The sequence below is a fragment of the Staurois parvus genome, unplaced genomic scaffold (genome assembly GCF_062004578.1).
Source record: "Staurois parvus isolate SC_StPar_1 unplaced genomic scaffold, SC_StPar_1.0 ptg000151l, whole genome shotgun sequence".
In the NCBI taxonomy this organism is placed as follows: Eukaryota; Metazoa; Chordata; class Amphibia; order Anura; family Ranidae; genus Staurois; species Staurois parvus.
Genome location: NW_028317947.1, coordinates 13069348 through 13357705, shown reverse-complemented (window position 1 = coordinate 13357705; position 288358 = coordinate 13069348). Strand labels below are relative to the sequence as shown.

The 288358-nt window shown below is 43.1% G+C and overlaps 5 protein-coding genes and 2 pseudogenes across 6 annotated transcripts; 2 read left to right on the top strand and 5 right to left on the bottom strand.

Moving 5' to 3' along the window:
* Positions 1 to 18225: 18225 nt before the first annotated feature.
* Positions 18226 to 31833, bottom strand: LOC149464499 (NXPE family member 4-like; annotated as a pseudogene).
* A 17556-nt stretch (positions 31834 to 49389) lies between these two features.
* On the bottom strand, positions 49390 to 239503 carry LOC149464494 (NXPE family member 2-like). The gene is made up of 6 exons (XM_089674703.1): positions 239441 to 239503; positions 235442 to 236154; positions 77549 to 77610; positions 75183 to 75401; positions 66958 to 67403; positions 49390 to 49479 (listed from the first exon to the last, which is right to left on the bottom strand). The coding sequence occupies exons 1-6, from the start codon at positions 239501 to 239503 to the stop codon at positions 49390 to 49392; spliced, it is 1593 nt and encodes a 530-aa protein (XP_089530829.1).
* Positions 120613 to 123342, bottom strand: LOC149464498 (uncharacterized; annotated as a pseudogene).
* Positions 141468 to 198746, top strand: LOC149464496 (NXPE family member 1-like). Its single transcript, XM_089674470.1, has 8 exons — positions 141468 to 141608; positions 178899 to 179007; positions 180440 to 180568; positions 185099 to 185202; positions 187091 to 187803; positions 190134 to 190195; positions 194047 to 194265; positions 197456 to 198746. The coding sequence occupies exons 4-8, from the start codon at positions 185113 to 185115 to the stop codon at positions 197989 to 197991; spliced, it is 1620 nt and encodes a 539-aa protein (XP_089530596.1). The 5' UTR covers positions 141468 to 141608; positions 178899 to 179007; positions 180440 to 180568; positions 185099 to 185112; the 3' UTR covers positions 197992 to 198746.
* On the top strand, positions 141474 to 166622 carry LOC149464497 (NXPE family member 2-like). 2 transcript variants are annotated; one of them, XM_089674469.1, is made up of 6 exons: positions 141474 to 141608; positions 152225 to 152335; positions 152426 to 153141; positions 158010 to 158071; positions 160205 to 160300; positions 165984 to 166622. In XM_089674469.1, the coding sequence occupies exons 2-6, from the start codon at positions 152237 to 152239 to the stop codon at positions 166517 to 166519; spliced, it is 1509 nt and encodes a 502-aa protein (XP_089530595.1). In that variant the 5' UTR covers positions 141474 to 141608; positions 152225 to 152236; the 3' UTR covers positions 166520 to 166622. The 2 variants fall into 2 exon arrangements, with proteins under 2 accessions (XP_089530595.1, XP_089530594.1); XM_089674468.1 differs by having other exon boundaries at positions 160205 to 160423.
* LOC149464495 (NXPE family member 2-like) lies at positions 218228 to 224599 on the bottom strand. Its single transcript, XM_089674471.1, has 2 exons — positions 224388 to 224599; positions 218228 to 221677 (listed from the first exon to the last, which is right to left on the bottom strand). The coding sequence occupies exons 1-2, from the start codon at positions 224566 to 224568 to the stop codon at positions 221142 to 221144; spliced, it is 717 nt and encodes a 238-aa protein (XP_089530597.1). The 5' UTR covers positions 224569 to 224599; the 3' UTR covers positions 218228 to 221141.
* Positions 239504 to 251272: 11769 nt separating the features above from the next.
* On the bottom strand, positions 251273 to 279640 carry LOC149464493 (NXPE family member 2-like). The gene is made up of 5 exons (XM_089674729.1): positions 279542 to 279640; positions 278736 to 279451; positions 261464 to 261525; positions 258796 to 259014; positions 251273 to 251840 (listed from the first exon to the last, which is right to left on the bottom strand). The coding sequence occupies exons 1-5, from the start codon at positions 279638 to 279640 to the stop codon at positions 251305 to 251307; spliced, it is 1632 nt and encodes a 543-aa protein (XP_089530855.1). The 3' UTR covers positions 251273 to 251304.
* Between the last annotated feature and the right edge of the window lie 8718 nt (positions 279641 to 288358).

Genomic DNA, 288358 nt, shown 5'->3' with positions numbered 1-288358 from the left:
TTTTTAGTAATATAGACGTGCGAGTAGACAATATCTAGTATCTGTAATAAACTTAGCATAAGATAGGGTGCATACTCAATCATACTAATATTAAATAAGCTGAGAGTGAAGTGGGAGTTACATACATTACCTAGATTAGGATGGTTGATAAATGATATATTAGGGGCTTTGATATAAGTGTTTACACCAACATCAATATAAATGTATTCTATATATATTTTTTTATTTTTTTATTTTTCATTTGTTATTTGTTGTACCAGTATAAATATCAGGGGATTTTATATATATTTATTTATGTTTTGAGATGTAATAAAGATTGTACATATTTGTAAGGTTTTCCTGCAGTAAGATATATACACAGCTTTATACAAAGTAATTTGTGAGTAGCAATAGGAGAGATGAATTACAGCTGACCCGAGTAGCCACGTCTGACAGACAGATCTATCCCTGCACTCAAGTGGATCTGTACGGACAGACACTGAGGTGCAGTGTAGGCACAAGAAAATCAACTAGAAAATGGCCGCGCCCATGTGGGCTTCACAAAGATGGCGGCCGAGCAATATATATATGGGCATTACTAGTCGTGGCATCCAATCACTATCCCCCTGATGAAGTCACGTGACCCTGTGACGCAACGCGTAGGGGAGGGGCTCTGACGTCACGACGTGGTAGCGGTGAGGCTCGGTAATTCCGACTGCAGACAGAGGCAGGCAGGGAGGGAGAGCAGAGATTGAGGATTGCTCACCCAGGATTGTTATATGATATATTTGCCGCCCTGTACCATCAAGGAAATGTATCTAGCTGTGCAATACCGCTACAGGCAGAAATAAATTTCCATCATTTTAAAGGATAAGGCACCATTGTTTGTTTTATTTTCTCTATATCTGACCCCCAAATTGCATATGGGTGAGAGGAGGAAAATGAGAAGGAGATGACCCCTGGAGGGGAATAAGGAGATAAAGCTGGTCTCACAATTGATATATGAGCAGTGGAACAAAGGAGAAAGAGGAGAGTACAGGAGTACCTACATCCACACCTTGGCACATCTATAATACAGAGCCTTTATTCATCGATCCTGGAAGGATCAAAAAGCGTATTTGCCTGAATTCTTTCAGGCAAACATAAAGGTGAGCGCATAGGAAGATCATAAGACACCTGGCGAGAGGAAACAAGGAATCACCCTCACTTTGGCACTTCTTTATAAAGACTTTTATTTAAATTATTTATTTATTCATCACACTTATGCACGTGCACATGGGAGTGTATAGTTGCACAATTATTACTGGATTGTTTATATAATTAGAATGGCACTAATTATATGTATTTTCAATATTCACTTAATATTCACATTATATTAAGGTTCAACATTTTTCATTACACACATCTAGGTTATGATGTGTGTATTGGTAATTCACTGGTAATAATGTCATTGAATTGATTAATTTATGGTTTATCACTCATGATTATTATTATGATTTATATATGATTTATATATTCATTGATTGAGTTTAACAAGCGTAGAGTGGATTTAGAGATACATATGCACAATAATAGGAGCGCGGCACTTTAAATACCATTTATATTGATTTGACACCACTAAGTGAGTTTGTGCAAGTGCCAGCGCACCACACATTAAAGATTAGCATATAATTAGTATTTAAAACACCTATTGGATTCATAATAGCTCACAAGGATTCACACCATATAGCATACTTACTTATACTCATTTATCCCTTGTTTGTAGAAATTATGGAGGTGTTCACATTTTTGGAAAGTAGGGAACTTGATATTAACAACATCTTCATGGGAGATAACCAGGATGATTTAAATATTAATAATCTGTTTAAAAAATTAGGATACCTCATGGATAAAAAAATTGGCATCTGGTGGGACATAATTACTATGGAAAAATATATAAAAGAAAGAATGATCCCAAGGAAGCTCAGATGGGAGTTACCCATCAATGATGGGTTATTGGAGGAAGAAGATAAGGAGGAATGGTACAATTTCTTCAATGAAAAAGGAATGGAGGTTCTCCAATTCCTACTCAAGAGAAAACAAAGAAAAATGAGGAAAGTGGATAAAATGATAAAGGATTACCAAAATAAGGTAGAGACTAGCAAAGACCACCCAGAGTTTTCAAAACACTTATCCCAATTGAACAAAAATGCCCAGAAAAAAGATACAGAAATTAAGAACAAGAAAAAGAAAAAATTCCAGAGAGTCAGCCAGGATTACCAACAAAAATCAGTATTTAAATGGCAAATTAACCCCAATACCAATGGGATTAAATCCACAGAATCCACACCAGTTAAAACCAATGAGAAGGCACCACCACTCCCTAAAAAAGTATTAGGGTTTAAAACACCGACAAAAGAATATAGAACTTATCCCCAATACCAAGGAGGGAACCCTAATTACTGGAGACCACAACAGTATACACCGGGGCCTTATAGACCCCCATATCACCAACCCTACCAAGGAGGGAGACCATATCACAATGGAAATAGAGGTTACAACCAGAGAGGCCCCCAAGGTTATTACGCACAAGAACAATATGGGAGGCAAGGTCAAAATAGAGGCCCATACCATCCTAAACCACAAAGGCCACACTACCAAGCACAGTACCCAGTAATGAACCAACCACACCCAGTACCCACACATAATAGATACTCACCTTTAGCAAGAGAAGCATCAAATTCACCCATCCCGAATCCTTTTTTAGGATGGGACCTGAACCACCAAGGGGAGAGGGAAGAAGAAACACAATATATGCAAGAAAGAGAGGGAAAAGAGGAGGAAGAAGGTCACAACAAAAAAAGAAGAAGGAATTTAAAAATGAAGGAATTTTTAATATTAGTGGATTACCCCTAACAGAGGAGGAAACTTATGCGTTAAGTAAGGGTCTCAAGTATGCACCACAAAAAGGGTTAAACAAATTCGATACGTATGTGAGCATACAGAAACTAATTAGGAAATTGAATTTGAAAAAATATTATGCTAGCAATCCCACCACATACAATAATGGTACAATGGAACACACTACATTTAGTCAATTGAGGAACAAGTCAGTGTTCAATCCACATATTGGAGATAATAAGTATATAGATACGTTTAAGCAAATGGTATTGCAAGATCTGGAATCTCTCCAGGTTAAAAAAACATATATGGCAACTAAATTAAAGAGAGGCCTAGACGCACTGAAAAAGAGGAATGATATCGTAATACGTCCAGCAGACAAGGGAGGGGGAATAGTGATACAATCTAAGACATACTACGAATCGATTATGACAGAAATGCTTAGTGATAAAGAAACATATGCTGTGCTGATAAATAATCCCACTAAGGAATATAAGAAAGAACTGATAAAGTTGGTTTCATATGGAAAAAAGAAGGGAGTGATAAATGAGAAAGAATATGAATACTTAACGCCATCAGTATGTAGACTACCAATAATGTACTCAGTCCCCAAAATTCATAAAAACAGCACCCATCCACCGGGAAGACCCATTATAAATGGAATAGATTCACTTACAGCAAGATTGGGTGAATATGTAGATCATTATCTGCAACCACTGGTAATTAAAACCAGGGCTTACTTGAGGGATACAAAGCATGTAATACAAGAAATAAAGGATATACAGATTAACAATAACACGCTCTTGAGTTCAGCGGATGTAGCAGCATTATATACTAATATAGATCACCAGGGAGCCATAGAAGCAGCTAAATGGGCGCTTAACAAATATGGAAATATCCCGAGTAAGCATAAAAAATTCATTATAAAATGCCTAAAGTTCTGTCTCACTCACAATTATTTTTGATATGGTAACACTTATTATTCCCAGAGTAGGGGAGTTGCTATGGGCGCTAAATTCGCCCCTAGCATTGCTAATCTATATATGGCGAAATGGGAAGATGACAGTGTATTTCAGAATATGCAAACGGGAATATTAGTATACAAAAGGTACATTGATGACCTATTGGTTATATGGAATGGAGAGAAAGAAGAACTGACTAAATTCTTTGAAGATCTAAATAGGAATGAAGCAAATATACAATTGAGTTATGTTATACATGATAGTTTTGTAAACTTTTTGGATATTCAGATATTTAAAGAAGGAACACAATTATGCACTAAAAATTATTTTAAATCAGTAGACAGAAATGCATACATCCCTATAGATAGCTGCCATCACAAAGCGTGGTTAACAAATATCCCCAGAGGCCAATTTATTAGGCTCAAAAGGAACTGCACTCAAATGAAGGATTACGTAGAACAAAGTAGAATACTATCAGAAAGATTCATACAAAAAGGGTACAAAAAAGAAACCATACAAGAAGAAAGAGAGAAAGTAGGGTTCATGGATCGTAATAAGTTGGTAGTAGATAAACAGAAAGAGAACACTGAAAAAGAGGAACTATCAGTAGTACTACAATACAATACACAGTACAAATCAGTACAGAATATCATAAAGAAACATTGGAAGATTCTAACATTAGATAAACATCTGAAGAATAATATTCCGGAAATACCAAGGTTTATATACAAAAAAGCTCCCAATATTAGAGATAATGTGGTCAAAAACATACTTGAACCACCCACTAAAAGACACCAACTTAGTTTTTTCCAAAGAAAGGGGTTTTTTACCTGTGGCAGATGTTATAGCTGCACCAGAGTGGCAAATAACCCCAGAAGAAGATATACATTTCAGAACCCCATCAGTGGAAAAGAGTATAGCATCAAGCAATTTATATCATGTGACACAAAAGGGGTTATATATGCCTTGAAATGTCCGTGTAACCTGATATACATTGGTCGCACGAAAAGAATGTTAAGAGAAAGAATAAAAGAACACGTATATAACATCAATAGAGGGTATAAATACCACCACTTATCACAGCACTTTAAGAAATATCACAATAAAGAGGCAAGACTTCTGGAGTTTTGGGGTGTAGAAAAACATGTACAACACTGGAGGGGAGATAACTTAATAAGAGAAATAAGTAAGAAGGAATCCAAGTGGATATACGAAATGGGTTGTCTAGCTCCGAATGGGTTGAACAAAGAATTCGATCTGGCATGTTTCATTAGTAATAAATAAGCATAATTATGTAGAAGCAACAATATTTGATCTGAAGCCTACCAAATCAACATAGGATGAGGATTGCTCTCAATATAATTATCACTTCCTAATTTTAATAAAGTATATCTACATTTAATATTTATACTTATTTTATTATTTTTTTTTAATATACATTTTAATATATTTTTTAAATATTTTTAATAACTTTTTAGTAATATAGACGTGCGAGTAGACAATATCTAGTATCTGTAATAAACTTAGCATAAGATAGGGTGCATACTCAATCATACTAATATTAAATAAGCTGAGAGTGAAGTGGGAGTTACATACATTACCTAGATTAGGATGGTTGATAAATGATATATTAGGGGCTTTGATATAAGTGTTTACACCAACATCAATATAAATGTATTCTATATATATTTTTTTATTTTTTTATTTTTCATTTGTTATTTGTTGTACCAGTATAAATATCAGGGGATTTTATATATATTTATTTATGTTTTGAGATGTAATAAAGATTGTACATATTTGTAAGGTTTTCCTGCAGTAAGATATATACACAGCTTTATACAAAGTAATTTGTGAGTAGCAATAGGAGAGATGAATTACAGCTGACCCGAGTAGCCACGTCTGACAGACAGATCTATCCCTGCACTCAAGTGGATCTGTACGGACAGACACTGAGGTGCAGTGTAGGCACAAGAAAATCAACTAGAAAATGGCCGCGCCCATGTGGGCTTCACAAAGATGGCGGCCGAGCAATATATATATATGGGCATTACTAGTCGTGGCATCCAATCACTATCCCCCTGATGAAGTCACGTGACCCTGTGACGCAACGCGTAGGGGAGGGGCTCTGACGTCACGACGTGGTAGCGGTGAGGCTCGGTAATTCCGACTGCAGACAGAGGCAGGCAGGGAGGGAGAGCAGAGATTGAGGATTGCTCACCCAGGATTGTTATATGATATATTTGCCGCCCTGTACCATCAAGGAAATGTATCTAGCTGTGCAATACCGCTACAGGCAGAAATAAATTTCCATCATTTTAAAGGATAAGGCACCATTGTTTGTTTTATTTTCTCTATATCTGACCCCCAAATTGCATATGGGTGAGAGGAGGAAAATGAGAAGGAGATGACCCCTGGAGGGGAATAAGGAGATAAAGCTGGTCTCACAATTGATATATGAGCAGTGGAACAAAGGAGAAAGAGGAGAGTACAGGAGTACCTACATCCACACCTTGCAACATCTATAATACAGAGCCTTTATTCATCGATCCTGGAAGGATCAAAAAGCGTATTTGCCTGAATTCTTTCAGGCAAACATAAAGGTGAGCGCATAGGAAGATCATAAGACACCTGGCGAGAGGAAACAAGGAATCACCCTCACTTTGGCACTTCTTTATAAAGACTTTTATTTAAATTATTTATTTATTCATCACACTTATGCACGTGCACATGGGAGTGTATAGTTGCACAATTATTACTGGATTGTTTATATAATTAGAATGGCACTAATTATATGTATTTTCAATATTCACTTAATATTCACATTATATTAAGGTTCAACATTTTTCATTACACACATCTAGGTTATGATGTGTGTATTGGTAATTCACTGGTAATAATTTCATTGAATTGATTAATTTATGGTTTATCACTCATGATTATTATTATGATTTATATATGATTTATATATTCATTGATTGAGTTTAACAAGCGTAGAGTGGATTTAGAGATACATATGCACAATAATAGGAGCGCGGCACTTTAAATACCATTTATATTGATTTGACACCACTAAGTGAGTTTGTGCAAGTGCCAGCGCACCACACATTAAAGATTAGCATATAATTAGTATTTAAAACACCTATTGGATTCATAATAGCTCACAAGGATTCACACCATATAGCATACTTACTTATACTCATTTATCCCTTGTTTGTAGAAATTATGGAGGTGTTCACATTTTTGGAAAGTAGGGAACTTGATATTAACAACATCTTCATGGGAGATAACCAGGATGATTTAAATATTAATAATCTGTTTAAAAAATTAGGATACCTCATGGATAAAAAAATTGGCATCTGGTGGGACATAATTACTATGGAAAAATATATAAAAGAAAGAATGATCCCAAGGAAGCTCAGATGGGAGTTACCCATCAATGATGGGTTATTGGAGGAAGAAGATAAGGAGGAATGGTACAATTTCTTCAATGAAAAAGGAATGGAGGTTCTCCAATTCCTACTCAAGAGAAAACAAAGAAAAATGAGGAAAGTGGATAAAATGATAAAGGATTACCAAAATAAGGTAGAGACTAGCAAAGACCACCCAGAGTTTTCAAAACACTTATCCCAATTGAACAAAAATGCCCAGAAAAAAGATACAGAAATTAAGAACAAGAAAAAGAAAAAATTCCAGAGAGTCAGCCAGGATTACCAACAAAAATCAGTATTTAAATGGCAAATTAACCCCAATACCAATGGGATTAAATCCACAGAATCCACACCAGTTAAAACCAATGAGAAGGCACCACCACTCCCTAAAAAAGTATTAGGGTTTAAAACACCGACAAAAGAATATAGAACTTATCCCCAATACCAAGGAGGGAACCCTAATTACTGGAGACCACAACAGTATACACCGGGGCCTTATAGACCCCCATATCACCAACCCTACCAAGGAGGGAGACCATATCACAATGGAAATAGAGGTTACAACCAGAGAGGCCCCCAAGGTTATTACGCACAAGAACAATATGGGAGGCAAGGTCAAAATAGAGGCCCATACCATCCTAAACCACAAAGGCCACACTACCAAGCACAGTACCCAGTAATGAACCAACCACACCCAGTACCCACACATAATAGATACTCACCTTTAGCAAGAGAAGCATCAAATTCACCCATCCCGAATCCTTTTTTAGGATGGGACCTGAACCACCAAGGGGAGAGGGAAGAAGAAACACAATATATGCAAGAAAGAGAGGGAAAAGAGGAGGAAGAAGGTCACAACAAAAAAAGAAGAAGGAATTAAAAAATGAAGGAATTTTTAATATTAGTGGATTACCCCTAACAGAGGAGGAAACTTATGCGTTAAGTAAGGGTCTCAAGTATGCACCACAAAAAGGGTTAAACAAATTCGATACGTATGTGAGCATACAGAAACTAATTAGGAAATTGAATTTGAAAAAATATTATGCTAGCAATCCCACCACATACAATAATGGTACAATGGAACACACTACATTTAGTCAATTGAGGAACAAGTCAGTGTTCAATCCACATATTGGAGATAATAAGTATATAGATACGTTTAAGCAAATGGTATTGCAAGATCTGGAATCTCTCCAGGTTAAAAAAACATATATGGCAACTAAATTAAAGAGAGGCCTAGACGCACTGAAAAAGAGGAATGATATCGTAATACGTCCAGCAGACAAGGGAGGGGGAATAGTGATACAATCTAAGACATACTACGAATCGATTATGACAGAAATGCTTAGTGATAAAGAAACATATGCTGTGCTGATAAATAATCCCACTAAGGAATATAAGAAAGAACTGATAAAGTTGGTTTCATATGGAAAAAAGAAGGGAGTGATAAATGAGAAAGAATATGAATACTTAACGCCATCAGTATGTAGACTACCAATAATGTACTCAGTCCCCAAAATTCATAAAAACAGCACCCATCCACCGGGAAGACCCATTATAAATGGAATAGATTCACTTACAGCAAGATTGGGTGAATATGTAGATCATTATCTGCAACCACTGGTAATTAAAACCAGGGCTTACTTGAGGGATACAAAGCATGTAATACAAGAAATAAAGGATATACAGATTAACAATAACACGCTCTTGAGTTCAGCGGATGTAGCAGCATTATATACTAATATAGATCACCAGGGAGCCATAGAAGCAGCTAAATGGGCGCTTAACAAATATGGAAATATCCCGAGTAAGCATAAAAAATTCATTATAAAATGCCTAAAGTTCTGTCTCACTCACAATTATTTTTGGTATGGTAACACTTATTATTCCCAGAGTAGGGGAGTTGCTATGGGCGCTAAATTCGCCCCTAGCATTGCTAATCTATATATGGCGAAATGGGAAGATGACAGTGTATTTCAGAATATGCAAACGGGAATATTAGTATACAAAAGGTACATTGATGACCTATTGGTTATATGGAATGGAGAGAAAGAAGAACTGACTAAATTCTTTGAAGATCTAAATAGGAATGAAGCAAATATACAATTGAGTTATGTTATACATGATAGTTTTGTAAACTTTTTGGATATTCAGATATTTAAAGAAGGAACACAATTATGCACTAAAAATTATTTTAAATCAGTAGACAGAAATGCATACATCCCTATAGATAGCTGCCATCACAAAGCGTGGTTAACAAATATCCCCAGAGGCCAATTTATTAGGCTCAAAAGGAACTGCACTCAAATGAAGGATTACGTAGAACAAAGTAGAATACTATCAGAAAGATTCATACAAAAAGGGTACAAAAAAGAAACCATACAAGAAGAAAGAGAGAAAGTAGGGTTCATGGATCGTAATAAGTTGGTAGTAGATAAACAGAAAGAGAACACTGAAAAAGAGGAACTATCAGTAGTACTACAATACAATACACAGTACAAATCAGTACAGAATATCATAAAGAAACATTGGAAGATTCTAACATTAGATAAACATCTGAAGAATAATATTCCGGAAATACCAAGGTTTATATACAAAAAAGCTCCCAATATTAGAGATAATGTGGTCAAAAACATACTTGAACCACCCACTAAAAGACACCAACTTAGTTTTTTCCAAAGAAAGGGGTTTTTTACCTGTGGCAGATGTTATAGCTGCACCAGAGTGGCAAATAACCCCAGAAGAAGATATACATTTCAGAACCCCATCAGTGGAAAAGAGTATAGCATCAAGCAATTTATATCATGTGACACAAAAGGGGTTATATATGCCTTGAAATGTCCGTGTAACCTGATATACATTGGTCGCACGAAAAGAATGTTAAGAGAAAGAATAAAAGAACACGTATATAACATCAATAGAGGGTATAAATACCACCACTTATCACAGCACTTTAAGAAATATCACAATAAAGAGGCAAGACTTCTGGAGTTTTGGGGTGTAGAAAAACATGTACAACACTGGAGGGGAGATAACTTAATAAGAGAAATAAGTAAGAAGGAATCCAAGTGGATATACGAAATGGGTTGTCTAGCTCCGAATGGGTTGAACAAAGAATTCGATCTGGCATGTTTCATTAGTAATAAATAAGCATAATTATGTAGAAGCAACAATATTTGATCTGAAGCCTACCAAATCAACATAGGATGAGGATTGCTCTCAATATAATTATCACTTCCTAATTTTAATAAAGTATATCTACATTTAATATTTATACTTATTTTATTATTTTTTTTTAATATACATTTTAATATATTTTTTAAATATTTTTAATAACTTTTTAGTAATATAGACGTGCGAGTAGACAATATCTAGTATCTGTAATAAACTTACCATAAGATAGGGTGCATACTCAATCATACTAATATTAAATAAGCTGAGAGTGAAGTGGGAGTTACATACATTACCTAGATTAGGATGGTTGATAAATGATATATTAGGGGCTTTGATATAAGTGTTTACACCAACATCAATATAAATGTATTCTATATATATTTTTTTATTTTTTTATTTTTCATTTGTTATTTGTTGTACCAGTATAAATATCAGGGGATTTTATATATATTTATTTATGTTTTGAGATGTAATAAAGATTGTACATATTTGTAAGGTTTTCCTGCAGTAAGATATATACACAGCTTTATACAAAGTAATTTGTGAGTAGCAATAGGAGAGATGAATTACAGCTGACCCGAGTAGCCACGTCTGACAGACAGATCTATCCCTGCACTCAAGTGGATCTGTACGGACAGACACTGAGGTGCAGTGTAGGCACAAGAAAATCAACTAGAAAATGGCCGCGCCCATGTGGGCTTCACAAAGATGGCGGCCGAGCAATATATATATATGGGCATTACTAGTCGTGGCATCCAATCACTATCCCCCTGATGAAGTCACGTGACCCTGTGACGCAACGCGTAGGGGAGGGGCTCTGACGTCACGACGTGGTAGCGGTGAGGCTCGGTAATTCCGACTGCAGACAGAGGCAGGCAGGGAGGGAGAGCAGAGATTGAGGATTGCTCACCCAGGATTGTTATATGATATATTTGCCGCCCTGTACCATCAAGGAAATGTATCTAGCTGTGCAATACCGCTACAGGCAGAAATAAATTTCCATCATTTTAAAGGATAAGGCACCATTGTTTGTTTTATTTTCTCTATATCTGACCCCCAAATTGCATATGGGTGAGAGGAGGAAAATGAGAAGGAGATGACCCCTGGAGGGGAATAAGGAGATAAAGCTGGTCTCACAATTGATATATGAGCAGTGGAACAAAGGAGAAAGAGGAGAGTACAGGAGTACCTACATCCACACCTTGCAACATCTATAATACAGAGCCTTTATTCATCGATCCTGGAAGGATCAAAAAGCGTATTTGCCTGAATTCTTTCAGGCAAACATAAAGGTGAGCGCATAGGAAGATCATAAGACACCTGGCGAGAGGAAACAAGGAATCACCCTCACTTTGGCACTTCTTTATAAAGACTTTTATTTAAATTATTTATTTATTCATCACACTTATGCACGTGCACATGGGAGTGTATAGTTGCACAATTATTACTGGATTGTTTATATAATTAGAATGGCACTAATTATATGTATTTTCAATATTCACTTAATATTCACATTATATTAAGGTTCAACATTTTTCATTACACACATCTAGGTTATGATGTGTGTATTGGTAATTCACTGGTAATAATTTCATTGAATTGATTAATTTATGGTTTATCACTCATGATTATTATTATGATTTATATATGATTTATATATTCATTGATTGAGTTTAACAAGCGTAGAGTGGATTTAGAGATACATATGCACAATAATAGGAGCGCGGCACTTTAAATACCATTTATATTGATTTGACACCACTAAGTGAGTTTGTGCAAGTGCCAGCGCACCACACATTAAAGATTAGCATATAATTAGTATTTAAAACACCTATTGGATTCATAATAGCTCACAAGGATTCACACCATATAGCATACTTACTTATACTCATTTATCCCTTGTTTGTAGAAATTATGGAGGTGTTCACATTTTTGGAAAGTAGGGAACTTGATATTAACAACATCTTCATGGGAGATAACCAGGATGATTTAAATATTAATAATCTGTTTAAAAAATTAGGATACCTCATGGATAAAAAAATTGGCATCTGGTGGGACATAATTACTATGGAAAAATATATAAAAGAAAGAATGATCCCAAGGAAGCTCAGATGGGAGTTACCCATCAATGATGGGTTATTGGAGGAAGAAGATAAGGAGGAATGGTACAATTTCTTCAATGAAAAAGGAATGGAGGTTCTCCAATTCCTACTCAAGAGAAAACAAAGAAAAATGAGGAAAGTGGATAAAATGATAAAGGATTACCAAAATAAGGTAGAGACTAGCAAAGACCACCCAGAGTTTTCAAAACACTTATCCCAATTGAACAAAAATGCCCAGAAAAAAGATACAGAAATTAAGAACAAGAAAAAGAAAAAATTCCAGAGAGTCAGCCAGGATTACCAACAAAAATCAGTATTTAAATGGCAAATTAACCCCAATACCAATGGGATTAAATCCACAGAATCCACACCAGTTAAAACCAATGAGAAGGCACCACCACTCCCTAAAAAAGTATTAGGGTTTAAAACACCGACAAAAGAATATAGAACTTATCCCCAATACCAAGGAGGGAACCCTAATTACTGGAGACCACAACAGTATACACCGGGGCCTTATAGACCCCCATATCACCAACCCTACCAAGGAGGGAGACCATATCACAATGGAAATAGAGGTTACAACCAGAGAGGCCCCCAAGGTTATTACGCACAAGAACAATATGGGAGGCAAGGTCAAAATAGAGGCCCATACCATCCTAAACCACAAAGGCCACACTACCAAGCACAGTACCCAGTAATGAACCAACCACACCCAGTACCCACACATAATAGATACTCACCTTTAGCAAGAGAAGCATCAAATTCACCCATCCCGAATCCTTTTTTAGGATGGGACCTGAACCACCAAGGGGAGAGGGAAGAAGAAACACAATATATGCAAGAAAGAGAGGGAAAAGAGGAGGAAGAAGGTCACAACAAAAAAAGAAGAAGGAATTTAAAAATGAAGGAATTTTTAATATTAGTGGATTACCCCTAACAGAGGAGGAAACTTATGCGTTAAGTAAGGGTCTCAAGTATGCACCACAAAAAGGGTTAAACAAATTCGATACGTATGTGAGCATACAGAAACTAATTAGGAAATTGAATTTGAAAAAATATTATGCTAGCAATCCCACCACATACAATAATGGTACAATGGAACACACTACATTTAGTCAATTGAGGAACAAGTCAGTGTTCAATCCACATATTGGAGATAATAAGTATATAGATACGTTTAAGCAAATGGTATTGCAAGATCTGGAATCTCTCCAGGTTAAAAAAACATATATGGCAACTAAATTAAAGAGAGGCCTAGACGCACTGAAAAAGAGGAATGATATCGTAATACGTCCAGCAGACAAGGGAGGGGGAATAGTGATACAATCTAAGACATACTACGAATCGATTATGACAGAAATGCTTAGTGATAAAGAAACATATGCTGTGCTGATAAATAATCCCACTAAGGAATATAAGAAAGAACTGATAAAGTTGGTTTCATATGGAAAAAAGAAGGGAGTGATAAATGAGAAAGAATATGAATACTTAACGCCATCAGTATGTAGACTACCAATAATGTACTCAGTCCCCAAAATTCATAAAAACAGCACCCATCCACCGGGAAGACCCATTATAAATGGAATAGATTCACTTACAGCAAGATTGGGTGAATATGTAGATCATTATCTGCAACCACTGGTAATTAAAACCAGGGCTTACTTGAGGGATACAAAGCATGTAATACAAGAAATAAAGGATATACAGATTAACAATAACACGCTCTTGAGTTCAGCGGATGTAGCAGCATTATATACTAATATAGATCACCAGGGAGCCATAGAAGCAGCTAAATGGGCGCTTAACAAATATGGAAATATCCCGAGTAAGCATAAAAAATTCATTATAAAATGCCTAAAGTTCTGTCTCACTCACAATTATTTTTGATATGGTAACACTTATTATTCCCAGAGTAGGGGAGTTGCTATGGGCGCTAAATTCGCCCCTAGCATTGCTAATCTATATATGGCGAAATGGGAAGATGACAGTGTATTTCAGAATATGCAAACGGGAATATTAGTATACAAAAGGTACATTGATGACCTATTGGTTATATGGAATGGAGAGAAAGAAGAACTGACTAAATTCTTTGAAGATCTAAATAGGAATGAAGCAAATATACAATTGAGTTATGTTATACATGATAGTTTTGTAAACTTTTTGGATATTCAGATATTTAAAGAAGGAACACAATTATGCACTAAAAATTATTTTAAATCAGTAGACAGAAATGCATACATCCCTATAGATAGCTGCCATCACAAAGCGTGGTTAACAAATATCCCCAGAGGCCAATTTATTAGGCTCAAAAGGAACTGCACTCAAATGAAGGATTACGTAGAACAAAGTAGAATACTATCAGAAAGATTCATACAAAAAGGGTACAAAAAAGAAACCATACAAGAAGAAAGAGAGAAAGTAGGGTTCATGGATCGTAATAAGTTGGTAGTAGATAAACAGAAAGAGAACACTGAAAAAGAGGAACTATCAGTAGTACTACAATACAATACACAGTACAAATCAGTACAGAATATCATAAAGAAACATTGGAAGATTCTAACATTAGATAAACATCTGAAGAATAATATTCCGGAAATACCAAGGTTTATATACAAAAAAGCTCCCAATATTAGAGATAATGTGGTCAAAAACATACTTGAACCACCCACTAAAAGACACCAACTTAGTTTTTTCCAAAGAAAGGGGTTTTTTACCTGTGGCAGATGTTATAGCTGCACCAGAGTGGCAAATAACCCCAGAAGAAGATATACATTTCAGAACCCCATCAGTGGAAAAGAGTATAGCATCAAGCAATTTATATCATGTGACACAAAAGGGGTTATATATGCCTTGAAATGTCCGTGTAACCTGATATACATTGGTCGCACGAAAAGAATGTTAAGAGAAAGAATAAAAGAACACGTATATAACATCAATAGAGGGTATAAATACCACCACTTATCACAGCACTTTAAGAAATATCACAATAAAGAGGCAAGACTTCTGGAGTTTTGGGGTGTAGAAAAACATGTACAACACTGGAGGGGAGATAACTTAATAAGAGAAATAAGTAAGAAGGAATCCAAGTGGATATACGAAATGGGTTGTCTAGCTCCGAATGGGTTGAACAAAGAATTCGATCTGGCATGTTTCATTAGTAATAAATAAGCATAATTATGTAGAAGCAACAATATTTGATCTGAAGCCTACCAAATCAACATAGGATGAGGATTGCTCTCAATATAATTATCACTTCCTAATTTTAATAAAGTATATCTACATTTAATATTTATACTTATTTTATTATTTTTTTTTAATATACATTTTAATATATTTTTTAAATATTTTTAATAACTTTTTAGTAATATAGACGTGCGAGTAGACAATATCTAGTATCTGTAATAAACTTAGCATAAGATAGGGTGCATACTCAATCATACTAATATTAAATAAGCTGAGAGTGAAGTGGGAGTTACATACATTACCTAGATTAGGATGGTTGATAAATGATATATTAGGGGCTTTGATATAAGTGTTTACACCAACATCAATATAAATGTATTCTATATATATTTTTTTATTTTTTTATTTTTCATTTGTTATTTGTTGTACCAGTATAAATATCAGGGGATTTTATATATATTTATTTATGTTTTGAGATGTAATAAAGATTGTACATATTTGTAAGGTTTTCCTGCAGTAAGATATATACACAGCTTTATACAAAGTAATTTGTGAGTAGCAATAGGAGAGATGAATTACAGCTGACCCGAGTAGCCACGTCTGACAGACAGATCTATCCCTGCACTCAAGTGGATCTGTACGGACAGACACTGAGGTGCAGTGTAGGCACAAGAAAATCAACTAGAAAATGGCCGCGCCCATGTGGGCTTCACAAAGATGGCGGCCGAGCAATATATATATATGGGCATTACTAGTCGTGGCATCCAATCACTATCCCCCTGATGAAGTCACGTGACCCTGTGACGCAACGCGTAGGGGAGGGGCTCTGACGTCACGACGTGGTAGCGGTGAGGCTCGGTAATTCCGACTGCAGACAGAGGCAGGCAGGGAGGGAGAGCAGAGATTGAGGATTGCTCACCCAGGATTGTTATATGATATATTTGCCGCCCTGTACCATCAAGGAAATGTATCTAGCTGTGCAATACCGCTACAGGCAGAAATAAATTTCCATCATTTTAAAGGATAAGGCACCATTGTTTGTTTTATTTTCTCTATATCTGACCCCCAAATTGCATATGGGTGAGAGGAGGAAAATGAGAAGGAGATGACCCCTGGAGGGGAATAAGGAGATAAAGCTGGTCTCACAATTGATATATGAGCAGTGGAACAAAGGAGAAAGAGGAGAGTACAGGAGTACCTACATCCACACCTTGCAACATCTATAATACAGAGCCTTTATTCATCGATCCTGGAAGGATCAAAAAGCGTATTTGCCTGAATTCTTTCAGGCAAACATAAAGGTGAGCGCATAGGAAGATCATAAGACACCTGGCGAGAGGAAACAAGGAATCACCCTCACTTTGGCACTTCTTTATAAAGACTTTTATTTAAATTATTTATTTATTCATCACACTTATGCACGTGCACATGGGAGTGTATAGTTGCACAATTATTACTGGATTGTTTATATAATTAGAATGGCACTAATTATATGTATTTTCAATATTCACTTAATATTCACATTATATTAAGGTTCAACATTTTTCATTACACACATCTAGGTTATGATGTGTGTATTGGTAATTCACTGGTAATAATTTCATTGAATTGATTAATTTATGGTTTATCACTCATGATTATTATTATGATTTATATATGATTTATATATTCATTGATTGAGTTTAACAAGCGTAGAGTGGATTTAGAGATACATATGCACAATAATAGGAGCGCGGCACTTTAAATACCATTTATATTGATTTGACACCACTAAGTGAGTTTGTGCAAGTGCCAGCGCACCACACATTAAAGATTAGCATATAATTAGTATTTAAAACACCTATTGGATTCATAATAGCTCACAAGGATTCACACCATATAGCATATTTACAATTCATCTTCTATAATAAAAACTATTTCATAGATAACAAAGGGGGTAATTTGCTCTTGAATTTAATATTGGGGACATGCAGCCAGATACTACACCTTTCTCTATAGATAACAAATACAAACTCTTTGGACTAGGGATGAACTCTCAAATTGGATGGAACCGAGGTTTGGACTGTGTTTGGACTAAACTTTTCAGGTTTGGGCATTACCTTATAAGCTGGACTTTTAGCTCAGTCAGCAGGACCAAATATCATATATAGCAGTGTTTTTTTTCTGGAATTTAGGGGGGGGCATACAATTTGGTCATCAAGTATAAGTGTCTGTTATGAATATTTAGGGGGTTGTGGAGGTTTAGTCTTTATTAAAGTTTATAGTCAGAGACAGCAAAGTTTTATGTTCACTTGCTTTCAGCATCCAAACCCTGAACCAAAAACTGCCATAGGAGTAATTCCTTCTTCTTCAGCTTCTCAGTTTAGTTGCCAACCAAGCTAGTATTCAACACTGCCCTGAGAGTTTTATCAAGTATTATTAGTAGTTATATTTCAAGGATTGTTTGGGAAGTAACCTGTGTCCTTCTGTTCCAGTCGTTCTCCTATTTTTATAGCTTCAATCAGCAACTACTTTAAACTAGCAAATATACGTTAAAAACATATGTATTTGGTCTTGGACAACATTTTCTGGAGGACGAACATTATCTGTATTGTAGGCTGTGGTCATGTCCCAAGCATCGACCACACCAACCTGAAGATCCCTGAAGATGTCCTTCACTATAAGATACTGAATGTAGCCATGGAAGTCACTGAATCTCTAGGCATCTATATTCGTCTCTCTGGTGTTCTCTGCTTTAATGATAACCTTTGTGTCCGGACTCCGCAAGAAGAGACGTTGCAAAGCTTTACGCACGCTAATAACTCTTTTGATGAAGAGGTGGATGGGGAAAGGTCTGAAGTGTTGGCCCAGGCAGATAACGATGACATAGTGTGGACCTCCATCCAGATAGTCTATTTGCTCACTTACAAAAAAATCATCTTTTACTAAGTAAAACCGACTTGCAACAATTGGATGGCTGTGCTTCTTCCACTGTAGCTTGATGTTCCTCTGCAGATCAACTGATAGCACCATTGACTCCAATCCTGTCCGATGTAGATCAAATCGTTTCAATCCTGGTTTAAAAAAATACAAAAAAGTGCATTGCTTAAACTGTGTTTGAACGTTGATGGTACCCTTGTTGTTTTAGTGTCTGTGCAAACAGGGCAACAATGTAGACCATCAGCTGAAAACTTTAATGAACAAAACAAGTGCTTTCCTTTTGGAACACAATTCCTTCTATATTAGACAGTTTAAAGGATCAAAGTTCACCTTTCGTAATAGATTACATGTTAAACCCATATTCAGGGGTTCCGAAAACGCCTGAACAAATCGTGCACAAATGTTTTCAAACGCACATAGAAACGTGCGACAAAATGCGCAAAAAAATGCTTTGTCAGATGTGAATGGAGCCTAAGGGGGGGGGGGGGGGTTGGTTGGCGGAGCGTAAAAACATGACTCAACCGCTCATTTTTCCTCCCCTCCAACTGCTAGTCTAAACAAGGCCTTACTGCAAGGGATGGCTCTGGATTAAAGGCGAATATTCTGTCCCACCTATATGTATTTCTTAAGTTTTTTTTTTTGTATTAAACTGTATTAGGTTACTCATGTCTGAGGTTTGAGCATTTTTTTGGGCAATTTTAAAGCCAGAAACAAATTGATCAATATGTGCATTTTGCGTTTTTTATTTTATTTTTAAATTTTGGTGAGTTTCTGTGTTTTTCAAGCACTTTCACTGAAGTCTATTGAGGCTACAAATGTGTGACACTTGTAGCTCACAAGAAGCTTGTGTACTTTTTCAAGCTACAAGCTTCAAGCAACACTATGCTGGTCGTGTGAACAGGCACAACTGGCAACCTTGGGATTTTTGATGTTGAGCATGTTTTGGAACTGTGGACTACAGGATGCTCAGATGTGAATGAGGCCTTCGTTCTTCTCACAGACAGAGCCCACAGACAGTCATTGTCTTCGTACATTTCAAAGGAATGAAAAAACATCTTTTGTATTTCACTTTTCTGAAGTAAAATAGTGTTGGATCCAACTTCTGTGCCTTATAGAAGAGTTAAAGTGCTTGTAAAGGATGAAGGTTTTTTATTTTAATGTATTCTATACATGTAGGTAAAAAACGTTCTGTGTGTAGCATCCCCCTCATCCACCCTTATACATAACCAAGCCCGAATCTGATCCAGCAATGTGCATGAGAGTAGTGACTCTCCCGGGTCTCTCCCTCCTCATTGGCAGTGGGAGCCATTGACTGTCAATCACAGGCAGTAAGGAGGGATCGGAGGCGGGGCCGAGCTGTGCTCTGTGTGTTTTAGGGACAAAGCCGGCTCAGGAGCAAGCACGCACAAGTGTCCCCAGAGCAAGCAACTTGCTCTGGGGGCACTCAGCAGGGGGGAGGGACCAGGAACACCGGCGGGGGACCTGAGAAGAGGAAGATGGGGGTTGCTCTGTTCAAAAGCATTGACATGTTTGTTACGTTTTTTTAAACCTGAACCTTTAGTATCATTTTAAGCTGCCTTTGGACAGTGACAAGTCAGCAAGTGACCACACTGTTCAGACTGACTGGGCCTATGGAGGTCAATGCATAGAAGAATAGTGGAGGTCAATGCATAGAAGAATAGTGGAGGTCAATGCATAGAACAATAGTGGAGGTCAATGCATAGAAGAATAGTGGAGGTCAATGCATAGAACAATAGTGGAGGTCAATGCATAGAGCAATAGTGGAGGTCAGAGAGAAAAACAGGTGGCGCACACACCTAGTGCATTATCCAAGGTTTATTGTAGGAATTAAATCATAAAAACATACTCACAGACGAAGCATGTATTCGTCTGTGAGTATGTTTTTATGATTTAATTCCTACAATAAACCTTGGATAATACACTAGGTGTGTGCGCCACCTGTTTTTCTCTCTATCCAGTGGCTGATTTCCCCGTCTGAGGAGGGCTGCACCCCTGGAACATTTCCTTTTGGTTGTCGCTGTCCTGGTACCCTTGGCTTCCCTTTTGGCTGTGCATATCCTGAGGCGCTGGAGAGTACATACGCTAATAGTGGAGGTCAATGCATAAAACAATAGTGGAGGTCAATGCATAGAAGAATAGTGGAGGTCAATGCATAGAAGAATAGTGGGGGTCAATGCATAGAAGAATAGTGGAGGTCAATGCAGAGAACAATAGTGGAGGTCAATGCATAGAAGAATAGTGGATGTCAATGCATAGAACAATAGTGGATGTCAATGCATAGAACAATAGTGGAGGTCAATGCATAGAACAATAGTGGAGGTCAATGCATAGAACAATAGTGGTCATTTTTTGCATAATGTCAACACAGTAAATGCTGTAGAATGCACTATTGAAGGTGTTCTTTCTTTAAGACGGTACACAAAGCAATGGTGATATGAAAAACTCAACTACAGGCATTATTATTATACAGGATTTATATAGCACCAATAATTTGTGCAGCACTTTACAAAATGAAGGCAGACATTACAGTTACAATACAATTTGGTACAAGAGGAAACAGAGGGCCCGGCTCATTCAATTGTAGTTACTTTTCACCTATTTCACTAGGCAGATTTCTGCTTTTTAAAGTGACACATTTAAAAAAAAATTATTTTTGAGCAACTGCATGAGATGATTAGTGCTTAGTGTGTATTAGTACTGCTTGGACCTTGAAGGAGCGGACACACCCCGAAAGCTTCTCCTGATTGTATTTTAGTGCAAATAAAAAAAAGTATCACGGACAGTTCTCAATTGTTTCTGAGCAGCTGCATGAAATAATAGTTTATTACCTTTAAATGTTTTTCTAAGTACAGATACCATTGTCGTACAGTAGAGTCCCCCATGAGATATATCATCTTGTCATTTAAACAGGCGTACATTTGTTCATGGAGTGTGAAGTTGGCGATGTGGCAGAACACGGGTCTCCATTGATTCTGTAACACAAATCCGCTGGGAAATGGAGGTACCATCCCAATCTTGCATTGTTCTAGAGGTGGAGGAGGTGATTCTGTAAAAATAGGAGCAGAAATAAAAACTGGTGATCTGTCCTACCTGCCACAGGATTTATAAATATGTTCTTCACCCCCCTCCCCCAGCACAAATCCTCCCTCTTCCCATATGCCCCAGCACAAATCCCCCCTCATCCGAAAAAAAAAGATTTCCCCCTCCTCTAACGGCTCAAATTTCCCCTCTGAGCACAAATCCTCTCCCCCCGCTCCAAATCCCCCCCATCACAAATTCCTCCCACCCAATCCCCCATCCTAGCACCCCCCCCAAAAAATTCTCTTCTTAGCACAAATACCGCCCAATCATCCTTACTAGTACAAGTCCCCCCCCAGAAAAAAAAATTTCTCTCCCAACACAAATCTCTCAAAATCACCAATCCTGGCACATCTTCCTAAATAATTCTTACCCCCTGCCTCCCCCTCCCAACACAAAACCCCTCCCTCCATTCTCCTTGTGGTGCCTCCCTACCTCACATGATACCACAGTGCCCAAGGCAGCCGCCCCTCCTGCCCACCCCTTGCCCCGGCCCTGATTAAAATAATTTTTAATATTTGCCACGAGTATCCTGGAAGGAAAGGTAATAATTATCAACATGGGGCACTGAAGACTGCAGACTGTAGCAATGGGAGTACAGAAATAAGTAACATCTATATATAATTGTCCACGGTCTATGGGATGACTAGGTCCCGGGAGTAGGAGTTAAACTAGCCACACAGCTTACAATCTATTTTAGTTTATCACAACCACGGTGTGTCTGACCTGCCACTGTATATGACAGTTTCACTCCCAGCCTCACCCTGCACAGAGATTTTTCAGCCCATTGGACAATAACCTACGTGTCTGCAGACTGAGAGTGATGGTTACAGTTGTAAGCCATAAATGGCATGAAAGGAAGCCATTCATTGTTTACAACTGTCATGTGATCTGCTGTGATTGGTCGCAGCGATCACATGACACTGGCAGCGGGCCGATGTCGTGATCTGTCATGGTGCGATCCTGGGGGGATGTCATATGACGTCCTACCAGGATAGTAGGGTTCCCACTCAGCCGTCATCGTACTATAGGCCGGGCAGGAAGGGGTTCCTGGTCTTTGGCTCTGAGTCCAGTTCAATGTGTCACAGTTTAATCTGCAGTTTCCTGCATGTGAAATCCTTACCCCCATGATGCAATGGTTCAGCTAGACCTGTGATTCTATTCACCTGTGCTGCTGCCTTCTGTGTTCACCTATTGGTGTCGCCTGCTCTACTGTGGATTTATTTCTCTTTCCCTTCTATCACTACTTGTCCACCTCCCAGTCTGCTACTCTATATATATAGATGCAGTGCTACCCTCTTGAGGGCCGCTGTGTTTCTAGGTCCCCCTAAGCTTCAAACAGCCAGGCAACACACATTTTCCACACTTGCATCCATAGTCAGTGAACAGTCCATGAGCTTGGGTTTCGTTATTTTATTAGGGGAAATAACTTGGATAGGGTAATAGAGATTATGGGATGCCCACCTTGACTTAATCAATGCAAAGGGACAATGCTAGGGTCGTTGGTTCAAATACCAACTATGGCACCACCTGCCTGGAGTGTGCATGTTCTTCCTGTGCCTGCGTGGGTTTCCTCTGGGTTCTCCGTTTTCCTCCCAAACTCCAAAGGCATGCTGGTAGGTTAATTGGCTCCTGTCTAAATTGGCCCTAGCATGTGTATGTATGAATGTGAGTTGGGGACCTTAGATTGTAAGCTCCTTGAGGGTTAGGGACTGATATGAATGTACTATATATATATATATATATATATATATATATATATATATATATATGTGTGTAAAGCGCTGCGTAAATGGACTCTCAGCCCCCTCTGAAAGGTAGCTTAGCTTGCTGCAACTACATACATAGATATATTATATTGCAAAAAGTATTGGGCTGCCTGCCTTTACACGCACATGAACTTTAATGGCACCCCAGTCTTAGTCCATAGGGTTCCATATTGAGTTGGTCCACCCTTTGCAGCTAGAACAGCTTCAACTCTCTGGGAAGGCCATCCACAAGGTTTAGGAGGGTGTCTATGGGAAGGTTTGACCATTCTTCCAGAAGTGCATTTGTGAGATGTCGGGGGAGGAGGCCTGGTTCGCACTCTCCATTCTAATTCATCCCAAAGGTGTTTTGTCGGCTTGAGATGAGGACTCTGTGCAGGCCAGTCAAGTTCCTCCACCCCAAACTCGCTCATCCATGTCTCTATGAAGCTTGATTTGTGCACTAGTACGCAGCCATGTTGGAACATGAAGGATCCATCCCCAAATTGTTACCACAAAGTTGGGAGTATGAAATTGTCCAAAATATCTTGGTATGCTGACGCCTTAAGAGTTCCCTTGAACAAAAGGTATACCGCTCAGGCAAACAATCCAGATCAGTCCACAACAGGTGCAGGCTCTGGCTCGCCACCACATATGATGCAACAGGAAGAAGGGTCAGCCGCACACTGGAGGATAGTTGAATATAGTGTGTATTGATCCGTAGGACACACAAAACACCAGGACATGAATACAGGACTTGTTAACGTGTTTTAATCATTTACTAATGTGGCTTCTTAGCCCATATGTTCTTGGGATATTTACTCACTTTTATCTGTGTTTGTTATTCTATTTTTCATTTATAATTTTTTCATAATAATTTTTTCACAATTATTTTTATCCATTTTTTTTTCTCTTTCTTTGTTTATCTTTTTATTTTACTTCATTTTTCTTTTTTCTTTTCTTCCTTTTTTGTTGTTCTTTGAGATCACTACTTTTGATACAATGGTTTTATATGTCTTGTTACAATGTATTAGTAGGCGTACCCTCAGGATTCCGGAGTGCTGATTAGGACAGGTGTTCTTTATTAACTAATACCTATATAAAACAGCACTTTTGTTGTTTTCTTTGTTATGATTAAGCATGAGATCCTGTGAAACGCGTTAACAAGTCCTGTATTCATGTCCTGGTGTTTTGTGTGTCCTATGGATCAATAAATACACACTATATTCAACTATCCTCCGGTGTGCGGCTGACCCTTCTTCCTGTTTTAAGAGTTCCCTTCACTGGAACCAAGGGGCCAAGCCAAACCCCTGAAAAAAAACTCTACACCATAATCCCCCTGCATCCGACACTTTGCATTGCACTTGGTGATGTAAGGCTTGGATGCAGCTGCTCGGCCATGGAAACCCATTCCATGAAGCTCTCTCACTGCTGTTGTGCTAATCTGAAGGTCACATGAAGTTTGGAGGTCTTTAACTATTGACCCCCCTCTGTCATTTTACGTGGCCTACCACTTCCTAGTTGAGTTGCTGTTGTTTCCAGTTGATTCCACTTTGTTATAATACCACTAACAGTTGACCGTGGAATATTTAATAGCCAGGAAATGTCACGGATGGACTTTGCACAGGTGACAACCTATCACGGTACCAGACTTGAATTCATTGAGCTTCTGAGAGCGACCTATTCTTTTACAAATGTTGGTAGAAGCAGTCTGCATGCCTAGGTGCTTGATTTTATACACCTGTGGCCATGGAGGGGATTGGAACACCTGAATCCAATGATTTGGAGGGGTGTCTCAATACTTTTGGCAATATAGTGTATCTCCTCTTCCCTGTAGAACTGCTCCTAGCTCCACAACCTGCAGACAATACCAGTCCTCCTGGCTGCTCTGAAGATCTCTCAGGACAAGGATAAAGGGTTAAGCACAATGCTGTCCTTTGAAAGCTTGCTACACGTGGCAGTCTTTCCTTAAGAATCCCCAGGTGTGCTGATGTACTCACTCTGTCCTCTTTGCTCCCACTGCTCCAAGGCCTTGATCCTGTTCATACCATGAAGATAAGTGGATCTTCCTGAGCTAGCCCAGAGGCCATCCCCGCTAGACCTAGGGGACCCCTCCCAGGACACCGATAGCCTCCTCAGCACTCCTTCTTCCACCTGACTCCCCTACCAGCCTGACTCTACCATATTTATGGGTTGGTCTCACCACTCTACCAGGGCTCCAAATCTGAGATTGGTTAGACTCCCATAAACATGCAAATTAGGTCCCCACCCCTTCCACCCACTGGCTTCTGGAAGGTTCCATGGTCCTCTAGAACCAGGTGGAGGTGATAGAGTCCCAACTTATTAAGTCATCCAGCCTGACCTGCAGTAACCCAACCTAATTACAGACTCACACAGTTACCAGGAGTCATACACAATAAATGTACCTACACTACCCTAGTAGCACACTAGAGGGTACCACATAGACATGCTTGATGCAACTCCAGTTGCCTGAGCAACGTCCTAGTTTCTCTTTGCTCCTGGTTTGCCTTGTATTACTTTTATTCTGTGTATTGACCCTGGCTTTGTCTACTGTTTTCACTTGCAGACATACATGGGGACCGCAAACTGGTTCCAATTTGCTGCAAGCCCAACCCCACCATCAGGGGCCTTGGTGAAGAAGCAAACCAGGCCTTAGACTTTGTGCCCTGGGGAACCCCAGGCTGGCTTTTTACAAGGGCTCACTACCATAGAATCCTGGCAAAGTATAGCAAAAAATATCAGAATCTTTGGCCCTCAGAATGATTCTCAGCATAAGTGTATTATGGGAAATGGGAATCTGCACTGGCTACTGATTACTTGGAGCAAGATACTCAGACATCCACAAGACCTGCCTCATGGCCTTCAGCTTTGTGGCCCTAGACTGTCCAGTATTCTACCAATACTGAGAAGAAGCATTTATGTCAAAGAGATTTGCTTTATGGTCCCCAGCTGTGAGGCCCTAGCTTGGTAAAGAATTACCTCATGGTCTTCAACTGTGAGGGCTCATACTGTCCACTATTTACTATTAGATGCTGAAGAACCTTGATTCATGGTCTTCAGCTGTGAAGTGTCAGCTTATTCAGAAAGTTACCTCATAGTCTTCAGCTGTGAGGGGTTCTAGAATGTTCAATACTAGCACATACCAAAAGGGAAGATTGTCCTACAACTGCTATGTGTTACATGTTTGGAGTGTCCCCCCTAATGAACTCTCCTGTTACAAGGTCTTCAGCAATAAACCTCAAAAAGACAGTGCCTAGACCAGGGGTCCTCAAACTTTTTAAACAGGGGGCCAGTTCACTGTCCCTCAGACCGTTGGAGAGGAGGACTATAGTTTAAAAAAAAAACTATGAACAAATGCGGACACAGTGCAGGAGATGACCAGAGACTGCGGACACAGTACAGGAGATGACCAGAGACTGCGGACATACAACGGTGGCGGGAATACTGGCCGGCCACTCCATAAAACGCACAGACATTTCCCCCCAAGTGTGTCTTATGGAGTGAAATAGTGCCCCATCATTGGTGTCAGTGGGAAGAATAGTGCCCCATCATTAGTGTCAGTGGGAGGAATAGTGTCCCATCGTTGGTGTCAGTGGGAGGAATAGTGCCCCATCATTGGTGTCAGTGGGAAGAATAGTGCCCCATCATTGGTGTCAGTGGAAAGAATCGTGCCCCATCATTAGTGTCAGTGGGAGGAATAGTGCCTCATCATTGGTGTCAGTGGGAAGAAACGTGCCCCATCATTGGTGTCAGTGGGAAGAAACATGCCCCATCATTGGTGTAAGTGGGAGGAATAGTGCAACATCATTGGTGTCAGTGGGAAGAATCGTGCCCCATCATTGGTCTCAGTGGGAGGAATATTGCCCCATCATTGGTGTCAGTGGGGGGAGGAATAGTGCCCCATTGTTGGTGTCAGTGGGGGGAGGAATAGTCAGTAGAAATCAGCAGCCCCTACAGCTGTAGCACTACAAAAATAACACACCTCCGTAGTTTAGAGGAATTTTTGAGAGTTGTATAGTTTTGTGTTATGATTATCTAGGAGCTAGAAAACATCAGATGTCATTGTCTCAAGTTCAGGTTATTACCTGCGAGACATTTGGTGGCACCTTACTTCTGAATATAGTCTCATCCTCAGAAAAAGAAATAAATATAAATAAGGGAGTTAATATGAATCTTTCATAGGTAAATCTACATAATGAAAATATTTGAAGATTAAATGTTTAGTTTCTTGTATAAGCCCAAACATGACTGATTCTCGTGGGTCCCTTGAGGAAAGATGGAAATACAAAAGTGTAGTGTAAAAAAAAAAGAGTTTTTCCTGTAGCGCCCTCTAGTTTAGGTAGGATTTTTGTGTTTAGTTAGAGGCTTGCTAGAAGCCTGGGTATGAGTCAGCCTGGGAGTGAGTCAGTGAGGTTACTTCAGGTTAGGCTGGAAAGCTCTACAGGTCAGGGCTTATGGAGCCCTCCCACCCTTCTAGAAACTCCTGGCACTTTCTAGAAGAGGTTGGAGGAGGGGAGGAGGCATGGATTTGCATGTTTGAGGGAATCTGGCCAATCCTCAGGCAGCAGGCCTGGCATGGTGGCTAGGACAGCCCTTAAATAGGGGAACCTGGTCAGCAGGGAGTTGGATAGAAAATATAGTGAAGGAAGGTGCTGCTGGTGTGGAGCCTAGGAGAGGGCCACAGAGGAGGAGGCCTGCCTACAGGCTGAAGCTGGACAGAAGGATAGCTTACTTAGGAGAAACAGCTTGTCAGCAAGGAAGGGGTCAGCCCAGTGTAAGGCCTAAAAGCAGCTGTAACCAGGGGCGGACTGACAACTCATGGGGCCCCCGGGCAATAGGGGATCATGGGGCCCCTCTGTCCTTGCCCAAACTCAAAAAAGCCTATGAAAAAGGTACTAGGGGCATCTCATGGGGCCCCCTATTGGCCCCGGGCCCTCTGGCAGCGCCCGAGTTTCCAAATGGTCAGTCCGCCCCTGGCTGTAACCCATTAAACTACAGGAACAGGACAGGGTGAGTACTTCTAGACGTCCTGGGACAAAGAGTGGAGAGGGCAGTCTGGTACAATACCCAACTAGTTCTCCCTGGGACTAAGGAATCCCTTGCTCAGGGACACTCTCAAGACAGCCAGGTGGATGAGCTGATTGTCACCTGGGGTCAAAGATTTGTAAAACGTGAAGACTTACTCACCTGTACATGAATACACACCAATGGATTTAAAGTTTTTGGGGATTTCAATAGCAATATTGCTTCTGGAAAAAAAGATCAATATTGTACTTTTTTCAAAATTCATGACAATTCAGAAGAATTTTTTCTCTTTTGTATTATATGTAATTTTTCTACATAAAGAGGGCAGGTGAGACGTCTTTTAGACCCCTGATGTCTCATTAAAGAGAACCTGTCCCCAAATAAATCATCACATAGGGGACTTTTTGTTTACTACATGATGAAAAATAAAGTTTAGAAAAAAAACATTTAAAAAAGTATAAAACAGTAAAGTTACTCCAGTGCACTTAAACCTCCAAAAACATTTTTGAATCAAACCCCCCCCCCCACTTAGGAACATACTCATGAAAATGTCAATTGTGATACACATTTTATATATTGTCGCACACGTTGGAGTCATTCTAGGAATCATCTAGCAATCATTCTAGGCTCATTATTTATGGATAACTCTAAACTGATGGGCTATTTAAAGCATTGGCTATGGAAAACATAGGGTAGTGAAGTTTGTTGCCATTCCACAGACATACACAATTTTAATGCAAACCATAGACGGGTTGAAAACCGTCCGTTTAAAAAAAAATCGGTCGTTCAATAGGGCAACGTTACCACCAACGGTAAAAAAAATCGTCCGATTGTCGTCCCGTCTACGGCCAGCATTTAATTACTTCTGTCCCTTGCAGAGAGCTCCACTATTATATTTGACATGAAAAAGTATTGCGGTTGCAACATTGTATCTATTTGTATCCATTTTGGATACAGATGTTTTTATTCGGCTACAAATAGATACAATGTTGCAACGGCAATACTTTTTCATGTCAAATATAATAGCAGACTGGAATTCTTATTCTTTTTTCTTTATCTTCTTTTTCCTCTTCTTCTTTTCCTTCTTCTTCTTTTTCTTCTTCTTCTTGCAGGTCACGGCACATGTGCAGATTTTTTATCGGTAAAAATATCGGCCGATTTGCCTATCATTGCCGTGAAAATCGGCCGATTTTTTTCCAACTTTACTGATAAAAAAAGTGACAAAATCCTGAAAAATGGCTGTCCAATTAACCCACTAATGGTGCGAAAATCGGCCGATTTTTTTCCAGTCGAAAAATCGGCCGATTTTCGACCCCTCTGTGGCCTGCATAAGCCTTGGAGTATTTGGTATCATTTTATTCATTGCAGCCTCATCTTTTATAGTTTATAAAATTGGATAATTTATTGCGTTTGTGCCCTAAAATTAACATTAGTGTATTTTTTTACTGAAAGTTTGCATTTCATAAATCATTATGCTAATAGCGTGTGAAATAAAAAATTAGAGCAACAACTAGTCTATTCTCCAGGGTGTCTGCTCTCAGAAAATATATAATGTTTGGGGGGTTTAACTAATCTTCAACTAGTCTTTTTAAACGTGTACAAAAATGGCTCTGACAGAGAAAAGGGTTAAAGCTGAACTCCAGACAGATATAAATGACACAAATGAATGCACCGCTGTAACAATAAGTCAATATATTACTATGTATTAATCGTTACATTACTAATCATTTGGCACATAAAAGAGCTCCTTTCACATATGAATTTAGCTGTATACCTGGAGTTCAGATTTAAATTCCCTGGCCAAGGTTATGTAACATTTTGTAAATTGTGTACAATTTTGAGTAATCCAGCTTAAAATTAAATTTTCATTTTATTCCACTGATGCCACTTCAGAGTGCTGCTGCTTTCCCTGTTGTCCCACAAAAAAGTAATTTGATTGATTTCTTGTTTTTGTTGATAAAAAATAAAACAGTTTCTATCAGATATGTACTGACCTTTCAAAGAGAGATTTTTCAAGTGCACTTAGAAAAGAGAGATCGCTGTTGAAAGACTGAAGGTATATTAAAGACCCACAATGGAAAGAGTCTGGTTTAGCGCAGTAAAATGTCTCATGATATTCTTCCTTTCTATATTCACATATTTCCTTCTTTGTATTCACTTGGAATCCACATTTGGACTTCACTTGATGAGTTCCATTCGTAAAAAATCCTATGAAGTAAATGAGGCCATAGCCCTGGTTCCTCGCTCTCCACAATGCTGAAACAGCCTCACTTGGATGGTAGAGGACCAATGAGAAGGAAACCTTTCCTTCCCAAAATAAAGTGAAATAGACGTGAAAGGTTCCATTGTTAAAATCTTCAATTCTCCCAGAAGCTGCAGCTTGAAGATCTGGAGAAAAGATCCTAGCTCTTATGAAGTCTCCTCCATATGATTTTCTGTTACCCAAATAATCAAACATCTCAATCTGGACAATTATCGTCTCTCCAACACAGTACTTTTTTCTTGGGTTCAGTATGGTGGCTCTGCTCTTCTTAGCACTGGTGGTGTGGTCCTTGTGGGTGAACGTGATAGAAGGAATCAAGACAGAAATGTTTTTGAAGATGAGAGAAGCTTGAATTTCATCCTCTAATGAGAAGCTGGCAACTGTTGAAGTTTCTTCTCCATGGTTTACAGTTGTATTGCTGTAATATGGGACTGCATCTGATCTCTGGAATTAATAAATAAATACGGTTATAAATACCAGTTTAAAGTGCTCAAGGTTTTGAGGTAATGATAGTCTGCAATGGGGCGGGCAGGGTGGATTAAGCAATATATCTGTGTAGGGCTGCCTTCTTGAGTGTTTCTGGATCCCTCTAAGCTTCGCACAGCCAGCCAACACTCATTTTCCACACTTTCATCCAACAGTCAGTGAACAGTCCATGAGCTTGTTTTTTGTTTTTTTATTAGGGGATGTAACTTGGATAGGGTAATATGATGGGATTCCCAACTTCTTTTCCTTGAAAGACGTCAATCCCTGAGGATCAGTAGCAACAGCCCCTTATGGGCTAGGGACTCTCAGACAGTCTGAAAGTTAGCTCAGTTTTTTGCAAACTACATGCAGAGATGTCTCCTCTCCCTTGTGGAACTGCTCCCAGTCACAAGGAAACATAAAGGATTTGGGAACTCTTTAGAATATAATTCAGGCATCTTTAGATGTACTTTAACAGTCTGAGTGATTAGTACTTACCTTTGCAGGATGATGCATTGTAAAGCTTATCAGCAAGATAGCCGAGAGTGCAACAGCAAGAAAAAACATTTGGTTCCATGAAGAAGTCATCACAACTTCATAAACTGAAAAAAAAAGTTACTTCTGTTATTCTGTGCCACCTTATTACATTAAAATAGAGACAATCCTAAAGCATAGTTACAGTTGATCTCTTTCTGACCTACATTTGACAGGATTCAAGTGGGTTTTGTATTCCCATGGACTTGGTGGGGACTGCGAAACCCTATTGAATTGAATAAAAGCTTGTCGACCCAGGACCTTATGTATACATAAAAATATTTCCTGTACATGAGTTATAATGTATAATGGTTTTGTACATACTGTATGTAGTTTTCTTCTTTATTACAGTTTATGCAGTGATATCTGTAGTCTGAAAACTCTTTTTCATTGTATGAATCTCCAGCTTCTATATGATTCCTATGTCATAGCCAGGGGCGGACTGACCATTTGGAAACTCGGGCACTGCCCGAGGGCCTGGGGTCAGTAGGGGGCCCCATGAAATGCCCTTGGTACCTTTTTCATAGGCTTTTTTTGAGTTTGGGCAAGGACACAGGACCTCCATGATCCCCTATTGCCCGGGGGCCCCATGAGTTGTCAGTCCGCCCCTGGTCATAGCTGATAAAGTGATCAAATGATCAGGAATTGCTCTCATTGATTTCTGATCATTAGTGGGGTCCAGAGCTTTCAGCAACAGCTGGGTCTGACAGCTAGCATCTGATACTGTGTCAAAAGGGAACATAGTTTAAAGAGATCCTGTCACCGACGTAAAAAATTGCAGGTAAATGTGCAGAGTGATCAAGTATTTTAAATGCTTACTTTTTAGTTTTTTCTTTCCATGAATTATTTTGTATTGGCTTACTATATTTACATTTTCTAAAAAAAATGTTACATCTCTAGGATACGTCAATTCACTAACACAGCTCCTTGCTTGTCATAGCCCTCTCCTCCTTCACTCTCCTCACCTTCCTACACAGGGCAGCCAACAGAATTTTTGGGCCCCTTACACAGCTTTTGACCTGGCCACCCCCTTGCCCTGACCACCAATATTCCCCAGGGCCCTTCCACTGGGAGTCCCACCATGTCCTCCTGCTCCTCCATCCCATCTCGTTCATACTATGTCCTCCTCTTCCTCAATTCTATGCCTTCCTCCAGTCCCATTTCCCCAATTCCATGGCCTCCTGCTCCTCCATCCCATGTTCTCCTCCTCCAGTCCCTTCTCTCCCATCCCATGGACTCCTCTTCCAGTCTCATTTCCCCCATCCCATGTCTTCCGCCTCCTCCGTCCCATGTCTACCTCCTTCTCCTTCTCCAGCCCCATCTCCTCCATCCCATGCCCTCTTCCTCCTCCATTGCAAGTTTTCCTCCTCCGATCCCATCTCCTCCATTCCATGTCCTCCTCCTTCTCCATCCCATGTTCTCCTTCTCTAGTCCCATCTCCTCTATCCCATGCCCTCCTCCTCCATTCCACATTCTCCTCCTCCATCCCATGTGCTCCTCAACCTCCAGTCCCATGTCCTCCATCCCATTTCCTCTTCCTTCTTCAGTCCCATGTCCTTCAACCCAGGAAAATAAAGGTGAATGGTTCTAATAAATGCCAACCCTCCTGTCCAGATGTGACAGGGAGGCCTCACTTTTGGTACGCCCACAGAATAGTAAGGTGTCTGGGTTTCAAGCAGACTGAAACCTTGACACATGATTGAAAACCTGGACTGTCTAGGTGAATCCCAGACAGGTGGCAAGCCTAGTGTCACCCCATATACTGTTAGCATCCAGTGTGGCCCCCAGACAATGCATAGAAAAGCAGCACAGTGTTGGGCCTCAAAACACAGTACAGTAGAGCAGCAGAATGTGGCCCTTGGGTGCTCCAGAGTACAATGTAGGAAAGCAGTAGAGTGTGGCCCCACGGGCCCAAAACACAGAATATAAGTGCAGCACAGTGTGGTCCCTGTGGCTTCTCCTACACAATATAGAAGAGCAGAACGGTGTGAACCCATAAGCTGCCTAAGCCATCACACATACAGCCCATCCCTGTGTGGCCTCCAGGTGCCCTCCTTGCACATTCCAGCACAGCTCCATGTCAGTCTCACTTGGATGAACTGAATAGTGAGAGCGGACTTACCAACCCCTCCTCCTCCTACCAACACCAACTAGCACTTCTCCTGCATGGTACCCTCCCTCATGCCAGACATCCCACCGTTCACACCAGAGCCTCACCGACTGAGCAGGACCGTTCCAGGGCAGGGCCTCACTGCAGACCAGAGAACAGGGGAGAGCGCGGCCTACAGCTGTGTGTGAGTGCGAGTGATTGGTGGGACCACCCAAATAGTGCCAGTCTGCCAGGGAACGGTGGAGCTTACAATTGAAGGGGAGTGTGAGGACAGGTGGCAACCCTACACTTGAGCCCCTACATCTGTATGGACTGTCCCCATGATGGTGGCCCTTTTTTCTACATAAATGGTTAAGTAGCTGCTGGAGAAGCAGTGAAAGGGAATACTATACAGTGTCAGTTGAGTGAAAGCTTTGAGCCTGCTGTGGCTGCCAACATCACATCTAAGATGGCGGCACCCAACAGCAGTCTCAGTATTAATACTTAATACTTCCTTTATAACTGCATCAGCATTTTATATAGTCATTTGCATACCAAATAGTGCCTTGGTGACATTTATAGTCAGTATAAAGTGCCATCATTGCTGGTAGTTTAATTGGGTCTTATAGTCCTACCAGCTATTTAAGACCTGCATTTGGATGGTAGGATCAGTCTTGACAAAAAAGCTGAGTGACCTCAAAACACAGCCACGCCCCTTTCACCCTCTTCACACCTAATGGCATGTAACATTATTCCTCATTGGTTATCACGCTGTCTGAGGCTTCTGACATCTCTGACGTGCCCAACTCTCCACTGCCTGGTCTGGATCCTCCACTACTGCTACTGATAAGAGTGTAACCACCATGCCTGGCTGAAGTCATGTGATAAGTGCATTCTTTTCAGAACAAATGTAAGTTGCCATTTGTCTTTCAGTTCATTAATAAATGTGATTTTAATGCTACACTCAAAGTGCACCCTATGGTGTTTCTTTTTTCTGGTATTGACAATGCAGAAGTCAATATGGTGATGTCTTGATAAGTACTATGAGTACCATGATATCACAGAATTTTGATGTCATATTGTCATAGCAAGAAAATATCAAAGTCAGCATTGTAAGAACAAAGGAGACAATACAATGTTAAAGTAAGAATTTCGGATGTCAGTAATGGGATGATATTGTATGTAGGATGAGACCATCAACATGTTGCAGGCACAGTATACAACGAGAGAAAAAAAGGGCATAGATTCCTCTAAGAGCAACAACCATTAACTAAATGTAAACCACAATATAGTTAGTAGAGCTTACATTTTGGCATGATTGCTTTGGGAGGGAAGAACTCAATGCTCCATAGCTTTCCATCTTTTCACTAAGCTTTTTCCATATCCATTATTGAGGATTGCCGCTCTGAGACACAAACATATAATAATGTTTTGGAGTGGGTGATCAATTAAGGTAAAATGGCTTGCAATACACAGCATACTGTATGTATTTAAGTATTTGGACTTTATTGGTAGTAAAATGAAAATAATGTCACCCCTCTGCACCTTTTCTTTCATCAGTCCTTCTTTTCTGTAGTTACACCTGCAGATCAAAGAGGTTTCGCTGGCACCCATATGTAGCTTTAGAAGGAACCCACAATTTTGAGACCTAGACTAATTATTTTTCTACTGCCTCTCCACCTTTCTACACTTAAACAGACACCTCTCCAAGTATATTTTTTTGTTGGATCAAAAAGTGGTCCCCCAACAACAGAAAGGACACAACTAGTTTTAGATGCTTGGTCATACATTGCAGCAATTAAGGCTTATTGTTTAAAACCCACACAGCTTTCAGGGACCATTCCAGATAAGTTTTTCAGACATGCAACATTACCAAAATATTCAAGAGAATAGAACTTCACCACAAAGAAATTAAAATTGAAGAGGTCCATGCAAAGCCACGTATGCTTGCTACCAGAGCTAAAAGTCCTTATCTGCATACCTCTTTATAGTTTTCCTCAGTCTTAAAGCTATTGAATTGGCATGACGCAAATGGAGAAGTCAGTAATAGCCAGGGGCGGACTGATCATTTGGAAACTCGGGCACTGCCCGAGGGCCCGGGGTCAGTAGGGGGCCCCATGAGATGCCCCTGGTACCTTTTTCATAGGCTTTTTTGAGTTTGGGCAAGGACAGAGGGGCCCCATGATCCCCTATTGCCCGGGGGCCCCATGAGTTGTCAGTCCGCCCCTGGTCATAGCAGTCTACATTTTTCATTCTGTACAGATTTTCTTTAAAACAAAATCACATTAGCTACTGGGGGTTATTACATGTTGGACCTAAGCTTTGTTGATTGGCCTATATCTACTGTAAATCGAAGAACAAAAATGTAATACTATATATTGACAATAGTAAACAGTAAAGTCGCCGTCCAATTTGGAATGTCCAAGGTATTGCACCCAGATATGCTATCAAGAACCCTAAGGGCTGGAAAGGCCCAAGCAAGAGTAAAGAAAATAGAAGATCAAGGAAAGACAAGGGATAAAAAAGAATTGACTGGACCGACTATAGTAAAGACACTTTCCCGCCCAACCCAAGGATATCTATTAGGTTGCAAATGAGACATTAGTTTTCCTTGTTCGAGCTAAAAAAATTGCATATGGAGAAAAATACCTGTTGATCCTGCAAGAAAGCCAGTGCACTTGTAAAGTCCTGTGTACTGAACTGAAATCTCAAACAATGTATCAGCTCTCACAAGTTCTCTTCATTGATTTGATTGCAACATTTTTCAATACAGAGGTCCTTGAAGGGAATATTACACTTTATTAGAAATGTAAATAGGTGATTATGAGCAGCTCGGTGAAAATAATCTTAGCAATATTTGTTAATGTTCTCTATAGCTTTTTATTCATATGTACATAGATCACAACATGTAGGAACAGTCATTTTTTTTTATAAATACCTTTCTTTTATCATTATAATGAAAATGTAAAGCCTAGTTTTGCATACAGTTTGTAAAAGTTAGAACTCTTAAGGTTTTCGCCATTTGTGTCTCATTCTAGAGATTTACCTTAATTCCCTGTCATGGAAACACAACTGTAAGAGAGAGCAAATCTCTTCAAAGTGGGAACAATTATCTACTCAGGGAGCTGTCACCAAAACTGGTTTTCCCATTGGAAGATTTCCCCTCTATTTCTGTTCTGGAGACCATTAGGGATGAGCAGATCATTTGCCCGTTCAGCCCCCGCTTAGTCAAGAGCCAAGCATCATATAAAATGTATTATGTAAAGTATTTCTACCGCTTCTACATACAACAGCTTCCTGGTGTCACTGGTTTCTTAAGGAAGCAGTAAGTGTTTGCACCCCAGTAATCCCTAGGAACCACTGACGACACTGAGCATCCCTACCACATAAGTAAAGGGGTATGGATATCAGTGACCATTGGCCATATTTGGGCGATGATGTCAACACTATCCCAGCCCCTTCCCTTACATAACTGCTGACAGTTTGGGGAACGGTCATTAAGTTGGTGGTGTCATCAGGATTACTTGTATGTACCGATTCGGCTTTTTCTGGAAATTTGGAGGGCATCATGATTGACGATGGACTTACAATGAGGGACTTTTTTGGAGTTTTACTTTTCTTTAAAGTATTGTCAAATGTTTCAGTGTCTAATTTAAGGTAACAACTTTTTTTGTATGTACCCCAAACTCATTCATGAAGGGGGCTTCCATGTTCCGTTACGCTCCCCAACCACAGCCCCCACAGCCACCAGTAGGGTTGTGAGGAAGAGACCCTTGTCCCCTGTTGAGGGCATGTGGCTCAGTAGGGTTCAGAAGAAGACGTCTACATGCTTACCACGCCTTTCCTGGCCAGCCACGCTCCATACTTGGAGTCTGGTATGGATTTTTTAGGGAGGTTTCCTTTTTCCAATGAATTGCAACTAACAGTAGCTTAAAATTCAATAGCATGTAAATAGATAATGCCACCATGAAATGCTCCAAAATCCAGTAAATATTCATATCCACAAAAGAATAAACCCCACTTCTCACTCATGCAATGGAACAACTGTGCTTCCAGGGGAAGGCTTAAGCTTTTTAACAAATCCAAATCCAACCATCTTCTCTCATCTATCCCTGAAATTCCCTGTTTGTTGGTTAATTTTACCAACCAAAGATATTCCTTCCTTTCGGGTTCTACCTGGTCTAACAGCTATGATTTAAAGCAGTATTAAACCCAAAAAAAACCCATTTATTATATTGCAGCTTACCAATTTATAAATATGATGGCTGCATTAATTTTCTTTTATAGGCCTTCTTTCATCTATTTTCATCTAGTGATCCACCAAGTAAGTCTGTTGTTTTTCAGAAGAACAAGCTTTGGAACAAGACATATCAGTTACAGGAATTATACAAACCATTTGGCATTGTCAGGGGTGCTTACAATGATCAGATTTATTTATTTATGTAAAACCATTATCCCAAATGGAAAAAATTGTTTGCTGAAAATTATTATAGCTTGTTAGCTGGAGTTCAGCTTCAGTTTTTTAACGTATGTAAATCTGTTAGTCCATCTAACACCTGGGACACTCGAGTCCCCTCCCCGAGACTAACAATGCTGCTGTTCAAAGGTGTACTGTACTCCTTCATACGGAGTGGGGGCACACTAGTACAGGAGGTGTGTTACTGGCCATATTACCAGCTGAAAGCAAAGAGCCTAAAAATAAAAACCAATGCAGCTACCACATCTAATGATTGGTAAGCTAGAATATACTGTATCTCATTTTTAGTTTTGGGTTTAATATCACTATAAAAGTATGTGCTGGAGAAACCTGATATTGCAGTACAACTATACGTAGAAACAATGTGATTCTTATTCTCTGCAAAGTACTTTTCCAGTCAGTTGCTTACAAAGGGGTTGTGGAATTTGAGAACATCCCCATTTTTTCTAGACGAATTAGGGATATTTACTTAGTACCACTTCATGCCCCAGATTTATATGGGGCAAAAGGGACAACTGCCTTTGGCCCCCCTGACAGAAGGGCCCCCCCTACACAAAAATTATATAAAAATATATAAAGTAATACAAAATAAATAATAAAATATGTATAATAAAAAATAAAAATAAAATTATTTTATTAACCACTTCCAGTCCGGCCCATGTATACAAATGGCTGGACGGGAGCAGTGCAGGGGAGGGTGGCCAATTATAAACAGCCTCCCCACCCCCTGCTTATGCACGCTCCCTGGGAGCACACAGCACCGCAATCCGGTGCCCGCTGTGTCCTCCGGACACAGTGGAACACAGATCGTTGTACAAGACCTCTGTTTGAGGTCCCGATCATGTGATCACTGATTGGCTAATCAGTGATCACATGAAGAGTAGTAAGCAAGGTACAAGGCTATTCACAACAGCCTTGTACCATGTGACAAGCTGTGACCAATCACAGCTCACACAGTATTTCTCAATGGCTGCAATAATGCAGCCAGAGAGAAGGAGAAATGATTGCTTGTACAGCCTTCATGGGTGTAAAAGCAATCAGTGTAAAAAAATAAAAAAAAATCTTCATAACCCCCACAAGTAGTACAGTGTCACTATGGTGACACTGTAATGCTAGGATGACAGTATGTAAAAAAACCCACATAAATAATAATATAAAAAAATAAAATACAAATTTTAAGTTTTTTTGAAAAATTATAATTTTTGGCTATAAACTAATTTCAGATATTTTTTTTTTACTAAAAAGATAACTGAATAAATTTTGACCAAGATTTATGAAGAAAGATTATTTATTTGCAAACTTTTATAAGAAAAACACTTTTTAAAAATTTTTTTGGACTTTTTCATTTATATAGTAAAAATAAAAAAACCCAGTGGTGAATAAATACCACCAAAATAAAGTTTTATCTGTCTAAAAAAAGCTAAAAAAAAATAATATGGGTACAGTGTTGCATGACCGCACAATTGTCAATCAAAATGAGATAGCGCTGAAAGCTGAAAATTAGTCTGGACAAGAAGGGGCTAAAAGTGTCCGGACTTGAAGTGGTTAAATGTGTCTTGGGAAGTAATATTTTGCTGGCCATCACCTGTAAACGTTTTTTGTAGCACTTTTTAAAACAAATTGTGGTGGCTCAAGCAAACCGCTTGACCTCAGAATTACCTTGTGTCGTGCATTTTAAAAATGTGTGACTGTCATTGAGAATGTAAACCAACTCTGTGTATAAGAAGCCCTCCGGACCTGAAGTGCCCCGGTCTCCTCAAAGTCTAAATCTGGCCCCACTGCTCCCTGCCTCTAAAACAAAAACATACACTTTAATACCTGCTATACAAGATGTAGAAATAGATTGCTACTAACAAAAAAGATTACTAGTGTTTTCCACACGTATAAGAGGTCACAGCATGAACTAGGGCAATGGTCTCCAAACTGCAGCCTGGGGGCCAGATGTGGCCATTTGCTTGCTTCTATCTAGCCCTTGGGGCACAATTCCTGTCACTGATACCAACAATAACGCACTATTCCTACCAATGTCCCACTGCCAACAATGATGGGGCACTATTCTTCCCACTGGTATCAATGGTGGGGCACTATTCTTCCCACTAGTATCAATGATGGGGCACTATTCTTCCCACCGGTATCAATGGTGAGGCACTATTCCTCCCACTGGCACCAATGATGGAGCATTATTCTTCCCACTGGTATCAATGATGGGGCACTATTCCTCCCACTGATACCAATGATGGGGCACTATTCCTTCCACTGACACCAACGGCAGGGCACCATTCTTCCCACTGGCTCCAATGATGGGGCACCATTCCTTCCCCCCGATGCCAACAATGGGGCACTATTCCTCCCACTAATACCAATAATTAGACATTGTTTTCTCCCATTGATGCCAAGGAATTTTGTACTCTCATTGGGCACAGTCTGGCCACCTCAAAGTCTTAAGAACAGTAGAGTGGCCCTTTGCTTAGAAACTTTTGAAATAGGGTACAGGGAAATGTAGGCACAGGCCTGTGGGTCTGGGGTATAAGAATTTTTCCTGCCCAGTTTCTAAAAGGCAAAGGGGCCACACTTATATTCGCTTCATCAGGGAAATGAAAACCACACAGGGTCACCTTTACTCAATAGGTCACCCGTAAAATAAAAAGTGAATATAATTACCTTTCTGCACCCTAGCTGAATTCAATGTATAGTTTTGCAAGATCATGTTGGAATTGATTTAGGATGTGCAGAGGACTTGATGTGCATATACAAGACCTAGTTTTGAGAGAAAAATGATTATGCATTAGTTCAACTTGCCTGTTGCGAGTTGACTGTTTAAAGTGGTATTAATCCCAATCTTTTTAGTTTGTCTTTTATTTAAGCATTTAAAATGTATTGCTGCTTCGTACCTTTAAAACTGTGATCTAATGCGATAGTTTTGTGGGCTTTGGCCGATGACCTTTGCCAATGCGTGCTTAACTCTGCATTCATGGCACAATGCCTGTATTATGACTGCAGAGAGCTCTGTGCTGCAATGATGACTCCCATGAGCATGCATGGAAGTGACGTCATCGTGGCCTTGCCGTTCAAGTAGCCCGAACCCAGAAGGAAAACGAGGTGAAGATGGAAGCACCAGGAACCATGACAGCACAGCACTGGAAGACTTCACTTTACAGTTAATTCTGTCATAATGTGCTATAATTCAGTGCATACTAGCACATTAAGGTATTAACCACTTCAGATCCATTAACAAAAAGGAAAAAAATAAAACATGGGCAGAGCTTAATACTGATTTCAAGAGTTTAGAAGCTATTTCTAGTTCCTTTTCAAGATAATCAATATGGGATGCCCTTTTTTCCCAATCAAGAAGCATGCTGAATGATATGGCCCTGAATGACCGATTTATAAGGGGTGGAGGGTAGAAGGAAGAGAAGGAGAAAAGAGGGGAAGTGGAATGTAGATAAGGTGGAGGTTAAGAAAGATTCAACCTGAAGACATGGTGGAAGAGGAAGAAAGGGAGAGAGAGGGGAGGGCAAGAAGGATAGGAAATTATTTTAGAAGGTTGTTCTTGGTAGGTTGAGATATCTGAATAGGCAGACATGTGAGATAAAATAAATACATCACAGTACAAGCAGCATCATGTGAAATAAAATAAGTACAATTTACAAGCCACGTATAGTGGTATTAAACCATCAACTGTGGTGGAAGACTTCACCATATATGCTTTCCCTGAGCAATACTTTTAAGAATAAGTATACAAAAACAAAAGTTGAACATTTAATCTGACTCTGAAATGCCATCTTTGCAATCTAACCACAAATGACTAAATTCTGTACCTATATACAGTACCCAAAAAAGTACAATAAACCCTAAGAAAAAAGTAATCACAGAAATCAGGACTTATAGGTGGCTCTCAACTGGACCCCTCCCCAAACCTAATAGTTCTGTTATGTAGATTATTATTCATATGATCATATGAAAGCCATTCTGTTAGGCATTGAGAATTGTGTCCATACATGTTTGGGTCTGAGAAGTCGTTCAGTTGTCTGTCCCATGCTACAGAAGTGTATGGAATTAGGGAATAGGGGAATAGGTGAAGGGAGGGGAATGGCGTGGGTTGCCACTTGACAGCCATTCTGAGCATACAGTCAGCGACCAAAAAAAGCCTAATGAAATGCAAACATATTAATAATAGGAGCAATACGAGCCAGGTTCCTGCAAACACAAACCCAGGGTGAAGATAGTAGGTTACAATAACCACAGGAAATACATTGTGTACCTACAAAGAATCAGCAAGGATAGCTATCAGCATTCCACATCAGCAGAACTGTTGCATAGTAAATGGAACAGGATTATATGCTCCTGGTTGTGCAGTTGTCAGGGCCCACTGCTATTTTATCCTGATCTCAGCATGAAAAATACAGTATACACACAGCTTTAACTGAAAAAGTACAATATAAGAACTGAGGCTTAAACCTCAATAAATGTACCGTTTTGCTAGCATGGTCATGGCAATAGCGAGGGTGTCAAAAAAGTAGGTAGTGGCTCATATGTGGCTAGTATAAACACATTATGATCAATCTGTCCATGCACCATAGAAGAAGAGTATAAAAGTAACAGATCATTGTAAAATTCCAACTGAAATGGCAATAAGAGTGATGCCTAGACCCAAAATGGGAATGGGAGGTCAATGACATCCTAAGCATCTCATCCAGGCCAAAGCAGGAATTAGTGTACAAATCAAAACCATAAGGCCTGAATATGAACAACAAAAACACATGCTATCAGCCATAAATCAGCTGTATAGGAAAAGGACTACGTTACCAAGGGTTAAAGAAAAGATTGAGAGCTCAATCAGAAGGATACTGTATGCATCCTTCCTTGCCTGTTGGTCAGTTTAAACGATTTAGAGTACCATAGCTTGGGATCTCCGGCTGTTTGAGAATTGTTCCTTCATGCTCTGTTCTGGGAAAAAAGATTTAGCCAGCCATTTCGTATCAGTAGAGGTGCGATGCTGAGACGATGGTTTGAAAAGCGTTAACAGATTGAGATCCAGTACGGATTGCTTGACTTCTGCCGAAGTCATAGTGGTTGTTTTGATGATTTGGATCTTTAATGGGAAACCCCATCTATAATGGATGCAGTGGGCCTAAAGGGTTTGAAGAAGGGGTTTCATTACCCAAAGGGATAATTGGGCTAGGTCTTAAAAAATCTGATATTGATGACCCTGCAATAAAAGATTAGATGCTTTGAGGGTCACCTGAGTCACTTTTTACTTAGAGTGGTAAAAGTTGAATTCCACCAATACATCCCGGGGGGGGCAGGAGGTAAACTATCAGGCCCTATGGACCTGATCCATCTCCAGGCATTAAGCTGGCATAGCGGGCACCAATTTCTCTACAAGAGATAGGATGGAACCTTGAAGATCAACCACAATTTCCGGTAGATCGCATATCCTTATGTTGCTACAGCGGGTGGAGCTCTTGGTGTCCTCCAGCTGATTGCGAAGGGTATGAATCTCAGCCTGTAGTTGTTCCAGGTTTCTCTTGTGACCTTCCAAAACTGTGGTGATGTCCATGCTGTGTTCCAAAAGGGACTTGTGGTCATCAAGGTCTTTGAGATCTTTGAGAAGTTTGATTGATAATTTGCAGGAAGCAGTTATTTCCTCCTGAATGTTACCTCTGATTTTGTCTAGTAGAGGAGCCTCTGCTCCAGGGCAGGGCATTTGTAACGCTGAACTACATGAGGCTGTCTTCAGAACCCTTGGATTCTCCCAACGAATGTCTAGTACTTACATTAACAGGTAGAGCCACCTCCATCTTTGCAGTAGTTCTACACTGAAGCTTCAGGTCCTGCTGTGGTTTGGCCTTGGCTTTGTTAGTCTATCCCATGTTTGGGGTAGATGGTTGGAAGATTAGGGTGCAAATAGATAAAGTTTTTGGGGGGATACAATAGTGTTAGCTTCAGCTAGGGTTGTTGAGGGACCCAAGGTGAGCAGAGCAGACCTAGAAAGAAATGCCCGTAGTAAAAGGAAGGAAAAGAAAATAGTGCAGGGCAGACATGACTAGGTTAAGAGGGGGTTAGTAAAGACAGGAAAGGGTTAAAAGGAAAAGGTGGGAGTTAGGATATGGGCAAGTTACCTGATTGGTAACTGGGGGGTGTAGGGTGGGCTCTTCGACACCTTTGGGTGTGGATGGGGAGGGTCGTCAGTTCAGTGCAGGAGGAGACAGCGGAGAGCGAGCTTCCTTCCCACCCTCCCTTGGGGTTGTGTGGGTGTTTTGTCACTCCCCAGGGGTTTTTTGTTCGGGTTCCGGGAGCGGTTGTTGGTCTTTGGAGACGGCACTTATTTTGAAGCTAAAGATAATGGTTTGGGACCCATCAGTGATATGGTGTGCCTGGGGCATTCCAGCTAACCAAGGTATAACTGGAAGGTGGTGGTTCTGCACTGCGGATGGTATGTTTTGTCTCTGAGCCGGAGTGTTGTGGCTGGAGGCTTAGTTATAATTAGAGATGAGCGAATCGAACCAGGCGAAGTGGAATTCGTTTCGAATTTCAGGAAAAATTCGATTCGCGGCGAATCCGAATATTAGCCTACTTCGGGTGCGCGAATCGGATTTTTCCCGATCAGCCGGCAAAAGTGTCCCTGCAGAGAGCTCCGCTATTTCTGACAGTTCTCTGACAGTTCCTTCACATGTACAGCGGTTGAAACATTGTATCTATTTGTTTCCATTTAGGATACAGATGTTTTTATTCGGAAATAGATACAATGTTTCAACCGCTGTAAATGTGAAGGAACTGTCAGAGAACTGTCAGAAATAGCGGAGCTCTCTGCAGATACACTTTTTGCTGTACTGGAATACTTCTTCTTTTCATTCTTCTCTTCATTCTTCTCATTCTTCTTTTCATTCTTCTTTTCATTCTTCTTCTCATTCTTCTTTTCATTCTTCTTCTTTTCATTCTTCTTTTCATTCTTCTCATTCTTCTTTTCTTCTTCATGAAAAGAAGAATGAGAAGAAGAATGAAAAGAAGAATGAAAAGAAGAAGAAGAAGAATGAAAAGAAGAAGAAGAATGAAAAGAAGAATGAAAAGAAGAAGAAGAAGAATCTTTTCATTCTTCTCATTCTTCTTTTCATTCTTCTTCTTCTTCTTTTCATTCTTCTTCTTCTTTTCATTCTTCTTTTCATTCTTCTTCTTCTTTTCATTCTTCTTCTTCTTCTTCTTTTCATTATTCTTTTCATTCTTCTCATTCTTCTTTTCATTCTTCTCATTCTTCTTTTCATTCTTCTTCTTCTTCTTTTCATTCTTCTTTTCATTCTTCTCATTCTTCTTTTCTTCTTCATGAAAAGAAGAATGAAAAGAAGAAGAAGAATGAAAAGAAGAATGAGAAGAAGAATGAAAAGAAGAATGAAAAGAAGAATGAGAAGAATGAAAAAAAGAATGAAAAGAAGAAGAAGAATGAAAAGAAGAAGAAGAAGAATGAAAAGAAGAATGAGAAGAATGAAAAGAAAAATGAGAAGAATGAAAAGAAGAATGAAAAGAAGAAGAAGAAGAATGAAAAGAAGAAGAAGAATGAAAAGAAGAAGAAGAATCTTTTCATTCTTCTCATTCTTCTTTTCATTCTTCTTTTCATTCTTCTTCTTTTCATTCTTCTTCTTCTGTTCATTCTTCTTTTCATTCTTCTTCTTCTTTTCATTCTTCTTTTCATTCTTCTTCTTCTTTTCATTCTTCTCATTCTTCTTTTCATTCTTCTTCTTCTTCTTTTCATTATTCTTCTTCTTCTTTTCATTCTTCTTCTTCTTTTCATTCTTCTTTTCATTCTTCTTCTTTTTCTTTTCATTCTTATTCTTCTTCTTTTCATTCTTCTTCTTCTTTTCATTCTTCTTCTTCTTTTCATTCTTCTTCTTCTTCTTTTCATTCTTCTTTTCCTTCTTCTTTTCATTCTTCTCATTCTTCTTTTCATTCTTCTTTTCATTCTTCTTCTCATTCTTCTTTTCATTCTTCTTCTTCTTCTTTTCATTCTTCTTTTCATTCTTCTCATTCTTCTTTTCTTCTTCATGAAAAGAAGAATGAGAAGAAGAATGAAAAGAAGAATGAAAAGAAGAATGAGAAGAATGAAAAGAAGAATGAAAAGAAGAAGAAGAATGAAAAGAAGAATGAGAAGAAGAATGAGAAGAAGAATGAGAAGAAGAATGAGAAGAATGAAAAGAAGAATGAGAAGAATGAAAAGAAGAATGAAAAGAAGAAGAAGAAGAATGAAAAGAAGAATGAAAAGAAGAAGAATGAAAAGAAGAATGAAAAGAAGAATGAGAAGAATGAAAAGAAGAATGAAAAGAAGAAGAAGAATGAAAAGAAGAATGAGAAGAAGAATGAGAAGAATGAAAAGAAGAATGAGAAGAATGAAAAGAAGAATGAAAAGAGGAAGAAGAAGAATGAAAAGAAGAGGAAGAATGGAAACAAACAAATGGAAACAAATAGATACAATGTTTCAACCGCTGTATGGAGTGAATGTCACAGAACTGTCAGAAATAGCCTATTTCTGACAGTTCTCTGACATTCACTCCATACAGCGGTTGAAACATTGTATCTATTTGTTTCCATTTATGGAAACAAATAGATACAATGTTTCAACCGCTGTATGGAGTGAATGTCACAGAACTGTCAGAAATAGAGGAGCTCTGCAGATACTTTTAGCGGAGCTCTGCAGATACACTTTTTGCCGGCTTGGAATTCTTCTTATTTTCATCCTACTTCTTCTTCATCCTCATCCTCATCCTAAGAAGAAGAAGAAGAAGAAAATAAGAAGAATTCCAAGCCGGCAAAAAGTGTATCTGCAGAGCTCCGCTAAGTGTATCTGCAGAGCTCCTCTATTTCTGACAGTTCTGTGACATTCACTCCATACAGCGGTTGAAACATTGTATCTATTTGTTTCCATAATTTATGGAAACAAATAGATACAATGTTTCAACCGCTGTATGGAGTGAATGTCACAGAACTGTCAGAAATAGAGGAGCTCTGCAGATACACTTAGCGGAGCTCTGCAGATACACTTTTTGCCGGCTTGGAATTCTTCATATTTTCATCCTACTTCTTCTTCTTCTTCTTCTTCATCCTCATCCTCTTCTTCTTCTTCTTCTTCTTCTCATCCTTCTCCTTCTTCTCATCCTTCTTCTTCTCATCCTTCTTCTTCTTCTCATCCTTCTTCTTCTTCTCATCCTTCTCCTTCTTCTCATCCTTCTCCTTCTTCTCATCCTTCTTCTTCTCATCCTTCTCCTTCTTCTCATCCTTCTTCTCATCCTTCTCCTTCTTCTCATCCTTCTTCTCATCCTTCTCCTTCTTCTCATCCTTCTCCTTCTTCTCATCCTTCTCCTTCTTCTCATCCTTCTCCTTCTCCTTCTTCTCATCCTTCTCCTTCTTCTCATCCTTCTTCTTCTTCTCATCCTTCTTCTTCTTCTCATCCTTCTCCTTCTTCTCATCCTTCTTCTTCTTCTCATCCTTCTTCTTCTTCTTCTCATCCTTCTCCTTCTTCTCATCCTTCTTCTTCTCATCCTTCTTCTTCTTCTCATCCTTCTCCTTCTTCTCATCCTTCTTCTCATCCTTCTCCTTCTTCTCATCCTTCTCCTTCTTCTCATCCTTCTCCTTCTCCTTCTTCTCATCCTTCTCCTTCTTCTCATCCTTCTCCTTCTTCTCATCCTTCTCCTTCTCCTTCTTCTCATCCTTCTCCTTCTCCTTTTTCTCATCCTTCTCCTTCTTCTCATCCTTCTTCTTCTTCTCATCCTTCTTTCTTCTTCTCATCCTTCTCCTTCTTCTCATCCTTCTTCTTCTTGTCATCCTTCGTCTTCTTCTCATCCTTCTCCTTCTTCTCATCCTTCTTCTTCTTCTCATCCTTCTTCTTCTCATACTTCTCCTTCTTCTCATCCTTCTTCTCATCCTTCTCCTTCTTCTCATCCTTCTTCTCATCCTTCTCCTTCTTCTCATCCTTCTCCTTCTTCTCATCCTTCTCCTTCTTCTCATCCTTCTCCTTCTTCTCATCCTTCTCCTTCTCCTTCTTCTCATCCTTCTCCTTCTTCTCATCCTTCTCCTTCTCCTTCTTCTTCTCCTTCTCCTTCTCCTTCTCCTTCTTCTCATCCTTCTCCTTCTTCTCATCCTTCTCCTTCTTCTCATCCTTCTCCTTCTCCTTCTCCTTCCTCATCTCCAAGGGCATTTAAATTAAAGGTACAGTGTTCTGCACTAATATAAAGGCTCTCTGAAGCCTAGAAACCCTTTTTATAAGTTAATTTTGCAGCGAATAAATTCACATCGAATCGAATTTCTTCCTCAAATTCGGCGAATCAGCCGAATCGAATTTTTGAATAATTCGCTCATCTCTAGTTATAATATAGGTTCCACAGGAGGATATCGGTTTTGGTTTGGTGCCTTCGAAGACCAACAACTTCTCCTATATGTTTCTGTTTTAAGGAATGTTTTGTGTATTGAAGTTGAAGTGTTAATAAAAGGCCATGTTGGCCATTTTATTCCAATCAATGTTATGGTTTTTCTTTAATGATATGTTAAAGGGGTATGTGAGAGAGTGAGATGGTGGTGTAGAGGGTCTTGACTAGCCTATCTCTTGTGCACTAGTCATCTAGCCATCCACACATGCACCCCCAGTCACTGCACAGTATATTTCAGACTGTGAGGGAAGGCCACTAGGAGCCAATCAGGTATTCTGCCTTTACTGACAGGGAACATGCTGATAAGAAAAAGGGGCAGAGTCAGCAGAAGAATAAGTCCATCCTGTCTGCTTGTCCCCTCTCACTGTCCAATCACGAACTGGGGTGGCAATGTGACCTAACTGTCGTGGATATCTGCAGTAGAGAAAACTGATGTCACTAACCAGGCTTTGCTGTCTCACAGGGCTTTGTAAATCCAGAATGACTTGGCCAAAGCATAAATCCTATAACAGATTAAATCAGCCATACCATACTACAGAACTGGGAATTTCACTGTTTTCAGGGAGTTCAGTTTTAGAAATAAATTTTTCATATTAAAAGTACAATAAATGAAACATATATTTAAAAAGTCTTTAACAGATATATGACAAAAACAAGTTGATCTGACTCTTGACAACATGCTCCGGCGGATGGACATATCTAGAGCAAACTGCTATGGTCATGTCTAGAGATGAGCGAATCGAAGTAGCCGAAGTGGAATTCGAGTCGAATATCGGAAAAATTTCGATTCGCGCCGAATCCGAAATTTTTCCGAAAATGGCGGCTGACATGTGCGGCGACGGAGCGGGGATGTCTGGGAAGGCGCGCAGACAAGGCGCGCTGACCCATAATGCATTCCTCAACGACATGTGATCGCATCAGCCAATCAGCAGCCAGCCAGCTAGCACTGTGTAATGGTCGAGCTATAAATAGCGGCCATTTTGGAATTCTTCATTTGCCTGCAGTCATTGAACAGAGGCAGACCGCTCTGTATTAGGGACAGGGACAGAGTTAGGGCCACAGAAACGATACTTGGGGACAGAGAAACGATACTTAGGGACAGAGAACTATTACTCAGGGACACAGAATTGTTAATTAGGGCCACAGAATCGTTACTTAAGGACAAAGAAACGCTAGTTAGGGCCACAGAATTCATACTCAGGGACAGACAGAATTGTTACAGAGTGCCAGAGAATTGTTACTTAGGGCCACAGAAACGTTATTAGGGCCACAGAATTGTTACTCAGGGAAAGACAGAATTGTTACTGAGTGCCAGAGAATTGTTACTTAGGGCCACAGAAACGTTATTAGGGCCACAGAATTGTTACTCAGGGACAGACAGAATTGTTACTGAGTGCCAGACAATTGTTACTTAGGGCCACAGAAACGTTATTAGGGCCACAGAATTGTTACTCAGGGACAGACAGAATTGTTACTGAGTGCCAGAGAATTGTTACTTAGGGCCACAGAAACTTTAGTTAGGGCCACAGAATTGTTACTCAGGGACAGACACAGAATTGTTACTGAGGGCCACAGAACTGTTACTTAGGGCCACAGAATTGTTACTCGCACAGACACAGAATTGTTACACAGGGACACAGAACTGTTACTGAGGGCCACAGAACCGTTACTTAGGGCCACAGAATTGTTACTCGCACAGACACAGAATTGTTACTCGCACAGACACAGAATTGTTACTCGCACAGACACAGAATTGTTACTGAGGGCCACAGAACTGTTAGTTAGGGCCACAGAATTGTTACTCGCACAGACACAGAATTGTTACTCGCACAGACACAGAATTGTTACTGAGGGCCACAGAACTGTTACTTGGGGCCACAGAAACGTTAATCAGGGACACAGAATTGTTACTGAGGGCCACAGAACTGTTACTTAGGGCCACAGAATTGTTACTTGCACAGACACAGAATTGTTACACAGGGACACAGAACTGTTACTGAGGGCCACAGAACCGTTACTTAGGGCCACAGAATTGTTACTCGCACAGACACAGAATTGTTACTCGCACAGACACAGAATTGTTACTCCCACAGACACAGAATTGTTACTCGCACAGACACAGAATTGTTACTCAGGGACACAGAACTGTTACTGAGGGCCACAGAACTGTTACTTAGGGCCACAGAATTGTTGCTCGCACAGACACAGAATTATTACTCGCACAGACACAGAATTGTTACTCAGGGACACAGAACTGTTACTTAGGGCCACAGAACTGTTAGTTAGGGCCACAGAATTGTTACTCGCACAGACACAGAATTGTTACTCGCACAGACACAGAATTGTTACTGAGGGCCACAGAACTGTTACTTGGGGCCACAGAAACGTTAATCAGGGCCACAGAATTGTTACTGAGGGCCACAGAACTGTTAGGGCCACAGAATTGTTACTCGCACAGACACAGAATTGTTACTCGCACAGACACAGAATTGTTACTGAGGGCCACAGAACTGTTACTTGGGGCCACAGAAACGTTAATCAGGGACACAGAATTGTTACTGAGGGCCACAGAACTGTTACTTAGGGCCACAGAATTGTTACTCGCACAGACACAGAATTGTTACTCGCACAGACACAGAATTGTTACACAGGGACACAGAACTGTTACTGAGGGCCACAGAACCTTTACTTAGGGCCACAGAATTGTTACTCGCACAGACACAGAATTGTTACTCGCACAGACACAGAATTGTTACTCAGGGACACAGAACTGTTACTGAGGGCCACAGAACTGTTACTTAGGGCCACAGAATTGTTACTCGCACGGACACAGAATTGTTACACAGGGACACAGAATTGTTACTGAGGGCCACAGAACCGTTACTTAGGGCCACAGAATTGTTACTGAGGGCAACAGAACTGTTACTTAGGGCCACAGAATTGTTACTCGCACAGACACAGAATTGTTACTCAGGGACACAGAACTGTTACTGAGGGCCACAGAACTGTTACTTAGGGCCACAGAATTGTTACTCGCACAGACACAGAATTGTTACACAGGGACACAGAATTGTTACTGAGGGGCACAGAACCGTTACTTAGGGCCACAGAATTGTTACTCAGGGACACCGAATTGTTACTGAGGGCCACAGAACTGTTACTTAGGGCCACAGAATTGTTACTCGCACAGACACAGAATTGTTACTCAGGGACACAGAACTGTTACTGAGGGCCACAGAACTGTTACTTAGGGCCACAGAATTGTTACTCGCACAGACACAGAATTGTTACTCAGGGACACAGAACTGTTACTGAGGGCCACAGAACTGTTACTTAGGGCCACAGAATTGTTACTCGCACAGACACAGAATTGTTACTCAGGGACACAGAACTGTTACTGAGGGCCACAGAACTGTTACTTAGGGCCACAGAATTGTTACTCGCACAGACACAGAATTGTTACACAGGGACACAGAATTGTTACTGAGGGCCACAGAACCGTTACTTAGGGACACATAATTGTTACTGAGGGCCACAGAACTGTTACTTAGGGCCACAGAATTGTTACTCGCACAGACACAGAATTGTTACTCAGGGACACAGAACTGTTACTGAGGGCCACAGAACTGTTACTTAGGGCCACAGAATTGTTACTCGCACAGACACAGAATTGTTACACAGGGACACAGAATTGTTACTGAGGGCCACAGAACCGTTACTTAGGGACACATAATTGTTACTGAGGGCCACAGAACTGTTACTTAGGGCCACAGAATTGTTACTCGCACAGACACAGAATTGTTACTCAGGGACACAGAACTGTTACTGAGGGCCACAGAACCGTTACTTAGGGCCACAGAATTGTTACTCAGGGACACAGAATCGTTTAATTAAAGAGTATGTCAGACAACATGCAGAGGAGTGGCAGAGGAGGCAATGTTTTAGGAGCGAGCAGACGTGGCAGCAGAGGAAGGGGTCGAGGCAGCACTATTCGCAGCCAGAGGCTAGTGCTCCCGGTGCCATCCAGTACAGTGAGGAAGAGCTAACAGAGGGCGGTCAGGAACGGGGGGAGACATCCGCCTCTTCAGCAGCCAGGCGAAGAAGTAGTGGCGAGGAGAGTGGCTCGGTAGCCGGTCTAGAGACAGGTCTGTCTCCTGACCCACACGCAGCCGAGGGGGCTAGTAGTGAGGCGGAGACCCTAATTGATGATGATGAGGCTGATCGCACTTGGCAGCCTCGTCGTCATCAGGCTATTGCTTCCGCATCATCAGGAGAAGAGGGTGGCAGCTTGGCAGCAAGCAAAACAGTCGGTGGGTTGTCTCCATCGCCACACTCTGCCATGTGCCACTTTCAGGTCTCCTCACACACTGCTGGTGTGTTGATTTTTTTGACATAGGGTGCTGGCAGATTACGGGCCTCCCATAGCTGCTGCCAGGCCCCTAATCTGCCATGGGCCCCTATACCGCCTCCTCATGCTGCTGCCAGGTCCACAGTGTCTCATGCCATGTGCCACTTTCAGGTCTCCTCACACTGCTGGTGTGTTGAATTTTTTGACATAGGGTGCTGGCAGATTATGGGCCTCCTATAGCTGCTGCCAGGCCCCTAATCTGCCATAGGCCCCTATATACCGCCTCCTCATGCTGCTGCCAGGTCCAGAGTCTCTCATGGTTCCCTGTACGGCCTCCCATTGCTGCTGTCTCCATCGCCACACTCTGCCATGTGCCACTTTCAGGTCTCCTCACACACTGCTGGTGTGTTGAATTTTTTGACATAGGGTGCTGGCAGATTACGGGCCTCCCATAGCTGCTGCCAGGCCCCTAATCTGCCATGGGCCCCTATATACCGCCTCCTCATGCTGATGCCAGGTCCACAGTGTCTCATGCCATGTGCCACTTTCAGGTCTCCTCACACTGCTGGTGTGTAGAATTTTTTGACATAGGGTGCTGGCAGATTACGGGCCTCCTATAGCTGCTGCCAGGCCCCTAATCTGCCATAGGCCCCTATATACCGCCTCCTCATGCTGCTGCCAGGTCCAGAGTCTCTCATGGGTCCCTGTACGGCCTCCCATTGCTGCTGTCTCCATCGCCACACTCTGCCATGTGCCACTTTCAGGTCTCCTCACACACTGCTGGTGTGTAGAATTTTTTGACATAGGGTGCTGGCAGATTACGGGCCTCCCATTGCTGCTGCCAGGCCCCTAATCTGCCATGGGCCCCTATACCGCCTCCTCATGCTGCTGCCAAGTCCAGGGTCTCTCATGGGTCCCTGTACGGCCTCCCATTGCTCCTGTCTCCATCGCCACACTCTGCCATGTGCCACTTTCAGGTCTCCTCACACACTGCTGGTGTGTAGAATTTTTTGACATAGGGTGCTGGTAGATTACGGGCCTCCCATAGCTGCTGCCAGGCCCCTAATCTGCCATAGGCCCCTATATACCGCCTCCTCATGCTGCTGCCAGGTCCAGAGTCTCTCATGGGTCCCTGTACGGCCTCCCATTGCTGCTGTCTCCATCGCCACACTCTGCCATGTGCCACTTTCAGGTCTCCTCACACACTGCTGGTGTGTAGAATTTTTTGACATAGGGTGCTGGCAGATTACGGGCCTCCCATAGCTGCTGCCAGGCCCCTAATCTGCCATGGGCCCCTATATACCGCCTCCTCATGCTGCTGCCAGGTCCACAGTGTCTCATGCCATGTGCCACTTTCAGGTCTCCTCACACTGCTGGTGTGTTGAATTTTTTGACATAGGGTGCTGGCAGATTATGGGCCTCCTATAGCTGCTGCCAGGCCCCTAATCTGCCATAGGCCCCTATATACCGCCTCCTCATGCTGCTGCCAGGTCCAGAGTCTCTCATGGTTCCCTGTACGGCCTCCCATTGCTGCTGTCTCCATCGCCACACTCTGCCATGTGCCACTTTCAGGTCTCCTCACACACTGCTGGTGTGTAGAATTTTTTGACATAGGGTGCTGGCAGATTACGGGCCTCCCATAGCTGCTGCCAGGCCCCTAATCTGCCATAGGCCCCTATATACCGCCTCCTCATGCTGCTGCCAAGTCCAGAGTCTCTCATGGTTCCCTGTACGGCCTCCCATTGCTGCTGTCTCCATCGCCACACTCTGCCATGTGCCACTTTCAGGTCTCCTCACACTGCTGGTGTGTAGAATTTTTTGACATAGGGTGCTGGCAGATTACGGGCCTCCTATAGCTGCTGCCAGGCCCCTAATCTGCCATAGGCCCCTATATACCGCCTCCTCATGCTGCTGCCAGGTCCAGAGTCTCTCATGGGTCCCTGTACGGCCTCCCATTGCTGCTGTCTCCATCGCCACACTCTGCCATGTGCCACTTTCAGGTCTCCTCACACACTGCTGGTGTGTAGAATTTTTTGACATAGGGTGCTGGCAGATTACGGGCCTCCCATAGCTGCTGCCAGGCCCCTAATCTGCCATGGGCCCCTATATACCGCCTCCTCATGCTGCTGCCAGGTCCACAGTGTCTCATGCCATGTGCAACTTTCAGGTCTCCTCACACTGCTGGTGTGTAGAATTTTTTGACATAGGGTGCTGGCAGATTACGGGCCTCCCATAGCTGCTGCCAGGCCCCTAATCTGCCATAGGCCCCTATATACCGCCTCCTCATGCTGCTGCCAAGTCCAGAGTCTCTCATGGGTCCCTGTACGGCCTCCCATTGCTGCTGTCTCCATCGCCACACTCTGCCATGTGCCACTTTCAGGTCTCCTCACACTGCTGGTGTGTAGAATTTTTTGACATAGGGTGCTGGCAGATTACGGGCCTCCTATAGCTGCTGCCAGGCCCCTAATCTGCCATAGGCCCCTATATACCGCCTCCTCATGCTGCTGCCAGGTCCAGAGTCTCTCATGGGTCCCTGTACGGCCTCCCATTGCTGCTGTCTCCATCGCCACACTCTGCCATGTGCCACTTTCAGGTCTCCTCACACACTGCTGGTGTGTAGAATTTTTTGACATAGGGTGCTGGCAGATTACGGGCCTCCCATTGCTGCTGCCAGGCCCCTAATCTGCCATGGGCCCCTATACCGCCTCCTCATGCTGCTGCCAAGTCCAGAGTCTCTCATGGGTCCCTGTACGGCCTCCCATTGCTGCTGTCTCCATCGCCACACTCTGCCATGTGCCACTTTCAGGTCTCCTCACACACTGCTGGTGTGTAGAATTTTTTGACATAGGGTGCTGGCAGATTACGGGCCTCCCATAGCTGCTGCCAGGCCCCTAATCTGCCATGGGCCCCTATATACCGCCTCCTCATGCTGCTGCCAGGTCCACAGTGTCTCATGCCATGTGCCACTTTCAGGTCTCCTCACACTGCTGGTGTGTTGAATTTTTTGACATAGGGTGCTGGCAGATTATGGGCCTGCTATAGCTGCTGCCAGGCCCCTAATCTGCCATAGGCCCCTATATACCGCCTCCTCATGCTGCTGCCAGGTCCAGAGTCTCTCATGGTTCCCTGTACGGCCTCCCATTGCTGCTGTCTCCATCGCCACACTCTGCCATGTGCCACTTTCAGGTCTCCTCACACACTGCTGGTGTGTAGAATTTTTTGACATAGGGTGCTGGCAGATTACGGGCCTCCCATAGCTGCTGCCAGGCCCCTAATCTGCCATAGGCCCCTATATACCGCCTCCTCATGCTGCTGCCAAGTCCAGAGTCTCTCATGGTTCCCTGTACGGCCTCCCATTGCTGCTGTCTCCATCGCCACACTCTGCCATGTGCCACTTTCAGGTCTCCTCACACTGCTGGTGTGTAGAATTTTTTGACATAGGGTGCTGGCAGATTACGGGCCTCCTATAGCTGCTGCCAGGCCCCTAATCTGCCATAGGCCCCTATATACCGCCTCCTCATGCTGCTGCCAGGTCCAGAGTCTCTCATGGGTCCCTGTACGGCCTCCCATTGCTGCTGTCTCCATCGCCACACTCTGCCATGTGCCACTTTCAGGTCTCCTCACAAACTGCTGGTGTGTAGAATTTTTTGACATAGGGTGCTGGCAGATTACGGGCCTCCCATAGCTGCTGCCAGGCCCCTAATCTGCCATGGGCCCCTATATACCGCCTCCTCATGCTGCTGCCAGGTCCACAGTGTCTCATGCCATGTGCCACTTTCAGGTCTCCTCACACTGCTGGTGTGTAGAATTTTTTGACATAGGGTGCTGGCAGATTACGGGCCTCCCATAGCTGCTGCCAGGCCCCTAATCTGCCATAGGCCCCTATATACCGCCTCCTCATGCTGCTGCCAAGTCCAGAGTCTCTCATGGGTCCCTGTACGGCCTCCCATTGCTGCTGTCTCCATCGCCACACTCTGCCATGTGCCACTTTCAGGTCTCCTCACACTGCTGGTGTGTAGAATTTTTTGACATAGGGTGCTGGCAGATTACGGGCCTCCTATAGCTGCTGCCAGGCCCCTAATCTGCCATAGGCCCCTATATACCGCCTCCTCATGCTGCTGCCAGGTCCAGAGTCTCTCATGGGTCCCTGTACGGCCTCCCATTGCTGCTGTCTCCATCGCCACACTCTGCCATGTGCCACTTTCAGGTCTCCTCACACACTGCTGGTGTGTAGAATTTTTTGACATAGGGTGCTGGCAGATTACGGGCCTCCCATTGCTGCTGCCAGGCCCCTAATCTGCCATGGGCCCCTATACCGCCTCCTCATGCTGCTGCCAAGTCCAGAGTCTCTCATGGGTCCCTGTACGGCCTCCCATTGCTGCTGTCTCCATCGCCACACTCTGCCATGTGCCACTTTCAGGTCTCCTCACACACTGCTGGTGTGTAGAATTTTTTGACATAGGGTGCTGGCAGATTACGGGCCTCCCATAGCTGCTGCCAGGCCCCTAATCTGCCATGGGCCCCTATATACCGCCTCCTCATGCTGCTGCCAGGTCCACAGTGTCTCATGCCATGTGCCACTTTCAGGTCTCCTCACACTGCTGGTGTGTAGAATTTTTTGACATAGGGTGCTGGCAGATTACGGGCCTCCTATAGCTTCTGCCAGGCCCCTAATCTGCCATAGGCCCCTATATACCGCCTCCTCATGCTGCTGCCAGGTCCAGAGTCTCTCATGGGTCCCTGTACGGCCTCCCATTGCTGCTGTCTCCATCGCCACACTCTGCCATGTGCCACTTTCAGGTCTCCTCACACACTGCTGGTGTGTAGAATTTTTTGACATAGGGTGCTGGCAGATTACGGGCCTCCCATAGCTGCTGCCAGGCCCCAAATCTGCCATGGGCCCCTATATACCGCCTCCTCATGCTGCTGCCAGGTCCACAGTGTCTCATGCCATGTGCCACTTTCAGGTCTCCTCACACTGCTGGTGTGTAGAATTTTTTGACATAGGGTGCTGGCAGATTACGGGCCTCCTATAGCTGCTGCCAGGCCCCTAATCTGCCATAGGCCCCTATATACCGCCTCCTCATGCTGCTGCCAGGTCCAGAGTCTCTCATGGGTCCCTGTACGGCCTCCCATTGCTGCTGTCTCCATCGCCACACTCTGCCATGTGCCACTTTCAGGTCTCCTCACACACTGCTGGTGTGTAGAATTTTTTGACATAGGGTGCTGGCAGATTACGGGCCTCCCATTGCTGCTGCCAGGCCCCTAATCTGCCATGGGCCCCTATACCGCCTCCTCATGCTGCTGCCAAGTCCAGAGTCTCTCATGGGTCCCTGTACGGCCTCCCATTGCTGCTGTCTCCATCGCCACACTCTGCCATGTGCCACTTTCAGGTCTCCTCACACACTGCTGGTGTGTAGAATTTTTTGACATAGGGTGCTGGCAGATTACGGGCCTCCCATAGCTGCTGCCAGGCCCCTAATCTGCCATGGGCCCCTATATACCGCCTCCTCATGCTGCTGCCAGGTCCACAGTGTCTCATGCCATGTGCCACTTTCAGGTCTCCTCACACTGCTGGTGTGTAGAATTTTTTGACATAGGGTGCTGGCAGATTACGGGCCTCCTATAGCTTCTGCCAGGCCCCTAATCTGCCATAGGCCCCTATATACCGCCTCCTCATGCTGCTGCCAGGTCCAGAGTCTCTCATGGGTCCCTGTACGGCCTCCCATTGCTGCTGTCTCCATCGCCACACTCTGCCATGTGCCACTTTCAGGTCTCCTCACACACTGCTGGTGTGTAGAATTTTTTGACATAGGGTGCTGGCAGATTACGGGCCTCCCATAGCTGCTGCCAGGCCCCAAATCTGCCATGGGCCCCTATATACCGCCTCCTCATGCTGCTGCCAGGTCCACAGTGTCTCATGCCATGTGCCACTTTCAGGTCTCCTCACACTGCTGGTGTGTAGAATTTTTTGACATAGGGTGCTGGCAGATTACGGGCCTCCTATAGCTGCTGCCAGGCCCCTAATCTGCCATAGGCCCCTATATACCGCCTCCTCATGCTGCTGCCAGGTCCAGAGTCTCTCATAGGTCCCTGTACGGCCTCCCATTGCTGCTGTCTCCATCGCCACACTCTGCCATGTGCCACTTTCAGGTCTCCTCACACACTGCTGGTGTGTAGAATTTTTTGACATAGGGTGCTGGCAGATTACGGGCCTCCCATTGCTGCTGCCAGGCCCCTAATCTGCCATGGGCCCCTATACCGCCTCCTCATGCTGCTGCCAAGTCCAGAGTCTCTCATGGGTCCCTGTACGGCCTCCCATTGCTGCTGTCTCCATCGCCACACTCTGCCATGTGCCACTTTCAGGTCTCCTCACACACTGCTGGTGTGTAGAATTTTTTGACATAGGGTGCTGGCAGATTACGGGCCTCCCATAGCTGCTGCCAGGCCCCTAATCTGCCATGGGCCCCTATATACCGCCTCCTCATGCTGCTGCCAGGTCCACAGTGTCTCATGCCATGTGCCACTTTCAGGTCTCCTCACACTGCTGGTGTGTTGAATTTTTTGACATAGGGTGCTGGCAGATTATGGGCCTCCTATAGCTGCTGCCAGGCCCCTAATCTGCCATAGGCCCCTATATACCGCCTCCTCATGCTGCTGCCAGGTCCAGAGTCTCTCATGGTTCCCTGTACGGCCTCCCATTGCTGCTGTCTCCATCGCCACACTCTGCCATGTGCCACTTTCAGGTCTCCTCACACTGCTGGTGTGTAGAATTTTTTGACATAGGGTGCTGGCAGATTACGGGCCTCCTATAGCTGCTGCCAGGCCCCTAATCTGCCATAGGCCCCTATATACCGCCTCCTCATGCTGCTGCCAGGTCTAGAGTCTCTCATGGGTCCCTGTACGGCCTCCCATTGCTGCTGTCTCCATCGCCACACTCTGCCATGTGCCACTTTCAGGTCTCCTCACACACTGCTGGTGTGTAGAATTTTTTGACATAGGGTGCTGGCAGATTACGGGCCTCCCATTGCTGCTGCCAGGCCCCTAATCTGCCATGGGCCCCTATACCGCCTCCTCATGCTGCTGCCAAGTCCAGGGTCTCTCATGGGTACCTGTACGGCCTCCCATTGCTGCTGTCTCCATCGCCACACTCTGCCATGTGCCACTTTCAGGTCTCCTCACACACTGCTGGTGTGTAGAATTTTTTGACATAGGGTGCTGGCAGATTACGGGCCTCCCATTGCTGCTGCCAGGCCCCTAATCTGCCATAGGCCCCTATATACCGCCTCCTCATGCTGCTGCCAGGTCCAGAGTCTCTCATGGGTCCCTGTACGGCCTCCCATTGCTGCTGTCTCCATCGCCACACTCTGCCATGTGCCACTTTCAGGTCTCCTCACACACTGCTGGTGTGTAGAATTTTTTGACATAGGGTGCTGGCAGATTACGGGCCTCCCATTGCTGCTGCCAGGCCCCTAATCTGCCATGGGCCCCTATACCACCTCCTCATGCTGCTGCCAAGTCCAGGGTCTCTCATGGGTCCCTGTACGGCCTCCCATTGCTGCTGTCTCCATCGCCACACTCTGCCATGTGCCACTTTCAGGTCTCCTCACACACTGCTGGTGTGTAGAATTTTTGACATAGGGTGCTGGCAGATTACGGGCCTCCCATAGCTGCTGCCAGGCCCCTAATCTGCCATAGGCCCCTATATACCGCCTCCTCATGCTGCTGCCAGGTCCAGAGTCTCTCATGGGTCCCTGTACGGCCTCCCATTGCTGCTGTCTCCATCGCCACACTCTGCCATGTGCCACTTTCAGGTCTCCTCACACTGCTGGTGTGTAGAATTTTTTGACATAGGGTGCTGGCAGATTACGGGCCTCCTATTGCTGCTGCGAGGCACGTAATCTGCCATGGGCCCCCGTACCGACTCCTCATGCTGTGACGTTGCAACAAGGTGGAATTCAACCCTACATATGTTAGACCGCCTTTACGAACAGCGAAAGGCCATCACAGATTTCCTGATGTTAAAAGCGGATAAAGGTACTCCCTGTGTAACTTAGATGTCAGCCATTGGCAGCTCATGCGTGACACCTGCGCTTGCTCAGGCCCTTTGAGGAGGCCACGCTATTCGTGAGTCGGCAGGACTATGGGATGAACGACATCATTCCTCTGTTGCACGTCCTGGAACAAATGCTGTTAACAATGGCTGGTCAGGGTGCGGTAGACGTGGCGCTCAGATCTCAACGCCACATGACCCCTGTGGGGGCAGGACAGGAAGAAGAGGAGGAGGTAGAGGAGGACATTGGTGCTCAGGAATTATTGAGTGAAATGGGTGGTTTTTCCACTCAGCGGACAGGAGTGGAGGAGCAGGAGCATCTGGTAGAGGAGGAGGAGGAGGAGGAGACAGAGGACCCAGACGCACCGTGGCAGTATGCTGTGGAGATGGAGGCAGGGAGTCCCTCGCATTCCTTAACACAAATGGCCCATAGCATGCTCGGTTGTTTGCATAGCGACAGCCGAATAATAACCATCAGACAGAGGGATGACTTTTGGCTGTCCACCTTGTTGGACCCTCGCTACCGTTCAAAAATGGTGGCCTTTTTCACACCTGCTGAGAGGGAGGCCAAAATAACGTACTATAAAAACCACCTATGTAGTCAGCTGGTCTCTGCCTGTCTGCGCCAACGTCCATCCTCAGACACTATGGGCCCTGTGCGCTCGCGTTCCGCTGCCATGGCAGCAGGGGAGGGGTGGGGTGGTAGGAGCAGTGGCAGCTCCACCAGCAGCGGCTGCCTCAGTCTGCAGTCGATGATGAGTAGCTTTCTTCACCAGCGCAGTGAGGAAACTACTAACCAGCCGCAGCAGCAGCAGCAGCAGCATCAGGTGGACCTGGAGCAGGACCTCAAACAACAGGCTTAGGCCTACTTGGACAGCACCCTGCCAACCGAGGTAGACAATCCCCTTGACTACTGGGCAACGAAACTTGACCTTTGGCCCCAACTAGCTGAATTTGCCCTTGAAAGGCTGTCATGCCCGGCCAGTAGCGTGGCATCGGAGCGCGTGTTTAGTGCGGCAGGAGGTATTGCAACTCCGCGGAGGACACGACTGTCCACCCAAAGTGTGGAGAGACTGACGTTTGTGAAAATGAATCAGGCGTGGATTAGTCTGGATTTCAAACCACCAGTTCCTGACACAACTGACTAAATCCGCCATGAATCATGCCCCAAACATGTGCCACTTTCAGGTCTCCTCACACTGCTGGTGTGTAGAATTTTTTGACATAGGGTGCTGGCAGATTACGGGCCTCCCATTGCTGCTGCCAGGCCCCTAATCTGCCATGGGCCCCTATACCGCCTCCTCATGCTGCTGCCAAGTCCAGAGTCTCTCATGGGTCCCTGTACGGCCTCCCATTGCTGCTGTCTCCATCGCCACACTCTGCCATGTGCCACTTTCAGGTCTCCTCACACACTGCTGGTGTGTAGAATTTTTTGACATAGGGTGCTGGCAGATTACGGGCCTCCCATAGCTGCTGCCAGGCCCCTAATCTGCCATGGGCCCCTATATACCGCCTCCTCATGCTGCTGCCAGGTCCACAGTGTCTCATGCCATGTGCCACTTTCAGGTCTCCTCACACTGCTGGTGTGTTGAATTTTTTGACATAGGGTGCTGGCAGATTATGGGCCTCCTATAGCTGCTGCCAGGCCCCTAATCTGCCATAGGCCCCTATATACCGCCTCCTCATGCTGCTGCCAGGTCCAGAGTCTCTCATGGTTCCCTGTACGGCCTCCCATTGCTGCTGTCTCCATCGCCACACTCTGCCATGTGCCACTTTCAGGTCTCCTCACACTGCTGGTGTGTAGAATTTTTTGACATAGGGTGCTGGCAGATTACGGGCCTCCTATAGCTGCTGCCAGGCCCCTAATCTGCCATAGGCCCCTATATACCGCCTCCTCATGCTGCTGCCAGGTCTAGAGTCTCTCATGGGTCCCTGTACGGCCTCCCATTGCTGCTGTCTCCATCGCCACACTCTGCCATGTGCCACTTTCAGGTCTCCTCACACACTGCTGGTGTGTAGAATTTTTTGACATAGGGTGCTGGCAGATTACGGGCCTCCCATTGCTGCTGCCAGGCCCCTAATCTGCCATGGGCCCCTATACCGCCTCCTCATGCTGCTGCCAAGTCCAGGGTCTCTCATGGGTACCTGTACGGCCTCCCATTGCTGCTGTCTCCATCGCCACACTCTGCCATGTGCCACTTTCAGGTCTCCTCACACACTGCTGGTGTGTAGAATTTTTTGACATAGGGTGCTGGCAGATTACGGGCCTCCCATTGCTGCTGCCAGGCCCCTAATCTGCCATAGGCCCCTATATACCGCCTCCTCATGCTGCTGCCAGGTCCAGAGTCTCTCATGGGTCCCTGTACGGCCTCCCATTGCTGCTGTCTCCATCGCCACACTCTGCCATGTGCCACTTTCAGGTCTCCTCACACACTGCTGGTGTGTAGAATTTTTTGACATAGGGTGCTGGCAGATTACGGGCCTCCCATTGCTGCTGCCAGGCCCCTAATCTGCCATGGGCCCCTATACCACCTCCTCATGCTGCTGCCAAGTCCAGGGTCTCTCATGGGTCCCTGTACGGCCTCCCATTGCTGCTGTCTCCATCGCCACACTCTGCCATGTGCCACTTTCAGGTCTCCTCACACACTGCTGGTGTGTAGAATTTTTGACATAGGGTGCTGGCAGATTACGGGCCTCCCATAGCTGCTGCCAGGCCCCTAATCTGCCATAGGCCCCTATATACCGCCTCCTCATGCTGCTGCCAGGTCCAGAGTCTCTCATGGGTCCCTGTACGGCCTCCCATTGCTGCTGTCTCCATCGCCACACTCTGCCATGTGCCACTTTCAGGTCTCCTCACACTGCTGGTGTGTAGAATTTTTTGACATAGGGTGCTGGCAGATTACGGGCCTCCTATTGCTGCTGCGAGGCACGTAATCTGCCATGGGCCCCCGTACCGACTCCTCATGCTGTGACGTTGCAACAAGGTGGAATTCAACCCTACATATGTTAGACCGCCTTTACGAACAGCGAAAGGCCATCACAGATTTCCTGATGTTAAAAGCGGATAAAGGTACTCCCTGTGTAACTTAGATGTCAGCCATTGGCAGCTCATGCGTGACACCTGCGCTTGCTCAGGCCCTTTGAGGAGGCCACGCTATTCGTGAGTCGGCAGGACTATGGGATGAACGACATCATTCCTCTGTTGCACGTCCTGGAACAAATGCTGTTAACAATGGCTGGTCAGGGTGCGGTAGACGTGGCGCTCAGATCTCAACGCCACATGACCCCTGTGGGGGCAGGACAGGAAGAAGAGGAGGAGGTAGAGGAGGACATTGGTGCTCAGGAATTATTGAGTGAAATGGGTGGTTTTTCCACTCAGCGGACAGGAGTGGAGGAGCAGGAGCATCTGGTAGAGGAGGAGGAGGAGGAGGAGACAGAGGACCCAGACGCACCGTGGCAGTATGCTGTGGAGATGGAGGCAGGGAGTCCCTCGCATTCCTTAACACAAATGGCCCATAGCATGCTCGGTTGTTTGCATAGCGACAGCCGAATAATAACCATCAGACAGAGGGATGACTTTTGGCTGTCCACCTTGTTGGACCCTCGCTACCGTTCAAAAATGGTGGCCTTTTTCACACCTGCTGAGAGGGAGGCCAAAATAACGTACTATAAAAACCACCTATGTAGTCAGCTGGTCTCTGCCTGTCTGCGCCAACGTCCATCCTCAGACACTATGGGCCCTGTGCGCTCGCGTTCCGCTGCCATGGCAGCAGGGGAGGGGTGGGGTGGTAGGAGCAGTGGCAGCTCCACCAGCAGCGGCTGCCTCAGTCTGCAGTCGATGATGAGTAGCTTTCTTCACCAGCGCAGTGAGGAAACTACTAACCAGCCGCAGCAGCAGCAGCAGCAGCATCAGGTGGACCTGGAGCAGGACCTCAAACAACAGGCTTAGGCCTACTTGGACAGCACCCTGCCAACCGAGGTAGACAATCCCCTTGACTACTGGGCAACGAAACTTGACCTTTGGCCCCAACTAGCTGAATTTGCCCTTGAAAGGCTGTCATGCCCGGCCAGTAGCGTGGCATCGGAGCGCGTGTTTAGTGCGGCAGGAGGTATTGCAACTCCGCGGAGGACACGACTGTCCACCCAAAGTGTGGAGAGACTGACGTTTGTGAAAATGAATCAGGCGTGGATTAGTCTGGATTTCAAACCACCAGTTCCTGACACAACTGACTAAATCCGCCATGAATCATGCCCCAAACATGTGCCACTTTCAGGTCTCCTCACACTGCTGGTGTGTTACATTTTTTGTCATAGGGTGCTGGCAGATTACGGGCCTCCCATAGCTGCTGCCAGGCCCCTAATCTGCCATGGGCCCCTATACCGCCTCCTCATGCTGCTGCCAAGTCCAGAGTCTCTCATGGGTCCCTGTACGGCCTCCCATTGCTGCTGTCTCCATCGCCACACTCTGCCATGTGCCACTTTCAGGTCTCCTCACACTGCTGGTGTATTCCATTTTTTGTCATAGGGTGCTGGCAGATTACGGGCCTCCCATAGCTGCTGCCAGGCCCCTAATCTGCCATGGGCCCCTATACCGCCTCCTCATGCTGCTGCCAGGTCCAGAGTCTCTCATGGGTCCCTGTACGGCCTCCCATTGCTGCTGTCTCCATCGCCACACTCTGCCATGTGCCACTTTCAGGTCTCCTCACACTGCTGGTGGGTTCCATTTTTTGTCATAGGGTGCTGGCAGATTACGGGCCTCCCATAGCTGCTGCCAGGCCCCTAATCTGCCATGGGCCCCCGTACCGACTCCTCATGCTGCTGCCAGGCCCGTAATCTGTCATGGGCCCCTGTTGTCGCTTGTTGGCATATTCCGCTCGTTCAGATGCTCCTTCTCCTGCTACTCCTCTTCACGGATTCCGTCAGCAGTCTTTCTTGGAATCCGTTTCCAAGAGACAACAGTTTGCGAGCACGCACCAGACGGTGCAGAAGCTGAACGTCCTCCTGTCCAAGTTGCTGCTGCCAGGCTCGTAATCTGTCATGCGCCCCTGTACCGCCTCCTCATGCTGCTGCCAGGTCCAGAGTGTGTCATGGGCCCCCGTACCGACTCCTCATGCTGCTGCCAGGCCCGTAATCTGTCATGGGCCCCTGTACCGCCTCCCCATGCTGCTGCCAGGTCTAGAGTGTGTCATGGGTCCCTGTACGGCCTCCCATTGCTGCTGCCAGGCCCGTAATCTGCCATGGGCCCCCGTACCGACTCCTCATGCTGCTGCCAGGCCCGTAATCTGCCATGGGCCCCTGTACCGCCTCCTCATGCTGCTGCCAGGTCCAGAGTGTGTCATGGGTCCCTGTACGGCCTCCCATTGCTGCTGTCTCTATCGCCACACTCTGCCATGTGCCACTTTCAGGTCTCCTCACACTGCTGGTGGTTTCCATTTTTGTCATAGGGTGCTGTATGGCCTCCCATTGCTGCTGCCTCCACCGCCACACTGTGGCTCCACACTCTGGTTTTGGCCCCGTGACTGCCCAAATGAGTGAAGTGTGCGGTGATTCTAAGATCGACGGCACTCATCTGCATGTCATACTGACTGACAGTATTATTTCTCTTCCCCAGCAGACTCCAAGGGCATTTAAATTAAAGGTACAGTGTTCAGCACTAATATTAAGTCTCTCTGAAGCCTAGAAACACCCTTTTTTAAGTTAAATTCACAGCGAATATATTCGACTCGAATCAAAATTTTTCCACGAATTCGCCGAATCAGTCGAATCGAATTTTTGAATACTTCGCTCATCTCTAGTCATGTCCCAAGCATCTATCATCCCAACATTGAGTCCACTGAAGATTTCCTTTACTAAAAGGTATTGAATATATCGATGAAAGTCGCTAAATCGCTCTACATCAGAGTTAATCTCCCTGATGTTCTCAGACTTTATGATAACTTTTGTATCCGGACTTCGTAAAAACAAGTTCTCTATGGCCCTTCGTATGCTGAGAAGCCTTTTGATGAACAGGGGAACGGGAAAGGGCCGGAAGTGCTGTCCTAAAGATAACACAACAATTGTATTGGAGTCACCACCATGCCGATCGAGTTCATTGGCGACGTAGGAGTGATCTTTGACATTGAAATAGCTCATAGTTACAAATGGATGTCCATGTTTCTTCCACTGAATGTAGATGTTGTTTTGTAAGTCAAATGCCACGTAGGTCTTATGCCAACCAGCTATATGGGTATTAAAAAATGTCAGATCTGTAAAAAAAAAAAATAAAAGCAAATGGTTATGTATTATAAAAAGCATATTTTTTAGTACATTTTTTACAGACTTTGGCAAAAATCCACCACAATTACATAAATGTTGATTTATTGTTAAGCAGAAGACTAGTTTTCGAACTTTTTGAGAAACAGCACCAAAACACTATAAAACCTCAACACGAACAATAATAAGTTAAAGTTAAATAAATGCAGCTTAGTCAGGATAAACCTGTATTTAATTCAATAAATACTTTCTGCACATGATTTGCTATTTTGAGCAGTTTGTAAAGCGTACATTAGGCATCAAAACTCGCCCAGGATTTATGCCAGTGCCAATAAACAGCACTCCATCCCCACCTGTAATCTGTCCTATATGAGCTGACCATGGTCCGTAATCCACCCCCCAAAAATTATTGCTCACCTTCCCCCTAAAACCCTCCATTCAACCCTAACATGTAATGCTTAAACTGCTTCATACCTAAAATAACACCTCACTCCCTAAAGTCTAATCCTAATCCTTGGCTGTCACTTTGCCCATGCAGGACAAGAGAAAGCACCTCTGCAACCCAACCTCCCACAAACCTTCTTATGTTCTTACAGGTTATCATGCCAGAAACACTACCTGGTGCTCCTGGTTATGCTTCAGCTTGTGTCTTCCTGCCCTGTTTTATTATACAGCAGGGGCGGACTGACCATTTGGAAACTCAGGCACTGCCCGAGGGCCCGGGGTCAGTAGGAGGCCCCATGAGATGCCCCTGGTACCTTTTTCATAGGCTTTTTTGAGTTTGGGCATGGACACAGGGGCCATATGATCCCCTATTGCCCTGGGGCCCCATGAGTTGTCAGTCCGCCCCTGTTATACAGTAATTAGACTGGTACTAGCCAAAGCACATTGGCCTTGACCGCCAAACATAAAATAATAAAGAATTTTAAGTATCCTGTTTGAAGTGGTGAACTGTGAAGGCTTGTGAATAGTGGTTTGCAGAGCAAAGTAGAAAAGGCACAATGAGAAATGCAAGATGATATGCATCCATTCGCCCTCCTGAGGATTTACCCCCCTTCCTCAATATGCGATTTTTTGCGTTACTGCGCTGAGTTACTTTAACTGACAATTGCGCAGTCATGCAACGCTGCACCCAAATAAAATTTACGTAATTTTTTTCCCACTAATTGAGCTTGCTTTCAATGGTATTTGATTGCCTGTTTGTTACTTATTTTTTGCCCCATAAAAAAAAAAATACAGACAATTTTGAGAAAAAAAAACATTTTTGACTTTTTGCTGTTAAACATGTCCAGTAAAAAAAATGTAAAAATCAAATTTCATCATAAATTTAGGCCAAAATGTATTCTGCTACATGTCTTTGGTAAAACAAATCCCAATACGTGTAAATTAATTGGTTTACATGAAAGTTATAGTGTTTACAAATGGTGGTGTAGATACTGGAATTTTTTAAAAAATTTTTTTATTTTTACTAGTAATGGAGGCAATCAGCGACTTATAGCAGGACTGCGGTGGGCATTCTGACACCGGAGGGAACTGACTTGGTGTCACTGACATCCCCAGTGAACTGACTTGGTGTGACTGACATCATCAATATAGTGATCAGTGCTAAAATAAAAGCACTGACAGTGTACTAAGAGCACTGGGCAGGAAGGGGTTAACGTGGGGGGCGATCAAAGGGTTAACTGTGTGCTGTTTCACTGTAAGCTGTGTCCATGTGCTTCACTGTAATCATACTGTGGCTATGCACAGCCATCCAAAGCAGTGTGCACGAGCTGACAGGGAGGAGAATTGTATTGTTTACATACAGTTCTCCTCCCCATCAGAGACCACCAGGCGCCGGTGAGTAATCACCTGTCGGGACCCGGTGATTGACAGCTGTGGCCGCGAATAGCGTTGCAGGTAGGGAGTGCGCACTCCCCCTACTCCAAAATGCAAAATAACGTATATATACAAGATTTTGCGCACCCATGCCGCCCTGTAGCAGTATATATACTATAGAGTGGTTGGGAAGCGGATAAAGTCCAACTCTAGGCACAAAAAAAGAAGATCCCCCGCTAGCTGTCACAATGGGGGATCAGGGTTGTGCGGGGGCTGGTACAATTGTAACATTTTACATGTCACACCCTGAATATGTGTGAAACCCAAAAGTGAACTTATCTTTTAAATGCTCGTTATGTCTAGGGGTGCCAGAAAAAAGAAAAATACTTATTCTGCATTCCAGCATGATTACTCCAGCTGTGTGACTTGTCCTTCACAGCTTCTTCTCTAAGGTGCTCCCAGCCACATCACACTCCTGCTTTCTCCATGTACAGTTTAGAGCCTGTAGCCCTGCATTGTACGGGGGGACGCCAAGGGGTAGCCTACAGATTGGAGCTTTGTGGAGAAGAGAACATGCTGGGTATATCTTACCTTCAAGACATATTAAGCATTCAACACTTGCATTGTGGGGGGAAACTACTTCAAGAATAGATTTTTTTTCTGATTCCTGCAGTTGGGCTTTAACAAGTCTTAACAAGAAGTCTGATTTTCCCTTTCCAATGAAAGGTGTTTTTTTTATAACTGATAACCAAGTAAATTGATTGGACAGTGGAATGGCTTAAAGCCATGAAGACTTCCTTATATATTTTTTTAATAATGTTTTTGTGCCCTTTGTTTAGGGCTGAAATCTTTATTTATAAACAACTTTCTTGGGGAACCTGCTGGTCACCCATAGTTCTTTGTTGATGGTTTCAACCTGCTGCAGGCTCATAGAGCCTCTACACCATTGCCCCCATACTACGCATGCTTCTCTTCTTCTAAGTAAGCCATGTGTTCACATGACTTACTGTAGATGAAATCCCCTTAATAATCTCACTACAGCCCAGGTTGGGGCAAGGCTAATCCAGGGACATCCCTCAACTTTTTTATGCCCTCCTCCCAGGCCATGCAAAGTGGATTGGAGCTGTCAGTCAAGGATCTGATCTGCCCTAAGACATTGATGAGGGGGACCAGATCCTTGACTGACAGCTCCACTCTGCTTTGCACGGCCTGGGGGAAGAGCCTAAAAAAACTAAAGGACATCACAGGACATGTGACGGGCTTTAGCTTAGCCCTGCCCCAAACACGGACCATAATGAGTTAATTAAGAGATTAAGGGATTTCATCTACAGTAAACTGGGTGTACCGACTTCCCCATTTATGGTTGGTATTCATGGCACACAAATGATGAAGAGTATATCCAGCATTTTACAGCATTCCCAGCTATCAGTGGGACTATGTTAGGCCATTGCCAAGCTATCAGCAGATGGTTTCAGAATCAATCAGATTGTGTACAATGTGTGCATCAACCACCCTGCAAAAGAGGTCCAGGATGCGTGAATGGGGCAGCCATTGTAAGTCTGATACTGATGTTCTCTTTTTTCTTTCTACACCTCTGGGTTTCTGTTTTTCCTTTGCTCTAGTGTTTGCAGCCACTGAAACACACGTGTGCTTCACTGACACAGCGTGTATTGTTCCAAGGTTCCAGGTCACACCTACACAGGACCTAGGGGGGCTTCTTGATGGTGCACATGGGGTGGCCACTGGCTGTGTATTTCCAAGCCAAGGCTTGGCTCGTATATGTGCAGTACAGATGCATCTGCCAGCAGTGATGTCACATCCTGGCAGGTTATTTAAATGCGACAGGTTTCTTTCTCTTTAGGGATTGACCATGGAGACCAGCATTGCTATGCTATACATCCTTCAGGCCTGTGGTTTGTTCTGAACCAGATTAGAGATTTGTTTTTCCTGTCGTCTGTTTTTTTTTTTCTATCTTTGCTATCTGCTGGGCATTTTTTTATCTTTTGTCCTCCTTGTCAAGTGTTTTGGCTTTTGGCGTGAGACGTGTATCATGGATCTGTCACCATCCCCATGTTGCCAGGTCCTGCATAGCAGCCATTCCAGGTCTGAAGGCCATTAATATTTCAGAGAGAAAAGGGACCCTCTTGGATGTTCAAGGCACAGGTTTTCATCCAAGTCATCTCGTCCTAGGTCTTTTTCCAGAACTAGATGTCACAGATCTTCTGCTAGATCAATCTGGTATGGAAGAAGCTCCAACTCTTCCTCTAGGCAACACTCTCTCCATCATCATGACTGCCTTGGACCTGGTACTTGCTGGATATGTGGAGGTTGGGCCTTTTTGGGGAAAACTGTGCAAAGGTGGTTTAACTCAGGTGGCAGGAGATAAAGAGGACGATTACCAGCAGGTATTTACTCTCATCAAGCAGGTAAAAAAGGACACTTTAAAAGGGGTGAAAAACGAGATGCCCTGCACAGGACTCAGCCACAGTGGCAGCTAATTTACATCCAAGAACCAGTCTTTCTGGAATAGAGCCTTGTCTGGTTAACTACCCCTCTCCAGAAACTTTCAAGGATTAAGAGGTGCAAGAGGACGCAATATATGGGGCTTCAACTTCTCCCTTTGGTGAGGGTTGTTGCAGATGTCTTAAAATGATAGTTTCCTGTGGAATCTCCAGTAAACAAACCAGAAATATTTAAGGCACCTTAAAAAGAAATGCTGTAGCTTTTCATTGTTGTTGGACATTAAGGATGGCATTTTAGAGGAATGGAGTAGGACCATGAGGAAAGTGTTGCTCCAAAGCAGGTTCGGGAAGCTTCATCCTTTCAGAAACAAGGATGTTTAGCATCTGGAGTCAGCCCCCTTAGTTGATGTGGCCCTCATGAGATTAGCAAGACAAATAACACTGCCTTGTAGGGGTGATCACCATACCAGACCGCCCCTTCCCTTTTTACACCAAGGAAAATATTACTTGGCCCCTGTGGACTAGAACCCTTTTTACTTGGTTGTAATAAGATCAGGAACAGCCATTTTCAATATTTTGAAGGATTAGAGCTAAGGGTTTTCCTTGCTTACGTTTGCTTTTTACTGTTTATAGACAATGGTGATAGCTCAGCAATATGTATAAGGCTTACTAAGCCCACATCTCTCCAGGACGTCCTGGATACTTAGGTCTAATGGTGGCTCAGTAATATGTATAAGGCTTACTGAGACCACATCTATCCAGTACCTCCTTAATACTTAGGTCCAAAAATCCTATGAACTGGCCCCTATTTTCATGCAGTTAAGTTTTGTATTAGTGCAGTCTTTTATCCCATTGTATCTCCTTGGCACTATCATGGTATTTGCCCCGGAATCACTTGGTAGCATGGTTCCAGGTGAAATAATATATACCTCATTCATACTCCTGAGGAAGCAGAATTCTTTTCCAGGAGAAGCGTCCAGCTGAGAGTTATTTCCACTCCTAGTTTGATGTCCTAATTATGTTGTCGCTATAATGATTAAGTACAATATACAGTACAACGTATATACACTTAGCGGCCACTTTAATAGGTATACCTGTTCAATTGCTTGGTAAAACAAATTGCTAACCAGCCAATTACATGGCAGCAACTCAATGCATTTATTATTATTATTATTATACAGTATTTATAAAGCGCCAATAGTTCGCTCAGCGCTGTACATTAAAAAGGGGGACAGAACATGTGACAGAACAATAACAATACAATACAATACAAAACATGAGGGGATCGAGCTTACAATCTAGGAGGGAGGGGATGGTGGCACAGGAGGAGATAGCTGTGGGGGATGGAGTGGTAGGAAGAGTGGAGGAGGTCGGTAGGCTAGCAGGGGGTGGGGTAGGCTTCCCTGAAGAGATGGGTTTTCAGGGTGCACCTAAAGGAGAGGAGAGTAGGTGATAATCTGATGGGTTGGGGCAGGGAGTTCCAGAGGATGGGTGACACCCTGGAGAAGTCCTGGAGGTGGGCATGGGAGGAGGAGACCAGGGAACTAGAGAGAAGGAGGTCTTGTGAGGAGCGGAGTGTGCGTGCTGGGCGGGTACTTGGATATTAGGTTAGTGATGTAGTACGGGGCAGTATGGTGGACAGCTTTGTACGTCAGTGTTAGGATTTTGAATTTGATCCGTTGTGAAGACAACTTGCTGAAGGTCAAATCGAGCATCAGAATAGGGAAGAAAGGGGATTTAAGTGACTTTGAATGTGGCATGGTTGTTGGTGCCAGACGGGGTGGTCTGAGTATAAAGTGAGTGTATATTGTGTATTACAGCGCTGAGCAAACCCTTTGGCGCTATATAAACTCGATGTAATATTAACATAACATACGTGATTGTAGAAACTAGGACGGGGAGTGTGACTAAACTCTCTGAATAAGATCATTAGCTATCAAAGAGACATGTGAATCCGCTATCTTTTAATGCATTACATGTATGTTTTACTTCCAGTTGTAAATATAAAGCAGGTTTTAAATATTACATGTCATTGTGTATCTTAAAAGGCTGGTCCTTTTGCTTTCCTTTTGTTGTTTAGACACATAACACCACCTTTACTGGATGCTTTGTCTTGCAAGAATGGTCTTGACACTGACCTTAAGAAGATCTACCCGTTGATTGTCATGTCAGATTTCTAGCATCCAATTATTGCCAACGGCTATAGCCACTAGCAATAATCATTGTGTTCTCCTGGCAGGGATGGCTCCCCATGTCCCACGGCCTGGAGCACACAATAGCTTCAAGGGAGGGATTCCCCCATCAACACTGACTGTGTGGATGGGGGAATCAAATGAATTTGTTTCCTACAATATTTGGTGAACCATAGCAAGTAAAATGACGTACATGTTGTGATTTTGCCTGCAGGTGCCACCCAGGTACAGTATATGTATTACGGCTGGTCAGCAAGAGGTTAAGGTAAGTTGGCACTGCACTTATTGGTGGGTTGGCGATATTCTGGAGCACATGATCATTTTTCAGGTTGAATATTTTGGACCCTTTATGCACTGGATGTTTTAAGAGAACATGATTTATAGTTGTTCTGTTAGTCGATCCTGCTCAGATGCTCACACACTGTAGTTAGTAGCAGACATTTTATTAGGTGCTCATAGCTGCCATTAAACATGTGTCTGCTTTTAGAACTACAACCAAAGAGACGCAATAACACAGTTGTACCAGTATCTAAGTAGTGAGACCCCTAGAGGCCATACACAGCATATAACATATTGCTTCAATAGTGATGTATATGTGGAAAAGATCCCTTAACACTTTTTTATGTGTGACACACACTGGAGAGCAGCCTAGGGTACACTGTTTGTAATATATATATATATATATATATATATATATATATGTGTGTGTGTGTGTGTGTGTGTGTTTATAAAAAAACTTTTTTATATATGCTTTATATTGTGTGATTTCACCATATACAGTATAATCATTTCTGGATTTATTTGTTTATTTATGTATGCTTTGGATTATTTCGTTTTCTTTTGAATTAATAATACACTACTTTTTTTAATAGGACATACAGTTAGGAGCACCGCACCACTGTTTTATTATAAATTATCTTTTGTTTTTTAGCGTCTGAGTTCACTTATAGTAGTAGTTCCCTAATTCTAGTCTCTTGTTTATTTTTTAGATTTTAAAGCAGCACATGAGTTTATTTTTATTCATTTGTTGTCCAAAGTGTCTCCACCATCCAGCGTGGAAACACCCTAAAACAGGAAGTGTATTACTGGTCGGACCCACAAGTAAGAAAAAAAATAGAAAAGTAACAGCCAGCACATTAAAGAATTAAAATATTGTAGCTTTTTGTGTTTGGGTTTTTACCACTTTTAGGTGAAGAAGTAGACTTCTAAACAATGTGTCACCTGGAGACCATTAGAAGCCCACTATTTAAATCATGCGTTCCCAGGGGTTATGCTTTAAAATTTCAATGTGGATACTTACTCTTTATGACTTTTGGGAAGAATTCTATCCATTGACGAATTGTTGAATCGCCCATCAAATATATCATTTTGCCAGCCAAACATTTATTTATGTTTTTCAAGGGCTCAAAGGAAGAAAGATTACAATGTGTGGGGAACCATTGGTTCTGCAGGAAGTAACCGCTAGGGAAGGGAAGAGAGGTCCCAATTTGGCATTTTGAAGTCACTTTCATAGAAGTTTCTGAAAAAGAATTGTTTTAATATAATAAGTTTATTGTTAAGTTCAAAAAGCTCTTTTGGTTTTTTTCAGTACAAATTAGTGTCACTGTGAATTCTACAGAGACTCTATTAAGAAATAGCAAGGTGGAACAATATTTTTTGTGTTTCACATAGAGTAAAGAAAGGTTAGAACCCCTGACAGATTCTTACTGCTCTCTGTGTCCCCATTGGTCAGAGTTCACTTTATTTCTTGCTCTTAGGACATAATAAGAAGTGAGTGGATATCTCCCCAAAACTGAGAGTATTTAATCTATGACATTTATAGGCTCCCATCTACTCTTGTTCTGGTGACAACTGTAAATTTGTTGGTTCTCACTCACTTCATGTTCTAGGAAAATTGTCATGAGGACAAATAGAGAAAGGAAATCTCTCTGGTAGGAACTCAGACAGCAATAAAAACTTGCAACAAACTGTGTAACACCATCAAAGTTAGCTAGGAAGTTTTTTTTTTGTCAGTCATAGGCGGAGTAGCAGCCTGGAGTGAGTCAGCCTGTGAGCAAGGCAGAGGTTACCTCAGGACAGGCTAGGGAGGTTCTGAAGGTCAGAGTTTCTGGAGCCCTCCCACCTCTCCAGACACATGAGAGCTTTCTTGAGGAGGGATGGAGGAGGGGAGGAAGCTCTGATCTCTATGCTTGAGGGACCTTGACCAATCCCCTGGCAGGAGGTTGGGCATGGCGACCAAGGCAACCCTTAAGAATCAGAGAGCCTGAGAATGTCAGTCAGTGTGTCAAGTGAGAAGTTGGAGTGTGGAGCCTGCAAGGGGGCCCAGGGAAGAAGCCTACTTACAGGGGGGTGCTGGACAAGCGAGTCTCTACTGTACCACCATCTTCCAGGAAGGAACAACCTGAGCGGAAGGGAAGGAGCCAGCCCAGTGAAAGACCTGAAGGTAGCCACTGACCCATTAAGTTATCAGGAAGGGCAGTGTGAGTAATCTTATACCCCCTGTACAGATAAGGATAGAGGGCAGTTATGTAAAAAACCCAACTGGCTCCTCAGCTGGGACTGTTTAAGTTGTCAGCTTCTGGGTCCCCTTGCCCAGTAAATACCCTCAGTACAGCCAGGTAAGAAGAGGATTCATCTGGAGTCTGAGGAGGTACACGAGAGGACTGGAATGCTCTCAGAGGAGAGACGTTCTTTTTGTTCATAGACTTGTACATAGTTGCTAAGGAGTTTGTCCTCACAGCTCACAATTCCTTGGGCATCCCATGCACCCCTCAACCCCATCCAAGTTCAATACCCCTTAATAAAACATCAAAACCAAGCTCAAGGACTGGTTACTGTCTCCAGTGTGCAAGTGTGGAGGAAAAATTTGTGTTGCTTGGCTGTGCAGAACTATAGGGGGACCCAAAAATCAGCAACTCCTAAGCGGGTAGTACTACCTGTGTTTATTTATTTGTATGCAAGGGACATGAAGTGGAATTATATGTATAATTTTATATTAGCTACCACTTACAGCCAGCAGTTAAGTCACTGCTGTACATGTTCACTTCTGTGACTGCAGCAGATAGCTTGTGTAGTGCTGAACAACTGGAGCTGAAAGATACAGAGAAACATTGGACCAGACTTCCTCAACATTTTCAACACAGAGGAACCCTTGAAATACTTTTCCGGTCTCAGGGAGCTCCTGCTAAAAATTATTATATCTACAACTCATAATGCATTAGTGTGATGGTCAGTGGGAAGAATGCTCCTTACACTTGTGGTCATTGGGCAGAATTACCCCCTTAAAAAAAAAAAAAAAGAGTAAAGGCTGTAACCTATCCCCACTCCATCCTAAGCAAACTTTAGGATACGTCAGTGCCTGGTGTGGTTAGTTAGCTGCTTATGTGTGGTAGGTTGTATTGGGTGTTCCCGATATGGCATAACTACAGGTGGTATAGCAACCAATTGCCTGTGCTAACAAAAATCATGTTTTATTACTCCTCTAATCACGTAATTCGGTGAGTCAAAGTGAACACAGGCTCTCCTTATTTAGTAACATACACTTTGCAAAGTGAACATTTACTTAGCTAATTGATTTTAGCAAAAAAAACCCCAAAATGTCTGCTCACATATCCGTAAAACTGACCACAGCATTTCAAATTACCAACAATAAAAATGCAGACTTACTTGGGCATTTTAAAACGTCAATACTTCCAACTTGTTTGGGAATTTCTTTGCCAATGTTGGACCTTTAATTATAAAAAATGAAAAAATAAGAAGTACATTTACATCCAGTGCTTTTTTTCAGCGGGAACATGGGGGAACGCACCTCCAGCACTGAATGTTTGTAATGGTGACGGGTAATGAGGTGTGCTGGAGGAACTATTGTTGCTGGGAGGAGGTCAATTGTTGCTGGGATGGGTCTATTGTTAGCTGCTGGAGGATCTATTATTGTGGGGAGGGGTGTATTTTGTTGCTGGGGGGTCTATTATTGAAAGGGGGGTGTATTGCTGCTGGCTGCAGGGGATCTATTATCATTTACAAACTGTATACAATAGAAAATTATGCTTGTTTCTATATTCTCTAAAAGAAGTAGTACTGGAAGGTGGGTACGGGGTAGAACCTAGGGACAGTGCTTGGATACAAGGGGTGACTCAAAAGGAGGAGTTCCGGCAACTATTCTTTGAGAAAAAAAGCCCTGCTGATATCCTTCATTGTATGTTTACCCCAAAAAAGTTGGTCTAAACCCAAGAGCAAACATGTAATATATTGCAATTTGCCAGTCCTGATATGTAGTGGCTGCCAGGGGCGGACTGACCATTTGGAAACTCAGGCACTGCCCGAGGGCCAGGGGTCAGTAGGGGGCCCCATGAGATGCCCCTGGTACCTTTTTCATAGACTTTTTTGAGCTTGGGCAAGGACACAGGGGCCCCATGATCCCCTATTGCCCCGGGGGGGGGCCCATGAGTTGTCAGTCCGCCCCTGGTGGCTGCATTAATTTGCCTTTTCGGAGTCTTTTCTTCTTTATTTTCACCTGGTAAACCTGTCAGTAGCACAGGTTTATGCTCATTCACCGTGCTGTATCTATGGGAAAGCACTGTTGTCACCCTAGGCTGCTCTCCTGATATGGATTACAAACATCTCCTTATCTCCATACCAAAGGGTAAGGGTCTTGTAGTTTACAGAAGAGAACAGGTAATGAGATTGCTAATCAGTACATGTGATTTCTAGCAGAATCAACAAGTATAATCTGTACTTTTAGAAAATGTTTTTAGCCTAAAAAAAGAAAAATAAAGCTGCCAGCAGACCTGAAGACTGTTAAATTGCAATATATTACATTTTTGTTCTTGGATGTAGACGTTAAAGGACAAGTTCAGTTTAGAATGATATTTTCTCATCTCTACTCCCTAGTTACATAGTTAGTCTGGCTGAAAAAAGACATAAGCCCATCCAGTTCAACCATTAAAATAAAAAAAAAAGTTATAATCCTATACTCACAGTTGATCCAGAGGAAGGCAAAAAAACCCCAGTAAAGCATGATGCAATTTGCTCCTGCAGCAGAAAAATTTCCTTCCTGATCCCCCGAGAGGCAATCGGATATTCCCTGGATCAACTTTACCTATAAATGTTAGTATCCAGTTATATTCTGTGTATCTAAGAAAGAATCCAGGACTTTTTAAAGCAATCCACTGAGCTGGCCAGAACCAACTCTTGAGGGAGTCTGTTCCACATTTTCACAGTTCTCACTGTGAAGAAACCTTTCCGTGTTTGGAGATTAAATATCTTTTCCTCCAGACTTAGAGTGCCCCCTTGTCCTCTGTGATGACCTCAGGGTGAATAGCTCTACACCGAGTTCACTATATGAACCACTGATGTATTTATACATGGAGATCATATCCCCCTTATGTATTATACATGGAGATCATATCCCCCTTATGTATTATACATGGAGATCGTATCCCCCCCTTATGTATTATACATGGAGATCATATCCCCCCCTTATGTATTATACATGGTGATCATATCCCCCATATGTATTATACATGGAGATCATATCCCCCCTTATGTATTATACATGGAGATCATATCCCCCCTTATGTATTATATATGGAGATCATATCCCCCCTTATGTATTATATATGGAGATCATATCCCCCCTTATGTATTATACATGGAGATCGTATCCCCCTTATGTATTATACATGGTGATCATATCCCCCCTTATGTATTATACATGGAGATCATATCCCCCTTATGTATTATACATGGAGATTATATTCCCCCTTATGTATTATACATGGAGATCATATCCCCCCTTATGTATTATACATGGTGATCATATCCCCCCTTATGTATTATACATGTTGATCATATCCCCCCCCCCCCTTATGTATTATACATGGAGATCATATCCCCCTTATGTATTATACATGTTGATCATATCCCCCCTTATGTATTATGCATGGTGATCATATCCCCCCTTATGTATTATACATTGTGATCATATCCCCCCTTATGTATTATACATTGTGATCATATCCCCCCATATGTATTATACATGGAGATCATATCTCCCCTTATGTATTATACATGGAGATCGTATCCCCCCCTTATGTATTATACATGGAGATCATATCCCCCCCTTATGTATTATACATGGTGATCATATCCCCCTCATGTATTATACATGGAGATCATATCCCCCCTTATGTATTATACATGGAGATCATATCCCCCCTTATGTATTATACATGGAGATCATATCCCCCTTATGTATTATACATGGAGATCATATCCCCCCTTATGTATTATACATGGTGATCATATCCCCCCTTATGTATTATACATGGAGATCATATCCCCCTTATGTATTATGCATGGTGATCATATCCCCCCTTATGTATTATACATTGTGATCATATCCCCCCTTATGTATTATACATTGTGATCATATCCCCCCATATGTATTATACATGGAGATCATATCTCCCCTTATGTATTATACATGGAGATCGTATCCCCCCCTTATGTATTATACATGGAGATCATATCCCCCCCTTATGTATTATACATGGTGATCATATCCCCCTCATGTATTATACATGGAGATCATATCCCCCCTTATGTATTATACATGGAGATCATATCCCCCCTTATGTATTATACATGGAGATCATATCCCCCTTATGTATTATACATGGAGATCATATCCCCCCTTATGTATTATACATGGTGATCATATCCCCCCTTATGTATTATACATGGAGATCATATCCCCCTTATGTATTATACATGGTGATCATATCCCCCCTTATGTACTATACATGGTGATCATATCCCCCTTATGTATTATACATGGAGATTATATCCCCCTTTTGTATTATACATGGAGATCATATCCCCCCTTATGTATTATACATGGAGATCATATCCCCCCTTATGTATTATACATGGTGATCATATCCCCCCTTATGTATTATACATGGTGATCATATCCCCCCTTATGTACTATACATGGAGATCATATCCCCCTTATGTATTATACATGGTGATCATATCCCCCCTTATGTATTCTACATGGAGATCATACCCCCCTTATGTATTATACATGGTGATCATATCCCCCCTTATGTATTATAAATGGTGATCATATCCCCCCTTATGTATTATACATAAAGATCATATTCCCCCTTATGTATTATACATGGTGATCATATCCCCCTTATGTATTCTACATGGAGATCATATCCCCCCTTATGTATTATACATGGAGATCATATCCCCCTTATGTATTATACATAAAGATCATATCCCCCCTGATGTATTATACATGGTGATCATATCCCCCTTATGTATTATACATAAAGATCATATCCCCCCTTATGTATTATACATAAAGATCATATCCCCCCTTATGTATTATACATGGTGATCATATCCCCCCTTATGTATTATACATGGAGATCATATCCCCCCTTATGTATTATACATGGAGATCATATCCCCCCTTATGTATTATACTTGGAGATCATATCCCCCTTATGTATTATACATGGTGATCATATCCCCCCTTATGTATTATACATGGAGATCATATCCCCCCTTATGTATTATACATGGAGATCATATCCCCCTTATGTATTATACATGGAGATCATATCCCCCCTTATGTATTATACATGGAGATCATATCCCCCCCTTATGTATTATACATGGTGATCATATCCCCCCTTATGTATTATACATGGAGATCATATCCCCCTTATGTATTATACATGGAGATCATATCCCCCCTTATGTATTATACATGGAGATCATATCCCCCCCTTATGTATTATACATGGTGATCATATCCCCCCTTATGTATTATACATGGTGATCATATCCCCCTTATGTATTCTACATGGTGATCATATCCCCCCTCATGTATTATACATAAAGATCATATTCCCCCTTATGTATTATACATGGTGATCATATCCCCCTTATGTATTATACATGGAGATCATATTCCCCCTTATGTATTATACATGGAGATCATATCCCCCTTATGTATTATACATGGTGATCATATCCCCCCCTATGTATTATACATGGAGATCATATCCCCCCTTATGTATTATACTTGGAGATCATATCCCCCTTATGTATTATACATGGAGATCATATCCCCCCTTATGTATTATACTTGGAGATCATATCCCCCTTATGTATTATACATGGAGATCATATCCCCCCTTATGTATTATACATGGTGATCATATCCCCCCTTATGTATTATACATGGTGATCATATCCCCCCTTATGTACTATACATGGAGATCATATCCCCCTTATGTATTATACATGGTGATCATATCCCCCCTTATGTATTCTACATGGAGATCATACCCCCCTTATGTATTATACATGGTGATCATATCCCCCCTTATGTATTATAAATGATGATCATATCCCCCCTTATGTATTATACATAAAGATCATATTCCCCCTTATGTATTATACATGGTGATCATATCCCCCTTATGTATTCTACATGGAGATCATATCCCCCCTTATGTATTATACATGGAGATCATATCCCCCTTATGTATTATACATAAAGATCATATCCCCCCTGATGTATTATACATGGTGATCATATCCCCCTTATGTATTATACATAAAGATCATATCCCCCCTTATGTATTATACATAAAGATCATATCCCCCCTTATGTATTATACATGGTGATCATATCCCCCCTTATGTATTATACATGGAGATCATATCCCCCCTTATGTATTATACATGGAGATCATATCCCCCCTTATGTATTATACTTGGAGATCATATCCCCCTTATGTATTATACATGGTGATCATATCCCCCCTTATGTATTATACATGGAGATCATATCCCCCCTTATGTATTATACATGGAGATCATATCCCCCTTATGTATTATACATGGAGATCATATCCCCCCTTATGTATTATACATGGAGATCATATCCCCCCCTTATGTATTATACATGGTGATCATATCCCCCCTTATGTATTATACATGGAGATCATATCCCCCTTATGTATTATACATGGAGATCATATCCCCCCTTATGTATTATACATGGAGATCATATCCCCCCCTTATGTATTATACATGGTGATCATATCCCCCCTTATGTATTATACATGGTGATCATATCCCCCTTATGTATTCTACATGGTGATCATATCCCACTACTTCCGTCCTCTGCAGCGCCAACTGATAACATGGGACATGATTGTTCATTTAAAATGTCCTCCCTACGTGTCTCCTAGCTCCTGATCTTTGGGCAGGTTATAAATGGTTGTTCTACTGTCTACATTACTTTTTTTTTTTTTCTTGGGGGGGGGGGGGGCATTGCACCCTTATTCTCTGGCATAGGTGAGGAGCTCAGAATTTGCTAGGAGTTTTTATTATGGTGATCCTTTCATGTGGGACAAAAAGGGAGTCCATAGTTTTTCTGGTATTCTTGGTATTTGGTTGATTTATTGTTTAATTTTTCTAACTCCTCTTCTGAGTTTCATTCCAATTGTATCTTCTTATACTCTGTCTACCTCATGGGTGAGATGAGTCTACCATTCATCCTAAGCAGCCAATTGTGCCTAGTGTCCTATAATGTAGATGGCTCTATGTTGTTAGTTCCTTTGGGTACCTAATCGTGCGTATCATCTCATGAAATGTAAAATGCGATCACCCAACAAACGCATGAAGGTGTTGTGACACTTGAAGCGCCTAAGAGCTGATGTAGCCTTACTGCGGGAAACACATCTCTCTGAGGGCAATTTCAAGCATCTACATAAACTATGGGTGGGAGAAGTTTGTGGTTCTGCTGTGAACCACAAAGCTGGAGAGATCATTCTATTCCATAAAAATATTTCCTACCAACTGAGATCTATTGTTGTAGATTCAGAGGGATGGAAGCTGACAGTTAATATATCTATTGCTAATCATGATCTTGCTATTACTAACATCTATGCCCCCAACACCCCAGGCATCCCCTTCTTTCAAGATCTTTCCACTTGTGTCATTAGTGTTCCGAAAAATCTTCAGCTAGTAGGGGGGGGAACTTCAATTCAGTTATGGAACCCTTGGAGGACCACTCCCCTAGTCCTAGATCTGTGTCCACAGGTAAGTCTGCACCTACCCTACTCTCTCAGGTATTCACCTCCCTGGACTTTCTGTATATCTGTCGCCTCTCACATCCCACATAGAAGGCAGACACCTTCTACTCCGCACCTCATGATTCCTTGTCTCTTGTAGATTACTTTTTTAGCTCACTGTCATTGCTTCCTATGCTAAGTGATTTGTCTGATCTTGTTATCTCTGACCATTTTTTTGATTGAAAAGATACTTTTATTGCAGAAGCATCAAAAACAACATGATACGTGTAATCGGGGTACATCTCACCCTGTACTGCGACGCAGCGCACCACATAGCAATACAGTTCCAAGCATACAATAAATACATTCAGAAATAAATACATTCACTCAGCGGTATGATGCCTGACGTGATGTGCCGAGGATGAATCCCCAGACCGCCACGTCATGCATAACGCCGCTTACCCCAAACACTGTAACATTCTACTACACATTACGTTACCTAACGATACTAGTGCATGCACAAAAACGAAAAACCGGATATTGCAATCAAACAATAGGCATCAGGTATGTGTGGGAAGGGAGAGGGGGGGGGGAAAAAACCACAGGCCCGAAGCTTTATTGAAAAGACAAAGACACGCAAGGGGGAGTAGGGGGAAGGGGGAAATCTTCAGACGTCCTCTTCCTCCTTAAAGTCCATCAAGGAATAGTCTCTGAGCAGACTGAGGGTCAGTCTGCGGCAGTCCTCAATGGACATCCTCTCCCGCTGGTGGGTGAGGCGCTTTCTGGCGCACCATAAAGCGTCCTTAAAACAGCACAGCACCCGCCAGGCGCCGTCAATGTCCTCCAGAGAAAAGGTTCCACAGAACAGTCCATTCAACACCCCAAAGTGAGTGATGGCTGTCTGTGGCACAAAGTCCTTGAGTTCAGGTTCCAGGGCCCCCAACAGGGCCTGAGCAAATGAGCACTCCCAGAAAACGTGGTAAGACGTTTCCTCGTGGATGATGCAGAAGGGGCAGTGTCTGTATCTGCTCAGGTTCCTGGCATGCATAAATGTCCTGAGAGGCAGTCCCCCCTGGATAGCCATCCATGCCAGGTCTTTGTGCCTGTTGGTGAGGATGTTTGAAGAAACATTCCTCCAGACCACCTTGCAGGTGTCTGAAGGCAGGCCTGGAACCGACTCCAAAATGTCGCTGGCTCGGATGAGCTTGTAGATAGTCTTTGGCTTCCACAAGTCAGGCTTGACTCCCTGCAGCCCTTGCTCCCTGATGAACTTGAAGGTATCCAAGTAGTACCAAGGAGTGTCCCAGTTGTAGGGGATGGAACTGTCCCAAGTGTCCCACCCCAGGGACCTCCAGAGAGGCAACAGGAAGAAGCGAGACATTGCGTTCCCGCCAGAGTCCATAATCCGTCTTGGCAAAGTTCTGCGGATGCAGTTGCAAGCAAAGAACACCCTCAGCTGGGTGGCGATGTCGGGCACGCCCTTACCGCCCTTGAGGGGTTCCTTGAACATGACTGCCCGCTTCACTCTGTCCATCTTGGAGCCCCAGATGAAGTGAAACACCGCCCTGGTGATGGCCTTGCAGGTGTTGACCCGAGGGGGCCAGGCCTGGGCGAGGTACTGCAACACAGGGAGAATCTCGCTGCGGAGTACCAGTGTCTTCCCTTCGATGGTGAGGTCTCTGAGGCTCCAGAGTCCAAACTTTTGCCGCATCTTGGCCAGTCTCTCCTCCCAAGACTTCAGGGCTGCGCCCTCAGCACCAAACCAAACTCCCAAAATCTTCATGAAGTCTGTCTTGATGCCAAAGGGCATGGATGCAGAAGAAGGCAGGAACCACTTTCCGAAGAGCATGACTTCCGACTTCCCGCAGTTGACCTTTGCCCCCGAAGCTTGGCCGAAGTCCTCGCAGGTCTGGACGAGCAGGTCGATGGAGCGCTGGTTGGCACAGAACACCGTCACGTCGTCCATGTAGAGCGAGCACTTCACTTCCCGTCTGTCTGGTCCCGGTGCGGCGATTCCCCCGATCTCTGGATTCCGTCTGATGCATTCGGCGAAGAGCTCTATACAGCAAACAAAAAGCAGAGGTGAGAGAGGACAGCCTTGTCTGACCCCGGAGAGAACCGGGAAGGGGTCAGTCTTCCAGCCGTTCACCTGCACGGAACTACAGATGTCGTTATACATGATGTCAACATATGAACAAAACATTTCCCCTAGACCAAACCTGCGCAGGGCTCTGCACATAAACCCATGGGAGACACGGTCAAAGGCCTTTTCCTGATCAAGACTGACCAGTTATCTCTGACCATTATGGTAACCATAGGTGATCTCTACCAAAATAGCTCTCAGGGCTGTTGGAGATTTCCCTCCTATTTGGTTAAAACCCAGTCACATACTTTATACCCCCTGTAGGAAATTTCCCTCTTGGGGATATTAGCATGGATAAGATAAGATATACAACCAGTAAAAACATGACAATGCAACCTTTAAACACTAATCTATTTAACAACTAGGCACCTAGCCATATTTTATCAGTCTGGCTAGTAGTCACAGTAATTCCCTACCCTACATCCCTTGTCTATGTGCTGAAAAACATGTCCACAGTAAATATTGATTAGCCAGGGCATGCCCACCAGGATGCCTAGAAACAGTTCCACATCCTTGTATACATAAAGTACAATACACCACTCATTTCTAAATGTCCCATCCCAGATCCAGCTCGGATCTAGGTTACCAAATGGTACATCTTCAGCAGAAATAATATAAAAGGGTAATAACATAGTGTTGGCATTAGCAAGGGTAAAAGGGACAAATGCTGCATTATCCAGTTCTCGAGGACCAGCCAGGGCAAGATAAGAAATATGTTGCTGCTCTCTTAAAAAGGTAAGTTGGAACTTGGGTGGGTGGTGGGGGTTTGGAAGAAAAGAAAAGAAAAATTTCTAAAGTGAACCCATCCTTTAAGGTAAACGTGGCAGATTGATGAAACAATGCATAACTAGAAGTTATCTTCACTAACAACCTCACATGAAAACAATTGTTAGATCAAGTTTAAATGCGGGTGTAGATATATCAAAATACTACAGCCAACTCTGGAAACAGCTCTATTTAATTAATTCTCTCATTTTTATTACTTTAGGAGCTCTCTAGGTGCAGATGAAAGCTGTTGGTATAAAAGGAAATGCACTTCTGGCTGTCTGTTGGATCAGATGGGGTCTATGAGGGACACCATTCCCCACATTTTGCCTCCACCCTTTCACTCTACTCTGCCATTCACACAGCACAGCACAGTGATGATGATAAGATCTCAGACAATAGGACTAGAGATGAGCGAAGTATTAAAAAATTTGATTCGGCTGATTCGCCAAATTCGCGGAAAAAATTTGATTCGAGGCGAATATATTCGCTGCGAATTTAACTTATAAAAAGGGTGTTTCTAGGCTTCAGAGAGCCTTTATATTAGTGCAGAACACTGTACCTTTAATTTAAATGCCCTTGGAGTCTGCTGGGGAAGAGAAATAATACTGTCAGTCAGTATGACATGCAGATGAGTGCCGTCGATCTTAGAATCACCGCACACTTCACTCATTTGGGCAGTCACGGGGCCAAAACCAGAGTGTGGAGCCACAGTGTGGCGGTGGAGGCAGCAGCAATGGGAGGCCATACAGCACCCTATGACAAAATGGAACCCACCAGCAGTGTGAGGAGACCTGAAAGTGGCACATGGCAGAGTGTGGTGATGGAGACAGCAGCAATGGGAGGCCGTACAGGGACCCATGACACACTCTGGACCTGGCAGCAGCATGAGGAGGCGGTACAGGGGCCCATGGCAGATTACGGGCCTGGCAGCAGCATGAGGAGGCGGTACAGGGGCCCATGGCAGAGTGGCGGAGCGTAAGCAGCTAAAATTGAAGGCCATACAGAGGCCTATGTTAAAAAGTCCCCCCAGCAGCAGCGTGGGGAGACGACTATCAAGAGTCCAATGGCAGAGTGGCGGAGCAGAAGCAGCTTCAATTGAAGGCCATACACAGGCCTCGGTTAAAAAGCGGAAGCCGTCAGCAGCGTGAGCAGACGACAGAGGCACATGGCGCAGGGTGGCGGTGGCGGCAGCAGCAATGGAAGGCCATACAGCACCCTATCACAAAATGGAACCCACCAACAGTGTAAGGAGACCTGAAAGTGGCACATGGCGCAGGGTGGCGGTGGAGGCAGCAGTATTCGGAAGACATACACGGGACTAGTTTAAAAAGCGGAAGCCGTCAGCAGCATGAGCAGACGACAGAGGCACATGGCGCAGGGTGGCGGTGGAGGCAGCAGTATTCGGAAGCCATACACAGGCCTAGGTTAAAAAGCGGAAGCCGTCAGCAGCGTGAGCAGACGACAGAGACACATGGCGCAGGGTGGCGGTGGATGCAGCAGTATTCGGAAGCCAAACACAGGCCTCGGTTAAAAAGCGGAAGCCGTCAGCAGCGTGAGCATACGACAGAGGCACATGGCGCAGGGTGGCGGTGGAGGCAGCAGCAATGGAAGGCCATACAGCACCCTATCACAAAATGGAACCCACCAACAGTGTAAGGAGACCTGAAAGTGGCACATGGCGCAGGGTGGCGGTGGAGGCAGCAGTATTCGGAAGACATACACAGGACTAGTTTAAAAAGCGGAAGCCGTCAGCAGCGTGAGCAGACGACAGAGGCACATGGCGCAGGGTGGCGGTGGAGGCAGCAGTATTCGGAAGCCATACACAGGCCTAGGTTAAAAAGCGGAAGCCGTCAGCAGCGTGAGCAGACGACAGAGGCACATGGCGCAGGGTGGCGGTGGAGGCAGCAGTATTCGGAAGCCATACACAGGCCTAGGTTTAAAACTGGAACCCAGCAGCGTGAGCAGACGACAAAGACGCACATGGCAGAGGATGGATCTGGCAGCAGTATGAGAAGGCGGTACAGGGGCCCGTGGCACAGTGTGGTGATGGGGGCTACAGCAACTGGATGCCAGAAAGTGGCCGATAGGGCTATATACTGCATGACTACATAGGTGGTTTTTATAGTACTTTTATTTTGGCCTCCCTCTCAGCAGGTGTGAAAAAGGCCACCATTTTTGAACGGTAGCGAGGGTCCAACAAGGTGGACAGCCAAAAGTCATCCCTCTGTCTGATGGTTATTATTCGGCTGTCGCTACGCAAGCAACCGAGCATGCTATGGGCCATTTGTGCCAAGGAATGCGAGGGACTCCCTGCCTCCATCTCCACAGCATACTGCCACGGTGCGTCTGGGTCCTCTGTCTCCTCCTCCTCCTCTACCAGATGCTCCTGCTCCTCCACTCCTGTCCGCTGAGTGGAAAAACCACCCATTTCACTCAATAATTCCTGAGCACCAATGTCCTCCTCTACCTCCTCCTCTTCTTCCTGTCCTGCCCCCACAGGGGTCATGTGGCGTTGACATCTGTGCGCCACGTCTACCACACCCTGACCAGCCATTGTTAACAGCATTTGTTCCAGGACGTGCAACAGAGGAATGACGTCGTTCATCCCATAGTCCTGCCGACTCACGAATAGCGTGGCCTCCTCAAAGGGCCTGAGCAAGCGGCAGGTGTCACGCATGAGCTGCCAATGGCTGATATCTAAGTTACACAGGGGAGTACCTTTATCCGCTTGTAACATCAGGAAATCGGTGATGGCCTTTCGCTGTTCGTAAAGGCGGTCTAACATATGTAGGGTTGAATTCCACCTTGTTGCAACGTCGCAGATCAGGCGATGCTGTGGAATTCCGTTCTGCCGCTGCAGCTCAAGGGGGGTGTGCTTTGCGGTGTAGGAATGGCTGAAATGCATGCAAAGTTTACGTGACATTTTAAGGATGTCTTGCAGTGGGATGGTGGATTTTAGGAACCGCTTGACAACCAAATTGAACACGTGCGCCATGCATGGCGCATGGCACAACCTTCCTTGACGCAGAGCAGACACCATGTTCTTTCCGTTGTCGGTCAACATGGTTCCGATTTTCAGTTTGCGCGGAGACAGCCATCTGTCGATTTCTCTGTTCATTACACTCAGAAGTTCCTCCCCTGTGTGACTACGTTCGCCAAGGCATACCAGGTGCAGCACAGCGTGACACCGTTGCGCCCTGCACATGTGATATGCCGGTCGGGTAATGGGACTTGGCACGGGGGTGGCGGCTGAGGACACGGCGGAAGAAGAGGTGGTAGAGGCGGACATCTTTGCTGGACCAAGGACGTGCAAATGTGGAGGCAAAAGCGGCGTGACCTGTCCAAGTTGCTGGTGCGGCTGTGCCGGCACCACGTTCACCCAGTGGGCCATAAATGACATGTACTGTCCTTGACCGTAGTTACAGCTCCACACGTCGGCGCTGCCGTGCACTTTGGCAGAGACCGACATGCTCAAAGACTGGCCCACCATCTCTTCTACATGTGAATGCAGGGCTGGCACTGCCTTTTTGGCGAAGAAATGCCAGCTTGGCACTCTCCACCGCGGAGCTGCACAAGCCATCATTTCTCGGAAAGGTGCTGAGTCCACCACTTGGAAAGGGAGGGACTGCAGCACCAGCAACTTGGACAGGAGGACGTTCAGCTTCTGCACCGTCGGGTGCGTGCTCGCAAACTGTTGTCTCTTGGAAACGGATTTCAAGAAAGACTGCTGACGGAATCCGTGAAGAGGAGTAGCAGGAGAAGGAGCATCTGAACGAGCGGAAGATGCCAACGAGCGACAACTCCCCTCAGCAGAGGTGTTGGAGCCTTGACTGGCTGATAGAGGGCGATTGACGTCGGGTGACGGAGCAAGTAACGGAGCGGGTGATGGAGCGGGGGCTGGGGCAGGCAGAACCGCCGTATCTTTATCACGGTTTTCCCAGGCCACCGAATGGCGACGCTGCATATGCTGACGCAACGCTGTAGTCCCAACATTGGCCCCCTGGCCACGCTTGACTTTCTGGCCACATAGTCGACATACGGCTACGTTTACTTCCTCGGGCGGCGTGACGAAAAATTGCCACACCGCCGAGTAGGAAACTTTGCCCCCGCTACTCCTCACTGGCTGACTGCTACTTCCTCCGTGCACACCGGCACCACTACTGGCCGTGGTGGTAGGCTGCAGTGGAGCTGGTGCTCTACTCCGTGGCCGTTTGGCTCCACTGACACTGCTGCGACCCTGCTGCCTCCTGGGCAACCCACCGACTGTTTTGCTTGCTGGCAAGCTGGCACCCTCTTCTCCTGATGATGCGGAAGCAATAGCCTGATGATGACCAGGCTGCCAAGTGCGATCAGCCTCATCATCATCAATTAGGGTCTCCGCGTCACTACTAGCCCCCTCGGCTGCGTGTGGGTCAGGAGACAGACCTGTCTCTAGACCGGCTACCGAGCCACTCTCCTCGCCAGTACTTCTTCGCCTGGCTGCTGAAGAGGCGGATGTCTCCCCCCGTTCCTGACCGCCCTCTGTTAGCTCTTCCTCACTGTACAGTGGGGCTGAGCCCACAGCATGCGATACTTCGCTTGGTGAGGGAACACCAAAGGACAGGGGCAGGTCGAGGACACGTGATTTCAGTGGGCTTGCTCCCGGGCCATGCCAACTAACGGTTGTGTCTGACGTACCCACCGACCGTTGGCTGTAGGTGTCAGAGGTGACCTGGGAAGAGGAAGACGACCGAGTCAACCAATCGATGACGGCAGGGTTGTCGGTGGAGACACGACCGCTGGATGACACCGGGAGCACTGGCCTCTGGCTGCGACTAGTGCTGCCTCGACCCCTTCCTCTGCTGCCACGTCTGCTCGCTCCTGAAACATTGCCTCCTCTGCCACTCCTCTGCGTGTTGTCTGACATACTCTTTAATTCAATAAGCACCCCAAAAATAAAACCGGATTTAACTCTTTGAACGTACAATAGTGGTTGTGAAGCAGAAAGTCAGTTTATTTAGCACAATCGGTCAATTGCAGCTTGCCGTTGGCTATAAACTGTACGTTTATGTCACTGGAATGCACTAATCACCCAAAAAATATTACCGCCACCCGGCGTGTATATGGATTTAACTCTTTGAACGTACAATAGTGGTTGTGAAGCAGAAAGTCAGTTTATTGTACACAATCGGTCAATTGCAGCTTGCCGTTGGCTGGAAACTGTACGTTTAGGTCACTGGAATGCACTAATCACCCAAAAAATATTACCGCCAGCCGGCGTGTAAATGGATTTAACTCTTTGAACGTACAATAGTGGTTGTGAAGCAGAAAGTCAGTTTATTGTACACAATCGGTCAATTGCAGCTTGCCGTTGGCTGTAAACTGTACGTTTATGTCACTGGAATGCACTAATCACCCAAAAAATATTACCGCCACCCGGCGTGTAAATGGATCTAACTCTTTGAACGTACAATAGTGGTTGTGAAGCAGAAAGTCAGTTTATTGTACACAATCGGTCAATTGCAGCTTGCCGTTGGCTGGAAACTGTACGTTTATGTCACTGGAATGCACTAATCACCCAAAAAATATTACCGCCACCCGGCGTGTAAATGGATCTAACTCTTTGAACGTACAATAGTGGTTGTGAAGCAGAAAGTCAGTTTATTGTACACAATCGGTCAATTGCAGCTTGCCGTTGGCTGGAAACTGTACGTTTAGGTCACTGGAATGCACTAATCACCCAAAAAATATTACCGCCAGCCGGCGTGTAAATGGATTTAACTCTTTGAACGTACAATAGTGGTTGTGAAGCAGAAAGTCAGTTTATTGTACACAATCGGTCAATTGCAGCTTGCCGTTGGCTGGAAACTGTACGTTTGTGTCACTGGAATGCACTAATCCCCCAAAAAATATTACCGCCAGCCGGCGTGTAAATGGATTTAACTCTTTGTGAAGCAGAAAGTCAGTTTATTTTGCACAATCGGCAAACTGCAGCACCAACTGTGCACGACAGCCACCAAAAAAAAAAAGGGTGTATGTCACTTTAAATTTTCGATTCTTTGATAGCTGTGGCCCTAAGTAACGATTCTGTGTCCCTGAGTAACGATTCTGTGTCCCTGAGTAACGATTCTGTGTCCCTGAGTAACGATTCTGTTTCCCTGAGTAACGATTCTGTGTCCCTGAGTAACGATTCTGTGTCCCTGAGTAACGATTCTGTGGCCCTAAAGTCTCTGTGGCCCTAACTCTGTCCCTTAATACACACAGGTCTGTCTCTCTTGAATGACCGGAGGCTAATGGAGAATTCTAAGATGGCCGCGATTTATAGCTCCACCATTACACAGTGCTGGCTGGCTGGCTGCTGATTGGCTAATGCGATCACATGTCATGAATGAATGCATTATGGGTCAGCGCGCCTTGTCTGCGCGCCTTCCCAGAGATCCCCGCTCCGTCGCCACACATGTCGCCGCCATTTTTGGGAAAATTTGATTCGTGCATCCGAAGTTTGCTAATTTTCGGATTCGTCGCGAATCGAATTTTTCCAAATCTTCGAAACGAATTCCACTTCGTCATGTTCGATTCGCTCATCTCTAGTTGTAATATTATCACAAGCACTGTGGATGTTACAGATTATGTGTGGGTCCTAATGTGTTCATTGAAATGTATGACCAGAACAGGGGCGGACTGACCATTCGGGCACTAGGGCACTGCCAGAGGGCCCAGGGTCAGTATGGGGCCCCTTGAGATGCCCCTAGTACTTTTCATAGGCTTTTTTGGGTGTGGTTTTGAGTGTGGGTGAGGACACAGGGGCCCCATGAACCCCTATTGCCCGGGGGCCCAATGAGTTGTTAGTCTGCCCCTGGACCAGAAGCATATATTGGATTATTAAGTATTCACAAGCACGGAGGAGTATCATTTACTGTCACTATTGATCAATACGCATTTAGTAGGTGATACAGTAGCACCATTGCATTTATTTAATTGCTGCGCTACATTTTTCACTATTCATGTTTCATTTCATGTCATGCTCATTTCATGTTTTACTTCATTTCCCAAGAAAATTTTTCAAGCACTTCCATTGAAGTGTATTAGTGCCAAAAATGCTTGAACTTTGAAGTTTATAAGTAGCTTGTGTACTTTTTCAAGTTACAATATGCATGTTTGACAGTGACATTATGGTTAGGTGTGACCAGGCACAGCTAACAACCATGGAATTTCATATGCTAAGCTGTTTGGAGCTTCTGGCTACATGTGAATGGGTCCTTCATGTATTGCAAAGACAGAGCTTCAAAGAACTGGAAAAACAAGCTTCCTACTACACTTTTCTGAAATAAAATTGCATTGAACGCCATATCTGTGTCTAATTGAAGAGTTAAGCTGCCTTTGGATGGTGCCAAGTCAGCAGGTGACCATGCTGCTCAGACAAACTGGGGCTATAGAGAGCAATGCATAAATAAATAATAATAATTGTATGCGTAATGCCATGATATAAGACAGCATTTGAAACAGAACTGTAAATACCCACATGGAAGAAAATGCATGTTGCCACTAGAGATGAGCGAATTTCTCAAAAATTCGATTCGGCTGATTCGGCGAATTCCAGTGTGAAATTCGATTCGATGCGAATTTCTTCGCTACGAAGATGACTTATAAAAAGGGTTTCTAGGCTTCAGAGAGCCTTTAAATTAGTGCAGAACACTGTACCTTTAATTTAAATGCCCTTGGAGATGAGGAAAGAGAAGGAGAAGGAGAAGGAGAAGGATGAGAAGAAGGAGAAGGATGAGAAGAAGGAGAAGGAGAAGGATGAGAAGAAGGAGAAGGATGAGAAGAAGGAGAAGGAGAAGGATGAGAAGGAGAAGGATGAGAAGAAGGAGAAGGAGAAGGATGAGAAGAAGGAGAAGGAGAAGGATGAGGAGAAGAAGGATGAGAAGAAGGAGAAGGAGAAGGATGAGAAGAAGGAGAAGGATGAGAAGAAAGAGAAGGATGAGAAGATGGAGAAGGAGAAGGATGAGAAGAAGGAGAAGGAGAAGGATGAGAAGAAGGAGAAGGAGAAGGATGAGAAGAAGGAGAAGGAGAAGGATGAGGAGAAGAAGGATGAGAAGAAGGAGAAGGATGAGAAGATGGAGAAGGAGAAGGATGAGAAGAAGGAGAAGGAGAAGGATGAGAAGAAGGAGAAGGATGAGAAGAAGGAGAAGGATGAGAAGAAGGATGAGAAGAAGGAGAAGGATGAGAAGAAGGAGAAGGAGAAGGATGAGAAGAAGGAGAAGGATGAGAAGAAGGATGAGAAGAAGGAGAAGGATGAGAAGAAGGAGAAGGATGAGAAGGAGAAGGATGAGAAGAAGGAGAAGGAGAAGCAGAAGGAGAAGGATGAGAAGAAGGAAAAGGAGAAGGATGAGAAGAAGGAGAAGGATGAGAAGAAGGAGAAGGAGAAGGATGAGAAGAAGGAGAAGGAGAAGGATGAGAAGAAGGAGAAGGAGAAGGATGAGAAGAAGGAGAAGGATGAGAAGAAGGATGAGAAGAAGGAGAAGGATGAGAAGAAGGAGAAGGATGAGAAGAAGAAGGAGAAGGATGAGAAGAAGGAGAAGGATGAGAAGAAGGAGAAGGATGAGAAGAAGGAGAAGGAGAAGGATGAGAAGAAGGAGAAGGATGAGAAGAAGGAGAAGGAGAAGGATGAGAAGAAGGAGAAGGATGAGAAGAAGGAGAAGGAGAAGGATGAGGAGAAGGAGAAGGATGAGAAGAAGGAGAAGGATGAGAAGAAGGAGAAGGATGAGAAGAAGGAGAAGGAGAAGGATGAGGAGAAGGAGAAGGATGAGAAGAAGGAGAAGGATGAGAAGAAGGAGAAGGATGAGAAGAAGGAGAAGGATGAGAAGAAGGAGAAGGAGAAGGATGAGAAGATGGAGAAGGATGAGAAGAAGGAGAAGGAGAAGGATGAGAAGAAGGAGAAGGAGAAGGATGAGAAGAAGGAGAAGGATGAGGAGAAGGAGAAGGATGAGAAGAAGGAGAAGGATGAGAAGAAGGAGAAGGATGAGAAGAAGGAGAAGGAGAAGGATGAGAAGAAGGAGAAGGATGAGAAGAAGGAGAAGGATGAGAAGAAGGAGAAGGAGAAGCAGAAGGAGAAGGATGAGAAGAAGGAAAAGGAGAAGGATGAGAAGATGGAGAAGGAGAAGGATGAGAAGAAGGAGAAGGAGAAGGATGAGAAGAAGGAGAAGGATGAGAAGAAGGATGAGAAGAAGGAGAAGGATGAGAAGAAGGAGAAGGAGAAGGATGAGAAGAAGGAGAAGGATGAGAAGAAGGAGAAGGATGAGAAGAAGGATGAGAAGAAGGATGAGAAGAAGGAGAAGGATGAGAAGAAGGACAGTTCTGTGACAGTTTCTGTCTATTTCTGACAGTTCTGGGACATTCACTCCATACAGCGGTTGAAACATTGTATCTATTTTTTTTCCATAAATGACATTCTGCAAATACACTTAGAGGAGCGCTGCAGATAGACTTTTTGCCGGCTTGGAATTAATCTTATTTTCATCCTACTTCTTCTTCTTCATCCTCATCCTCATAAGAAGAAAAAGAAGAAGTAGGATGAAAATAAGAATAATTCCAAGCCGGCAAAAAGTGTATCTGCAGCGCTCCTCTAAGTTTATCTGCAGAATGTCATTTATGGAAAAAAATAGATACAATGTTTCAACCGCTGTATGGAGTGAATGTCCCAGAACTGTCATAAATAGTCTATTTCTGACAGTTCTGGGACATTCACTCCATACAGCTGTTTCAACCGCTGTATGGAGGGAATGTCATGGAACTGTCAGAAATAGACTATTAATGACAGTTCTGGGACTGTCCTTCCATACAGCGGTTGAAACATTGTATGTATTTGTTTCCATAAATGGATCCATTTATGGAAACAAATACATACAATTGGAAGGACAGTCCCAGAACTGTCATTAATAGTCTATTTCTGACAGTTCCATGACATTCCCTCCATACAGCGGTTGAAACAGCTGTATGGAGTGATTGTCCCAGAACTGTCATAAATAGTCTATTTCTGACAGTTCTGGGACATTCACTCCATACAGCTGTTTCAACCGCTGTATGGAGGGAATGTCATGGAACTGTCAGAAATAGACTATTAATGACAGTTCTGGGACTGTCCTTCCATGCAGCGGTTGAAACATTGTATGTATTTGTTTCCATAAATGGATCCATTTATGGAAACAAATACATACAATGTTTCAACCGCTGTATGGAAGGACAGTCCCAGAACTGTCATTAATAGTCTATTTCTGACAGTTCTATGACATTCCCTCCATACAGCGGTTGAAACAGCTGTATGGAGTGAATGTCCCAGAACTGTCAGAAATAGACTATTTATGACAGTTCTGGGACTGTCCTTCCATACAGCGGTTGAAACATTGTATCTATTTTTTTCCATAAATGACATTCTGCAAATACACTTAGAGGAGCGCTGCAGATACACTTTTTGCCGGCTTGGAATTAATCTTATTTTCATCCTACTTCTTCTTCTTCATCCTCATCCTCATAAGAAGAAAAAGAAGAAGTAGGATGAAAATAAGAATAATTCCAAGCCGGCAAAAAGTGTATCTGCAGCGCTCCTCTAAGTGTATCTGCAGAATGTCATTTATGGAAAAAAATAGATACAATGTTTCAACCGCTGTATGGAGTGAATGTCCCAGAACTGTCATAAATAGTCTATTTCTGACAGTTCTGGGACATTCACTCCATACAGCTGTTTCAACCGCTGTATGGAGGGAATGTCATAGAACTGTCAGAAATAGACTATTAATGACAGTTCTGGGACTGTCGGTTGAAACATTGTATCTATTTGTTTCCATAAATGGATCCATTTATGGAAACAAATAGATACAATGTTTCAACCGCTGTATGGAAGGACAGTCCCAGAACTGTCATTAATAGTCTATTTCTGACAGTTCTATGACATTCCCTCCATACAGCGGTTGAAACAGCTGTATGGAGTGAATGTCCCAGAACTGTCAGAAATAGACTATTTATGACAGTTCTGGGACATTCCCTCCATACAGCGGTTTCCGGCAAAAAGTGTATGTGCAGAGTTCCTCTATTCTGCAGATACACTTAGAGGAGCTCTGCAGATACACTTAGAGGAGCTCTGCACATACACTTTTTGCCGGCTTGGAATTATTCTTATTTTCATCCTACTTCTTCTTCTTCTTCTTCATCCTCATCCTCATCCTCTTCTTCTTCTTCTGAGGATGAGGATGAGGATGAAGAAGAAGAAGAAGAAGAAGTAGGATGAAAATAAGATTAATTCCAAGCCGGCAAAAAGGGTATGTGCAGAGTTCCTCTAAGTGTATCTGCAGAGCTCCTCTAAGTGTATCTGCAGAATAGAGGAACTCTGCACATACACTTTTTGCCGGCCTGCAATTATTCTTATTTTCATCCTACTTCTTCTTCTTCTTCTTCTTCTTCATCCTCTTCTTCTTCTTCTGAGGATGAGGATAAAGAAGCAGAAGAAGAAGAAGAAGAAGTAGGATGAAAATAAGATTAATTCCAAACAGGCAAAAAGTGTATGTGCAGAGCTCCTCTAAGTGTATCTGCAGAGCTCCTCTAAGTGTATCTGCAGAATAGAGGAACTCTGCATATACACTTTTTGCCGGCTTGGAATTATTCTTCTTTTCATCCTACTTCTTCTTCTTCATCCTCATCCTCATCCTCAGAAGAAGAGGATGAGGATGAAGAAGCAGAAGAAGAAGAAGTAGGATGAAAAGAAGAATAATTCCAAGCCGGCAAAAAGTGTATGTGCAGAGTTCCTCTATTTCTGACAGTTCTCTCACAGCTTCTTCACATGTACAGTGGTTGAAACATCTGTATCCTAAATGTAAACTAATAGATACAATGTTTCAACCGCTAAACATGTGTTCCTTCTGTCAGAGAACTGTCAGAAATAGCGGAGCTCACTGCAGGGACACTTTTGCCGGCTGATCGGGAAATGTTCGATTCGCGCACCCGAAGTAGGCAAAATTTCGGTTTCGCCGCGAATCGAATATTTCCTGAAATTCGACTCGAATTCCGGTTCGCCTGGTTCGATTCGCTCATCTCTAGTTGCCACGCCAGAGGTTAAAAGTATAGTAGCACATTTCAAGGAGATCGGAATTCTTTATGTCCTGGTTTAGTGCATTAGAGATAAGGCTTAACACTATATTTTAGTAAAAACACAGAAAAAAAAGATGCAAGCAACATATTTACAGAAAAAGAAATACAAAACAAACAATAGCAACAGCAAACGAAATAGGGTTAAAAAATAAAAAAAATACTTAACAAGGTTCCTGGTCTTTGGTTCTGAGTCCAATACAATGTAGTATTAGGTATCAGAATCATTGGCCCTCAAAATGATTCCCAGCATGAGTGCATTATTCCGTTGGAAATGGAGAACTGACATACTGCAGTTGCACCATTTTTTTGTGGCCCCTGAGTAAGGTGGTGAGAACAGGTTAACATATCACCCATAATATATCATTTTAATAGTGGTGATGATTATTAGTGTTATTATTATTATTATTTTTATTATTATTATTATATTTATTTAAACTTTTTTTTTGGGGGGGGGCTTGGTTTGTTTTTCAGCAATTATATTCAAATTTTTATTCAGCTCTCATGTTCTCATTTTTATGTAATTATTTTAACCCTCTCATTATGATTGACTGGTTTTATTTATGACCCCGTGGAGGAGACATTGGTGTTGATTTACTAAAGGCAAATAGGCACTTGGAAGTGCACTGAAAGTGCAGTTGCTCGAGATCTGAGGGGAACATGCAAGGAAAATAGAAAAAAACAGTATTTTTGCTTGCACATGATTGGATGAAGCAGACCTTTGCCTCATTTCAGAGCTTCCCCTTGGATATAAAGCAACCGCACTTGCAGTGCACAGTATATTTACCTTTAATAAATCAACCCCATTGTATTTAAGTCAGATTAATCTAAAAATCTTCTTATGTTCTTTCTAGCCTTGATGAAGGGGGACACTTAGACCCCGAAACGCGTTGGTTACTTGAATTAAACCCCTGATGTTTAATGGAATACAGTTGTACCTGGACCTTTTAGCAGTGGTGTGGAGCTTCAACTTCAATTCTTCTTACATTATTTGAGTTCAAGCACTTGACAGGTGTTTTGCCTCAAAACAAAGTGTTTTTAACACTACTACAATCGCTCACTAATACACAGATCTCCAAAACTTGGCAATCAGCCAAATGACCAAATTTTGCATGAAGATCCCCCGGCATTTTGAGGATCAATCCCCAAAAATCAGTTTTTGATATCACTTATTTATCTTAAAATATATAATTTTTTTAAAAAATTTGGCAAAATGCCAAATGACTACTACAATCGCTCACTAATACATGGATTAGGCTTAATAAATATTAAAGCAAAAAATGATTTATTGAATAAGTTCTGTTAGTAGAATAACATAAGAATTATCAGAATTGCAAATCATATTTAGATCATATTATAGCAAGAATAAAGCATGAATACATCACCGGATATTGTAGCATCACCCATTGCCCAACGATTGGGGGACTCAGCAATCAGCAAAGGGGAATCCAGGAAATCACCGCAAGGCACGTCTGCTGGGTCTTCAACGAGTCCCAAATTCCCCTAGAATCCCCCATCTTTTATATACACAATTTGCAGTGTCCTTGTTTCCTGCCATGCGCAGTAGACTCTATTTGTGTAACTATTGTGACTATTAACCTTGACTTGTTGGACTATATATCTTATAACTAGAGATGAGCGAATCGAAGTATCCGAAGTGGAATTCGAGTCGAATATCGGAAAAATTTCGATTCGTGCCGAATCCGAAAAACAGCCTAATTCGGACGCGCGAATCGAAATTTTTCCGAAAATGGCGGCTGACATGTGCGGCGACGGAGCGGGGATGTCGGGGAAGGCGCGCAGACAAGGCGCGCTGCCCCATAATGCATTCCTCAACGACATGTGATCGCATCAGCCAATCAGCAGCCAGCCAGCCAGCACTGTGTAATGGTCGAGGTATATATAGCGGCCATTTTGGAAATCTTCATTTGCCTGCAGTCATTGAACAGAGGCAGACCGCTCTGTACTAGGGACAGGGACAGAGTTAGGGCCACAGAAACGAGAATTGGGGACAGAGAGAAGTTACTTAGGGACAGAGAACCATTACTCAGGGACACAGACTTGTTAATGAGGGCCACAGAATCGTTATTTAGGGACAAAGAAACGCTAGTTAGGGCCACAGAATTCATACTCAGGGACAGACAGAATTGTTACTCAGTGCCAGAGAATTGTTACTTAGGGCCACAGAAACGTTATTAGGGCCACAGAATTTTTACTCAGGGACAGACAGAATTGTTACTGAGTGCCAGAGAATTGTTACTCAGGGACAGACAGAATTGTTACTGAGTGCCAGAGAATTCTTACTCAGGGCCACAGAATTCATTCTCAGGGACAGACAGAATTGTTACTCAGGGACAGACAGAATTGTTACTGAGTGCCAGAGAATTGTTACTCAGGGACAGACAGAATTGTTACTGAGTGCCAGAGAATTGTTACTCAGGGACAGACAGAATTGTTACTGAGTGCCAGAGAATTGTTACTCAGGGACAGACAGAATTGTTACTGAGTGCCAGAGAATTGTTACTCAGGGACAGACAGAATTGTTACTGAGTGCCAGAGAATTGTTACTCGCACAGACACAAAATTGTTACTTGCACAGACACAGAATTGTTACTCGCACAGACACAGAATTGTTACTCAGGGCCACAGAATTCATACTCAGGGACAGACAGAATTGTTACTGAGTGCCAGAGAATTGTTACTCAGGGACAGACAGAATTGTTACTGAGTGCCAGAGAATTGTTACTCAGGGACAGACAGAATTGTTACTGAGTGCCAGAGAATTGTTACTCGCACAGACACAAAATTGTTACTTGCACAGACACAGAATTGTTACTCGCACAGACACAGAATTGTTACTCAGGGCCACAGAATTCATACTCAGGGACAGACAGAATTGTTACTGAGTGCCAGAGAATTGTTACTCAGGGACAGACAGAATTGTTACTGAGTGCCAGAGAATTGTTACTCAGGGACAGACAGAATTGTTACTGAGTGCCAGAGAATTGTTACTCGCACAGACACAAAATTGTTACTTGCACAGACACAGAATTGTTACTCGCACAGACACAGAATTGTTACTCAGGGCCACAGAATTCATACTCAGGGATAGACAGAATTGTTACTGAGTGCCAGAGAATTGTTACTCAGGGACAGACAGAATTGTTACTGAGTGCCAGAGAATTGTTACTCAGGGACAGACAGAATTGTTACTGAGTGCCAGAGAATTGTTACTCGCACAGACACAAAATTGTTACTTGCACAGACACAGAATTGTTACTCGCACAGACACAGAATTGTTACTCAGGGCCACAGAATTCATACTCAGGGACAGACAGAATTGTTACTGAGTGCCAGAGAATTGTTACTCAGGGACAGACAGAATTGTTACTGAGTGCCAGAGAATTGTTACTCAGGGACAGACAGAATTGTTACTGAGTGCCAGAGATTTGTTACTCGCACAGACACAAAATTGTTACTTGCACAGACACAGAATTGTTACTCGCACAGACACAGAATTGTTACTCAGGGCCACAGAATTCATACTCAGGGACAGACAGAATTGTTACTGAGTGCCAGAGAATTGTTACTCAGGGACAGACAGAATTGTTACTGAGTGCCAGAGAATTGTTACTCAGGGACAGACAGAATTGTTACTGAGTGCCAGAGAATTGTTACTCAGGGACAGACAGAATTGTTACTGAGTGCCAGAGAATTGTTACTCACACAGACACAAAATTGTTACTTGCACAGACACAGAATTGTTACTCGCACAGACACAGAATTGTTACTCAGGGCCACAGAATTCATACTCAGGGATAGACAGAATTGTTACTGAGTGCCAGAGAATTGTTACTCAGGGACAGACAGAATTGTTACTGAGTGCCAGAGAATTGTTACTCAGGGACAGACAGAATTGTTACTGAGTGCCAGAGAATTGTTACTCGCACAGACACAAAATTGTTACTTGCACAGACACAGAATTGTTACTCGCACAGACACAGAATTGTTACTCAGGGCCACAGAATTCATACTCAGGGACAGACAGAATTGTTACTGAGTGCCAGAGAATTGTTACTCAGGGACAGACAGAATTGTTACTGAGTGCCAGAGAATTGTTACTCAGGGACAGACAGAATTGTTACTGAGTGCCAGAGATTTGTTACTCGCACAGACACAAAATTGTTACTTGCACAGACACAGAATTGTTACTCGCACAGACACAGAATTGTTACTCAGGGCCACAGAATTCATACTCAGGGACAGACAGAATTGTTACTGAGTGCCAGAGAATTGTTACTCAGGGACAGACAGAATTGTTACTGAGTGCCAGAGAATTGTTACTCAGGGACAGACAGAATTGTTACTGAGTGCCAGAGAATTGTTACTCAGGGACAGACAGAATTGTTACTGAGTGCCAGAGAATTGTTACTCAGGGACAGACAGAATTGTTACTGAGTGCCAGAGAATTGTTACTCGCACAGACACAAAATTGTTACTTGCACAGACACAGAATTGTTACTCGCACAGACACAGAATTGTTACTCAGGGCCACAGAATTCATACTCAGGGATAGACAGAATTGTTACTGAGTGCCAGAGAATTGTTACTCAGGGACAGACAGAATTGTTACTGAGTGCCAGAGAATTGTTACTCAGGGACAGACAGAATTGTTACTGAGTGCCAGAGAATTGTTACTCGCACAGACACAAAATTGTTACTTGCACAGACACAGAATTGTTACTCGCACAGACACAGAATTGTTACTCAGGGCCACAGAATTCATACTCAGGGATAGACAGAATTGTTACTGAGTGCCAGAGAATTGTTACTCAGGGACAGACAGAATTGTTACTGAGTGCCAGAGAATTGTTACTCAGGGACAGACAGAATTGTTACTGAGTGCCAGAGAATTGTTACTCGCACAGACACAAAATTGTTACTTGCACAGACACAGAATTGTTACTCGCACAGACACAGAATTGTTACTCAGGGCCACAGAATTCATACTCAGGGACAGACAGAATTGTTACTGAGTGCCAGAGAATTGTTACTCAGGGACAGACAGAATTGTTACTGAGTGCCAGAGAATTGTTACTCAGGGACAGACAGAATTGTTACTGAGTGCCAGAGAATTGTTACTCGCACAGACACAAAATTGTTACTTGCACAGACACAGAATTGTTACTCGCACAGACACAGAATTGTTACTCAGGGCCACAGAATTCATACTCAGGGATAGACAGAATTGTTACTGAGTGCCAGAGAATTGTTACTCAGGGACAGACAGAATTGTTACTGAGTGCCAGAGAATTGTTACTCAGGGACAGACAGAATTGTTACTGAGTGCCAGAGAATTGTTACTCGCACAGACACAAAATTGTTACTTGCACAGACACAGAATTGTTACTCGCACAGACACAGAATTGTTACTCAGGGCCACAGAATTCATACTCAGGGACAGACAGAATTGTTACTGAGTGCCAGAGAATTGTTACTCAGGGACAGACAGAATTGTTACTGAGTGCCAGAGAATTGTTACTCGCACAGACACAAAATTGTTACTTGCACAGACACAGAATTGTTACTCGCACAGACACAGAATTGTTACTCAGGGCCACAGAATTCATACTCAGGGACAGACAGAATTGTTACTGAGTGCCAGAGAATTGTTACTCAGGGACAGACAGAATTGTTACTGAGTGCCAGAGAATTGTTACTCGCACAGACACAAAATTGTTACTTGCACAGACACAGAATTGTTACTCGCACAGACACAGAATTGTTACTCGCACAGACACATAATTGTTACTCAGGGCCACAGAATTCATACTCAGGGACAGACAGAATTGTTACTGAGTGCCAGAGAATTGTTACTCAGGGACACCTAATCGTTGAATTAAATAGTATGTCAGACAACATGCAGAGGAGTGGCAGAGGAGGCAATGTTTTAGGAGCGAGCAGACGTGGCAGCAGAGGAAGGGGTCGAGGCAGCAGTATTCGCAGCCAGAGGCCAGTGCTCCCGGTGTCATCCAGCGGTCGTGTCTCCACCGACAACCCTGCCGTCATTGATTGGTTGGCTCGGTCGTCTTCCTCTTCCCAGGTCACCTCTGACACCTACAGCCAACGGTCGGTGGGTACGTCAGACACAACCGTTAGTTGGCATGGCCCGGGACCAAGCCCACTGAAATCACGTGTCCTCTACCTGCCCCTGTCCTTTGCTGTTCCCTCACCAAGCGAAGTATCGCATGCTGTGGGCTCAGCCCCACTGTACAGTGAGGAAGAGCTAACAGAGGGCGGTCAGGAACGGGGGGAGACATCGGCCTTTTCAGCAGCCAAGCGAACAAGTACTGGCGAGGAGAGTGGCTCGGTAGCCGGTCTAGAGACAGGTCTGTCTCCTGACCCAGACGCAGCCGAGGGGGCTAGTAGTGAGGCGGAGACCCTACTTGATGATGAGGAGGTTGATCGCACTTGGCAGCCTCGTCGTCATCAGGCAATTTCTTCCGCATCATCAGGAGAAGAGGGTGGCAGCTTGGCAGCGAGCAAAACAGTCGGTGGGTTGCCCAGGAGACAGCAGCAGGGTCGCATCAGTGTCAGTGGAGCCAAACGTCCACGGAGTAGAGCACCAGCTCCACTGCAGCCTACCACCACGGCCAGTAGTGGTGCCGTTGCGCACGGAGGAAGTAGCAGTCAGCCAGTGAAGAGTAGCGGGGGCAAAGTTTCCTACTCGGTGGTGTGGCAATTTTTCCTCAAGCCGCCCGAGGAAGTAAACGTAGCCGTATGTCGACTATGTGGCCAGAAATGCAAGCGTGGCCAGGGGGCCCATGTTGGGACTACAGCGTTGCGTCAGCATATGCAGCGTCACCATTCGGTGGCCTGGGAAAACCGTGATAAACATACGGCGGTTCTGCCTGCCCCAGCCCCCGCTCCATCACCCGCTCCGTTACTTGCTCCGTCACCCGACGTCGTCAATCGCCCTCTATCAGCCAGTCAAGGCTCCAACACCTCTGCTGAGGGGAGTTGTCGCTCATTGGCATCTTCCGCTCGTTCAGATGCTCCTTCTCCTGCTACTCCTCTTCTCGGATTCCGTCAACAGTCTTTCTTGGAATCCGTATCCAAGAGACAACAGTTTGCGAGCACGCACCCGACGGTGCAAAAGCTGAACGTCCTCCTGTCCAAGTTGCTGGTGCTGCAGTCCCTCCCTTTCCAACTGGTGGACTCAGCACCTTTCCGAGAAATGATGGCTTGTGCCGCGCCGCGGTGGAGAGTGCCAAGCCGTCATTTCTTTGCCCAAAAGGCAGTGCCAGCCCTGCATTCACATGTAGAAGAGATGGTGGGCCAGTCTTTGAGCATGTCGGTCTCTGCCAAAGTGCACGGCAGCGCCGACGTGTGGAGCTGTAACTACGGTCAGGGACAGTACATGTCATTTACGGCCCACTGGGTGAACGTGGTGCCGGCACAGCCGCACCAGCAACTTGGACAGGTCACGACGCTTTTGCCTCCACGTTTGCACGTCCTTGGTCCAGCAAGCATGTCCGCCTCTACCACCTCTTTTTCCGCCGTGTCCTCAGCCGCCACCCCCGTGCCAAGTCCCATTACCCGACCGGCATATCACATGTGCAGGGCGCAACGGTGTCACGCTGTGCTGCACCTGGTATGCCTTGGCGAACGTAGTCACACAGGGGAGGAACTGCTGAGTGTAATGAACAGAGAAATCGACAGATGGCTGTCTCCGCGCAAACTAAAAATCGGAACCATGTTGACTGACAACGGAAAGAACATGGTGTCTGCTCTGCGTCAAGGAAGGTTGTGCCATGCGCCATGCATGGCTCACGTGTTCAATCTGGTTGTCAAGCGGTTCCTAAAATCCACCATCCCACTGCAAGACATCCTTAAAATGTCACGTAAACTGTGCATGCATTTCAGCCATTCCTACACCGCAAAGAACACCCTCATTGAGCTGCAGCGGCAGAACGGAATTCCACAGCATCGCCTGATCTGCGACGTTGCAACAAGGTGGAATTCAACCCTACACATGTTAGACCGCCTTTACGAGCAGCGAAAGGCCATCACCGATTTCCTGATGTTACAAGCGGATAAAGGTACTCCCCTGTGTAACTTAGATGTCAGCCATTGGCAGCTCATGCGTGACACCTGCCGCTTGCTCAGGCCCTTTGAGGAGGCCACGCTATTCGTGAGTCGGCAGGACTATGGGATGAACGACGTCATTCCTCTGTTGCACGTCCTGGAACAAATGCTGTTAACAATGGCTGGTCAGGGTGCGGTAGACGTGGCGCACAGATCTCAACGCCACATGACCCCTGTGGGGGCAGGACAGGAAGAAGAGGAGGAGGTAGAGGAGGACATTTGTGCTCAGGAATTATTGAGTGAAATGGGTGGTTTTTCCACTCAGCGGACAGGAGTGGAGGAGCAGGAGCATCTGGTAGAGGAGGAGGAGGAGGAGACAGAGGACCCAGACGCACCGTGGCAGTATGCTGTGGAGATGGAGGCAGGGAGTCCCTCGCATTCCTTGGCACAAATGGCCCATAGCATGCTCGGTTGCTTGCGTAGCGACAGCCGAATAATAACCATCAGACAGAGGGATGACTTTTGGCTGTCCACCTTGTTGGACCCTCGCTACCGGTCCAAAATGGTGGCCTTTTTCACACCTGCTGAGAGGGAGGCCAAAATTACGTACTATAAAAACCACCTATGTAGTCAGTTGGTCTCTGCCTTTGTGCGCCAACGTCCATCCTCAGACACTGTGGGCCCTGTGCGCTCGCGTTCCGCTGGCATGGCAGCAGGGGAGGGGTGGGGTGGTAGGAGCAGTGGCAGCTCCACCAGCAGCGGCTGCCTCAGTCTGCAGTCGATGATGAGTAGCTTTCTTCACCAGCGCAGTGAGGAAACTACTAACCAGCCGCAGCAGCAGCAGCAGCATCAGGTGGACCTGGAGCAGGAGCTCAAACAACAGGCTTGGGCCTACTTGGACAGCACCCTGCCAACCGAGGTAGACAATCCCCTTGACTACTGGGCAACGAAACTTGACCTTTGGCCCCAACTAGCTGAATTTGCCCTTGAAAGGCTGTCATGCCCGGCCAGTAGCGTGGCATCGGAGCGCGTGTTTAGTGCGGCAGGAGGTATTGTAACTCCGCGGAGGACACGACTGTCCACCCAAAGTGTGGAGAGACTCACGTTTGTGAAAATGAATCAGGCGTGGATTAGTCTGGATTTCAAACCACCAGTTTCTGACACAACTGACTAAATCCGCCATGAATCATGCCTCAAACATGTGCCACTTTCAGGTCTCCTCACACTGCTGGTGTGTTGAATTTTTTGACATAGGGTGCTGGCAGATTACGGGCCTCCTATAGCTGCTGCCAGGCCCCTAATCTGCCATAGGCCCCTATATACCACCTCCTCCTGCTGCTGCCAGGTCCAGAGTCTCTCATGGGTCCCTGTACGGCCTCCCATTGCTGCTGTCTCCATCGCCACACTCTGCTGCCATGTGCCACTTTCAGGTCTCCTCACACTGCTGTTGTGTTTAATTTTTTTAAAATAGGGTGCTGCAAGATAACGGGCCTCCTATAGCTGCTGCCAGGCCCCTTATCTGCCATGGGCCCCTATATACCGCCTCCTCATGCTGCTGCTAGGTCCAGAGTCTCTCATGGGTCCCTGTACGGCCTCCCATTGCTGCTGTCTCCATCGCCACACTCTGCTGCCATGTGCCACTTTCAGGTCTCTTCACACTTTAGTTGTGTTGAATTTTTTGACATAGGGTGCTGGCAGATTACGGGCCTCACATAGCTGCTGCCAGGCCCCTAATCTGCCATGGGCCCCTATATACCGCCTCCTCATGCTGCTGCCAAGTCTAGAGTCTCTCATGGGTCCCTGTACGGCCTCCCATTGCTGCTGTCTCCATCGCCACACTCTGCTGCCATGTGCCACTTTCAGGTCTCTTCACACTGCTGGTGTGTTTAATTTTTTTAAAATAGGGTGCTGCAAGATAACGGGCCTCACATAGCTGCTGCCAGGCCCCTAATCTGCCATGGGCCCCTATATACCGCCTCCTCATGCTGCTGCCAAGTCTAGAGTCTCTCATGGGTCCCTGTACGGCCTCCCATTGCTGCTGTCTCCATCGCCACACTCTGCTGCCATGTGCCACTTTCAGGTCTCTTCACACTGCTGGTGTGTTAAATTTTTTGACATAGGGTGCAGGCAGATTACGGGCCTCACATAGCTGCTGCCAGGCCCCTAATCTGCCATGGGCCCCTATATACCGCCTCCTCATGCTGCTGCCAAGTCTAGAGTCTCTCATGGGTCCCTGTACGGCCTCCCATTGCTGCTGTCTCCATCGCCACACTCTGCTGCCATGTGCCACTTTCAGGTCTCTTCACACTGCTGGTGTGTTAAATTTTTTGACATAGGGTGCAGGCAGATTACGGGCCTCACATAGCTGCTGCCAGGCCCCTAATCTGCCATGGGCCCCTATATACCGCCTCCTCATGCTGCTGCCAAGTCCAGAGTCTCTCATGGGTCCCTGTACGGCCTCCCATTGCTGCTGTCTCCATCGCCACACTCTGCTGCCATGTGCCACTTTCAGGTCTCTTCACACTGCTGGTGTGTTAAATTTTTTGACATAGGGTGCAGGCAGATTACGGGCCTCACATAGCTGCTGCCAGGCCCCTAATCTGCCATGGGCCCCTATATACCGCCTCCTCATGCTGCTGCCAAGTCTAGAGTCTCTCATGGGTCCCTGTACGGCCTCCCATTGCTGCTGTCTCCATCGCCACACTCTGCTGCCATGTGCCACTTTCAGGTCTCTTCACACTGCTGGTGTGTTAAATTTTTTGACATAGGGTGCAGGCAGATTACGGGCCTCACATAGCTGCTGCCAGGCCCCTAATCTGCCATGGGCCCCTATATACCGCCTCCTCATGCTGCTGCCAAGTCCAGAGTCTCTCATGGGTCCCTGTACGGCCTCCCATTGCTGCTGTCTCCATCGCCACACTCTGCTGCCATGTGCCACTTTCAGGTCTCTTCACACTGCTGGTGTGTTAAATTTTTTGACATAGGGTGCAGGCAGATTACGGGCCTCACATAGCTGCTGCCAGGCCCCTAATCTGCCATGGGCCCCTATATACCGCCTCCTCATGCTGCTGCCAAGTCTAGAGTCTCTCATGGGTCCCTGTACGGCCTCCCATTGCTGCTGTCTCCATCGCCACACTCTGCTGCCATGTGCCACTTTCAGGTCTCTTCACACTGCTGGTGTGTTTAATTTTTTTAAAATAGGGTGCTGCAAGATAACGGGCCTCACATAGCTGCTGCCAGGCCCCTAATCTGCCATGGGCCCCTATATACCGCCTCCTCATGCTGCTGCCAAGTCTAGAGTCTCTCATGGGTCCCTGTACGGCCTCCCATTGCTGCTGTCTCCATCGCCACACTCTGCTGCCATGTGCCACTTTCAGGTCTCTTCACACTGCTGGTGTGTTAAATTTTTTGACATAGGGTGCAGGCAGATTACGGGCCTCACATAGCTGCTGCCAGGCCCCTAATCTGCCATGGGCCCCTATATACCGCCTCCTCATGCTGCTGCCAAGTCTAGAGTCTCTCATGGGTCCCTGTACGGCCTCCCATTGCTGCTGTCTCCATCGCCACACTCTGCTGCCATGTGCCACTTTCAGGTCTCTTCACACTGCTGGTGTGTTAAATTTTTTGACATAGGGTGCAGGCAGATTACGGGCCTCACATAGCTGCTGCCAGGCCCCTAATCTGCCATGGGCCCCTATATACCGCCTCCTCATGCTGCTGCCAAGTCCAGAGTCTCTCATGGGTCCCTGTACGGCCTCCCATTGCTGCTGTCTCCATCGCCACACTCTGCTGCCATGTGCCACTTTCAGGTCTCTTCACACTGCTGGTGTGTTAAATTTTTTGACATAGGGTGCAGGCAGATTACGGGCCTCACATAGCTGCTGCCAGGCCCCTAATCTGCCATGGGCCCCTATATACCGCCTCCTCATGCTGCTGCCAAGTCTAGAGTCTCTCATGGGTCCCTGTACGGCCTCCCATTGCTGCTGTCTCCATCGCCACACTCTGCTGCCATGTGCCACTTTCAGGTCTCTTCACACTGCTGGTGTGTTAAATTTTTTGACATAGGGTGCAGGCAGATTACGGGCCTCACATAGCTGCTGCCAGGCCCCTAATCTGCCATGGGCCCCTATATACCGCCTCCTCATGCTGCTGCCAAGTCCAGAGTCTCTCATGGGTCCCTGTACGGCCTCCCATTGCTGCTGTCTCCATCGCCACACTCTGCTGCCATGTGCCACTTTCAGGTCTCTTCACACTGCTGGTGTGTTAAATTTTTTGACATAGGGTGCAGGCAGATTACGGGCCTCACATAGCTGCTGCCAGGCCCCTAATCTGCCATGGGCCCCTATATACCGCCTCCTCATGCTGCTGCCAAGTCTAGAGTCTCTCATGGGTCCCTGTACGGCCTCCCATTGCTGCTGTCTCCATCGCCACACTCTGCTGCCATGTGCCACTTTCAGGTCTCTTCACACTGCTGGTGTGTTAAATTTTTTGACATAGGGTGCAGGCAGATTACGGGCCTCACATAGCTGCTGCCAGGCCCCTAATCTGCCATGGGCCCCTATATACCGCCTCCTCATGCTGCTGCCAAGTCCAGAGTCTCTCATGGGTCCCTGTACGGCCTCCCATTGCTGCTGTCTCCATCGCCACACTCTGCTGCCATGTGCCACTTTCAGGTCTCTTCACACTGCTGGTGTGTTAAATTTTTTGACATAGGGTGCAGGCAGATTACGGGCCTCACATAGCTGCTGCCAGGCCCCTAATCTGCCATGGGCCCCTATATACCGCCTCCTCATGCTGCTGCCAAGTCTAGAGTCTCTCATGGGTCCCTGTACGGCCTCCCATTGCTGCTGTCTCCATCGCCACACTCTGCTGCCATGTGCCACTTTCAGGTCTCTTCACACTGCTGGTGTGTTAAATTTTTTGACATAGGGTGCAGGCAGATTACGGGCCTCACATAGCTGCTGCCAGGCCCCTAATCTGCCATGGGCCCCTATATACCGCCTCCTCATGCTGCTGCCAAGTCTAGAGTCTCTCATGGGTCCCTGTACGGCCTCCCATTGCTGCTGTCTCCATCGCCACACTCTGCTGCCATGTGCCACTTTCAGGTCTCTTCACACTGCTGGTGTGTTAAATTTTTTGACATAGGGTGCAGGCAGATTACGGGCCTCACATAGCTGCTGCCAGGCCCCTAATCTGCCATGGGCCCCTATATACCGCCTCCTCATGCTGCTGCCAAGTCTAGAGTCTCTCATGGGTCCCTGTACGGCCTCCCATTGCTGCTGTCTCCATCGCCACACTCTGCTGCCATGTGCCACTTTCAGGTCTCTTCACACTGCTGGTGTGTTAAATTTTTTGACATAGGGTGCAGGCAGATTACGGGCCTCACATAGCTGCTGCCAGGCCCCTAATCTGCCATGGGCCCCTATATACCGCCTCCTCATGCTGCTGCCAAGTCTAGAGTCTCTCATGGGTCCCTGTACGGCCTCCCATTGCTGCTGTCTCCATCGCCACACTCTGCTGCCATGTGCCACTTTCAGGTCTCTTCACACTGCTGGTGTGTTAAATTTTTTGACATAGGGTGCAGGCAGATTACGGGCCTCACATAGCTGCTGCCAGGCCCCTAATCTGCCATGGGCCCCTATATACCGCCTCCTCATGCTGCTGCCAAGTCTAGAGTCTCTCATGGGTCCCTGTACGGCCTCCCATTGCTGCTGTCTCCATCGCCACACTCTGCTGCCATGTGCCACTTTCAGGTCTCTTCACACTGCTGGTGTGTTAAATTTTTTGACATAGGGTGCAGGCAGATTACGGGCCTCACATAGCTGCTGCCAGGCCCCTAATCTGCCATGGGCCCCTATATACCGCCTCCTCATGCTGCTGCCAAGTCTAGAGTCTCTCATGGGTCCCTGTACGGCCTCCCATTGCTGCTGTCTCCATCGCCACACTCTGCTGCCATGTGCCACTTTCAGGTCTCCTCACACTGCTGTTGTGTTTAATTTTTTTAAAATAGGGTGCTGCAAGATAACGGGCCTCCTATAGCTGCTGCCAGGCCCCTTATCTGCCATGGGCCCCTATATACCGCCTCCTCATGCTGCTGCTAGGTCCAGAGTCTCTCATGGGTCCCTGTACGGCCTCCCATTGCTGCTGTCTCCATCGCCACACTCTGCTGCCATGTGCCACTTTCAGGTCTCTTCACACTTTAGTTGTGTTGAATTTTTTGACATAGGGTGCTGGCAGATTACGGGCCTCACATAGCTGCTGCCAGGCCCCTAATCTGCCATGGGCCCCTATATACCGCCTCCTCATGCTGCTGCCAAGTCTAGAGTCTCTCATGGGTCCCTGTACGGCCTCCCATTGCTGCTGTCTCCATCGCCACACTCTGCTGCCATGTGCCACTTTCAGGTCTCTTCACACTGCTGGTGTGTTTAATTTTTTTAAAATAGGGTGCTGCAAGATAACGGGCCTCACATAGCTGCTGCCAGGCCCCTAATCTGCCATGGGCCCCTATATACCGCCTCCTCATGCTGCTGCCAAGTCTAGAGTCTCTCATGGGTCCCTGTACGGCCTCCCATTGCTGCTGTCTCCATCGCCACACTCTGCTGCCATGTGCCACTTTCAGGTCTCTTCACACTGCTGGTGTGTTAAATTTTTTGACATAGGGTGCAGGCAGATTACGGGCCTCACATAGCTGCTGCCAGGCCCCTAATCTGCCATGGGCCCCTATATACCGCCTCCTCATGCTGCTGCCAAGTCTAGAGTCTCTCATGGGTCCCTGTACGGCCTCCCATTGCTGCTGTCTCCATCGCCACACTCTGCTGCCATGTGCCACTTTCAGGTCTCTTCACACTGCTGGTGTGTTAAATTTTTTGACATAGGGTGCAGGCAGATTACGGGCCTCACATAGCTGCTGCCAGGCCCCTAATCTGCCATGGGCCCCTATATACCGCCTCCTCATGCTGCTGCCAAGTCCAGAGTCTCTCATGGGTCCCTGTACGGCCTCCCATTGCTGCTGTCTCCATCGCCACACTCTGCTGCCATGTGCCACTTTCAGGTCTCTTCACACTGCTGGTGTGTTAAATTTTTTGACATAGGGTGCAGGCAGATTACGGGCCTCACATAGCTGCTGCCAGGCCCCTAATCTGCCATGGGCCCCTATATACCGCCTCCTCATGCTGCTGCCAAGTCTAGAGTCTCTCATGGGTCCCTGTACGGCCTCCCATTGCTGCTGTCTCCATCGCCACACTCTGCTGCCATGTGCCACTTTCAGGTCTCTTCACACTGCTGGTGTGTTAAATTTTTTGACATAGGGTGCAGGCAGATTACGGGCCTCACATAGCTGCTGCCAGGCCCCTAATCTGCCATGGGCCCCTATATACCGCCTCCTCATGCTGCTGCCAAGTCTAGAGTCTCTCATGGGTCCCTGTACGGCCTCCCATTGCTGCTGTCTCCATCGCCACACTCTGCTGCCATGTGCCACTTTCAGGTCTCTTCACACTGCTGGTGTGTTAAATTTTTTGACATAGGGTGCAGGCAGATTACGGGCCTCACATAGCTGCTGCCAGGCCCCTAATCTGCCATGGGCCCCTATATACCGCCTCCTCATGCTGCTGCCAAGTCTAGAGTCTCTCATGGGTCCCTGTACGGCCTCCCATTGCTGCTGTCTCCATCGCCACACTCTGCTGCCATGTGCCACTTTCAGGTCTCTTCACACTGCTGGTGTGTTAAATTTTTTGACATAGGGTGCAGGCAGATTACGGGCCTCACATAGCTGCTGCCAGGCCCCTAATCTGCCATGGGCCCCTATATACCGCCTCCTCATGCTGCTGCCAAGTCTAGAGTCTCTCATGGGTCCCTGTACGGCCTCCCATTGCTGCTGTCTCCATCGCCACACTCTGCTGCCATGTGCCACTTTCAGGTCTCTTCACACTGCTGGTGTGTTAAATTTTTTGACATAGGGTGCAGGCAGATTACGGGCCTCACATAGCTGCTGCCAGGCCCCTAATCTGCCATGGGCCCCTATATACCGCCTCCTCATGCTGCTGCCAAGTCTAGAGTCTCTCATGGGTCCCTGTACGGCCTCCCATTGCTGCTGTCTCCATCGCCACACTCTGCTGCCATGTGCCACTTTCAGGTCTCTTCACACTGCTGGTGTGTTAAATTTTTTGACATAGGGTGCAGGCAGATTACGGGCCTCACATAGCTGCTGCCAGGCCCCTAATCTGCCATGGGCCCCTATATACCGCCTCCTCATGCTGCTGCCAAGTCTAGAGTCTCTCATGGGTCCCTGTACGGCCTCCCATTGCTGCTGTCTCCATCGCCACACTCTGCTGCCATGTGCCACTTTCAGGTCTCTTCACACTGCTGGTGTGTTAAATTTTTTGACATAGGGTGCAGGCAGATTACGGGCCTCACATAGCTGCTGCCAGGCCCCTAATCTGCCATGGGCCCCTATATACCGCCTCCTCATGCTGCTGCCAAGTCTAGAGTCTCTCATGGGTCCCTGTACGGCCTCCCATTGCTGCTGTCTCCATCGCCACACTCTGCTGCCATGTGCCACTTTCAGGTCTCTTCACACTGCTGGTGTGTTAAATTTTTTGACATAGGGTGCAGGCAGATTACGGGCCTCACATAGCTGCTGCCAGGCCCCTAATCTGCCATGGGCCCCTATATACCGCCTCCTCATGCTGCTGCCAAGTCTAGAGTCTCTCATGGGTCCCTGTACGGCCTCCCATTGCTGCTGTCTCCATCGCCACACTCTGCTGCCATGTGCCACTTTCAGGTCTCTTCACACTGCTGGTGTGTTAAATTTTTTGACATAGGGTGCAGGCAGATTACGGGCCTCACATAGCTGCTGCCAGGCCCCTAATCTGCCATGGGCCCCTATATACCGCCTCCTCATGCTGCTGCCAAGTCTAGAGTCTCTCATGGGTCCCTGTACGGCCTCCCATTGCTGCTGTCTCCATCGCCACACTCTGCTGCCATGTGCCACTTTCAGGTCTCTTCACACTGCTGGTGTGTTAAATTTTTTGACATAGGGTGCAGGCAGATTACGGGCCTCACATAGCTGCTGCCAGGCCCCTAATCTGCCATGGGCCCCTATATACCGCCTCCTCATGCTGCTGCCAAGTCTAGAGTCTCTCATGGGTCCCTGTACGGCCTCCCATTGCTGCTGTCTCCATCGCCACACTCTGCTGCCATGTGCCACTTTCAGGTCTCTTCACACTGCTGGTGTGTTAAATTTTTTGACATAGGGTGCAGGCAGATTACGGGCCTCACATAGCTGCTGCCAGGCCCCTAATCTGCCATGGGCCCCTATATACCGCCTCCTCATGCTGCTGCCAAGTCTAGAGTCTCTCATGGGTCCCTGTACGGCCTCCCATTGCTGCTGTCTCCATCGCCACACTCTGCTGCCATGTGCCACTTTCAGGTCTCTTCACACTGCTGGTGTGTTAAATTTTTTGACATAGGGTGCAGGCAGATTACGGGCCTCACATAGCTGCTGCCAGGCCCCTAATCTGCCATGGGCCCCTATATACCGCCTCCTCATGCTGCTGCCAAGTCTAGAGTCTCTCATGGGTCCCTGTACGGCCTCCCATTGCTGCTGTCTCCATCGCCACACTCTGCTGCCATGTGCCACTTTCAGGTCTCTTCACACTGCTGGTGTGTTTAATTTTTTGACATAGGGTGCAGGCAGATTACGGGCCTCACATAGCTGCTGCCAGGCCCCTAATCTGCCATGGGCCCCTATATACCGCCTCCTCATGCTGCTGCCAAGTCTAGAGTCTCTCATGGGTCCCTGTACGGCCTCCCATTGCTGCTGTCTCCATCGCCACACTCTGCTGCCATGTGCCACTTTCAGGTCTCTTCACACTGCTGGTGTGTTAAATTTTTTGACATAGGGTGCAGGCAGATTACGGGCCTCACATAGCTGCTGCCAGGCCCCTAATCTGCCATGGGCCCCTATATACCGCCTCCTCATGCTGCTGCCAAGTCCAGAGTCTCTCATGGGTCCCTGTACGGCCTCCCATTGCTGCTGTCTCCATCGCCACACTCTGCTGCCATGTGCCACTTTCAGGTCTCTTCACACTGCTGGTGTGTTTAATTTTTTGACATAGGGTGCAGGCAGATTACGGGCCTCACATAGCTGCTGCCAGGCCCCTAATCTGCCATGGGCCCCTATATACCGCCTCCTCATGCTGCTGCCAAGTCTAGAGTCTCTCATGGGTCCCTGTACGGCCTCCCATTGCTGCTGTCTCCATCGCCACACTCTGCTGCCATGTGCCACTTTCAGGTCTCTTCACACTGCTGGTGTGTTAAATTTTTTGACATAGGGTGCAGGCAGATTACGGGCCTCACATAGCTGCTGCCAGGCCCCTAATCTGCCATGGGCCCCTATATACCGCCTCCTCATGCTGCTGCCAAGTCTAGAGTCTCTCATGGGTCCCTGTACGGCCTCCCATTGCTGCTGTCTCCATCGCCACACTCTGCTGCCATGTGCCACTTTCAGGTCTCTTCACACTGCTGGTGTGTTAAATTTTTTGACATAGGGTGCAGGCAGATTACGGGCCTCACATAGCTGCTGCCAGGCCCCTAATCTGCCATGGGCCCCTATATACCGCCTCCTCATGCTGCTGCCAAGTCTAGAGTCTCTCATGGGTCCCTGTACGGCCTCCCATTGCTGCTGTCTCCATCGCCACACTCTGCTGCCATGTGCCACTTTCAGGTCTCTTCACACTGCTGGTGTGTTAAATTTTTTGACATAGGGTGCAGGCAGATTACGGGCCTCACATAGCTGCTGCCAGGCCCCTAATCTGCCATGGGCCCCTATATACCGCCTCCTCATGCTGCTGCCAAGTCTAGAGTCTCTCATGGGTCCCTGTACGGCCTCCCATTGCTGCTGTCTCCATCGCCACACTCTGCTGCCATGTGCCACTTTCAGGTCTCTTCACACTGCTGGTGTGTTAAATTTTTTGACATAGGGTGCAGGCAGATTACGGGCCTCACATAGCTGCTGCCAGGCCCCTAATCTGCCATGGGCCCCTATATACCGCCTCCTCATGCTGCTGCCAAGTCTAGAGTCTCTCATGGGTCCCTGTACGGCCTCCCATTGCTGCTGTCTCCATCGCCACACTCTGCTGCCATGTGCCACTTTCAGGTCTCTTCACACTGCTGGTGTGTTAAATTTTTTGACATAGGGTGCAGGCAGATTACGGGCCTCACATAGCTGCTGCCAGGCCCCTAATCTGCCATGGGCCCCTATATACCGCCTCCTCATGCTGCTGCCAAGTCTAGAGTCTCTCATGGGTCCCTGTACGGCCTCCCATTGCTGCTGTCTCCATCGCCACACTCTGCTGCCATGTGCCACTTTCAGGTCTCTTCACACTGCTGGTGTGTTTAATTTTTTGACATAGGGTGCAGGCAGATTACGGGCCTCACATAGCTGCTGCCAGGCCCCTAATCTGCCATGGGCCCCTATATACCGCCTCCTCATGCTGCTGCCAAGTCCAGAGTCTGTCATGGGTCCCTGTATGGCCTCCCATTGCTGCTGTCTCCATCGCCACACTCTGCTGCCATGTGCCACTTTCAGGTCTCTTCACACTGCTGGTGTGTTAAATTTTTTGACATAGGGTGCAGGCAGATTACGGGCCTCACATAGCTGCTGCCAGGCCCCTAATCTGCCATGGGCCCCTATATACCGCCTCCTCATGCTGCTGCCAAGTCTAGAGTCTCTCATGGGTCCCTGTACGGCCTCCCATTGCTGCTGTCTCCATCGCCACACTCTGCTGCCATGTGCCACTTTCAGGTCTCTTCACACTGCTGGTGTGTTAAATTTTTTGACATAGGGTGCAGGCAGATTACGGGCCTCACATAGCTGCTGCCAGGCCCCTAATCTGCCATGGGCCCCTATATACCGCCTCCTCATGCTGCTGCCAAGTCCAGAGTCTGTCATGGGTCCCTGTATGGCCTCCCATTGCTGCTGTCTCCATCGCCACACTCTGCTGCCATGTGCCACTTTCAGGTCTCTTCACACTGCTGGTGTGTTAAATTTTTTGACATAGGGTGCAGGCAGATTACGGGCCTCACATAGCTGCTGCCAGGCCCCTAATCTGCCATGGGCCCCTATATACCGCCTCCTCATGCTGCTGCCAAGTCTAGAGTCTCTCATGGGTCCCTGTACGGCCTCCCATTGCTGCTGTCTCCATCGCCACACTCTGCTGCCATGTGCCACTTTCAGGTCTCTTCACACTGCTGGTGTGTTAAATTTTTTGACATAGGGTGCAGGCAGATTACGGGCCTCACATAGCTGCTGCCAGACATGTAATCTGCCATGGGCCCCCGTACCGACTCCTCATGCTGTGACGTTGCAACAAGGTGGAATTCAACCCTACATATGTTAGACCGCCTTTACGAACAGCTAAAGGCCATCACAGATTTCCTGATGTTAAAAGCGGATAAAGGTACTCCCTGTGTAACTTAGATGTCAGCCATTGGCAGCTCATGTGTGACACCTGCGCTTGCTCAGGCCCTTTGAGGAGGCCACGCTATTCGTGAGTCGGCAGGACTATGGGATGAATGAGGTCAAATCGGCCATGGGCCCCCGTACCGCCTGTTCACGCTGATGCTGGTCCCACAGTGTGACCTGGGTCCCTGTACGGCCTCCCATTGCTTCCACTCTGCCATGTGCCACTTTGAAATCTCCTCACACTCCTGCGGTTGTCCATTTTGTCATAGGTTGCTGGCAGATTACAGGCCTTCCATAGGTGCCACCAAGCCCCATATCGGCCATGGGCCCCCGTACCGCCTGGTCACGCTGCTGCTGGGCCCATAGTGTGACCTGGGTCCCTGTACCGCCTCCCATTGCTCCCACTCTGCCATGTGCCACTTTCAGGTCTCCTCACGCTCCTGCTGGTTTCCATTTTGTCATAGGTTGCTGTATGGCCTCCCATTGCTGCTGCCTCCACCGCCACACTGTGGCTCCAAACACTGGTTTTGGCCCCGTGACTGGCCAAAGGAGTGAAGTGTGCAGTGATTCTAAGATCGACGGCACTCATCTGCATGTCATACTGACAGACAGTATTATTTCTCTTCCCCAGCAGACTCCAAGGGCATTTAAATTAAAGGTACAGTGTTCTGCACTAATATTAAGTCTCTCTGAAGCCTAGAAACACCCTTTTTTAAGTTAAATTCACAGCGAATTTATTCGACTCGAATCGAATATTGTCCACGAATTCGCCGAATCAGTCGAATCGAATTTTTCATTTCTTCGCTCATCTCTACTTATAACTATAAATCCTTGACTGATTGCAACTGCACATCTGGTAACTATGAATCATAGATCTTGCCTTGATAGATTTTAACAGTGTCCTTGTCTTATTATTCTAAACTCTAGTTACCCCTCCACTGATATATTCTAATAAAATGATGGCAATTAAGTGTCAATCATCCTTCACACATACATTCTATACACCCATGTCACATATGTATCACAATCGGTCCTTGATTGAAACTCAAGTGACATAAGTTGCCATGACCAGAATTGGTCGCTTGCAAAATAGCTTGTAAGCTATATAACAGTTCCATAGAGATAATAAAACTATTATAATCATAATAATCAGTAGAGGGTGAACCAGAAAATCTAGAACCTTAGTAGCTGAAGGGGAATAGCCTAGAAACACATCCCACTAGTGATGGGAAGTAGCTTCCGCTATACTAGACCCCACTTTTATCAATTTTCCATCTACTATGTGTTGTGCAATCGTCTTATTTAAATATTTGATATGATATTGTTGGACTTCTATTGATTAATTCATTAATTGTTTCAAAACCGGTAAATTGAACTCCCAATTGGGGATCTCCAATGAAAAACCCTTCCAATATTCTTGAACTGATTCTTCCTTGTCACCCTGTAATATAAAGGTTTCATTGCGCCAAATTAAAGAAGACAGGTTACTAACACAACCTGAGAAGGGAACGCTCATTCCCTTTACCACGGGAGTGTTGGTCACCATACACACAGTTTGCGGAGCTATTTCAATCATCATCTCATAGGAAATGGGTAAGATGGTCCATTTACAGTTGCAAGAAAAAGTATGTGAACCCCTTGGGATTACGTGGAGTTTTGCATGAATTGGGCATAAAATGTGCTCTGAACGTCATCTAAGTCACAACAATAGAAGAACACAGTCTGCTGAACATAATACTACACAAACGTTAGATGTTGCCATGGTTTAATTGCACATAACATGTAAACATTCACAGTGCCGGGAGGAAAAAGTATGTGAACCTTTGGACTTAATAACTGGTTGACCCTCCTTTGGCAGCAATAACCTCAACCAAACGTTTCCTGTAGTTGCAGATCAGACCTGCACAACAATCTGGAGTAATTTTGGACCACTCCTCTTCACAAAACTGTTTCAGTGTAGCAATATTCTTGGGATGTCTGGTGTGAATTGCTCTCTTAAGGTCATGCCACAGCATTTCAATCGGGTTGAGGTCAGGACTCTGACTGGACCACTCCAGAAGGCGTATTCTGTGCTGTTGCAGCCATTGTTTTGTTGAATTACTTGTATGCTTTGGGTCATTGTCCTGTTGCATCACCCATCCTCTGCGGAGCTTCAGTTGGCGGACAGATGGTCGTACGTTTTCCTGCAAAATGTCTTGATAAACTCTGGAATTCATTTTCCCATCAATGACGACAATCCGTCCAGGCCCTGAGGCAGCAAAGCAGCCCCAAACCATGATGCTCCCTCCGCCATGTTTTACAGTAGGGATGAGGTTTTGATGTTGGTGTGCTGTGCCTTTTTTTCTCCACACATAGTGTTGTGTGTTCTTCCCAAACAACTCAATTTTAGTTTCATCTGTCCACAGTATATTTTGCCAGTAGTGCTGTGGAACATCCAGGTGCTCTTTTGCAAACTTCAAATGTGCTGCAATATTCTTTTTGGACAGCAATGGCTTCCTCTGTGGTGTCCTCCCATGTACTCCATTCTTGTTTAATGTCTTCCTTATTGTAAATGTGTCAACACAAATGTTAGCATGTGCCAGAGATTTCTGTAGGTCTTTAGCTGACACTCTGGGATTCTTCTTTACCTCATGCAGCATTCTGCGCTGTGCTCTTGCAGTCATTTTTACAGGACAACCATGCCTAGGGAGAGTAGCAACAGTGCTAAACTTTCTCCATTTGTAGACAGTCTGTTTTACCGTGGACACATGAACATCAAGGCTTTTGGAGATACTTTTGTAACCCTTTCCAGCTTCATGCAAGTCAACAATTCTTGATCGTAGGTCTTCTGAGAGCTCTTTTCTGCGAGGCATGGTTCACATCAGACAATGCTTCTTGAAACCAGTAAACCCAAAACAGGTGTGTATTTTTTAAGGGCAGGACAGCTGTCAGCAACACCTCCAATATCATCACACTGATTGGAGTCAAGGTTGGCTCACTCCTGGCTCCAATTAGCTCTGGGAGAAGTCATTAAGCTAGGGCCTCACATACTTTTTCCTCCCTGCACTGTGAATGTTTACATGTTATGTGCAATTAAACCATGGCAACATCTAATGTTTGTGTAGTATTATGTTCAGCAGACTGTGTTCTTCTATTGTTGTGACTTAGATGACGTTCAGAGCACATTTTATGCCCAATTCATGGAAAACTCCACGTAATCCCAAGGGGTTCACATACTTTTTCTTGCAACTGTACATATATTTACAGTGCTCTGTAACAAACATGGCTCTTATACAGAAGACTGTAGCTTACAGATTTTTCCCTCTAAAGTATCATCGCAAAAAGAAAGATCATGAGTCTTGTTATTATCTACATGGGTGCCATATAATTCTGGGCTCCAATAATGCTGAGCGCCAGGCGCAACAATAATCAAAGGCATCACAACAAATTTACACATTATAGTTGATTTAGTAATACTATACATTATTATTGTCCCAAGGCAGGTAGTGTCAGTACAGATCATCTTTTGAGCATCCAAGTGTATCCACATATCTTTGGGGACATTCTTGTTGAGCACGGTCCTCCATACTAATTAATTTCTGGTCATCAACGTAACCTGCATATTAACTTTTTGTTGTTGCTCATACATGGTTTGCAATGTACACACCGTCCAGTTAATAAATCTTGCAACATTAGTGTCAAAACCTTTTGAAAAATTATTTGAAGCATTTGTTAAATGAAGCATTAGGTTATCAACTCCAACAGCTATACTAACTGGATGAAATATAGTAGGCATCCATTTAGAAAAGCAGTATTTACTTTAGTCTTAGTGGTACAGTTTCTTGTTACGGACCTCCTATTTGCAGCTGACAAATAAATGAAGCTTGATTGCTGTTGGCAAAAGCAAACATTTATCACACCTTCATTTCCATGAACCGCATATGTTGGCTTGTAACCCTCTATCGGAGCTCCTGTCCATACAGTACCATTGGAGGTTATATTTAGAATGGGGCAGGGCTGATTAGCTGGGCATATAAAATCATCTTGAGTTGTATTCGTACGCATGTTTTTCCAACCCCAGCTCATTCTGGCATTGCCGGTTTCTGTTACTTTAACTCCCGGTGTCTACACTCCGACCTCTAATTTGACCAGCCGCACGATACCAAGGATTCCAAGACTGAAAGTAAGTACATTGTTGCTCTGTGAAAGACAATACGGTATGAATCATTCTCGCAAGTAACATTTTCCTTGTGGGACGTGTTCCCACTTTTCTCTACCTGGTTTCATGATCAGTAGGGTGCGATCCTTACCTACAGCTATTACTTCTGCAGGTTCCGGGGGACCAAATGCCCCCTGTACCCAAATTTTAGCCCCCACATTAACTGTGTTAGTAGAGCCAAAGCCTTGGTCTCCTCAACCATTAACTTTGTGGGAGCCTCTCCCTCTCTAATGTTAGCAATATATAAAGGAATCAAAAGTAACTGAGCTACTCGGTCCTGGGCTGGTAAAATCATAGCTTCAGTGCTAAGGTTGATTATTACTACTTTAATTTCTCCCTGGTAATCAGCATCTATTAACCCTCCTAGAACTACTGCTCCTCAGAGCACCATACTTGATCTAGTTGCTAATTGACCATATGCATCAGACCCTTGCAACTTCTTTAAAGTGGATTTTAGTATACCATTCATTCACTCCACCAACCCAGCTGCTTGAGGTTAGTAGGGAATGTGGTACACCCATTCATGCTGCATGGCATAATCTTTTACCTGTTGTCCTGTGAAGTGGGAACCATTGTCTGTCTGAATTTGCAAAGGAGTACCATAATATTGGGTTATCACTTCTATAGTCCTCAAAGTACTCCATTGAGTAGCAGCTTTGCAGGGGAACCCTACTAGATAACCTGAGTAAGTATCTACCACCGTGCAAAAATACTTACATCCCCTGCTTGCTGGGAGAGGTCTGATGAAATCCATCTGCCATATCTGACCTGGCAACTTACCTCTTCCAATGTGTCCCAACACTGTGTGTGGGACTTTCCTTTTCTGTACATGTTGGCATACTGGACACTTAAGGATGATGGATTTAATTTTGTCCATAGTTAATGGTATCCCCCTTTCCTGTGCCCACCTGTAAGTGGCCTTTTCTCCAAGATGTCCACTTTTTTGGTGAGCCCAAAGGACTGTACCCTGCAGCCATGTTTCCTGAATTTCAGCTTCTCTTTCTGCATCGGATGTTTTGGATATGGCTGCAGCAGTGTCTGCTTGAGAATTAACCAAACGTTCTAATGAGTCAAGAGGGACATGAGCATCCACATGATAAACAGTTACCGTCAAGTATTGAACAAAACTTTCAATGTCCTGCCACACCTCTTTTCCCCACACTTCCTTACTATGTATCTTTCTCAGCAACATACACATCCGTTCCATCCTTATTAAACACTTCTCTCATTCTTATTAATATAGTTAGATCCGGGTTCTTTAAAGACATGTTACAAATGCACATGCAAAGTTTAGCAACAACATAGAATACGAATGTTAGTAAAAAACAACAAAATCAGCATATCTACTTTCTTAAACCATCAAGCTTGTAAAACATTTACCAGGTCTCTATGGTTCTCTATAACTTCATAACAATCTGGGATCTCAACAGATATGTTATGTATTCATATACAACACTCATAGTCAGTAGTAGACTTACACAATTCGGTCAATGCTATACCCATTTGTTCTATTTTCATTTCATTCATGAGCACCTGTTTCCTATGTTTTTAGTGCCGGTTTCAGTTTTAATTCTCCTACATAGCTTAACACAAGAATCCTTGTCTAATGATGCATCAAAATTATAACACTTTATCCATTTACTAAGGTATTTCAATTTTTTTTTTCTTTTCTTCCTTTGGGCAAGATCTCTCTGTACCCCTTATTCCACTGTATCCCCAGGAATTTCACTACCTGAGACGAACCTTGTATTTTGGCCGGATGGATTTCCCAGCCTTTGGTCCTCATCCCAATCATCGCTAGATGAAGAATCCCACACATCAGCATCCCACTTATCTGGATTCCAATCAACTGTGGCTGCTGCTATTGCCCGATGGACTTTTCCACGGTTCACCCTTCCCCTTCGTTTCCTATACTTATTTTGGGCCACTTTTACTGCTGCTATCTCGGCTATATTTTGATAATGTTCTAATTTATCTTTCAACAATTTTTGCCCACATTGCAGAACAATTTAACCTTGTTCTATGGTCTTCTGCTCTAGTTGATGGTAATCCTTCATTACCTGATGTAATTTCTTATGAATCTTCCTGTATGCAATTAGCAAACTCCAACTGCGGCTGCCTAAAGCTACTACATCACCTGCCTTGGCAGGGACCCCCTTGAGTACATTTACAACATCAAGGGGTTCGATACCTTTTACACCTAAATCTACTGCATCACCTGCCTTGGCAGGGACCCCCTTGAGTACATTTACAACATCAAGGGGTTCGATACCTTTTAAACCTAAATCTACTGCATCACCTGCCTTGGCAGGGACCCCCTTGAGTACATTTACAACATCAAGGGGTTCGATACCTTTTAAACCTAAATCTACTGCATCACCTGCCTTGGCAGGGACCCCCTTGAGTACATTTACCACATCAAGGGGTCCGATACCTTTTAAACCTAAAGCTACTGCATCACCTGCCTTGGCAGGGACCCCCTTGAGTACATTTACCACATCAAGGGGTTCGATACCTTTTAAACATAAAGCTACTGCATCACCTGCCTTGGCAGGGACCCCCTTGAGTACATTTACAACATCAAGGGGTTCGATACCTTTTAAACCTAAATCTACTGCATCACCTGCCTTGGCAGGGACCCCCTTGAGTACATTTACAACATCAAGAGGTTCGATACCTTTTAAACCTAAATCTACTGCATCAACTGCCTTGGCAGGGACCCCCTTGAGTACATTTACAACATCAAGAGGTTCGATACCTTTTAAACCTAAATCTACTGCATCACCTGCCTTGGCAGGGACCCCCTTGAGTACATTTACCACATCAAGGGGTCCGATACCTTTTAAACCTAAATCTACTGCATCACCTGCCTTGGCAGGGACCCCCTTGAGTACATTTACCACATCAAGGGGTCCGATACCTTTAAACTTACTATCCCACGATTCTGCCAACCCTGCACCTGACAATTCCTTTGCTAAAATATCATATGGAGCCTTGGTCCAGCCGGGAATCTCCACTTTAACCTCTGTTTTATCTATTTTCTCGTTTAAACATATTAAGTTCGTTAGGATGCCAGGTATATAAAAATCTCCAAAACTTGGCAATCAGCCAAATGTTCAAATTTTGCACGAAGATCCCCCGGCACTTTGAGGATCAACCCCCAAAAATCAGTTTTTGATATCACTTATTTATCTTAAAATATATACTTTTTTCACAAATTTGGCAAAATGCCAAATGACAATATTTTGCACAGAGGTTCCCCTATGCCTGAGAACCAATATGTAAATATTATTTTTTTAAACAACTCCTTGATGTGGTAAAAAAAGTCATTTTTTTTTTAGAATAAAAGTTCATTAAAAATCAACTGCTACTTTGCTTACCTATTCACAAATAATGCAATATATAAAAGGGGTATTAGGAGTATTTTGTATGTAATTAACGTATTTGTAATGTAAATTAAAAATAAATAAATGATGTAGCACTGCTATATAATAGCTTTAATTATATCTTATTTATTTTTAATTTGCTTTATTTATTTATATTTATTTTTAGGCCCTCCTATCCCTCTTGTACTGAACTGTATTGTTGCTGTATTGTCTCCCGTTATATTGTAAAGTGCTGAGCAAACTGTTGGTGCTATATAAATCCTGTATAATAATAATAATAATTTTAGTTTGCTTTATTATTGTGGGAACACAATTTGATGTTAGCAGCAGCCACTATCATGACAACCAGGGGCAGCCTGACCATTCTGGTACTCGGGCATTGCCCGAGGGCCCGGGGTCAGTAGGGGGCCCCATGAGATGCCCCTGGTACTTTTCATAGGCTTTTTTGAGTGTGGGTGAGGACACAGGGGCCCCATGATCCCCTATGGTCCGGGGGTCCCATGAGTTTTCAGTTCGCCCCTGATCACAACTTTTATTTTTGTTTTTCTCATTATTGAGGTAGTGCAGGGGTTTCACTCCTATATTCTAGTATTTGTAATGTAAGCACATATTTATTTTAAAGGGAGCACAGTGATGTTAAAGGGCAACTACAATGCATTCATGTTTGTGTCCTTAGTTGCTAGAATGCAGGTGGCTCTTGCTGCCTAGTGACCTTGATTACTAGGACATAGGTGGCCCAGGACTCCTAGGACAGGAACTCATGACTACACACCAGTCCCTATCCTTTCTGTGGCCAATCAGAGCATGGCATTCACTCTCACTGATGTAAGGCCAGGTGTGATCTGTAGATGGGGTGACTGTTTAATTAGTATATGATAAAGGGGTGTGCTGCATGGGGGTCATCAATCCAAAGCTGTGCTGAGCACCAGAAGGAGTAATGAATGTGTCCTTCAAAGAAAACTATTTGGCCAGTTTGCCAGCAGCAAGAAGTCATTTATTTACTGGTAATATTACTATCGCCAATAAATTAATACACGCGCTGTGCAGGATGCACAGGATCATTGGTTGCTAAGATGCTGCTGGCTGCAGACATCTTAGCAACTACTTTCCTGCTGCCTGCCAAGTTGTAAACAAGTTGGCAGGCATCCCAGGAGATGTCATTGACCAAATATGGAGTAGCAAGCTTGACACTGCCACCTTCCGCTGTGCAGAATTCATATCAGTGGTTGCTAAGATGCCACTGGCTGCAGGCGTCTTAGCAAGCACTGTCCTGGTGCCTGCCAAGTTCTAAACAAGGTGGCAGGTATCCCAGGAGATGTAATTGACCAAATATGGAGTAGCAAGCTGGACACTGCCACCTTTCAGAGAACGCCTTGTATTTTTTTTAACCACTTGAGCTCCAGAGGATTTACCCCCCTTAATGACCAGGCCTCTTTTTGCTACTCGGCGCTGCACTAATTCAACTGATAATTGCGCGGTCATGCAATGCTGCACCCAAACGAAATTTACGTCCTTTTTTTCACACAAATAGAGCTTTCTTTCAGTGGTATTTGATCATCTGTGCGCTTTTTATTTTTCACGCTATAAACAAAAAAAGGCCAAAAATTTTGAAGAAAAACAATATTTTTTATTTTCAGCTATAAAAAATATATAGTAAACTCAAAGTTGGTTATAAATTTAGGCCAAAATGTATTCTGCTACATGTTTTTGGTAAAAAAAAATCCCAATGAGTGTATATTGATTGCTTTGTGTGGAAGTTATAGCATCTACAAACTATGGTATAAATACTGCAATTTACGCCATTTTTCTGCTATACAGCGCTGCACTAGTTTAACGGACAATTGCGTGGTCATGCAATACGGTACATAAATGAAATTTACATCCTTTTTTTCCCCACAAATTGAGCTTTCTTTTGGTGGTATTTGATTGCCTGTGCGGTTTTTATTTTTTGTGCTATAAAAAAAGGCTGACAATTTTGAGGGAAAAAAACAATATTTTGGACTTTTTGCTATAAAACATGTCCAGTAAAAAAAAAATGCAAAAATCAAATTTAGTCATAAATTTCTGCCAAAATGCATTCTGCGACATGTCTTTGCTAAAAAAAAACCCAATACGTGTAAATTAATTGGTTTACGTGAAAGTTATAGCGTTTACAAATGGCGGGAAAGATACTGGAATTTTTAGGTTTTTTATACTAATAATGGTGGCGATCAGCGAATTATGGCGGCGATCAGTGACTTATGGCAGCGACTTATGGCGGGACTGCGGCAGACATTCTGACATTGGGGGGTACTGACTTGGTGTCACTGAAATCCCCAAAAACACTAATACAGTGATCAGTGCAAAAAAAAAAAACACTGACACTGTACTAATGGCACTAAGAAGGAAGGGGTTAACTTTATTTAGCAGGGAAAGGGTTATCTGTATGAGGGGGAGTGTTTTACTAGGGGGTGGGGGGGGTGTGTGCTGCACGGGACACCGCTGATCGAGAGAGAGAAACTCTTCTTTCGTCCTCGAGCTGTCAGGGAAGTGACAGACAGCACAGCTACTGCAGCTGTGCTGCCTGTCACTGTTTGCCGCAGATCGCCGGGAAACAGCCGGTAAGGACCGGCTGTGACCCGGTGACTGACATCCGCGGCGGTGATCGACGGGACAGATAGGGCGGCGGCGCACCTCGCGCGCGCCCCCTATCTGTTTACAAAACACACGTTTTAAAACGTGGTTTTGCCTGCCCGTGCCGCCCTGCCGCCATATTTCTACAGTGGCTGGGCGGAATGTGGTTAAAACACAGGGCATTATCTAACTTGATAAGGTGGAGAAGTGGGACTATGAAATCACAATCTCCACCTAATGCAATCAGAAACTATCTTGTATTCATTGAAAAGGCATCTCTGAATGGCAACAATGCTGAACCTCTACGATTACTATGCAGAAGGGCAGCTGGTTAGCACTGGACCCAGATGACTGCTGCTATTGCTATAGTAGTGTCGACCTCTACAGTGAATCACAACCGGGATTGGTCAGGTATAAAATATGCATACTTACATTGGTCCAAGCTGGTCCAATGTAACAATGAAGGCGCAATCATACCAAATGTTCAAATTTAAGCCTTTTAGACTGAGAATCTTTACCATGGTTATCATAATGAACCTAACAATGTGGTGTGGGACTGGATCTCTGAGTAATTAACGCTGAATTAAAACAGTGATTTCATAGTCCCACTTCTCCACCTTATCAAGTTAGACAATGCCCTGTGTTTATAAAAAAAAAAAATACAAGGTGTTCTCTGAAAGGTGACAGTGTCAAGCTTGCTACTCCATATTTGCTTAGAGACATCTCCTGGGATGCCTGCCACCTTGTTTAAAACTTGGCAGGCAGCAGGACAGTGGTTGCTAAGACGCCTGCAGCCAGTGGCATCTTAGCAACCAATGATCCTGTGCATCCTGCACAGCAGAAGTATTAATTTATTGGCAATAGTAATACCACCAATAAATTAATGCTTTCCTGCTGAAGCAGCTAGATGTTTGTTGCTGGCAAACTGGCCAAATAGTTTGGCCTGCTGGTGGATGCCAAGCATACCCAATTTGGGTCAAACCTAGCATCGGGCCAAACCTGTATCTTATCCCTTTTTGATCCTGCCACAGCATTTTAATGGGACTGATGTCAGGACTTTGACTTGGCAATTCTATAATATATTCTTATTTTTGAACCATTTTATTGTTGGATCATTGTCATTTGAACGACCCAACTGGACAGATAACCTGACAGGCTACTGTAAAATTTCCTGCTGGTCAATTAGTGAGCTGTCCTGGTTCTGGTTCAACAAAACCACCCTATGTCATCACACTTCTTTGAACCTGCTTCACACTTCAGTTGAGGTTTTAGAATTTCCTGACACAGTACAGGAGATGACCAGAGACTGCAGACACAGTACAGGAGATGACTAGAGACTGCGGACACAGTACAGGAGATGACCAGAGACTGCAGACACAGTACAGGAGATGATCAGAGACTGCGGACACAGTACAGGAGATGACCAGAGACTGCAGACACAGTACAGGAGATGATCAGAGATTGCAGACATAGCACAGGAGATGACCAGAGACTGCGGACATAGTACAGGAGATGACCAGAGACTGCGGACATAGTACAGGAGATGACCAGAGACTGCGGACATAGTACAGGAGATGACCAGAGACTGCGGACATAGTACAGGAGATGACCAGAGACTGCGGACATAGTACAGGAGATGACCAGAGACTGCGGACATAGTACAGGAGATGACCAGAGATTGCGGACACAGTACAGGAGATGACCAGAGACTGCGGACACAGTACAGGAAATGACCAGAGACTGCGGACACAGTACAGGAGATAACCAGAGACTGCGGACATACTACAGATGACCCGGAGACTGCGGACATACTACAGAAGATGACCGGAGACTGCAGACACAATACAGGAGATGACCAGAGACTGCAGACATACTACAGAAGATGACCAGAGACTGCGGACATAGTACAGGAGATGACCAGAGACTGCGCACATACTACAGGAGATGACCAGAGAGTGCACACCTTTGGGGGGGCGGGTACCCGAATTTGACTGGTACCCACTCCCACTTCCGTGGAGTTGTCCTCCCCCTTTCCCTCCCCGTAATCTTCTGGGACATGTGACAGGTCCCACAAGACTAGTTCACAAAGTGCAGCGCTTCTCCCTCATGCACAGTGGGCACCCGGCTGTGAAGCCGCAAGCTGTCACAGCTGGGTGCTCACACTGAAGATGCCGGCACCTGGGAGAGAAGACAGCCCATGGAAGCAGGACACTGCTGGACCGAGCAACAGGTAGGACGGAGGAGCGGGTTCTTCTGCACAGTAGAGCCGAGCGGCCAGCAAGATATTCTAACTTGGCGGCAGCAGCAGGAATACCCGGCCGGCCACTCCATATTCGCTCCATAAGAAACACAGACATTTTCCCCCATTTTTTTGGGGGAAAAAAATGCATCTTATGGAGAGAAAAATATGGTAAATAAAATATTAATACTAATAATAATAATCACTATTATTAAGATGATACTTTATGGGTGATATGTCAAGCTAATACAAAGGGACAAAAAAATGTTAGGTTAACATATCACCCATAATGTATCATTTTAATAATAGTGATGATTGTTATTAGTGTTATTAATATTACAATTTTTTTACCTTTTTTATGGTTTGTTTTTCGGCACTCATATTCTCATTTTTTGGTTCAGCACGTTCTCATTTTGATCCTGTGGAGGGGACATTGTATTGATGAAAACCTTATGTTCTTTCTAGCCTTGATGAAGGGGGCACCTAGACCCCCAAAACATGGTGGCTACTTCTTGAATTATGCCCCTGACATTTAATGAAATAATGTTGTATCTGGAGCTCTTAGCAGTGGTGGTGCCATGTAGACCTCCTGCAGACTGACAGTTTATTTGCTTGCTCGTATATATCCCGTACGGGCAAGCCGCTACTTCTGACAGGAAGAGTCATTGAACTACCACAGCGCTCACAGCACCGTGTTAGTTAATGGCATGTTAGTTCATTGAGAACTGCAATGGACTTGTAGTCCATTCATTTATAGAACATTGTGAATGAATGACGTTGCTTTGTGGGTGGAGCTTCTCTCACCATTTAAAGGCAGCTTAAAGTGTTACTAAACCCAGAACCAGTGGTGTATTTAGGTTTTGTGCTGCCCTAGGCAACACTAAAATCGGAAGCCCCCCCCCAGGGAGAAAGCCTGACACCAACCAACACCACTCCCCCCCACCCAAGTGAGCCATCCACTACCACCACCCTCCATACACCAGTCACCCCCCCCCCCCAGAGAAAGAAAGACACTCACCTTCACAGCTCCAGATATCCCCTGGAATGAGACTCAGGCTCTGCAAACACCGTGAATCAAGGAGCCCGCAGTCTCTCTCGGATCCCACTTGGTCCCCATGCTGCTTGTGTCCCTTCTTCAGTCCCTTCTTCCAGGGCGCAGTGCTGCCCCCCTAAAAAATGCCGCCCTAGGCAAATGCCTTGTTTGCCTTGTGGTAAATACACCCCTGCCCAGAACCCTGCATTCACTATATCTGGTCTCTCGCAGCACACAGAACACAGAAGCACAATTGTTTTAGCAGCTTCCCATCTGCCCTATAGCAGAAATACTGCTACAGGGCGGCACGGGTGCACAAAATCGGCTGTCAATCACCGGGTTCCGGTGATCGCCGAGTATTGCCGACGAGGGAGAGAACTGTATGTAAACAATACAGTTCTCTCTCCAGTCAGCTCCTGCACACTGCTTTGTATGGCTCTGCATAGCAGAGCCATACAAAGCAATGTGCTTACAGTTTAAAGCACATACACAGCATACTGTGAAACAGCACACAGTTAACCCTTTGATCGCCCCACATGTTAACCTCTTCCTGCCCAGTTCCATTAGTACAGTATCAGCGCTTTTTATTAGCACTGATCACTGTATTGGTGTCACTGGGGATGTCAGTGACACCAAGTCAGTTCCTCCCCCAGTGTTAGAATGTCTGCCGCAGTCTCGCTATAAGTCGCTGATCGCCGCCATTACTAGTAAAAAAAAAAAATTCCATTTTGTAAACACTATAACTTTCACGTACACCGATTACTTTACACATATTGAGAGTTTTTTTTTTAGCAAAGACATATAGCAGAAAACATTTTGGCCTAAATTTATGATAAAATTAGATTTTTTACATTTTTTTACTGGACGTGTTTAATAGCAAAAAGTCAAAAATATTGTTTTTTTTCTCAAAATTGTAGGTCTTTTTTTTTTTATAGTGTGTCAGTTCCCCCCAGTTTCAGAATGCTCGCTACAGTCCTGCCATTACTAGTAAAAAAAAAACCCAGTATATATACCGCTATTTGTAAATACTATAATTTTCACGTAAGCCAATTAATTTACACATATTGGGATTTTCTTTTTTAGGAAAGACATGGAGCAGAATACATTTTGGCCTAAATTTATGATGAAATTTGATTTTTTTTTTTAATTTTTATTGGACATGTTTAATAGCAAAAAGTCAAAAATATTGTTTTTTTTTCTTAAAATTGTAGGTCTCTTCTTGAATACAATGGAGAAGCCCTCTTATTGATGGGACTTTTAAGGCACAAATTTTATCAAACGGTAAGCTAACAATTCAGCGATTTAAAAGAAAAACTATTTTTATCTTTACAATCTTAAGAAAGACATATGAGTTACAATACAGAGTATGGCGGTATCATCAGAAGTGATTTTACAGTGAAGAAATAGAAATAAGTCATGCATATGGTTGCACTTGACGCGTTTCAAGACCAATCCCAATCTCTTCTTCAGAAGTGCTCAAAAAGGCATGACGCCTACAACACACATATATATCAATATATATTTTTAGATATAATCTTCCGTATAGGCAGTACAATTATAATCAGCTTGGATACAATTATATACTTACATAGCCCCATGCAGGGGCAGGAAGAATAGGAAGAACAGCCAAAGGGTTAAAAAACATTGATTTCCATGAATGCAGCCAAAGATTTCATGTGCCTCTAACAGTGAACATGGACAGAAGAAAAAAGGTAGGAAAGTAGGAGGATTGCCTCCTGGAGGGGCCCTGCCCAACCACACCAGTGGCAGATATGTAGTCTGTCTGTTCACCAATGTTAATGAATTGGTACTGTGTAAATAAACAACACGCATAAATAATAATAATACATATGTACCACCAAACTAGTGGAAAATCACAAAAATTGGAACCAGGAGTACTGAGCATTGACCAAACTAGGGTAAGCTGATGCGGACCTATTCGCATCCCGGCCGGCTGCATCGGGCTTTTCCCGACTGCGAGGTGCACGGCGTCACCACGCCGATATGGTATGATGATGTCATGAATCACGACAACGCACGGAAACCCGACACAGGAAGAGGAACAGCCAGGAGAGAGTGCAAACTAAGCCTCTCTCTGATGGACACAACTGTGCCGTTCCAAAACCCAGTCATGAAGGCCGCTGACCCCGGAAACCGGGGACCACAACCCCTGTGCGCGGGAAGACATAGGAGCGACTATAACAAATAAAGTACCCATCTAAAAAGGGGAGAAAAAGAAAGAAGAAAAAAGGGGACAAAAACAAAAGCTATGGAAATGGAATGGCCAAAAACGGGGAAGGAAACAGAAAAAAAGAGAAAAGGAAAGATGAAAAATAAAATGTATTGCACGCAGAAAGAGGACATGAATACAGTCCTGGCATCCATAGATAAAAATCATTCCACAAGCATGAATAATATAAAGATGTACAATAAATATATTAAATGTGTGCACTAACTTATTACATGAGAGGGAAAGGAGGGAAGAAGGGGAAAAAAGGTGCCAAAAAAAAAAAAGGAGAATGAGGGTGAGGCGAAAGGATCACAGATCTCTCTCGCAACCACCCAACACGAATCCCTCCAAAAAAGGCTTGAAGGACATGGATTCATTCAAGCCTGGAAAAGAAGTGGTGTTTAATTTGTGAATCCATCTGAGCTCACTTTGGAGCAGACATTTCCTCCAATCGCCTCCACGTGGGCTTGGATGGATTCTATCCAGAATTAGAAATTGAACCTTAGGATAGACACCCCCATGGAGACCTACTGTATGGCGTCCCAATGGCACCTCCGTGTTGTTGGATTTCATGTTGGAGATGTGGCGATAAGCCCGACGCCAGAGCTCCAATTTGGATTTTCCTACATAAAAGCCATTGCAATCGCATGTGAGTAAGTAAACTACACCTTTAGTTTTGCAGTTGCCATAATGTTTGGGAGTAAATTTCTCCCCGTTGGGTAATATAACCGATTTCTTAGTGTTCATGTATTGGGAATAACCGCCATTTGTAGACTCTATAACTTTAATGTAAACCAATTAATTTACACATATTGTAATTTTTTTTAGCAAAGGCATGGAGCAGAATACATTTTGGCCTACATTTATGAAAAAATTTGATTTTTTAATTTTTTTTACTGGATATGTTTTATAGCAAAAATATAGTTTTTTTTTCTTAAAATTATCGGGGGTTTTTTTGTATGCAATGGAGAAGCCCTCTTATTGATGGGACTTTTAAGGCACAAATTTTATCAAATAGTAAGCTAACAATTCAGCGATTTAAAAGAAAAACAATTTTTATTTTTACAATTTTATAAAAAGACACATGAGATACAATACAGAGTATGTCAGTATCATTAGAAGTGATGTAGGTGAATACATTTTAGCCTACATTTATGAAGACATTTGAGTTTAAAATTTTTTTATTGGATGTTTTATAGCAAAAAGTCAAAAATATTGTTTTTTTTTTTTCAAAATTTACAGTATTTTATTCATTATAGCGCAAAAAAAACAAACGCACAGGTCATCAAATAACATGAAAAGAAAGCTCTATTTGTGGTAAAAAAAAAGGATGTAAATTTCAATTGGGTGCAACATTGCATGACTGCTCAATTATCAGTTAAAGTAACACAATGCAGTAACACAAAAAATGGCCTGGTCGGGGGGGAATCCTCTGGAGGGCAAGTCGTTAAATAGGTATATTTTAATATACCTATTTATTTATTACCTAAGTATATTTTTAATATACCTATTTATATAAAATAGGTATATTTTATTGCTATTTCTAAAAATGTTGCTAAATCAAGAGCTTTCTGATCATACCAGTGTTCCATGGGGTGGACATATGAACATTTTTTTCAGGGGTTCCTCAAGATCTCAGATGTTTTGCCATGGCTTCCTCCAAGGTAAAAAAGATGGAGAAACACTGCTCTAAAAAATATCCATACTGTAACAATATTGTATGACTCTTTCACCTAACAACTCTGATTTCTTTTTATAATCCTCATTTATGGTACAATTTTCATTATTTATATTGTGGCAAATTTTGGTACATTCTTCAACCCTATAGATAGAGAGATGACAGCTCAAGATAGGAATGTAGCTGTTCTTGTTTGTCTTTAAAAAAAAACCCAAAGAGATCTAGTAATTAACTCATTCCCTTCCACATAAATATCTAAGTATAAGATTGTATCCATGGCTGAACATACTTTTACTCAAATTAATATTCCTATTCATTTTTATTCCATATATTAACTACTTCAAGTCTGGACACATTCACCCCCTTCCTATCCAGGCCAATTTTCAGCTTTCAGTGCTATCCAGGGGCGGACCAACAACTCATGGGGCCCCCGGGCAATAAGGGATCATGGGGCCCCTGTGTCCTTGCCCAAACTCAAAAAAGCCTATGAAAAAGGTACCAGGGGCATCTCATGGGGCCCCCTACTGACCCCGGGCCCTCGGGCAGTGCCTGAGTTTCCAAATGGTCAGTCCGCCCCTGGTGCTATCACACTGATAATTGTGACAAATACTCAGTCGTGCAACACTGTACCCATAAGAAATGTTGATCCATTTTTTGAGACAGATAGAGCTTTCTTTTGGTGGTATTTGATCGCCACTGGGTTTTTTATTTTTTGCTATATAAATGAAAAAATACTGAAAATTCTGAAAAAAATTTTTTTTTTGCTTAGTTTTTTGTTTAAAAATTTGCAAATAAACAAATATTCTTCAGAAATGTAGGCCAAAATGTATTCTGCATCAGTTTTGGGGTAAAAATATCCCAAAACAATGTATATTATTTAGTATGTGAGAAAGCTGTAGAGTCTACAAATTATGGGATATATAGTTGAAAATTGATTAGTCGAGATCCTAAAATGACAGATGCTGGTATGATGTTTGGGGTGATCAGGATGCTAGTATGGGGTATGGCAGTGATCAGGTCTCTGGCAATGGAGTATGTCAGTGATCACGATGCTGGTATGGCATATGGGGTGATCAGGATGCTAGTATGGGGTATGGCGGTGATCAGGATGCTGGTATAGGGTATGGAAGTGATCAGGACGCTGGTATGGGGTATGGCAGTGATCAGGATGCTGGTATGGTGGTGATCAGGATGCTGGTATGGTGTATGGTGGTGATCAGGATGCTGGTATGGTGTATGGCGGTGATCAGGATGCTGGTATTGGGGTATGGAAGTGATCAGGACGCTGGTATGGCGGTGATCAGGATGCTGGTGAGGGGTATGGCAGTGATCAGGATGCTGATATGGGGTATGGTGGTGATCAGGATGCTGGTATGGGGTATGGCAGCGATCAGGACACTGGTATAGGGTATGGCGTTGATCAGGATGCTGGTATGGGGTATGGTGGTGATCAGGACGCTGGTATGGCAGTGATCAGGATGCTGGTATGTGGTATGGCAGTGATCAGGAAGCTGGTATGGTAGTGATCAGGATGCTGGTATGTGGTATGGCGGTGATCAGGATGCTGGTATGTGGTATGGCGGTGATCAGGATGCTGGTATGGTAGTGATCAGGATACTGGTATAGGGTATGGTGGTGATCAGGACGCTGGTATGGGGTATGGCGGTGATCAGAACGTTAGTATGAGGTATGGCGGTGATAGGGACGCTAGTATGGCAGTAGTAAGGATGCTGGTATGGGGTATAACAGTGATCAGGATGTGGGTATGGGGTATGGCAGTGATCAGGATGCTGGTATAGAGGTATGGCAGTGATCAGGATGCTGGTATGGTGGTGATCAGGATGCCGGTATGGTGTATGGTGGTGATCAGGATGCTGGTATGGTGTATGGCGGTGATCAGGATGCTGGTACGGGGTATGGCGGTGATCAGGATGCTGGTATGGGGTATGGAAGTGATCAGGACGCTGGTATGGCGGTGATCAGGATGCTGGTGAGGGGTATGGCAGTGATCAGGATGCTGATATGGGCTATGGTGGTGATCAGGATGCTGGTATGGGGTATGGTGGTGATCAGGATCCTGGTATGGGGTATGGTGGTGATCAGGACGCTGGTATGGGGGTGATCAGAACGTTAGTATGAGGTATGGCGGTGATAAGGATGCTAGTATGGCAGTAGTCAGGATGCTGGTATGGGGTATAACAGTGATCAGGATGTGGGTATGGGGTATGGCAGTGATCAGGATGCTGGTATAGAGGTATGGCAGTGATCAGGATACTGGTATAGAGGTACACAGCCACACAGTGTGAGTCACACAGTAGCAATCAATGCAGGATGACGTACAGGTACATTAGCCCACATCAGCAAAGCCGTCTATGTGCAATGGGTGGACGGGAAGAGGTTAAGAAACGTAATCAATGATTCCTCATTTTCTTCCCAAATCACAATAATATCGTCAATAACTCTCTTATATAAACTTAATTCTTTTGGCTTATTATTCAAAAAAGTCTGATATTCCCACTTATTTGTAAATAAATCAGCCACACTTGGGGTACATTTTGCTTCCATAGACCATGATACCAAAAAAAAAAAAGTACGTGACCAATAAAACTTTAAAGCTTCTACAATAAATGTTTTCCCTCTGAATTCATAGATTTTCTCTTATCCATTCACTCATTTAACAGCATCTATCTCTGGCCGATGATAGTATATAATGAACATTGTCACATTGCAGCATTCAGCATGAAAGGGAGGAGAGGTGGGAAACGAAGGGAGGTGGAATAGAGGGCCTTGTGTGGGGGGGGGGGGGAGCATAAAATAAAAACTAAAAATATTCAATGAATTAATAAACCACTAAAGTGAAAAAAGTTCTCGGGCAACGGTATATAACAGTTCATAAATAGTCCAAGTAATAAAAAACAACAAATAAATCTCTGCTGTGAATGCTGTACAGTGTGGAGAATCCAAAAGAAAAGCATGGCAGATCTTCTGTGCAAATCCTCCACCAATATGCACTCACCAGAGGCCAATGCATGGAAAGCCTAATAAGATACTCCAGCCAGCCTAGACATCCACTAGAAGATCTTCATTTTGGATAGGATTGCCAATCAAAAATATACCCTGTTAAGGAATTGCTCACCACACGGAGCCCAGAATAGGTATATAGTGTAGTATTTTTTTTATTACCATCACAATGAAGACAAATAACAGATGAATCTTAAAATCCAGGTGGAATAAAAGAATAAACAAATGCGGCTGGACTTACAAAGAAGGCCGCCGATTCAATGCTTTGGCATCAGCACTTAAGGCCCCTCCCGACATGTTTCGTCCACATGCATATCTTCAAAGGGATCTGCCTCCTGCCGACGTCACACTCATACCCTTTAAATAGCCTGAGCGCAGTGTGAACTGACCTGCACCATTTTGTTGTGGGCTAGGGAACCTAAAAAAGGCAAGCTGCAGATCCAAAACATCACAGAGCCACTCCTGCTTGCACACGCAACATAAATAACCTACGCCATGAAATTATTTAACATGTTAAAGCTGATATGAAATTTTACTGGATGGGTTTAGATTTACTGTAGCAGTGTTTCTAATAGAGTGTAGATGAATCCTCAACATGCTTTAAAAAACAGGAATTGTGAAAAGGGGAATGTAAAATATATATTGTCTTTTTTAGAAAAAAATAAATATTTTATTTTTATATGTTATGCTGCATTGGTTGGTGATGGGGTGAAGGAGGATCAGTTCCCAGCCAGAGGTGGACTGACCATTCAAGCACTCTGGCACTGCCCGAGGGCCCGGGGTCAGTAGGGGGCCCCATGCGATGCCCCTGGTACCTTTCATTGGCTTTTTCATAGGCTTTTTGGGTGTGGGCGAGGACACAGGGGCCCCATGATCCCTATTGCCCAGGGGCCCCATGAGTTGTCAGTCCGCCCCTGTTCCCAGCATACACCCACAACTGTATATCTCCATTTTGACTGAACTAGCCATTCTTTTCATAATATATTAATGAAAAAACATGTTAAAAAGAGTTTAAAAAAAAAAAGATAAGATTTCAGAATTCGCTCATTAAAATAAAAAAATCCTAGAGGCTGAAAATGTATTTATTTAATAGATTATTTTTTATTATTATTATTATACAGGATTTATATAGCGCCAACAGTTTTCTTAGCGCTTTACAATATAAAGGGAGACAATACAGCAACAATACAGTTCAATACAAGAGGGATAGGAGGGCCCTGCTCCTTGGAGCTTACAATCTAGGAGATTATTAAATTGAATTACATTGGATATATATATATATATATATATATATATACTGTATAAAGTGTATACAAATTTTTACACCATTTTTTTAAACCTTTAAAAAAAAAATCCTAAAAGCTGAAAATATTCAGTACTCTGCAAAGGAATATGTGAGATGTGATTCCCCTAGGACAAGATACTGTCTAAAGTGTATTTTTGTGAAACTCCTCCCTGAATGTGTCTTTAAAATCCTCAAGCTTCAAAGTGTTTAGCATTACACAAGCTCTGCCTCCAGATAGAGAACCTCACCCAGATCTGACAGCACAAGGTAAGAGGTCTGAGCTTGGTGCATCGCAATAAAAAAAAGGCTGAATTTTAAATTTCGAGAAATCTCTGAGCAACTTGTCTCCTTTGGGCTGGTAAGTTCCAATAATAATAAAAAAAACTTATTTTGAAATATGTGTGTATGTAAGCGTACAATGTACAGCATGCACTTGTTTGTGGCAAAAGGTGCATTTTGAAATAAGTTAATTTTTTTTTTTTGCTTTAGTGCATATATGAAATATAATATAATACAATATGTAAATAATAGTATTGATTAATGTATTTAATAGAATATTAAATTTAATTAAATAAATAAATTAAAATATTAAATTGTATATATATATATATATATACTGTATAAAGTGTATACTAATTTTTACGCCATTTTTTAAACCTTTAAAGAGATCTGAGCTTGGTACATTGCAATAAAAAAAAGGCTGACTTTTAAATTTTGAGAAATCTCTGAGCAACTTGTCTCCTTTGGGCTGTTAAGTTCCAATAATAATAAAAAAAAACTTATTTTGAAATATGTTTGTATGTAAGCGTACAATGTACATCATGCACGTGTTTGGGGCAAAAGGTTCATTTTGAAGTAAGTTCATTTATTTATTTTTTTGCTTTAGTGCATGTATGAAATATAATATAATACAATATGTAAATAATAGTATTGATAAATGTATTTAATAGAATATTTAATTGAATTAAATAAATAAATTAAAATATTACATTGGATATATATATATATATACTGTATAAAGTGTATACTAATTTTTACGCCATTTTTTAAATCTTTAAAAAAAAAATCCTAAAGGCTGGAAATATTCAGTACTCTGAAAAGGAATGTGTAAGACGTGAGTCCCCTGCGCAGTTACTCCATAGAACAAGATATTGTCTAAAATGTATATTTGTGAAACTTCTCCCTGAATGTGTCTGTAAAAAAGCTTCAAGGTTTTTAGCATTACACAAGCTCTGCCTCAATATAGAAAACCTCACCCAGGTCTGAGCTTGGTGTATTGCAATAAAAAAAGGCTGACTTTTAAATTTTGGGAAAACTCTGAGCAACTTGTCTCCTTTAGGCTGTTAAATTCCAATAATAATCAAAAAACATATTTTGAAATGTGTGTGTGTAAGGGTAAAAAGTACATCATTCACGTGTTTGGGGCAAAAGCTTCAGTTTGAACTAAGTTAATTTATTTTTTTGCTTTAGTGCATGTATGAATTATAATATAATACAATATGTAAATTATAGTATTGATAAATGTATTTAATAGAATTTTAAATTGAATTAAATAAATAAATTAAAATATTAAATTGAATAAATATATATATATATATATATATATATATATATATATACACACACACACATATATATATATATATACATATACATATATATATACATATACATATATATATATATATATGTATATACTGTGTAACGTGTATACACATTTTTACGCCTTTTTTTAAACTTTTTTTTAAAAAAAGAAAACATTTTAAGTATGCGAGAGATAAAGTGCATGAAATGCCATTTTCTTCACTTTATTTATTTATTTATTTCAGGTACTTACGGTATATAGTGCCATCAATGTACACAGCACTTTACATATATATATTGTACATTCACATCAGTCCCTAACCCTCAAGGGGTGTACAATCTAAGGTCCCTAACTCACATTCACAGACATACTAGGGACGATTTAGACAGGATCCAATTCACCTACCAGCATGTCTTTGGAGTGTGGGAGGAAACCGGAGTACCCAGAGGAAACCCACGCAGGCACAGGGAGAACATGCAAACTCCAGGCAGGTGGTGCCATGGCCGGGATTCGAACCAACGACCCGAGTACTGTTTCATTTTATATAAAGTAGAGAAGGGTCAGACCCCCTATTGAGTTATTTTTGCCATCTATGTCCTGCTGGGGAGATTTCTCTTCACTTCTTCAACAGGAAATCTCACCAAAATGAGTGGCATTCCCATCTTAGAATGTTATCATAGGAGCAGGTATCCCCATTGGGGGACTTTCCCTCACTTTTTTGCTCTGAGGACATCCCAAAATTTTTGGATTTCCCTAATTTTTTGTCTCTGGTATAATGGTCACCAACACAAATAGAGTGAATCTCCTCAACGGGGACACAGACAACACTAAAACATTTTTTTTTACTGAGGATCTAGCCCTTCCCCCACTTTATCTAAAACTAAAATGACAAATGTTGCCTTTAATTACATTGTAAAACCTCTGTAGGTTTTTGCCATCAGTTTCTCATTTGGGAAATTTCTCTTTACTCCTTGGTAATAAATCAAGATGTAAAAGTGGGGTATAGCCCTTTTTAGATATCTGTACCTGGAATAAGTGTCCCGTTAGAAGATTTCCCCTATGTTCCTGTTCTGGTGATACTTCAAAATTAAAAATTTTCTCTTTCCCTTTTTATCCCGTAATTATGGTCACCAGAACAAACAAGATCATCTCCCTAACAAAGTGCAATAAGGACCTAATAGAGTGCAATATTTGTATCCATTTCGGATACAGATGTTTTTATTCAGATACAAATAGATACAATGGTGCAACCGCAATACTTTTTCATGTCAAATATAATAGCGGACTGGAATTCTTCTTCCTTTTCTTCTTCTTCTTCTTCTTCTTCTTTTTCTTCTTCTTTTTCTTCTTCTTCTTCTTTTTCTGCCTCTTCTTCTTCTGTTTCTTCTTCTTCTTCTACTTCTATCAGGTCATGGCTCATGCGCAGATTTTTTATCGGTAAAAAGATTGTCCGATTTGCCCATCATTGCCGCGAAAATCGGCTGATTTTTTAACTTTTTTTTTACTTTACTTTAAAAAAAAATGTGCCATAATCCCGAAAAATGGCCGACCAATTAACCCACTAGTGGTGCAAAAATCGACTGATTTTTTTTTCGGCCGAAAAATCAGCCGATTTTCGACCCATCTATGGCCTGCATTATGCAGGCCATACTTGGGTCGAATTCCCAACTAATTTTCTTTAGAAAATCAGAAATTTAGTGCGTTTTGTAATCCAATGGTGCCACCATTGATTTTGAAATTCAAACAACCAAGCCTTCAATTTCTCATGTTGCTACATTATTATACAGTATTTATAAAGCGCCAATGGTTCGCTCAGCGCTGTACATTACAAAGGGGGACAGAACATGTGACAGAACAAAACCAATACAATACAAAACATGAGGGGATCGAGGGCCCTGCTCTTTCGAGCTAACAATCTAGGAGGGAGGGGATGGTGGTACAGGAGGAGATAGCTGTGGGGGATGGAGTGGTAGGAAGAGTGGAGGAGGTCGGCAAGTTAGCAGGGGGTGGGGTAGGCTTCCCTGAAGAGATGGGTTTTCAGGGTGTGCCTAAAGGAGAGGAGAGTAGGTGATAATCTGATGGGTTGGGGCAGGGAGTTCCAGAGGATGGGTGACACCCTGGAGAAGTCCTGGAGGCGGGCATGGGAGGAGGAGACCAGGGAACTAGAGAGAAGGAGGTCTTGTGAGGAGCGGAGTGTGCGTGCTGGGCGGTACTTGGACATTAGGTCAGTGATGTAGTTCTGGGCAGTATGGTGGACGGCTTTGTACGTCAGTGTTAGGATTTTGAATTTGATCCGTTGCGCAATCGGAAGCCAGTGGAGGGATTGGCAGAGGGGGGTGGCGGAAACGGAGCGGTTGGAAAGGTGAATGAGTCTGGCAGCCGTATTCAGGATCAACTGAAGCGGGGATAGCCAGCGGCGAGGCAGGCCAGTAAGGAGGGAGTTTCAGTAATCGAGAATTTTCGTAGCCAATAATTTTCTTTTCTTTCCAGGTCACAGCTTTATATTTCTTGCACGATTCTCCCATCATTGATTCGAAATTTGTTTATTTTTCCAAAAATTTCCAACATGACCGATCACTCAAATTCGATGGTCACACGAAAATTGGCAGTTTCTGTGTAAATAACATAACAGGGCTTCATAATGATTGAGATTGTGGTTGACAAACTCAAGAATAGAAAGCCACAATCAGAACGAGGAGGTAAAATCTTTAGACAATCGGCCTCAGCAAATTCCTGAAATTCGTGATACAACTGTATGTGATTGCAACTACCTGCAAAGTGGTCATGTATGTCTCTACAAAGTTGCTCAACAGGTTTAGGTATGGACAATGGCTCAGCGTCCTGAGGCTACATGCACAAGGGGCATTTTGATAATGCTGGTAATGTTAGCTGTGTAAAGTCATGTTAAAAACGTGCGTTTTTCAGCTTTTTTTTGCATTTTTGCATGTGGTTTTTTTGGGGTTTTTTTGCGTTTTTTCACATTTGCATTTTTTTAAGAAAAAAAAATTAGAGGGTTTAAAAAAAAGTCCAAAAACGCTGGTTTGCCACATTTTACCGCGTTTTGACCGCGTTTTTCAGTGTTGGAGCGTTTTTACAGCTAAAAAACTCTAGAAGCCCACTAGTCCTGGGTTTTTTTTCCAGCCAAAAAATGTTCCTGCCAGAAAAAAAACTTTGATTCCAGTCTATGTGTGCATGGACACATAGGATAACATGCTGGGGGGGTTTACTGGCTGTAGAAAAATAAACGTCAAAAGTCAAAAATGTCCAGTGTGCATGAGGACTAATTGGTACTCAATCTAAAAGTTCTTAACCACTTCTGTATATAAACAGCTGGATGGGGGCAGTGCAGGGGCGAGTTGCCATTCATAAAAGGCTCCCGCCATTTTGGACTGTGCGCGCTCCCTGGGAGCGCTCAGCACCGCGATCTGGTGCCGTTGTGTCCGGGGGACACTGATCACTGTATGGGACCTCTGTGTGAGGTCCCGATCATGTGATCACTGATTGGCCAATTAGTGATCACATGAATAGTAGTAAGCAAGATGTCACTTCAGACATCATTGCTTATTACTAGTGAAATCTGTGAATGATCACAGAGATCACATGGTACAAGCCTATTGTACCAGCCTTGTACCATGTGACAAGCTGTGACCAATCACAGCTCTCACAGTATTTCTCAATGGCTGCAAGAATGCAGCCAGAGAGGAGACATTATTGCTTTTACAGCCTTTATGGGTGTAAAAGCAATCAGTGTTGAAAAAAAAAAATCTTCATCACCCCCCACAAGTAGTACAATGCCACTATGGTAACACTGTACTGCTAGGGTGACAGTATGTTAAAAAAAAAAATAATATAAAAATGTAAAAAAATCTTTTTTTAAATTATAATTTTTGGTTATGAACTAAGTTGGGTTATTTTTTTTTTTTACTAAAAAGATAACGGAATAAAGTTTGGCCAAGATTTATGAATAAATATTATTTATTTGCAAAATTTTATAAGAAAAACACTTTTTTTTCAAAATGTTTCGACTTTTTCATTTATAGAGCAAAAAAAAAAAAATATCCCAGTGGTGAATAAATACCACCAAAATAAGGTTTTATCTGTCTCAGATTCATATGGGTACAGTGTTGCATGACTGCGCAATTGTCATTCAAACTGTGATAGCACTGAAAGCTGAAAATTGGCCTGGACTGGAAGGGGGTGAAAGTGTCCGGACATGAAGTGGTTATACACCTTCCATAAAAATTCATACTATAAGTCCTTCATTCTTCCAAGGTTCTCATGTGAATATTTGAGTGCCCAATTCATATATCTCCAAGGTGATGTGCTCCTCCTCCTCCTCTCAAAAAGTATTAACTCCTCATGCAAAAAATATAAACCACACACAGTGCATATCTATGATTTTTTTTTTTTTTTTTTTTTTTTTTGTGTGTTTAAGGACTTTTGGTTGAATACCAATTGGGATGCTGAGCAATTGTTCATAACCCGTGTGTCTGTACCCTACCTGTACTTTAAACCGTGTGTCTTTACCCAACGTCCGTGTCTGTACCTAACCCGTGTGTCTGTACCCAACGTGTGTGTCTGTAACTGACATGTCTGTACCCAACGTCCGTGTCTGTACCTAACCCGTGTGTCTGTACAGAACGTGTATGTCTGTAACTGACATGTCTGTACCCAACGTGTGTGTCTGTAACTAACATATTGTACCCAACATGTGTGTCTGTAACTGACATGTCTGTACCCAACGTGTGTGTCTGTACCTAAAATTTCTGTACCCAATGTGTGTGTCTGTACCTGACATGTCTGTACCTAACATATCTGTACCCAACGTGTGTGTCTGTACCTAACATGTCTGTACCCAACGTGTGTGTCTGGAACTAACATATCTGTACCCAACGTGTGTGTCTGTAACTAACATATTGTACCCAACATGTGTGTCTGGAACTAACATGTCTGTACCCAACGTGTGTGTCTGTACCTAAAATGTCTGTACCGAATGTGTGTGTCTGTACCTAACATGTCTGTACCCAACGTGTGTGTCTGTACCTAACATGTCTGTACCCAACGTGTGTGTCTGTACCTAAAATTTCTGTACCCAATGTGTGTGTCTGTAACTGACATGTCTGTACCCAACGTGTGTGTCTGTACCTAACATGTCTGTACCCAACGTGTGTGTCTGTACCTAACATATCTGTACCCAACGTGTGTGTGTGTACCTAACATGTCTGTACCCAACGTGTGTGTCTGTACCTAACATGTCTGTACCCAACGTGTGTGTCTGTACTTAACATATCTGCAACCAACGTGTGTGTCTGTACCTAACATGTCTGTACACAATGTGTGTCTGTACCTAACATGTCTGTACCCAACATGTGTGTCTGTACTTAACATGTCTGTACCCAACGTGTGTGTCTGTACATAACATGTCTGTACCCAACGTGTGTGTCTGTACCTAACATATCTGTACCCAATGTGTGTGTCTGTACCTAACATGTCTGTACACAATGTGTGTCTGTACCTAACATGTCTGTACTCAACGTGTGTGTCTGTACTTAACATGTCTGTACCCAACATGTGTGTCTGTACCTAACATGTCTGTACCCAACATGTGTGTCTGTACCTAACATATCTGTACCCAACGTGTGTGTCTGTAACTAACATATTGTACCCAACGTGTGTGTCTGTACCTAAAATTTCTGTACCCAATGTATGTGTCTGTACTTAACAAGTCTGTACCCAACGTGTGTCTGTACCTAACATGTCTGTACCCAATGTGTGTGTCTGGAACTAACATGTCTGTACCCAATGTATGTGTCTGTACTTAACAAGTCTGTACCCAACGTGTGTGTCTGTACTTAACATGTGCATCTCTGTACCCAACATTTTTGTCTGTACCTAACATTTCTGTACCCCAACGTGCGTGTATGTACCTAACATGTCTGTATCCAACATGCATGTCTGTACCTGACATGTGCATCTCTGTACCCAACGTGCGTGTCTGTACCTAACATGTCTGTACCCAACATGCGTGTCTGTACCTAACATGCGTGTCTGTACCTAACATGTCTGTACCCAACATGCGTGTCTGTACCTAACATGTCTGTACCCATCATGCATGTCTGTACCTAACATGTCTGTACCCATTGTGCATGTCTGTACCTAACATGTGCATCAGTATCCACCTTGTGTGTCTTCCCCTCTGCATCCTGACCACAAGGGCTTGTCGTCACAGAATGCCTTGAACACATCGAAAAAAAATTGGTGGCAGTACTGAGCAAGTGCCTCCCCTTAGGTCAGTGGGCAGTAGGCAGCCACTTGGCCCAGTACCCAGAAGATTGTGGCCATCATTGTAGTAGCACCTACTACTACAGTGACTGTCAGCTTCCCCAGTAGCCCAATCGATATGAGATATGCCTCTTTACATTGTGCCAAGCTGGACCAATGGAAGTTTGCAATAAAGATCATACCAGGAGATCAGCTTTAATAAAGATTTGGAAAGTTCAGTAGAGATATACAGTAAACCATATCACATGAGCTTTGCTCTGTCCTCAGTTTAGAGCTGGGTTTGTACACCGTTTTCTTCTTCAATATAGTAAATACTCATGTCATATATTTTCTAGTGTCTGTTTAGTGTGAACGTGACCTCTCTTATGTACATTTAACCACTGCCAAGCTGCCCAATTGCAGTTTTACTGCTACAAGGCGGCTGCTCTGTGCAAAATCACATAAATCTATACGTGATTTTGTATTTCCAGATAGCGGGTGTGCGTGCGCGCGCCGCCCTACCCGTGCTGTCATTTGCTCCTAAAGATGTCAATCACCGGGTCCCAGCTAGTGATTCATGGCCAGGACTCGGTGATTGGTGGAGCAGCTGACAGGGGAGAGACCTGAGTGTATACAACACAGATCTCTCTCCTGTCAGCAGGGACGCGCTGCTTTCCACCTCTCTGCAAAGCAGATTAAACATCTGCTACAGGCACTGGCTTTCGAGCTCAGACTGTGACACCCTGCCCTATCTGCATCTGATTGGACCGTCAGGGAGGTGATCATGTGACAGCTTCCCATACTTTCTGCCAAACTGGGTTATGATCATGTTTGAATAGAACTCAACTTACCTCTAGGCAAAAGTAGACAGAAAGTCTGCAGCCATGTAGATTTAACTCACAGACTGCTATTAGTAGATAATCCTTTGTGTACTTAAAGATGTTGCTTCTTAACCCCTTCACGCCTAAGGGTAAAACAAATCTTAATGCCTAAGCACACTTTTTCAACTTCTGTCAACTTTGCCCGATGAATGCCAGGTGCCGGAGGGGAATCTCTGTCTGGGACCCATGGATTGACATCCCTAGCCGCCAATGGCTGTGCGGGTAGGGAGGCACGCGTGCGCACGTGCCCCCTACCCAGAAAAGCAGATTACATATATATACAGGTGAAACTCGAAAAATTAGAATATCGTGCAAAAGTTCATTTATTTCAGTAATGCAACTTAAAAGGTGAAACTAATATATGAGATAGACTCATTACATGCAAAGCAAGATAGTTCAAGCCGTGATTTGTCATAATTGTGATGATTATGGCTTACAGCTCATGAAAACCCCAAATCCACAATCTCAGAAAATGAGAATATTACATGCAATCAATAAAACAAGGATTGTACATAGAACAATATCAGACCTCTGAAAAGTATAAGCATGCATATGTACTCAGTACTTGGTTTGGGCCCCTTTTGCAGCAATTACTGCCTCAATGCGGCGTGGCATCAGCCTGTGGCACTGCTGAGGTGTTATGGAAGACCAGGATGCTTCAATAGCGGCCTTCAGCTCTTCTGCATTGTCCGGTCTCATGTCTCTCATCTTTCTCTTGGCAATGCCCCATAGATTCTCTATGGGGTTCAGGTCAGGCGAGTTTGCTGGTCAATCAAGCACAGTAATCCCACGGTCATTGAACCAGGTTTTGGTGCTTTTGGCAGTGTGGGCAGGTGCCAAGTCCTGCTGGAAAATGAAGTCAGCATCCTCATAAAGCTCGTCTGTGGAAGGAAGCATGAAGTGCTCCAAAATCTCCTGGTAGATGGCTGCGTTGACCCTGGACTTAATGAAGCACAGTGGACCAACACCAGCAGATGACATGGCTCCCCAAATCAACACAGACTGTGGAAACTTCACACTGGACTTCAAGCATCTTGCAGTGTGTGCCTCTCCATCGTTCCTCCATACTCTGGGTCCTTGGTTTCCAAATGAGATGCAAAAGTTGCTCTCATCAGAAAAGAGGACTTTGGACCACTGAGCAACAGACCAGGTCTGTTTTTCTTTAGCCCAAGTAAGATGCTTCTGACGTTGTTTGTTGTTCAGGAACGGTTTGATAAGAGGAATATGACATTTGAAGCCCATGTCCAGGATCCGTCTATGTGTGGTGGCTCTTGATGCACTGACTCTAGCCTCAGTCCACTCCTTGTGAATGTTCCCAACACTTTTGAATGGCCTTTTCCTGACAATCCTCTCCAGGCTGCGGTCATCCCTGCTGCTTGTGCACCTTTTTCTTCCACACTTTTCCCTTCCACATAACTTTCTATTAATGTGCTTTGATACAGCACTTTGGGAACATCCAACTTCTTTTGCAATTACCTTTTGAGGCTTTCCCTCCTTCTGGAGGGTGTCAATGATGGTTTTCTGCACAACTGTCAGGTCAGCAGTCTTTCCCATGATTGTGATTCCTACTGAACTAGACTGAGAGACCATTTAAAGGCTCAGGAACCCTTTGCAGGTGTTATGGCTTAATTAGCTGATTAGAGTGGGACACTTTGAGCCGAGAATATTGCACCTTTTCACAATATTCTCATTTTCTGAGATTGTGGATTTGGGGTTTTCATGAGCTGTAAGCCATAATCATCACAATGATGACAAATCACGGCTTGAACTATCTTGCTTTGCATGTAATGAGTCTATCTCATATATTAGTTTCACCTTTTAAGTTGCATTACTGAAATAAATGAACTTTTGCACGATATTCTAAGTTTCACCTGTGTATATATATATACTTGATTTTGCGCAGCCCTGCTTCCCTTTAGCAGTATTTCTACTATAAGGCGGCGGGAAAGCTGTTAAACTGTGATTCTATATGTGTATTCTGCCCAGAAAGGTCACAATGAGGCTTGCTGGATTTCCTATATCATTCCATTTTGTATGTGTTTTTTGCTAACCATTGATTAACCTCACATTCTAAACACAGAACCAGTAATGTGCCAATGACTTATTAGGAAAAACTTTAAAGAGCAAAAGAGCACGGGAACGGGACATTAACCATCAAAAAGGCAGTCAGCATGAAAGCTGCTTAAACATTGGGTTAGCCATTGTTTTAGGATCTCCCTATAATTGTACACCTCACTTGTGTTTCAGGAGACCAATAGAATGTTCAAATCAAGCAGAAAAGGTTATGTGATCATTTTGTGTTGTACAGTTGTCGTTATGGTGCTGTTTAGCTACATCGTTCATCTAAACTTCAGACAGGTAGATTCTTCATTGTAGACCTTCACTTAAATTGTGTCTGTGGGTAAAGCTAAGTATGTAACAGTAGAAATGTTGATGATTTCCCATCAGCCTTCAAATGTACACCTTCTCAATGTAAAAAATCATCTGCCACCTGCCTTTGAACACATTGGGTACATGACAACAGAACCCAAAACCATCAACCAACAAACAGCTGAAATAATGACTATGATACACAGTACAATCCCCCAAAATGTTACCATGTATTTTAATGAAACCACCAGCGCACTGAATAGCAAAGCAATAATCATGAACTATAAACCCAATTATTGTGTTGGAGACACTTTGATTGTTCTGGTTGAGATGTTCAATTATCTGGGAAAAAGGAAAACTTATGGAGGAGACTTCCTACTGGCCCGGATCTTTTCCCAAAAGCTTGGAGCTGGAGCTTCTGGGAGAATCGAGGACTTCAATAATGGAACTTACAATATTTATTTTAAATTATTTTGGGAAGGAAAAGTACAAATCTCCATTCTCCTAATGCATCCCAGTGAAGGAGTAGCTCTATGGTGGAAAGCAAGGAATATGGGATCCAGTTATATCAGCTACACAGGAACATTCCTTAATGAAAACAAAGAGGTACATACAAAATGTGGATTTTACTTGAATTCCCAACAAGAAAAATGTGAATATATGGACAGAAAATATGGAGAAGTTTTCTACTGTATCAAGTTACCAGCAGTACCTTGTGAGGCATTCATATCATTAAGGAGTGCGAACACACCTTATACATACCTCACCAAGGAGAACAACACTCTGTTTACCACGTAAGTACTTCCAAAGATTACTTTTTTGTTTTAGGCATAGTTTGTATTTACGTTTATGAAGATGGTGCTGAACATTAAAAGGTATAGCCATGTTTTGGAAAGAGGATCAATCATAAAAAGTAGAATTCAGACTATTTAAAGTAAACCTTTGGGCTAAGTTGGACTATTCAAACTGACCATATGTTAAAAAGTACATAAAAAGGAGTTACAGAAAGAAAATAATTTATACTGTATATACAGCCTCAATTGAAATATAACTTTTTCTGTTTGGTCTTCAAAGCCACTCATAACATTGAAAGACCAATAAGGAGACTTGGGAGACAGGAAATTAGCCAGGCTTGATTTTCCTTTGATTTCTGGATTAACTGCCTATTACTTGTTTTTTTTTTTTAGTGAAGGTAACTTTGCTTATTCATTTGTTTTAAATGCTCCATTTGACATGTGACAGGTTTAATTAATTATTTATTTGCAAAATTTTATAAGAACAACCACTTTTATTCAAAATTTGTGGACATTTTCATTTACATAGCAAAAAAAATAAAAATCCCAGTGGTGAATAAATACCACCAAAATAAAGCTTTATCTGTCTCAAAAAAATGGTAAAAAATTCATATGGGTACAGTGCTGCATGACCGCGCAATTGTCATTCAAAGTGTGATAGAGCTGAAAGCTGAAAATTGCCTTGGACAGGAAGGGGGTAAAAGTGTCCGGACAGGAAGTGGTTAAAGGTCGCATTGTCATGTTTTTACTGATTGTACATCTTATCTTATCCATGCTAATATCCCCAAGAGGGGAATGTCCTCCTGGGGGTATAAAGTATGTGACTGGGTTTTACTAAATAGGAGAAAAATCTCCTGAGAGCTACTTGGGTAGAGATCACCTATGGTTACCATAATGGGACTATGGTCAGAGATAACAAGATCAGACAGATCTGAATCACTTAGCATAGGAAATAATGAACAGTGAGCTAAAAAAAAATAATCTATTTGAGAAAAGGAATTGTGAGGTGCAAAATAAAATTTGTCTGCCTTCTATGTGGGATGTGAGAGCTGCCTGATATCCAAAAAGTCCAGGGAGGTGAATACCTGAGAGAGTAGGGTAGGTGCAGACTTACCTGTGGACACAGATCTAGGACTAGGGGAGTGGTCCTCCACGTCCTCCAAGGGTTCCATAACTGAATTGAAGTTCACCCCTCCTACTAGATGAAGGTTTTTGGGAGCACTAATGACGCAAGTGGAAAGATCTTGAAAGAAGGGGGTGCCTGGGGTGTTGGGAGCATAGATGTCACTAATAGGAAGATCATAATTGACAATAGATATATAAACTGCCGGCTTCCATCCCTCTGAATCTGCATCAATAGTTCTCAGTTTGTAGAAAATATTTTTATGCAATAGAATGATCTCTCCAGCTTTGCGATTCACAGCAGACGAACCACAAACTTCTCCCACCCATAGTTTATGTAGATGGTTGAAAATGCCCTCAGAGAGATGTGTTCCCCGCAGTAAGGCTACATCAGCTCTAAGGCGCTTCAAGTGTCATGCACTTGTTGGGTGATCGCAGAACTTTTACATTTCATGAGATGATACGCACGATTAGGTACCCAAAGGAACTACCAACATAGAGCCATCTACATTATAGGACACTAGACACAATTGGCTGCTTAGGATGAATGGTAGACTCATCTCACCCATGAAATAGACAGAGTATTAGAAGATACAGTTGGAAGGAAACTCAGAAGAGGAGTTAGAAAAATGAAACAATAAATCAACCAAATACCAAGAATACCAGAAAAACTATGGACTCCCTTTTTGTCCCACATGAAAGGTTCACCATAGAAAAAACTCCTAGCAAATTCCGAGCTCCAAAAAAAACAACAACAAATTACTGTAGACAGTAAAACAACCATTTATAACCTGCCCAAAGGTCAGGAGCTAGGAGACGCATAGGAAGGACATTTTAATTGAACAGACAATCATGTCCCAGGTCATCAGTCACAGCTGCAGAGGAAAGAAGTAATGGGAGACTTCCTCCATTACTTAGGGAGGGAGAGAGGCGAGGAAGAACAGAGGCACAACACTAATAGCTGTGCCGTGCCCAGGGGCGGACTGACCATTTGGAAACTCGGGCACTGCCCGAGGGCCCGGGGTCAGTAGGGGGCCCCATGAGATGCCCCTGGTACCTTTTTCATAGGCTTTTTTGAGTTTGGGCAAAGACACAGGGGCCCCATGTTCCCCTATTGCCCGGGGGCCCCGTGAGTTGTCAGTCCGCCCCTGGCTGTGCCATTAACAGAACAGTGGGCAGCAGACAGACACTAACTGAGACAACTTACCTCCACAACTTACCAACTTGCTGGTCCTGACCTGGTCTCCCTCTGCCCTAGGCCCCTATAGTTGCTGTGCAGATGGCTGTTTTGCTAGTTCCACCACTGGTTAGGAGACTAGGGAGTAGAGATGAGAAAATATCATTCTAAACTGAACTTGTCCTTTAATATCTACTTTCAAGAACAAAAATGTAATATATTGTAATTTTACAGTCTTCAGGTCCGCTGGCAGCTTTATTTTTCTTTTTTTTAGGCTAAAACATTTTCCTCAGGTACAGATTATACTTGTTGATTCTGCTAGAAATCACATGTACTGAATAGCAATCTCAATACCAGTTCTCTTCTGTAAACTACAAGACCCTTACCCTTTGGTATGGAGATAAGGAGGTGTTTGCAGCCTGGGGTGACAACAGTGCTTCCCCATAGACACAGCACGGTGAATGAGCATTTTCACTCTAAGACAGAAAGTGTGCTACTGACAGGTTTACCAGGTGAAAATAAAGAAGAAAAGACTCTGAAAAGGCAAACTAATGCAGCCACCACATATAAGAACTGGTAAACTGCAATATATTACATGTTTGCTCTTGGGTTTAGACAAACTTTTTGGGGGTAAGCATACATTGAAGGATATCAGCAGGGCTTTTTTTTCTCAAAGAATAAGTGCAGGAACTCCCCCTTTTGAGTCACCCCTTGTATCCAAGCACTGTCTCTTGGTTCTACCCCGTACCCACCTTCCAGTTCTACCTCTTTTAGAGAATAAAGAAACAAAGTATCATTTTGTATTGTATAGAGTTTGATAATGATAATAGATCCTCTGCAACCAGCAACAATATTATGATTATTAATATTATACATTATTTATATAGAGCCAACAGTTTTTGCAGAGCTTTACAAAATGAAGGCAGACATTACAGTTACAATACAATTTGGTACAAAAGGAAACAGAGGGCCCGGCTCCTGGGAGCTTACAATCTAGGAAGAAGGGTTGAGTGATAGAAAAGACAATAGCTGTGGGGGGGATGAGCTGATGGAGGAAATAAAAGGCAGTTTACTGGTTAGAGCAGGATAGGCTTCTTTAAAGAGAAAGGTTTTCAGGGATCGTCTAAAGGTGGATGGATTAGGAGATAGCTGAACAGATGGAGGTAGGGAGTTCCATAGGATGGGAGAAGCTCGGGAGAAGACCTGGAGGCAAGCATGGGAGGAGGTGACATGGGAACGAGAGAGCAGAAGGTCATGGGAGGATCGAAGAGAACGGTTTGGTTGATATTTTGAGACCAGGCTGGTGATATAGCTGGGAGAAGAGTTGTGGATGGCTTTGTAAGTTGTTGTTAGTATTTTGAATTTTATTCATTGGGCGAGTAGAAGCCAGTGGAGGGATTGGCAGAGAAGGGTAGCAGACACTGAACGGTTGGTAAGGTGGATGAGCCTGGCAGCAGTATTCATGATGGACTGGAGGGGGGGTAGCCTATGTAAAGGTAAGACATTGAGGAGGGAGTTGCAGTAGTTGAGGCGAGAGATAACCAGGGAGTGAATTAGGAGCTTTGTGGTATCATTGGTTAAAAAGGGGCGTATTCTGAAGATGTTGCAGAGGGTGAGGTGGCATGATTTGGACAGGGATTGGATGTGAGCCTGAAAGGATATCCAGGGTTACCTCTAGCACCCTGGCATGCAGGGATGGGTTGATAGTGGTGCTATTGATCCTGAGGCACGTGGGGGAGGAAATATTATAAGCTCAGTTTTGGATAGATTGAGTTTTAGGAAGTGGTGTGACATCCAGTCTGATATGCCGGTTAGTAAATCGGTGATACGTGTGGAAACTGATGGGCTGAGCTGAGGAGTAGAGAGATAGATTTGTGTGTCATCAGCATAGACATGGTATTGGAAACCATGGGAAGCTATCAGCTGACCTAATGAAGAAGTGTAGATCGAGAAAAGGAGAGGTTCAAGGACAGAACCTTGGGGGACCCCCACAGTAAGAGGAGTAGGAGAGGAGGAAGTTGAGTTGTAAGTGACACTGAAGGTGTAAAAGGCAGTGGAGAGGTCCAAGAGTTAGAGTACGGAATAGTGACCTATTGGTTTTAGAGGTTAGCAAGTGGTTTGTGAGTTTTAGAACAGTTTCTGTGGAGTGTTGTGGACAAAATCCAGACTGAAGGGGATCGAGAAGGTTATTCTCAATAAGGTGTCAGCTCAGCCGGTTGTAGGCTAGATGTTCAAGGAGTTTGGAGGCAAAAGGGAGTAAGGAGATGGGTCTTAGGTTGCTAAGATTGATTTCAACAATAGACCCCCCTAGCAACAAAATATCCCGCTGCAACAATAGATCCTCCAGCAGCCAACAATAGACCCATCCCAGCAACAATTGAACCCCCCAGAAAAAATAGACCCGCCAGCACTACTCATTACCTGTCACCATTACAAACATTCAGTGCTGGAGGTGCCGGAACAGCGATCCCCCATGTTCCTTCTGAAAAAAAGCCCTGGACATCAGTACCACTGAAGTACTAAATGTATTTCTTGTTTTGTTTTTTTTTTTCATTTTTTATAATTAAAGGTCCAACATTGGCAACGAAATTCCCAAGCAAGTTAGAAGTATTGACGTTTTAAAATGCCCAAGTAAGTCTGCATTTTTATATTATTTTTATTGTTGGTAAATTGAAAGGAGATTGTATAGTCAGATGCATTGTCTGTGGTCAGCTTTTTCATCTTTTTGCTAAAATCAATTAGCTAAGTAAATGTTCACTTTGCAAGGTGTATGTTACTAAATAAGGAGAGTCTTTGTTCACTTTGAATCACCCGATTAAGTGATTAAAGGAGTAATAAAAACATGATTTTTGTTAGCACAGGCAATTGGTTGCTATACCATCTGTAGCTATGCCCTAGCGGGAACACCCAATGCGACCTACCACACATAAACTAACCACACCACTGACATATCCTAATGTTTGCTTAGGATGGAGTGGGGAAAGGTTACAGCCTTTACCCTTTTTTTTTAAAGGGGGTAATTCTTCCCAGTGACCACAAGTGTGAGGAGCATTCTTCCCACTGATCATCACACTAATGTATTATGAGTTGTAGATATAATAATTTTTAGCAGGAGCTCCCAGAGACCAGAAAGGTATTTCAAGGGTTCCTCTGTGTTGAAAATGTCGAGGAAGTCTGGTCCAATGGTTCTCTGTATCTTTCAGCTCCAGCTGTTCAGCACTACACAAGCTATCTGCTGCAGTCACAGAAGTGAACATGTACAGCAGTGACTTAACTGCTGGCTGTAAGTGGTAGCTAATATAAAATTATACATATAATTCCACTTCATGTTCCTTGCATACAAATAAATAAACACATGTAGCACTACCCCCTTAGGAGTCGCTGACCTTTGGGTCCCCCTATAGTTCTGCACAGCCAAGCAACACACATTTGCACACTGGAGACAGTAACCAGTCCTTGAGCTTGGTTTTGATGTTTTATTAAGGGGTATTGAACTTGGATGGGGTTGAGGGGTGCATGGGATGTTCAAGGAACTGTGAACTGCGAGGACAAACTCCTTAGCAACTATGTACAAGTCTATGAATAAATGAACGTCTCTCCTCCGAGAGCATTCCAGTCCTCTCGTGTACCTCTTCAGACCCCAGATGAATTGTCCTCTTACCTGGATGTACTGAGGGTATTCCCTGGGCAAGGGGACCCAGAAGCTGACAACTTAAACAGTCCCAGCTGAGGAGCTAGTTGGGCTTTCCACATGACTGCCCTCTCTCCAATTTTGGCCCAGGGAGTATAAGATTACTCACACTGATCTTCCTGATAACTTATTGGGTCAGTGGCTGCTTTCAGGCCTTTCGCTGGGCTGGCTCCTTCCCTCCTGCTCAGGTTGTCCCTCCTGGAAGATGGTGATACAGTGGAGACTCCCTTGTCCAGCACCCCCCTGTAGGTAGGCTCCTTCCCTGGGCCCCCTCTCAGGCTCCACACTTCAGCCTCTCACTCTATCTTCCACTCAACACACTGACTGACATTCCCAGGCCCTCTAATTCTTAAGGGTTGCCTTCATCACCATGCCCAACCTCCTTCCAGGGGATTGGCCACGGTCCCTCAAGCACAGAGATCATAGATTCCTTCCACCCTACATCTCTGCTCCAGAAAGCTCTCAGGTTTCTGGAGAGGTGGGAGAGCTCCAGAATCTCTGACCCTCAGAACCTTCCTAGCCTGTCCTGAGGTAACCTATGCCTCACTTACAGGCTTACTCATTCCAGGCTGCTACTCAGCCTCTGACTGACGAAAAAAAAATTCTAGCTAACCTGGAGGGTGCAACACAAAGTTTGTAGCAGGACCCCCGTCAAGATTGTATTGCTGTCTGAGATTTCCCTTCTCTCTTTGTCTTCATGGCAATTTTCCTAGAACATGAAGTGAGTCAGAATCAACAATTTTACAGTTGCCACCAGAACAAGAGTAGATGGGAGCCTATAAATGTCATAGATTAAATCCTCTCAGTTTGGGGAGATATCCACTCACTTCTTGTTATGTCTCAAGAGCAGGAAATAAAGTGAACTCTGACCAATGACGACACATCTGTTAGAGGTTCTAACCTTTCTTTACTCTTTTTGAAACACAAAAAAAATTGGCTGGAGTTCCACCTTGATATTTCATTATAGATTCCCTATAGAATTTATAATTACACTAATTTGTACTTAAAAAAAGACCAAAAGAGCTTTTTGAACTTAACAATAAACTTATTATGTTAACACAATTCTTTTTCAGAAACTTCTATGAAAGTGACTTCAAAATGCCAAATTGGGACCTCTCTTCCCTTCCCTAGCGATTATTTCCTGCAGAACCAATGGTTCCCCACACATTGTAAGCTTTCTTCCTTTGAGCCCTTGATAAACATAAATAAATGTTTGGCTGGCAAAATGATATATTTGATGGGCGATTCAACAATTCGTCAATGGATAGAATTCTTCCCAAAAGTCATAAAGAGTAAGTATCCACGTTGATATTTTAAAGCATAACCCCCGGGAATGCAGGATTTAAATAGTGGGCTTCTAATGGTCTCCAGGTGACACATTGTTAAGAAGTCTACTTCTTCACCTAAAAGTGGTATAAAACCCAAACACAAAAAGGTACAATTTTGCAGTGTACCAATTCTTTAATGTGCTGGCTGTGTTACTTTTCTATTTTTTTTTTTTTACTTGGAGGTCCGACCAGTAATACACTTCCTGTCTTAGGGTGTTTCCATCCTGGATGGGGGAGACACTTTGGACAACAAATGAATCAAAATAAACTCATGTGCTGCTATAAAATCTAAAAAATAAACAAGAGACTAGAATTAGGGAACTACTACTATAAGTGAACTCAGACGCTAAAAACCAAAACATAATTTATAAAAAAAACAGTGGTGCGGTGCTCCTAACTGTATGTCCTATTAAAAAAGTAGTGTTTTATTAATTCATAATAAAACCTATATATAATATATCACAAAGTATAAATAAATAAACAAATAAATCCAGAAATTATTGTACTGTATATGGTGCAATCACACAATATAAAGCATATATATAAAAAAACGTTTTATATATATATATATATATTGCAAAGAGTGTACCCTAGGCTGCTCTCCAGTGTGTGTCACACATAAATATGTGTTAAGTGATCTTTTCCACATATACATTACTATAAATCATGTTCTCTTGAAACATCCAGTGCATAAAGTGTCCAACATATTCAACCTGAAAAATGATAATGTGCTCCAGTTTTTGATCCAGAATATCACCAACCCACCAACAGTGCAGTGCCAACTTACCTTAACCACTTGCTGACCAGCCGTAATACATATACTGCACCTGGGTGGCACCTACAGGAAAAATCACGTAGATGTACGTCAGTTTACTTGCTATGGTTCACATATGGTTCACCACAGATTGTAGGAAACAAATTCATTTGATTCCCCCATCCACATAGTCAGTGTTGATGGGGGAATCCCTCCCTTGAAGCTATTGTGTGCTTCAGGCTGGGGGATATGGGGAGCCATCCCTGCCAGGAGAACACAATTATTATTGCTAGTGGCTATAGCCGTTGGCAATAATTGCATGCTAGAAATGGGACATGACAATCAACGGTAGATCTTCTTAAGGTCAGTGTCAAGACCAGGGGTGGGCAAACTTTTTGACTTGAGGGCCGCAATGGGTTCATATATTGGACCCGGGGGCCAGACCAAGAGTAGATGAATGATGTGTATGTATCATCCATAGTAAGTATAGTAATATTCCCCCATAGTAAGCATAGCAATTAATCCCCCATATAGTAATTCATCCCCCATATAGTAATTCATCCCCCATATAGTAATTCATCCCCCATATTAATTCATCCCCCATAGTAATTCATCCCCCATAGTAATTCATCCCCCATATAGTAATTCATCCCCCATAGTAATTCATCCCCCATAGTAATTCATCCCCCATATAGTAATTCATCCCCCATAGTAATTCATCCCCCATATAGTAATTCATCCCCCATAGCAATTCATCCCCCATAGTAATTCATTCCCCATAGTAATTCATTCCCCATATTAATTCATCCCCCATATTAAGTCCCCAAGTCCCCCCAGTGTCAAATCACTTACCTTTGCTCCGCGCGTTCCGGTGTAGCATGAAAATCTGTCTCCTATGAGGATCTGTCCCCCTCGACGTATCTGCGCATGTGCCAGTTTCAGGCATTAGCAGCCGATCGGCGATCTCCGGCACATGCGCAGATACGTCGAGGGGGACAGATCCTCATAGGAGACAGATTTTCATGCTACACCGGTCTTCAGGGCGGACTGTGAGAGGAGCCCAGCGGGAGCCTAGCTCCGCGGGCCGGATTAAAAGGTCCGCCGGGCCGTATACGGCCCGCGGGCCGTAGTTTGCCCATTGCTGGTCAAGACCATTCTTGCAAGACAAGGCATCCAGTAAAGGTGGTGTTATGTGTCTAAACAACAAAAGGACCAGCCTTTTAAGATACACAATGACATGCAATATTTAAAACCTGCTTTTTATTTACAACTGGAAGTAAAACATACATGTAATACATTAAAAGAAAGGAGGTTCGCATGTCTATTTGATAGCTAATGATCTCATTTAGAGAGTTTAGTCACACTCCCAGTCCTAGTTTCTACAATCACATATGTTATGTTAATACACAATATACACTCACCGGCCACTTTATTAGGTACACCTTGCTAGTGTCAAGAAAATATTAATTAAACCGACACCACCAGCCTGATCAGCTGACATAAGGCAAGATAGAGCCATGCTTTCATGTTGTTTACGCCAAATTCCGACCCTACCATCTGAATGTCGCAGCAACCAGTTTGCCCATTCTCCTCTGATCTCTGACATCAACAAGGCATTTTTGTCCACACAACTGCTGCTCACTGGATATTTTCTCCTTTTCAGACCATTCTCTGTAAACCTTAGAGATGGTTATGCATGAAAATCCCAGTGGATCAGCAGCTTTTAAAATACTCAGACCAGCCCATCTGGCACCAACATCCCTGCCACATTCAAAGTCACTTAAATCCCCTTTCTTGCCCATTGTAATGCTCGGTTTGAACTTCAGCAAGTCGTCTTCACCACGTCTACATGCCAAAATGCATTGAGTTGCTGCCATGTGAACGGCTGGTTAGCAATTTGTGTTACCAAGCAATTGAACAGGTGTATCGGTGAGTGTATACACATTGTACTGTATATTGTACTCAATCGTTATAGTGACAACATAATTAGGACATCAAACTGGGAGTGGAAATAACTCTCAGCTGGACGCTTCTCCTGGAAAAGAATTCTGCTTCCTCAGGAGTATGAATAAGGTATATATTATTTCACCTGGAACCATGCTACCAAGTGATTCCGGGGCAAATGCCATGATAGTGCCAAGGAGATACAATGGGATAAAAGACTGCACTAATACAAAACTTCAAACTACAAAACAAAAGTGCATGAGAATGGGGGCCAGTTCATAGGATTTTTGGACCTAAGTATTAAGGAGGTACTGGATAGATGTGGTCTCAGTAAGCCTTATACATATTACTGAGCCACCATTGGACCTAAGTATCCAGAACGTACTGGAGAGATGTGGGCTTAGTAAGCCTTATACATATTGCTGAGCTATCACCATTGTCTATAAACAGTAAGAAGCAAACATGAGCAAGGAAAAAACCTTAGCTCTAAATCCCTCAAACTATTGAAAATGACGGTTCCTGATCTATTATAACCAAGTAAAAAGGGTTCTAGTCCACAGGGGCCAAGTAATATTTTCCTTGGTGTAAAAAGGGAAGGGGGCGGTCTGGTATGGTGCTCACCCCTACAAGGCAATGTTATTTGTCTGGCTAATCTCATGAGGGCCACATCAACTAAGGGGGCTGACTCCAGATGCTAAACATCCTCATTCCATGAAGCTTCCCCATCCTGCTTTGGAGCAACATTATTAAAAAAATATATTAGGAAGTCTTCATGGCTTTAAGCCACTTCAGTGTCCAATCAATTTACCTGGTTATCAGTTGTAAAAAAACACCTTTCATTGGAAAGGGAAAATCAGACTCCTTGTTAAGACATAATAAAGCTCAACTGCAGGAATCAGAAAAAAAATCTACACTTCAAGTAGTTTCCCCCCACAATGCAAGGGTTAATTATTGTTGCTTATTATGTCTTAAGGGTAAGATATATCCAGCACTGTCCTCTTCTCCACAAATCTCCAATCTGTAGGCTGCCCCTTGGCGTTCCCCTGTACAATGCAAGGCTACAGGCTTTAAGTGTATATGGAGAAGGCAGGAGTGCAACGTGGCTGGGAGCACCTTAGAAAAGACTGTTGGAATGCAGAATATGCATTTTTCCTTTTTCTGGCACCCCTAGACATAACGAGCATTCAAAGGAGAAGTTCACTTTTGGGTTTCACCCATATTCAGGGTGTGACATGTAAAATGTTACAATTGTACCAGCCCCCGCACCCCCCTGATCTTCCATTGTGACAGCTAGCGTGGGATCTTCTTTTGAGTTGGACGATAAAGGACAGCTTAACTGGTAATAATGCATAGCATCTTGCATTTCTCATTGTGCTTTTCTACTTTGCTCTGCAAACCACTATTCACAAGCCTTCACAGTTCACCAATTCAAATAGGATACTTAAAATTCTTTATTATTTTATGTTTGGCGGTCAAGGCCAATGTGCTTTGGCTAGTACCAGTCTAATTATTGTATAATAAAACAGGGCAGGAAGACACATGCTCAAGCATAACCAGAAGCACCAGGTAGTGTTGCTGGCGTGATAACCTTTTAAGAACATAAGAAGGTTTGTGGGAGGTTGGGTTGCAGAGGTGCTTTCTCTTGTCCTGTGTCAAGGTCCTACCTTTTCCCAGAGGTTATGTTACTCCATGTGCTGGCATCCATCTTGGATTTCTGCAGAGCATGGTGGGAATCTTTTATGCCTTCAGGTCTCTGAGGTCCATCCCCCAGAGGGGCGTGGCTGATTACATATAAGCCTGTGGTCCGCACATGCTCTTTGCACTTGTGTCTTGTGTCTTTGTGTTGCTACAGCTCTGTTCTGACTCTCGTGACTCTCCTGGGATCTGACTCGGCTTGTGACTCGACCATTCTTTGTGTTCTCCTTTGATCTGACCCTCCGTTGCTGAACCCGGCCCGTGACCTGTGATTCTCGTCTGCTGTCCTGTACCGTTTTGTCCCGTTGTTGTCGACCCGGCCTGCCCGACTACTCTATTGTCCTTTCCATCAGCTACACGCCATTGGTGGCGGCCATTACTGCAACTGGGGTGTCTCAGGGGCCGCAACCTGGTTCCTGGCTGAGTCAAGTCCATCCCCACCATCAGGGGCCCTGGTGAAGGGCAGCCTGGGACTTAGACTCCGCGCCCTGAGGGACTTTGGTCTGTGGGTGGTGGTTGTCGTCAGCCAGTGCGTTACATTGTTGTTAGGCCTGTCTGTTTGTTCCTCAGCTCCTGCCCTGACATCCTGCATGGGCAAAGTGACAGCCAAGGATTAGGATTAGACTTTAGGGAGTGAGGTGTTATTTTAGGTATGAAGCAGTTTAAGCATTACATGTTAGGGTTGAAATGAGTGTTTTAGGGGAAAGGTGAGCAATTATTTTTGGGGGGTGGATTACGGACCATGGTCAGCTCATATAGGACAGATTACAGGTGGGGATGGAGTGCTGTTTATTGGGGCACTGGCATAAATCCTGGGTGAGTTTTGATGCCTAATGTACCCTTTACAAATTGCTCAAAATAGCAAATCATGGGCAGAAAATATTTATTGAATTTAAATAGTTAGGTTTATCCTGACTGAGCTGCATTTGTTTAACTTTAAATCACTGTATTATTATTCGTGTTGAGGTTTTATAGTGTTTTGGTACTGTTTCTCAAAAAATTTGAAAACTAGTCTTCTGCTTAACAATAAATCAAGATTTATGTGGTGGATTTTTGCCAAAGTCTGAAAAAAATGGACTAAAAAATATGCTTTTTATAACACATAACCATTTGCTTTTTTTTTTTTAACAGATCTGAAATTTTTTAACACCCATATAGCTGGTTGGCATAATACCTACGTGGCATTTGACTTACAAAACAACATCTACATTCAGTGGAAGAAACATGGACATCCATTTGTAACTATGAACTATTTCAATGTCAAAGATCACTCCTACATTGCCAATGAACTCGATCGGCTTGGTGGTGGCTCTAATACAGTTGTTGTGTTATCTTTAGGACAGCACTTCCGGCCCTTTCCCTTTCCCCTGTTCATCAAAAGGCTTCTCAGCATAAGAAGAGCAATAGAGAGCTTGTTTTTACGAAGTCCAGATACAAAAGTTATCATAAAGTCTGAGAACATCAGGGAGATTAACCCTGATGTAGAGAGATTTAGTGACTTTCACGGATATATTCAGTACCTTTTAGTAAAGGAAATCTTCAGTGGACTCAATGTTGGGATGATAGATGCTTGGGACATGACCACAGCAGTTTGCTCTAGATATGTCCATCCGCCGGAGCATGTTGTCAAGAGTCAGATCAACTTGTTTTTGTCATATATCTGTTAAAGACTTTTTAAATATATGTTTCATTTATTTTACTTTTAATATGAAAAAATGTATTGTTAAAGCTAAACTCCCTGCAAACAATTAAATTCCCAGTTATGTAGTATGGTATGGCTGATTTAATCTGCTATAGGATTTATGCTTTGGCCAAGTCATTCTGGATTTACAAAGCCCTGTGAGGCCTACTTAGTGACATCAGTTTTCTCTACTGCAAATATCCACGACAGTTAGGTCACATTGCTGCCCCAGTTCGTGATTGGATAGTGAGAGGGGACAAGCAGCATTCTGGATTTCCCTGTCAGTAAAGGCAGTATACTTGATTGGCTCCTAGTGCCCTTCCCTCACAGTCTGAAATCTACTGTGTAGTGACTGGGTGTGCATGTGTGCAACAGACCTGGATGACTACATTCTAGACCTGCTAACCATCTACTCCAAACATGGGATAGACTAACAAAGCCAAGGCCAAACCACAAAAACCAAAAACCAAACCTGAAGCTTCAGTGTAGAACTACTGAAAAGATGGAACTGGCTCTACCTGTTAATGTAAGTACTAGAATCCAAGAGTTCTGAAGATGGCCTCATGTAGTTCCCTTCAGCATTACAAATGCCCTGCCCTGGAGCAGAGGCTCCTCTGCTAGACAAAATCAGAGGTAACATTCAGGAGGAAATAACTGCTACTTGCAAATTATCAATCGAACTTCTCAAAGATCTCCAAGACCCTGATGACCACAAGTCCCTTTTGGAACACAGCATGGACAACACCACAGTTTTGGATGGTCACAAGAGCAGCCTGGAACAACTACAGGCTGAGCTTCATACCCTCTGCAATCAGCTGGAGGATGCAAGAACACCATCAGCTGTAGCAACATAAGGATATGCGATCTACCGGAAAGTGTGGTTGATCTTCAAGATTCCATCCTATCTCTTGTAGAGGAACTGGTGCCTGAAATGCCAGCTGAATGCCTGGAGATGGATCAGGTCCATAGTGCCTGATAGTTTACACCCACCCCGGGGATGTAGTGGTGACATTCTATTACCAGGTAACCCTCAAAGCATCTAATCTTTTTTCCAGGCTCATCAATATCAGATTTTTTCAGACCTAGCTCAATCAACCAACATCAATAGATCTATGAAACCCCTTCATCAAACCCTTCAGGCCCACTGAATCCATTATAGATGGGGTTTCCCATTAAAGAAGTCAAGCAATTCTTACTGGATCTCAGTCTGCTAACGCTATTCAAACCATCGTCTCAGCATCGCACCTCTACTGGTACGAAATGGCTGGCTAAATCTTCTTTACCACAACAGAGCATGAAGGAACAATTCTCAAACAACCGGAGATCCCAAGCTATGGTACCCTAAAGCATTTAAACTGACCAACAGACGAGGAAGGATGCATACATTATCCTTCTGATTGAGCTCTCAATCTTTCCTTTAACCCTTGTTAACGTAGTCCTTTTCCTATACAGCTGATTTATGGCTGACAGCATGTGTTTTTGATGTTCATATTCAGGCCTTATGGTTTTGATTTGTACACTAATTTCTGCTTTGGCCTGGATGAGATGCTTAGAATGTCATTGACCTCCCATTCCCATTTTGGGTCTAGGCATTACTCTTATTGCCATTTCGGTTAGAATTTTACAATCTGTTACTTTTATACTCTTCTTCTATGGTGCATGGACAGATTGATCATTATGTGTTGATATGAGCCACTACCAGGGGCGGACTGACCATTTGGAAACTCGGGCACTGCCCGAGGGCCCAGGGTCAGTAGGGGGCCCCATGAGATGCATACAAAAAGGGGGATTTGTGAAAAGAGATTCACAGAAAAGCGGCTACATAGTGAACAGAACGTGACACTCAGAAAAATTTCCAAAAATTATGCTTTATTACACATATATAAATATGACATATGGGCATTCGCCCTGGTTTACCATCACCTTAGTATGAGACAATACACACAGACCTAAAACCATATAAAATGACACCAAAACCGGTCTGAATGCATGTGCAGCAGAAAAAATGACTACAAGAGTCTAATGTCCCTGTAGCACAGACACATAGGTGAACACTTCCCAAAGGAGGTGTATCCAAAAATTATACCATAGGCATACCATAATATGAAATATAATAGATTAAGCTATTACCATGATGGTAAATCCCAATCAGGGAATCCAAAAATTAAACTATGGATATGAATATCACATGTATGCAATGCAGCAAGCACAATATGCGTCAAAAAGAGAACATCAAGCCACAGGCCTGTATGAAGGAAGACATAAATGTCAAAAATATATAATGCAGTACATTCCTGTGCCGGCACAAGTGGTTGGGGCCCATTCATCTGTAATATAAACAGCTGTTTCCTAGAGCTCTTGAATGAGAATATGCCCCATAAATTCCCAGGATGGAAGAAAAGATGCACAAAGCAGCACTCTGCTTGAAATGGTTTCTTCACCACTATATGTGGACTACACACCACTTTTCGTAGGAACAACAAGACACATCCCAATAGATCTTCTGCCTGTTGAAATATATATGGTATATCTTGTTTCCTATACAAAGCACCATGATGTCCCCATCCTGTAGTGAAACAAACAATATGTGGGAAGTCACTGACAGAGCTTACACTCTATATAGGATATATAGGTCATATAGATCACAGAGGACCATATATCTAATGTCCTGTAACAATCCACTCACCACCTGTGCTGTGGATCATAGGAATGAAAGAGAAGTCCTTCATAGATACTGCCATACAGGGCTAAAGAGGCCAAGGAACCACCGCTGACATCCGCCGATATACCGCGGGTTCCAGCCCCTTCTTGGCGCTTGTGCTGCTTAAGCTTGCCTCATGGCATGTGAAGATGGCTTCCTCTTTATGGGTCAGCGTGCGTTCCACCTAATGCGCATGACCGGAAGTGACGTATCTGACGTATGACGTCAACGCGTTTCGCCGATGGGCGTATCTCACTCAGCTTCGTCAGGACCAATGAAACAACTGCATTTCAATTTCCTATTTATAGTGGGTAAAGACCCACCCATTTATGCAAAAAACCAGCCTGCAGTTATTCCTAATGGAAGAAAAAAGGGGGCTAAATACTTAGCACAGCTGCTGGTCATTATTGAATATAATTAAAAAGACAGACGGCTGGAGACATCAGAGAGGGGAGAGGCTTAGCAATTTTAACAATGCATATATTGATCAAGGGGTCATGAATTAAATATACTAGTCAATTGAAGCACTTATCACATTCTAACCAGAAGATGGCGATATTACTCAGAGAATCAACAAGTCTATTTACTGAGTCAAGTTTCTTAGAAGACAATGTAAATTACCATAAGACACCACAAGATGGCAATATAACCTGAGAATTCTCATTGAGGGTTATTTCAACGAAAATACCCAAATTTTCAAATATCCATCCTATGGTGTGGTTATTATTAAAGAAAGGAGGTACAGAGGAAAAATTAACTCAACAATCAACCCTTTTACATTTTTTTAGAGCTATATTTAAACTCATAGCATAAGATCATCCATATTGTTGTTATTATTTCCAAATACACACAGGCTTTTTTTGGGGTTATTTGACATAAAGTCCAACTGTTTGTGAAAACAAGAACAAAAAAATACCATGAATTAGCCACCATATGGCAATAAAAAAGGTACATAGCTATATGAAACTATTTTTCCAGAAATACTTGGAGATCACATTCCACATTTAACCCCTTAGGGTACAATGTATCAAGTTTATATATCCAGTATTTTTCCTTTTTAAGCAATTCTCTGTCAAAATCACCTCTCCTTTGTGGAAAGTGCAGTGCATAGAAACCTTTTACTTTTGTACCGTCCAGTTTACCTCCATGATATTTAACATAATGTTGGGCAAGATTACTATCAGGGTCATTTGATCTAATATCTCTAAGATGTTCACCTATTCGTACTTTAAGTTGTCTTTTGGTCTTACCAACATACATCTTTTTACAGGGACAGGTTAAGATGTATAATACTCTCACTGTAGAACAATTTATGAGGCTCTGAATTTTATAATGAGTGTTATTTCCTGAGTCATGAAAGGAATCCGTACGATCCACGTATTTACAAATTTGACATTTTCCACATTTAAACATCCCCTTGGTACGTGATTTTAACCATGTTGTTTGTTTTAATGGTTGATAATCTGAATGAATAAGGAGGTCACCAAGATTTGGTGCTCTTCTTGCTACCATCTGGGGGCGTTCACCTACAATCTTACTCAACCTGGGGCATTGAGTTAAAATCTTCCAATGTTTTTCTAATATCAATTTTACATCTTGCCATTGGGCTCCAAATTGGGTTATCATTCTAACAGGTTGATCACTTAATTTGGCCTTCACATCCTTTTTGGGAGATAATAAATCCTCGCAGTCAGTTTGATATGCCCGTCTCCGAGCATTTCTAATTTGGGAGTGGGAATATCCCCTTTCCCTAAATCTTCTATAGAGGTCCTGAGCCTCCATCCTAAAGTCATTAATATTTGAACAATTTCTCCGACATCTTTGTAAGGAGTCTTCCATTCTCAAGTCTAATCTCCAGATCCAGAAAAGAAATACATCTTTCATCAAATATATACGTAAGTCCAATGTTGAAGGAGTTCTGATTTAACTCTCCCAGAAACAGTTTTAATTCCTCAGATGTTCCTCGCCATACAAGGAACACATCATCTATATATCTTAACCAGATCTGGACATTTGCAAGAAATCTTGATGATCTGAAGACAACCTGCTCCTCCCAAAACCCTAAGTGGAGACATGCGTAGGCTGGAGCCCACGGTGCTCCCATACTAGTGCCTCTAGTCTGTTGATAAAAGGTATTATTAAATTGAAAAAAATTATGTTTTAATGCAAAATCCAATAGCTCACTGATAAATTCATTCTGTCCTCCCAAAGTAGGATATGTTTTATCAAGAAAATAGGAGACTGATCTCACACCACATTCATGTGGGATAGAAGTGTAAAGTGATTCCACATCTATTCCCACTAGAATGGAATTATCATTGATAATCATGTTCTCAATCTTAGCCAACACATCTTTAGTATCCCTTACATAGGAGGGAAGATTAGGGACCATGTCTTTAAGAAACAAATCTATATATTTCCCTGTTTTATCTAGGGGACCATTGATGGCTGAGACAATAGGTCTACCTGGAGGGTTTTCTTGATTTTTATGTATTTGAGGGATAATGTAAAAAGTAGGGTGATTAAATTCTTCAGTTCTCAGATACTCATATTCTTTTCTCGTTAACAAACCCACTTCTCTTCCTAGTGTTAAGATGGAATTTAGTTTCTTTGCCACCATATGAAAAGGATTCGTGGTCACTTTCCTATATGTGGATGAGTCACTCAATAAACGCTTCACCTCCCTGACATAGTTTTGTTCATTCAAAATCACTACATTACCCCCTTTGTCACTTCTCTTAATAACAATATCCTTGGTCTTTTTTAGTTCTTTAAGAGCTTTTCTTTCTTTTTTAGTAAGATTATCACCAATTGGCATTTTCCACTCAAGGTTTTTAAGATCATCAGCAACAAAATCTAGAAATGTCGAGATCCTCATATTTGAACGAATTTTCGGCATTTTCGTCGATCTAATATTTAGATCAACCTTTCTAATTATATTACTGCAATTATCAAGATCTATTTCGCTCTCATCACCATCCTCATTTTCCTCTATGAGAGATATCAACATATCTAGCATCTTGCGGTCCTCCATGGACGGGTCAGAGGCCATATCCTCCAACATAGTGGGATTGCCATGTATCATTCTCAAGAAAACTTTTCTTAGAAATAAATTAACATCTTTAAATACCTCGAACTCGTCCATGGGGGTCACTGGTGAAAAGGACATACCTTTATTCAATAAAGAAATATGTTCCTTTTTGAGTGGAAAATTAGCCAAATTGATTACCTTTTTATCATGGATATTTTCTTCTACTACCTCCTCTGACTTCTTGTTCTGCCCTTGTCCTCCTGATGTTTGTTTTTTAAGGATTCCTCTACTTTCTTTTTGGATCCTCTTCCCATCTGTAATTGATTGATACGAGGAGGTTCTCCATTTTGTTGGTCTAAAAAAGAAACAGATTTTCCAAGATTTTCAGAATCACTTTCACTGGACATGGTTTCTCCCATTGATCTAGAGTGTGAACGAAATACTCTTCGTTTAGATCGACTTCTACTTCTTTTTATAGTGAGATCAAATATCTCACCTGTTTCCCAATCTTTTAGATCGCGTCTAAATTTAGTTTGTTTAGTGGTTCTAAGATTTTTTTGTACTTTTTCAACTTCCTTTTTCAATTGCTCATTATATCTTTCAAAATTCTCCTGATTTTTAAAGGGATCTAATCCAGATGCACTTTTACTAATAGCCTGATCCAATTCTTCAAGTTGTAATTTTTCCTCCTCGACAATAAGTTTCATACCATTGATCCCATGTTCTATGCACAGCACTTTCCATTTCTCCAAAAACCTTTCATTATGTAAATGTTCAGCTGGAACTACCTTACTTCTCAAACCACGTGGGATAATACTCTGTCTAATGTAAGCTTCCAGGAAACATACATCCCATTTCCGATTAAGACGTTTAATGACTAGCTTTTTATGTTCCCGAAACTTAATCTTAATATCCTCATCTTCAGTAGATAGATTTGAGCCTTCTGCTACAAAGGCTTGATGCATTTCTAACTCCACCTCCTCTCCTGGTATAAATGCCATGAATATAAGCCCCTCCACTCAATGTGCTCCAACCGTCTTAAAAATAGTAATAAAACACTCATCAACTGGGGTGATGGCGAACCAAATTACCAAAGTCAAATAACCTCTATACGAACAGGTCCATAGGAACCCAAAAGACACATATGCTAAAGATAGTTATTAAGAGGTTGTTAAATAAATTATCGTGTCACCCAATATTTGGTCTCCATTCAGTAGCCAAAAGAGGCATACAAAAAGGGGGATTTGTGAAAAGAGATTCACAGAAAAGCGGCTACATAGTGAACAGAACGTGACACTCAGAAAAATTTCCAAAAATTATGCTTTATTACACATATATAAATATGACATATGGGCATTCGCCCTGGTTTACCATCACCTCAGTATGAGACAATACACACAGACCTAAAACCATATAAAATGACACCAAAACCGGTCTGAATGCATGTGCAGCAGAAAAAATGACTACAAGAGTCTAATGTCCCTGTAGCACAGACACATAGGTGAACACTTCCCAAAGGAGGTGTATCCAAAAATTATACCATAGGCATACCATAATATGAAATATAATAGATTAAGCTATTACCATGATGGTAAATCCCAATCAGGGAATCCAAAAATTAAACTATGGATATGAATATCACATGTATGCAATGCAGCAAGCACAATATGCGTCAAAAAGAGAACATCAAGCCACAGGCCTGTATGAAGGAAGACATAAATGTCAAAAATATATAATGCAGTACATTCCTGTGCCGGCACAAGTGGTTGGGGCCCATTCATCTGTAATATAAACAGCTGTTTCCTAGAGCTCTTGAATGAGAATATACCCCATAAATTCCCAGGATGGAAGAAAAGATGCACAAAGCAGCACTCTGCTTGAAATGGTTTCTTCACCACTATATGTGGACTACACACCACTTTTCGTAGGAACAACAAGACACATCCCAATAGATCTTCTGCCTGTTGAAATATATATGGTATATCTTGTTTCCTATACAAAGCACCATGATGTCCCCATCCTGTAGTGAAACAAACAATATGTGGGAAGTCACTGACAGAGCTTACACTCTATATAGGATATATAGGTCATATAGATCACAGAGGACCATATATCTAATGTCCTGTAACAATCCACTCACCACCTGTGCTGTGGATCATAGGAATGAAAGAGAAGTCCTTCATAGATACTGCCATACAGGGCTAAAGAGGCCAAGGAACCACCGCTGACATCCGCCGATATACCGCGGGTTCCAGCCCCTTCTTGGCGCTTGTGCTGCTTAAGCTTGCCTCATGGCATGTGAAGATGGCTTCCTCCTTATGGGTCAGCGTGCGTTCCACCTAATGCGCATGACCGGAAGTGACGTATCTGACGTATGACGTCAACGCGTTTCGCCGATGGGCGTATCTCACTCAGCTTCGTCAGGACCAATGAAACAACTGCATTTCAATTTCCTATTTATAGTGGGTAAAGACCCACCCATTTATGCAAAAAAACAGCCTGCAGTTATTCCTAATGGAAGAAAAAAGGGGGCTAAATACTTAGCACAGCTGCTGGTCATTATTGAATATAATTAAAAAGACAGACGGCTGGAGACATCAGAGAGGGGAGAGGCTTAGCAATTTTAACAATGCATATATTGATCAAGGGGTCATGAATTAAATATACTAGTCAATTGAAGCACTTATCACATTCTAACCAGAAGATGGCGATATTACTCAGAGAATCAACAAGTCTGTGATATCAAAGTACTCATCAAGACATCATTATATTGACTTCTGCATTGTCATAATAGAAAAAAGAAACACCAGAGGGCGCACTCTGAGTGTAGTATTAAAATCACATATATTAATGAACTGAAAGACAAATGGAAACTTACCAGGGGCGGACTGACCATTTTTGGAAACTAGGGCACTGCCTGAGGGTCCAGGGTCAGTAGGGGGCCCCATGAGATGCCCCTGGTACCTTTTTCATAGGCTTTTTTGAGTTTGGGCAAGGACACAGGGGCCCCATGATCCCCTATTGCCCAGGGGGCCCCATGAGTTGTCAGTCCACCCCTGGCCACTACCTACTTTTTGACACCCTCACTATTGCTATGACCATGCTAGCAAAATGGTCCATTTATTGAACTCATGTTGTGTGTCTTGGTTTAAACCTCAGTTCTTATATTGTACTTTTTCAGTTAAAGCTGTGTGTATACTGTATTGTTTCATGCTGAGATCAGACTAAAATAGCAGTGGGCCCTGACAACTGCACAACCAGGAGCATATAACTCTGTTCCATTTACTATGCAACAGTTCGGCTGGTGTGGAACGCTGAAAGCTATCCTTGCTGATCCTTTGTAGGTACACTATGTATTTCCTATGGTTATTATAACCTACTATCTTCACCCTGGGTTTGTGTTGCTCCTATTATTAATATGTTTGCATTTTGTTAGGCTTTTTATTGGTCGCTGACTGTTTGCTCAGAATGGCTGTCAAGTGGTAACCCATGCCATACCCCTATCTTCTTCCCCTCCCTTCACCTATTCCCCTATTCCCTAATTCCATACATTTCTGTAGCATGGGACAGACAACTGAACTTCTCAGACCCAAAGAATTCTCAATGCCTAACAGAATGGCTTTCATCGGATCATATGAATACTAATCTACATAATAGAACTATTAGCTTTGGGGAGGGGTCCATTTGAAAGCCTCCTACAAGTCCTGATTTCTTTGATTACTTTTTTCTTAGAGTTTATGGTACTTTTTTTGGGTACTGTACAGAATATAGTCATTTGTGGTTAGATTCCAAAGATGGCATTTCAGAGTCAGATTAAATGTTCAACTTTTGTTTTTGCATACTTATTCTTAAAAGTAGTGCTCAGGGAAAGCATATATGGTGAAGTCTTCCACCACAGTTGATGGTTTAATACCACTATACGTGGCTTGTAAATTGTACTTATTTTATCTCACATGATACTACTTGTACTGTGATATATTTATTTTATCTCACATGTCTGCCTATTCAGATATCTCAACCTACCAAGAACAACCTTCTAAAATAATTTCCTATCCTTCTTGCCCTCCCCTCACTCTCCCTTTCTTCCTCTTCCACCATGTCTTCAGGTTGAATCTTTCTTAACCTCCACCTTACCTACATTCCACTTCCCCTCTTTTCTCGCCCTCCTCCTTCTACCCTCCACCCCTTATAAATTGGTCATTCAGGGCCATATCATTCAGCATGCTTCTTGATCGGGAGAAAAAGGACATCCCATATTGAATATCTTGAAAAGGAACTAGAAATAGCTTCTAAACTCTTGAAAACAGTATTAAGCTCTGGCCATGCTTTATTTTTTTCCTTATTGTTATTGGATCCAAAGTGGTTAATACCTTAATGTGCTAGTATGCACTGTATTATTGCACATTATGACAGAATTACCTGTAAAGCGAAGTCTTCCAGTGGTGTGCTGTGATGGTTCCTGGCGCTTCCATCTTCACCTGGTTTTCCTTCTGGGTTCGGGCTACTTGACCGGCAAGGCCACAATGACGTCACTTCCATGCATGCTCATGGGAGTCACTATCGCAGCACAGTGCTCTCTGCAGTCATAATACAGGCATTGTGCCATGAATGCAGAGTTAAGCACGCATCAGCAAAGGTCATCGTCCAAACCCACAAAACTATCTCATTAGAGCACAGATTTAAAGGTACGAAGTAGCAATACATTTTAAATACTGAAATAAAAGAGAAACTAAAAAGTCTGGGATTAATACCACTTTAAATAGTCAACTCGCAATAGGCAACACGTTGAACTAATACATACAAATTTTTCTCTCCGATCTAGGCATTGTATATGCACATCAAGTCCTCTGCACATCCTAAATCAATTCCAACATGATCTTGCAAAACTATACATTAAATCAAATGAGGCCCCAATGAGTGATATTCTTTCCTTTTTGAAAGAAGACCCTCATTCCTACAATAACTAACGATCAACGAGAGATGCTGGGCGCCGATATAGCAACTGAGGAAGTACTCCAAACTATCAATGAACTTAGCATTCCAGATCTGATGGCTTTTTGGCTTTGTTTTATAAAAAAATATTGTAGCACCTTATCTCACAAATGTATTAAACCACTTGCCTACCGGGCACTTTTACTCCCTTCCTGCCCAGGCCGATTTTCAGCTTTCAGTGCTGTTGAACTTTGAATGACAATTGCGCAGTCATGCAATACTGTACCCATATGAATTTTTTTATCTTTTTTTCACACAAATAGTTTTCTTTTGGTGGTATTTAATTTAATTTTGAAAAAAAAGTTTATCTTTGTTTCTATTATAAAATTGTGCAAACAGGTAATTTTTCTCTTTCACTGATGTGCGTTGATGAGGCTGCACTGATGGGCAGCACTGATGGGTACTGTTGAGGCAGCACTGATGGACACTGATTGGCGGCACTGATGAGGCTGCACTGGTGGGCATTGATAAGATTGCTTCAGTTTGGAGACCACTGCCCTAGTTCATGCTCTGACCTCTTATACGTGTGGAAAACACCAGTAATTTTTTTGTTAGTAGCAATCTATTTCTACATCTTGTATAGCAGGTATTAAAGTGTATGTTTTTGTATTAGAGGCAGGGAGCAGTGGGGCCAGATTTAGACCTTGGGGGGGCTAGGGCACTTCAGGTTCGGGGGGCCTCTTATACACAGAGTTGGTTTACATTCTCAATGACAGTCGCACATTTTTCAAATGCATGACACAATGTCATTCTGAGGTTCCCGCAGTTCGCTTGAGCCACCACAATTTGTTTTAAAAAGTGGTATAAAAAACATTTACAGATGATGACCAGCAAAATATTACTTCCCAAGACACATTTATTAAAAAAAATATGTTTTTAAATTTTTTATTATACATATATTATTTTTTATTTATTATTATTTTATATATTTTTATATTGTTTTGTATAATTTTTGTATAGAGGTGGGGCCCTTCTGTCAGGGGGCCCAAGGCAGTTGTTCCTTTTGCCCCATATAAATCTGGGGCTTGAAATGGCACTAAGTAAATATCCCTAATTTGTCTGGAAAAAACGGGGATGTTCTCAAATTCCACAACCCCTTTGTAAGCAACTGACTGGAAAAGTACTTTGCAGAGAATAAGAATCACATTGTTTCTACGTATAGTTGCACTGCAATATCAGGTTTCACCAGCACATACTTTTATAGCGCTATTAACCCCAAAACCAAAAATGAGACACCGTATATTCTAGCGTACCAGTCATTAGATGTGGTAGCTGCATTGGTTTTTATTTCAAGGCTATTTTTCCTTTTTGCTTTCACCTGGTAATATGGCCAGTAACACACCTCCTGTGCTAGTGTGCCCCCACTCCGTATGAAGGAGTACAGAGGGGACACCTTTGAACAGCAACAATATTAATCTCGGGGAGGGGACTCGAGTGTCCCAGGTGTTAGATGGACTAACAGATTTACATACATTAAAAAACTGAAGCTGAACTCCAGCTAACAAGCTATAATAATTTGCAGCAAACAGTTTTTTTCCATTTGGGATAATGGGTTTACATAAATAAATCTGATCATTGTAAGCACCCCTGCCAATGCCAAATGGTTTGTATCATTACTGTAACTGATATGTCTTGTTCTAGAGCTTGTTGTTCTGAAAAACAACAGACTTACTTGGTGGATCACCAGATGAAGTTGGATGAAAGAAGGACTATAAAAGAAAACTAATGCAAACATCACATCTATGAGTTGGTAAGCTGCAATATAATAAATGTTTACTTTTGGGTTTAATACTACTTTAAATCATAGCTCTTAGACCAGGTAGAACCTGAGAGGAAGGAATATCTTTGGTTAGTGAAATTAACCAACAAACCGTAAATTTCAGGGATAGATGGGAGAAGATGGCTGGATTTGGGTTTGTTAGAAAGCTTAAGCTTTTCCCTGGAACCACAGTTGTTCCATTGCATTAGTGAGAAGTGGGGTTTATTTTTTTGTGAATATGAATATTGATGGGCTTTAGGAGCGTTACATGGTGTCGTTATCTATTTACATGCTATTGATTTTTAAGTTACTATTAGTTGCAATTCATTAGAAAAATGAAAACTCCCTAAAAATCCATACCAGACTCCAACTATGGAGTGTGGCTGGCCAGGAAAGGCATGGTAAACATGTAGACATCTTCTTCTCAACCCTACTGAGCCACATGCCCTCAACAGAGGACAAGGGCCTGTTCCTCACAACCCTACTGGTGGTTGTGGGGGCTACGGATGGGGAACTTAACAGAACATGGAAGCCCCCTTCATGAATGAGTTTGGGGTACATACATAAAAAGTTGTTACCTTAAATTAGACACTCAAATATTTGACAATTCTTTTAGAAAGACAAGTAAAACTCCAAAAAAGTCCCTCATTGTAAGTCCATCGTTAATCATGATGCCCTTCAAATTTCCAGTAATAAAAAAGGCGAACTTGTACACACGACTGATCCTGATGACACCACCAGCTTAATGACCGTTCCCCAAACTGTCACCAGTTATGTAAGGGAAGGGGCTGGGATAGTGTTGACATCATCGCCCAAATATGCCCAGTTGTCATTGATATCCATGCCCCTTTACTTAAGTTGTAGGGATGCTCAGTGTCGTCAGTGGTTCCTAGAGATTACTGGGGTGCAAACACGTACTGCTTCCTTAGGAACCAGTGACAGCGGGAAGCTGGTGTATATAGAAGCAGTAGAAATACTTTACATTAATATATTTTATATGATGCTTGGCTCTTGATTAAGCGGGGACTGAACGGGCAAATGATCTGCTCATCCCTAATGGTCTCCAGAACAGAAATCTTCCAATTGGGAAACCAGTTCTGGTGACAGCTCCCTGAGTAGATATTTTTTCCGACTTTAAATAGATTTGCTGTCACTTACAGTTGTGTTTCCTTGACAGGAAATTAAGGTAAATCTCTAGAATGAGACACAAATGGCCAAAACCTTAAGAGTTCTAACTTTTCCATTTTCATTTTAATGGTAAAAGAAAGATATTTATTTAAAAAAAAAAGTTATATGTTATGATCTATGTACATATGAATGAAAAACTACAGAGAACATTAACAAATATTGCTAAGATTATTTTCACCGAGCTGCTCATAATCACTTATTTACATTTCTAATAAACTGTAATATTCCTTTCAAGGACCTCTGTATTGAAAAATCTTGCAATCAAATCAATGAAGAGAACTTGTGAGAGCTGATACATTGTTTGAGATTTCAGTTCAGTACACAGGACTTTACAAGTGCACTGGCTTTCTTGCAGGATCAACAGGTATTTTTCTCCATGTGCATCTTGTTTGCAACCTAATAGATATTCTTGAGTTGGGAGGGGGAAGAGTGTCTCTACTGTAGTCGGTCCAGCCAATTCTTTATTTATCCCTTTTCTTTCCTTGATCTTCTACTTTCTTTACTGTTGCTTGGACCTTTCCAGCCTTTAGGGTTCTTGATAGCATATCTGGGTGCGATACCTTGGACATTCCAAATTGGATGGCAACTGTACTGTTTACTATTGTCAATATACAGTATTACATTTTTGTTCTTGGATTTTTTGTTCTTGGATCTTGGATAGGCCAATCAACAAAGCTTGGGTCCAAAATGTAATAACCCCCAGTAGCTAATGTAATTTTGTTTTAAAGAAAATCTGTACCGAATGAAAAATGTAGACTGCTATTACTGACCTCTCCATCTGCATCATGCCAATTCAATGGCTTCAGGACTTTGAGGATAGCTATAAAGAGGTATGCAGATCAGGACACTTGATTCTGGTAGCAAGCACATGTGGCTTTGCATGGACCTTCTCATTTCAGTTAGTTATGTTGTTTTTCTGTGGAGGGAGTGAAGATCCAGGATGAAACGTGTTGAATCCATTAGCAACAAACATTAATTTCTTTGTGGTGAAGTTCTATTCTCTTGAATATTTTGGTAATGTTGCACATCTGAAAGACTTATCTGAAATGGTTTCCATAAGCTGTGTGGGTTTTAAACTAATTGCTGCAATGTATGACCAAGCATCTAAACTAGTTGAGTCCTTTCTGTTGATGGGGAACCACTTTTTGATCCAACAAAAAGATACACTTGGAGAGGTATATTTTTATGTGTAGGAAGGCAGAGAGGCAGTAGAAAAATAATTGGTCTAGGTCTCAAAATTGTGGGTTCCTTATAAAGCTACATGTGGGTTCCAGCGAAACCTCTTTGTTCTGCAGGGGTAAATACGGAAAAGGACTGATGAAAGCCAAAGGTGCCAAAGAGTGACATTATTTTCATTTTACTACCAATAAAGTCCAAATACTTAATTACATACAGTATGCAGTCTATTGCAAGCCATTTGCTGATAACACACCCTAATTGATCACACACTCCAAAACATTAGTATGTTTGTGTCTCAGAGCGGCAATCCTCAATAATGGATATGGAAAAAGCTTAATGAAAAGATGGAAAGCTATGGAGCATTGAGTTCTTCCCTCCCAAAGCAATCATGCCAAAATGTAAGCTCTACTCACTAAATTGTGGCTTACATTTAGTTAATGGTTGTTGCTCTTAGAGGAATCTATGGCCTTTTTTGTTCTCGTTGTATACTGTGCCTGCAACATGTTGATGGTCTCATCCTACATACAATATCATCCCATTACTAACTGACATCTGCAATTCTTACTTTGACGTTGCATTGTCTCCTTTGTTCTTACAATGCTGACTTTGATATTTTCTTGCTATGACAATATGACATCAAAACTCTGTGATATTATAGTACTCATCAAGACATCATTATATTGACTTCTGCATTGTCAATAATAGAAAAAAGAAACACCAGAGGGCGCACTCTGAGTGTAGTATTAAAATCACATATATTAATGAACTGAAAGACAAATGGAAACTTATCCGGGGGCGGACTGACCATTTGAAAACTAGGGCACTGCCTGAGGGTCCAGGGTCAGTAGGGGGCCCCATCAGATGCCCCTGGTACCTTTTTCATAGGCTTTTTTGAGTTTGGGCAAGGACACAGGGGCCCCATGATCCCCTATTGCCCGGGGGGCCCCATGAGTTGTTAGTCCGCCCCTGCAACTTACACTTGTTTTGAAAAGAATGCCCTTATCATATGACTTCAGTCAGGCATGGTGGTTACCCTCTCATCAGTAGCAGTATTGGAGGATCCAGATCAGACAGTGGAGAGTTGGGTATGCCAGAGATATCAGAAGCCTCAGACAGCGTGGTAACCAGTGAGGAATGATGCCACATGCTGGAAAGTGTGAAAGGGGCGTGGCTGTGTTTTGAGCTCACTCAGCTTTTTTGTCAAGACTGATCCTACCATCCAAAATGCAGGTCTTAAATAGCTGGTAGGACTATAAGACCCAATTAAACTACCAGCAATGATGGCACTTTATACTGACTATAAATGTCACCAAGGCACTATTTGGTATGCAAATGACTATATAAAATGCTGATGCAGTTATAAAGGAAGTATCAAGTATTAATACTGAGACTGCTGTTGGGTGCCGCCATCTTAGATGTGATGTTGGCAGCCACAGCAGACTAAAAGCTTCAACTCAACTGACACTGTATAGTATTCCCTTTCACTGCTTCCCCAGCAGCTACTTAAACATTTATGTAGAAAAAAGGACAACCATCGGGGGGACATCCCATACACATGTAGGGGGCATGAGTGTCTCTAGGGGCCCCAATCGGGGTAGGGTTGCCACCTGTCTTCACACTCCCCTTCAATTGTAAGCTCCACTGTTCCCTGGCAGACTGGCACTATTTGGGTGGTCCCACCAATCACTCGCACCCACACACAGCTGTAGGCCGCGCTCTCCCCTGTTCTCTGGTCCACAGTGAGGCCCTGCCCTGGAACGGTCCTGCTCAGTCGGTGAGGCTCTGGTGTGAATGGTGGGATGTCTGGCATGAGGGAGGGTGCCACGCAGGAGAAGTGCTAGTTGGTGTTGGTAGGAGGAGGAGGGGTTGGTAAGTCCGCTCTCACTATTCAGTTCATCCAGGTGAGACTTGCATGGAGCTGTGCTGGAATGTGTGAGGAATGCAACTGGAGGCCACACAGGGGCGGGCTACATTTGTGATGGTTTAGGCAGCTTATGGGGCCCCCGGGGTCCACACCGTTCTGCTCTTCTATACTGTGTAGGAGGAGCCACAGGGACCACACTGTGCTGCACTTATATTCTGTGTTTTGGGTCCTTGGGCCCCACTCTACTGCTTTCCTACATTGTATTCTAGAGCACCCAGGGGCCACATTCTGCTGCTCTACTGTACTGTGTTTTGGAGCTCAACACTGTGCTGGTCTTCTATGCATTGTCTGGGGGCCACACTGGATGCTAGCAGTATATGGGGTGACACTAGGTTTACCACCTGTCTGGGATTCACCTAGACAGTCCAGGTTTTCAATCATGTGTCGAGGTTTCAGTCTGCTTGAAACCCAGACACCTTACTGTTCTGTGGGCGTACCAAAAGTGAGGCCTCCCTGTCACATCTGGACAGGAGGGTTGGCATTTATTAGAACCATTCACCTGTATTTTCCTGGGTTGAAGAAGTAAGAGGAAATGGGATGGAGGACATGGGACTGGAAGTGGAGGAGCACATGGGATGGAGGAGGAGAATGTGGGATGGAGGAGGAGGGCATGGGATAGAGGAGATGGGACTAGAGAAGGAGAACGTGGGATGGAGAAGGAGGAGGACAAGGGATGGAGGAGATGGGACTGGAGAAGGAAAACTTGCAATGGAGGAGGAAGAGGGCATGGGATGGAGGAGATGGGGCTGGAGAGGGAGAAGGAGGAGGATATGGGATGGAGGAGGAGGAAGACATGGAATGGGGGAAATGAGACTTGAAGAGGAGGCCATGGGATGGGAGAGAAGGGACTGGAGGAGGATAACATGGGATGGAAGAGGAGGAGGACATGGAATGGAGGAGATGGGACTGGAGGAAGGCATAGAATTGAGGAAGAGGAGGACATGGTATGGATGAGATGGGATGGAGGAGGAGGACATGGTGGGACTGCCAGTGGACGGGCCCTAGGGAATGTTGGTGGTCAGGGCTGGGGGCTGGCCATGCCTAAAGCTGTGTAAGGGGCCCAAAAAATTCTGATGGCTGATCTGTGTAGGAAGGTGAGGAGAGTGAAGGAGGAGAAGGCTATGACAAGCAAGGAGGCAAGGAGTGTTAGTGAATTGACATATCCTAGCGAGGTAACATTTTTTTTTAGAAAATTTAAACATAGTAAGCCAATAAAAAAAAACTATAAGTAAGCATTTAAAATACTTGACCACTCTACACGTTTACCTGCAATTTTTTACATCGGTGACAGGATCTCTTTAAACTATGTTCCTTTTGACACAGTATCAGATGCTAGCTGGCAGACCCAGCTGTTGCTGACAGCTCTGGACCCCACTAATGATCAGAAATCAATGAGAGCAATTCCTGATCATGTGATCACTTTATCAGCTATGACATAGGGATCACATAGAAGCTGGAGATTCATACAATGAAAAAGAGTTTTCAGACTACAGATATCACTGCATAAACTGCAATAAAGAAGAAAACTACATACAGTATGTACAAAACCATTATACATTATAACTCATGTACAGGAAATATTTTTCTGTATACATAAGCTCCTGGGTCGACAAGCTTTTATTCAATTCAATAGGGTTTCGCAGTCCCCACCAAGTCCATGGGAATGCAAAACCCACTTGAATCCTGTCAAATGTAGGACAGAAAGAGATCAACTGTAACTATGCTTTAGGATTGTCTCTATTTTAATGTAATAAGGTGGCACAGAATAACAGAAGTAACTTTTTTTTTCAGTTTAGGAAGTTGTGATGATTTCTTCATGGAAACAAATGTTTTTTCTTGCTGTTGCACTCTCGGCTATCTTGCTGATACGCTTTACAATGCATCATCCTGCAAAGGTAAGTACTAATCACTCAGACTGTTAAAGTACATCTAAAGATGCCTGAATGATAGTCTGGGAGCAGTTCCACAGGGGAGAGGAGACATCTCTGCATGTAGTTTGCAACAAACTGAGCTAACTTGCAGACGGAAAATATTTCAAACATAAATCACCAGCGTCAAAATTAAACAAATTAAATATACAAATAAATGCTGCTGCTTTGGTGTGCAAACCCACACCAAAAAAAAAATTAAAACATAAAAACAGCATCTACAGTCAGTGAACAGTCCATGAGCTTGTTTTTTGTTTTTTTTATTAGGGGATGTAACTTGGATAGGGTAATAGGGATGATGGGATTCCCAACTTCTTTTCCTTGAAAGCCGTCAATCTTTGGGGATCAGTAGCAACAGCCCCTTATGGGCTAGGGACTCTCAGCCCATCTGAAAGTTATTTAAAACATAAAAACAGCGCAAAAAAATATTAAGATAGAAAATGATATATCACTCAAAAGTACTATAATAAAATATATATATGTGTGAAATTATAAGTCTTGCTTAATGATTAAAATCAGCATTTTAATTGCATTTAAATGAATCAAAAATGCCACAGCACCAGGGTAATTTCCAGAGATCCCACGGTCAGCAAGAGATGACAGCACAGAGAATCTCCCATACACAAAATGGTTTGCCGGCATTTGTTCCACTCACCGGAAGTGACGTATTGCGTATGGCGGTGGAACCGGAAATGCATCAACGCGTTTCGCCCCTCCTCCAGGGCGTTTTCAAAGATCCTTTGTAAACTCCCTGGAGGAGGGGTGAAACACGTTGACGCATTTCCAGTTTCGCAGCCATACGTAATACGTCACTTCCGGTGAGTGGAACGCATGCCGGCGTGAGGAGTTCCCGAGGGCCATTTTGTGTATGGAAGATTCTCTGTGCTGTCATCTCTTGCTGACCGTGGGATCTCTGGAAATTACCCTGGTGCTGTGGCATTTTTGATTGATTTAAATGCAATTAAAATGCTCATTTTAATCATTAAGAAAGTGAGTGGCTTGGTACTTGAGTATTGAGTATAACCAAGTGTTGCAGTATTACGCTAGATATTTGTTTTTTTCCTATATTGCACTGAGTGTTCTTGGAGAGTGGAGTCTGATGATCCTGAAGATTGGCTATAATTTGGTTTGGAGTGGAGATCTGGAGGCTTACTGACTGGGTCTAGGAACCCAAAAAAACCCTAAAGGTGTTTTTTCACCAGTATCTGGTGAGTGCGGTATATTTTTTGAACACTATCTTTGGTGGAAGCACGTTTCATTTCTTTGGAAAGAGGACTTCAGAGATTTTTTTTATACATTGTATTTAATATTTTTTCACCTATTTGGAGTGGGACTTATAATTTCATATATATACTGTGTATATATATGTGTGTATATATATATATATATATTTTTAGTACTTTGGAGTGATATATAATTTTATATCTTTATATTTTTTTGAGCTGTTTTTATGTTTTAAATAACTTTCAGATGGGTTGAGAGTTCCTAGCCCATAAGGGACTGTTGCTACTGATCCCCAAAGATTGACAGCTTTCAAGGAAAAGAAGTTGGGAATCCCATCATCCCTATTACCCTATCCAAATTACATCCCCTAATCAAGTTACATCCCCTAATAAAAAGACAAAAAACAAGCTCATGGACTGTTCACTGACTGTAGATGCAAGTGTGGAAAATGAGTGTTGCCTAGCTGTGCGAAGCTTAGAGGGATCCAGATACATTGCGGCCCTCAAGAAGGCAGCCCTACACATATTTATTGCTTAATCCACCCTGCCCGCCCCATTGCAGACTAACATTACCTCAAAACCTTGAGCACTTTAAACTGGTATTTATAACCGTATTTATTTATTAATTCCAGAGATCAGATGCAGTTGTACATTCCAGCAATAGAACTGTAAACAATGGAGAAGAAACTGCAACAGTTGCCAGCTTCTCATTAGAGGATGAAATTCAAGCTTCTCTCATCTTCAAAAACATTTCTGTCTTGATTCCTTCCATCACGTTCATCCACAAGGACCACACCACCAGTGCTAAGAAGAGCAGAGCCACCATACTGAACCCAAGAAAAAAGTACTGTGTTGGAGAGACGATAATCGTCCAGATTGAGATGTTTGACTATTTGGGTAACAGAAAATCATATGGAGGAGACTTCATAAGAGCTAGGATCTTTTCTCCAGATCTTCAAGCTGCGGCTTCTGGGAGAATTGAAGATTTTAACAATGGAACCTATCACGTCTATTTCATTTTATTTTGGGAAGGAAAAGTTTTCTTCTCATTGGTCCTCTACCATCCAAGTGAGGCTGTTTCAGCATTGTGGAGAGCGAGGAACTGGGGCTATGGCCTCATTTACTTCAAAGGATTTTTTACGAATGGAACTCATCAAGTGAAGTCCAAATGTGGATTCCAAGTGGATACAAAGAAGGAAATATGTGAATATAGAAAGGAAGGCTATAATGAATCATTTTACTGCGCTAAACCAGACTCTTTCCATTGTGGGTCTTTAATATACCTTCAGTCTTTCAACAGCAGTCTCTCTTTTCTAAGCGAACTTGAAAAATCTCTCTTTGAAAGGTCAGTACATATCTGATAGAAACTGTTTTATTTTTTATCAACAAAAAAAAAATCAATCAAATTAATTTTTTGTGGGACAACAGGGAAAGCAGCAGCACTCTGAAGTGGCATCAGTGGAATAAAATGAAAATTTAATTTTAAACTGGATTACTCAAAATTTTACACAATTTACAAAATGTTACATAACCTTGGCCAGGGAATTTAAATCTGAACTCCAGGTATACAGCTAAATTCATATGTGAAAGGAGCTGTTTTATTTGCCAAATGATTAGTAATGTAACAATTAATACATATTAATATATTGACTTTTTGTTACAATGGTGCATTCATTTGTGTCATTTATATCTGTCTGGAGTTCACCTTTAACCCTTTTCTCTGTCAGAGCCATTTTTGTACACGTTTAAAAAGTCTAGTTGAAGATTAGATAAACCCCCCAAACATTATATATTTTCCAAGAGCAGACACCCTGGAGAATAAACTAGTTGTTGTTCTAATTTTTTATTTCACGCGCTATTAGCATAATGATTTATGAAATGCAAACTTTCAGTAAAAATATACACTAAAGATAGTTTTAGGGCACACAAACGCAATAAATTATCCAATTTTGTAAACTATAAAAGATGAGGTTGCAATGAATAAATGAATAAAATGATACCAGATACTCCAAGGCTTAAAATTGTGTATGTCTGTGGAATGGCGACAAACTTCACTACCCTATGTCTTCCATAGGCAATGCTTTAAATGGCCCGTCAGTTTAGAGTTAGCCATAAATAATGAGCCTAGAATGATTGCTCTCACTCCAACGTGTGTGACGATATTTCAAATGTGTATCGCAATTGACGTTATCATGCGTTTGTTCATAAGTGGGGGGGGGGTTCAAAAATGTTTTTGGGGGTTTAAGTTACACTTTTTTAAAAAAAAGTTCTAAAGTTTATTTTTCATCATATAGTAAACAAAAAGTCTCCAATGTGATGATTTATTTGGGGACAGGTTCTCTTTAATGAGACATCAGGGGTCTAAAAGACCCTTGATGTCTCACCTGCCCTCTATTGAAGCAGACTGCACTACATTAACTTCTTCCGCGGCCATAATGACTGGGGAAAGAGACATCCGAACATAGAAGTGATGTTTTGTTCGTTGCTTCTGCCATGCCCGTCCCAGGTCTGCCGATGGGTATGTGGAAACAGAGACACATTGGGTGGGGGATTGGCTTAGTAAATGCGGGGAAAATTCACTTTGCAAGGAATACACAATTACACTCAAGGATTGATTGGATGATGGAAGTCAGCAGAGCGTCCCTTCATTCACTAAGCCCTGGGGAAAATCCCCTTGCAAAGTGAAAACTCCCCTGCAAACTGAAGAGCCTATTTACCTTTAGCTAGTTGATCCTTCCATGTCAAATTTCTCCATTTATTTTCAGGCTCAGTAATGCAGAGAATACTGTTTAATTCAGCATTAATTATCCATAGATCCCGTCCAATAACCCCATCATTTTGCTCATTATGAATAACCCCGGTTAAGATCTCCAGTCTAAAAAGCTTGATGTTTAGGTATACCTTTTCTTCCATTGTCCATTCTGGACCAATGTATATATGTATATTTTATACCTGACCGATCCCTCTGTAATTTCAAAACACTGTGGTAGCACTCATTGTACCAGATATCAGTGTTATATATGACACTGATATCTACATCAAGTGCTATTACCTGTATATAACACTGATATCTGTACACTGAGTGCTATTCCCTATATATAACACTGATATCTGTACACTGAGTGCTATTCCCTATATATAACACTGATATCTGTACACTGAGTGCTATTACCTATATATAACACTGATATCTGTACACTGAGTGCTATCCCCTATATATAACACTGATATCTGTACACTGAGTTCTATTCCCTATCTATAATACTGATATCTACATCTAGTGCCATTACCTGTATATAACACTGATATCTGTACACTGAGTGCTATTATTTATTTTTTTCAGTTACTTATATAGCGCTGTCAATTTACGCAGCCCTTTACATATATATTGTACATTCACATCAGTCTCTAACCCTCAAGGGGTGTACAATCTAAGGTCCCTAACTTACATTCATACATACACATACTAGGGACAATTTAGACAGGAGCCAATTAACCTACCAGCATGTCTTTGGAGTGTGCGAGGAAACCGGAGTACCCGGAGGAAACCCACGCAGGCACAGGGAGAACATGCAAACTCCAGGCATTCCCTGATATCTGTATACTTAGTGCTATTCCCTATATATAACACTGATATAATTCCAAAAAAGTGCAATATTGATTTTTTTTTTCCAGAAGCAATATTGCTATTGAAATCCCAAAAAACTTTGAAACCATTGGTGTGTATTCATGTACAGGTGAGTAATTCTTCACATTTTACAAATCTTTGAAAATATATTGTATTCTGTTTCAGGGGACTCTGCCAAGGGTTAATCCTGCTGTAACATATGGTATGTAGCGCTACCCTCTCCAGGGCCGCTGAGTTTTTTGGGTCCCCCTAAGCTCTGCACAGCCAGGCAGCACACATTTTCCACACTTTCATCCAAAGCCAGTAAAACAGTCCTTGAGTTTTATTTTTGTTGTTTTATTAGGGGTTAACAACTTGGATGGGGTCTAGGGGTATATGGGATGCCCGATGAAAATGTACAACTTTGGAGGACAAAAAAATCAGCACACAGTCTTTGCAAGGAGCACTTGGTCCCCTTAGGTGAACCTCCTCAGACTCCAGATGAAAATCAACTCATCCACCTGGCTATCTTGAGAGTGTCCCAGAGAAAAGGATTCCGAGACATACTAATTAAGTGGTCATAGGGAGAACTAGTTGGGTATTGCACCAGACCGCCCTCTCCACTCTTTGGCCCAGGATATGTAGAAGTACTCACACTGTCCTGTTCCTGTAGTTTAATGGGTTACAGCTGCTTTTAGGCCTTACGCTGGGCTGACCCCTTCCCTGCTGACAAGCTGTCTCTGCTAAGTAGGCTATCCTTCTGTCCAGCTTCAGCCTGTAGGCAGGCTCCCTCCTCTGGGCCCACTCCCAGGCGCCACACCAGCAGCACCTTCCTTCACTCCATTTTCTACCCGACTCCCCTGTTGACCAGGCTCCCCTATTTAAGGGCTGTCCTAGCCAACATGCCAGGCCTGCTGCCTGAGGATTGGCCAGATTCCCTCAAACATGCAAATCCAGGCCAGATCCATGCATCGGATCAAGAGAGCAGCTGCTAAAATACCATAAAATAGCAGCAAACAGATATTTGAAGCTGCTGGTGCCTCTGGAGTCCCACGGACATCAAGGTGTAGAGTCCTCCAGAGTCTTGCAAGTGTGCATAAACCATCTATTCGGCCACCACTAACCAATGCTCACAAGCAGAAACGGCTCCATTGGGCAGAAAAATACATGAAGACTAATTTTCAAACAGTCCTGTTCACTGATGAGTGCCATGCAACCCTGGATGGTCCAGATGGATAGAGTAGTGGATGGTTGGTGGATGGCCACCCTGTTCCAACAAGGCTGCGACGTCAGCAAGGCAGTGGTGGAGTCATGTTTTGGGCCGGAATCATGGGAACAGAGCGGGTCGGCCCCTTTAGAGCCCCGAAGGTGTAAAGATGACCTCTGCAAAGTATGTGGAGTTTATGACTGACCACTTTCTTCCCTGGTACAGAAGGAAGAACTATGCTTTCCGTAATAAAATCATCTTCATGCATGACAATGCACCATCTCATGCTGCAAAGAATACCTCTGCATCAATGGCTGTTATGGGGATAAAAGGAGAGAAAGTCATGGTGTGGCCTCCATCCTCCCCTGACCTCAATCCTAGTGAGAACCTTTGGAGCATCCTCAAGCAAAAGATCTATGAGGGTGGGAGGCAGTTTACATCCAAACAGCAGCTCTGGGAGGCTATTCTGACATCCTGCAAACAAATTCAAGCAGAAACTGTCCAAAAACTCACAAGTTCAATGGATGCAAGACTTGTGAAGCTGCTATCAAATAAGGGGTCCTATGTTACAATGTAACGTGACCTGTTAAAATGTTTAAAAAGTTAAAATGTTGTTAAAAGTTTGATTGAAATAGCTTTTGATTTCAGTAAATATGCTGCAAACACAACAAATGACAATTTTCAGTTCTTTACAACCTATAAAGTGTTTTGAAACTTGCTGTGCGTAATAATTTGGAACAGTGCATTGGAAGTGTTTTATGTTTAACAAAAATCCTGTTATCATTAGGAGGTTTGTTCAATAAAATGTGAATTGTACTCTTAAAGTTGATAACATGAGAATTATGCTGACTGTTATTTACATCAATTATTTAGGTAAATGAGAAAAATATCATTTGCATAATAATTTGGAACACGGTGTAGTACATTCATATCAGTCCCTAACCCTCAAGGGGCGTAAAATCTAAGGTCCCTAACTCACATTCATACATACACATACTAGGGCCAATTTAGACAGGATCCAATTAACCTACCAGCATGTCTTTGGAGTGTGGGAGGAAACTGGAGTACCCAGAGGAAACCCACGCAGGCACAGGGAGAACATGCACACTCCAGGTTGGTATTTGAACCAATGACCCTAGCATTGTCCCTTTGCATTGATTCAGTCAAGTTGGGCATCCCATAATCTCTATTACCCTATCCAAGTTATTTCCCTTAATAAAATAATGAAATCCAAGCTCATGGACTTTTCACTGACTATGAATGCAAGTGTGGAAAATGTGTGTTGCCTGGCTGTTTGAAGCTTAGGGGGCCTAGAAACACAGCGGCCCTCAAGAGGGTAGCACTGCACCTATATATATAGAGAAGTAGACTGGGAGGTGGACAAGTAGAAGGGAAAGAGAAATAAATCCAGAGTAGATCAGACGACACCAATAGGTGAACACAGAAGGCAGCAGCACAGGTGAATAGAATCACAGGTCTAGCTGAACCATTGCATTACGGGGGTAAGGATTTCACATGCAGGAAACTGCAGATTAAACTGTGACATATTGAACTGGACTCAGAACCAAAGACTAGGAACCCCTTCCTGCCCGGCCTATTGTACGATGACGGCTGAGTGGGAACCCTACTATCCTGGATCGCCCCATGACAGATCACTACACCGGCCCGCTGCCATTGTCACGTGCAGGGGCGGACTGACCATTTGGAAACTCGGGCACTGCCTGAGGGCCTGGGGTCAGTAGGGGGCCCCATGAGATGCCCCTGGTACCTTTTTCATAGGCTTTTTTGACTTTGGGCAAGGACACAGGGGACCAATGATCCCCTATTGCCCGGAGGCCCCATGAGTTGTCAGTCCGCCCCTGGTCACGTGATTGCTGAGACCAATCACAGCAGATCACATGACAGTTGTAAACAATGAATGGCTTCCTTTCATGCCATTTACGGCTTACAACTGTAACCATCTCTCTCAGTCTGCGGACACGTAGGTTATTGTCCAATGGGCTGAAAAATCTCTGTGCAGGGTGAGGCTGGGAGTGATACTGTCATATACAGTGGCAGGTCAGAGACACCGTGGCTGTGATAAACTAAAATAGATTGTAAGCTGTGTGGCTAGTTTAACTCCTACTCCCGGGACCTAGTCATCCCATAGACCGTGGACAATTATATATAGATGTTACTTATTTCTGTACTCCCATTGCTGTAGTCTGCAGTCTTCAGTGTCCCATGTTGATATTATTACCTTTCCTTCCAGGATACTCGTGGCAAATATTAAAAATTATTTTAATCAGGGCTGGGGCAAGGGGTGGGCAGGAGGGGTGGCTGCCTTGGGCACTGTGGTATCATGTGAGGTGGGGAGGCACCACAAGGAGATTGGGGGAGGAGTTTTGTGTTGGGAGGGGTAGGCAGGGGGTAAAAATTATTTAGGAAGCTGTGCCAGAATTGGTGATTTGGAGAGATTTGTGTTGGGAGGGGAATTTTATTTTCTCGTGGGGAACTTGTACTAGTAGGGATGAATGGGGGGTATTTGTGCTAAGAAGAGAAATTTGGGGGGGAAGGTGCTAGGATGGGGGATTTGGAGAGAGGAATTTGTGATGGGGAGGATTTGGAGCTGGGGAAGAGGATTTGTGCTCAGAGGGGAGGTTTGAGGGGTTCAAGGAGGAGGATTTTTTTTGGGGGGTGAGAGGATTTGTGCTGGGGGGGAGAAGAACATATTTATAAATCCTGTGGCAGGTAGGACAGATCATCAATTTTTATTTCTGCTTCTATTTTCACAGAATCTCCTCCTCCACCTCTAGAACAATGCAAGATTGGGATGGTACCTCCATTTCCCAGCGGATTTGTGTTACAGAATCAATGGAGACCCGTGTTCTGCCACATCGCCAACTTCACACTCCATGAACAAATGTACGCCTGTTTAAATGACAAGATGATATATCTCATGGGGGACTCTACTGTACGACAATGGTATCTGTACTTAGAAAAAACATTTAAAGGTAAAACTATTATTTCATGCAGCTGCTCAGAAACAATTGAGAACTGTCCGTGATTTTTTTTTTTATTTGCACTAAAATACAATTTTTCAGAAGATTTCGGGGTGTGTCCGCTCCTTCAAGGTCCAAGCAGTACTAATACACAGAGTTTTAGCACTAATCATCTCATGCAGTTGCTCAAAAATACAATTTTTTAAAATGATTTGCTTTAAAAAGCAGAAATCTGCCTAGTGAAATCAGTGAAAAGTAACTACAATTGAATGAGCCGGGCCCTCTGTTTCCTCTTGTACCAAATTGTATTGTAACTGTAATGTCTGCCTTCATTTTGTAAAGTGCTGCACAAATTATTGGTGCTATATAAATCCTGTATAATATAATGCCTGTAGTTGAGTTTTTCATATCACCATTGCTTTGTGTACCGTCTTAAAGAAAGAACACCTTCAATAGTGCATTCTACAGCATTTACTGTGTTGACATTATGCAAAAAATTACCACTATTGTTCTATGCATTGGCCTCCACTATTGTTCTATGCATTGACCTCCACTATTGTTCTATGCATTGACCTCCACTATTGTTCTATGCATTGACCCCCACTATTCTTCTATGCATTGACCTCCACTATTCTTCTATGCATTGACCTCCACTATTGTTCTATGCATTGACCTCCACTATTGTTCTATGCATTGACCTCCACTATTGTTCTATGCATTGACCCCCACTATTCTTCTATGCATTGACCTCCACTATTCTTCTATGCATTGACATCCACTATTGTTCTATGCATTGACCTCCACTATTGTTCTATGCATTGACCCCCACTATTCTTCTATGCATTGACCTCCACTATTCTTCTATGCATTGACATCCACTATTGTTCTATGCATTGACCTCCACTATTGTTCTATGCATTGACCTCCACTATTCTTCTATGCATTGACCTCCACTATTCTTCTATGCATTGACCTCCACTATTGTTCTATGCATTGACATCCACTATTGTTCTATGCATTGACCTCCACTATTGTTCTGTGCATTGACCTCCACTATTGTTCTATGCATTGACCTCCACTATTGTTCTATGCATTGACCTCCACTATTGTTCTATGCATTGACATCCACTATTGTTCTATGCATTGACCTCCACTATTGTTCTGTGCATTGACCTCCACTATTGTTCTATGCATTGACCTCCACTATTGTTCTATGCATTGACCTCCACTATTGTTCTGTGCATTGACCTCCACTATTGTTCTATGCATTGACCTCCACTATTGTTCTATGCATTGACCTCCACTATTGTTCTATGCATTGACCTCCACTATTCTTCTATGCATTGACCTGCACTATTCTTCTATGCATTGACCTGCACTATTGTTCTATGCATTGACCTCCACTATTGTTCTGTGCATTGACCTCCACTATTGTTCTATGCATTGACCTCCACTATTGTTCTATGCATTGACCTCCACTATTGTTCTGTGCATTGACCTCCACTATTGTTCTATGCATTGACCTCCACTATTGTTCTATGCATTGACCTCCACTATTGTTCTGTGCATTGACCTCCACTATTGTTCTATGCATTGACATCCACTATTGTTCTATGCATTGACCTCCACTATTGTTCTATGCATTGACCTGCACTATTGTTCTATGCATTGACCTCCACTATTCTTCTATGCATTGACCTCCATAGGCCCAGTCAGTCTGAACAGTGTGGTCACTTGCTGACTTGTCACCATCTAAAGGCAGCTTAAAATGATACTAAAGGTTCAGCTTTAAAAAAATATAACAAACATGTCAATGCTTTTGCACAGAGCAGCCCCCTTCTTCCTCTTTTCAGGTTCCCCGCCGGTGTTCCTGGTCCCTCCCCCCTGCTGAGTGCCCCCAGAGCAAGCAACTTGCTTGCTCTGGGGGCACTTGTGCGTGCTTGCTCTTGAGCCGCCTTTGTCCCTAAAACACACAGAGCACGGCTCGGCCCTGCCTCCAATCCCTCCTTACTGGCTGTGATTGACAGTCAATGGCTCCCACTGCTGTGTCTCAGCCAATAAGGAAGGAGAGACCCAGGAGAGTTACTGCTCTTATGCACATTGCTGGATCAGAATTGGGCTTGGTTATGTATTAGGGGGCTGAGGGGGATGCTGCACACAGGTTTTTTACCTATATGCATAGAATACATGAAGATAAAAAACCTTCAGCCTTTACAAGCACTTTAACTCTTCTATAAGACACAGAAGTTGGATCCAACACTATTTTACTTCAGAAAAGTGAAATACAAAAGATGTTTTTTTCAGTCCTTTGAAATGTACGAAGATATTGACTGTCTGTGGGCTCTGTCTGTGAGAAGAACGAAGGCCTCATTCACATCTGAGCATCCTGTAGTCCACAGTTCCAAAACATGCTCAACATCAAAAATCCCAAGGTTGCCAGTTGTACCTGTTCACATGACCAGCATAGTGTTGTTTGAAGCTTGTAGCTTGAAAAAGTACACAAGCTTCTTGTGAGCTACAAGTGTCACACATTTGTAGCCTCAATAGACTTCAGCAGTGAAAGTGCTTGAAAAACACAGAAACTCACTAAAATATAAAAATAAAATAAAAAACACATACAAAATGCATATATTGATCATTTTGTTTCTGGCTTTCAAATTGCCCAAAAAAATGCTCGAACCTCAGACATGAGTAACCTAATACAGTTTAATACAAAAACAACAATTTAAGAAATACATATAGGTGGGACAGAATATTCACCTTTAATCCAGAGCCATCCCTCGCAGTAAGGCCTTGTTTAGACTAGCAGTTGGAGGGGAGCAAAAATGTGCGGTTGAGTCATGTTTTTGCGACCCGCCAACCGACCCCCTTAGGCTCCATTCACATCTGAGCGAAGCATTTTATGCATTTTTTTTGTGCATTTTGTCACACGTTTCTATGTGCGCTTGAAAACATTTGTGCATGATTTGTTCAGGCGTTTTTGTAACCCCTGAATATGGGTTGAACGGGTAACCTATTACGAAAGGTGAACTTTGATTCTTTAAACTGTCTAATATAAAAAGAATTGTGTTCCAAAAGGAAACCGTTTTCAGCTGATGGTCTACATTGTTGCCCTGTTTGCACAGACACTAAAACAACAAGGATACCATCAATGTTCAAACACAGTTTAAGCAATGCACTTTTTTGTATTTTTTTAAACCAGGATTGAAACGATTTGATCTACATCGGACAGGATTGGAGTCAATGGTGCTATCAGTTGATCTGCAGAGGAACATCAAGCTACAGTGGAAGAAGCACAGCCATCCATTTGTTGCAAGTCGGTTTTACTTAGTAAAAGATGATTTTTATGTAAGTGAGCAAATAGACTATCTGGATGGAGGTCCACACTATGTCATCGTTATCTGCCTGGGCCAACACTTCAGACCTTTCCCCATTCACCTCTTCATCAAAAGAGTTATTAGCGTACGCAAAGCTTTGGAACGTCTCTTCTTGCGGAGTCCGGACACAAAGGTTATCATTAAAGCAGAGAACACCAGAGAGACAAATATAAATGCCGAGAGATTCAGTGACTTCCATGGCTACATTCAGTATCTTATAGTGAAGGACATCTTCAGGGATCTTCAGGTTGGTGTGGTCGATGCTTGGGACATGACCACAGCCTACAATACAGATGATGTTCATCCTCCAGAAAATGTTGTCCAAGACCAAATACATATGTTTTTAACGTATATTTGCTAGTTTAGAGTAGTTGCTGATTGAAACCATAAAAATAGGAGAATGACTGGAACAGAAGGACACAGGTTACTTCCCAACAATCCGTAAAATATAACTACTAATAATACTTGATAAAACTCTCAGGGCAGTGTTGAATACTAGCTTGGTTGGCAACTAAACTGAGAAGCTGAAGAAGAAGGAATTACTCCTATGGCATTTTTTGGTTCAGGGTTTGGATGCTGAAAGCAAGTGAACATAAAACTTTGCAGTCCCTGACTATAAACTTTAATAAAGACTAAACCTCCACAACCCCCTAAATATACATATCAGGCACTTATACTTGATGACTAAATTGTATGCCCCCCCCTAAATTCCAGAAAAAAAACACTGCTATATATGACATTCAGTCCTGCTGACTGAGCTAAAAGTCCAGCTTATAAGCTAATGTCCAAACCTGAAAAGTTTAGTCCAACCCAGTCCAAACCTGGGTTCCATCCAATTTGAGAGTTCATCCCTAGTCCAAAGATTTTGTATTTGTTATCTATAGAGAAAGGTGGAGTATCTGGCTGCATGTCCCCAATATTAAATTCAAGAGCAAATTACCCCCTTTGTTATCTATGAAATAGTTTTTATTATAGAAGATGAATTGTAAATACTTTGTCTTGCTTCAGGAACCAAAGTTCCTAGCAAATATCCCTGGTGAAGAGGACAGTTTTTGCCTAAAGACACATTGACTATACAGCTCTACACACAATAAACATATCTGTGATTGAGGTTGACACGCCTGCCTTTTGTCATCGACCTTTCTCCACTCCAGCATGAAGCTGAGGGCTCATTGAATTGGCTTCTAAATTCACTTTATTATGTATTTAGTATACCGAAGCGTGGATATGTAGAGGAAGCTACCTGGTTCTTTCTCAAGACTTGATGGTATCTTTACCTCTATTCATAACAATGAAAAGTGTTGCAATGGGAGAGTTTCCCATAATTCCTATCTAGTGAAACCATTGCCTTTATACCAGTAAGTAAAAGGAAATCTCTGGATAGGATAGTATTGTAGTAAAACCTGAAAGGGGTCTGAAGTCATGATCCTCTACCGATCTATCAAAATTAAAAAAAATAAAAAATAAAAAATTTGGCTTGACATAAACTCTAACCTCTATGTGATAGGTTCCTCAGCATTCAAGCTACTTCAGTTGCATAATTATCACTCATGGAAAAAGGCAGAAACGGGACAGACTAAAACATTTAATGTGAAAACGGCTTAATGTAGCTTAACGTACCATAATGTGCCTAAATCTCAATCAATTGACTTGAAACTTCGCACAGCCCAAGTTCTCAATGTCCCAAACATGTCCTGGAAGTTTCATAGATTTCAGCCTTCCACAAAGAAAATGGGGGACATTAAGCTTGTTTTTTGGGGAGCTTAATGTAGCTTAACGTACAAAAAAGAGCTTAGATGTTGACCAATTTCCCCCAAACTTCACACAATACAAGACTCTATCTATGTCAACATATTCTGAAAATTTCAGGTCATTTGGTAAATCACACCAAAAGTTATTCACATTAAGCTATATTTGACAGTGCTAAAACATTTAATGTGAAGAGCTTAATGTAAAAAGAGCTTAACGAACCATAATGTGCCTAAACCTCAATCAATTGACTCGAAACTTTGCACAGCCCAAGTTCTCAACATCCCAAACATGTCCTAGAAGTTTCATAGATTTTGAACTTCCACAAAGAAAATGGGGGACATTAAGGTTGTTTTTTGGGGGGCTTAATGTGGCTTAACGTCCAAAAAAGAGCTTAGATGTTTACCAATTTCCCCCAAACTTCACAAAATACAAGAATCTACATCACGGGTACTGAATTAAAATTCATGGAGGTCCAGTTTTTAATCCTTTTTTTCTGCAGAGTTCCAAATCTCATTTTTATTCTATGACTCAGGTCATTAATGTCACAGACCCTTTTCAATGAATGTCCTCAGTCCCCCTTTTCCAATTACACCCCTCTATATATCACAACTCCTTTTCACATCAGAGCCCCCAAAATTACAGCCACACTTACATCACATCCCCTTGCAATCATAACCCCATCACAGTCGCCTTTGCAATCACAACCCCCCACATAACAGCTCACCCCCTCTTGACATCACAGCCCTCCTCCTCACATCACAAACCCTTCATATCACAGCCCCCCTTTCACATCACAGCCCACCCATAATACAGCTCCCCCATCTTACATCGCAGCCCACCATATCACAGCTCCACATCTCGCATCAAAGCTCCCCCTTCTCACATCACAGCCCGGCATATCACAGCTCCCCCTCCCGCATCACAGCTTCCCCTTCTTACATCACAGCCCCCCATACCACAGCTTCTCCCTCTCACATTATTGCCCCACTCTCACAAAACTTTATATTACAGCACCCCCCCATTCTCATCACAGCCCCTTATATCACGGCTCCCCATTCTCACATCACAGCCCCCTATATAACATCACAGCCCCCCATATCACAACCCCCATATCACAGATTCTCCCTATCACATCACAGCTCCCCAAGTATTACAATTCCCCTCTCTCACAGCCACTCATATCAGAGCTCACTCCTCACAGCTCCCTCCTCTCACTTCCCTGCCCCCCATATCACAGCTCCCTCTCTGACATCACAGACCCCCCCCCATAATCTCCCCCTAGCTTAACTCAGTGTTGTGGCAGGGAGAGTGGCAAGTTAGACTCCTCTTCTGGGTGTGCACACCTGCTGCTGCCACTAGGCTCCGTGCCTCCCGCCCTCCTCCTTACTGTGGGTTCAGTGGTGGACAAGTGCATTGGGGGGAAGAGGTTGGGCATACTCCTGTACACCTTACTTTCCTCCAACCCACTCTGCTGTGACTTCAACAGCGGTGGCAGGTGAGTGAATGTGGGGGGGGAGGGGATTCAGGTCCTCCTTGCTGTGGGTTCAGTGGCGACAAGTGTACTCAGGGGGAGGGGTCGGGCAACTGCTGCTCCTCCTGTAGACCTTCCATTCCTTCCGCCCGCTCTGCTGCAGTGGGCGGGTGCATGGGGGGGTCCAGGTCCTCGTCCACCTTGCCATTTCTCCCACCCTCTGCAGGACAGTAATCCTTAACATCTGCAGTGGTGGAGGAAATGAGTCCGCTCAGGCTGCTGGGTGATACGGCTGAGGTCTAGACTGAACTATCACTTGGTCTGTGTACAGACCGCAGTCCGCCATTTAGTGAAACCTGCTCTACATGTACCAACAAATTGGGAAAATTTCAGGTTGTTTCATAAAACATGCCAAAAGTTATTCAGAGAGGGAGGGAGAGGGAGAGAGAAAGAAGGGGGGGGGGGGGAACGAGACTCTCAATGCCACTACATATCAAGGCTTGACTGGCTCCAATTGCTCAGCTCACAGCACAAGGAGACGAAGCAAAGTGATCACTAAAGCCTGTCAGCCTTTCCCGTACTCTCAGTTGTCAGTAAAGGCAGAGAAGGGCTGTTGGTGCAGAACAGCAGTGGAGGCAGAATTTTCATGGAGGATATTGCAGTGTAGGATGTTCAGCTGCTTTCTCCAGCTGCTTGCTCTGCCCCCCCCCCCCCCCCCCCCCCCCCCCATCTCTAGTTACATTCTCTTGTTCCTCCAGCACAGAATGCCATCCTCTGTCTCTCTACTCCTAGATTGTAAGCTCGAAAGAGCAGGGCCCTCGAACCCCTCGTGTATCACATTGTATTGGTATTGTTCTGTCACATGTTCTGTCCCCCTTTGTAATGTACAGCGCTGAGCGAACTATTGGCGCTTTATAAATACTGTATAATAATAATAAATAATAATTCCTGGCTCCCCTAATCACTCACAGCTCTCAGACTCTTCCATAGTCATGGTAAGCAGGGCAGACAATGGAGGAGGTGGAGCAGCTCAATAGAATAAAGTTGGAGCCTCCTGGCTGTGAATTCTGTGGCTTTGCATATACATCACTGGTTGCTAGATACCAGGCGGTCCTAGCAACCAGTGATTTCACTGGGGGACATTGGGCAGCGGCTACCAGAACCAGAAAGCTGGTCTTCCGAAAGCTGGTCTTTGGATGGTACAGCAAACAGAGGATTTTGAGCCAGCTGTGATGCTACCCCAATGAGCAGGCAGCAAGGGTTACAGACTCCCTTGGATGCAGCCTTCAGAGCAGCCCAAGGGGGCTGTCATTCCTAGGACACCACCTCCATGGACGGTACAGACCGGCGGTCTGTGTATCCTGGTCCGCCCACTGCAACAAGCAGGGATGGAAATACATCCCTGCTTGCTGGAGAACAGAACTACAGATGGGATGTACCAAGACCAGTGTCTGTGGGAATAGGAAGGCATAGCAGTGATCAGTCTTACTAGAACAACTACTCAGATAACAAGAATATGGATTACATATTCAGGGAAGGCAGGAGATAAGCAACAAGAACATGTAAAAAAAGATTTTGCCCAGAGTTCTCCTTTAAATGTTAATAATCTTTAGTCTGTTTTACCAAACAACCTGAGATTTTTATAATATGTTGGCATAGATAGAGTCTTCTATTGTATACATTTTGAGGAAATTGGATAACATCCAAGCTCTCTTTTGTACTTTAAGCCACAATTAGCTCCCCTAAAAATAAGTACAGCACCTCCCTGACCCCCAGAGGCATAGCGTGGACCCTCAAAGGCAGGGAAGGCTGACATCTTGTTTTCGTGCAGATCCTAGGCCTGTGAAGGGATGTGCGATCAAAGAAAAGTTAGGCGCCAGTCAGTTTAAGTACATCTTTGAATTCTTTATTGGGGAACTTCATAACTGGGAGATAGGACATAGGGTTTAGAACATTCATGTCAAATCTATATTAGAAAAGAACTCCAGACTCACCAGATCCTTTCAGTATTTCACAGTGCAGAATCAATAGGAGCACAAGCCGGCACTGGTTATTAGAGGAACAGCTAAATATGGATAGTCATGTGATCTTCAATAGGTCAGACAGACTTGCCCCTTAGGTCCATTCTAGTACCAGGTACCTCCAGTAGCCATCCAGCTTCTCTCATTTTCCTCCTCAATCAGCATGTGAGGCCCCTTCTTGAGGCCTAGTCAAACCTTTCCCGCACATAAGCATTACCTCCCCAGGCCAAGCCTGGAGGTAGACTGTACTAAGATTGAGCACATAGCAATTCTCATGAATATATACAGTGGATATAAAAAGTCGACATACCACTATTAAAAAAGTCAGGTTTCTGTGATGTAAGAAAATGAGACAAAGAAAAATAATTTCAGAAAAATTTCTACCTTTAATGTGACCTATAAACTGTACAACTCAGTTGAAAAACATATTGAAATCTTTTTGGTGGAGGGAAGTAAAAATAAAAGACTAAAATAATATGGTTGCATAAGTGTACACCCCCTTAAACTAATACTTTGTTGAAGCACCTTTTCATGTTATTACATCACTCAGTCTTTTTGGGTATGAGTCTATTAGCATGGCACATCTTGACTTTGCAATATTTGCCCACTCTTCCTTACAAAAACTCTTCAACTCTGTCAGATTGCGAAGGCATCTCCTGTGCACAGCCCTCTTCACATCACCCCACAGATTTTCAATCAGATTCAGGTCTGGGCTCTGGCTGGCCCATTCTAAAACTTTAATCATCTTCTGGTGAAGCCATTCCTTTGTTGATTTGGATGTATGCTTGGGTCGTTGTCATGGTGAAAGATGAAGTTCCTCTTTATGTTCAGCTTTATAGCAGAAGCCTAAAGGTTTTGTGCCAATATTGACTGGTATTTGGAACTTGGAAGAATGCACTTCCCAAACATGCACCACAAGCCAGAAATCCCCAGTGATTAGCTGGTGAGCTACAAACACACACTCAAGTCAATTGATTGAGGTCAATTTTCAGAATTTGTTGCCATAGATAGGGTCTTCTAATGTGTGAAGTTTGGGGGGAGATTGATCAACATCTAAGCTCTTTTTTGTATGTTAAGCTACATTACGCTCCCCAAAAAATGTCCCCCATTTTCTTTGTGGAAGGCTGAAATCTATGATACTTCTAGGACATGTTTGAGACGTTGAGAACTTGGGCTGTGCTAAGTGTCAAGTCAATTGATTGAGGTTTAGGCACATTATGGTACGTTAAGCTCTTTTTACATTAAGTGGTTCACATTAAATGTTTTAGCACTGTAAAATATAGCTTAATGTGAATAACGTTTGGTGTGATTTACCAAATGACCTGAAATTTTCAGAATATGTTGCCATAGATAGGGTCTTCTAATGTGTGAAGTTTGGGAGAGATTGGTAAACATCTAAGCTCTTTTTTGTACGTTAAGCCACATTAAGCTCCCCAAAAAAACAAGCTTAATGTCCCCCATTTTCTTTGTGGAAGGCTGAAATCTATGAAACGTCTAGGACATGTTTGGTAAGTTGAGAACTTGGGCTGTGCAAAGTTTCAAGTCAATTGATTGAGGTTTAGGCACATTATGGTACGTTAAGCTCTTTTTACATTAAGCTCTTCACATTAAATGTTTTAGCACTGTAATATATAGCTTAATGTGAATAACTTTTGGTGTGATTTACCAAATGACCTACAATTTTCAGAATATGTTGCTATAGATAGAGTCTTCTAATGTGTGAAGTTTGGGGGAGATTGGTCAACATCTAAGCTCTTTTTTGTACATTAAGCTACATTAAGCTCCCCAAAAAACAAGCTTAATGTCCCCCATTTTCTTTGTGGAAGGCTGAAATCTATGAAACTTCTAGGACATGTTTGGGACATTGAGAACTTGGGCTGTGCAAAGTTTCAAGTCAATTGATTAAGATTTAGACAGTTTATTACACGTTAAGCTACATTAAGCCATTTTCACATTAAATGTTTTAGTCTGTCCCGGCAGAAACTACCCATAATTGGCACCCAAGGAGAAAGGCAGAAATTTCATTAATCAAGAAGGATGTCTTTGGCCTCCACTTCACCTTGTCCCTATGCAAAGCCAGAAGAGGTTCCTTGCAGGATAAGGTCGCTCTTTCAAATGCTCAAATCATTGTTGGCTGCAGAAGTCTTACTGCCAATTGTCCATGCCTTGTCTAGCAGGATGCCACAGCAATACTTCTGGTTGTTCCTCAATGGTTGATGAATGCCACTGCAATGGTTAAATCTGGATTTGAGGACCTTCCAGGAACACAGATCAATGTTGTGCATCCCAGCTATAAGCTGTGAGCTACTTCAGTAGCAAAATTAGCACCCATACCTCGCACAGGCGCCACCTGTCTGCAGACCTATCTCCGTACATCAGCTGTGCTTCTGGGTGGACCACCAACCAGCACTCCTACAGGCGACCTGTGCCACTTTGGGCCTGACACCCGCTGTCAGGGAAGTCTGGAACTTAGCCGCAAGGGAAGCCCTCTCTCCATTGGCCTCCATCACCAGGTACGTGATAGCAAGACTTCTGGTTGCTCCTCAGTGGTTGATGAATGCCACCGCAGTGGTTGAATTTGGATCTGAGGACCTTCCAGGAATACGGATCAATGTTGTTCACTCCACCTATAAGCTGTGAGCTACTTCAGTAGCAAAATTAGCACCCAAACCGAAAAGGCCAAAGTTGACCTACTTCAGCAGCAGGTCCTGCCCTTTCTGCACTCCCTTCTTGCTAAAGCATCCAAAATGTCTGCCTTTTCGGCCCACCCATTGGCCTGGCCCTGCCTAGAGATGCCTGCATATAGCTGCAGCAGTTTTCAGGCCCCTTCCATATACTGTGACTATTGGAGTGACCAAAGCCTTCTGGTACTGTTGAAATTTGAGCACTGCCAGCCCTCTCCTACGAACCCATCACTGTGATGAGCCGCTTTACTGGCCAATTAGAATGTTAGAGATGTGGGGGGGGGGGCAGTCAATAGTCACATTTTTATTCTTCACAGATTTAATTTTATATATGCCAGACAAGCATTATATATTGTTAATTCACTGATTTATGTAGACAGGTACTAAAGTCAGAAGGAAAACGTCATCCTCAGGTATATTTCTGTAAAAAAGTGCTTATGACACTGGCAAATCACGTAAAAAAAGTACATTTCTGTTTCTTTGAGAAGAAACTGTTTAGGTCTGTTTTTTTATGATTTGCTACTATTTGATAATTAATTTAAATGTTTTTAAAATGGATCTAAACTAAAGAATAAAAAATGTAATTTATGTTGAAGCTGTCTGGTTTGTAGACATGGTGACTGCATTACAAGGAATTATTGAGAATGGAGCAGGTAGGGATTCAGCTGAGCTACCACATAATTATACACGTATATGTGCTGAAGGGGTGTAGGATTATAATAAAATGTTGATAGTTCCAAAAATATCTGTGCCAGCTTCTCAACGAGCCTGAAGTAATCTCTGCAATATGTAAAGGGAACAGAAGAGGGCGCCAACTAAGTGCAGTATAAGGAAAATAAACAAGTGGCAACTCGCAAGGTGCATAAGGATAAGAACATGACATCCACTCCGCAGTTAGCACACTGAGGCTCAACAGCTGACCACACTAGGCGGATGACGTGCTCTTAATCTTCTGAGTTGCCACTTGTTATTTTTAATAAAGTATTTTGCTATATACTGCACTTAGATGGCGCCCTCTGCTGTTCCCTTTACATATTGCAGAGATTACTTCAGTCTCGCTGAGAAGCTGGCACAGATTTTTTTGGAACTGTGAACTTTTTAGTATAACTCCCTTTATGGTGACTGCATTCATTTTCTTTTTAACTTTTTTTTAGCCTTCATTTTCACCTAGGGATCCTGATAGTAACACATTGTCTGTCCTAGGGTGACACTGTTCTCTTGTATCTTTGGAAAACAATGCTGTCCTCCTAAAATAGGGAGTGGGTTAGGAATACAGAGCCCCCCACCACCACCACCCACACTCCTCCTCATCCCTATGACATAGGGGATATGCATTTTGTATTCTACAGGCAGAATTGGGCGGGGCTTATAAAAATGCTTAACAGCAGTGTGCACAAGGAATTAGGAACTTACAGTATGTATATATGGAGATCGATGTTTACTTCTTTTGCAAAAAAATAATAAAGAGATTTCTTAAAAATAATTACTGTGTGCAGTTCCTTCAGATTTTCCAAGGATAGCAATATACAGAATATAAAGCTTTAATTGTCTAAACGTTTTTTAAACACGTTCCAGCTATGTTTACAACAGAAACCTCTGAAACCTTTGAGCTTTTATAGTTCACACTGGGAATATTGCAAATAAATGTATTAATGATTGCACAAGCCAAGATGGCCTTAGTAGTGAAGCATAGGGATCGCCAGGGCTATGAATAAAGGGGGGCACTGCCAGTCCTCCTGTATGGGGCCCAGGTTAGGAGGGGGGCCCCGGCAGCTGGATGAATCAGATGTGGGCAGAGAGGGTGAGCGGCATGGTGGGAAGCAGATGAGGGAAGCCAGCAGCACTGTGGGGGCGGGGGCACACAGAGGGGCCTGGGCAGCAGGGGAAAACATATGGTGCACAGGGAGGGTGATGGTGCATGCAGGGGGGCAATTACTGGAACTGATCCCCTGTATGGCTCTCTCTGCAGAAGCTGAAAGCTGGCTTCTTCTTCTTTCCCTCCAGCTGACTTTCAGCTGCTGCAGAGAGAGCCAGACAGGAGTTCTGTTCCAGTAATTCCCCCCCTGCCGCATCCATCACCCTGTGCTTCCTGATTCCCCCATCTTCTTCCCACCAGCAGCTGCAAGCACACAATATGATCTTTCAGGATGGAGAGTGGGGGAAGGGTCTTTTAAATATGTCACATTTATCAGCCCCTTCCTTTCCTGAATGAACACAAGAAGTGATCAGAACCAATCACTCACAGTGTTCCTTCATAATTGAAGCATAGTAAACTATGTTTTTGTTTGTGGGGGTGGCCCTGTTAGGTTGGCTGTATGGGGCCCCGTGGTTTCTATCAGAAACCCTGGGGATCACCCTGGACTTTGGAAGATTTTCAAAGAAATCCCATTTTTGGTGACAATGCTAATGCAGTATTATTTTAGTGCTTGGAAATCCCACCATTGCCTGACTCGGGGGATGCTTACCACCTTAAAGAAACTTCTTGCTGCTTGAAGTAATTCTTATATGTAAGGTTCTAGGTTCCTACGTTGTGCTGATGGAGGTTATTTTGGAGCTCACCTGGAGGGTTCCTGGGTGACCACTTAACACAGCAATGATTTTGATGGCCACATACCTATTGTGATCACAAGGGCGTCTTCCAGAGTCTCATCTCCACTGTAGAAGAAAGTATTGTCCAAAACACATTGGGATTGAAGAGAACTGTACCCAATATGCCTTGATCACAATTTGTAGCCTCATGTTTGATTTTATCTTTGTTTTTAGTAGGTTTCAAATAAAATAAATTTTATGTAATTGTATGTGTGGACATGTGGAATGCCTGAAAAGTCCCATCCAAATCTAGAATGTTTTTGTTAGAAGCAGGGCTTTGTATCTCAGAGAATAGGTGAAGCAACTCCCACTTCTGGAATCACCCCTTGTCTCTGCCCCCTACCCACCTCTGAGCACAGTCCCTTGGTTCCACCCCCTACTCATATCTCATTACTACCCTTTTTAGAGAGTACAGAACCAACCCACCACCAACAATAGATCCCCTCAAGAGCAATAGACCCCTCCCCCAGGAACAATGGACCCCCTAAAAATACTACCCCAGGAACAATGGACTCCCTAATAAAATCCTACCCCAGAAACACTGTATCCACCCAGCAGCAACAGATCTCCCAGCAACTATCATCAAGAGACCTCTCCTTCAACAGAAGATCCCTCCCAGCAACAATTGAACCCCCAGCAACATAAGACCCCCCTAGCAACCATGGATTCCCCAACAGCAACAATTGAACCCCCAGCAACATAAGACCCCTAGCAACAATAGATTCCCCACCAACAACAATAGACTATCCCCAGCAACAATAGACCCCATTCAAAAATAGATCCCCACCAGCTACAATAGATGCCCCAGCAGCCAGCATCAATAGACCCTCCAGCACACCCCAGCACCCCTTGCCATTACATACCTTCAGTGTGTGTGCACAAAGTGCATGTTTGGGGCCCTGTAAGACTGTCAAATTGGGACCAGTGGCTGTGCCTGTACAGCCACTATGTCCCAATAGACGTGAATGGGACTGCCTGCATGCGTATGTGCGGAACACCTACATGTACAGATACAGTCAGGTCCAACAGATTCCAAATGCAAATAGCACACTTGAAATGAACTCTGGACCTTTTATCTGCTCATTGTAATTGGGATAATGAGGGAATAACACACACCTGGCCATGAAACAGCTGAGAAGCCAATTGTCCCATTACTTTTGGTCCCTTAACAAGTGGGAGGCACATATGCAAACTCTTGTAATTCCTACACCGTTCACCTGATTTGGATGTAAATACCCTCAAATTAAAGCTGACAGTCTGCAGTTAAAGCACATCTTGTTTGTTTCATTTCAAATCCATTGTGGTGGTGTATAGAGCCACAAATGTTAGAATTGTGTCGATGTCCCAAAATTTATGGACCTGACTGTAGGTACATCTGAGTGAATAAGGCCATATAGAGCAAAACAAGGGATTTACTTAAATCCTGCTGCTACGGGGAGCAGGAGGAGCTGCAGTGTGTAAACTAAAGGTAAGTGCCTACATGGGACTATGGACTATACTCTTGTGACGACGATGGTTGCGGATGATTGGCTCAGCACTGACACATTATCCTTCATAACATTTTTAGTCAATCAATATAAAACATTGCCTATTCATATTTACATTTTCAGCCAGCAGGTGGCGATCCTGTCTTCATTTTACATGTTTACCTGTCTATTCATATTTTCTCTGTTAAAAAAAAAAAAATGTAATGGGTTGTCATCATTTTGTCTGCTCCAGTTTCATATATTCCCTCATTGTTGTTAATGTTGAGTTAATGGCTGATGCTCTAAGAGGCACCATGCACTTTTTTCTTCTCTTTTTTTATATTGTACCTGCAACATGTTGATACTGTCTGTGTGAGTATGCCATAACTGACATTAACATTTTTACTTTGATGTATTAATGTTTGCTTTGTGCTTAAAATGCTGACTTTGATATTTTGATATTTTCTTGCAATGACATCAAACTTCTGTGACATTGCATTACTCATCATGACATCATCATACTGATTCCTGCTTTGTTCATCCCATTTTACCATACCCACATCCCAGACTCTGACATCTCACCATTCCATGGGGAATACCAATAGCAGCTATACCCCGACAGTGCCAACTATGACATCAAGATGCTCTCTGCAGACTCATTCCTGGACAGAGACTCCAAGTCTCGAAACCAGAAGCAAGACCATCAGAAATCATTTTGGAAGAAACTCAGCAATTTTGTTTTAAGAACGTCAAATGACTAAAATATGTCTATTGATTGGGTGCTATGGATTACTGTACTTTGCGCTTTTTGTAACCTCTACAAATCACTAGATATCGCCAGACAAAGCCCCAATGGTTAACGACTCCCAGGTGATGTCATTTCGCACACTTTGTAGCAGGGGCGGACTGACCATTTGGAAACTCGGGCACTGCCCGAGGGCCCGGGGTCAGTAGGGGGCCCCATGAGATGCCCCTGGTACCTTTTTCATAGGCTTTTTTGAGTTTGGGCAAGGACACAGGGGCCCCATGATCCCCTATTGCCCCAGGGGCCCCATGAGTTGTCAGTCCGCCCCTGCTTTGTAGTTATATGTCAACATCGAATTCTTTTTCCCAGACACAAAGTAAATAACAGATTTTTCCTATAACACAGTAATGATGAAAAGATGACTGCGACCACTGAAAGTAACTGGCTCACATGGGATGTGACAGAGCGGGCTGACGCTGGATATGTCGGAGTGTGCTGAGTACAGGAGAGCCATGCAATGTGCTGAGAGGTGAGAGCTGTGCGACTGGACAGCAGTTGATGAGCTGAGTAGTGAACCCAGCAGTGACCGGCGGTGTTTGAATCAGGAGTGGCAGGAGTGAGAGCTGAGGCTGAGAGGGCGCCTGTGAATACTGAGACCTGGGAGTAACTAGGAGCATTGTGAGTACTTAGGGCTGTGAGTAACGGGGAGCATTGTGGATACTGAAGGTTATGAGTAATCAGGAGCTTTGGGGGTACTGAGGGCAGTGAGTAAGTGGGAACACTATGAGTACTGAGGGCTGTGAATAGTAAGGAAAATTGTGTGTACTCAGGGCAGTGAGTAATTGAGAGCATTGTGTGTGCTAAGGACTGAGAGTAACTGGGATATCATAAGGACTAAGTAACTGGGAGCATTGTGAGTACCGAGGAATGAGCAACTAGGAACATTGTGAGTACTGAGGGCTGTGAGTAACAGGGAGCATTGTGAATACTGAAAACAGTAACTGGGGGCATTATGAGTACTGAGGTCTGAACAATTAGGAGCATTGTGAGTAGTTAACTGGGAGCATTGTAAGTGATGAAGACTGAGTAACAGGAAGCATTGGGAGTGTTGAGGACCGAGAGTAACTGGGATATCATGAGTACTGAGAACTAAGTAACTGGGAGCATTGTGAGTACTGAAAACCGAGCAACTGGGAGCATTATGAGTACTGAGAGTTGTAACTGGGAGCATTGTGAGTACTGACGACTGAGTAATTAGGAGCATTGTGAGTACTGAAAACTGAGCAACTGAGAGCTGTTAGTAACTGATAGGATTGTAAGCACTGAGGGCTAAGAGTAGGGTTGGGTTGGGTGATTAGCAAGTGGGAGCAGAAATAGAGGACACACCAAGGATCGTGTGACAAAGAGGAGGAGGCATGGATGCCAGGTACCGTGTGGTCAGTGAACAGAGGAGAGGACGCTGGGGAGTTTTGTGATTAGAGAGCAGGAGGAGAGGACACCCAAAGCCATGTGATCAGGTGCAGGAGGGGAGGACATTGGGGGCCGTGTAGAGTCAGGAAGGAAGAATAACACTCAATTGTGTAAAATATCATTTCTAATTTCGAGGTCGGCTGAGATAGGTTTTTTTTTTGGGGTGGGGGGATGGGGCAGGGGTGGTGAGAACGGGGGGGCGGGTTTCGAGGTCGGCTGAAATAGTTATTTTCTTGGGGTGGGGGGTGGGGCGAAGGTTTTGAAGTCAGGGGGGCGGGTTTCCATGTCAGATGAGTTAGTTTTTGTTTGGTGGGGGTGGTGAGGTCGGGGGGGGCGAGTTTTAATGTTGGCTGAGATAGTATTTTTTTTGGGGTGGGGGATGGGGCAGGGATGGTGAGGTCGGGGGACCGGGATTCAATGTCAGCTAAGATAGTTTTTTTTTTTTGGGTGGGGGGGTGGGGGGGTGGTTGTGAGGTGGGGGGCGGGTTTCGAGGTCATCAGAGATAGTTTTTTTTGGGGGGTGGGGAGGTGGGGCCAGGGTCTTGAAGTCGGGGGGGCTGGTTTCCATGTCGGATGAGATAATTTTTTTTGTTGGTGGGTGGTGAGGCGGGGGTGGTGAGGTCGGGGGGGCGGGTTTCGAGGTCGGCTGAGATAGGTTTTTTTTGGGGTGGGGGGTTAGGACGGGGGTGGTAAGGTCGAGGGGGTGGGTTGCGAGGTCGGCTGAGATAGGGGTTTTTTTTGGGGTGAGGGGGTTGGGCGAGGGTTTTGAAGTCAGGGGGGCGGGGTTCCATGTCGGATGAGATAAGTTTTTTTTTGGTGGGGGGGTGGGGTGGGGGTGGTGAGGTCGGGAGGCGGGTTTCGAGGTCAGCTGAGATAGGGTTTTTTTGGGGTGGGGGGTTGGGGCAGGGGTGGTAAGGTCGAGGGGGCGGGTTTCGAGGTCAACTGAGATAGTTCTTTTTTGGGGGTGGTGAGGTCGGGGGGGCGGGTTTCGAGGTCGGCTGAGATAGTTTCTTTCTTGGGGTGGGGGGGTGTTGCCAGGGTTTTGATGTCGGGGGTTTCCATGTCGGATGAGATAAGTTTTTTTTTCCCCGTAGCAGCAGGATTTAAGTAAATCTCTTGTTTTTCTCTATATGGCCCTATTCACTCAGATGTACCTATCTGTACAGGTAGGTGTTCCGCACATCCGCATGCAGGCAGTCCCATTCATGTCTATTGGGACATAGTGGCTGTACAGGCACAGCCACTGGCCCCAATTTGACAGTCTCACAGGTGCGGGAACAGGGCCCCAAACATGCACTTTGTTGCATGTTGCAGGGGTGCTGGGGTGTGCTGGAGGGTGTATTGATGCTGGCTGCTGGGGCATCTATTGTCGCTAGTGGGGATCTATTTTTGAATGGGGTCTATTGTTGCTGGGGATAATCTATTGTTGCTGGTGGGGAATCTATTGTTGCTAGGGGGTCTTATGTTGCTGGGGGTTCAATGGTTGCTGGTGGGGAATCCATGCTTGCTAGGGGGGTCTTAAGTTGCTGGGGGTTCAATTGTTGCTGGGAGGATTCTACTGTTGAGGGAGAGGTCTCTTGATGATGGTTGCTGGGAGATCTGTTGTTGCTGGGTGTATACATTGTTGCTGGGGTAGTATTTTTAGGGGGTCCTTTGTTCCTGGGGTAGTATTTTTAGGGGGTCCATTGTTCCTGGGGGAGGGGTCTATTGCTCTTGAGGGGATCTATTGTTGGTGGTGGGTTGGTTCTGTACTCTCAAAAAAGGGTAGTACTGAGATATGAGTAGGGGTTGGAACCAAGGGACTGTGCTCAGAGGTGGGTAGGGGGCAGAGACAAGGGGTGATTCAGAAAGGGGGAGTTCCTTCACCTATTCTCTGAGATACAAAGCCCTGCTTCTAACAAAAACATTCTAGAACTGGATGGGACTTTTCAGGCATTCCACATGTCCACACATACAATTATATAAAATGTATTTTATTGGAAACCTACTAAAAACAAAGATCATAAAAGCAAACAAGAGGCCACAAAATGTGACCAAGGCATATTGGGTACAGTTCTCTTCAATCCCAATGTGTTTTGGACAATACTTTCTTCTACTGTGGAGATGAGACTCTGGAAGACGCCCTTGTGATCACAATAGGTATGTGGCCATCAAAATCATTGCTGTGTTAAATGGTCACCCAGGAACCCTCCAGGTGATCTCCAAAATAACCTCCATCAGCACATCCTAGGAACCTAGAACCTTACATATAAGCATTACTCCAAACAACAAGAAGTTTCTTTAAGGTGGTAAGCATCCTCCAAGTCAGGCAATGGTGGGATTTCCAAAATAATACTGCATTAGCATTGTCACCAAAAAGGGGATTTCTTTGGAAACCTTACCAAAGTCCAGGGTGATCCCCAGGGCTGCTGATAGTAACCATGGTGCCCCATACAGCCAACCTAACAGGACCACCCCCACAAAAAAAAAAAAACAGTTTACTATGCTTCAGTTATGAATGAACACTGGGAGTGATGGGTACTGATCAATCCTTGTGTTCATTCAGGAAAGGAAGGGGCTGATAAATGTGACATATTTACCAGACCCTTCCCCCACTCTCCATCCTGAAACATCCTATTGTGTGCTTGCAGCTGCTGGTGGGAAGAAGATGGGGGAATCAGGAAGCATGGGGTGATGGGTGCGGCAGGGGGGAATTACTGGAACTGATCCCCTGTCTGGCTCTCTCTGCAGCAGCTGAAAGTCAGCTGGAGGGAAAGAAGAAGAAGCCAGCTTTCAGCTTCTGCAGAGAGAGCCATATAGGGGATCAGTTCCAGTAATTGCCCCCCTGCCGCATCCATCACCCTCCCTGTGCACCATATGTTTTCCCCTGCTGCCCAGGCTCCTCTGTGTGCCCCCGCCCCCACAGTGCTGCTGGCTTCCCCCATCTCCTTCCCACCATGCCGATCACCCTCTCTGCCCATATCTGATTCATCCAGCTGCTGGGGCCCCCCTCCTAACCTGGGCCCCATACAGGAGGACTGGCAGTGCCCCCTTTATTCATGGCCCTGGCGATCCCTATGCTTCACTACTAAGGCCATCTTGGCTTGTGCAATCATTAATACATTTATTTTCAATATTCCCAGTGTGAACTATAAAAGCTCAAAGGTTTCAGAGTTTTCTGTTGTAAACATAGCTGGAACGTCTTTAAAAAAACGTTTAGACAATTAAAGCTTTATATTCTGTATATTGCTATCCTTGGAAAATCTGAAGGAATTGCACACAGTAATTATTTTTAGGAAATCTCTTTATTATTTTTTGCAAAAGAAGAAAACATCGATCTCCATATATACATATGTGAATAATTATTAAAAAAAAAAACCCTCACATGCACAGAATTTTGAAATAAATAAACATCTGTAGTATTTCCTAAACAGGAACATAAGTTTACGTTTAAGTAAATCCTTAAAATGAACTCACTTTTATAGCAGTTAATTTTTTTTTTTTATAAGTTTTTATTAGTTTCAATATCTCAATATTACAAACTTTCAATTATCACATCGTTCAACAAAACAAAACAAAAAAAACTTTTTCCTTTTCTCATTGCACCAAAGTGCATATGCCTGATGAAGGGGTCCTGAGAGACTCCGAAACGTTGCCTTGCTGTAACTATGTGATCATTCATTAAAAAGTTTGGACCCATATTGGTGATCGTCGGTGTGATGGTGACATTCTCCCTTGCTGATTCTTTTCGGTTCCAGCCGACTGTCGCTGCATCACACACTTATACACACCGCCATCTTTAACGCAGGAACGTGTGCGTTTGGATTGTACACTTGCATAGATACATAAGTAGCCTCCTGTTTCCCTCTTCTAAAATTACAAACTACAGATGGAGAAGAGAAGAGAAGGGGGGGGGGGGGGGAGAGAGAGAAAAAAATTGGAAGTATTTTGGTATTTCTATTCTGTAAGTGTTGATCCTGCCAGTTTTTAATTCCTTGTGCACTCTGCTGTTAAGCATTTCTATAAGCCCTGCCCAATTCTTCTGTAGAATATAAAATGCCTATCCCCTATGTTATAGGGATGAGCAGAAGTGTGTTTGTGTGTGTGTGTGTGGGGGGGTTCTGTATTCCTAACACACCCAGGGGCAGACTGACCATTTGGAAACTCGGGCACTGCCCGAGGGCCCCGGGTCAGTAGGGGGCCCCATGAGATGACCCTGGTACCTTTTTCATAGGCTTTTTGGAATTTGGGCAACAACACAGGGGCCCCATGATCCCCTATTGCCAGGGGGCCCCATGAGTTGTCAGTCCGCCCCTGAACACACCCCCTATTTTAGGAGGACAGCATTGTTTTCCAAAGATACAAGAGAACATTGTCACCCTAGGACAGACAATGTGTTACTACCAGGATCCCTAGGTGAAAATGAAGACTAAAAAAAAGTTAAAAAGAAAACTAATGCAGTCACCATAAAGGGGGTTATACTAAAAATTCAGAATTCCAAAAATATCTGTGCCAGCTTCTCAAGGAGACTGAAGTAATCTCTGCAATATGCAAAGGGAACAGCAGAGGGCGCCAAGTGCAGTATATAGGAAAATACTTTATTAAAAATAACAAGTGGCAACTCAGAAGATGCATATGATTAAGAGAACATTGTCACCCCAGGACAGACTACCAGGATCCCTAGGTGAAAATGAAGGCTAAAAAATAGTTAAAAAGAAAATTAATGCAGTCACCATAAAGGAAACAGCAGAAGTATATTGGAAAATACTTTATTAAAAATAACAAGTGGCAACTCAGAAGGTCCATATGATTAAGAGCGCGTCATTAGCCTAGTGTGGTCAGCTGTTGAGCCTCAGTGTGCTAACTGTGGAGTGGATGTCATATTCTTATCCTTATGCACCTTGCGAGTTGTCACTTTTTTATAATAAAAGTATTTTTCTATTTACTGCACTTAGTCGGCGCCCTCTTCTGTTCCCTTTACATATTGCAGAGATTACTTCAGGCTCGTTGAGAAGCTGGCACAGATATTTTCGGAACTATCAACATTTTATTATAATCCCACACCCCTTCAGCACATATATGTGTATAATTATGTGGTAGCTCAGCTGAATCCCTACCTGCTCCATTCTCAATAATTCCTTGTATTGCAGTCACCATGTCTACAAACCAGACAGCTTTAACATAAATTACATTTTTGGTTCTTGAGTTTAGATCCATTTTAAATACATTTAAATTAATTATCAAATAGTAGCAAATCATAAAAAATCAGACCTAAACAGTTACTTCTCAAAGAAACAGAAACATGCATTTTTTTTACGTGATTTGCCAGTGTCATAACCACTTTATACAGAAATATACCTGAGGATGACATTTTGCTTCTGACTTTAGTACCTGTCTACATAAATCAGTGAATTAACAATATATAATTGTCATGGATCCACCCACACGCCACGCCCACAGGGACTAGCTAACCATGTGCGGCTCTGACAGGGGGTAAAGAGGGAATAAAGGGGACCTAACTTTAAATATATAAAGGGCAGCACAGTGGCTAAATGGTTAGCACTTCCGCCTGGCAGTACTAGGGTCGTTGGTTTGAATCCCAGCCATGGCACCACCTGCCTGGAGTTTGCATGTTCTCCCTGTGCCTGGGTGGATTTCCTCCAGGTACTCCGGTTTCCTCCCACACGCCAAAGACATGCCGGTAGGTTAATTGGCTCCTGTCTAAATTGTCCCTAGTATGTGTATGTATGAATGTGAGTTAGGGACCTTAGATTGTACAACCCATGAGGGTTAGGGACTGATGTGAATGTACAATATGTATGTAAAGCGCTGTGCAAATTGACAGTGCTATATAAGTACCTGTAATAAATAAATAAATATAAAACCGTATAAAAGATCAGCCATGATACCTTTTCACAGCCCACACTACCTTTGGCCACCACCAGATGGAGACTTCACTCCAATCCAGCTGGTCGACCACACACTGGCAGATACAAATCTTATATACAATCTGGTGCACTGACTAGAGTTGAGGAGCAGCTTAGTAATTACACACCCTTCTAAGGTCCCTCCAGCTACCTACAACTTGAACCCCGGTGTTAATTACCCTTCCACTGTCCACGCACCCCCCTCCACCAGACACACCACAAAAGGTAGCCTGCCACCACCCAACAGTTTATCCGCAGAATGGTCTGCTGGGACACCACACACACACAGATCTCCTTCTGGCCAATCTGTTACCTTTTCAATCTGCACACAATCTGCCCACACACAGTGCAATTGCATACAGATTGGCAATGAGCTTGACCGAGCATTTAAAGGCACTAAAATACAATACAATCTAATCTGATCTAATCTGATCTCTCCAGTCTAATCTCTCCGAAAATATGAGCACGTGCTTAAATAGACAGAATTCAGTAATTAATTTTAAGATTTAATTTCCCAAAGTGGGCAGTGCATAAAATATGTACAAAATATAAAAGGTTACAAACAATACAAAAAATACAAGAAGACACACAAATGACTATTCACTATAAAATAAAAGGGAATAAAAGACAGAAGTAAAACTTTACCAGGATTTACCCTGCGACTGGAGCAAGTCAGAGAATCAGCAATCCGTTGGTCGATCGAACCAGCTCCGTACGAATAGCAAATGTCCCAATGCCCGGTTACTCCTTTTATGGGGTAATGGACGTAGGCGGGACATTAGTCCTCGACCAATTGGGCTGGGCCTGTACCTGCCCACAGGATGTTCTGGATGTTGACCTGTTGACCTGCCCAAGTTCAATTGGGCCAAGACCGGCTTGAAACACTAAGTCAGGGATTGGATTTCCGACACCAGCGCATCAGTCCGATCGCGACAGTACCAAACACCATCTGACTGTCGCCATCCAGCGCCACCTAACCATTTCCTGCATTTTCCTGACCTTCTGACTAAACCACAAATATGATTTTTAGTGCCGATGTAGCGCACAGAATGCCCTACAAGAAGGTAGCGTGTTCATCTCTCTGCAACTAATATTTTAGCTTTTATGAGAGATTAAACATACTTCTTTGATGTATGTATATTCCTTTTAGAGCTTTCAATGTCAGGCAGACAACCCGTCTGCTGTCATTTCCTCTAAACCTTCTTACATTTTTTGTTCTTGAGTTTAGATCCATTTTAAATACATTTAAATTAATTATCAAATAGTAGCAAATCATAAAAAATCAGACCTAAACAGTTACTTCTCAAAAGAAACAGAAACGTACTTTTTTTTTACGTGATTTGCCAGTGTCATAACCACTTTATACAGAAATATACCTGTGGATGACATTTAACTTCTGACTTTAGTACCTGTCTACATAAATCAGTGAATTAACAATATATAATGCTTGTCTGGCATATATAAAATGAAATCTGTGGACAGCAAAAACTTGACTATTGCCTGCCCCGCCCACATCTCTAACAGTCTAATTGGCCAGTAAAGCAGCTCATCACAGTGATGGGTTAGTAGGAGAGGGCTGGCAGTGCCCAAATTTTAACAGTACCAGAAGGCTTTGGTCACCCCAATAGACACAGTATATGGAAGGGGCCTGAAAACTGCTGCAGCTATATGCAGGCATCTCTAGGCTGGGCCAGGCCAATGGGTGTGCTGAAAAGGCAGACATTTTGGATGCTTTAGCAAGAAGGGAGTGCAGAAAGGGCAGTAGGTCAACTTTGGCCTTTTCGGTTTGGGTGCTAATTTTGCTACTGAAGTAGCTTACAGCTTATAGCTGGGATGCACAACATTGATCCGTATTCCTGGAAGGTCCTCAGATCCAGATTCAACCACTGCGGTGGCATTCATCAACCATTGAGGAGCAATCAGACGTCTTGCTGTGGCATCCTGCTAGACTAGGCATGGACAATTGGCAGTAAGACTTCTGCAGTCAACAATGATTGGAGCATTTGAAAGAGCAGCCTTATCCTGCAAGGAACCTCTTCTGACTTTGCATAGGGACAAGCTGGAGTGGAGACCAAAGACATCCTTCTTGATTAAGGCAATTTCTGCCTTTCTCCTTGGGTACCAATTATGGGTAGTTTCTGCCTTTTTCCATGAGTGATAATTATGCAGCTGAAGTAGCTTGAATGCTGAGTAATCTTATCACATAGAGGTTAGAGTTTATGTCAAGCCACATTTTTTATTTTTTTTTTTTCATTTTGATAGATCGGAAAAGGATCAAGATTTCAGACCATTTTCAGGTTTTACTACAATATTATCCTATCCAGAGATTTCCTTTTACTTACTGGTATAAAGACAATGATTTCACTAGATAGAAATTATGGGAAACTCTCCCACAGCAATGCAGATAGACATAAAAATGCCTTTATGTAGGGTAGGGGAAAGGCTAGAACTCCTGTTAGCTTTATATTGCTATGAATAGACGTGAAGATACCATCAAGTCTTGAGAAAGAACCAGGTAGCTTGCTCTACATATCCACGCTTCGGTATACTAACTACATAATAAATGTGACAAAAGTGAATTTAGAAGTCAATTCAATGAGCCCTCAGCTTCATGCTGGAGTGGAGAAAGGTCGATGACAAAAGGCAGGCAAGTCAACCTCAATCACAGATATGTTTATTGTGTGTAGAGCGGTATAGTCAATGTGTCTTTAGGCAAAAACTGTCCTCTTCACCAGGGATATTTGCTTGGAACTTTGGTTCCTGAAGCAAGACAAAGTATTTAAAATTCATCTTCTATAATAAAAACTATTTCATAGATAACAAAGGGGGTAATTTGCGCTTGAATTTAATATTGGGGATATGCAGCCAGATACTCCACCTTTCTCTATAGATAACAAATACAAACTCTTTGGACTAGGGATGAACTCTCAAATTGGATGGAACCCAGGTTTGGACTGGGTTTGGACTAAACTTTTCAGGTTTGGGCATTAACTTATAAGCTGGACTTTTAGCTCAGTCAGCAGGACCGAATATCATATATAGCCGTGTTTTTTTTCTGGAATTTAGGGGGGGCATACAATTTGCTCATCAAGTATAAGTGTCTGTTATGTATATTTAGGGGGTTGTGGAGGTTTAGTCTTTATTAAAGTTTATAGTCAAAGACTGCAAAGTTTTATGTTCATTTGCTTTCAGCATCCTAACCCTGAACCAAAAAATGCCATAGGAGTAATTCCTTCTTCTTCAGCTTTTCAGTTTAGTTGCCAACCAAGCTAGTATTCAACACTGCCCTGAGAGTTTTATCAAGTATTATTAGTAGTTATATTTCAAGTATTGTTGGGAAGTAACCTGTGTCCTTCTGTTCCAGTCGTTCTCCTATTTTTATGGTTTCAATCACCAACTGCTCTAAACTAGCAAATATAAGTTAAAAACATATGTATTTGGTCTTGGACAACATTTTCTGGAGGATGAACATTATCTGTATTGTAGGCTGTGGTCATGTCCCAAGCATCGACCACACCAACCTGAAGATCCCTGAAGATGTCCTTCACTATAAGATACTGAATGTAGCCATGGAAGTCACTGAATCTCTCGGCAGCTATACTCGTCTCTCTGGTGTTCTCTGCTTTAATGATAACCTTTGTGTCCGGACTCCGCAAGAAGAGACGTTGCAAAGCTTTACGCACGCTAATAACTCTTTTGATGAAGAGGTGGATGGGGAAAGGTCTGAAGTGTTGGCCCAGGCAGATAACGATGACATAGTGTGGACCTCCATCCAGATAGTCTATTTGCTCACTTACATAAAAATCATCTTTTACTAAGTAAAACCGACTTGCAACAATTGGATGGCTGTGCTTCTTCCACTGTAGCCTGATGTTCCTCTGCAGATCAACTGATAGCACCATTGACTCCAATCCTGGCCGATGTAGATCAAATCGTTTCAATCCTGGTTTAAAAAAATACAAAAAAGTGCATTAATTAAACTGTGTTTGAACATTGATGGTATCCTTGTTGTTTTAGTGTCTGTGCAAACAGGGCAACAATGTAGACCATCAGCTGAAAACTTTAATGAACAAAACAAGTGCTTTCCTTTTGGAACACAATTTCTTCTATATTAGTTTAAAGGATCAAAGTTCACCTTTCGTAATAGGTTACATGTTAACCCCATATTCAGGGGTTAAAAAAACGCCTGAACAAATCGTGCACAAATGTTTTCAAATGTACATAGAAACGTGCGACAAAATGCGCAAAAAAATGCACAAAAATGCTTCGCTCAGATGTGAATGGAGCCTAAGGGGGGTCAGTTGGCGAGTCGCAAAAACATGACTCAACCGCACATTTTTGCTCCCCTCCAACCACTAGTCTAAACAAGACCTTACTGCGAGGGATGGCTCTGGATTAAAGGTGAATATTCTGTCCCACCTATATGTATTTCTTAAGTTGTTGTTTTTGTATTAAACTGTATTAGGTTACTCCTGTCTGAGGTTTGAGCATTTTTTTGGGCAATTTGAAAGCCAGAAACAAATTGATCAATATGTGCATTTTGCGTTTTTTATTTTATTTTTATATTTTGGTGAGTTTCTGTGTTTTTCAAGCACTTTCACTGAAGTCTATTGAGGCTACAAATGTGTGACACTTGTAGCTCACAAGAAGCTTGTGTACTTTTTCAAGCTACAAGCTTCAAGCAACACTATGCCGGTCGTGTGAACAGGCACAACTGGCAACCTTGGGATTTTTGATGTTGAGCATGTTTTGGAACTGTGGACTACAGGATGCTCAGATGTGAATGAGGCCTTCGTTCTTCTCACAGACAGAGCCCACAGACAGTCAATATCTTCGTACATTTCAAAGGACTGAAAAAACTTCTTTTGTATTTCACTTTTCTGAAGTAAAATAGTGTTGGATCCAACTTCTGTGTCTTCTAGAAGAGTTAAAGTGCTTGTAAAGGCTGAAGGTTTTTTATTTTAATGTATTCAATGCATGTAGGTAAAAAACGTTCTGTGTGCAGCATCCCCCTCAGCCCCCTAATACATAACCAAGCCCAATTCTGATCCAGCAATGTGCATGAGAGTAGTGACTCTCCCGGGTCTCTCCCTCCTCATTGGCAGTGGGAGCCATTGACTGTCAATCACAGCCAATAAGGAGGGATCGGGGGCCGGGCCGAGCCATGCTCTGTGTGTTTTAGGGAAAAAGGTGGCTCGGGAGCAAGCACGCACAAGTGTCCCCAGAGCAAGCAACTTGCTCTGGGGGCACTCAGCAGGGGGGAGGGACCAGGAACACCGGCGGGGGACCTGAGAAGAGGAAGATGGGGGTTGCTCTGTTCAAAAGCATTGACATGTTTGTTATATTTTTTTAAAGCTGAACCTTTAGTATCATTTTAAGCTGCCTTTGGACAGTAACAAGTCAGCAAGTGACCACACTGTTCAGACTGACTGGGCCTATGGAGGTCAATGCATAGAAGAATACTGGAGGTCAATGCCTAGAAGAATAGTAGAGGTCAATGCATAGAATAATAGTGGAGGTCAATGCACAGGACAATAGTGGAATTCAATGCATAGAAGAATAGTGGAGGTCAGTGCATAGAACAATAGTGGAGGTCAATGCATAGAAGAATAGTGGAGGTCAATGCATAGAAGAATAGTGGAGGTCAATGCATAGAAGAATAGTGGAGGTCAATGCATAGAAGAATACTGGAGGTCAATGCTTAGAAGAATAGTGGAGGTCAATGCATAGAAGAATAGTGGAGGTCAATGCATAGAAGAATAGTGGAGGTCAATGCATAGAAGAATAGTGAAGGTCAATGCATAGAACAATAGTGGAGGTCAATGTATAGAACAATAGTGGAGGTCAATGCATAGAACAATAGTGGAGGTCAATGCATAGAACAATAGTGGAGATCAATGCATAGAAGAATACTGGAGGTCAATGCTTAGAAGAATAGTGGAGGTCAATGCATAGAAGAATAGTGGAGGTCAATGCATAGAAGAATACTGGAGGTCAATGCATAGAAGAATAGTGAAGGTCAATGCATAGAACAATAGTGGAGGTCAATGCATAGAACAATAGTGGAGGTCAATGCATAGAACAATAGTGGAGGTCAATGCATAGAACAATAGTGGAGGTCAATGCATAGAACAATAGTGGAGGTCAATGCATAGAACAATAGTGGTCATTTTTTGCATAATGTCAAAACAGTAAATGCTGTAGAATGCACTATTGAAGGTGTTCTTTTTTTAAGATGGTACACAAAGCAATGGTGATATGAAAAACTCAACTACAGGCATTATTATTATACAGGATTTATATAGCACCAATAGTTTGCTCAGCGCTTTACAAAATGAAGGCAGACATTACAGTTACAATACAATTTGGTACAAGAAGGAACAGAGGGCCCGGCTCATTCAATTGTAGTTACTTTTCACTGATTTCACTAGGCAGATTTCTGCTTTTTAAAGTTACACATTTAAAAAATTTTATTTTTGAGCAACTGCATGAGATGATTAGTGCTCAGTGTATATTAGTACTGCTTGGACCTTGAAGGAGCGGACACACCCCTAAATCTTCTCCTGAAAAATTGTATTTTAGTGCAAATAAAAAAAAAAATCACGGACAGTTCTCAATTGTTTCTGAGCAGCTGCATGAAATAATAGTTTTACCTTTAAATGTTTTTTCTAAGTACAGATACCATTGTCGTACAGTAGAGTCCCCCATGAGATATATCATCTTGTCATTTAAACAGGCGTACATTTGTTCATGGAGTGTGAAGTTGGCGATGTGGCAGAACACGGGTCTCCATTGATTCTGTAACACAAATCCGCTGGGAAATGGAGGTACCATCCCAATCTTGCATTGTTCTAGAGGTGGAGGAGGTGATTCTGTGAAAATAGAAGTAGAAATAAAAACTGGTGATCTGTCCTACCTGCCACAGGATTTATAAATATGTTCTCCCCCCCCCCAGCACAAATCCTCCCACCCCAAAAAAACATCCTCCTCCTTGAACCCCTCAAACCTCCCCTCTGAGCACAAATCCTCTTCCCCAGATCCGCTGGGAAATGGAGGTACCATCCCAATCTTGCATTGTTCTAGAGGTGGAGGAGGAGATTCTGTGCAAATAGAAAAGCAGAAATAAAAATTGGTGGATCTGTCCTACCTGCTACAGGGTTTATAAATATGTTCTTCGTGCCCCCCCAGCACAAATCCTCCCTCTTCCCATATGCCCCAGCACAAATCCTCCCCGCCCGAAAAAAAAATTCCTCCTCCTTGAACCCCTCAAATTCCCCCTCCGAGCACAAATCCTCTCCCTCTGCTCCAAATCCACCCTCCCATCACAAATTCCTCTCTCCCAATCCCCCATCCTAGCACCCCCCCAATTTCTCCTATTAGCACAAATCCTCTCCCCCCACTCCAAATCCCCCCCATCACAAATTCCTCTCTCCCAATCCCCCATCCTAGCACCCCCCCCCCCCCAATTGCTCCTATTACCTCCCAATCATCCCTACTGGTACAAGTCCCCCCCTAGAAAAAAACAATTCTTCTCCCAACACAAATCTCTCCAAGTCACCAATCCTGGCACACCTTCTTAAATTTCCCTTCCTAAAATAATTCTTACCCCCTGCCTCCCCCTCCCAACACAAAACCCCTCCCCCCAATCTCCTTGTGGTGCCTCCCCACCTCACATGATACCACAGTGCCCAAGGCAGCCGCCCCTCCTGCCCACCCCTTGCCCCAGCCCTGATTAAAATAATTTTTAATATTTGCCACGAGTATCCTGGAAGGAAAGGTAATAATTATCAACATGGGGCATTGAAGACTGCAGACTACAGCAATGGGAGTACAGAAATAAGTAACATCTATATATAATTGTCCACGGTCTATGGGATGACTAGGTCCCGGGAGTAGGAGTTAAACTAGCCACACACCTTACAATCTATTTTAGTTTATCACAACCACGGTGTGTCTGACCTGCCACTGTATATGACAGTAACACTCCCAGCCTCACCCTGCATAGAGATTTTTCAGCCCATTGGACAATAACCTACGTGTCCGCAGACTGAGAGTGATGGTTACAGTTGTAAGCCGTAAATGGCATGAAAAGAAGCCATTCATTGTTTACAACTGTCATGTGATCTGCTGTGATTGGTCACAGCGATCACATGACATTGGCAGCGGGCCGATGTAGTGATCTGTCATGGCGCAATCCTGGGGGGATGTCATATGATGTCCTCCCAGGATAGTAGGGTTCCCACTCAGCCGTCATCGTACAATAGGCCGGGCAGGAAGGGGTTCCTGGTCTTTGGTTCTGAGTCCAGTTCAATGTGTCACAGTTTAATCTGCAGTTTCCTGCATGTGAAATCCTTACCCCCGTAATGCAATGGTTCGGCTAGACCTGTGATTCTATTCACCTGTGCTGCTTCTGTGTTCACCTATTGGTGTCGTCTGCTCTACTGTGGATTTATTTCTCTTACCCTTCTATCACTACTTGTCCACCTCCCAGTCTGCTACTCTATATATATAGATGCAGTGCTACCCTCTTGAGGGCTGCTGTGTTTCTAGGTCCCCCTAAGCTTCAAACAGCCAGGCAACACACATTTTCCACACTTGCATTCATAGTCAGTGAACAGTCCATGAGCTTGGGTTTCGTTATTTTATTAGGGGAAATAACTTGGATAGGGTAATAGAGATTATGGGATGCCCAACTTGACTGAATCAATGCAAAGGGACAACACTAGGGTCGTTGGTTCAAATACCAACCATGGCACCACCTGCTTGGAGTGTGCATGTTCTCCTTGTGCCTGCGTGGGTTTCCTCTGGGTTCTCCGTTTTCCTCCCAAACTCCAAAGGCATGCTGGTAGGTTAATTGGCTCTTGTCTAAATTGGCCCTAGTATATGTATGTATGAATGTGAGTTGGGGACCTTAGATTGTACACCCCTTGAGGGTTAGGGACTGATATGAATGTACAATATATATATATGTGTGTGTAAAGTGCTGCGTAAATGGACGGCACTATATAAGTACCTGTAATAATAATAATAACTTCCTTCTTATTTATAGAAACAGATCCTGGATTTTCCTTGAAAGCCAGTCTTTGCAGATCAGTAGCAACTGCTCCTAGGGACTAGGGACTCTCAGCCCCCTCTGAAAGGTAGCTTAGCTTGCTGTAACTACATACATAGATACAGTGGGGATCGAAAGTTTGAGCACCCCAGCTAAAAATTTGTATTAATGTGCATAAAGAAGCCAAGGAAAGATGGAAAAATCTCCAAAAGGCATCAAATTACAGATTAGACATTCTTATAATATGTCAACAAAAGTTAGATTTTATTTCCATCATTTACACTTTCAAAATAACCGAAAACAAAAAAATGGCGTCTGCAAAAGTTTGGGCACCCTGCAGAATTTATAGCATGCACTGCCCCCTTTGCAAAGCTGAGACCTGCCAGTGTCATGGATTGTTCTCAATCATCGTCTGGGAAGACCAGGTGATGTCAATCTCAAAGGTTTTAAATGCCCAGACTCATCTGACCTTGCCCCAACAATCAGCACCATGGGTTCTTCTAAGCAGTTGTCTAGAAAACTGAAACTGAAAATAGTTGACGCTCACAAAGCTGGAGAAGGCTATAAGAAGATAGCAAAGCGTTTTCAGATGTCAATATCCTTTGTTCGGAATGTAATTAAGAAATGGCAGTCATCAGGAACAGTGGAAGTTAAAGCAAGATCTGAAAGACCAAGAAAAATATCAGACAGAACAGCTCGCAGGATTGTGAGAAAAACAATTCAAAACCCACGTTTGACTGCAGGATCCCTCCAGAAAGATCTGGCAGACACTGGAGTTGTGGTACACTATTCCACTATAAAGAGATACTTGTACAAATATGGTCTTCATGGAAGAGTCATCAGAAGAAAACCTCTTCTACGTCCTCAACACAAAAATCATCGTTTGAACTTTGCAAATGAACATATAGACAAGCCTGATGCATTTTGGAAACAAGTTCTGTGGACCGATAAGGTTAAAATTTAACTTTTTGGCCGGAATGAGCAAAGGTACGTTTGGAGAAGAAGGGGCACAGAATTTAATGAAAAGAACCTCTGTCCAACTGTTAAGCATGGGGTTGGATCAATCATGCTTTGGGGTTGTGTTGCATCCAGTGGCACAGGGAACATCTCACGAGTAGAAGGAAAAATGGATTCAATAACATTTCAGCGAATTTTGGATGGTAACTTGATGCCATCTGTGAAAAAGCTGAAGTTAAAGAGAGGATGGCTTCTACAAATGGATAATGATCCTAAACACACCACGAAATCCACAGGGGATTACATCAAGAGGCGTAAACTGAAGGTTTTGCCATGGCCTTCACAATCTCCTGACCTCAACATAATTGAAAATCTATGGATAGACCTTAAAAGAGCAGTGCGTGACAGACAGCCCAGAAATCTCAAAGAACTGGAAGACTTTTGTAAGGAAGAATGGGCAAAGATACCTCAAACAAGAATTGAAAGACTCTTGGCTGGCTACAAAAAGCGTTTACAAGCTGTGATACTTGCAAAGGGGGCAGTACTAGATATTAACTCTGCAGGGTGCCCAAACCTTTGCAGATGCCATTTTTTTGTTTTCGGTTATTTTGAAAGTGTAAATGATGGAAATAAAATCTAACTTTTGTTGACATATTATAAGAATGTCTAATCTGTAATTTGATGCCTTTTGGAGATTTTTCCATCTTTCCTTGGCTTCTTTATGCACATTAATACAAATTTTTAGCTGGGGTGCCCAAACTTTCGATCCCCACTGTATATTATATTGCCAAAAGTATTGGTCGCCTGCCTTTACACGCACATGAACTTTAATATTCCCCCAGTCTTAGTCCGTAGGGTTCCATATTGAGTTGGCCCCACCCTTTGCGGCTATAACAGCTTCAACTCTCTGGGAAGGCCATCCACAAGGTTTAGGAGGGTGTCTATGGGAAGGTTTGACCATGCTTCCAGAAGTACATTTGTGAGGTCAGGCACTGATGTTGGGGGAGGAGGCCTGGCTCACAGTCTCCATTCTAATTCATCCCAAAGGTGTTTTGTCGGCTTGAGATGAGGACTCTGTGCAGGCCAGTCAAGTTCCTCCACCCCAAACTCACTCATCCATGTCTCTATGGAGCTTGATTTGTGCACTAGTACGCAGCCATGTTGGACATTGAAGGATCCATCCCCAAATTGTTCCCACAGGGAGTATGAAATTGTCCAAAACATCTTGGTATGCTGACGCCTTAAGAGTTCCCTTGAACAAAAGGTATACCGCTCAGGCAAACAATCCAGATCAATCCACAACAGGTGCAGGCTCTGGCTCGCCACCACATATGATGCAACAGGAAGAAGGGTCAGCCGCACACTGGAGGATAGTTGAATATAGTGTGTATTTATTGATCCATAGGACACACAAAACACCAGGACATGAATACAGGACTTGTTAACGCATTTTAATCATTTACTAATGTGGCTTCTTAGCCCATATCTTCTTGGGATATTTACTCACTTTTATCTGTGTTTTGTATTCTATTTTTCATTTAAAATTCTTTCATATTAATTTTTTCACAATTATATTTATCCATTTTGTTTCTCCTTCTTTGTTTATCTTTTTATTTTACTTCATTTTTCTTTTTTATTTTCTTCCTTTTTTGTTGTTCTTTGAGATCACTACTTTTGATACAATGGTTTGATATGTCTTGTTACAATGTATTAGTAGGCGTACCCTCAGGATTCTGGAGTGCTGATTAGGACAGGTGTTCTTTATTAACTAATACCTATATAAGACAGCACTTTTGTTGTTTTCTTTGTTGTGATTAAGCACAAGATCGTGTGAAACGCGTTAACAAGTCCTGTATTCATGTCCTGGTGTTTTGTGTGTCCTATGGGTCAATAAATACACACTATATTCATCTATCCTCCGGTGTGCGGGTGACCCTTCTTCCTGTTTTAAGAGTTCCCTTCACTGGAACCAAGGGGTCAAGCCAAACCCCTGAAAAAAAACTCTACACCATAATCCCCCTGCATCCGACGCTTTGCATTGCACTTGGTGATGTAAGGCTTGGATGCAGCTGCTCGGCCATGGAAACCCATTCCATGAAGCTCTCTATGCACTGTTGTTGTGCTAATCTGAAGGTCACATGAAGTTTGTAGGTCTTCAACTATTGACCTCGCTCTGTCATTTTACATGGCCTACCACTTCCTAGTTGAGTTGCTGTTGTTCCCAGTTGATTCCACTTTGTTATAATACCACTAACAGTTGACCGTCAAATATTTAGTAGCCAGGAAATTTCACAGATGGACTGTGCACAGGTGACAACCTGTCACGGTACCAGGCTTGAATTCATTCAGCTTCTGAGAGCGACCTATTCTTTCACCAATGTTGGTAGTAGCAGTCTGCATGCCTAGGTGCTTGATTTTATACACCTGTGGCCATGGAGGTGATTGGAACACCTGAATCCAATGATTTGGAGGGGTGTCTCAATACTTTTGGCAATATAGTGTATCTCCTCTTCCCTGTAGAACTGTTCCTAGCTCCACAATCTGCAGACAATACCAGCCCTCCTGGCTGCTCTGAAGATCTCTCAGGACAAGGATAAAGGGTTAAGCACAATGCTGTCCTTTGAAAGCTTGCTACACGTGGCAGTCTTTCCTTATGAATCCCCAGGTGTGCTGATGTACTCACTCTGTCCTCTTTGCTCCCACTGCTCCAAAGCCTTGATCCTGTTCATACCATGAAGATAAGTGGATCTTCCTGAGCTAGCCCAGAGGCCATCCCCGCTAGACCTAGGGGACCCCTTCCAGGCCACCGATAGCCTCCTCAGCACTCCTTCTTCCACCTGACTCCCCTACCAGCCTGACTCTACCATATTTATGGGTTGGTCTCACCACTCTACCAGGGCTCCAAATCTGAGATTGGTTAGACTCCCATAAACATGCAAATTAGGTCCCCACCCCTTCCACCCACTGGCTTCTGGAAGGTTCCATGGTCCTCCAGAACCAGGTGGAGGTAATAGAGTCCCAACTTATTAAGTCATCCAGCCTGACCTGCAGTAACCCAACCTAATTACAGACTCACACAGTTACCAGGAGTCATACACAATAAATGTACCTACACTACCCTAGTAGCACACTAGAGGGTGCCACATAGACATGCTTGATGCAACTCCAGTTGCCTGAGCAACTTCCTAGTTTCTCTTTGCTCCTGGTTTGCCTTGTATTCCTTTTATTCTGTGTATTGACCCTGGCTTTGTCTACTGTTTTCACTTGCGGACATACATGGGGACCGCAAACTGGTTCCAATTTGCTGCAAGCCCAACCCCACCATCAGGGGCCTTGGTGAAGAAGCAAACCGGGGCTTAGACTTCGTGCCCTGGGGAACCCCAGGCTGGATTTCTACAAGGGCTCACTACCATAGAATCCTGGCAAAGTATAGCAAAAAATATCAGAATCTTTGGCCCTCAGAATGATTCTCAGCATAAGTGCATTATTGGAAATGGGAATCTGCACTGGCTACTGATTACTTGGCGCAAGATACTCAGACATCCACAAGACCTGCCTCATGGCCTTCAGCTTTGTGGCCCTAGACTGTCCAGTATTCTACCAGTACTGAGAAGAAGCATTTATGCCAAGGAGATTTGCTTTATGGTCCCCAGCTGTGAGGCCCTAGCTTGGTAAAGAATTAGCTCATGGTCTTCAACTGTGAGGGCTCATACTGTCCACTATTCACTATTAGATGCTGAAGAACCTTGATTCATGGTCTTCAGCTGTGAAGTGTCAGCTTATTCAGAAAGTTACCTCATAGTCTTCAGCTGTGAGGGGTTCTAGCATTGTCAATACTAGCACATACCAAAGGAGAAGATTGTCCTCCAACTGCTATGTGTTACATGTTTGGAGTGTCCCCCCTAATGCCCTCTCCTGTTACAAGTTCTTCAGCAATAAACCTCAAAAAGACAATGCCTAGACCAGGGGTCCTCAAACTTTTTAAACAGGGGGCCAGTTCACTGTCCCTCTGACCGTTGGAGAGCCGGACTATAGTTTAAAAAAAAAAACTATGTACAAATGCGGACACAGTGCAGGAGATGACCAGAGACTGCGGACACAGTACAGGAGATGACCAGAGACTGCGGACATACAACGGCGGTGGGAATACTAGGCCGGCCAATCCATAAGCCGCACAGACATTTCCCCCCCAAGTGTGTCTTATGGAGCGAAATAGTGCCCCATCATTGGTGTCAGTGGGAGGAATAGTGCCCCATCATTGGTGTCAGTGGGAAGAATCGTGCCCCATCATTAGTGTCAGTGGGAGGAATAGTGCCCCATCATTGGTGTCAGTGGGAAGAAACGTGCCCCATCATTGGTGTCAGTGGGAAGAAACGTGCCCCATCATTGGTGTAAGTGGGAGGAATAGTGCCCCATCATTGGTGTCAGTGGGAAGAATCGTGCCCCATCATTGGTCTCAGTGGGAGGAGTATTGCCCCATCATTGGTGTCAGTGGGGGGAGGAATAGTGCCCCATTGTTGGTGTCAGTGGGGGGAGGAATAGTCAGTAGAAATCAGCAGCCCCTACAGCTGTAGCACTACAAAAATAACACACCTCCGTAGTTTAGAGGAATTTTTGAGAACTGTGTTATGATTATCTAGGAGCTAGAAAACATCAGGTGTCATTGTCTCAAGTTCAGGTTATTACCTGCGAGACATTTGGTGGCACCTTACTTCTGACTATAGTCTCATCCTCAGAAAAAGAAATAAATATAAATAAGGGAGTTAATATGAATCTTTCATAGGTAAATCTGCATAATGAAAATATTTGAAGATTAAATGTTCAGTTTCTTGTATAAGCCCAAACATGACTGATTCTCGTGGGTCCCTTGAGGAAAGATGGAAATACAAAAGTGTAGGGTAAAAAAAAAGAGTTTTTCCTGTAGTGCTCTCTAGTTTAGGTAGGATTTTTGTGTTTAGTTAGAGGCTTGCTAGAAGCCTGGGTATGAGTCAGCCTGGGAGAGAGTCAATAAGGTTACTTCAGGTTAGGCTGGAAAGCTCTACAGGTCAGGGCTTATGGAGCCCTCCCACCCTTCTAAAAACTCCTGGCACTTTCTAGAAGAGGTTGGAGGAGGGGAGGAGGCATGGATTATGGAGCCCTCCCACCCTTCTAGAAACTCCTGGCACTTTCTAGAAGAGGTTGGAGGAGGGGAGGAGGCATGGATTTGCATGTTTGATGGAATCTGGCCAATCCTCAGGCAGCAGGCCTGGCATGGTGGCTAGGACAGCCCTTAAATAGGGGAACCTGGTCAGCAGGGGAGTTGGATAGAAAATATAGTGAAGGAAGGTGCTGCTGGTGTGGAGCCTAGGAGAGGGCCACAGAGGAGGAGGCCTGCCTACAGGCTGAAGCTGGACAGGATAGCTTACTTAGGAGAGACAGCTTGTCAGCAGGAAAGGGGTCAGCCCAGCATAAGGCCTAAAAGCAGCTGTAACCAGGGGCGGACTGACAACTCATGGGGCCCCCAGGCAATAGGGGATCATGGGGCCCCTCTGTCCTTGCCCAAACACAAAAAATCCTATGAAAAAGGTACTAGGGGCATCTCATGGGGCCCCCTATTGGCCCCGGGCCCTCGGGCAGCGTCCGAGTTTCCAAATGGTCAGTCCGCCCCTGGCTGTAACCCATTAAACTACAGGAACAGGACAGGGTGAGTACTTCTATACATCCTGGGACAAAGAGTGGAGAGGGCAGTCAGGTGCAATACCCACCTAGTTTTCCCTGGGACTAATGAATTAGTATGTCTCAGAATCCCTTGCTCAGGGACACTCTCAAGACAGCCAGGTGGATGAGCTGATTGTCACCTGGGGTCAAATATTTGTAAAACGTGAAGACTTACTCACCTGTACATGAATACACACCAATGGATTTAAAGTTTTTGGGGATTTCAATAGCAATATTGCTTCTAGAAAAAAAAGATCAATATTGTACTTTTTTCGGAATTCATGACAATTCAGAAGAATTTTTTCTCTTTTGTATTATAAGTAATTTTTCTACATAAAGAGGGCAGGTGAGACATCAAGGGTCTTTTAGACCCCTGATGTCTCATTAAAGAGAACCTGTCCCCAAATAAATCATCACATAGGGGACTTTTTGTTTACTACATGATGAAAAATAAAGTTTAGAAAAAAACATTTAAAAAAGTATAAAACAATAAAGTTACTCCAGTGCACTTAAACCCCCAAAAACATTTTTGAATCAACCCCCCCCCCCCACTTATGAACATACTCATGAAAATGTCAATTGTGATACACATTTTATATATTGTCGCACACGTTGGAGTCATCATCTAGCAATCATTCTAGGCTCATTATTTATGGATAACTCTAAACTGATGGGCTATTTAAAGCATTGCCTATGGAAAACATAGGGTAGTGAAGTTTGTTGCCATTCCACAGACATACACAATTTTAATGCAAACCATAGACGGGTTGAAAACCGGCCGTTTAAAAAAAAAAAAAAAAAATTGGTTGTTTAATATGGCGACGTTACCACCAACGGTAAAAAAAAAATCATCCGATTGTTGTCCCGTCTACAGCCGGCATTTAATTACTTCTGTCCCTTGCAGAGAGCTCCGCTATTATATTTGACATGAAAAAGTATAGCGGTTGCAATATTGTATCTATTTGTATCCATTTTGGATACAGATGTTTTTATTCGGATACAAATAGATACAATGTTGCAGCCGCGATACTTTTTCATGTCAAATATAATAGCGGACTGGAATTCCTATTCTTTTTCTTCTTTTCCTTCTTCTTTTTCTTCTTCTTCTTCTTGCAGGTCATGGCACATGTGCAGATTTTTTATTGGTAAAAATATCGGCCAATTTGCCTATCATTGCCATGAAAATCGGCCAATTTTTTTCCAACTTTACTGATAAAAAAAGTGCCAAAATCCTGAAAAATGGCTGACCAATTAACCCACTAATGGTGCGAAAATCAGCCGATTTTTTTTTCAGTCGAAAAATCGGCTGATTTTCGACCCCTCTGTGGCCTGCATAAGCCTTGGAGTATTTGGTATCATTTTATTCATTTCAACCTCATCTTTTATAGTTTATAAAATTGGATAATTTATTGCGTTTGTGTGCCCTAAAATTAACTTTAGAGTATTTTTTTACTGAAAGTTTGCATTTCATAAATCATTATGCTAATAGCGTGTGAAATAAAAAATTAGAGCAACAACTAGTCTATTCTCCAGGGTGTCTGCTCTCAGAAAATATATAATGTTTGGGGGGTTTATCTAATCTTCAACTAGTCTTTTTAAACGTGTACAAAAATGGCTCTGACAGAGAAAAGGGTTAAAGCTGAACTCCAGACAGATATAAATGACACAAATGAATGCACCGCTGTAATAATAAGTCAATATATTAATATGTATTAATCGTTACATTACTAATCATTTGGCAAATAAAACAGCTCCTTTCACATATGAATTTAGCTGTATACCTGGAGTTCAGATTTAAATTCCCTGGCCAAGGTTATGTAACATTTTGTAAATTGTGTACAATTTTGAGTAATCCAGCTTAAAATAAAATTTTCATTTTATTCCACTGATGCCACTTCAGAGTGCTGCTGCTTTCCCTGTTGTCCCACAAAAAATGAATTTGATTGATTTCTTGTTTTTGTTGATAAAAAATAAAACAGTTTCTATCAGATATGTACTGACCTTTCAAAGAGAGATTTTTCAAGTGCGCTTAGAAAAGAGAGATCGCTGTTGAAAGACTGAAGGTATATTAAAGACCCACAATGGAAAGATTCTGGTTTAGCGCAGTAAAATGTCTCATGATATTCTTCCTTTCTATATTCACATATTTCCTTCTTTGTATTCACTTGGAATCCACATTTGGACTTCACTTGATGAGTTCCATTCGTAAAAAATCCTATGAAGTAAATGAGGTCATAGCCCCAGTTCCTCGCTCTCCACAATGCTGAAACAGCCTCACTTGGATGGTAGAGGACCAATGAGAAGAAAACCTTTCCTTCCCAAAATAAAGTGAAATAGACGTGAAAGGTTCCATTGTTAAAATCTTCAATTCTCCCAGAAGCTGCAGCTTGAAGATCTGGAGAAAAGATCCTAGCTCTTATGAAGTCTCCTCCATATGATTTTCTGTTACCCAAATAGTCAAACATCTCAATCTGGACAATTATCGTCTCTCCAACACAGTACTTTTTTCTTGGGTTCAGTATGGTGGCTCTGCTCTTCTTAGCACTGGTGGTGTGGTCCTTGTGGGTGAACGTGATGGAAGGAATCAAGACAGAAATGTTTTTGAAGATGAGAGAAGCTTGAATTTCATCCTCTAATGAGAAGCTGGCAACTGTTGCAGTTTCTTCTCCATGGTTTACAGTTGTATTGCTGGAATATGGGACTGCATCTGATCTCTGGAATTAATAAATAAATACGGTTATAAATACCAGTTTAAAGTGCTCAAGGTTTTGGGGTAATGATAGTCTGCAATGGGGCGGGCAGGGTGGATTAAGCAATATATATGTGTAGGGCTGCCTTCTTGAGTGTTTCTGGATCCCTCTAAGCTTCGCACAGCCAGGCAACACTCATTTTCCATACTTTCATCCAATAGTCAGTGAACAGTCCATGAGCTTGTTTTTTGTTTTTTTATTAGGGGATGTAACTTGGATAAGGTAATAGGGATGATGGGATTCCCAACTTCTTTTCCTTGAAAGACGTCAATCCCTGAAGATCAGTAGCAACAGCCCCTTATGGGCTAGGGACTCTCAGACCGTCTGAAAGTTAGCTCAGTTTGTTGCAAACTACATGCAGAGATGTCTCCTCTCCCTTGTGGAACTGCTCCCAGTCACAAGGAAACATAAAGGATTTGGGAACTCTTTAGACTATCATTCAGGCTTCTTTAGATGTACTTTAACAGTCTGAGTGATTAGTACTTACCTTTGCAGGATGATGCATTGTAAAGCTTATCAGCAAGATAGCCGAGAGTGCAACAGCAAGAAAAAACATTTGGTTCCATGAAGAAGTCATCACAACTTCATAAACTGAAAAAAAAAGTTACTTCTGTTATTCTGTGCCACCTTATTACATTAAAATAGAGACAATCCTAAAGCATAGTTACAGTTGATCTCTTTCTGTCCTACATTTGACAGGATTCAAGTGGGTTTTGTATTCCCATGGACTTGGTGGGCACTGCGAAACCCTATTGAACTGAATAAAAGCTTGTCGACCCCAGACCTTATGTATACATAAAAATATTTCCTGTACATGAGTTATAATGTATAATGGTTTTGTACATACTGTATGTAGTTTTCTTCTTTATTACAGTTTATGCAGTGATATCTGTAGTCTGAAAGCTCTTTTTCATTGTGTGAATCTCCAGCTTCTATGTGATCCCTATGTCATAGCCAGGGGCGGACTGACCATTTGGAAACTCTAGCACTGCCCGAGGGCCTGGGGTCAGTAGGGTGCCCCATGAAATGCCCTTGGTACCTTTTTCATAGGCTTTTTTGAGTTTGGGCAAGGACAGAGGAGCTCCATGATCCCCTATTGCCTGGGGGCCCCATGAGTTGTCAGTCCGCCCCTGGTCATAGCTGATAAAGTGATCACATGATCAGGAATTGCTATAATTGATTTCTGATCATTAGTGGGGTCCAGAGCTGTCAGCAACAGCTGGATCTGACAGCTAGCATCTGATACTGTGTCAAAAGGGAACATAGTTTAAAGAGATCCTGTCACCGATGTAAAAAATTGCAGGTAAATGTGCAGAGTGATCAAGTATTTTAAATGCTTACTTATAGTTTTTTCTTTCCATGAATTATTTTGTATTGGCTTACTATATTTACATTTTCTAAAAAAAATGTTACATCTCTAGGATACGTCAATTCACTAACACAGCTCCTTGCTTGTCATAGCCCTCTCCTCCTTCACTCTCCTCACCTTCCTACACAGGGCAGCCATCAGAATTTTTTGGGCCCCTTACACAGCTTTTGGCCTGGCCAACCCCTGGCCCTGACCACCAACATTCCCCAGGGCCCTTCCTTTGGCACTCCCACCATGTCCTCCTGCTCCTCCATCCCATCTCGTTCATACTGTGTCCTCCTCTTCCTCAATTCTATGCCTTCCTCCAGTCCCAGTTCCCCAATTCCATGTCCTCCTGCTCCTCCATCCCATGTTCTCCTCCTCCAGTCCCTTCTCTCCCATCCCATGGACTCCTCTTCCAGTCTCATTTCCCCCATCCCATGTCTTCCTCCTCCTCCATCCCATGTCCACCTCCTTCTCCTTCTCCAGCCCCATCTCCTCCATCCCATGCCCTCTTCCTCCTTCATTGCAAGTTTTCCTCCTTCTATCCCATCTCCTCCATCCCATGTCCTCCTCCTCCTCCTCCATCCCACATTCTCCTTCTCTAGTCCCATCTCCTCTATCCCATGCCCTCTTCCTCCATTCCACATTCTCCTCCTCCATCCCATGTGCTCCTCCACCTCCAGTCCCATGTCCTCCATCCCATTTCCTCTTCCTTCTTCAGTTCCATGTCCTCCAACCCAGGAAAATACAGGTGAATGGTTCTAATAAATGCCAACCCTCCTGTCCAGATGTGACAGGGAGGCCTCACTTTTGGTACGCCCACAGAACAGTAAGGTGTCTGGGTTTCAAGCAGACTGAAACCTTGACACAATTGAAAACCTGGACTGTCTAGGTGAATCCCACACATGTGGTAAACCTAGTGTCACCCCATATACTGTTAGCATCCAGTGTGGCCCCCAGACAATGCATAGAAAAGCAGCACAGTGTAGGGCCCCAAAACACAGTACAGTAGAGCAGCAGAATGTGGCCCTTGGGTGCTCCAGAGTACAATGTAGGAAAGCAGTAGAGTGTGGCCCCAAGGGCCCAAAACACAGAATATAAGTGCAGCACAGTGTGGTCCCTGTGGCTCCTCCTACACAATATAGAAGAGCAGAACGGTGTGGACCCCGGGGGCCCCATAAGCTGCCTAAGCCATCACACATACAGCCCGTCCCTGTGTGACCTCCAGACCTAACCGACTGAGCAGGACCATTCCAGGGCAGGGCCTCACAACAGGGGAGGGTGGGACCTACAGCTGTGTGTGAGTGCAAGTGATTGGTGGGACCACCCACATAGTGCCAGTCTGCCAGGAAATAGTGGAGCTTACAATTTAAGGGGAGTGTGAAGACAGGTGGCAACCCTACCCTGGTTGGGGCCCCTAGAGACACTCGAGCCCCTACATCTGTATGGACTGTCCCTCCGATGGTGGCCCTTTTTTCTACATAAATGGTTAAGTAGCTGCTGGGGAAGCAGTGAAAGGGAATACTATACAGTGTCAGTTGAGTGAAAGCTTTGAGCCTGCTGTGGCTGCCAACATCACATCTAAAAACCCAACAGCAGTCTCAGTATTAATACTTAATACTTCCTTTATAACTGCATCAGTATTTTATATAGTCATTTGCATACCAAATAGTGCCTTGGTGACATTTATAATCAGTATTGCTGCTAGTTAAATTGGGTCTTATAGTCCAACCAGCTATTTAAGACCTGCATCTGGATGGTAGGATCAGGCTTGACAAAAAAGTTGAGTGACCTCAAAACACAGCCACACCTCTTTCACCCTCTTCACACCTTCCGGCATGTAACATTATTCCTCATTGGTTATCACACTGTCTGAGGTTTCTGACATCTCTGACATACCCAACTCTCCACTGTCTGGTCTGGATCCTCCACTACTGCTACTGATAAGAGTGTAACCACCATGCCTGGCTGAAGTCATATGATAAGTGCATTATTTTCAAAACAAATGTAAGTTGCCATTTGTCTTTCAGTTCATTAATAAATGTGATTTTAATGCTACACTCAAAGTGTGCCCTCTGGTGTTTCTTTTTTCTGTTATTGACAATGCAGAAGTCAATATAATGATGTCTTGATGAGTACTATGAGTACTATGATATCACAGACTTTTGATGTCATATTGTCATAGCAAGAAAATATCAAAGTCAGCATTGTAAGAACAAAGGAGACAATACAATGTTAAAGTAAGAATTTCAGATGTCAGTTAGTAATGGGATGATATTGTATGTAGGATGAGACCATCAACATGTTGCAGGCACAGTATACAACGAGAACAAAAAAGGGCATAGATTCTTCTAAGAGCAACAACCATTAACTAAATGTTAACCACAATTTAGTGAGTAGAGCTTACATTTTGGCATGATTGCTTTGGGAGGGAAGAACTCAATGCTCCATAGCTTTCCATCTTTTCACTAAGCTTTTTCCATATCCATTATTGAGGATTGCCACTCTGAGACACAAACATATAATAATGTTTTGGAGTGGGTGATCAATTAAGGTAAAATGGCTTGCAATACACAGCATACTGTATGTATTTAAGTATTTGGACTTCATTGGTAGTAAAATGAAAATAATGTCACTCCTCTGCACCTTTTCTTTCATCAGTCCTTCTTTTCTGTAGTTACACCTGCAGATCAAAGAGGTTTCGCCGACACCCACATGTAGCTTTCTAAGGAACCCACAATTTTGAGACCTAGACTAATTATTTTTCTGCTGCCTCTCCGCCTTTCTACACTTAAACAGATACCTTTCCAAGTGTATCTTTTTGTTGGATCAAAAAGTGGTTCCCCAACAATAGAAAGGACTCAACTAGTTTTAGATGCTTGGTCATACATTGTAGCAATTAAGGTTTATTGTTTAAAACCCACACAGCTTTCAGGGAACATTCCAGATAAGTTTTTCAGACGTGCAACATTACCAAAATATTCAAGAGACTAGAACTTCACCACAAAGAAATTAAAATTGAAGAGGTCCATGCAAAGCCACGTATGCTTGCTACCAGAGCTAAAAGTCCTTATCTGCATACCTCTTTATAGTTTTCCTCAGTCTTAAAGCTATTGAATTGGCATGATGAAGATGGATAGGTCAGTCTACAGTACATATTTTCATTCTGTACAGATTTTCTTTAAAACAAAATCACATTAGCTACTGGGGGTTATTACATGTTGGACCTTTGTTGATTGGCCTATATCTACTGTAAATCCAAATCCAAGTATACAGTATATCTACTGTAAATCCAAGAACAAACATATAATACTGTATATTGACAGTAATGTCGCCGTCCAATTTGGAACGTCCAAGGTATTGCGCCCTAACATGCTATCAAGAACCCTAAGGGCTGGAAAGACCCAAGCAAGAGTAAAGAAAATAGAAGATCAAGGAAAGACAAGGGATAAAAAATAATTGGCTGGACTGACTCCAGTAGAGACACTCTCCCTCCCAAACCAAGAATATCTATTAGGTTGCAAATGAGACATTAGTTGTCCTTGTTTCGGGCTAAAAAAATTGCACATGGAGAAAAATACCTGTTGATTCTGCAAGAAAGCCAGTGCACTTGTAAAGTCCTGTGTACTGAACTGAAATTTCAAACAATGTATCAGCTCTCACAAGTTCTCTTCATTGATTTGATTGCAAGATTTTTCAATACAGAGGTCCTTGAAAGGAATATTACAGTTTATTAGAAATGTAAATAGGTGATTATGAGCAGCTCGGTGAAAATAATTTTATCAGTATTTGGTAATGTTCTCTATAGTTTTTTATTCATATGTACATAGATCACAACATATAGGAACAGTCATTTTTTTTGATAAATACTTTTCTTTTATCAGTAAAATGAAAATGTAAAGCCTAGTTTTACATACAGTTTGTAAAAGTTAGAACTCTTAAGGTTTGGGCCATTTGTGTCTCATTCTAGAGATTTACCTTAATTCCCTATCATGGAAACACAACTGTAAGAGAGAGCAAATCTCTTCAAAGTGGGAACAATTATCTACTCAGGGAGCGGTCACCAAAACTGGTTTTCCCATTGGAAGATTTCCCCTCTATTTCTGTTCTGGAGACCATTAGGGATGAGCAGATCATTTGCCCATTCGGCCCCCGCTTAGTCAAGAGCCAAGTATCATATAAAATGTAATATGTAAAGTATTTCTACCGCTTCTACATACTACAGCTTCCTGGTGTCACTGGTTTCTTAAGGAAGCAGTAAGTGTTTTCACCCCAGTAATCCCTTGGAACCACTGACGACATTGAGCATCCCTACCACATAAGTAAAGGGGGATGGATATCAGTGACCATTGGCCATATTTGGGCAATGATGTCAACACTATCCCAGCCCCTTCCCTTACATACCTGCTGACAGTTTGGGGAACGGTCATTAAGCTGGTGGTGTCATCAGGATTACTTGTATGTACCGATTCGCCTTTTTCTGGAAATTTGGAGGGCATCATGATTGACGATGGACTTACAATGAGGGACTTTTTTGGAGTTTTACTTTTCTTTAAAGAATTGTCAAATGTTTCAGTGTATAATTTAACCCCTTGCCTACCAGGCACTTATACCCCCTTATTTACCAGGCCAATTTTCAGCTTTCAGCACTGCCGCACTTTGATTGACAATTGCGCGGTCATGCAACATTGTACCCATATGAAATTTTGATCATTTTTTTCTCACAAATAGAGCTTTCTTTTGGCGGTATTTAATCGCCGCTGGGCGCTTTACTTTTTGCGCTATAAATAAAAAAAAGTGCAAAAAATTTGAAAAAAAACCAAAACGTTTCTTTGTTTCTATTATAAAATTTTTCAAACAGGTATTTTTTCTCCTTCACTGATGTACGTTGATGGGCAGCACTGATGGGCACTGATAGGCGGCACTGATGGGCACTGATAGGCAGCACTAAAGGGCACTGATAGGCAGTACTAATGAGGTGGCACGGATAGGCGGCACTGATAGACAGCACTAATGAGGTGTCACGGATAGGCGGCACTAATATGCAGCACTGATAGGCGGCACTGATAGGTGACACTGATGATGGGTACTGATAGACGGCACTGACTGGCATCACTGCTGGGAACTGACTGGCGGCACTGACTGGCACAACCCCTGGGCACTGACTGGTGGCACTGACTGGCAGCACTGCTGGGCTGCACTGGTGGATGACACTGGTGGGCAGCACTGGTGGGTGGGCACAGGTGGGTGGCACTGGTGGGCACAGGTGGGTGGCACTGGTGGGCACAGGTGGATGGGCACAGGTGGGTGGCACTGCTGGGCACAGGTAGGTGGCACTTCTGGGCACAGGTGTGTGACACTGCAGAGTGGCACAGGTGGGTGCACTGCTGGGCACAGGTGGGTGCACTGCTGGGCACAGGTGGGTGATCTGCTGGGCACAGGTGGGCGGAGCTAGTGGGCGCACTGCTGGGCACAGGTGGGAGGAACTTGCGGGTGGTACTGCTGGGCACCGATCATCAGGGCACTGATCATCAGTGCCCTGATGATCGGTGCCGATCCTCGCTCTGACAACTGCCGGTTCTCGGCAGTACTTTCCTCACGATCTGACAGCGTGAGGAAAGTGCAGCCGAGAACCGGCACTTGCATTTCCCTCTGATCAGCGTGTCATTGGACACCGCTGATCACGTGGTAAAAGGCCGCTGTGATCGGCCTTTTACCACATCACGTGATCAGCTGTGTCCGTAGGACACAGCGATCACGGAGATCGCCGGGTGCGCGCCCCCTGGGGCGCGCAGGAGAGCGCGTTCTGGGAGGCCGTCATATGACGTCCACCCAGAACTGGCCAGCCGCAGTGCAGCCGTCATTCGGCTATCTGCGGTCGGCAACTAGTTAAGGTAACAACTTTTTTTGTATGTACCCCATACTCATTCATGTAGGGGGCTTCCATGTTCCGTTAAGCTCCCCAACCACAGCCCCCACAGCCACCAGTAGGGTTGTGAGGAAGAGGCCCTTTTCCCCTCTTGAGGGCATGTGGCTCAGTAGGGTTCAGAAGAAGACGTCTACATGCTTACCACGCCTTTCCTGGCCAGTCACGCTCCATACTTGGAGTCTGGTATGGATTTTTTAGGGAGGTTTCCTTTTTCCAATGAATTGCAACTAACAGTAGCTTAAAAGTCAATAGCATGTAAATAGATAATGACACCATATAATGCTCCAAAATCCAGTTAATATTCATATCCACAAAAGAATAAACCCCACTTCTCACTCATGCAATGGAACAACTCTGCTTCCAGGGGAAGGCTTAAGCTTTTTAACAAATCCAAATCCAGCCATCTTCTCTCATCTATCCCTGAAATTCCCTGTTTGTTGGTTAATTTTACCAACCAAAGATATTCCTTCCTCTTGGGTTCTACCTGGTCTAACAACTATGATTGGGTTATTAAACCCAAAAAGAACCCAATTATTATATTGCAGCTTACCAATTTATAGATGTGATGGCTGCATTAATTTTCTTTTATAGGCCTTCTTTCATCTATTTTCATCTAGTGATCCACCAAGTAAGTCTGTTGTTTTTCAGAAGAACAAGCTCTTGAACAAGACATATCAGTTACAGGAATTATACAAACCATTTGGCATTGGCAGGGGTGCTTACAATGATCAGATTTATTTATGTAAAACCATTATTCCAAATGGAAAAAAACTGTTTGCTACAAATTATTATAGCTTGTTAGCTGGAGTTCAGCTTCAGTTTTTTAATGTATGTAAATCTGTTAGTCCATCTAACACCTGGGACACTCTAGTCCCCTCCCTGAGACTAATAATGCTGCTGTTCAAAGGTGTCCCCTCTGCACTCCTTCATACAGAGTGGGGGCACACTAGCACAGGAGGTGTGTTACTGGCCATATTACCAGGCGAAAGCAAAGAGCCTAAAAATAAAAACCAATGCAGCTACCACATCTAATGATTGGTAAACTAGAATATACGGTATCTCATTTTTAGTTTTGGGTTTAATATCACTAAAAAAGTATGTGCTGGAGAAACCTGATATTGCAGTACAACTATACGTAGAAACAATGTGATTCTTATTCTCTGCAAAGTACTTTTGCAGTCAGTTGCTTACAAAGGGGTTGTGGAATTTGAGAACATCCCCATTTTTTCTAGACGAATTAGGGATATTTACTTAGTACCACTTCATGCCCCAGATTTATATGGGGCAAAAGGGACAACTGCCTTGGGCCCCCCCTACACAAAAATGATATAAAAATATATAAAATAATACAAAATAAATAATAAAATATGTATAATAAAAAAAACATTTCTTTTATTAACCACTTCCAGTCCAGCCCATGTATACAAACAGCCGGATGGGAGCAGTGCAGGGGCGGGTGGCCAATTATAAACAGCCTCCCCACCCCCTGCTTGTGCACGCTCCCTGGGAGTGCACAGCACCGCGATCCGGTGCCCGCTGTGTCCTCCGGACACAGTGGAACACCGATCGTTGTACAGGACCTCTGTGTGAGGTCCCGATCATGTGATCACTGATTGGCTAATCAGTGATCACATGAAGAGTAGTAAGCAAGGTACAAGGCTATTCAGCCTTGTACCATGTGACAAGCTGTGACCAATCACAGCTCACACAGTATTTCTCAATGGCTGCAAGAATGCAGCCAGAGAGAAAGAGAAATGATTGCTTTTACAGCCTTTATGGGTGTAAAAGCAATCAGTGTAAAAAAATAAAAACAAATCTTCATAACCCCCACAAGTAGTACAGTGTCACTACAGTGACACTGTACTGCTAGGATGACAGTATGTAAAAAAAACCACATAAACAATAATATAAAAAAATAAAATAAAAATGTTAACTTTTTTGAAAAATTATAATTTTTGGCTATAAACTAATTTCAGTTATTATTTTTTTACTAAAAAGATAACCGAATAAATTTTGGCCAAGATTTATGAAGAAAGAATATTTATTTGCAAAATGTTATAAGACAAAACACTTTTTAAAAACTTTTTGGGATTTTTTCATTTATATAGCAAAAAAAAAAAACCCAGTGGTGAATAAATACCACCAAAATAAAGTTTTATCTGTCTCAAAAAAAGCTAAAAAAATTAATATGGGTACAGTGTTGCATGACCGCACAATTGTCAATCAAAATGAGATAGCGCTGAAAGCTGAAAATTAGTCTGGACAAGAAGGGGCTAAAAGTGTCTGGACTTGAAGTGGTTAAATGTGTCTTGGGAAGTAGTATTTTGCTGGCCATCACCTGTAAACGTTTTTTGTAGCACTTTTTAAAACAAATTGTGGTGGCTCAAGGAAAGTGTGACCTCAGAATTACCTTGTGTCATGCATTTTAAAAATGTGTGACTGTCATTGAGAATGTAAACCAACTCTGTGTATAAGAAGCCCTCCGGTCCTGAAGTGCCCCGGTCTCCTCAAAGTCTAAATCTGGCCCCACTGCTCCCTGCCTCTAAAACAAAAACATACACTTTAATACCTGCTATACAAGATGTAGAAATAGATTGCTACTAACAAAAAAGATTACTAGTGTTTTCCACACGTATAAGAGGTCACAGCATGAACTAGGGCAGTGGTCTCCAAACTGCAGCCTGGGGGCCATATGTGGCCATTTGCTTGCTTCTATCTAGCCCTTGGGGCACAATTCCTGTCACTGATACCAACAATAACGCACTATTCCTACCAATGTCCCACTGCCAACAATGATGGGGCACTATTCTTCCCACTGGTATCAATGGTGAGGCACTATTCCTCCCACTGGCACCAATGATGGAGCATTATTCTTCCCACTGGTATCAATGATGGGGCACTATTCTTCCCACTGGCACCAATGATGGGGTACTATTCCTCCTACTGACACCAACGGTAGGGCACCATTCTTCCCACTGGCTCCAATGATGGGGCACCATTCCTTCCCCCCGATGCCAACAGTGGGACACTATGCCTCCCACTAATACTAATAATTAGACATTGTTTTCTCCCATTGATGCCAAGGAATTTTGTACTCTCATTGGGCACAGTCTGGCCACCTCAAAGTCTTAAGAACAGTAGAGTGGCCCTTTGCTTAGAAACTTTTGAAATAGGGTACAGGGAAATGTAGGCACAGGCCAGTGGGTCTGTGGTATAAGAATTTTTCCTGCCCAGTTTCTAAAAGGCAAAGGGGCCACACTTATATTTGCTTCATCAGGGAAATGAAAACCACACAGGGTCACCTTTACTCAATAGGTCACCCGTAAAATAAAAAATGAATATAATTACCTTTCTGCACCCTAGCTGAATTTAATGTATAGTTTTGCAAGATCATGTTGGAATTGATTTAGGATGTGCAGAGGATTTGATGTGCATATACGAGACCTAGTTTTGAGAGAAAAATGATTATGCATTAGTTCAACTTGCCTGTTGCGAGTTGACTGTTTAAAGTGGTATTAATCCCAATCTTTTTAGTTTGTCTTTTATTTAAGCATTTAAAATGTATTGCTGCTTCGTACCTTTAAAACTGTGATCTAATGAGATAGTTTTGTGGGCTTTGGCCGATGACCTTTGCCAATGCGTGCTTAACTCTGCATTCATGGCACAATGCCTGTATTATGACTGCAGAGAGCTCTGTGCTGCAATTATGACTCCCATGAGCATGCATGGAAGTGACGTCATCGTGGCCTTGCCGTTCAAGTAGCCCGAACCCAGAAGGAAAACCAGGTGAAGATGGAAGCACCAGGAACCATGACAGGACAGCACAGCACTGGAAGACTTCACTTTACAGGTAATTCTGTCATAATGTGCTACAATGCAGTGCATACTAGCACATTAAAGTATTAACCATTACGGATCCATTAACAAAAAGGAAAAAAATAAAACATGGGCAGAGCTTAATACTGTTTTCAAGAGTTTAGAAGCTATTTCTAGTTCCTTTTCAAGATATTCAATATGGGATGTCCTTTTTTTCCCAATCAAGAAGCATGCTGAATGATATGGCCCTGAATGACTGATTTATAAGGGGTGGAGGGTAGAAGGAGGAGGGGGAGAAAAGAGGGGAATATGGGTAAGGTGGAGGTTAAGAAAGATTCAACCTGAAAACATGGTGGAAGAGGAAGAAAGGGAGAGAGAGGGGAGGGCAAAGAAGGATAGGAAATTATTTTAGAAGGGCAGTTGTTCTTGGTAGGTTGAGTTATCTGAATAGGCAGACATGTGAGATAAAATAAATACATCACAGTACAAGTAGTATCATGTGAGATAAAATAAGTACAATTTACAAGCCACGTATAGTGGTATTAAACCATCAACTGTGGTGGAAGACCTCACCATATATGCTTTCCCTGAGCACTACTTTTAAGAATAAGTATACAAAAACAAAAGTTGAACATTTAATCTGACTCTGAAATGCCATCTTTGCAATCTAACCACAAATGACTAAATTCTGTACCTATATACAGTACCCAAAAACGTACAATAAACTCTAAGAAAAAAGTAATCACAGAAATCAGGACTTGTAGGTGGCTCTCAACTGGACCCCTCCCCAAACCTAATAGTTCTGTTATGTAGATTAGTATTCATATGATCATATGAAAGCCATTCTGTTAGGCATTGAGAATTGTATCCATACATGTTTGGGTCTGAGAAGTCGTTCAGTTGTCTGTCCCATGCTACAGAAGTGTATGGAATTAGGGAATAGGGGAATAGGTGAAGGGAGGGGAATGGTGTGGGTTGCCACTTGACAGCCATTCTGAGCATACAGTCAGCGACCACAAAAAGCCTAACGAAATGCAAACATATTAATAATAGGAGCAATACGAGCCAGGTTCCTGCAAACACAAACCCAGGGTGAAGATAGTAGGTTACAATAACCACAGGAAATACATTGTGTACCTACAAAGGATCAGCAAGGATAGCTATCAGCATTCCACATCAGCAGAACTGTTGCATAGTAAATGGAACAGGATTATTTGCTCCTGGTTGTGCAGTTGTCAGGGCCCACTGCTATTTTATCTTGATCTCAGCATGAAAAAATACAGTATACACACAGCTTTAACTGAAAAAGTACAATATAAGAACTGAGGCTTAAACCTCAATAAATGTACCGTTTTGCTAGCATGGTCATGACAATAGCGAAGGTGTCAAAAAGTAGGTAGTGGCTCATATGTGGCTAGTGTAAACACATTATGATCAATCTGTCCATGCACCATAGAAGAAGAGTATAAAAGTAACAGATCATTGTAAAATTCCAACTGAAATGGCAATAAGAGTGATGCCTAGACCCAAAATGGGAATGGAAGGTCAATGACATCCTAAGCATCTCATCCAGGCCAAAGCAGGAATTAGTGTACAAATCAAAACCATAAGGCCTGAATATGAACATCAAAAACACATGCTATCAGCCATAAATCAGCTGTATAGGAAAAGGACTATGTTAACAAGGGTTAAAGAAAAGATTGAGAGCTCAATCAGAAGGATAATGTATGCATCCTTCCTTGTCTGTTGGTCAGTTTAAACGATTTAGAGTACCATAGCTTGGGATCTCCGGTTGTTTGAGAATTGTTCCTTCATGCTCTGTTGAGGGAAAAAAGATTTAGCCAGCCATTTCGTATCAGTAGAGGTGCGATGCTGAGACGATGGTTTGAATAGCATTAACAGATTGAGATCCAGTATGGATTGCTTGACTTCTGCCGAAGTCATAGTGGTTGTTTTGATAATTTGGATCTTTAATAGGAAACCCCATCTATAATGGATGCAGTGGGCCTAAAGGGTTTGAAGAAGGGGTTTCATTACCCAAAGGGATGATTGGGCTAGGTCTTACAAAATCTGATATTGATGACCCTGGAATAAAAGATTAGATGCTTTGAGGGTCACCTGAGTCACTTTTTACTTAGAGTGGTAAAAGTTGAATTCCACCATTACATCCCCGGGGGGGGGGGGGCAGGGGGTAAACTATCAGGCCCTATGGACCTGATCCATCTCCAGGCATTAAGCTGGCATAGCGGGCACCAATTTCTCTACAAGAGATAGGATGGAACCTTGAAGATCAACCACAATTTCCGGTAGATCGCATATCCTTATGTTGCTACAGCGGGTGGAGCTCTTGGTGTCCTCCAGCTGATTGTGAAGGGTATGAATCTCAGCCTGTAGTTGTTCCAGGATTCTCTTGTGACCTTCCAAAACTGTGGTGATGTCCATGCTGTGTTCCAAAAGGGACTTGTGGTCATCAAGGTCTTTGAGATCTTTGAGAAGTTTGATTGATAATTTGCAGGAAGCAGTTATTTCCTCCTGAATGTTACCTCTGATTTTGTCTAGTAGAGGAGCCTCTGCTCCAGGGCAAGGCATTTATAATGCTGAACTACATGAGGCTGTCTTCAGAACCCTTGGATTCTCCCAACGAATGTCTAGTACTTACATTAACAGGTAGAGCCACCTCCATCTTTGCAGTAGTTCTACACTGAAGCTTCAGGTCCTGCTGTGGTTTGGCCTTGCCTTTGTTAGTCTATCCTATGTTTGGGGTAGATAGTTGGAATATTAGGGTGCAAAAAGATAACGTTTTTGAGGGGATACAATAGTGTTAGCTTCAGCTATGGTTGTTGAGGGAGGCAAAGTGAGCAGAGCAGGCCTAGAAAGAAATGCCCGTAGCGAAAGGAAGGAAAAGAAAATAGCGCAGGGCAGACATGACTAGGTTAAGAGGGGGTTAGTAAAAGCAGGAAAGGGTTAAAAGAAAAAGGTGGGAGTTAGGATATGGGCAAGTTACCTGATTGGTAATTGGGGGTGAAGGGCGGGGTCTTCAACACCTTTGGGTGTGGATGGGTAGGGTCATCAGTTCAGTGCAGGAGGAGACAGCGGAGAGCGAGCTTCCCTCCCGCCCTCCCTTGGGGTTGTGTGGATGTTTTGTCACTTCCCGGGAGTTTTTTGTTTGGGTTATGGGGGCGGTTGTTGGTCTTTAGAGACGACACTTATTTTGAAGCTAAAGATAATGGTTTGGGACCCATCGGTGGTATGGTGTGCCTGGGGTCATTCCAGTTAACCAAGGTTTAACAGGAAGGTGGTGGTTCTGCACTGCAGATGGTATGTTTTGTCTCCAAGCCTGTGCGCTGCGACTGGAGGCCTAGGTTTAATATAGGTTCCGCAGGAGGATATCGGTTTTGGTTTGGTGCCTTCAAAGACCAACAACTTCTCCTATATGTTTCTGTTTTAAGGAATGTTTTGTGTATTGAGTTGAAGTGTTAATAAAAAGCCGTGTTGGCCATTTTACTCCATTCGGTGTTATGGTTTTTCTTTAATGATATGTTAAAGGGGTATGTGAGAGAGTGAGATGGTGGTATAGGGGGTCTTGACTAGCCTATCTCTTGTGCACTAGTCATGTAGCCATCCAGGTCTTTGCACACATTCACCCCCAGTCACTGCACAGTAGATTTCAAACTGTGAGGGAAGAGCACTAGGAGCCAATTAGGTATACTGCCTTTACTGACAGGGAACATTCTGCTTGTCCCCTCTCACTGTCCAATCACAAACTGGGGCAGCAATGTGACCTAACTGTCGTGGATATCTGCAGTAGAGAAAACTGATGTCACTAACCAGGCTTTGCTGTCTCACAGGGCTTTGTAAATCCAGAATGACTTGGCCAAAGCATAAATCCTATAACAGATTAAATCAGCCATATCATACTACAGAACTGGGAATTTCACTGTTTTCAGGGAGTTCAGTTTTAGAAATAATTTTTTTCATATTAAAAGTACAATAAATGAAACATATATTTAAAAAGTCTTTAACAAATATATGACAAAAACAAGTTGATCTGACTCTTGACAACATGCTCTGGTGGATGGACATTTCTAGAGCAAACTGCTGTGGTCATGTCCCAAGCATCTATCATCCCAACATTGAGTCCACTGAAGATTTCCTTTACTAAAAGGTACTGAATATATCCGTGAAAGTCGCTAAATCGCTCTACATCAGAGTTAATCTCCCTGATGTTCTCAGACTTTATGATAACTTTTGTATCTGGACTTCGTAAAAACAAGCTCTCTATGGCTCTTCGTATGCTGAGAAGCCTTTTGATGAACAGGGGAACGGGAAAGGGCCGGAAGTGCTGTCCTAAAGATAACACAACAATTGTATTGGAGTCACCACCAAGCCGATCGAGTTCATTGGCGACGTAGGAGTGATCTTTGACATTGAAATAGCTCATAGTTACAAATGGATGTCCATGTTTCTTCCACTGAATGTAGATGTTGTTTTGTAAGTCAAATGCCACGTAAGTCTTATGCCAACCAGCTATATGGGTGTTAAAAAATGTCAGATCTGTAAAAAAAAAAATATAAAAGCAAATGGTTATGTATTATAAAAAGCATATTTTTTAGTCCATTTTTTACAGACTTTGGCGAAAATCCACCACAATGACATAAATCTTGATTTATTGTTAAGCAGAAGACTAGTTTTCGAACTTTTTGAGAAACAGTACCAAAACACTATAAAACCTCAACACGAACAATAATAAGTTAAAGTTAAACAAATGCAGCTCAGTCAGGATAAACCTGTATTTAATTCAATAAATACTTTCTGCCCATGATTTGCTATTTTGAGCAGTTTGTAAAGGGTATATTAGGCATCAAAACTCACCCAGGATTTATGCCAGTGCCAATAAACAGCACTCCATCCCCACCTGTAATCTGTCCTATATGAGCTGACCATGGTCCGTAATCCACCCCCCAAAAATAATTGCTCACCTTCCCCCTAACACCCTCATTTCAACCCTAACATGTAATGCTTAAACTGCTTCATACCTAAAATAACACCTCACTCCCTAAAGTCTAATCCTAATCCTTGGCTGTCACTTTGCCCATGCAGGACAAGAGAAAACACCTCTGCAACCCAACCTCCCACAAACCTTCTTATGTTCTTACAGGTTATCATGCCAGCAACAGTACCTGGTGCTTCTGGTTATGCTTCAACATGTGTCTTCCTGCCCTGTTTTATTATACAACAGGGGCGGACTGACCATTTGGAAACTCTGGCACTGCCCGAGGGCCCGGGGTCAGTAGGAGGCCCCATGAGATGCCCCGGTACCTTTTTCATAGGCTTTTTTGAGTTTGGGCAAGGACACAGGTGCCCCATGATCCCCTATTGCCCGGGGGCCCCATGAGTTGTCAGTCCGCCCCTGTTATACAATAATTAGACTGGTACTAGCCAAAGCACATTGGCCTTGACCGCCAAACATAAAATAATAAAGAATTTTAAGTATCCTATTTAAATTGGTGAACTGTGAAGGCTTGTGAATAGTGGTTTGCAGAGCAAAGTAGAAAAGGCACAATGAGAAATGCAAGATGCTATGCATCCACTTGCCTTCCTGAGCATTTACCCCCCATCCTGAATGGGCGATTTTCTGCGTTACTTTAACTGACAATTGCGCGGTCATGCAACACTGCACCCAAATAAAATTTACGTAATTTTTTTCCCTTTGAAAATTGAGCTTGCTTTCGGTGGTATTTGATTGGCTCTTTGTTTTTTATTTTTTGCCCCATAAAAAAAAAATACCGACAATTTTGAGAAAAAAACATTTTTGACTTTTTGCTATTAAACATGTCCAGTAAAAAAAATGTAAAAATCAAATTTCGTCATAAATTTAGGCCAAAATGTATTCTGCTACATGTCTTTGGTAAAAAAAAAAAAACCAATACGTGTAAATTAATTGGTTTACATGAAAGTTATAGTGTTTACAAATGGCGGTATATATACTGGAATTTTTTTTTTAATTTTTACTAGTAATGGCGGCAATCAGCGACTTAAAGCAGGACTGCTGTGGGCATTCTGACACCGGAGGGAACTGACTTGGTGTCACTGACATCCCCAGTGACACCAATACAGTGATCAGTGCTAAAAAAAAAGGTTAAAGTCCAACTCCTGGCACAATAAAAAAAAGATCCCCCGCTAGCTGTCACAATGGGGGATCAGGGAGGTGCAGGGGGGTGGTACAATTGTAGCATTTTACATGTCACACCTTGAATATGTGTGAAACCCAAAAGTCAACTTATGCTTTAAATGCTCGTTATGTCTAGGGGTTCCAGAAAAAAGAACAATACTTATTCTGCATTCCAGCATGCTTCTTCCAGCTGTGTGACTGGTCCTTCACAGCTTCTTCTCTAAGGTGTTCCCAGCCACATCACACTCCTGCCTTCTCCGTGTACAGTTCAGAGCCTGTAGCCCTGCATTGTACAGGGGGAGGAAGAAGGCATGACCTTCGAAATGCGTCAGCTGTACTGAGTGTCCACCCCCATGATGGGATTCGCGCTGGCCTCTTGCCTTTGAAGTCCCTGGGAGGACTTACATGCCTGTTTTTATTCGCTGTTTGTGAGTACCATTCTTTTACTAAATAAATTTTGGTTACTGAGGTAATGCGCAAGGTTGGTCCGCTTCTTCTTGTTTTACTTTACAGTTCTGTTCGGGCTTCCCCAGCCTTGGTTTGGAGCTGCACGAGCTTGTATGCCCCGGTGGTTGCTTTGTTGGGATTTGATCTACTCACCACCGGCCTGGGTCCCGGAGCGCAGGAGAAATTGCATTTAGTCCATTGTACGGGGGAACGCCAAGGGGTATCCTACAGATTGGAGCTTTGTGGAGAAGAGAACATGCTGGGTATGTCTTACCCTCAAGACATAATAAGCATTCAACACTTGCATTGTGCGGGGAAACTACTTCAAGAATAGATTTTTTTCCTGATTCCTGCAGTTGGGCTTTAACAAGTCTTAACAAGAAGTCTGATTTTCCCTTTCCAATGAAAGGTGTTTTTTTTATAACTGATAACCAAGTAAATTTATTGGACAGTGGAATGGCTTAAAAGCCATGAAGACTTCCTTATATATTTTTTTAATAATGTTTTTGTGCCCTTTGTTTAGGGCTGAAATCTTTATTTATAAACAACTTTCTTGGGGAACCTGCTGGTCACCCATAGTTCTTTGTTGATGGTTTCAACCTGCTGCAGGCTCATACAGCCTCTACACCATTGCCCCCATACTACGCATGCTTCTCTTCTTCTAAGTAAGCCATGTGTTCACACGACTTACTGTAGATGAAATCCCCTTAATAATCTCACTACAGCCCAGGTTGGGGCAAGGCTAATCCAGTGACATCCCTCAGCTTTTTTATGTCCTCCTCCCAGGCCATGCAAAGTGGATTGGAGCTGTCAGTCAAGGATCTGATCTGCCCTAAGACATTGATGAGGGGGACCAGATCCTTGACTGACAGCTCCACTCTGCTTTGCACGGCCTGGGGGAAGAGCCTAAAAAAACGAAAGGACATCACAGGACATGTGACGGACTTCAGCTTAGCCCTGCCCCAAACATGGGCCGTAATTAGTTAAGAGATTAAGGGATTTCATCTACAGTAAACTGGGTGTACCGACTTCCCCATTTATGGTTGGTATTCATGGCACACAAATGATGAAGAGTATATCCAGCATTTTACAGCATTCCCAGCTATCAGTGGGACTATGTTAGGCCATTGCCAAGCTATCAGCAGATGGTTTCAGAATCAATCAGATTGTGTACAATGTGTGCATCAACCACCCTGCAAAAGAGGTCCAGGATGCGTGAATGGGGCAGCCATTGTAAGTCTGATACTGATGTTCTCTTTTTTCTTTCTACACCTCTGGGTTTCTGTTTTTCCTTTGCTCTAGTCTTTGCAGCCACTGAAACACACGTGTGTTTCACTGACACAGCGTGTATTGTTCCAAGGTTCCAGGTCACACCTACACAGGACCTAGAAGGGATTCTTGATGGAGCACGTGGGGTGGCCACTGGCTGTGTATTTCCAAGCCAAGGCTTGGTTCGTAAATGTGCAGTACAGATGCGTCTGCCAGCAGTGATGTCACATCCTGGCAGGTTATTTAAATGCAACAGGTTTCTTTCTCTTTAGGGATTGACCATGGAGACCAGCATTGCTATGCTATACATTCTTCAGGCCTGTGGTTTGTTCTGAACCAGATTAGAGACTTGTTTTTCCTGTTGTCTGTTTTTTTCTTTTCTATCCTTGCTGCTATCTGCTGGGCATTTTTTTATCTTTTGTCCTCCTTGGCAAGTGTTTTGGCTTTTGGCGTGAGACGTGCATCATGGATCTGTCACCATCCCCATGTTGCCAGGTCCTGCATAGCAGCCCTTCCAGGTCTGAAGGCCATTAATCTTTCAGAGAGCAAAGGGACCCTCTTGGATGTTCAAGGCACAGGTTTTCATCCAAGTCATCTCGTCCTAGGTCTTTTTCCAGAACTAGATATCACAGATCTTCTGCTAGATCAATCTGGTATGGAAGAAGCTCTAACTCTTCCTCTAGGCAACACTCTCTCCATCATCATGACTGCCTTGGACCTGGTACTTGCTGGATATGTGGAGGTTGGGCCTTTTTGGGGAAAACTGTGCAAATCTGGTTTAACTCAGGTGGCAGGAGATAAAGAGGACGATTACCAGCAGGTATTTACTCTCATCAAGCAGGTAAAAAAGGACACTTTAAAAAGGGTGAAAAACGAGATGCCCTGCACAGGACTCAGCCACAGTGGCAGCTAATTTACATTCAAGAACCAGTCTTTCTGGAATAGAGCCTTGTCTGGTTAACTACCCCTCTCCAGAAACTTTCAAGGATTAAGAGGTGCAAGAGGACACAATATATGGGGGCTTCAACTTCTCCCTTTGGTGAGGGTTGTTGCAGATGTCTTAAAATTATAGTTTCCTGTGGAATCTCCAGTAAACAAACCAGAAATATTTAAGGCACCTTAAAAAGAAATGCTGTAGCTTTTCATTGTTGTTGGACATTAAGGATGTCATTTTAGAGAAATGGAGTAGGACCATGAGGAAAATGTTGCTCCAAAGCAGGATTGGGAAGCTTCATCCCTTCAGAAACAAGGATGTTTAGCATCTGGAGTCAGTCCCCTTAGTTGATGTGGCCCTCATGAGATTAGCCAGACAAATAACATTGCCTTTTAGGGGTGATCACCATACCAGACCGCCCCTTCCCTTTTTACACCAAGGAAAATATTACTTGGCCCCTGTGAACTAGAACCCTTTTTACTTGGTTGTAATAAGATCAGGAACAGCCATTTTCAATATTTTGAAGGATTAGAGCTAAGGGTTTTCCTTGCTTACGTTTGCTTTTTACTGTTTATAGACAATGGTGATAGCTCAGCAATATGTATAAGGCTTACTAAGGCCACGTCTCTCCAGTACGTTCTGGATACTTAGGTCCAATGGTGGCTCAGTAATATGTATAAGGCTTACTGAGACTACATCTATCCAGTACCTCCTTGATACTTAGGTCCAAAAATCCTATGAACTGGCCCGTATTTTCGTGCAGTTAAGTTTTGTATTAGTGCAGTCTTTTATCCCATTGTATCTCCTTGGCACTATCATGGTATTTGCCCCAGAATCACTTGTCAGCATGGTTCCAGGTGAAATAATATATACCTCATTCATACTCCTGAGGAAGCAGAATTCTTTTCCAGGAGAAGCGACCAGCTGAGAGTTATTTCCACTCCTAGTTTGATGTCCTAATTATGTTGTCGCTATAATGATTAAGTACAATAAACAGTACAACGTATATACACTTAGCGGCCACTTTAATAGGTATACCTGTTCAATTGCTTGGTAAAACAAATTGCTAACCAGCCAATTACATGGCAGCAACTCAATGCATTTAGGTATGTAAACGTGGTGAAGACAACTTGCTGAAGGTCAAATCGAGCATCAGAATGGGGAAGAAAGGGGATTTAAGTGACTTTGAATGTGGCATGGTTGTTGGTGCCAGACGGGGTGGTCTGAGTATAAAGTGTGTGTATATTGTGTATTAACATAACATATGTGATTGTAGAAACTAGGACTGGGAGTGTGACTAAACTCTCTGAATAAGATCATTAGTTATCAAAGAGACATGTGAATCCGCTATCTTTTAATGCATTACATGTATGTTTTACTTCCAGTTGTAAATATAAAGCAGGTTTTAAATATTACATGTCATTGTGTATCTTAAAAGTCTGGTCCTTTTGCTTTCCTTTTGTTGTTTAGAGACATAACACCACCTTTACTGGATGCCTTGTCTTGCAAGAATGGTCTTGACACTGACCTTAAGAAGATCTACCGTTGATTGTCATGTCAGATTTCTAGCATCCAATTATTGCCAACGGCTATAGCCACTAGCAATAATCATTGTGTTCTCCTGGCAGGGATGGCTCCCCATGTCCCCTGGCCTGGAGCACACAATAGCTTCAAGGGAGGGATTCCCCCATCAACACTGACTGTGTGGATGGGGGAATCAAATGAATTTGTTTCCTACACGATTTGGTGAACCATAGCAAGTAAAATGACGTACATGTTGTGATTTTGCCTACAGGTGCCACCCAGCTGCAGTATATGTATTACGGCTGGTCAGCAAGAGGTTGAGGTAAGTTGGCACTGCACTGTTGGTGGGTTGGTGATATTCTGGATCACATGATCATTTTTCAGGTTGAATATTTTGGACCCTTTATGCACTGGATGTTTTAAGAGAACATGATTTATAGTGATGTATATGTGGAAAAGATCACTTAACACGTATTTATGTGTGACACACACTGGAGAGCAGCCTAGGGTACACTTTTTGTAATATATATATATATATATATATATATATATATATATATATATATATATATATGTGTGTGTTTATAAAAAACTTTTTTATATATGCTTTATATTGTGTGATTGCACCATATACAGTATAATCATTTCTGGATTTATTTGTTTATTTATGTATGCTTTTTGATATATCGTTAGGTTTTATTTTGAATTAATAATACACTACTTTTTTAATAGGACATACAGTTAGGAGCACCGCACCACTGTTTTATTATAAATTATCTTTTGTTTTTTAGCGTCTGAGTTCACTTATAGTAGTACTTCCCTAATTCTAGTTTATTTTTTAGATTTTATAGCAGCACATGAGTTTATTTTGATTCATTTGTTGCCCAAAGTGTCTCCCCCATCCAGGGTGGAAACACCCTAAGACAGGAAGTGTGTTACTGGTCGGACCCCCAAGTAAAAAAAAAAATAGAAAAGTAACACAGCCAGCACACTAAAGGAATAAAGAATTAAAATATTGTACCTTTTTGTGTTTTGGTTTTTACCACTTTTAGGTGAAAAAGTAGACTTCTTAACAATGTGTCACCTGGAGACCATTAGAAGCCCACTATTTAAATCATGCGTTCCCAGGGATTATGCTTTAAAATTTCAATGTGGATACTTACTCTTCATGACTTTTGGGAAGAATTCTATCCATTGACGAATTGTTGAATCGCCCATCAAATATATCATTTTGCCAGCCAAACATTTATTTATGTTTATCAAGGGCTCAAAGGAAGAAAGATTACAATGTGTGGGGAACCATTGGTTCTGCAGGAAGTAACCGCTAGGGAAGGGAAGAGAGCTCCCAATTTGGCATTTTGAAGTCACTTTCATTGAAGTTTCTGAAAAAGAATTGTTTTAATATAATAAGTTTATTGTTAAGTTCAAAAAGCTCTTTTGGTTTTTTTCAGTACAAATTAGTGTCACTATGACTTCTACAGAGAATCTATTAAGAAATAGCAAGGTGGAACAATATTTTTTGTGTTTCAAATAGAGTAAAGAAAGGTTTGAACCTCTGACAGATTCTTACTGCTCTCTGTGTCCCCATTGGTCAGAGTTCACTTTATTTCTTGCTCTTAGGACATAATAAGAAGTGAGTGGATATCTCCCCAAAACTGAGAGGATTTAATCTATGACATTTATAGTCTCCCATCTACTCTTGTTCTGGTGCCAACTGTAAATTTGTTGGTTCTCACTCACTTCATGTTCTAGGAAAATTGCCATGAGGACAAATAGAGAAGGGAAATCTCTCTGGTAGGAACTCAGACAGCAATAAAAACTTGCAACAAACTGTGTAACACCATCAAGGTTAGCTAGGAAGTTTTTTTTTTGTCAGTCAGAGGCGGAGTAGCAGCCTGGGGTGAGTCAGCCTGTGAGCGAGGCAGAGGTTACCTCAGGACAGGCTAGGGAGGTTCTGAAGGTCAGAGTTTCTGGAGCCCTCCCATCTCTCCAGACACATGAGAGCTTCTGGAGGAGGGATGGAGGAGGGGAGGAAGCTCTGATCTCTATGCTTGAGGGACCTTGACCAATCCCATAGCAGGAGGTTGGGCATGGTGACCAAGGCAACCCTTAAGAATCAGAGAGCCTGAGAATGTCAGTCAGTGTGTCAAGTGAGAATCTGGAGTGTGGAGCCTGGGAGGGAGCCCAGGGAAGAAGACTACCTACAGGGGGGTGCTGGACAAGCGAGTCTCCACTGTACCACCATCTTCCAGGAAGGAACAACCTGAGCAGAAGGGAAGGAGCTAGCCCAGTGAAAGACCTGATGGTAGCCACTGACCCATTAAGTTATCAGGAAGGGCAGTGTGAGTAATCTTATACCCACTGTACAGATAAGGATAGAGGGCAGTTATGTGGAAAACCCAACTGACTCCTCAGCTGGGACTGTTTAAGTTGGCAGCTCCTGGGTCCCCTTGCCCAGTAAATACCCTCAGTACAGCCAGGTAAGAAGAGGATTCATCTGGGGTCTGAGGAGGTACACGAGAGGGCTGGAATGCTGTCAGAGGAGAGACGTTCATTTGTTCATAGACTTGTACATACCGTAGTTGCTAAGGAGTTGGTCCTCGCAGCTCACAATTCCTTGGGCATCCCATGCACCCCTCAACCCCATCCAAGTTCAATACCCCTTAAAAAAACATCAAAACTAAGCTCAAGGACTGGTTACTGTCTCCAGTGTGCAAATGTGAAGGAAAAATGTGTGTTGCTTGGCTGTGCAGAACTATAGGGGGACCCAAAAATCAGCAACTCCTAAAGGGGTAGTACTACATGTGTTTATTTATTTGTATGCAAGGGACATGAAGTGGAATTATATGTATAATTTTATATTAGCTACCACTTACAGCCAGCAGATAAGTCACTGCTGTACATGTTCACTTCTGTGAATGCACCAAATAGCTTGTGTAGTGCTGAACAGCTGGAGCTGAAAGATACAGAGAAACATTGGACCAGACCAGGGGCGGACTGACAACTCATGGGGCCCCCGGGCAATAGGGGATCATGGGGCCCCTGTGCCCTTGCCCAAGCTGAAAAAAAACTATGAAAAAGGTACCAGGGGCATCTCATGGGGCCTCCTACTGACCCCGGGCCCTCAATAGGGGATCATGGGGCCCCTGTGTCCTTGCCCAAACTCAAAAAAAGCCTATGAAAAAGGTACCAGGGGCATCTCATGGGGCCCCCTACTGACCCCGGGCCCTCGGGCAGTGCCTGAGTTTCCAAATGGTCAGTCCGCCCCTGGACCAGACCTCCTCAACATTTTCAACACAAAGGAACCCTTGAAATACCTTTCCAGTCTCAGGAAGCTCCTGCTAAAAATTATTGTATCTACAACTCACATCAGTGTGATGGTCAGTGGGAAGAATGCTCCTTACACTTGTGGTCACTGAGAAGAATTAACCCCTTAAAAAAAAAAAAAAAAAAAAAAAGGCTGTAGCCTTTTCCCACTCTATCCTAAGCAAACTTTAGGATATGTCAGTGCCTGGTGTGGTTAGTTAGCTGCTTATGTGTGGTAGGTTGTATTGGGTGTTCCCGATATGGCATAACTACAGGTGGTACAGCAACCAATTGCCTGTGCTAACAAAAATCATGTTTTTATTACTCCTCTAATCACCTAATTGGGTGAGTCAAAGTAAACACAGGCTCTCCTTATTTAGTAACATACACCTTGCAAAGTGAACATTTACTTAGCTAATTGATTTTAGCAAAAAAAAAACCAAAATGTCTGCGCACATATCCGTAAAACTGACCACATCCTTTCAATTTACCAACAATAAAAATAATATAAAAATGCAGACTTACTTGGGCATTTTAAAACGTTAATACTTCCAACTTGTTTGGGAATTTCTTTGCCAATGTTGGACCTTTAATTATAAAAAATAAGAAGTACATTTACATCCAGTGCTTTTTTTCAGCGGGAACATGGGGGAACACACCTCCAACACTGAATGTTTGTAATGGTGACGGGTAATGAGGTGTGGTGGAGGAACTATTGTTGCTGGGATGGGTCTATTGTTGGCTGCTGGAGGATCTATTATTGCGGGGAGGGGTGTATTTTGTTGCTGGGGGGTCTATTGTTGAAAGGGGGGGTGTATTGTTGCTGGCTGCAGGGGATCTATTATCATTTACAAACTCTATACAATAGAATATGATGCTTGTTTCTATATTCTCTAAAAGAAGTAGTACTGGAAGGTGGGTACGGGGTAGAACCTAGGGACAGTGCTTGGATACAAGGGGTGACTCAAAAGGAGGAGTTCCGGCAACTATTCTTTGAGAAAAAAAGCCCTGCTGATATCCTTCATTGTATGTTTACCCCAAAAAAGTTGGTCTAAACCCAAGAGCAAACATGTAATATATTGCAATTTGCCAGTCCTTATATGTTGTGGCTGCCAGGGGCGGACTGACCATTTGGAAACTCGGGCACTGCCCGAGGGCCCGGGGTCAGTAGGGGGCTCCATGAGATGCCCCTGGTACCTTTTTCATAGACTTTTTTGAGTTTGGGCAAGGACACAGGGGCCCCATGATCCCCTATTGCCCGGGGGCCCCATGAGTTGTCAGTCCGCCCCTGGTGGCTGCATTAATTTGCCTTTTCAGAGTCTTTTCTTCTTTATTTTCACCTGGTAAACCTGTCAGTAGCACACTTTCTGTCTTAGTGTGATAATGCTCATTCACCGTGCTGTATCTATGGGGAACCATTGTTGTCACACTAGGCTGCTCTCCTGATATGGATTACAAACACCTCCTTATCTCCATACCAAAGGGTAGAGGTCTTGTAGTTTACAGAAGAGAACAGGTATTGAGATTACTATTCAGTACATGTGATTTCTAGCAGAATCAACAAGTATAATCTGTACTTGTAGAAAATGTTTTTAGCCTGAAAAAAAGAAAAATAAAGCTGCCAGCAGACCTGAAGACTGTTAAATTGCAATATATTACATTTTTGTTCTTGGATGTAGACATTAAAGGACAAGTTCAGTTTAGAATGATATTTTCTCATCTCTACTCCCTAGTTAAATAGTTAGTCTGGCTGAAAAAAGACATATGTCCATCCAGTTCAACCATTAAAATAAAAAAAAAAGTTATAATCCTACAACCACAGTTGATCCAGAGGAAGGCAAAATAACCCAGCAAAGCATGATCCAATTTGCTCCTGCAGGGGAAAAAATTCCTTCCTGATCCCCCAAGAGGCAATTGGATATTCCCTGGATCAACCTTAACTATAAATGTTAGTATCCAGTTATATTCTGTGTTTCTAGGAAAGAATCCAGGACTTTTTAAAGCAATCCACTGAGCTGGCCAGCACCAACTCTTCAGGGAGTCTATTCCACATTTTCACAGCTCTTACTGTGAAGAAACCTTTCCGTGTTTGGAGATTAAATATCTTTTCCTCCAGACTTAGAGTGCCTCCTTGTCCTCTGTGATGATCTCAGGGTGAATAACTCTACACTGAGTTCACTATATGAACCACTGATGTATTTATACATGGAGATCATATCCCCCCCTTATGTATTATACATGGAGATCATATCCCCCCTTATGTATTATACATGGAGATCATATCCCCCCTTATGTATTATACATGGAGATCATATCCCCCCTTATGTATTATACATGGAGATCATATCCACCCTTATGTAATATACATGGTAATCATATCCCCCTTATGTATTATACATGGAGATCATATCCCCCCTTATGTATTATACATGGAGATCATATCCCCCTTATGTATTATACATGGTAATCATATCCCCCTTATGTATTATACATGGAGATCATATCCCCCCTTATGTATTATACATGGAGATCATATCCCCCCTTATGTATTATACATGGAGATCATATCCCCCCTTATGTATTATACATGGAGATCATATCCCCCCTTATGTATTATACATGGAGATCATATCCCCCCTTATGTATTATACATGGTGATCCTATCCCCCTTATGTATTATACATGGTGATCATATCCCCCCTTATGTATTATACATGGTGATCATATCCCCCCTTATGTATTATACATGCTGATCATATCCCCCTTTATGTATTATACATGGAGATCATATCCCCCCCTTATGTATTATACATGGTGATCATATCCCCCCTTATGTATTATACATGGAGATCATATCCCCCCCTTGTGTATTATACATGGAGATCATATCCCCCCTTATGTATTATACATGGAGATCATATCCCCCCCTTATGTATTATACATGGAGATCATATCCCCCCGTATGTATTATACATGGAGATCATATCCCCCCTTATGTATTATACATGGAGATCACATCCCCCCTTATGTATTATACATGAAGATCATATCCCCCCTTATGTATTATACATGGTAATCATATCCCCCCTTATGTATTATACATGGTGATCATATCCCCCTTATGTATTATACATGGTGATCATATCCCCCCTTATGTATTATACATGGTGATCATATCCCCCCTTATGTATTATACATGCTGATCATATCCCCCTTTATGTATTATACATGGAGATCATATCCCCCTTTATGTATTATACATGTTGATCATATCCCCCTTATGTATTATACAAGGTGATCATATCCCCCCTTATGTATTATACATGGTGATCATATCCCCCCTTATGTATTATACATGGAGATCATATCCCCCTTATGTATTATACATGGAGATCATATCCCCCCGTATGTATTATACATGGAGATCATATCCCCCCTTATGTATTATACATGGAGATCACATCCCCCCTTATGTATTATACATGGAGATCATATCCCCCTTATGTATTATACATGGAGATCATATCCCCCCTTATGTATTATACATGGAGATCACATCCCCCCTTATGTATTATACATGAAGATCATATCCCCCCTTATGTATTATACATGGTAATCATATCCCCCCTTATGTATTATACATGGTGATCATATCCTCCTTATGTATTATACATGGAGATCATATCCCCCCTTATGTATTATACATGGAGATCATATCCCCCCTTATGTATTATACATGGAGATCACATCCCCCCTTATGTATTATACGTGAAGATCATATCCCCCCTTATGTATTATACATGGTAATCATATCCCCCCTTATGTATTATACATGGTGATCATATCCTCCTTATGTATTATACATGGTGATCATATCCCCCCTTATGTATTATACATGGTGATCATATCCCCCCTTATGTATTATACATGAAGATCATATCCCCCTTATGTATTATACATGGTAATCATATCCCCCCTTATGTATTATACATGGTGATCATATCCTCCTTATGTATTATACATGGAGATCATATCCCCCCTTATGTATTATACATGGAGATCATACCCCCCCTTATGTATTATACATGGAGATCATATCCCCCCTTATGTATTATACATGGAGATCACATCCCCCTTATGTATTATACATGAAGATCATATCCCCCCTTATGTATTATACATGGTAATCATATCCCCCCTTATGTATTATACATGGTGATCATATCCTCCTTATGTATTATACATGGTGATCATATCCCCCCTTATGTATTATACATGGTGATCATATCCCCCCTTATGTATTATACATGGATATCATATCCCCCCTTATGTATTATACATGGAGATCATATCCCCCCTTATGTATTATACATGGAGATCATATCCCCCCTTATGTATTATACATGGTGATCATATCCCCCTTATGTATTATACATGGTGATCATATCCCCCCTTATGTATTATACATGGATATCATATCCCCCCTTATGTATTATACATGCTGATCATATCCCCCTTTATGTATTATACATGGTGATCATATCCCCCCTTATGTATTATACATGGAGATCATATCCCCCCCTTATGTATTATACATGGAGATCACATCCCCCCTTATGTATTATACATGAAGATCATATCCCCCCTTATGTATTATACATGGTAATCATATCCCCCCTTATGTATTATACATGGTGATCATATCCCCCTTATGTATTATACATGCTGATCATATCCCCCTTTATGTATTATACATGGTGATCATATCCCCCCCTTATGTATTATACATGGAGATCATATCCCCCCCTTATGTATTATACATGGAGATCACATCCGCCCTTATGTATTATACATGAAGATCATATCCCCCCTTATGTATTATACATGGTAATCATATCCCCCCTTATGTATTATACATGGTGATCATATCCCCCCTTATGTATTATACATGGAGATCATATCCCCCCTTATGTATTATACATGGAGATCACATCCCCCCTTATGTATTATACGTGAAGATCATATCCCCCTTATGTATTATACATGGTAATCATATCCCCCCTTATGTATTATACATGGTGATCATATCCTCCTTATGTATTATACATGGTGATCATATCCCCCCTTATGTATTATACATGGTGATCATATCCCCCCTTATGTATTATACATGAAGATCATATCCCCCTTATGTATTATACATGGTAATCATATCCCCCCTTATGTATTATACATGGTGATCATATCCTCCTTATGTATTATACATGGAGATCATATCCCCCCTTATGTATTATACATGGAGATCATACCCCCCCTTATGTATTATACATGGAGATCATATCCCCCCTTATGTATTATACATGGAGATCACATCCCCCTTATGTATTATACATGAAGATCATATCCCCCCTTATGTATTATACATGGTAATCATATCCCCCCTTATGTATTATACATGGTGATCATATCCTCCTTATGTATTATACATGGTGATCATATCCCCCCTTATGTATTATACATGGTGATCATATCCCCCCTTATGTATTATACATGGATATCATATCCCCCCTTATGTATTATACATGGAGATCATATCCCCCCTTATGTATTATACATGGAGATCATATCCCCCCTTATGTATTATACATGGTGATCATATCCCCCTTATGTATTATACATGGTGATCATATCCCCCCTTATGTATTATACATGGATATCATATCCCCCCTTATGTATTATACATGCTGATCATATCCCCCTTTATGTATTATACATGGTGATCATATCCCCCCTTATGTATTATACATGGAGATCATATCCCCCCCTTATGTATTATACATGGAGATCATATCCCCCCTTATGTATTATACATGCTGATCATATCCCCCTTTATGTATTATACATGGAGATCATATCCCCCCCTTATGTATTATACATGGTGATCATATCCCCCCTTATGTATTATACATGGAGATCATATCCCCCCCTTATGTATTATACATGGAGATCATATCCCCCCTTATGTATTATACATGGAGATCATATCCCCCCCTTATGTATTATACATGGAGATCATATCCCCCTTATGTATTATACATGCTGATCATATCCCCCTTTATGTATTATACATGTTGATCATATCCCCCTTTATGTATTATACATGTTGATCATATCCCCCTTTATGTATTATACATGTTGATCATATCCCCCTTATGTATTATACATGGTGATCATATCCCCCCTTATGTATTATACATGGTGATCATATCCCCCCTTATGTATTATACATGGAGATCATATCCCCCTTATGTATTATTCATGGAGATCATATCCCCCCTTATGTATTATACATGGAGATCATATCCCCCTTGTGTATTATACATGGAGATCATATCCCCTCTTATGTATTATACATGGAGATCATATCCCCCTTATGTATTATACATGGAGATCATATCCCCTCTTATGTATTATACATGGTGATCATATCCCCCCTTATGTATTATACATGGAGATCATATCCCCCCTTATGTATTATACATGGAGATCATATCCCCCCTTATGTATTATACATGGAGATATATCCCCTTATGTATTATAAATGGAGATCATATCCCCCCTTATGTATTATACATGGTGATCATATCCCCACTTATGTATTATACATGGAGATCATATCCCCCCTTATGTATTATACATGTTGATCATACCCCCCCTTATGTATTATACATGGTGATCATATCCCCCCTTATGTATTATACATGGAGATCATATCCCCCTTATGTATTATACATGGAGATCATATCCCCCCTTATGTATTATACATGTTGATCATATCCCCCCTTATGTATTATACATGGAGATCATATCCCCCCTTATGTATTATACATGGAGATCATATCCCCCCCTTATGTATTATACATGGAGATCATATCCCCCTTATGTATTATACATGGAGATCATATCCCTCCTTATGTATTATACATGTTGATCATATCCCCCCTTATGTATTATACATGGTGATCATATCCCCCCTTATGTATTATACATGGAGATCATATCCCCCCTTATGTATTATACATGTTGATCATATCCCCCCTTAATCTCCTCTTCTCAAAAGAGAATAAATTCAGTTCCTCTAATCTTTCCTCATAGCTGACCTCCTCCATGCCTCTTATCAGTTTGGTTGCCCTTCTCTGTACTTTCTCCAGTTCCCTAGTCTCCTAACCAGTGGTGGAACTATTAAAATATCCATCCGCACAGCCACTATAGGGGCCTAGGGCAGAGGGAGGCCAGGTCAGGACCAACAGAGGTAAGTTGTCTCACTTAGTGTCTGTCTGCTGCTCGCTGTTCTGTTAATGGCAAGGCACACCTAATAGTGTTGTGCCCCTGCTCTTCCTCACCCCTCTCCCTCCCTAAATAGTGGAGGAAGTCTCCCACTACTTCCGTCCTCTGCAGCTCCAACTGATAACATGGGACATTATTATTATTATTATACAGTATTTATAAAGCGCCAATAGTTCGCTCAGCGCTGTACATTACAGAACATGTGACAGAACAATACCAATACAATGCAAAACATGAGGAGATCGAGGGCCCTGCTCTTTCGAGCTTACAATCTAGGAGGGAGGGGGTGGTGGCACAGTAGGAGATAGCTGTGGGGGATGGAGTGGTAGGAAGAGTGGAGGAGGTCGGCAGGTTAGCAGGGGGTGGGGTAGGCTTCCCTGAAGAGATGGGTTTTCAGGGTGCGCCTAAAGGAGAGGAGAGTAGGTGATAATCTGATGGGTTGGGGCAGGGAGTTCCAGAGGATGGGTGACACCCTGGAGAAGTCCTGGAGGCGGGCATGGGAGGAGATCAGGAAACTAGAGAGAAGGAGGTCTTGTGAGGAGCGGAGTGTGCGTGCTGGGTGGTACTTTGATATTAGGTCATTGATGTAGTTCGGGGCAGTATGGTGGACGGCTTTGTACGTCGGTGTTAGGATTTTGAATTTGATCCGTTGGGCAATCGGAAGCCAGTGGAGGGATTGACAGAGGGGGGGTGGCGTAAATGGAGCGGTTGGAAAGGTGAATCAGTCTGGCAGCCGTATTCAGGATCGACTGAAGCGGGGATAGCCAGCGGCGAGGCAGGCCAGTGAGGAGGGAGTTGCAGTAGTCGGGTCGTGATATGATGAGGGAGTGGATGAGCTGTTTAGTGGTTTCTGGGGTTAGGAACGTGCGGATTTTTGGCGATGTTGCGGAGGTGGAGTCTGCACGAGTTTGTTAAAGATTGGACTTGGGGCTGGAAGGATAGGTTGGAATCCAGAATGACACCAAGTACTCTGGCCTGCGGGGCGGGTTTGATGGTGGCGTTGTTGGATGTGATGGAGAAGTCAATGGGGGGTGGTGTGCGGGCTGGAGGGAAGACAAGAAACTCGGTTTTGGAGAGGTTCAGTTTAAGGAAGTGGAGCGACATCCAGTTTGATATATGTCGCTCAGTAGGTGTGTGATTCAGGCGGAATAGGGACATGCTTGTTCATTTAAAATGTCCTCCCTGTGCGCCTCCTAGCTCCTGATCTTTGGGCAGGTTATAAACGGTTGTTCTACTGTCTACATTACTCATTTTTTTTTGGGGGGGGGGGGGCATTGCACCCTTATTCTCTGTCATAGGTGAGAAGCTTGGAATTTGCTAGGATTTTTTTCTATGGTGATTCTCTCATGTGGGACAAAGGGAGTCAGTGGTTTTTTCATTTTTTTAACTCCCCTTATTAGTTTCATTCCAACTGTATCTTCTTATACTCTGTCTATCTCATGGGTGAGATGAGTCTACCATTCATCCTAAGCAGCCAATTGTGCCTAGTGTCCTATAATGTAGATGGCTCTATGTTGTTAGTTCCTTTGGGTACCTAATCCTGCATATATTCTCATAAAATGTAACAGTTCTGCGATCACCCAACAAACGCATGAAGGTGTTGTGACACTTGAAGCGCCTGATGTAGCCTTACTGCAGGAAACACATCTCTCTGAGGGCAATTTCAACCATCTACATAAACTATGGGTGGGAGAAGTTTGTGGCTCTGCTGTGAACCACAAAGCTGGAGAGATCATTCTATTCCATAAAAATATTTCCTACCAACTGAGATCTATTGTTGTAGATTCAGAGGGATGGAAGCTGACAGTTATTATATCTATTGCTAATCATGATCTTGCTATTACTAACATCTATGCCCCCAACACCCCAGGCATCCCCTTCTTTTAAGATCTTTCCACTTGTGTCATTAGTGCTCTGAAAAATCTTCATCTAGTAGGAGGGGGGAACATCAATTCAGTTATGGAACCCTTGGAGGACCACTCCCCTAGTCCTAGATCTGTGTCCACAGGTAAGTCTACACCTACCCTACTCTCTCAGGTATTCACCTCCCTGGACTTTCTGTATATCTGTCGCCTCTCACATCCCACATAGAAGGCAGACACCTTCTACTCCGCACCTCATGATTCCTTGTCTCTTGTAGATTACTTTTTTAGCTCACTGTCATTGCTTCCTATGTTAAGTGATTTGTCTGATCTTGTTATCTCTGACCATTATGGTAACCATAGGTGATCTCTACCCAAATAGCTCTCAGGGCTGTTGGAGATTTCCCTCCTATTTGGTTAAAACCCAGTCACATACTTTATACCCCCCCCCCCCCCCCCCCCCCGAGGACATTTCCCTCTTGGGGATATTAGCATGGATAAGATAAGATATACAACCAGTAAAAACATGACAATGCTACCTTTAAACACTAATCTATTTAACAACTAGGCACCTAGCCATATTTTAGCAGTCTGGCTAGTAGTCTCAAGAAATCCCCACCCTACATCCCTTGTCTATGTGCTGGAAAACATCCACAGTAAATATTTATTAGCCAGGGCATGCCCACCAGGATGCCTAGAAACAGTTCCACATCCTTGTATACATAAAGTACAATACACCGCTCATTTCTAAATGTCCCATCCCAGATCCAGCTCGGATCTAGGTTACCAAATGGTACATCTTCAACAGAATTAATATTAGCATGGATAAGATAAGATATACAACCAGTAAAAACATGACAATGCGACCTTTAAACACTAATCTATTTAACAACTAGGCACCTAGCCATATTTTATCAGTCTGGCTAGTAGTCACAGGATATTTTATCAGTCTGGCTAGTAGTCACAGGATATTTTATCAGTCTGGCTAGTAGTCACAGGAAATCCCCACCCTACATCCCTTGTCTATGTGCTGGAAAACATGTCCACAGTAAATATTGATTAGCCAGGACGTGCCCACCAGGATGCCTAGAAACAGTTCCACATCCTTGTATACATAAAGTACATTACACCACTCATTTCTAAATGTCCCATCCCAGATCCAGCTCGGATCTAGGTTACCAAATGGTACATCTTCAGCAGAAATAATATAAAAGGGTAATAACATAGTGTTGGCATTAGCAAGGGTAAAAGGGACAAATGCTGCATTATCCAGTTCTCGAGGACCAGCCAGGGCAAGATAAGAAATATGTTGCTGCTCTCTTAAAAAGGTAAGTTGGAACTTGGGTGGGTGGTGGGGGTTTGGAAGAAAAGAAAAGAAAAATTTCTAAAGTGAACCCATCCTTTAAGGTAAACGTGGCAGATTGATGAAACAATGCATAACTAGAAGTTATCTTCACTAACAACCTCACATGAAAACAATTGTTAGATCAAGTTTAAATGCGGGTGTAGATATATCAAAATACTACAGCCAACTCTGGAAACAGCTCTATTTAATTAATTCTCTCATTTTTATTACTTCAGGAGCTCTCTAGGTGCAGATGAAAGCTGTTGGTATAAAAGGAAATGCACTTCTGGCTGTCTGTTGGATCAGATGGGGTCTATGAGGGACACCATTCCCCACATTTTGCCTCCACCCTTTCACTCTACTCTGCCATTCACAAAGCACAGCACAGTGATGATGATAAGATCTCAGACAATAGGACCTGTGAAAGAACTACAAATCCCACCTGCCAATGTGGCAGACAGATTTGTAGTTCTCAGTGCAACACAACTGTGGTTAATACCACACTCACAGTCCATTGCCACCAATTTCAGCCCTCTATGTGAAAGTCCATGCCTCGATATGGAGAAGGAACTGGAGCAAGAGTCTGAAGGAGCCTGGGCATTGTACCCATGATCCACTGCTTTGCAGGCTCATTACACAAAAAATAATGCATAGATTATGACAGTACAGATCTTTTACCCCCGACTACAAAGCTCCCCCTCAGTACAGAGCTCCTTCTAGTACAGAGCTTTATTTACAACTCCTCAGTGCAGAGCTCTTCCCTCAAACCCCACTACAAAGCCCTTAAACCCCCCTCAGTATAGAGCTCTTCTTTCAAGCCCACTACAAAGGTTTTCCCCTCATCCCCCAAGTACAGAGCTCTTCCGCCAACCCTTCCCCCAATTGGTGGGTAACACATCAGTAAAGAGCTCTGCCCACAAACCCAAATACAAGGCTCTTCTCCCATATTCCCTGAGGACAGAGCGCTTCTCTCATACCCAATGTAGAGCTCTTTACTCAACCCTGCTACAATGATCTTCCACATCCCCCCCAGTACAGATCTCTTCCTTCAGTCCCTCCTACCCCATTATAAAGCTCTCCCCCCCCCCCAGAACAAAGCTCTTTCCCTATCCCCCCAGTACATGGCTTTTACCTCACCCCTACACTACAAAGCTCCCTCCCTTAGTACGGAGCTCTCTCTCTAATACCCCCTCACTCCCAGTAAAGAGCACTTCCATTACTTTTCCATCTACTCACCCAGTCCTCAGTGCAGAATGAGCCATTGCCACAGTGCTGGGCTCTGCAGTCATGCAGCAGGGCAGGGAGTGCTCTGTGTGAGCCCAGGAGAGGTGCGCTGTCACTTGTAAACACAATGGAAGCTGGCTTCTATTCTTACAATAATTGACAGAGGATTCCGGATTCTATACTTACAATAAGTGACAGAGGATTCCGGCTTCTATACTTACAATAAGTGACAGAGGATTCCGACATCTGTGCTTACAATAAGTGACAGAGGATTCCGGCTTCTGTGCTTACAATAAGTGACAGAGGATTCTGGATTCTGTGCTTACAATAAATGACAGAGGATTCCGGCTTCTGTGCTTACAAAAAGTGACAGAGGATTCCGGCTTCTGTGCTTACAATAAGTGACAGAGGAAGCCGGCTTCTGTGCTTACAATAAGTGACAGAGGATTCCGGCTTCTTTGCTTACAATAAGTGACAGAGGAATCCGGCTTCTGTGCTTACATTAAGTGACAGAGGATTCCGGTTTCTGTGTTTACAATAAGTGACAGAGGATTCCAGCTTCTGTGCTTACAATAAGTGACAGAGGATTCCGGCTTCTGTGCTTACAATAAGTGACAGAGGATTCCGGCTTCTTTGCTTACAATAAGTGACAGAGGAAGCCGGCTTCTGTGCTTACATTAAGTGACAGAGGATTCCGGTTTCTGTGTTTACAATAAGTGACAGAGGATTCCAGCTTCTGTGCTTACAATAAGTGACAGAGGATTCCGGCTTCTGTGCTTACAATAAGTGACAGAGGATTCCGGCTTCTCTGTTTACAATAAGTGACAGAGGAAGCCGGCTTCTGTGCTTACAATAAGTGAGAGAGGATTCCGGCTTCTGTGCTTACAATAAGTGACAGAGGAAGTCGGCTTCTGTGTTTACAATACGTGACAGAGGATTACGGCTTCTGTGCTTACAATAAGTGACAGAAGAAGCCAGTTTCTGTTCTTACAATAAGTGACAGAGGAAGTGGGCTTCTGTGCTTACAATAAGTGACAGTGGTGAGCACAGGGCCATTACCTCTTCCCTTGCAAAACTCCAACCCCTTGCTCCACACACCCTTTTATTAATCTGAACTTCACCCCAACATCCGTCCATCCTAAATTCCATACCCCATCTATGCATTTCAATTTTAAGTCCCACCATCAGCCCTAACTCAGCCGACAGTTCCAAGTGCTGTCAAGGTCAGGTTAGTATCCACTTTCCACTACAACTGTTCTTCAACATAAATTCTCACTATTTCTTCCTTCCCCTTTCTCCAGCGGTCACCCTCTGCCATTTCACTCCTTTCACCTACTCTTCTCTTCCCTCACTTTATTGCTAATCTCATTCCCTGTCTGTACCAGTTACTTGGTCTCTTTGCCTTTATGTATCTGCACCAATGTTACAAAATAATCCTGCTTAAAGCATATCTATGGTCAAAATATAGAATTATATATTCATTTGCACATTGTATTTCAATTATGTCTTTCTAGCCTACTCTTATTAATCTGAACAATCTTGAAGCTTGTGAATTTTGTGAAGATGCCCACACATTTATGTCTTTGAATTCTGTGACACATTCACTATTCCCTGGTCCCTGTGTAGTAGGCACTGCTGTGTCACACATTTCACAGAGGCTGCCTTCTGAACTACAGGTGAGTTCAAGGTGATTTTTTTGTGGACAAACTCTGCAGGTCAGATTACTTGATCACTTAAAATTGTATTAGTTCCTTTGATATTTGTTCTAATTTTGTTAACACGCTTCAGTAACCTATTTTTGAATACTATGATAGTTAAAATGGTATTGCACCAAACACAAACATTATATTGCAGCCTACCAATTTTTAGATGTGGTTGCTACATTCGTTTTCTTTTTAAGGCTCTCTTTACTTGATTTTCACCTGGTGATCTAGTCAGTATGTGTGTTGTTTTTCAAATGAACAAGCTCTCCTGCAGATGCAGTAGAGGGTTGGGACAAACCATTTACCAATGACAGGGGTGCTTACAATGGTCAGCTTTTATTTATTTATGTAAAACATTTATCTCAAAAGGATAAAACTGTTGCTGTAACTACTTATAACGTGTTAGGTGAAGTTCAGCTTCAATTTGTTAGTGTATTTAAATCTTCTATTACATTTAAAACTACCCTAACCCCAGATTAACACGGCTGCCGTTCTAAGGTGCCCCTGTGCTTTTTCATCTAAAGTAGAGGCACTCTAACGCTGCCATAGACGGATCAATTTTTTTTGATTAGCCAGCTAACTGATGAAAAAAAAAAACCAAACCAGATCCCCCATCCACACATTCGAGGTGGATGGAGGAATTCCCTCCTCCACTGTGCTACTGTATTCTGACAGTGGGACTCTGCTGCCAAAATACACTGATCAGCACTGCAGCCAATTGGCAGGTGCTGTTCGAGCAAAAATATACTATCAGTCCCATTTGAGAGGAGTTGATCACTGGATCAATTCCTTCCAAATGGGAACTGCCATACATGGATCAAACATTGTTTGGATCCTGCTGAACCAGCTGAATTGCAATCCATGTATAGCCAGCTTAATACAGGAAGTATATTACTGGTCAGGTGAAAACATAAGGAAAAAATACTAAAAAGAACAAAACAATGCAGCCACCACTTCTGATTGCTAAGCTGCAATATTTGACATTTTTGGTTTTGGGTTTAAGACTGCTTTAAGTCTAAAAATATAACCATATGCAGGACATAAATATGGACTCTACTGAATAAAAGGTATTTTTAACAAGCATTGATTCTGGGCTACACCATGGCTAAATGGTTAGCTCTTCTGCCTGGCAGTACTAGGGTTGTTGGTTTGAATCCCAGCCATGGTACCTCCTGCCTGGAGTTTGCATTTTCTCCCTGTGCATGTGTTGGTTTGCTCCTACACTCCAAAGACATGCTGGTAGGTTAATTTGATCCTGTCTAAATTGGCCCATGTAAATGAATGTGAGTTAGGGACTTTAGATTGTACACCCCTTGAGGGTTAGGGACTGATGTGAATGTACAATATATATGTAAAGCGCGGCATAAATTGACAGCGCTATATAAGTACCTGTAATAAATAAATTCACCTTGATTGTCAGTCTAATGGAATCCACTGCCATATTTAACTACATGAACATTTTATGGGTATTACGTACTATATTGTTATATGAATTTTTTGGACATATACCACTACATGTTTAGGCGAGATATTTATGGTATGTCATACTTTTCCTTGTTCTTTTGCAGATAGCCCTGAAAAAAGCACAGACTTTTACCCTGAAACTCCTTTGGCTGTATTTGGAGCTCTTAAACAAAAAATAATTACAAAAAGCCATAAACCAAGACCCAGAGTTTATTATCTGTTGAGCATCCTTTTTGTGTTGATCAGAGAGGTAGCAGCCTAGGACCAGAAGAAGGTCCATATACACTATACCTTCATCACAGATCAACTCTTTTGAAGGAAGACACACTCCATTGGTTATCCATGAAGCTCACTTATGTTGGTGCAACTCTATCACACATGCAAAAATGTAGAGTGGTCAACGAAACAATAGGAGAAGGATAACTTCCAATGGGGAAACTTGCTCAAGTAACCAATGTCTAAAGCTGTCCATAGATGAATCGAAATTCAGCCAGTTGGCAGAGTCTGTTGGAAATTTTCCATTTGATCAGCGGCTGCAGCGCTGATCAGTGTATTCTGACAGCGGAATCGTCCAGAGACTCCTGACCAGGGGCGGACTGACCATTTGGAAACTCAGGCACTGCCCGAGGGCCCGGGGTCAGTAGGGGGCCCCATGAGATGCCCCTGGTACCTTTTTCATAGGCTTTTTTGAGTTTGGGCAAGGACACAGGGGCCCCATGATCCCCTATTGCCGGGGGCCCCATGAGTTGTCAGTCCGCGCTGCTCCTGACTGTCAAAAAACAAAAACACAGAGAGGAGGATTTCTCCATCCACCTCACCTGTGTCATTCTGTGGCCACCCTAAGAGGGAATTTCCCCTCACTGGCTTTCTTTTTACTTTCTTTTTGTTTTTTTTTAACTCTTTAAGGATGTAATGAAATGTTTTTTACAAATATTCTCTTTTGAAAGCAACTGATTTCCCCTTCTTAGCTTTGTGTAAAACTATCAACAGCTTCAGAATCTAGAGCTGGCCATAGATGCATAGATTGATTTTCAAACAAAAATGTGACCCAAATGATCAGAAAAACAAACAAACTTTTGAAACTCTACCCATGTATGGCCAGCTTAAAACTACAACCATTTCTCTAACTATTCTTTTCAAGGTAGGATTATATACAGTATCTAAACCCATTGAAGGGGAAAAGTTCTGATGTCTTTGTAGAGACCACCAGCCAAATACTATGCTAGTCACAGAACACTTACCCGTGAATACATTCCAATGTAGAATGTGGTCTATAAATTAAACCTGTCACCTGCATGGGCATGTCAAATGGAGAATTTAATACAAATGTATAAGCAAGTTACACTATATTGCCAAAAGTATTGGGCCAGCCCTCCAAATCATTGGATTCAGGTGTTCCAATCCCCTCCATGGCCACAGGTGTATAAAATCAAGCTCCTGTGCAATAAGTCCACCCGTTACATTTCCTTGCTACTAAATATTCCACGGTCAACTGCTAGTAGTATTATAACAAAGTGGAAGCAGCTGGGAACAACAGCAACTCAGCCACGAAGTGGTAGGCCACGTATAATGACAGAGCAGGGTCAGCGCATGTCGAAGCACACAGTGCGCAGAAGTTGCCAACTGTCTGCAGTCAATAGCTAAAGACCCCCAAACTTTGTGTGGCCTTCAGATTAGCACAACAACAGTGCATAGAGAGCTTCATGGAATGGGTTTCCATGGCCAAGCAGCTGCATCCAAGCCAACATCACCAAATGCAAAGCAAAGCGTTGGATGCAGTGGTGTAAAGCAAGCCGTCATGGGACTCTAGAGCAGTGAAGACGTTCTCTGGAGGGATGAATCACACTTTTCTGTCTGGCAATCCAATGGATGTGTCTGGGTTTGGCAGGTGCCAGGACTGCTTTGTGCCAAGTGTAAAGTTTTTTGGAGGGGGGATTATGGTGTGGGGTTGTTGGGCTTGGCTCCTTAGTTCCAGTAAAGGAATCTCTTAAGGCGTCAGCATCCCAAGACATTTTGGACAATTTCATGCTCCCAACTTTGTGGGAACAGTTCGGGGATGGCCCCTTCCTGTTTCAACATGACTGCACACCAGTGCACAAAGCAAGGTCCATAAAGACATGGATGAGCCAGTTTGGAGTGGAGGAACGTGATTGGCCTGCACAAAGTCCCGACCTCAACCCCATAGAGACTGTGAGCCAGGTCTTCTCGTCCGACATCAGTGCCTGACCTCACAAATGTGCTTCTGGAAGAATGCTCAAACATTTCCATAGACACCCTCCTAAACCTTGTGGACGGCCTTCCCAGAAGAGTTGAAGCTGTTATAGCTGCAAAGGGTGGGCCAACTCAATATTGAACCCTATGGACTAAGACTGGGAAGCCCTTAAAGTTCATGTGCATGTAGAGGCAGGCGTCAAAATACTTTTGGTAATATAGTGTACCTTCATTAAGAAAAAACAAATAACAGGGCAGGTGATCCAGAGACCAAAGGAAAATCTGAACGGTTTCTATAAAAATCAAGCCTGGCTAATTTCCTTTCTGTCTCCCAAGTCTCCTTATTGGTCTTTCAATGTTATGAGTGGCTTTAAAGACCAAACAGAAAAAGTTAAATTTCGATTGAGGCTGTATATACAGTATAAATTATTATTTTCTTTCTGTAACTCCTTTGTACTTTTTAGTATAGTTTGAATAGTCCAACTTAGCCCAAAGGTTTACTTTAAATAGTCTGAATTCTACTTTTTATGATTGATCCTCTTTCCAAAACATGGCTATACCTTTTAATGTTCAGCACCATCTTCATAAACGTAAATACAAACTATGCCTAAAACAAAAAAGTAATCTTTGGAAGTACTTACGTGGTAAACAGAGTCTTGTTCACGTTGGTGAGGTATGTATAAGGTGTGTTCACACTCCTTAATGATATGAAAGCCTCACAAGGTACTGCTGGTAACTTGATACAGTAAAAAACCTCTCCATATTTTCTGTCCATATATTCACATTTTTCTTGTTGGGAATTCAAGTAAAATCCACATTCTGTATGTACCTCTTTGTTTTCATTAAGGAATGTTCCTGTGTAGCTGATAAAACTGGATCCCATATTCCTCGCTTTCCACAATAGAGCTGCCCCTTCACTGGGATGCATTAGGAGAATGGATATTTGTACTTGTCCTTCCCAAAATAATTTAAAATAAATATTGTAAGTTCCATTATTGAAGTCCTTGATTCTCCCAGAAGCTCCAGCTCCAAGCTTTGGTGAAAATATCCGGGCCAGTAGGAAGTCTCCTCCATAAGTCTTCCTTTTTCCCAGATAATTGAACATCTCAACCAGGACAATCAAAGTGTCTCCAACACAATAATTGGGTTTATAGTTCATGATTATTGCTTTGCTATTCAGTGCGCTGGTGGTTTCATTAAAATACATGGTAACATTTTGGGGAATTGTACAGTGTATCATAGTCATTATTTCAGCTATTTGTTGGTTGATGGCTTTGGGTTCTGTTGCCATGTACCCAATGTGTTCAAAGGCAGGTGGCAGATCATTTGTTACATTGAAAAAGTGTACATTTGAAGGCTGATGGGAAATCATAAACATTTCTACTGTTACATACTTAGCTTTACCCGCAGACACAATTTAAGTGAAGGTCTACAACGAAGAACCTACCTGTCTGAAGTGTAGATGAACGAAGTAGCTAAACAGCACCATAACGACAACTGTACAACACAAAATGATCATATAACCTTTTCTGCTTGATTTGAACATTCTATTGGTCTCCTGAAACACAAGTGAGGTGTACAATTATAGGGAGATCCTAAAACAATGGCTAACCCAATGTGTAAGCAGCTTTCATCCTAATTGCCTTTTGATGGTTAATGTCCCGTTCCCATGCTCTTTTGCTCTTTAAGGTTTCTCCTAATAAGTCATGGGCACAATACTTGTTCTGTGTTTAGAATGTGAGGTTAATTAATGACTAGAAAAAAAACACATACAAACTGGAATGATATAGGAAATCCAGCAAGCCTCATTGTTACATTGTGACCTTTCTGGGCAGAATTCACATATTGAATCATAGCTTTAACAAAGGATACATTAATCTGAACAATACTATTTCCCTATTGCAGGGTGTTTCTGGGCTGTTTTGTGTAAAATGTCTGTTGATGTAAAAGCAGTTGTAAAAAGCACTAGGCTAGAAACTTTTTATAAACAGGCCAACTATGTTAGACGAAAATTACTTATCAGTGGGGTAAAAGGATATCGAGGGAGATCTTTAACCAATACACTTGGCTTTTTATGTCGGGACAGTAAGATAAAACCTTCTTCTCATTTATAATACAATAACTAATGGTAAACATAGCTATGAGATAATATGTTTAAAAGACAACTGTACGTTTGGCATGGCCCCACCCTATTGGTACATCCTACCTGGTCTGATAATTACTTCTGCCCATGTTCCAGTGATCTTCACTGTGCTGCCCTGCCTGGAGGCACATGAGCTTTCTTCATATAGCAGACTCAGTAACTGTGAGAATTTCACTGGTCACCAGCTACAGTGAAAAATACAGTATATCTGCTTTATTGCTATGACAATAGATTTTGATATCGCTTCAATATTTCCTGCTTTGGTCACACTGGTACTGCAGGAACCATTACTGGCTCCAGCCTCCTCCATCGCTGTCATCTCCTCTACTGGTTTTTCTGGGTCCCACTGTGATCTTCTTCAGCCATTGGACTAATGTAACTCCTGAGCACACATACAAGACTTACATTATCTGCCACAACTGGCCCAGTGGGGGGTGATTCACTATATGCTGCTTAACCCCAGTGGGAGAATTCCCGATCACTAAATGTTATCTTTGAATGGTATGAGGAAATAGAAGATAAGATATTGAGCAAGTGTGTTACAGGTGTAACTCATGGCATAATGATAGGGAATATACTACAAACATATTGTACAGAAAGCAGCAGTAGGGAAAACTATTTAAGCTGGCCATACATGGAGTGACATGCAACCGGTCCTGATGAACCATACAGAATTCATTCAGTGGGTGGCCCTGTTGGCCCCTTCCACTCAAGTCCCTTGCAGGGCAAAAAATTGTCAGCAGCTGCATTTGGTATTTGGGTATTTAAGTGGCTGGTAGTCCTGGCTGTTAAAATACAATCGTCATAGTGGAAGATTTATCAAAATTTATGTATATGGCCAGCCTTAGGGACTAATAAATTCTGTCTGTTCTCATAATAACTATTTGCTGAAGAAATGACTGCGGTCATCAGCCAGCATGCAGTGATTTATGTTAGCAGAGTTTCCTCAATGCTATACAGGGAACACCAAGCAACTCGTCTCAGTCTTTGCACCAAAGGAGCTTACATGTCCCACCACAGTCATACACTATTAATATTATATATGTATATAGCTTTGACATATTCTGCAGTGCTGTATAGAAAACACTGAGCTGGTCACTGAGCTCTGTATCAGAGGAACTACCACCATTGTCTCATAGCCCTCTTATAATAGGTCTATACTTAAAGGTGAATGTCAGGCAAAACCAACATTGTCTATAAAAAAAAAAAGTAAATGTTTGCTTGAATCTTGCTTTCTTTTGTGTATTTCCTCCTTTTCCTATTTATGTGAAGCAAGCCTGCAATAAAACCTCATTTTGAGCTAAAACTTTTTTTCCCACCCACCTCTAACCCATCCTACTAGCCATTTTTTCCCCTTGCCTTGCAAAGCCAGATGTAATCCCCTTTTCAGGTCTCTCGTTGCCACCAATTCTGGATGGTGAAGACCAAGAATCCAGTGTTGCAAATGGAACCTTAGAGAGTTGGTCCCCTTCCTTCTTCCTGTGATGAAGTTGTCCTCTTCTAGATCCTCAGAGGACAGCTGCTGGACATCCAATAGGAAGTGTCCAAGTGTAGCACCCCTCTAGATAGCTAGGGGGAACTAGCTTGTTTTTTAGCTAGAAAGACTGAGTAGCAGCCTAAGCTGGGCCAGAGGGTTAATTTTGGGTCAGGGCTGGGCATCTCTGCAGATCAGTTCTTTGACACCTCCCCCGGCTCTAGAAACTTGGAGAATATTCTAGAAGCAGTGGACGGGGGTGAGGAGGGGCTAATCTGCATACTTAGGGGATCCTGACCAATCCGCAAGCAGGAAGCTTGGCATGGGTTCAGAACAGCCCTTACGTATGATTGAGCCTGATCAGCAGCAGGAGAGTTCGGATGGAAGATGTGGGAGAGGAAGAGATGCAGGAGCCTGGGAGGGGGTCCAGTGGGAAGTGGCCTACCTACAAGCTGGGACCTGGACAGAAGGATCACTCAGCCTCACCAGTCCCTGGAGGGAGGACTACCTGTGGAGCCAGGAAAGGAGCCAGCCCAGCAGAGGGCCTGAAGGCAGCCACCGACCAAGCCAGCTCACAGACAAGGGCTGAGTGAGTAATCTTACACCCCTTGGGCCACTTAAGGGGAAGGACATTCTGGTGGGAAACACCTTGCCCAGGACTTGCCTGGGACTGTGTAACTTAAAGTGGTAGCCACTGCATCCCCTTGTCCAGTGATTTTCCCAGATAGCCGGATGAGAACAGGATTCACCTGAGGTCTTGGGTGGTACACCAGGAGAGGCTGAAGAGCTCTCCACCGGAAGAGTTTTGCTGTAAAGAGACTTGTACATAGTTGCCAGAAAGTCCTCAGTTTACTGTTTTTTTGGCATCCCATGTGTGCAAGCATGAACTCAGAATGACGTTGTGCCATGCATTTCATGAAGTCTAAATCTGACCCTACAAGGGATTGTAGTTTAAGGTTATTTAAAAAGGGGCATTTAGATAGGATTTTTTTTGGTCCAGTGATCAGAGGGAAGGTGAAAATGATCCTCAAGTGGGGCTTTAAAAAAAAAAACAACCCTGTTCTTTGCCTCTGTGAAGGGGCTTCCTGTAATAAAGATTGGCCACTGCTGCTCTCTCCCCTTGTGCAGGGCAAATTGTCTTGCTCCGCCCCTTCCTGTAGTTTTCTGGCAGCCTGTAGTGAGTGGGTCCTGTTTGGTCCCTCCCACAGTTCTCCCCTCTGCACAGGCTATGTACAGCACACTGATGCTGTTGCTGCTATTTTTATATAGTAACATTTGGGTTGGCAAAGTTATAATCCCATACCCACCATTGATTCAGAGGAAGGAAAAAAAACCCAGCAAAGCATGATCCAATTTGCTCCTGCAGGGGAAAAAATTCCTTCCTGATCCCCGGAGAGGCAATCGGATATTCCCTGGATCAACTTTACCTATAAAATGTTAGTATCCAGTTATATTCTGTGTATCCAGGAAAGAATCCAGGCCTTTTGAAGCAATCCACTGAGCTGGCCAGAACCAACTCTTGATGGAGTCTATTCCACATTTTCACAGCTCTTACTGTGAAGAAACCTTTCCATGTTTGGAGATCACATTTCTTTTCCTCCAGACGTAAAGAGTGCCCCCTTGTCCTCTGTGATGACCTCAGGGTGTATAGCTCTACACCGAGGTCACTATATGAACCACTGATGTATTTATACATGGAGATCATATCCCCCCTTATGTATTATACATGGAGATCATATCCCCCCTTATGTATTATACATGGAGATCATATCCCCCCTTATGTATTATACATGGAAATCATATCCCCCCTTATGTATTATACATGGAGATCATATCCCCCCTTATGTATTATACATGGAGATCATATCCCCCCTTATGTATTATACATGGTGATCATATCCCCCCTTATGTATTATACATGGAGATCATATCCCCCCCTTATGTATTATACATGGAGATCATATCCCCCCTTATGTATTATACATAGAGATCATATCCCCCCTTATGTATTATACATGGAGATCATATCCCCCCCTTATGTATTATACATGGTGATCATATCCCCCCGTATGTATTATACATGGTGATCATATCCCCCCTTATGTATTATACATGGAGATCATATCCCCCTTATGTATTATACATGGTGATCATATCCCCCCTTATGTATTATACATGGAGATCATATCCCCCCTTATGTATTATACATGGAGATCATATCCCCCCTTATGTATTATACATGGTGATCATATCCCCCTTATGTATTATACATGGAGATCATATCCCCCCTTATGTATTATACATGGAGATCATATCCCCCCTTATGTATTATACATGGAGATCATATCCCCCCTTATGTATTATACATGGAGATCATATCCCCCCTTATGTATTATACATGGAGATTATATCCCCCCTTATGTATTATACATGGAGATCATATCCCCCCCTTATGTATTATACATGGAGATCATATCCCCCCTTATGTATTATACATGCAGATCATATCCCCCCTTATGTATTATACATGGAGATCATATCCCCCCCTTATGTATTATACATGGAGATCATATCCCCCTTATGTATTATACATGGTGATCATATCCCCCCTTATGTATTATACATGGTGATCATATCCCCCTTATGTATTATACATGGTGATCATATCCCCCATTAATCTCCTCTTCTCCAGAGAGAATAAATTCAGTTCCTCTAATCTTTCCTCATAGCTGATCTCCTCCATGCCTCTTATCAGTTTGGTTGCCCTTCTCTGTACTTTCTCTGGTTCCCCAATGTTCTTTTTGTGAATTGGTGCCCAAAACTGAACTGCATATTCCAGATGAGGTCTTACTAATGATTTGTACCGGGGTAATATGATATCTCTCTCTCTGGAGTCTATACCTCTTTTAATACAAGAGAGGATTTTGCTCGCTTTAGAAATCGCAGCTTGGCATTGGATGCTATTATAAAGATTGTGATCTACCAGATCCCCCAGATCCTTCTCCACCATTGATTCCCCCAGTTGTACCCCCCCCTAGTATGTATGATGCATGCATATTCTTAGCCCCCAAGTGCATAACCTTACATTTATCAACATGAAATGTCATTTGCCACATAGTTGCCCAATTATACAGTGCCTTGAGAGTTCAGCGTTAAAGTAATTGTAAAAGTAGAATACATACCTGAGCCCAATCATGATCCAGCAATGTGCACGAGAGGCAAGGCTCATTGGCTCAGATACAGCAGAAGGAGCAATTGGCTCCCCCAATCAGAGCCAGTGATGAGGAGCAGGGGGCGGGGCTGAGCCCCATTTTGTGTGTCTTATGGAGCAAGCACACATGAGTGCCCTTAGAGAAAGCGGCTTGCTATGGGGGCATCTGGCGGTGGGGGGGTGGTGGAGCCCAGAACACCGGCAAGGGACCCCAGAAGAGAAGGATTGGGGCTGCTCTGTGCAAAATCATCACACAGAGCAGGTAAGTATGACATGCTTGTTATTTAATAAAAAAAAAAAAACTTTTAGATCACATTAAGTCTCAGTTCAACAGTCACGTGTGGCTTTTCTTTTACTGTTGCATCTATAGGACAGGAAGTGAAGGGAAATCTCCCCAGAAGGACACAGGTTGAAAAAATAAAGAACTCAAAGGTTTAACCCCTCCCTTTTTGACTCAAAAATGAAAGCTTTTGGTTTTACATACCCTTTGAAATCTTCCTTACTTCGTTCAGTATTTAGTTATACTTCAGACACTGAAGTAAACGAGTAAATTGCAATCTATTACACAGAGATATTTTCTATCTATATTTTTCTACTTTGCTTTAATTTTTTTCCAGCTTGATTTATTAGTTGTTATTCTATATGCGTTCAGCACTGCGTCTTTTTATATACTAATATATTAGTATTGTTGCTTAGCTACTATATTTTATCCCTCTAGACTGACTCATGCCAAAGGGCAATTAATAGATTGCATTAATTAATTAATTAATGTATTGTATATCCCAGAGCGACATGCATTACACTATGGACATTACAAAGTAAGGGTGTTAAAGCAGGGGTAGGCCACCTTTGAGAGGTAGAGATCTACCTAAACAACATCAAAATTTCCAGGGTTTGGCACCCTTTTTTAAAAAAAAGAAATGAACTAGCGAGGCCTTACTAAATAGTAAGGAAAATGTAGACAAATATTATAAAACAAATATCACTGTAAAAATATAAACTTAATCTACCTTAAAAGTGGACAGTGTCCATCAGTAGAACAGTCAACAGTGTCATCAGGGCACCAGACAGCATGTGGACGGTGTCAGTAGAGAAGTCAATGGTGTCAATAGGACAGAGGTTGGTTTTAGAAGGGCAGAGGACGGTGTAAGTAGGGCAGAGGATGGTGTAGGTAGGGTAGAGGTTGGTGTCAGTAAGGCAATGAACTTTGTCAGTAGGGCAGAGGATGGTGTCAGTAGGGCAGAGGACAGTGTCAGTAGGGCAGAGGACAGTGTCAGTAGGGCAGAGGGCAGTGTCAGTAGGGCAGAGGACAGTGTCAGTAGGGCAGAGGATGGTGTAGGTAAGATAGAGGTTGATGTCAGTAAGGCAATGAACTTTGTCAGTAGGGCAGAGGACAGTGTCAGTAGGGCAGAGGACAGTGTCAGTAGAGCAGTGGATGGTGTAGGTAGGATAGAGGTTGGTGTCAGTAAGGCAATGAACTTTGTCAGTAGGGCAGAGGACATTGTCAGTAGGGCAGAGGACAGTGTCAGTAGAGCAGTGGATGGTGTAGGTAGGGTAGAGGTTGGTGTCAGTAAGGCAATGAACTTTGTCAGTAGGGCAGAGGACAGTGTCAGTAGGGCAGAGGACAGTGTCAGTAGAGCAGAGGATGGTGTAGGTAGGGTAGAGGAAAGTGTCAGTAAGGCAATGAACTTTGTCAGTAGGGCAGAGGACAGTGTCAGTAGAGCAGTGGATAGTGTAGTTAGGGTAGAGGTTGGTGTCAGTAAGGCAATGAACTTTGTCAGTAGGGCAGAGGACAGTGTCAGTAGGGCAGAGGACAGTGTCAGTAGAGCAGTGGATGGTGTAGGTAAGGTAGAGGTTGGTGTCAGTAAGGCAATGAACTTTGTCAGTAGGGCAGAGGACAGTATCAGTAAGGCAGAGGACAGTGTCAGTAGAGCAGTGGATAGTGTAGTTAGGGTAGAGGTTGGTGTCAGTAAGGCAATGAACCTTGTCAGTAGGGCAGAGGACAGTGTCAGTAGGGCAGAGGGCAGTGTCAGTAGAGCAGTGGATGGTGTAGTTAGGGTAGAGGCCAGTGTCAGTAAGGCAATGAACTTTGTCAGTAGGGCAGAGGACAGTGTCAGTAGGGCAGAGGACAGTGTCAGTAGGGCAGAGGACAGTGTCAGTAGAGCAGTGGATGGTGTAGTTAGGGCAGAGGACAGTGTCAGTAAGGCAATGAACTTTGTCAGTAGGGCAGAGGACAGTGTCAGTAGAGCAGTGGATGGTGTAGGTAGGGTAGAGGTTGGTGTCAGTAGGGCATTGGACAGTAGTCTTTTGATTGTTATTTTTTATTATTTTATTTTTTTATCAGTTTTTACTTTTTTTTTTTTTTTTTAGGAGACCCGTTGGGGGGTGGGGGCTTTGGTGAAATATGAGGGATCTCAACAGAATACTGATGTCTCACTTTTGAGACAGAGAACGAAGATTTTGTACTGTATTCTCATTCTCCATCTGTGCAGTTCCACAGAATGAATAGGGATGGCACCATAACTGGTGGCTTTACCGTGTAAATGCTTGGTAATGCTGCCAGGTGCTTGTTGTGCATGTGATGTCACCACGCTGCTATGTGGTGATGTCATTGCACCAGTCCCGCCCAATGCATGGAGTGGGGCAATGTCGTCCCACCTTCCTTATCTGTAGCAGCCATGTTCTTGGGATACAAGTACCTCTGACGCAGCTGGTGCTTACCGGCAACTCTGCTCCATCTTTGGTGCTTTTGTAAATCCCCCACCACCACCACCAGATGACCTTTTGCATTTGAATCTACATGGATAGAGTGGACTGATAATTATATATTTTCTTATATGTACATTTAGTTTATGGTAACATCTATGATGCATGGACATGCTTACCGTGGGTGGACTTTTGCTCAAGTAACATGTATTTTGGTGGGCTATACCAACAGCCATTCCACTGCTCCTATATGGATTATGTAAGGAGAGCATGGCAAGAGAGAATCTTGTAGGGTTGCACCATCATTCTTCTACTGCTATTATGTGTGCTGGCTTTACCAGTTGACCTCCAGAAGGTTTCACCTTTCATGATCAGGGCATTGTTTTTTTTTGCTAGTCAGCACTACGCTAATTTAACTGGCAATTGCTCAGTCATGCAACACTGTACCCAAATGACATTTTTGGCATTATTTTCACACAAATAGAGCTGTCTTTTGGTGACATGCAATCCCACTGGCTTTTTCATATTTTGCTATATAAACGAAAAAATACCAGATATGTGGTGTGCATATATGTGTATTATGGTTTTGTGCTGCCTTAGGCAAGACTATATCGGGAACCCCCATCTAAATTTGTCCCTCCCTTTGCTGTTTAAGATCCACCTCTTCAGGACAGTAGCATGATGGAGGGCAGTGTGACATGGGGTCACGGGACAGGAGGGGGGCAGCGTG

Bases quoted from the DNA above. Each gene is read 5' to 3' on its own strand.
- LOC149464497 (XM_089674468.1), top strand. From the start codon at position 152,237: ATGTTCAAATCAAGCAGAAAAGGTTATGTGATCATTTTGTGTTGTACA. The intron at 152,336-152,425 runs GTAGATTCTTCA...ATTTCCCATCAG, and splicing joins TTCATCTAAACTTCAGACAG to CCTTCAAATGTACACCTTCT. The intron at 158,072-160,204 runs GTAAGTCTGCAT...ATTCTTTTTCAG, and splicing joins TGACGTTTTAAAATGCCCAA to AAACTTCTATGAAAGTGACT.
- LOC149464496 (XM_089674470.1), top strand. From the start codon at position 185,113: ATGATTTCTTCATGGAAACAAATGTTTTTTCTTGCTGTTGCACTCTCG. The intron at 185,203-187,090 runs GTAAGTACTAAT...TATTAATTCCAG, and splicing joins CAATGCATCATCCTGCAAAG to AGATCAGATGCAGTTGTACA. The intron at 190,196-194,046 runs GTGAGTAATTCT...CTATTTTCACAG, and splicing joins TGGTGTGTATTCATGTACAG to AATCTCCTCCTCCACCTCTA.
- LOC149464495 (XM_089674471.1), bottom strand. From the start codon at position 224,568: ATGGTACCTCCATTTCCCAGCGGATTTGTGTTACAGAATCAATGGAGA. The intron at 221,678-224,387 runs GTAAAACTATTA...TTTTTAAACCAG, and splicing joins CTTAGAAAAAACATTTAAAG to GATTGAAACGATTTGATCTA.
- LOC149464494 (XM_089674703.1), bottom strand. From the start codon at position 239,503: ATGGTGGTTACACTCTTATCAGTAGCAGTAGTGGAGGATCCAGACCAG. The intron at 75,402-77,548 runs GTAAGTCTGCAT...ATTCTTTTTCAG, and splicing joins TGACGTTTTAAAATGCCCAA to AAACTTCTATGAAAGTGACT. The intron at 49,480-66,957 runs ATGACTAGAGAT...TCATCTCTAGAC, and splicing joins GGATGATAGATGCTTGGGAC to ATGACCATAGCAGTTTGCTC.
- LOC149464493 (XM_089674729.1), bottom strand. From the start codon at position 279,640: ATGTTCAAATCAAGCAGAAAAGGTTATATGATCATTTTGTGTTGTACA. The intron at 259,015-261,463 runs GTAAGTCTGCAT...ATTCTTTTTCAG, and splicing joins TAACGTTTTAAAATGCCCAA to AAACTTCAATGAAAGTGACT. The intron at 251,841-258,795 runs GTAAGTATCCAC...TTTTTTTTACAG, and splicing joins CTTCCCAAAAGTCATGAAGA to ATCTGACATTTTTTAACACC.